This window comes from Centruroides vittatus, unplaced genomic scaffold, assembly GCF_030686945.1.
Source record: "Centruroides vittatus isolate TY-2023 unplaced genomic scaffold, ASM3068694v2 contig_2747, whole genome shotgun sequence".
Classification (NCBI taxonomy): domain Eukaryota; kingdom Metazoa; phylum Arthropoda; class Arachnida; order Scorpiones; family Buthidae; genus Centruroides; species Centruroides vittatus.
The window spans coordinates 715,242-1,003,599 of record NW_027121750.1 but is presented as its reverse complement, the minus strand read 5'-3'; the positions used below and the strand labels follow the sequence as shown (position 1 = coordinate 1,003,599).

General features: G+C 33.1%; 7 protein-coding genes across 18 annotated transcripts; 4 read left to right on the top strand and 3 right to left on the bottom strand.

The window, feature by feature from the left end:
• The first annotated feature begins 50,766 nt into the window (after positions 1-50,766).
• LOC136971981 (uncharacterized) lies at positions 50,767-60,831 on the top strand. The gene is made up of 5 exons (XM_067266506.1): positions 50,767-51,182; positions 54,733-54,910; positions 56,175-56,410; positions 57,995-58,152; positions 60,689-60,831. The coding sequence occupies exons 1-5, from the start codon at positions 51,030-51,032 to the stop codon at positions 60,825-60,827; spliced, it is 864 nt and encodes a 287-aa protein (XP_067122607.1). The 5' UTR covers positions 50,767-51,029; the 3' UTR covers positions 60,828-60,831.
• Positions 60,832-63,312: 2,481 nt separating this feature from the next.
• LOC136972033 (beta-1,4-glucuronyltransferase 1) lies at positions 63,313-75,515 on the top strand. Its single transcript, XM_067266588.1, has 3 exons — positions 63,313-63,534; positions 72,508-73,654; positions 74,334-75,515. The coding sequence occupies exons 2-3, from the start codon at positions 72,527-72,529 to the stop codon at positions 74,547-74,549; spliced, it is 1,344 nt and encodes a 447-aa protein (XP_067122689.1). The 5' UTR covers positions 63,313-63,534; positions 72,508-72,526; the 3' UTR covers positions 74,550-75,515.
• A 157-nt stretch (positions 75,516-75,672) lies between these two features.
• Positions 75,673-78,675, bottom strand: LOC136972032 (uncharacterized). Its single transcript, XM_067266587.1, has 3 exons — positions 77,508-78,675; positions 77,011-77,434; positions 75,673-76,032 (listed from the first exon to the last, which is right to left on the bottom strand). The coding sequence occupies exons 1-3, from the start codon at positions 78,503-78,505 to the stop codon at positions 75,958-75,960; spliced, it is 1,497 nt and encodes a 498-aa protein (XP_067122688.1). The 5' UTR covers positions 78,506-78,675; the 3' UTR covers positions 75,673-75,957.
• An 18,073-nt stretch (positions 78,676-96,748) lies between these two features.
• On the top strand, positions 96,749-128,717 carry LOC136971993 (cGMP-dependent 3',5'-cyclic phosphodiesterase-like). Of its 4 annotated transcripts, none has more exons than XM_067266527.1 (26): positions 96,749-96,916; positions 103,122-103,183; positions 104,461-104,513; positions 104,630-104,704; positions 104,770-104,811; positions 106,900-106,968; positions 107,050-107,183; positions 107,862-107,973; positions 109,535-109,574; positions 110,768-110,831; positions 110,945-111,029; positions 111,120-111,177; positions 111,255-111,336; positions 112,104-112,138; positions 112,218-112,330; positions 112,411-112,488; positions 116,508-116,630; positions 116,708-116,778; positions 116,860-116,985; positions 118,227-118,314; positions 120,700-120,747; positions 121,787-121,861; positions 123,101-123,200; positions 124,451-124,563; positions 126,348-126,493; positions 127,974-128,717. In XM_067266527.1, the coding sequence occupies exons 2-26, from the start codon at positions 103,147-103,149 to the stop codon at positions 128,161-128,163; spliced, it is 2,157 nt and encodes a 718-aa protein (XP_067122628.1). In that variant the 5' UTR covers positions 96,749-96,916; positions 103,122-103,146; the 3' UTR covers positions 128,164-128,717. The 4 variants fall into 4 exon arrangements, with proteins under 4 accessions (XP_067122628.1, XP_067122625.1, XP_067122627.1 ...); XM_067266524.1 differs by lacking the exon at positions 96,749-96,916 and adding an exon at positions 99,421-99,610; XM_067266526.1 differs by lacking the exon at positions 96,749-96,916 and adding an exon at positions 102,927-102,979.
• A 9,993-nt stretch (positions 128,718-138,710) lies between these two features.
• On the bottom strand, positions 138,711-146,468 carry LOC136971980 (uncharacterized). 6 transcript variants are annotated; one of them, XM_067266499.1, is made up of 5 exons: positions 146,455-146,468; positions 142,449-142,549; positions 140,683-140,738; positions 140,578-140,611; positions 138,711-140,509 (listed from the first exon to the last, which is right to left on the bottom strand). In XM_067266499.1, the coding sequence occupies exons 2-5, from the start codon at positions 142,513-142,515 to the stop codon at positions 138,891-138,893; spliced, it is 1,776 nt and encodes a 591-aa protein (XP_067122600.1). In that variant the 5' UTR covers positions 142,516-142,549; positions 146,455-146,468; the 3' UTR covers positions 138,711-138,890. The 6 variants fall into 6 exon arrangements, with proteins under 6 accessions (XP_067122600.1, XP_067122603.1, XP_067122606.1 ...); XM_067266502.1 differs by lacking the exon at positions 146,455-146,468 and adding an exon at positions 145,703-145,771; XM_067266505.1 differs by lacking the exon at positions 146,455-146,468 and adding an exon at positions 144,152-144,375 and having other exon boundaries at positions 138,711-140,506.
• A 2,759-nt stretch (positions 146,469-149,227) lies between these two features.
• On the top strand, positions 149,228-175,907 carry LOC136971978 (microtubule-associated protein Jupiter-like). Of its 3 annotated transcripts, none has more exons than XM_067266496.1 (4): positions 149,228-149,386; positions 174,203-174,504; positions 174,728-174,811; positions 175,306-175,907. In XM_067266496.1, exons 1-4 carry the CDS (start codon positions 149,331-149,333, stop codon positions 175,410-175,412), a joined length of 549 nt encoding a protein of 182 aa, XP_067122597.1. In that variant the 5' UTR covers positions 149,228-149,330; the 3' UTR covers positions 175,413-175,907. The 3 variants fall into 3 exon arrangements, with proteins under 3 accessions (XP_067122597.1, XP_067122596.1, XP_067122598.1); XM_067266495.1 differs by lacking the exon at positions 149,228-149,386 and adding an exon at positions 171,114-171,268; XM_067266497.1 differs by lacking the exons at positions 149,228-149,386; positions 174,728-174,811 and adding an exon at positions 171,114-171,268.
• A 13,048-nt stretch (positions 175,908-188,955) lies between these two features.
• Positions 188,956-287,562, bottom strand: LOC136971995 (alpha-1,3-mannosyl-glycoprotein 4-beta-N-acetylglucosaminyltransferase B-like). Of its 2 annotated transcripts, XM_067266531.1 has the most exons (14): positions 287,453-287,562; positions 256,665-256,771; positions 216,457-216,823; positions 203,272-203,616; positions 203,062-203,195; positions 198,369-198,415; positions 198,158-198,271; positions 198,013-198,088; positions 196,404-196,524; positions 194,339-194,469; positions 192,959-193,066; positions 190,252-190,445; positions 189,935-190,184; positions 188,956-189,383 (listed from the first exon to the last, which is right to left on the bottom strand). In XM_067266531.1, exons 3-14 carry the CDS (start codon positions 216,545-216,547, stop codon positions 189,348-189,350), a joined length of 1,647 nt encoding a protein of 548 aa, XP_067122632.1. In that variant the 5' UTR covers positions 216,548-216,823; positions 256,665-256,771; positions 287,453-287,562; the 3' UTR covers positions 188,956-189,347. The 2 variants fall into 2 exon arrangements, with proteins under 2 accessions (XP_067122632.1, XP_067122633.1); XM_067266532.1 differs by lacking the exons at positions 256,665-256,771; positions 287,453-287,562 and adding an exon at positions 250,005-250,097.
• Between the last annotated feature and the right edge of the window lie 796 nt (positions 287,563-288,358).

Here is a 288,358-nt window from a genome sequence, read left to right as displayed (position 1 = left end):
ACCTCTACAAGGATATAGAGGGCCATTTACATCGATAAAATTCAGTTTTAAATTTTGTAAAATTATATACAAATTTTTACATATATATATATTTTTTCAAGGGAAAAACACACACAATCTATTCGTGTTTATTTTTATTGTTGATATTACCAGAATGTGTGTCGATAAAATATATATATATATATATATATAAGGGAAAAAAGTGGGCAGAATCTATGCAAGAAAGGAGAAAAATACATTCGTAGCTGGAAGCAAATAACTTGTGCAGATAGAGTACAAGCCTTCTAATGACTACGACAAGTTGTGATGACGGAGGACATCAAAAGTGATCTTTAGCTTAATGATGTGTGGTGGCAAAGACATCAGCGACTCTCCTCGTTGATGAGAAAGAAAAAGTCACCCCGAAAAACACCTACAGGGCACGTGAGATTAATCCACTAAACTTATATTAAAGGTGTCGATGCTGCATCGTTTCTGCCAGCTATTTTTTATCTAAAACTGTTTTTTTCCCTTTAAATTTAAAGAATTAAATTTGTAAAATTCGTGATTTTTTTTTGTATAGTTTACTTTCTATTAGAAAAAACGAGGATCTAACCTTAATGAGGTTTAATCGTTAATTTGATTCGGTTTAGGAGGATTTAAATCGAATTTATCGCGGATGATGATGGAGAAAAATGGAGGGTGATGCTGGAGTAAAGTGGAGGATGGAATCGAATTGAAAGAATATAATTCATTTAGAAATTCTTTACTAATTATCTTTAAATTATGTCTTACCATCGTTATAAATTCGCTCGAAAACAGGTTCGTTCGACCCTCGAAGGTGAGAATTTAATTGTAAATTCAATTAAATTTATGGAAATTTTCGAAAAATTCAAAGATAATGATCTTTACTCGGTGCTAATGATAATTTAATCTGACAAGATAGCGTATTAAACAAATGCGACAACCAAATTGTCATGCTATTAATGGAAGTTTGCTTACGTAGGTGGGTAGTAACAAGGCAAATTTTATTCATAAATGTTAGGAATATTTAATAAAAATTCGGTAGGAGTGACGACAAAAGCAATTTATTTTAATGTTTTAATGACCCGAAATTATTATATATATATATATAATATATATATAAAGGTAGTAGGGAAGGAAGAAGAATTGTTTTAAAAACAATAAGCACGGGCCATATCTAGGGTAGTGACGTTACTTGGACAACACCCAGAACGGAGAGAAAATTAATACTGCTAATGGAACACGGGAGATAACACAGATGATGCCCCGACCGTAGCCAAATCCCTAGGAACCTGTCACGCACACACACACATGTCAATTGGAAGCTCGTCACGTTGATTTGCGTGACGTGAATCGGTCACGTGTCTTTAAAGGAATAATTTCTGTCCGTACGCTCTACTTCCAGTCGTGTTATTTTTTTATTGTTCGAAGGAATGGAATATCCCGATTTACTTCACGTGTATGTTTTACTGTTTTCTAATATATATTTTTCTTGAGTGTAAGCGTATTTTTTAACGAGGGACTATGGGAAAGCAAGGAAATGCTCTCACTTCTACGCTATTGATATTTAGATTGAAGAGGTAATAAAAAAATAAATGTTAGAAGAACAATATCAGAAAGAGTGGAAGATATCAACGTTATAGAAAACGTCAAAGATGAACTTCTCCCATCACAGTCTTTACTAACGATGAAGAATCACGTGATAACACCCACACAACAGGTTCGCGTGCAGAAGCCACAGGGAAACTATTAATGGGCACATTGTCTCTTAATGGTGTCCCAGGATAGTGCTCTGTCCTGTACTTACTACACAACAGAAATTGTGCGGCTCTGACCGGTTTTCTATTATAAAATCGTGCCTTTAACTTTAAAGATATTCCCTCTTCCGACTAAATTGACTTCAAAGGGATATTTTCTAAAGTTTCGCATTTTCTACTGACAAAATGTTTCCCTGTGCAATAAGGTAAAGCTGTCGTGGATAAGAAAGTAAAAGTAAAGTGAAAGGGAGAGTGTAGGAAAGTGAAAACATCTGCTGTCTTTTGATATAGATGCTTCTTTCCTTCTGGATATTGTCCATCGTCGAGATAACTGACACTGATACAGCGCATCAAGCTCTTAAGAGAAAGTAAATATTTAAAATTTAAGCGGTAAAAAAGTCCATTTTTTGGAATTATAACGATAAACACGTCACTTTTTTACATTGTTTAACGTATTAATGACGTTGTTAAGTGATTAGGTAGAGATTTACTCCGGGAAGACGAAGAGTTGGTAGATCGATGCATCTTGTTAATATACCTGATCGATCGCAGGAACATTATTCAATAGCACCTGATCAATGTCAAATAGCACTGCTCAGGGATCGAAACAGCATGATAATGATCCAGATGAATATAAGTAACACGAGCTCAACGATAAGGATCGATGCAAGAAAACTACACAACGATAAGGGGTAAGGTAAAGAATCCAATTGATTAATAGCATCACGACAGGAACAGAATTCGATGATAAGAATCAATGTAATATTGCTCAATTACTACGATTAATGGCAAAAAAATCTGGAATATTTCCCCCTCTTTTTCTTTATTAAAAAATCTGGAAAGATAAGGATAAAGAAATAAGGTAAATAAATGAGATACATTAATAAAGATAAGCGATAAGAGATAATTAAAATTGTGTGTCGTACTCTACTCCAAGCACAGAGAGACGACGATTGCAATAATAATCGATAATGGGAACAATTTAAAACATGGACGAAACTCCTTTATGAATTATATTTGAGTAAAATAAATCATTCACAAAACATTCTTTGCGAAATAATCATCATGAATAGTTACAATTGATGAGATCACATTTGTGTTTCATTAGAAATTCGACACACGTGTTTACTGTGACGAGCAGCAACATTAACTGGTATTTGTCAAAGAGAATTTAATGTTTTTCTGTCATCTAATGTACAAGCATAAGCTAATGAATAATGGCTATCATTTACTGAATTGCAATAAAGTACATTTTATGTTTATGAACAATAAGCTTAGTATTGTACTGCACAGTACATTTGCTTGATGGTTTTTTTTTCTTTGTACTACAGTAAATTTGCAATGGAAACGAGTTGTCTCCTTACATTTTTTGTCTTTTAAAACGAAAGTTTTGTATGTAATCTCTCGTTTCTTAATGTTGTAGTTGTTGTTGCTACTGTTGTCGTATCTATTCTAAACTGGATACTGTATAACATCAACGACTCTTATTAGGAGATGATGCTGTTGTTGATGTTATCGTATCCATTTTAAACTTTGTTTGATAAGGATTATTCGACTTTCAGATGCTGGATAACATCAATATATTTCGTTATTTCGCATTAAAAAATAGAAAAATGTAGTTGTTGTATCCATTGTAAACTTTGTTTTTGTAAGGATATCAACCGAAGAAAACCGAAATTTATCTTTCGGATGCTGTATATCATCAATAATTGTAGTTATATTGCGTTGGAGGAAAATAAAGATGTGGATGTAAAGATAAAGAGGAGAAATTTGAGATATATTAGAATTATTTTTTAAAAAATAAAAATCCGGAAAAGGATCATTTATAAAACCAAAATCATAAAGATTTCTACTTTATTAACTTCTTAAAATTCACAAAATAACAAAAAAAAATGTAAAGAGTAAAATTAATCAGAAATTCGTGATTAATAATTCAATTTGACTCCATTTACAAACCTCGCATCATCAATTATAATTTTCTTTTCTTTTTTTCCCCCTTCTTCTTCTTCTTCTCTCTTTCTCCTATCTAAGAAAAATATTGAAAATAAAGAATAATATATTTTATTATTTATAAAAGCGAATTATTTTTCCATTAAATAATTTTCCATTTAATGTATTAATAATATAAATGGATTTAAAAAATATATATTTGCTTAATTCTATTTAATTTCTTGCATCGGATACACGAATGATGTTTGAATTTATTTAAGAATCTTATTTTTTATGAAATTATTAATTATATGTTGCAAATGGACTTAAATTCTTGCAGTAAATTTTAAAATTGCCGTTGTTTATGTGGCAAGGAATAAAGTAGATAATTTTCGAGATGAAAATGTAAAGAATTGAAACATTGAACAAGCGGTGAATTGAAAGTAAAGAATCAAATGCGAGGAAGAATGTAATGAAGATCAGCAGAGAAGTGAAGAAGATACCAAAATGAGGAAGAGGAAAAAGTAAAATCAGCAGAGAAGTGAGGAAGAGGAAGATGGAAAATCAGCAGAGAAGTGAGGAAGAGGAAGATGGAAAATCAGCAGAGAAGTGAGGAAGAGGAAGATGGAAAATCAGCAGAGAAGTGAGGAAGAGGAAGATGGAAAATCAGCAGAGAAGTGAGGAAGAGGAAGATGGAAAATCAGCAGAGAAGTGAGAAAGAGAAAGATGGAAAATCAGCAGAGAAATGAAGAAGATACGAAAATGAAAAAGATGAAGATGAAAAATCAGCAGAGAAGTGAGGAAGAAAAAGATGGAAAATCAGCAGAGAAGTGAGAAAGAGGAAGATAGAAAATCAGCAGAGAAGTGAGGAAGAGGAAGATGGAAAATCAGCAGAGAAGTGAGAAAGAGGAAGATGGAAAATCAGCAGAGAAATGAAGAAGATACGAAAATGAAAAAGATGAAAATGAAAAATCAGCAGAGAAGTGAGGAAGAAGAAGATGGAAAATCAGCAGAGAAGTGAGAAAGAGGAAGATAGAAAATCAGCAGAGAAGTGAGGAAGAGGAAGATGGAAAATCAGCAGAGAAGTGAGAAAGAGGAAGATGGAAAATCAGCAGAGAAGTGAGGAAGAGGAAGATGGAAAATCAGCAGAGAAGTGAGAAAGAGGAAGATAGAAAATCAGCAGAGAAGTGAGAAAGAGGAAGATGGAAATCAGCAGAGAAGTGAGGAAGAGGAAGATGGAAAATCAGCAGAGAAGTGAGGAAGAGGAAGATGGAAAATCAGCAGAAAAGTGAGAAAGATGAAACAGAAATAAGGAGGAAGAAAACTATGAAGGTGAGAACAAGTTAGAAAAATCAGGAAAATATAAAAAAGAAAGTATTTTGAAAGAAAAGAAGGAAACAGAAACAAGGAATTCGAATGGATAAGAAGATAAACCATAAAAAATATTATATATATATATATATATATATATATTCCTTTTGTTTCATTCGACTTCAGTAATAAAAAAAAATGCTGAATGATGCTAAGAGAGAGAAAGAAAAAAAAAGATGGGATTATGAATGAGAAAATGAGGATATAATAAATAAAAATTATATATAGAATTTTATAAAAATAGAAAGGAAATATATAGAATACATCCTTTATACTGATATATAAATAGTCTATGTATTGTTTTATGGGAAAGGATCTGATGCAGAGAAAATCATCATCCTTTGATATAAAAATAGCAATCAATTGATTATGATTTCGTTTTATTTATCAAATTTTCCATTAAATATATGTATTTATTTTAATTATAATTAGCTTATAAGGTTATTGGTGGTAATACGTGTTTTTATATTTAAAAAAAAAAAAACATAGTTGTATGCTACCGTGACCTGAAGCATTAGCTATGGATATTGAGAATGGGTCACGCTTCACTTTCATGGGTAGTTTTATGTTATTTTTACTTATTTTTTCCTTCGATAAGTTCGAGTGAATCATCACGCGAACAGCTTTTTTTTTCTTTCTATCCTCTCCTTTCCCCTTCTTTGTATAATGCGAATGGTTTTACTTGAAATGCGAACCATCTCTTTAAGGTGAGGTATCGAAAACGATGAGTTAAAAAATCGTGCTTCACATGAAAACTGTAAAGTTCACACATTCAGGGATTTTTAGAAAATTTTAAACTTTTCAAATATGTCGAATATTAGAAGAAAGAAAGGAAAATTTCTTGGAAACTTTAGCAAAGAATCTTATCCAGATGCTGCATCTCTAAAGGATGAGGAAGGATGAACTTCCTCACAAACACGCGGATTTTAGTAAATTTTAAGAGATTATATAAAGAATTAAATTCCGGATTTATTTACAGCATCAATTTATGGATTAATTTCAACTAAATAATGTTTTACGTGATGAGATTGCCACGAGGATAACCGAGAAGAAGAAGATACTTCGAACACTTTAACTATTGATAAAAGGTAAATAAATAGTTGAATCTATAGTTAAATATTGGATTTTTATCCGGTAAAACTTTAGAATAAAATTGGAGACGTCAACAATAAGAAAATATAACCCATTCCGGTAAGAAATAACGATAGAAGAGTGATTGTAAACAAACTATCTATAGAGAATCTCGCTTTTGATGTCTGAAGTACTTCACTGCGGAGGAAGAGAGATTTACCATCCCCATTGGGAGATCCGATGGTCCAAGATAGCTTTAACTAGATCCCTTATATTGCACACAAAACAATATATCCACCATTTTTACGTTTCTACCAACACTCTTAAAAGACTTTCTACTCGTATCTGATCTATTGACTTCTCGCTCGAGATAACTTTTTATTTTCTTTACAGGTAAAAATCGACGACGTAAAACAGATTTCTACTTCTTCCCCCCATGTAACGATCTCGAACACCTGTACTTTAACTGGGGATTTATAAAACTTCGTATAAAAGAAAGGGCCCCTGTTACAACGCATGACATGTATGCCTTTTTTTTCCTCCCTCCTTTCTTTTTATAAATGATGGAGAAACAACAAGGTAAAATGCATTTCAATAGAAAACCCTCATCCACCTACAGTACTCTCGTATTAAGTTCACTCGATATATACTTCAACTCGAGATATGAAGGGTGCTTCAAGTCACGTGACAGGATGAATGTGTTTATAGTCAAGTACCTAAATCTGCTCATTACGTGCATAAAGTCGACTGAATAAGTTAGCTACGGTTCAAATGGGATTCCTTTAGGATCATGAAGGAAGGAAAGCGTAAATCGTTATCGCTTTTTTAGTCATTTTGACAATGTCAAAGTCAGTTAGTGCCCCTTTTTTTGTGTGTGTGTGCCGCTTGTGATCGATGTGTTTGAGTGATGTTCAATCGATCAGAGAAACTTTCTCTCCCACCTCACACTATTGAAAAATGCTGCGAATGTTGTAAAATTCACCTTCAAATATTGGAAGGAAGAAGAAGAGGAAATAAAAAAAAAAGATTGAATATATGTTTTCCGCATCCATCCATCCATCTACAGATTCCTCATCCAGGAGAATAATCCAGATTCTAACTACTTATGTCACATATATTTGGCATTTAATTCTCCGAAGAGCTATGATCGTTACGTGTTATCTTCATCAGCGGAGTTATTCTTCTTATTAATGAGAATCCGAGGAGCAGTATCGGTAATTGGAGTTGAATTTTTTTTCCTCTACTTGTAACCAGCAAAACAATAATTGCAATCTGCAACCCGATACAAACAACGGATCTGAAACCTCTACGACAATTAAAATCTCGAATATCCTCTTTCTTTACCGTAATTTCTGCAAAGTTATCGAGCAGTAGGGATTTTTTTTTTACAGTAGAATATAGGGATTTACATTAGAAATATCCATCTCCTTTGAGTCCATACATCACCAGTGGCTGACTATATTAGCTGTCCAGTCAAATCTGGTGGGTGAGCAATAAATCATAACCATCATTCTTCCTCTCTCTCTCTCTCTCTCTCTCTCTCTCCCTCTCTCTCTCTTTCCTTCTCTATGAACAATCTACTCTTATTGACGGGTCCAGCTCAACTTTTCCATGTTTCAAATATACTTCAATACACTCTTATCTCAGTTCATCATTGTCTCCTAACATTTTTCTTTACATTGTCAGATAAAGTAAAAATATGTTCCCCTGCCAGAAACGAGAAAAGAAATCGTTTTTTAACATCATTAAAAAGTTAATTTAAGATCGAATCATTCAATTATCATTTTTTCCTATCTTCTTATCTACCAGATCTAGAAACTTGCATCGATCACGGAGCAGGAGGAGCAGGAGCACGTGGATAAAAAAAAGGAGGAGGAAGAGAGAGAAACATTCAATTTGACAAAGAGCATTTCTTATAAATTCCATAGCGAATTTTCTCCCCCCCCCCGCCTCCTGATATATGAACATTTTTTCGCATTCCGCATCACATTCCGATGTAACACAATATTAATACTTTTATCGAAGTCGAACTACAAAACTACTGTCCCTCTTCTACTAAACATCCCCCCATCATTTTTCATTCGCCACGCTTGTCCCAATGGAGACATCTAAATCTTATTGGACGATACTTTGGGTTTGCTCCGCCGAATCCACTTTATCATTCGATGGAGTCAAGTTCCTGAGGCTCACAAACACACCACGTTCTTGAAACAAGCTCATGCTCAATATCCCTGACGTTGGCATAAGATGGATAGTTCCAAACGATATTAAGTGATGTACTATGTTTCTTTTTTTTTTTTTGGCTTTTCCTGCGCTACACCAGACCCCCCTCAGGGTTCTCACTCCCACATTTGACACCATTTTTATTTATTCTCTTTCTCTCCCTTCTCGTTGTTCATTCCATACATCAATGGCTGAAGCAATATTGAAAATATTTAATAAAATTTTTAAGGTATATTTTAACTTCTTTCCTTTGCTTCTTCTATACATATTTAAACTATTCGAAAGACTTTTCAGGGGTATACCCCCAAATTTTGCTTTTAAATTTTTCAAAAAACCATAAATTCTTTCATATTTAAACTATTCGAAGGACCTTTCAAAAGTATATTACCCAAATTTTGCCTATAAATTGTTCAAAAAAATTATAAATTTCTCTATATTTAAACTATTCAGAGGACTTTTTAGGGTAATACCTCCAAATTTGGCCTATAAATTGCTCAAAAAACTATAAATTCCTCTATATTTAAACTATTCGAAAGACATTTCGGGGGTATACCCTTAAATTTTCCCTATGAATTCCTCCTTAAACTATAAATCTCTCCATATTTAAACTATCGAAAGAACCTTCCAGGAGTATACCCCGAATTTTACCTATAAATTCCCCCAAAAACTATATAAAAATTAGAAATAATTACGGAAATTAGAAAGTCTGCTTTATGGACACTTGGCGCGTAACAAAGAAAACTTCTGGAGTCACACTTATATTTATTTTAGACTACACCCAACGTACAGACATTTTACTGAGAAAAATATAAATTACTTAATAATAAATAAGAAAAAAAGATGGATAGTTGAGTTAGAAGTTCTCTTAAGAGTTTGAAAAGAAGCGAACAATAAAAGAACACTGTAAAGTTGGTACTAATGAAGTTTTAACTTTAAGACGTGACGGACATGAAAATTCATTATTAAACATACAAAAATTTGCATTAAGATTATGCACTAGACTAGCAATTCTCAACCGGTTGTACGCGTATCCCAAAAATTGGCTTGCCAGTCTACACACGGAAGGATAAAAGAGTAGGAGGTTGAGAAACGTTATACCAGAGGAAATTCGCTTTAAAGAGGCATAAAATACGAAAGGTAGAATTGCAAATTTCTTCATTGAACACGATGCTGTATCGATTAAAGATGCGGAGATGTGTGAAGGAGAAACTAAGTAAAAATTTAATTACAATATTTCATAAAATAATTTGATTTCTTGGTAAATTTATTTAAAAATTTCGACACTTTTTTTTAATATATAACATCGTATAATTTGATTTGGAATATTCTAACAAAATTATTAAGTTTGTTACAAGTTAGGATGAAGATTTTAACAAGAAATTAATTTAAAAAGTCGATAAAATCCAACTTCTTTCGAAGATTTGATAAATTTTAAACAATTTTTTTTAACATAAAAATCCTTTTTTTAAAAAAAAAGAGAATAAATTCGAATAATTTTTTAAAAATTTATACCCTTTTTCAATTACTTTACACGTTTCTAGACGTGTTAACAGAAGCACCTAGCAGTAGCGTAGTGGTACTTTTTCTTTCTGCATTTTCTGTTAGATCTCCATTATCCTAAACCTCCCTTTTAGTGGTTCACGTCACGTCCGGATCGATCGTCACTTCCGGTGTACAATTTTCTCTTTCCTCTTCTGAGTATTTTACTTTGATAGACTAAAGTTACTTCACTCGACACTGATGCGAATACTTCGTTTTATATTCAAGAATTTAATATAAAAATATTTTACTTTATAGAAAAAAAAGCATTAAAATAAATATCTGTGCAGTATTTATTATATATTTTGCTGGTAATAACGCTATTTTTTCACTATTCATCCTTGGAGTGAAGAAGCTCAAGATCAGCATCCTTGGAGTAAAGAATGTAGGGATGAATTGGCGTTATTTTTTCGAATTTAAAGAGCACTGAAGTAGAGTAAAGCATTAAAATAAATATTTGGACAGTATTTATTATATATTTTGCTGTAAATGATGCTGTTTAGTTAAGATCAGCATCCTTAGAATGAAAAAGAGTTTATACTTCGCATCCTTGGCGTTAAGAAGCTCAAGATCAACATCCTTGGAGTAAAGAAGTTGGGGATGAATTGGAGTTATTTTTTCGAATTTAAAGAGTACCGATGTAGAGAAATACATTAAAATAAATATTTGGACAGTATTTATTATATATTTTGCTGTAAATGATGCTGTTTTAGTCAAGATCAGCATCCTTAGAATGAAGAGTTTATACTTCGCATCCTTGGCGTTAAGAAGCTCAAGATCAACATCCTTGAAGTAAAGAATTTGGAGGTAATTTTTTTATTATATTTTTCGAATTTAAAGTAATTATCAGTGGATTTTAAGCAGTATTTTGGAATTGAAAATGAATTTATTAACGTTTAGAGAGATTGTAAGAGGGAGAAAGTTTTCAATCATCGCAGTTGACAAAAGAAGGTAAAATTCCTGTTCCATCTCTTGTTAGAAATCGAAACGAACGTAAGAAAGTCTGAATAGCTATTGATGACGAATAAGAAATCGTAATACTTCCCTTGGGTCCTTCAGGCAATGCTGCAACTGTAAGAAGAGAGATTTGTAACGAAGCAATCTTCAGATACTCTAACCCGAATCTGGAGAGAAAAGATTACTCTTGCCGAAATTCCTATCTTAATTTTCCTACGGCGGATGATGCTTTTGAATATCTGGAACAGAAATCAATTTCTTTTCTATCAAGAAATAACGTTAGAAAATTGTAAATCGATTTAGAAAATGCGAAAAAGTAGATATATTTTCTTCTTCATTTTAATGAAGTATTTCAATGTCGCATTCCCTAAACTGTCGCTCGCGATTAATAACATTCAAATTTGCCCAAATTATATAAAATATTACATAATTAATTAAATATTCTATCAGAATTTCATAATATTCTTTTATTATTTCGATGATGAATGCCGTTTCGCTTGGCTTCTCATAGAGAGTCGCTAAGCGCTACGCCCATAAAATAATTTTTAAAAAAAAATCTTTTAAGTCTATACACAAAATCAATTCATATATAAAAAACATACAGATTAATGAAGAATATATTAAATTATTAAGGTTTAAAATGCATTTTTACTGGTAGAAATCGAAGGTTTTATATAGAGAAAATACTTGACCTCCCGGAGCATCCCTGCGAAGATTAAAATGATATATTAATTTGTTTAAGAAAAATTTGGTTTGTCAGAAAGTAATTACACTCCATCAGCTGTTAAATAATTTTCTTTTAATCTTTTCAAAAGTTCTCTTTTGGAAAGATTTAATTTAATATCTTGTTTAAATATTACCTTTCAACAAGCGTATGACCAAATGTTCCAAATATATTATTACATCCTTTAATAATCAGGTTTTGGAGATAAAGGAGTGGCCGAACGGCAATGATTGGTGATTTTCTAAAATACTTTTCGGACTAATGGCACATCCTAAAAGATGATAAATGTACTCGACTGTTCATCGAACTGATCAATGATTATACCAAGATTTTCCTTAAGTGCTTTTAATTATTCTGAAACTTTCGGTTAAAAATGTCTGACAAAAATTTGAGTAAAATGCTTTCAATTTCTGTAAAATGCAATTAATTCGGTCCTAAATTGAGGAGAATTTGGGGAATTAAGAAGAAAAGCTTGAGTGAGAGAACACCAAGTTTCAGGAGAATGAAGAAATCAAGAAGAATCAAGGAATCAAGAGACGTTTCAATTAATGAGAATTAAGGAAAGATCCAATCAAAGAAAAGTTTCAATCGAGGAGAATTAAGATCTCAAGAAGATCAAAGAGAATTAAGGAATCAAGATGAGAAATCTCACCACAAGAATACTATCGATTCAAACTTTGTACGAGAATCAAATGATGGCTTTTTAGGAGTTAGAATAAAATCACAATCTCCTTGTTTTATATGCATAATCCTGAAACATAAAAGCGCTAAAAGAATTTGCTCAAAGAATTCCAAGATAAGAGAATGGGTTTTGATGTGGATCACCAGTTTCCTGGTATCGATAACACGGTCGTGTACTTTGTACGCCCTACTTACGCCTGCCAAAACAATATCTAGAAGAAGAAGCATTTGTCGAAAGTATGGAAGAACAATTACGATAAAAAATTGAGGTTGGAAATTCGTCGAAAACAATAGAAAAAGTTGAGTAACTCCAACGTCAGTTTTATGTATCCGGACTGGAGTAAATGTGTGCAAGAGGCTACTTCTCACTGGGATTATTTCCTTTCTTAGATAAGTATAAGTGAGCTACTACACACTAATCTTGGACAGAAAACTGTGATTAGATCGAGCAGTAAAGGCATTCTGACTTTGTCTCCAGCTTTGTTTCCTGCTTTCTTGCCCTAAAAATTCTTCAACTTAGTGTAGACAAGGCCATAGGTCATTCACTTATTTTCATTAGAGGCTAATCTTGGACAGAAAACTGTGATTAGATCAAGTAGTAAAAACATTTCAGCTTTGTTTTTGGCTTTTGTGTTCTAAAAACTCTACGGTTTAGTGTAGGCAAATGTAGTGAAGGCATTCAAGTATTGTTTCCAGCTTTCTTGAGCCAAAAATTGTACAGTTTGGTGTAGACAAATGTAGTGAAGGCGATAGGTCATTCACTTACTTTCATTAAAGGCAGCAGCTTCTACCTCATTAAGAGAAAACGTTGTGTTTTGATGAAAGCCGTGATAAATCCTTCTTTGATATTCTCCTCATTTCCACCCTCAAATTTAAATTATGATAAATTTGCTATTATCTTACACACCTCGAAACACACTCAATATTCAGCGTGTCATTGCTCATTTATAACTGTTCATCGTCGGATGACGTGACACTTTTCCGAGATAAAGACGTAGTTTTGATACATTCAAGCGCAAGGTGTATCACATCCATTCATTTTGTTGCATAGGTAGAAGCTACTCATTGCAGGATGACGTGACAAATTTATAGGATTAAAGTTGTAGGATTTCCTACCTTTCAGTTGCCTCTAATCATCTTAGTTGTACTCGTGCTATTCATCTTTTCTTTCATAACCATTCATCCATCTCTTCAGATTGGAAAAAGCATATTGAAGATGATGAGTCGTTCGATTTTACATATCATCAGGTTTTTCCTGTAAAGTAAAAACTTATGTCTGGTTGTTATTTTTAGTTTTGCATATTTTTACTATTCTTTGTCGAAGGAGGAAACTTTGAATAGGGAAAAAACAGGGAAAGATATTTGAGGGCGATAAGGTATTTTTTTTCTAAGTGATTCTTGTGTTTTTTTCTTATTCGAGGATAAAATAAGAGCCGAGGAGACACAAAAATGCGCGGTGAAGATAGAAAAAAGCAAGATTTATTCGTAAAAAAAAAAGGTGGCTAACCTTTTTTTTTCTCTGAATATGCCTCGTTTCTTTCCTCTTCTTTGCTTATTATTTAGCTTTTTATTTTTTATTTTTTTCTATTTTACTCAATCCTTTTCTTTCTTTCTCTTTCTCCCTCTTTCTTCGTGCATTTTTATTATTTTAATCTCGAATTTCCTTCTAAAATTACAACTTTCTGTAGCTTGAAACTTTGGAAAATTCGTGAAAATAAAACTCTGTGGACCTACACAATTCTCTGCTTAATTAAATAACCAAAGAGAAAACTCAATCGTACCTAGTCCTAGTTTATCGTATTTTCGTCTTTCTATTATTAGATCTTCTTGTTGCTTTCACTCTCATTCTCGCCATTGTGCTTCCTCGGGGATTTTTATCGATTCTCTATGTGAACAATCGTTTACAGACTTAATAAAAGCTAGAAAGGCATTCGAATTTCTTTTCCATAATTTCCAATCATTTTACCTAATTATCAATAAATTAACCAATCAAAATTAACCTGAATAAATTCTTAATTATCTACCAATCAAAATTATCGATAAATCTTCCATAAATTCTTTTTAAACTTCTAAAAATATTCTCCTGTTTACAACTGTTACGATAAATCTAGCGTAAAATAAATTTACAATTGATGCTGGAATGATTCATCTTCGGCTTCTTCTGTAAAAATAAAATGTACGACGTAACTACGGGGGGTTCCTTAATGTTATGGGACGTAACAATAGTAACAACATTGTGACCAATGTATTGCAGTTTCCCACGTGTCATCTATCATTTTCTTTTAATCCAAACTTTTTCCAGGATGCTGATAGAATCATCAATACATCACCGCATCAACAATCGACCATGCATGAATATCCACTGTCGAGATTCTCGTGGTGACACTATTCACAGTACATAATTTGACATCTTTGACCGGTTCTCTCGATAGTAAAATAAAATTATAGCATATAGTATATACTACATATGCCCCTATATATATATAAAAGGTATCTAATGATCTGTGAAAGTAACGGATGAGTGGAGAAAGCTGCTTATTGTCTAGATGTCTTTTTGTCTCCTACATTTTTTATGTTCGGTTAACTTATTAATTCTCCAACCGAGCAGAAATAATAAATTAAATTAGTTTAATAAAACACTTACAGATTTATTCGTTTCAATATTTAGGATATTTTTTCCCCTTTATTTTTTTTCCTTTATTCCCTAACTTATAATTGATTATAAACGCTTAGATACTTCGTAAAGTATCGGAGAAAGTGGAAAAAATAAATCGAAAACAGCTCGAAATTAAAGAATTTTTGCATAAATAACAGCGTATTAATATCGATTTTTTTTGTTTCTTCTGTAAATTTAAGCTGTTTAATTCGGAGGATGAAACAGAATTTCAATTAATACTCTTAACATCCCATCAAAGGAGTAAGAGGAGAGAAGAGGAAGAGAGATGGAGAAAAAAACGATATTTTTAATGTTTTAAGGGAGTATTTTTATAACAAATTTTATAATTTATATAAATCTAAAGGGAGAATTTCCAATCGGAAATCTTATTTCAGTATATTTCGAGCGAAAAATATTATAAAACTTGTTAACTTTATATATATTTATTTATTTTTTTTCCTTAAACCAAACGGAGCTTGTAAATGGAATTCTGTACATTTATTTATTTTTTTGAGATGAGATTTTTGTTTTCTGTAAGCTAAAGTTTTACTTTTAAACAAAAGGAAAATGTATAAAGAACGATGATGTAAATATTTTAAGTTCTTCCATCAGAAAAATTGCATCAATTAAATTTTAGTAATTATGCAAATGAAAAGGCGTTAGTATTTTCTCATTTTTCTGAGGAAAATTTAAATGTAAACAAATCTGACAGATCCTTAACTTTTCCTCCACCGAAGCTAAGGATAAATAACATCCTATCCTAAATCTTGTTAGAAAATTCGTGTGGACAGTTGTGTAAGTTGTTTATGCTACACGAAATGACGGATCGATAGAATTACCAAAGTGAAATTTTGTAAAAATTTATAAAATATCTTTCAAAAACTAATTATTTAACATATTCGTGACTTAATTATGAAAATTCTAAGTTAAAATTTTACATATTTTTACCAGCAAACCAAGCTGAAACGTCTACATTACCGTACGTGATTTATGTTGAATATCCTCTATACGTGATATAATGACACTTTAACTATAATTGTACTTAACTTATTTATTTATTATAATGATTATAATATATCGAGAGAGCAATTAAAATGGAGAATTTAATATATATATATATATACACAACAGTATATTATAAATGTGACTATATATATATTAAAATATTAAGACTGTTAATGGTGTTATAACTATAGAACTTAGAGCATTTCTCGTGTATTAAACTAATTAATTGCTTATCTTTAACTGTAATAATAATTTAATTAGTGGATCCTATCGATTCTTTTTAATATTAATATTTGAGAAATTCAGCAAGTGTGGAATTTATTTAATTTTCTGTTTAATAATTCAGTGTATATGTATTTGGTGTCTTGTTGACAAGAGCTTTTACAAATAAAACACCCCAGAAATTCTCTTCCCTTCCCAACAGAACTGGAAACAGAATAAGGAAGCTATGCCAGGAATTTATAGAGTAGTTATCCCCTGACAGTTCATCCTAATCACCTACAATGCAACGCATCAGACATTGATGAGAACTCTGATGCTTCATTATAACAGATGCTGCGCTTCGGTGACAAAATGAAATCATTTATTGCAGAGAGAATGTACACTATCAGGAAATTGTTTAATATTTCAGTAGAGAAATTTAAATTTGTTGTTTTAACACGACTTTGCATTGTTTAATTTGATCTTGCATCAAAAATATTCCAGCCATTTCAATGAGAAAATATTCCTTTTATTGTTTTTTAAATTATTCAAAGAGGAGGATGGAGAAGAAAAAAAAACAAGAGAAAATATTTTTGTAAACAAAAACTAGAATAAATTGAAAAGAAAAATATTGTCTTAGATATAAACTATTTTTTTTTCTTAAAAATTTAAATAAAATATAACTTTTATTTATATTTATTTTTAATGTTTATAAAGACATTCAATATTTATACAAGAAACTATTCGGATTGAACGTTGTTTTCTCTTCTCTGACTTCCACCGCTAATATTTAAATCTTTATGCCTCTATAATATTAAATTATACAATAAAATAATTTCTTTTAAATTATAATTATTAATAAAATTACATAAATAATCACATTGAAGAAATTTTGTAGAAACAATTACCTGACTTAGAGAAATAAATTTTTAAAATTCTTAATGGAAAAAACTATGTAATAATACTTTAAATAAATAGAGAAATATAAAATTTTGAGTTATAAATTTATTAAAATTACACTGTTAAAAGAGTAAATGTATTCTGCATAACTTTTAAATATTCTTTATTACCTAAGAATATCTTTTAAGAGGCGATAAATAAAGAAAACATCATCTACATAATAGCCCAGAGGAAAAATTATTATAGTGAAACAAGCTCGTTTCTTTATAAAGTTTTCATAATTATATGTAAAATATTGGAAGGGTGGTTTGTAAAATATAATAAATTAATACATTTGTCAAATGAAGTTTATAAAAAAATATTTTGAAAACTCCAAGCATCCAGGGAAATCTAAAAACCAATTAGGTACGAGTTTTTACAGCCTTTTATTGTCGAGTTACAGTATAAATATTTATTAGCTGATTAGTTTTTTTTTACTATTCTGTCCATAATTGATTTCTAATTTACAAAGAGCAACACTGAAATAAAGACAGCATCGATCCATTTTCTTTCTCTTCTTCCTCTCCTGAAAAAAAAGATGAAAAAAATCTATCATCTGCATTAGCAACAGAGCAAAGATATACAGTTATTCTGTCAACAACTAACTGTCTATTTTGCATTCTTAAATACTTCAGGATTTTACGTAAATTACTATTGAAAATATTGAAATTTCATCTGTTACTTGTAATACTTTCTAATAGGAGGATTAGAATGTCATGAAGAAAGCTAATGCTTCTTTTTTTTTAAATAAAATTTTTTAGATGACGTCTTGAACAAAAAATAGAAAATAATTATTAAATATACACTCAAAATAATGTATATTTTAGTTGTAAAATAATTGTTTTTTTTTTAATATTTACATGCTAGTTATTAACTGAAAAATAAATTTATCTAAAGAAAAACGTTGAAAGTTTTTCAATTTTTTATTTTAAAATGCTTTTAGTAAACAAATTTTGATTTTAGTTCGGCAATTTTTCTAATTTTATTTAAATATATACTTTAAAGTTACATTTAAAAGCATCTAAAAGTCATTTATTATTCAAATTTTTTTCTTAAAAATTACATTTTTAAAGCCAAATATTTGTACAATCGTTATTTAACATTAAAATAAATGTACAAGACAAAAAAATAAAAAGTATCTTTTATTAATCTTATTATCAAAATTTAAAAGATATTTTTAAAAAAAACAGGAATGAATTATAATATCCCCAAGTCCTGAGAGTAAGTATCTTTATGATTCTTTAACTCAATAAAGTTTAACTTATAAATTCTTAATCATAAAATACTATTAATGCATCCTCATCATCTGAGAACATGCTCTGTATAATGTTTATCAGCTCTAATGTCACTAGCTAATAATAAGAACTTCATGTTTGCAATCAGCATCTATATTAGACTCGGTTCTAAGCTAGCCTTAACTTTAACAACTCTTTGGGGAATGTCATACATTTGTTTTTGAATACAGGACACGTTTCTGGTTTAGTTTACGACCCCTATCCTCGTTCTTTATTTAGTAACTGTTATTTACTTACTGATATAAAGTATAACTGTACTAATGTTATTTTTGACAATTGAATAGAATTTATCGAGTTTTATGTTACAATTATTAACTATAAATAAGATAAGTAAAGTGTTTAAATAGTTTATACATTTTAAAACCTTCATTTTTTACATTTATCTTAAGCTCCGATGTTGTTGTTGGCTTCACTGTAAAGCAGAAGACTGCAGAAGAAAAGATATTTTTACAGGGGCAAATATTGAGGAAAAGAGACTTTTACAGGGGAAAAAAATTATAATTTGCCCCTGTAAAAGTCTCTTTCCCTCATACATATCTATACTAATTAATTACCATATTATTATTTTTCTATTTTAATTATTAATTGCCATTAATTAAAATTAATTAATTAAAAAACACTTAAAATTTAGAACTATTTAAAATATAATTTCGGTGAAAGTAGTGTTTTAAATAATAATAGTATTTAAATTTAAATTTTTGTAACGCTAGGTTAATGTTTACTTCACTGCATTACATATGAGTGATGCAGGAAAGAGACTTTTACAGGCGAAAAATTGTAAAATTTACTTATCAATTAGAAAAAAATTACTTTCCGTAAATAAAAATCAATTAATTAAAAAACGATTTTAAAATTAAAGCTTATTAAAAACATAATTTCCACTAAAATATATATATTTTTAACTCGTAATATTATTTTAAAAAATAAATTTGTTATTACTTGATTAATTATTTCTAATATTAGCAAGTTTATTTTATTCCTTTTTTTTATTTTCTATTTTAGATTAATCTACATGATTTTTCATTATTTTTTAAATTTCAAAGTTATAGGATTAATTGTAAAATATTAAAAAGAGAAAAAAATATAATAATTTGATCATTTAAAAAAATTAAATCACTTTTTTCAATTCAATTTTCTGCATGAAATAAATTACCTACATAAGATTTGATTGTTTAAATTATTCACGTCATATATTTTTAGATTAGTAAATTTACTTTTTAAAAAAAGTATATATATATATATATATTTAAAAATAGAATTTACTTAAATTTATTAAATCGGTCATCAATTTTTCGATAAATTCGTACAGGAAATGAGCAGTGATGAGACATTTTATTTTTACATATTTTTAATATGTAAACTCTTTAGTAATTTTAAAGATGGTGAAATAAAATATATACATATTTATATAATCTATAAATCATTTGGTTTGTATTAAAAGATAAAGGAGAAATCTGTACCTATGTCACGTGCAATGCGTTTTGTTGCGTGACAATTCCGTGACAGATGTGATAATTTACTCTTTGCTGTTGCACAGTTTCGTAGGTGAATGAGGAAAATTTTCATTTCGTTGCATTTGTGTCTACACGAGATTTCATTTTAAGCATTGTGTGTATTAACAGATACTATAAATATATTTAACTGTTTGTTTTATTATAAACCTTAGCAACCCTGTCGTAAGATATCTGTATTGGGCCTGAGTTTTGGGTTAAGAATGCGTGGAATCTACATTCATAATGTTAGCTAATGCAGGGTATATATATACAGTAATAAATGAGAGAATCAATACGTAGCTTTAAGGGAATTTCGATCTAGAAAGGAAGAAATTATTTCAGAGTTTAGCTTAATTAAGTAAGGAAGCGTGTATTTAAATTTTAAAAAATGGAGAGATGATTCAAAAAATGTTAAAGTTAATGTGGAAGTAACTTGTCATGCAAGATTTGTAATGGTGTAGTTCTCCATCACGTTTAGAAGTCACGACTCAATTATGATGTTCTAATAAAAGTAAGGCCTTACTACTCATGCTGCAGTGATTGCACACCTATATCGTTATAAAGGGTGTTAGGGTTTAAAAAAAGTTTAAAAAATGGTGTATAATAATAATAATAATAAAATGGCGTTTAAAAGTATAAATTCCAGTATATGAATCACATACAGAAAAATGTATAGTAATCCCGAAAAAATTAAACTCACGTCGTGTCCTTAAGGTTAAATTTTAAGTTATACTTCATCTGTTGGATTTATGTAATGTAATTTTGAATATAATGGGATATACAAGGATACGTCAATAAATCGGATTCTACATGTGTTAATGAAAGATTTTTCAAGAATAGATTCTGAATTCTTCATTAAAGAATTTATCAAAAAATCTAATTTATGTTAGTAAACTGAAACTATGAGATGGAGCTTTGACTTCACAACGTAATGGATTCTCGATAGGATCATATACAATAACACTGAATTATGGATCTAGAAAACAGAAAATTAAATTGTTACCTCTTCTGTATTTCCTAAGAATATAACTTAAAACAAGCAATTAGTTTATTGTGACATCGGGTTGCAATTTTTAAACATATTTTCTATTTATTTAATTTAAATATGCTCTCCACCTCAAATTATTAGTGTCTGGCCCCTGTACATCATACTTTTCCTGATAGCAACAGAGTCTTGCCGGTCATTTACGTAACTTCGTTCTGAAAAAAACATTTTTGAATTGAAATTACGTGATTTCTTCTCTGTACTGAAAGTTCATATACCGTATAATTAATTGGAATCTCCTGTTTCTACGACTCCTATGTCAGGTTTCGATTTTCATTTAACTCTGTTCTCGAGATTAAGGAAGACAGACAGTGGGAATTTAGAAGTCTACATTTTTTTTTTTAAATTGCAGCTCAACAAAGCTAAAGTGTTCATCTGCAATTTTTAAAATGAAAAAATCGGCATTATTACAGCTTAATCTGGAAAGATTATCTGCATCTCAGTTTAACTTGTAAATAAATATAAAGCAACGAATTATACAACTTTCACTCAATAGAGATCAACTGATTTATTTTCTCATTTACGTCCAGTGACTTTATTACATTGATTCTCATAAAGCCTTAATAAGAAAAGCTAATCCTAAACATAAAACTCATACTAATTGTTCGCTATGAGACTTATATATTAACGAATAAAATTGTAAATATAAAGTCATAATCCTAAAATTACATTTTTATCATAAAGTTTCAGAATGGTAATGCGAGGTGAAGCAGTATAAATCCTAAACAAAACACGAATTCACTTGGCAATTCGTTCGTGTTTTGATTGCTCTTAAGTCTTTTATTATAAAGCTTATCGTGAGTGCTAATGCTGCTGAATGCGTTGTAAATATTTGAATAAGGAATTCTTCGTGAAAGACTCACTTTATTATAAAAATATGCTAAAGGAAAGAGACAAAAAATGGAATTCTCTTCTCGTCTGCAAATTTCTTTTTTAAACGAGCAATTATTTATTGTGACATGAAGCCTGGCAGCAATTTTTAATTATATATTTTTTAATTTATTTAATTTAAAATAAATTCTTTCCATCTTAAATTGGTAGTGCCTTGCCCCTGTATATAGTACTTTTCTGTTAGCTAGCCCCTGTACATCATACTTTTCCTGTTAGCAATAGAGTCATGCTGTCATCTATCTAACTCCTTACAGGGGAACATTTTTAAATTAAATTCACGTGATTTTAATTCAAAAATATTGCTCTCTAAGGAGTTATATATTTTACATATACTGGAAGTTCATATACAGTTAATCGTGCCATTTTACCCCGAAGCTTACCACATTCATCTAACTCCGTTCTCGAGATTAAGGAGAGACAGACAGATGGACAGACGGACGACAGTAGGGGATTTCTAGGTCTACAATTTTTTTTCAAATAGCAGCCCAATTAACATTTTCACAATATTAAAAGTCGTAGATATTTTTTACAACACGTAGATTAGGTGTGATAAAGTACTAACTACATTAATATTAATTTTTACAAATTTTATTCTGTATTATTTTTTCACTCTCGTGAAATTTATTTTCGTTTCTCCAAACCCCTCGTCACACTAATTAAAAAACTAAAAAAAAATAAATAATAATAATTATTATCATTATTAAATTCTCCAATGAAAAGGTCTTCGTTCACACTACAGTATTTAAGGGGGTAAAATTAATATATTTTTATTATTATTAGTTTTCCATCCCCCATTCTTCAATTTATTACACTCGAGTTTGGTCCCACTACACTGTTTCTATGGAGACCAGGTAAACACGGTGTAGTCACGTGACTCGGCTGACACTGTATATTTATGGTGATTTAAAGAAAATGATCCACGAAAGAGTTATAAGCTTTTAAACGGTTGCATAAATTTAATTTCTTATTGTTATTATTTTAAATTATAAAAAATAAATATTAATATTCTCGTGTTTTATATACAATTTTTATTGATCAGCAGCGTTATTTTTTTCCGGTCAGGACGTCTTCGTTTGTGTGTAAGCTATCATTAACGTGAAAAATTTATATTCTTAGACATACTTAATGGCTTAGAATTGTAAGTTAAAGGATATAAGGCGTGACACGTGAAAGGGACAAGGATCAGCTCCATGCAAACAGAACATTGAGACGAATTTCTCACTCTAACGATCCATCCCAGGAGTTTAGAATGGAATTCTTAATAAGTAACTTAATATAAACGTATAATTCTTTAGATACATTAACTAAATATAACCATTTTAAACGGATAATTCGCAGACACTATTCAACAGAGTTCCAGTATTTAATTGTAGAGAAAATTTTCATTTTGAAACTCCGACATATTTCAAGCCAGAAAATTAGCTTTCATATTAAATTCGTGAATATATTTTACACGAATTTAAGCCAAGAGAATTTAATATAATAATATAATAAATAATTATATAAAAATACTTTAAAGCAGAGTTCAACTCTCCATAATTTATCATCTTATTTACTACTTAATCTGCGAATGATTTACTCGAGAAAATCAATTAATTTTTAACATTAATTAAAAAAGTTTCTTTTTTATTTCAAATTTTTAATTTGTTAATTGAAAGAAGGGAAATTAATATCTTGCAAAATAGTTTTTTTAAAGGTCTCACGTATATATATTTAGGTGCACACGATTTATTTGTTGATAGAGAAATTTAACGATGGAATTTCTCTAATCTTATTACACCTACAAGTCTCCTGGAATATTATTACGTATCTTCGCGTGTTTTTTCCGTCATAAAGAATGGAAATTTATATAAAAATCACACATAAACAAACATAAATGTAAGCAGCTTACTGATAAAAGCAGCTCGATTTGTGATATCGCATATCTTCCCTTACCATAAATTCCATCCCTGAAAGGTCACTTATATAATCATTGTTCCTTCTACAATTGGTTTAACTGTAAATAGATAAAAGGGGGTGGTCCATAGCCTTATTTTTTTCAGCAAGACAAAGGAATCTCTGAGCCATTTGAGCGGATTTTCGTTTGACTTATTGAATCATTACCCAAAATCCGATGTCAGGTAAACGACCGATTTACTGGTAAATAATCTTGTTCCAACTGTTCCAGCATTTGAGATGGAGAAAAGATTTGACCCCGAATTGTTAAATTTGAATAAGAAATTTTCGTGATTTTATTTTATCGTTTTTAAGTTTTATCTTACTCCAAAAAAAAATGTCAATTCTTTATTCTTTTTTTTTAAAACCAAAATTATAAATATGTTTATAATGGCGATCAAATGTAGTTTAAGGCAACAAATTAAATATTGTTATTGTTGACGAAATTTAAATATATATACATTTATGTAAAGTCGAATCTCCAATAAAGAATCACCTCTAAACAGCGGCCATTTTTTTAAGCATTTTCTTTTTATATTATTTCATTTTATTTGACAAAATTGCATACGAAATTACCTGTAAACAACGGCCATTTTTTTGTATTTCTGTCTGTAACGTTGTTCGGATGTTTGACTGTATAAAAATTCGATGGCGTTTTTATTTTTATTTATTTGGTTTTTTTCTCCTGAATTTTTGATTTCGAAGGATAAGATGGAGAAGAGAAGAAAAGAGAAAAGAGCAGAAGAGAAGGGAAGAGAGACGTGAAGAGAATAGAAAAGAGGGGAGAAGAAAAAGTGGAGAAAGTAGAAAAAAGAGAAAAGTGGAGAAAACAGAAAAGAATAGAGGAGAGAAGAGAGAATTGAAGAGAATAGAGAAGAGGAGAGAATAGAAAAACATGAGAGAAGAGAGAAATGAAAAGAATAAAAAAGAGGAGAGAAGAGAGAAGTGAAGAGAATAAAAGTGAAAGAGGAGAAAAGTGAAGAGAATAGAGAAGAGGAGCAGAATGGAAAAGAGCAGAGAAAAGAGAAGTAAAGAGAATAGAGAAAAAGATAGAATAGAAAAAGAAAAGACTAGAGAGGAGAGAAAAATAAAATAGAAAACAAGAGAGAAGGATCTATATCAAATAATACATATATATATATATATGTAATATGATATAAATCCTTCTTTCTTATTTTCTCCTCTTCTCTCTTCTGACTTCTTTCTTCTCTCGACTTCTCTCTTCTGTTCTGTATAATATAGATATATATATATATATATATATTCTTTATCTAAATATAACAATTGAATTTTTAAATTACGATCCCTTATGTAAGTTTAAAAGTAAATAAATGAAAAGAAGAATAAAGGGGAAAAAAGTTTAAATGTGGATAGCGTACGAAGAATGTTAACAATTTGAAACTGTATGGAATGTTCAAGATTTTTACGATAACTAAACTATGAAGGGAATTCGAGGCTTTTATTTCTTTTTATCTCTTATAAACGTAGATAGAGCTGGCTGATATATATTTTTTTCGTTCATACTCACACACACATATATAGATTTTCCAAGAGTTATGTTGTTATAGCTTAAGTTTTTGGTAGAATTACAACGGATACCAATCGATAGATGAAAAGTCATCCATCATTTTAGAAACACAAAAATGTTAGGACAATGTGACAGCTTGTAGTTGGATGTTACACACTTTGAAACACATTTCATAGCGTCTTGTGTAAGGTTGTCCCCCTTTTTTTCGTCACTTTAATAGGTCAGGTTGTGGATTCCTACTAAATTGTTCATTATAAAATAAATCGATGAATGAGCAGTTGTTTTATATTCTGCAACCATTATTCTAACTGTTTTCTATCGTGTGAAATGACACTGATTGGTTTGTTATGGGTGCTAGTTGCATGTTAATGAATGAAAACACCGTTCGGTTAATGTAAAATTAGTCAAAATAAATGATCTGCTATGGACATTGTTTAGCATTTTTATAATAGAATATAGTGTTTTTCTGCTTTTTAAATCGCTGTAATGTCGATTTTTATGCTCCTACAGATCTAAATGTAATCATTTTTAAGGATAAAGATTTATGTCAAGTCGTATTGTCCCCGTTTTCTATGCGAAAACAGTTGCATGTGAACGTAAATTATAGCAAATATCCATTATATATTATATAGAGCAAGCCATTTCTTAAAAACAATTCTTTATAACGCTAACAATTGTTGTAAATGTTAGTTAAATTTCACGTTTATAGATATAATTTTAAACAGGATTGGACTTACACTTGTTGTGGTCATAAGCTATAACAGTCTCTGTAACAATGTGAGGCCCTAGACTACTATATAACAGCCCCTTCCCCTCCATCATATATGTAAAAATTTAAGGCCCTAATGTTTATCTTAATTGCAAATCCGGTCTTAGAAACACTCATGCATATAATAATAAAATAATTTTATAAAATCATTGCATTAAAAGTAATGGAAATGAGTTTATTTTATGGCGTTATAAATTATGTTTTCACACAAGAAAAACTAAACAGAAGAAAAAGTAGCGTGTAAACTCATCTAACTTCCATTAACCTTAAGGCAAAATGGCATTCGGACCATTATCTAAAAGTTTAGTTTAATGTGCATCCAGTTTAACAATACACAACGATTATTTCGGAATCATGACGTAATTTAAATATTCAAATTATCGACGATAATTGGTCGAAACTTTTACTGATAAGAAGAATTCGAATGTAATTTTTCCATTATTACGTCAGGAAAGAAAACCCCTCGGGCCAATTAAAAAATACTTTCTGTATTTTAATATATACAAAAATCTTTTTCTCTCTTCTCACTTTCACCCAATTCGTGCCATAAAATTTAATTATCTTTCTTCTTTTATTATTAAACAGATCCTTTACAAGTTCAATGTATATAGTTAATAAGTAATAAATTACGTGCTTACGAGTCGTTCCTTGTCGTGATACTTATTATATTTTTATATGAAAGCCTATAGTAGTAGTAGTTATTTACATAAATTATAATTTCCTTTCATCACATGAAAAAATTTAAATTAATTTTCTCTTTATTCCAGTCGCAAATCTGTTTTTCAGTATCTGAAATTGGTAAATGCTTGGCTAACAGATTAAGGTTCTAGAAAATAGGATGCCTATTTTTCTCATTCTTCGACAGTTTCTTCTAAGGAATGAAAAATCAATGCGAGCATCATTTTATATTCATCAAGAGCATAAAGAGTCTCTTGGCACTCGCATTATTTTTGCCTTCATCAAAGAGCATAAAAAAGTCTCTTGGCACTCGCATTATTTTGCCTTCATCAAGAGCATAAAGAGTCTCTTGGCACTCGCATCATTTTTTATTCATCAAGAGCATCAAGAGTTTTTTTGATTTTGCATCATTTTTCGTGCATCAAGAGCATCACACGAATCTCGATGCTTTGTATCATTTTAAATTCATCAAGAGCAACAAGAGTCTCTTCGTTTTTGCATCATTTTCCGTGCATCAGGAGCATCAAGAGAATCTTAATACTTTGCACCGTTTTCCATTCATCAACCCACTCTTAATGCTCTCATTATTTTCCATTCAAAAACATTAAAAGAATCCCGATGGCATCATCTTCCATTCTGTACAAGTAACTCAAGAGTTTATTTATCAGTATAAACGTTTCCATTCATCTAAAATTACAACGATGTAATATCAATTCGACTCCATATTTATCTCGCATTACTGATACAATATATTAAAATTTTCTAGAACAAATCGAGATTTTTAAAATTTCAAATACACCAGACATATTCACACACACCAACTTATACTTTAAATATGCTCATGCGTGTTAAAGCAGTTTTAAAAATAACACTACATCACGAGTTAATACTGTACTTTGTATTCTTTACATGACTTCACCAACGTAATTGTAGAGATATCAGAATAGAGCTACAGCCATTGCATGTCAATGACTTTGATAACTTCTCTCTCTCTCCACGCTGTTAAACTTCCCCCCCCCCTGTCTCGTCCTTAAGCAATGAAAGATGCCCGAAAGTCTCGTAACAATACTCCAAATAATAACAATTAAAGGTATTTTATAGCAACGTGTTGTCGTCGGTGACGTATATCAATATGGCAGAAGAGGGGGGAACCTGTAAATCTCGCGAGAATTGCAAGGTTTGTGTTGTGTTCTGTACCATGCTCCGCTCGTGACGGATGGCCGAAATGCCCAACATAAAGTCTGCAGGTGGTAGATAAGTAATCGGTTTGTCATAGAAATGTATTAAGTTACAATACATTCTTAGATAAAAACATCTAGGAAAATGTCTTTAATATTTATAATTCTTTTAAAGACATGTTTTTTCTATATTTTAAATGGGGATACGCCTTACTTTCACGTGTTTTTCACCCGGAATCGAGTCGTTTCTGTCGTGTAGACCAATTTAAAAGCGAATAATTTAAATAATACGAACCAATTCAAATACTTTAATATCTGTGACATACGATCATTCGGTTTTCTTAGAAAGGAAAGTTTTCAACGAGTTTTAAATTATTAATTTGATTTTTACGTGTCATGTATAAAAAAATCCTCTGAAATATTCCGGACGAAATAAATTTTTGAAAAACTTATAAAAGACGAATTAAAACATTTCAATAAACATTCTAAATCAAAATTATAAATTAATTTTTAATTGTTTTCATTTATTTTTTACTAATTTAAGAAAGTATTTACATTTCACCCAACAGATGGTGCTGATAGTAGATATATATTTAAAGTAACGAACGCCATCTAGCTAATAATGAAGATAATTACTGTACTACATTTTTGAATAATTTTAATTAATGAGTGTTAATATATATAAATATTTTGTTAGAAGATGGAGGAAATTTTAATATTTTGATTGATTATTTTCCATTAAGAGACTTAGAAAAAGAATGTTTAACAATCTGATACAAGAAACATTGACAAGTCCACTAATGGACAATTGTGTTGATGATGGGACGAGATGGCAGTCAACTACAAGAAATGGGAGGATCTATTCCTAGATACGGAAAATTACATTGTGTACTTCTAATTTAGAAAGGAGAAATTTCGCTTAACAAACCTTTTTTCTCGTTTTTTAACCGCAAGTTAACAATGGAGAAAAAAATTCCCAATGTCAAACACCGCACTAATTAATTATGAAAACATTTTTTAAATAAAAAAACCAGGATAAAATTACAATAAAAACACAAAAATCTTCATTTAAAAGTTAAATATAGAAGAAAAAAATTCTTTTTTATTTTCGAAAAAACAAAAAAAAACCTCCCAAACTACATCTAGCTCCATCTGGTGTTTAAAATATTAAAAAAACAATAATAAAAATCGCATTATCCGACTTGCCCGCTTCTATAACAATATTGAAATCTGAATATTATCAATAAATTTTCTTCTATCGCTTTCATAAAGTAAACTGGATTTATTTTAAAGAATATCTTTCAGAAAGGGAGGCGAAATGTATATTTATATAGAAGAAAATTTAATAATAAAGGAAGAAAAATTCAAATCTTGGTACCAGTTAATAAAAGGCCGCATCGTATATTAAATGTTATGAACCTTATGAAGTGGACAGAGGGAGGGAGAGGAAAAAAATAAAAATAAAGTAGTTTAGAAAACTTTATTTTCTTTAGAAACGATTTTTAAGTGAAGAAATTCCGTTTTACAAATCGCATTTGACCGAGCTTTCGCCGTCTGTAATGCAAGGAACCGGCTACAATCAATCCACCTTTTCGAATTTTATTTATCTGTTCCATTCTGACTTTATCTCTCTTCTTACAAAAAGAAAATAAGCTTACAGGAGTTCAAATGAAATTTCCTGTCCCGAGCGGGAAACCCGTTCAATTGAGTATCTTCCCTTTGACTACCGATCTGTATTTTAGAAAAATCGGTTTTAAGATCCGTTCGACAGATGGCGCCAGTCATATTTTCACCCCCTTTTTTTTGTATGTAACTAGTATTTAAATTATATAAAACGTTGTTAAATTTCTTTATTATTAACGCGTATACAAAAGAATTAAAATTTTAAAAAATAAATAATATAATTTGTGCAGTTTTGTACGCTATTTAAACATATTATTGAATACTTAGCTGTATATTCCGACAAGCGGCGTACTTTATCTACGGCCGCCATTTTGAAACAAAATGGCGCGGTATGAAAAGTTCATCAACATCGTTTTAGTGTTATAAACGAACTAAAATTATTATTATTATTATTTTTTTTTTTTACTTAAAATTATGAAGTATATTTTTTAATATGACACATTTTAATTTTACTAGAGTGTACAGAAATTTTTTAAATAAAAAAAAACAGGAGTGAGAAAATATGCGTTAATGTAAATGGAACGTCGTTAATTTTTTTTTGTATCGTTAAAGTATAAATAAACAATTTAAATTTACGAAAATAAAGTAAAAAAATTTGTATCGTTTTGTACGCTTTCTATAAAAAAATTTGTTGAATCATTAACTTTATATTCCACTAGGTGGCGTTCTTTATCTAAGGACGCCATTTTGTTTTAAAATGGCGTTGATATTAAGGTTCATCGACATCGTTTCGGTGTCAGGAAAAATAGTTTCACCAACAAACCAAATATTATTATTACTTTTATTAAAAATTTATGAGATATACTTTTTAATATTACAGATTTTAATTTTACTCGAGGGTAAAGAAATATTTTTTATAAAAATAAACAAGAAAGGAACGGAATTCAGGGGGAAAAAAATACTCTAAGATAATTGGAATAAAAAGAAACGTTGTTAAATTTCTTTATTATTAACGTATAAATAAAATTTACAAAGATAAACGAGCAATTATTTATTGTGACATCGTCATAATGCATGCCGGACTGCAATTCTTAATCATATTTTTAATTTTTAATTTTTAAAATATATGCTCTCCATTTCAAATTAGTAGTGGCTTGCCCCTGTACATCATACTTTTCCTTTAACAATAAAGTCGTGCCAGTCGTCTATTAATTGTACGTAGGGGATAAGATTTGAATTAATATAGCGTGACTTCCGGTTTGAATCAGAAGTTTATGTATAGTTAATCAGGGCTTCCCGCTTCCAAGGTTTCCATATCTGATCTCGTCTTTGATCTTTCTAACTTCGTTTTCGAGATAAGTGGAAAACAGACAGTGGGAATATACACGTTTACAATTTTTTTTCAAATTGCAGCCCAATAATACAATTTGTATTGTTTTTTACACTTTTCAAAGAGAAATTATTAAATAATAAACAGTTTATACCACCAGGCGGCCTGCTTTATCTACGCCGCCATTTTAAAACAAATTGACACAGACATGGCTTCGGTACCACGAAATACAGTGTTACAGACAAAACTAAAAATATTATTATTACTTTTATTAAAAATTTATGAAGTATATCTTTTAATATTACAGATTTAAATTTAACTGGAATGTAAATAAATTTTTTTTTAAATAAACGAGGAACCGGAGTTAGAGAGAAAAATTCGCTAAGATAAATGGAACAATGTTAAATTACTTTACTCCTAAAGTACAAATAAACAGTAAGGATGTACGAAAATAAATAATTTTTATACATTTCTCGTATTTAAAAAGATAAATAAATAAGGAATATTCCACCAGGCGGCGTAGTTTAACTGCAGCCGCCATTTTAAAGCAAAATGGCGACGTATGAAAGGTTCATCGACATCGTTATCGTGCCGCTAAATATAGATTGACAGACAGACTAACAATATTATTATTATTGTTATTAAAAATTTATAAAGTGTACTTTTTATATTGTTTTAATTTTTCTCTATCGTGGAAAATTTTTTTGTAAATACAGACGAAACAAAAAAAAAATGGGGGAAGCGGGGAAAAAAGTATAAATGCGTTAAAATAAATGGAAAAATTAAGTTTTATTTTATATTATTTCCTTTTTTTCCTTACAGATTTTAAAGTAAATTATCGAAGGAACATCGATTTAAAATACGTTCCAAGAGAAAAACTAATCGTATTATAACCTCCAGCTGTTAAAAATTGGATTTTTAATGGCGAATTCGGTAGAAGCCAAAGGAAAAAAAAAAAAAAAAATTATATTTTTCAATAAAATCTTTATTCAAAGTCCAATTGAATTATAAAATCGTCTTTTTTTAAAGTTTAATTTTATTTCTTTAAAACAAAAATAAAATAAAATTTCGGCAAATTCTTCGGATTTTAAGAAGGAAAAAATTGAATAAATTAAGCATTTTTTTTTTTTACTTAAATTTTATTTAAATTTTTTTAAAATTTACCTTCGAACTTATGAATATTTTACATGGATTTCTTTTTTTTTTATCTTTATTGGAACTCGATACAGTCTATCTATAAGACTTTCCTTGGAGGGGGAAAAAAATGCAACTCAAACATTTTTAGATAGAATTCTGCGTTAAAAACATTTAATAAATCATTAAAAACCTTCTAATAAATTCAAATATTACGTGATAAACCTTAAAATAATATTTTAAAATAATTAAAATTAATCCCGAGGCTTAATTTACGCCACAAAAAACAGTCTCTTGAGATGGAAAAAAATGAAGGAATTTAATTAAAAAATGCTGAAATTTCTAAAATAATTTTAATTAATTATAATATTTATTAATTTAATAGACAAATTTAATACAAAAAATTGTTAAGAATTTAATTCATCTTACGCAGCATCCGCATCCTGAAAATGTGGATGCTGCGGATGAGGGATGAGGATGTTAATACGGATAATTTATAAACGACTATTTTTTTATTATTTATAAATAATTAATAATGTACAAAATGAATAATTAATACATACGTATTTATTAATTGTCTATTTTAAGATCCTCATCCTCATCCGCAGCATCCACGTCTCTAGGATGCGGATATTAGAGATGAATTAAATTTTTATCTTTATATTTTACTTATTTTATTCTATTTTTTTAATGTTAATGACTCGATTTTAACGTTATTTTTGTAGAAATAATTTATTTACATTTAAAATATTCTCCATTATTCCTTACTTTAAAATTCTTCCATCACAGCATCCTCATCCGCATCTTGGAGAGGAGAAAGATGAATTAAATTTTTATCATTATTTTTTACTAATTTTATTCTATTTTTTTAATGTTAATGACTCGATTTTAACGTTATTTTTGTAGAAATAATTTATTTTCATTTAAAATATTCTCCATTATTCCTTACTTTAAAATTCTTCCATCACAGCATCCTCATCCGCATCTTGGAGAGGAGAAAGATGAATTAAATTTTTATCATTATTTTTTACTAAATTTATTCGAATTTTTTAATGTTAGTGACTCGATTTTAACGTTATTTTTATAGAAATAACTTATTTACATTTAAAATAGTCTCCATTATTCCTTACTTTAAAATTCTTTCATCACAGCATCCTCATCCGCATCTTGGAGAGGAGAAAGATGAATTAAATTTTTATCATTATTTTTTACTAAATTTATTCGAATTTTTTAATGTTAGTGACTCGATTTTAAGAAAATTCTATAGAGAAAATATACATATATTTTTATTTTTAATTTAAAGAATTCTCTCCATCATTCCTTACTTTAAAAATACATTATTATGCATTTTAAAATAAAGAATAAAAAATATCGATAGACCGTATCAAATCGGAATTTTATGATTTTATATGGAAGTAAGTAAAGTAAGGATCGATAAGAATTTAAAATGGATGCTCCTTTTTATTATTTTACTCTATAGAATAAGAGAACAGAACATAATAATTGCTGTATCCTACGACTTAGTTTGCAAATCTCGAGACCTATCGATAGATTTTACTTATGAAAAACTAGTAAAGTCATTGGATAGTCAATAAAAGCAAAGGAATTTTTATCTACGAACCAAGAAAGTAAATCCACTTGTCAAGACAACAAATTCAGTTTAAAGGAATCTGAAGAAATCTGGAAGAGAAAATCAAGAGAGGAAAAAGAAAATAAACCTAAGCTTAAATCTGATAAAAATGTAGTAATTTTACAGAATTGAGTTGACATTTCTCTTTAAGAAAATAATAAAAATAATAAGCAGGAAAAGAAGAAGAAAAAAATAAATAATAATAATAAATTTGTAGTTTCTCTCTCCTATAGAAAATATCGAATCAAAGTCACTAGATTAATCAATATATAAAATTCTTGATAGTAAAATTAAGAGAAAGTAGAACAGCTGAAGCGAATTTGATTGGTGCTTGGATTTGATTGATTTGAATAAAGTTTTTAAAAATATTTTCCTTTCTACAGAATATAAATCTGTAACCAGTCGAAATTCAAAGTAATAACGTTGGATGATAGCCTCTGAAAGTAATATATTCTTGTAATATGGATAATAGCTTCTTCATGATGCTTCTACGTATTAAAAATTGAAAGTAAAGTAGTGTTTTTTCTTCAAAAAAAAAAGTAAAATAAAATATATGATGTTTATCGTTACGTACAACAGCTTAAAATTTAACTTATTAAATTTTAATTTTATCGAGGAGTTATTAAAGGTAATTTATAATCTTTTTTTAATAATTACCTTTAAAATATACAGAATTTTATCTCTTTTAAAGTACAGAAAAGCTGTTTAGTAACATCTAACGAGTTATAAATCGAATGTAAATTATCCATTTTAAGATCCCGCATCCCAAAGATCCGCATCATTTTTTAAAATTATCTTATTATTATTTTTTTAATGATTATTTTTAAAATATACAGAATTTTTATCTATTTTTATCTATATAAAAGCTGCTTAGTAACTTTTAACGTATTAAAATTTAAAAATAAATTAGCCATTTTAAGATAAATCTTTCTCTCTCATCCCAAAGATCCTCATTACAATTCATTAATTCTTTTATTATTATTTCTTAATAATTATCTCGATAATATTAAAGTTTTGATTTATGTTAAAGTATATGAAAGCTGTTTAACGACTTTTAACGTTTTAGAAATCAAATATAAACTATTAAATCTGGTTATCGAATCCCTAAGATCCGCATCCCAGTATCTAGGGATGCGGATGCTGTGGAAGATGAATTGAGTTTATTAAATATAATATTAGTGATTTTACTTACTTAAATCGTTAAAAAGTGTGTTATTTTCCTATCTGTAAATATTGATAATGGTGTTTTATATATAAATTTTAAATAATTTATCTTACCTAAGTTTTTCCACGAGCATCCTGTAGCAAGGGAAGTAAATAATGTTCTTATACATTAATAAATAGTAAAAATATGGAATGCAAATAAAGAAGTGGGCTAAAAAAAAACTCGAATATATAAAGAAACGAATATAAAAATATCCAAATTTTATTGAAATTTCTTCAGGATGCTAGTTTACGTTTAGAATGTCCAAAGTCTGGAGAAGAAAAATATTTGTAAGGAAACTGTCAGAAAAAATAAATAAATAGCTACTTAACAAAAACTTATGACGTAGAACAAGAAACCGAGGAAATAATATATTATAGTATAGAAGTAAAAAATATTAAAAAAAAGAAGAAGAAGAAGGAAGTAATTCCAAAGCTGCAGATTCTGAGAAAAAATCATAAATATTTGAAGACAGAATGCAGTTTGGAAGCGGCGATGCGAAATTTCCCATCATTCCTCGCTGTCCGGTTCCCCCCTCCCTCTCCCCGCCTTTTTTTTCGGTGCGTGTCTTCAGTCGGCAATTACTACTTCGCCTGACTTATGACAAATTGAAGGTCCCGGATCAGAAAGTTTACGATAAACGAATCAATGGATAGGAAAATGTAAAAGTTATTTCTAAGTTTCGCTTCACTACGTACATTTAAGTTATTGGTCATTGTTTCCAACGGTTCGACCAATCAGATAACGTTTTGCATTTTTTGAAATTTATTACTTAACTAAGGTGATATCGGAATGACTAAGTTAAAGAGAAAGGAGGATGGAGAAGAGAGAGATGCTATCCGGAGGAAGAAGAAGAAGATGATGATGCAGAAAATTGGATAACTAGAACGTTGTTTACGTTATTTTAAACTCGGTTAAACTGTCAGATGAATTTAAAATTAATTTAGAGTTATCTAATAACGTTCTGGTCTTCTTTTCGCTGAGAATTTCTTAATAATTAAAGTTATGAAGAGATAATCGGGTGTATAAACACTTTGGCTATCAATCTGTCCAATCTGAAAGATAAAGAATATTTAAAAAATATTATAAAAGAGGATAGATTAGTAATTTTCTTTTTAATATTGTCAGATAAAGATTAAAATATATAAATAAAACTGGCTATCTACAAGGAAACGTAACCTGTACTAATATCTGCTTTATCAAGATCTATATGCAGCATTAACTTAAGCCATGTCGCGTGTTTGAACATTATCAATCTTTGTTCCCTGTACGAATGGCTTAAACGTGCACTTTTTAGCACTTTTTTTGGCCCCCTCCCTTTTTTAAAGTGCTGGACAGCATCATTTGCTTCCCTCATTAATCACTCCCTTATCGATACTTTTAGAGAACTTTTTCAAAATGCTGATTCACTTCGAACTGCGTTATTTTAGACGAAATTTATGTCGATTATCTAACTAATTCCCCCTTCCTTTCAAGGTAGCAAAAGTGATGCTGATGATCGCCAAAGATGATTAATTTAATTGTAGAATATCTTCCATTTCGTAATTACCTTTTTTTGGCTCGATTTTTGGACGTTTCCTTGATCGACTTTGCATTAATTCTGGTTCTGTAGCAGTTATAAAGTTGTGTAATAAATCAGTTGTAAGCAAGCTACATCACAATTGATGCTGAAGATGAGGAGTGATGTTCCTCGTTATCCTTTCTCCTCTTCGATTGTAGATACAGAATTGTACGTTATATTATTAAATAAATAAGTATATATTATGTAAATATGTTTAAAAAGGATATATATATAAAGTCGAACCTTCATTAATGACAATCTTTCGACAATAGACACCTCTAAACTACGGCCATTTTTATGTTCGAGTCAGTGGTCGTTGTTCAGAGGCTAGGCTCAATTTTTAACTGTTTTCCTAATAAAAAATGCATTAACTATAGTTGTAAAGTTTTGTAATAAACCAGTTGTAAGCAAGCTTTACTACAACTGATGCTGAAGATGAGGATGCTAATGCTCTTCGTTATCCTTTCTTCACTTCGATTCTAGATACAGAACTGTGCGTTATATTATTACGTAGATAAATATATATTACGTAAATGTATTTAAAAAATATAGAATCAAACCTCCTAACGACGGCCAACCCCTAAACTGCGACCGTTTCTCCTGAATGCTTCTTTTAAAACGCATACAAAACACAAAACTAAAATACACAATAATTAAATACTAAATACAAAATAACCTGGAAACAACGGCCATTTTAACGTTTCCGTCAGTGTCCGTTATTCACAGGTTTTACTGTATTTTATAACAATTTACTTTCAAAATAAACTTGAGAAACATCAGAAAGGATGCTAGAGAAAGATGATGAGCTAATTAAAACCAATTTATTCGAGTTATTTCGTATAATTTAAGGTTTTTCACCCTGTCCAAGTTCAAAGGTCAACGGAAAATTTTACCATATAGGGAAAGAATTAAAATATATATTTTAAACCAAAGCCATTTATATAGGATAAAAAATGAACAAGACGATTTATATAGAGAGAGGTACTTCAAATACGATTTTCAAATAAAAAATGGGGGTAAAATAATGCAGAAAAATAGCCAAGAGAATCAAAATGAATAAAAGTACGAAGAGAAATGTTGAAAGAGAACGGTCTATTGGGGGAAAACAGAAGGAGATTTCAACATTCTGTTACGTCATGAACATCATCCCCCTTTATTCCCCTGTTATTATAAAAAAAAAAGTATTTTTAAAATTCAAAAAGCGATCTTTCGATCGAAGACGAACAAAACTAAATAAATAAATAAAGAAAAATGGCAAATTTTTCAGAAAAAAATCAAGAAGAAAAAGGCATTATCTAAAGTCTAACCGAATGGAAATCCAATACTCGATTTACTAAACGAATTACCACTAAGAAGAGGTCTTAAGTCTTATTAATGACTTGTCTGTTAAGAATTTACCATTGTGTCTATAAATATTATCTGAATTTCAATTGAAGACTGATATTATTACAGATTTAATGTTAATGATTTACGAAAAAAAATATTATTCCCGTCTCTAAACAGGTGGATAAGGTCATTTCACATTACTCTCTCTTCCATATTCCCTCGCTATGTTATTCTATCATGTGCCATCTCTCGCTTTCGTGTCTTCTCTCATATATCTACTCCTATTGACTTCTAACTCCAACTTATTAAAATAATGCAATACTATCCCTATTTTCTTAACATCCTACTTTCATTCAGTCTTCCTCACTGCCTATTGCGCTCAATATTTTTCAACGATTTTCAATAGAATGTAGGATGGAAGATCAAATAATATTTTTTACATGTAAATAAATAAAATATGCCTTATATTAATTTATTAATTAATTCCTAACTACTAATATAGTAAAATTTTATTGAGGGAAAAAATTTGCCAGAGAATCGATATATATTTCAAAATATAACTCTTGGTTTTTAATATGTATTTTAAAAAGAATATAAAAAATTAAACTTTTAAAGAAATAGTCGATTCGAGATAAATAATTAATATTAAAATTTGGCATAATTAGCGATAATAATGTGGAAGAGGAAAGTAGGAGGAGAGAGGATGAGAGAGTATTTATCGATACTGGGGATTGTATAATATATATTTTTTTTTTTTTAATTTATTTTAATTTTTATTCTGTATTCTAGTGAACTATTTCGAATATGAAGTAGTTAATTTCGCAGTTACATATAATATAAAAGGGAATTAGGGCTTCAAGTTTGCTATAGTTAATATAAACACCGCTGTGAATGGTATCTTGTTTAATAACTGTTGTGTTATTTCTGCTTACTTAGGGCCTTACTATGTTATTAACTGCTTGTTACTCAGTTAAAATGTCAAGGGGATTATTGAATATATTGCACTTCTTGAGTAACTATTTTTAAATGTATAGACTGTGTTATTTGATTGTCTGTGTCTATTAGTTTTAAGGGATGACTGAATGTGAGATAATGCGTCGGAGCTTGGTAAAGTAGCATACAAAAAGGTGTATATTAAGGTGATGCAGATTTGATGAATCTCGGATCTCTTTTGTCACAATGTGAATTATTAGGTCCTTCATAGTCAATTGTCATTTTAGATACTTTCTAAGGGATTATTACATAGCATCAATTGCAATTTTGCTATAGGCAAGGGTATCATGTTAGTTTAAATGTGTTTTGTTTGCTTTAGAGTTTGTCGTTAACTGTAAACGTGATGAAAGGCGAGATTATTATACTTATTTTGATTCATAAGAGTATGCGGAATTACTTGTATATAAAATTGTGTTATGAGTATTAAATATTAGGAATATGTATATAATAATAAAAAGTAAACTAGAACTTGTTATATAAACAACTGAATATTCTAAAAAGAGTCATACTACTAAATACGGAGTTCGGACTTTTTTATGTTCCTGTCAGTGCATCGTTTCTGTAACCCCTGAGTTTATGATCAGTTTAACTATATTTTTTTAATTAGAAATGCGTGTAGCAATTGTGGACTATTAGACGTACAGTTGTTAATAAAAGCTCTCATGAATAAAATAAATTTATATATCAAGTAAACAAATCAGTTCGCGATTTTTGGTTGCTACATATGATGCTGAAGAATTGGGGGAGCATGCATCGTCGTTATCTAATCTCTCACATATCGAATTCGTTAGATGCTAGGATAAGCGATCGATATCTTTGCTTATTATATAGTTATGATGATGTATTTTGCTAAATTTATGATAATATCTTATAAATAATAAAGAATGGACTTCTTCGTTATACGATAACAAAAATTCATTTGTTATTTATCGGTAACTCCCTCTTCAAAAATGTGCCTTATTCTTTGATAAGGTGACAAATAAAATTCGTGAAGTAAAATTTCTCATGATAAATATCATCTGCTATCAATATGTACGTATCATAATCGAATAGCGAAACTACAACAATATGGGTATATGAGAGTCTGCATAGGTCCTTATCAGCAAATTTCACTATTGATATATCGGTGTTTGTAGATTTATTGGGTCAATAAGAAGATCACATAATTATATCTTCCATCATTATACCTTTTATATTTATTATTTATTCTCGTATAGATAAATAAAAATTAGCCAATTTACTGTACTTTACAAATAATTCTCGAAATCATCATTATATGAATTATATCATAAATATTTCGATATATTTTCGTGTTTGGGTCTGATAACACGTATTCGTGTAGGTGGGTCAACGTGGATCTCCCCCCCCTCTCTCTCTCTCCTTTTTCTCAAGGAGGGAGTTAGGAGGTGCTTTTAATAATTTATTATTTTATTTTTTATTTTTTCTCCCTGAAAATTTCCAGCAGAAAGTGGTAGTTTGTTCTTGTCCACTATAACAATTTCCAAGGTAATCCTTGCAAATAGCTCCTTAACCCATTACTTGCGTTAACGGCAGTAATTTCCCCACACTAATGCTAGCTGCAACCAAACAGAAGTGTCAAGAATACAGATCTCCCTCTAACGAATTTAATTTCCTCCCGTTAAATATCCCTCCCTCTACTCTTTTTTTTCCCCTCCCTCTCTATCTCTCCTCCTTAAATCTTAGATTAAAGCAGAGATTAATGGATGTAATTTGTTAATCCGGATTAAAGTTTATCTTCTACTCGATTTTCTCCACTTTAATTTTCCTTTCTTGGAGCCTCGTATAATGCGCTTTAACGGACGATTGCTCGACTAATGAGCGAATTGATGCTTTAATAGATGAAGTAATATATTTTTTCATGCATATTCCCTTCATTACTTTACATTTTTTTCATATCCCACCATCTTATTTTTCTAATTTTCAGCTTAAATAATTCGTTATCCGACTCCTCTCTCCTCTTACAATCCTTCCTGTTTATAACAATTAAAAATATGGAAATTAAAGATTAACTTCTTAAAAATGACTTATTATGCAATTAATTACAATAAAAAAAATCATTAAATAAACTAATTTTTTTTTTAATGTTTAAAATATAAATTTAATTAGATAAGGATGCAAAGATGCTGAAGAGTAGCGAGCATCTTACAATAGCAGCATCTTAATCTTACTTAGAAAATGCTTTAAAATGCTTTTAAATAATGGAAAATAAAGATCAATTAGTAAATTTTTATCTTAATTAATCGCATAATAAATCAGTTGATTAAGTTATTCTTTAATTTCCATATTTTAAAAGCATTTTAAAGCATTTTCCAAATGTGATATGCTCGCTGCTCTTCAGCATCTTTTGTATACTTACTTAATTAAATTTACACTTTAAACATTAAAAAATAGTTTAATTAATGATTATTTTTTATTTCAATTAACAGAATTATAAATCAGTTTATTAATTTAAACTAGTTTTTAATGTTTAAAGTGTAAATTTAATTAACTAAGTATACAAAAGATGCTGAAGAGCAGCGAGCGCATCTTATATTGAAAATGCTTTAAAAATGTACGAATTAAAAGCCGTATTTTATACAAAATTCATTTAAGTAGAGGTAAATCGGATGGAACTTTATTAAAATTCGTTTTCACGCCTTAATGCGGAAGTACAAACCGCATCAGGAATCAAAACATTATCATTTGTGAACACAAACATCCAGATCAACAGATTTCTGAAGCCAAAAGCATCATCAGTCTGTTAAATTTTCTTCGGTTTCTGCTCTTTCAACGTCTTCTCTCGACCGGAAATGACGAAAATAACTCTCATCAACCACGCGACGTTTGAGCAGAAGTTCCCCCAATTTAAATTTCCTCAGATTTAAGCGGATTTTGTATGCATACAAAGCAACAATTTGCTCCTCGCCTTCTCGTGTAACACACGTGTAAACGTCTCTAGTAAACGAGATAACGTTAAGAAAACTCTCGTTTTACTTTATTTAAATCGCGATTTTCTCCTCCTACCCCCTTCCATTAACGTGATTATGGAGTGATAATTGAGCGTGCAGCTCTTCTAGGTCTCATTATCTATTAAAATTCTGGAATTTAACTCCTAATGGCCCACCCCGGAGACGATTTTAAAGCTTTATCAAGTTATAAAACATCAGTGAGGATGCTGAAGGAGTTTCTTTTTTTTCCCCTCATCCTCCACGCAATCGTAAAATTTGATCCGCATCCCATCACGTGACCTGCGGATAATATCCGATGCCAATCATAATTTATTAAATGCGTAACGAGTAGAAGTAACTTTGATTTACCGAGAGTAATATCGTTTCCACTACGGCGATCACCAGACTAATGATAAATTGATGAAGAAGACAGTTTTCCGCAGCATCCATCCTTCACTTCATTTACATTAATTCTCTCATTCTTTCCTTCCTCCGTTAGCGTTTTCCATGTTAATTCGAATCCTACGCCTTTCCGGTTAAAGAATTTAATAAAACGGAGATTTTATAATATTTCCGCGATTTTTAAAAGCGAATTTTTTCCATAAATACCCGTGTCGCCATCTATCGTCGAGAAATGACGTCGATTTCATCTGTATTTCTCGAAAAATTAAAAAATGGCCGCCGTATCTCCGGATTTCTTTTTATTTCGTCATAATTTATAAGGGCATTAATGCTGTAAGTTACTTTTAAGAGAAATTTAGTGTAATAACGCCCGAAACGTGCTGGTATCGATTCATCTTCTCGTAGTCCCCCCCTCTTTTTCTCTTCATACTCGTGCAATTTATGACAAACAAAAGTTTATGATGTTCTAATGAAACTTCAGTAAACACTGATTACATCACAGGAAACGTCTTGCTGCTCTTATTTTTTTTTCCTCCTATTTTTTCCCCATTTTCAGGAGACGGAATTGATGCATCGTCCTTGTATTCACAGGGGGAAAACCTCTGAGAAATAATAAATAAATAAATAAATAAATAAAACTGTGCTTAATATCATCATAGGATGTCATTCAATAATAAAATATTTATTCTTTTACAAAGTATATAAAAGATAAAATGTGGGGGAGGAAAGAAAAAATTAAAATTAAATTGGAAGAAATAAATTGATTTTGACAAGAAAATCTTTTATGTAAACTAATGTCTTTCTATGGAGTAAAAAAAAAATTCAGTTTTATTTTAAAAAATTCACTTATAAATAATTCTTTTTATTTATTTTTAATATTAAATTATATATAACACAATTACTGTTATTATTATTATTATTATTTAAATGTTAACGTCGTTCTTCTTAATTTATAACTTAAATAAATAAAAAAAGAAAGAAGTTAATTTAGTAAATAAATATTTATTTATTTATATATTTTCATAATGAATACTGTACAATTTATTTTATATTTAAATAAGATATAATTAGAAAAATTAATTTACTGTTGGAAATAATTTTTTTCTTATTATAATTAAATACAAATAAATTTATTAATTAAATTAATTTTTAAAATGAAGTAATTTAAAAAAATGTAAAAATATTTTTAAAATTATTGAAATTTGTAAATATACAGTGGCGCCATCTCTTAGGAAACATTTTAAAAATTTTTGGAAAAATTCTTTAGTTAAATGGAATCGATACGATTCTTGTACTTTTCGATGGAAGTTATTTTTATTCGTGTTTGTGTTATTTTTCAACGCTTCTATCCAATTCTTTCTCTGGAATCTTCAGCCTCTCGCATCCAATTACTTTCCTCCAATTATCTGACTTGTTTTTCTAACATACTCATCATTCTCTTTTCCATACATAGATCCAACCATCTGTCCTTTTTTCTTCTTATTACCGGTTCTTTCTCTCCAACTATGCATTTTTTTACTTCTTATATAATCTTCCCTGATGTCTTTCATCCTAAACATCCTCATCCTCATCACTCGTTCATCTTTCTCTCTGGCATTCCGCTCCACCTCTCCATGCAACTATATCTTTCTAATTAGATTTCATAACAGAAAAATTCAGTCAGTTTCTCTCGTAAAACACTCCTTTAACCACTATCCTTCAGTTTAGCTGAATTGCTCCTCTTTTGTTTTAAGAAATCGATCGGTTCTCCCTCTGATTGCACGCAGTTAACACTTCCACTTCTTTTCATTACCATTTGCTGATGTTCGCTTTCTATATTTGAAAAGTTTTAATGGCTCAACTTAATCTACACGAAGCAGACGTTTATTTTTCTTAGAAACATCTTAATATCTTTTTTAGGAACCTCAGCAAGCTGTAATTCCTAACCTCTTATCGCGTTTATCATTTATCGTTGTCGTCAATGCATAATCATTCTAAAATGTTTCTTTTATATGTAAATAAGTTAATTACTGTATTTTATAAATTTATAGCTACGTATAATTATTTAAATTTAATATTAAAATTTATTACATTTAATTTAAATGTGTTTAAACTAAGGTAAAATGTACTAGAGTCGCCATCTGTAGAAAAATTACGAAAGTTTTCTGTTATTATTACAATATTTCGCCAGATGGCATCTCTGTAACCGTTCAGAAATTCAAAAATTTTAATCGAAGAGCCATCTTGCTTTCTATTTCTGTTTTTCTTTCATTTTAAAAATAAAATCAAGAAAAAACTATACTGTTAATATTAATTTTAAGTTCCGGAAAAAAATTGATTAATTATTTAGAATGCTTTCTAGAATTTTTATGTAAATTAAGAAAATTTATATTCTAAAAAATATTATAGATTCTAGAAAAAATCTAGAAATATTCTGGAATATGTAAAAACTAAATGTTTTCCTCTAGAATTATTATGTAAATTAAGAAATTTATATTCTAGAAAATATATATTGTAGAAAAAAATCTAGAAATATTCTAGAATATGTAAAAAAATAAATGTTTCTCTCTAGAATTTATATTGTAAAAAAATATAGATTCTAGAAAAAATCTAGAAGTATTCTAGAATATGTAAAAATAAATGTTTTTCTCTAGAATTTAATTTCTTAATTTTTATAAATTTATCGTTAATTTACATTTTTTTAAAAAAACAAGATTTTTCTCTAGAATTATCTAAAATTTCCTAGAAAAAAATTCTTTGAAAAAAATAGAAAAATAAAAATTCTAGACGAAAAAAATCCTAACATTTTCTATACTAATTTGTAATCGACATTTTTGTAATTAAAACGAATTGTCAATTTCGTAACAATACACAACAATAAATGTCAGTTACGTTACAAAACATCTGTTGTAATTGACATTTTGTGATTGTTTGTTTACATTTCTCTAGAATATTTGTAATCGACATTTTGCAATCGAAATAAAGCGTCAGTTACGTTCTGTAACCGACATATTTTATAAAAAATGTTCATATATTCTAGAATAACGCATCTAGAATTTAATTTCGAAAAAATAAAACGATAAAAAATTTAATTTTATTCATTTTTTTATTTTTTTGTAGAAATTACAGCGTTCGGTTATAAAATCTACATTATATTATACTCAATGTCATTAAAATGGTATAAATATTCTTTTTTTTTAATCGAGCGATAAAAATAAACAAAAAATCTTAATTTTACGACATACAAGATGCTGAGGGGTGGACTAAATATTTTGTTTATATCTGAGTTATAATGGTCAGTCGAATAATTGGTTAAGAGTGAGCAATCCGAGGCATTGTCCTAAGGCTGAGTCATCTTCCTGGAATCTCAGCCTTAAGCATCCTGCAAACGAGTTACAAGAATTTATTTTTATTTATTTATTTATTTATTTTTTATTTTTATGCTTTCATGGGCAACAAACAGAACGTTGGTATAGGTAACTTTAAACCCCAATTTTGATTAAGATTTATTTAAAAAATGCAATTTTTCGTTACGTAAAGTGGTTGGCTCCATATTTTGACCTTCTATAAATAACGTTTCTCTTTATTTTCCAACGACCTTCTTAGACCTTCTACGCTTTCCAAATTGGTGCTGCTGTGGTAAACAGGAGAAAATCTTTTAAAGTTTACTCGCAGGAGGATGGATATGTTTTTTTTTTTTTTACAATTTGATCACGTTTCCCAGGTCAAAATACGGAGAGGAAATTGTACGGGATGGAGGGAGGGAAGAATAAATGAGACAGGAGTCCACCCAAGTTTTGAATTTGTGTTTAGAGAGGAGGTTGATTAGTTTCTCGTCACCCGGGTGTGTGTATGTGTGTTGCGCATTCGGGTGACTCGCGAAGATTGATGGGATACGGTATCATTCGTGACGTTGTTCGCGGATACACCTTCCGACATCGCATCTGGGATGGACCGCAATGCCGAATTTATGTTACGTTGTTGAAAATTCCTTCTACGCATCCAGAAAATCGAGAGGGGGGGTTCAGAAAGGAAATTCGTTACTACTCGTAGTAACCGTGGTTTTTTAATTGGGGAAAACCTCCATAAAGAGGTGCAGCCGAGCCCCGTACACCCCTGAACACAATACAACGTACGCTTTTTCAGGTAGATCTTGTAAATTTTAAGGCTTCGTATTTAATTTTCTGAAGAGGATAATGCTTTTTTTTCACTTGTTTACATACTCCGCACCCTCTTGTACTATTAATATTAATATTTATTTATGTTTTATAGCTTTGTATGTGGAATTGCAGTTACTAGAACGGAATTTCTCCTCAAGATCTGCCAGTTTAGAATGCCTGGCACTAAACCCCCTTAGAAAAAAAAAATATATATATATATATAAATAATTAATATTCTAAGTTATTCAAGGAGCAAAGGCAAATTACTTATTGCTCCAAAGGCCGTGTTTAAAGTTATACATAAATATTTAGATTGTGTATAAAAATATTTTTAATACAATTTATGAAATATCCCGTGGTAAGGGGTGATCAGTATGGCTGCTAATGATAAGTTTGGGCTGTAAAATTTATATATTATTAAAATAAATATTTAATTTATAGATGAGTAAAGGTACAATTAAATGAATTCGACGTCAATTCATTCATCTTTCGTATTCGATATTATTATTATTTTCGGAGGGGTCACCCCTGAAGGCTCCAAGACGTGTCATGAAATATGAATGACGTCGAATGCTAGATGGGTGGTCGGAATTTTTTTTTTTTTTTTTTTTTGGAAGAATTCGGCGACTGGGTTTGCATAACGTAATATACGGGATACGTACGCCTACGCGGAAGGAAATTCACTCATACTTTACCCCTTTATAGTGAAATATACGATTTGTTTGCTTGTCGTACCCCGTTAAAACGTGGAAGGAGCCACGTCTTATTCCATTTCGGACGGTTCCTAACTTGATAAAAGGTTACTTTAAATACTGCCAAGGTCGTCGGGACAGCACGTGGGGGATGTTTTCGTCACCGTCACACAGAAAATGGCGGTAAAACATACAGAAATAATACAATATATTAATATATTCAAGCGAGATAGAGTAATTTTAGAAGAGAGCACGCCCAGCAATTAAGGAAAACACCTTGTAAAAAAGGGGGGTAGAAAGGTATCTACCGCTTATTATTATTATTATTTTGCTACAATGAAGGGTAGGTTGATAAATATAAGTCTCTATCCTTTAAAGATGGAGTGATTTATGATGCTGACGTGATAATTATAGAAATTGGGGATGCATTAAGACTTAGAATAGCTTTATTTGGAATGGAATAGTTAATTTAACTCTCCCTCTTCGAATTTATTAATTAATCTTAATCGTAATTAGTTAAAACACGATTAGTTAATGGTTAATGGTCGATAATTTTTCTAGGAAACTTACTTATTTATGTAAGACGTTCGGGGATGCTCCTTTGAGGCCACTAAAAGATATCTGCCATCAAAACTACTGGAATAACAACTTTTACCGGTTCTTCATGTAACTTTTTATGTACTTTACGCCTTTCTTTTCTATCTCTGTCAGCTGTAAGCTAAAAATATTTATCATCCTGCTGACTGTAACACGTGCAAAGTCTTGGATTAACTCCATTTTGAAATTATCTTAGAAGACGGAAGGAGCATTCTTATCTGACTAAATGCAGCCTTTAAGTCTGGAAGAAAGAAAGAAAGGAGGAGGAAAAAAGAACTTATAAATTTATGTCTAGAATTAAAGAAATTATTGTATGATCGAAAGGTCGTTGCTTCTTCCATTCGCGATCCTATCGAAGCGAAGAAACTGGCTCTATTTTGGGGGGTTTATGTGGTTGTAAAATACCCCGTTTTAACGAATTCTATTGTGTTTAAAGCGTGAAAAGGTGTTCGCATCATGGTTAAAACACGTTTATTATATTAAAGATACGACCTCTCGGAGCCCGGGGTGGAAAATGTCTACTTTACACTTCAATGACAAACGATGTCTTGCGTAATTCCCAAATAGAAGAAGAAGAAGGGGGAAAAAACGTGTTTTAAACAGAGAAAATATTAATAAAGCACTTTCCTCCTTACATAAATTAAAAGTTTAACCCCATTACTCAGATTTACACTCGTCTCACCCCCGAAAAAAATTATTATTAATGAGTATCTAACACTTTTTTCTACCACGTCTGAGGTGATCCTGGTGAAGGAGTTAAAGAGGATGTGGCTAGAGAAAGTCCTTGACACTCCTGGCCCCACTCCAATTCTTACACTTGCTCCATCTTAATCTTTAAATATATGTGACTCGAATGCCATATTCCGGTAAATTTTAACGTCAAATTATACCACAGAATAAATAAATCTGTATGGTTTAATTACTATTATGAAGATTATTTTTTGAAGTGAAAGGATATACTCGATATCCTATAGGATCTACTTGAAATTTTCTAAGAGATGTGCGATAGTTTACTCCTAAATTTTACGTAATTTTATGTAATGTATACCTTTAACTCCTGTTTATATTATCGTGTCCAGTTATACTTGATTTTTATCCCTGTATCTAGAAGCGTGTGGGTGTTTATAGAGTTATAAACTTAAACTATCGAATATTTGAAATCGCGGTACCCAGTTTAATCACCTTTTTTAAAGAAAATTCGATGTAGAAACGTGAAGTTGACAGATCCACGTGACTAAAATTCACTTATTTATGATAAATTGTAGGAATATTTAGGGCTATAAACCTTTAAAAAAATAGGTTAAAGTTGATTTCCAGCCCACGTACTTTGTCAGAATTAGCAGATAAAGATTGACGTTTAGTAAATTTAAAGGAAAAAATACTAATTACACCTTTTTTTTTTACGGGTGTAGACACCAATTCTAGAGCCGTCTAGTCCATAATTTTTTTTTCTAGAAACTAGAGAAAACGATGAACTAGACGGCTCTAGAACTCGGTTATCGTGGTGTATTGGATAAAGTATTTTGACAAGATTTAATATTAAACTGATAAAGGAACAGGAAGATCCTTGAAGTGGGGATTGGCAGCATCAATCTTTTTAATGAACATCCCCTTTTTTTGCTGTGTTGATGCTTTTCGTGGAGTAAGAACTGATATATTTATGTGTTAACACGGCTTCTGGGACGTAGAGAAAGTGAAATATATATATATATAGAGAGAAAATATGTCAGTAAAATTAGCATATTTACATAATTAGACATCGCTTCTTACTTCCTAGAAATATTAATTAACGTATCAAGTTATGAAACGAAAGCATGGAGGCTTTGAAAGCTCGCAATATATGATTAATGCAAAGTCAATGAGAAAGTGTTTATTTCAAGGTCAACCTGTGTATTAAATATTCAGAATTACGAATCTGTTTACTGGGATTGCGTAAAACTTCCAAGATTTCTCATAGCAGGGCCGAACCAGAGACTTTTTTTTTTATCCTTCCTTATGCACCACCGGGAGCATTGGTCGCGCGAATTTTCTGGTAGATACTCTCTAATGACGTCATCAAAGAGGCGACATGTGTCGGGGGGCCAGCGCGCCTGACCCCGTTGACCTTCGTGACCCCGTGTAAAACGAAGCCGGCGACAAAAACTCGCATTTCCCACCGAATGTAGGGTGTTCTCATCGTTCGACCTTGCGACTTTTAAAGAAGGCGCCCGGCTCTTTTTCTTATAGGAACAATTTTGACAATCGTAAATTCGCTTCTTCGCTAAGTTCATCGATGACTCGGATGATTGAGATCGTTTCCTCGGGCGCATGCTCCGTATCTCTGTACCAGCGACCACCTGTCGCCCCGAAAACAAGCAGAATTCTATTATCCCGGAGAAAAACTCGCAGGGGGGAAAAAAATCCCTACATAATAGAAAAATACAATTGTCTTCTCAAGGTCGCGCAGGTGTTGATCTATAAACTTACCTAATATGGTATGGAAAAGAAATTAAGAATGGCCAAAAAAAAAAAAAAAAATATATAAGCATTATTTGCTCACTCCAAGTCAATTTAAATGGTTGGAGGAAGCGATTTTTTCTTCTTGCACCACAATAAAAACACTGAATAGGTAATTGGAATAATGTCAAAATTCAACCTCTCGTGCCCTGGGCTGTTTTCCTTCACGTGTTTTCTAAAATTAGAATATTTTGGCCAAACGAATCACGTCTTATATGTAAATCATCCAAACATAAAAGTCGTAAAATCCCCAACTCATTCTTAAGATGTAAGATTCCACCCTCCTTCCTGTTGTGAAATTGTTACGTCTCAATTCTCTTAAAATTTCGTCTCACGTTATGTTAAATCTATCCATAATTAAGTTTACTAACTTTATAAGGGGTGTGCTGCTACATACTAAACATATTTAAGAACACGGGGACCATTTTTTTCTGAAGTCCCTCCATGTTGCAGTCTCGGTGTTATGGCACTTCCAGTTGTAAAAACTCGATTCTCACAGCTAAAATTTCAAATTAATATACCACTAAAGTATCACCTTCCCTTATATATTTTTTAAATTAAAAAAAAATAAACCTCATAAGCAGCAATTTCTCATACCGGTCCCACCTGTTACATCACCCTGTTTGTTAAGTGATCCCCCTGTTTCTTCCGAATTTACTGTCAAACCATATTATGGGAATTGGATATAACACATGTTGCAGTGTCGGGGGGAGGGTGAGCGCAGAAAAAAGTACACGACCCATCCCCGTTTTATTAATTTCATTGATTAATCGAGGAGCGTGTGGGGGGAGGGGAGGATCGGTGTCGGCATATTTCGCTTCCTGGACGTCTCCTGATCGATTTTTAGTGAAGATAATTGATAGTATGTGTATCAGTGAGTTAACAGTAATTTAATATGGAAGAAAGTATATGCGCAATGATATAGATAGATGCAACACGGTCATGCAGAAGCGAATAGCAAAGTAGTACGTGCTATCCTCACTCGTTGGGTAGAACAGACGTCCTTCAGTAACTAACTATCCAGCCAGGCTTCAACATGAGCTACCAGGGCGATGCTGTACCTTAGATGTAACCTATGTGCTAAATATGGCATACGTAAATAAACTCCTCCAACTATTCTTCACTTTATTAGTATTGGGTTCGGCGCATTGTAGCAACAGTAAGCAATTCTTAGAGAGTTTACTCAGGCAAAACAATAATAATCTAGTGTTGACCGTGTCTACAAACAATACTACAAAGGTGAGTCAATGTTATAATGATTTATAAGTAAATTTAACACAATTTTAGTGTGGAACGAGTGTTTATTAAACAGGTAAAAAAGAAAAAAAAAACTCGCATGTTTAATTAACCCAAGAGAAAGTTCGTGCTAACATATCGAAGGGTCATTCGCGGGTTTTTCCATTTTTCAAGCTCGTCATCGACTGACTTAAGTGAGGAAAGTGGGACAGAGCGAGACATTTCCAGTCTGGCAGAGACAGCATGACTCTTCTAAGGATAATCTGCCAATTTGCCAACCCCTCCTAACATGGCAACACTTTCGAGTGTCAAGGGTGATTACTTCATAAATGGTATTTTATTCGCGGCGATTTATATCCATGCACGCGAATTTTTATTTAAATTAGAAAAAAAAACACTGCTCTATTTTAAGAGCGATAGATATTTTAATTCTAATTAAATAATAATAATAATAATAATAATAATAATAATAATTAATTTAATGGTCATCTTAGACGATAAGGATCTATGACCTTCGAACGACCTTCGAATATTTTTTTACTCTTTTGGAGTGGCAACATGAGCATAATACATGAATTTTTAGGAACGAAACACATGGATAAATGTCGAATTTAATTATTGATATAAATAAAATATTCACACAGGAATATTTTAACTAATTAGTGTGTTGACCTAAATAATTTTCGTATAGGAAAACAAGAATTTCGCTAATCCTTCCTCTTGTTTTTTTTTTGGAGCCACATTTTTTAACTTGTACTTTCCTCCTGTTTAATTAAACATCTGTATTAAATAATTTATCGTATCCAGAACGAAATTCTGTACTTTCCTACGTAGGAAAGTGTTTTTTAATCCTAGAAACAAAAGCTGATAAAGCTTACATAACAGCTTTCTGGTGTTGAGATAGCCCTGCGCATTATCTAAGAAGAACGACACAGGAACACGTGATAAGATTAGGAAAAAACTGGTGTCTACAGCGGATATCCCGATTTAAAAATATATAAGTTAAAGAAAACAAAAAAACAAACCCACACCATTCTAAAAATGAAAAGTAATAAATGTTATATTTTTTCCATCAGGTTATTTGCTTAGGGTCTCGTTGCCCTCACTCCGAGTGTCATTTATACCTGTCTACATACCTGGAAGCAATCAATACCAAGGTAAACGAATTTAAAACAGGTGTGTGGGTGTTTACTAGCGTTTACTCCACCCCAGGACCGGTTAAAATAAAAAATAAAAGAAAGATGGTCCCCGGGGATAGTGGAGTACTTGAGACCAATCTCCTGACTATTCTATTAAACAGGCATCTTCAGCATCATCTTAAACCAGGGAGAACGATTTAGATAAGAGTTTTCTTTTAGTGTAAACACGGTAGATTTATTTTATCCACGAAATTTTCGTGATATTTTGCATTTATTTATTCGGCGAAATCCAGTGTTATTGTAACACGTCACACTACACGACGTTGACAAAAATAGTCTGGCGTGTGTGTTTTGGTCTGGTGTATTGATGGACGTAAGACAACACGACTGTACCTTGAGCGTATGATGTTGATATTTCTTATCATAAATCGAAGACAGAGCCATAAAGTACTTCTCAAGACGCGTGCCTTGTATCTAATCTTAGTTTGACTTCTTCAAGAACACCGATAGCTCTTCCTGCGCTGTTTCTCGTCACTGTCTACGAGGGACAAACCATTTTCTGGGGAAATTTCCTTAAAAATTCTTATCCGGAAAGTATCATTAACTTAAAACAGGGGATGAAGACCTTTTACAAGAGAAGAAAAAACAGTTTTCTGAAGTTTCGTATATCGCAGCTGTCAAAACAGAGTCTAGGTTAACCAAACACCCGTTAATGTTTTTATAATTTAACCAGAAACATTTAGAAGATCAAAAGAAAAAAAAATTCAAACGAAAATTTATAAATGATTAACGGGGGCACGAAAATAATAAAAAAAAAAGCACGAGAGATCATTCTGAAGAAGTGAGTCATAAGGAGAATCTCATTATAATGACCTCGTATTACACGGGAAAATCGCCTTGTGACGTCGTACCAGAGTATCAATTTATATTCTCACAGTTTCAATTGATTTAACACATTAATTCTTTCGATTTTTTCCCCCCTCCTAACCTCGAAATTTCATGCTCTCTATATGAGAGAAAAACGTCACACTACTACCTCTCTCACGTGCGGTCAAATAGAAGCTCCTTTATTGGTATCAAAAGTAAACAACCACCGCCATAAGTGTGGAAGTTGGTGTGTTTTTCTCGGTTATATATATAAAAGTCAACGTTTACGTGACCTTTGACATTTCCTCTAAGAGGGGTTGAAATATACTAAACTCTCCGAGTAACTTGATGGATTGGTATTATCCTAATAAATGTCAACATCGTGACGTCACCAGACGGAACTGCGGTCGACAAAGAGGGCTTTGACGCCGTTTAGTGTATTGTAGACACGAGAAATTTATATTACTTTTGCTTAAAATTTACGAACCGGCCTTAAAAAACGTCGCAAATCCTCGGTAACTTACGAATGAAAAAGCTACACCGCGGATTATCTTACGTGTTTAATGAAGGGTAACGTGTAAAGTATCTGTTTTCTCTCATTTTATATTCATGATAAGACTTTTTTCCCCTTTTTTGCGCGTGTTTTCTTTATTTAAAGCCGATTTTTATAGCAATTATGTAAGGTTTTAGGCCCAGATGTCCGGGATCATTTCCGGGTGTTTTCAAAAACATAACCTTGTTCGACCCCCCAACACCGTGTAAAAAAATTATAATAAATCTAAATGATCCACTTATTTGTGGCAATTATACCGCCGCCATACTATAATTTCGAATTTATGAATCTAGAGAGGATCAAGGACGAGTGGCTACATTAAATAAAATATCCGTTTGTCATCGGTTTGAAACTAATTTATTGAATGGACCACGTTAAATGACGTCAAAATAGTAATGGGATATACGTAAAATTTGTCTTAAATTCATTTACTACAAAATAACGGGAAGATATTTTAGATAATCAAGTATTTTTAACGTTACGATATGTTTACAACACTATTCTGATAATTTTTCAAATAAATTAAGCTTATTGGTTGATAAAACAATGCGTAACCAATCAGAAACCGATTATAATTGAGTTGTTTGTAACTGACCAATAAGCAGAGAGCGCGGAAAACATTGACCAATTATTTCAAATTGAGTAATTTATAATTAACCAATAAGCGACGAGCGCGAAACTATTAATCAAGTATTTGAAATTGCATCATTTATAATAATTAACCAATAAGCGACAAGCGCGAAAAATCAGCCAGTTATTTCAAATTACTTAATTTATAATTAACGAATAGGAGGAGAGCGCGAAAACATTAACCAATTATTTCAAATTGCGTCATTTATACTCAACCAATAACAGTAGGTAATTTTTAAAAATTTAAATAAATGAAGTTTATTGGTTATTTTATAAAAACGTGAGTGATCTAAGAGAGAAAACTGTCTAAATTAATTTAAAATTTCTAATTATCGAATATTAATTAAATTATTTCAAATTTTAGGATGTAAATACATCATCTTCGATGCCATCATTATCATCACACGATACGAATCAGAGTAGCAGTTATCGAGAATTTTACAGACTGTTTTATGGGCTACAACAGACGGAAGAAGAAAATGATTTTCAGGAAAATGACTTAAGTAGGGCCAAAAAACCGAAGAGGATCAAAAACGGAAAAGGTATTTTTGTAATTTTCTATATAGGAAAAAATAGGGGAGAAAAAAAAACAGAAGTGGATGAAATTCAAACACTTATAGAGCAGAGAGGGAGAGGATATAACCCTTATCCTCTGTATAGTACGCATGTTCAGTTCACTTTTTTGTGACGTAGACGAATGATATTCAATTAAGAAAATTTCAGGAAACATCCTGTTACCTATTGAAAGTCTTGCTTGACCCGATTTTATCTTTATAACTCCAATTATCACACTGGAATGCTCGATACTCTGTGTGTTTTTTCTGTGTTTTATAGATCAGTCTGCACACTCTCTTAATGAGTAACGGTTGGTGTTTTCGAATGAATTATTCAGGAGAAAGAAAAACTTTATCTGTGTTTTATTTTATGGTCCAACTTATCTGTTACTTTAATAAGTAAAAACGAGTGAATTATATGATGTAGTGTGTATCAAATTTTGTTACACGATATGGAAGATTGTCATTGGCATTTGTCCAAGCACATCAAACACGTGCACTTTATCGAATATGAAGATATATTTTAACAAATACATCTGAAAATTCAAACAGTGGACACCTCTAAACAGTGGGAAGTTTTTCGCTGTAAACAGTAGCCAGCTTTTAGGGAACAGAAATATATAAAAATATATACAGAATAACTTCCTAACAACTGCCACCTCTAAACGGCGACCAGAAAATTTATTAAGTAAAAACTTCCAGACGATGGCTCACCTCCGAACAACGACCACTTTTAATGTTCCCATCATTGACCGTTGTTCAGGGGTTTTTTGACTGTATTATCATTTAGGTAGAAATTGCAAAATTTTTAACAAATAAAGTTATTAATATAATTAAAAATTTAGACATTTATATTGTAAATTTTACCGTTTTTTTTTTTTTTTGTTTAAAATTAATCACCATTTAAATTTATAAAACTGGGAAGACTTTAAAGTGAATTTATCAACATGTGTGGCCTTCGGTTATACGATTGAGATGCAAATCCAATAAATCTGCGGTTTTCGCAACGCTGATTGGCTAGATTAATTCGATTGACTGACAGATTGTCCAATAATCGATCAATATCTAGTAAAAGCCACGCCACTAACAAATAGGATTAAAGAAAATCGATAAAACTTTAGATTCTTATCTTCCCCTTCCATTTAACGCTACCATTTTTGTTTTTTTTTTACGTCATCCTCCGTGTGTTTATTGTAGTGTTTAACGATTCGCCTTATACTAGAGACGTTTTAACTGTATTTTTATCCGCTAGATCTGGAAGACATAAGACAAGCCAATTTACATTATCTAAAAATCAGAGACGTGGCCCGATGCAGAACACCAGGAAGTCGAGTGATCAGGGTTAAAGATTATTATCCGGATCCATCAAAGGAATACTTACCCAGGTGTACTGTAGTGTACAGATGCGGGGATGATAGCGGTTGCTGTGACAACGATGCCTTTCAGTGCGTACCCAGGTTCGTTCAGGAGGTGGCACTGCCTTTTTACGTGAGTACCATTCAATTTTTTTTTTTTTTTTTTTTTTTTTAATACGTGGGTGACATTTTCGTCTACACTTTCAATTTTTAAATTGGGCGAATTTCCTGCCCAAACCTATCATTTCTTTCCTTGTAAAAATATATATCAATTGAAGGAAACAATAATTTCTTCCTTTAACACTATGCCCAGTTTAAATAACAGGCAATTTAAAGTGATGTTACCCCCTTTAACAAGTCATAAAATAGAGAATTCAGACCGAAGACAATAGATATACACTCGTGTTCTCTTACGTCTTCTCCATTAATCTATATTTATCCATTATTATTATTATTTTTTTAAAAATACATATTATATGTAACACAAGGAATTTTGTTTTATTAAAAATACATTTTAAAAACCTGTATACAACGGCCAGTTTTTCGGGAACATTTTTAAAAATAAAAATACAGAAAACAACGTCTCACCTTCGAACAACGGCCATTAATTTTTAGTTTCCCCGTCAATGTCCGTTGTTCGGAGGTTTCTCTGTATTATCATTAACGTATAAATTACAGGATATTTTAATAAATAAAAAAATATGTTTCTAGTATCATTTATTCTTATTTAATTAATTAAAAATAAATTAGTAATGTCCAAAATACGTTTAAGTAATTTAATCCGTTTTAATTTATAACATATGGTGGCATCACACAGATCATATCTGAGAAAACTGTGATAGAAGGACAGATAAAAATTCCACAGGATGGATACTGTGACTATATATTACTCATAATGTATTTTATAATCGATTTTTTCCCCCCTATCAAAGCTTAGACAATGATCAATTTTAATGGTTACACTGACCATTTATCTGGTCAAGTTATAATTTGTCAATAGAGACATTAAAGTTATAACACGTAATTTGACCTTGTGAGTGTCTTTAACTAGAAAAAAAAGAGACTTATTAAACTATAATTATTGGTGATTAATTGCACTCGTTAACTAGAAAGCTACATTTATGATGGGTTTTTCAATAGGGCGATGCGCTTTTTAGCTTAATTTTGTGCAATTTAACGCTTGAAGAATTAAATTTAGCTAGAAAATTACATTCTAGAACTTAATAAATGTACAAAATTATAGAGAAATAAGACTATAGTTTACACTAAAAGGCTACATTTGTGGTAGGTTTTCAATAGGGCAATGCGCTTTTTTAGATTAATTTTCCGCAGTTTAGCGCATACAGAATTAAATATATCTAGAAAATTAGTTCTAGAACTGCAAATTCTAGAGAAATAAGACAATAGAAATTCTAGAAAGCTAGGGTTTTTTTTCAATATATTCAAGACGATGCTCTTGCTATCGATAACGCTTTCAGAATTAACCTTAGCTAGAAAATTAGATCTAGAAGATAACAATATGCAAAATTCTAGAGAAATAAAACAATAATTCACCTCTGTCCTTGAACTCCTTTATATATATTTTCCCTACAATTAACACCGATTTTTAACATAACAATGATAAAACAAAGGAAAGGGAATTATGAAAATTACATTGACCCATTTTCTAAAAAAAATTAATTTTTATTTATTTATTTATTTATTTATTTTATTCTAGACTTTGCACGTGGGAAAACAAGGTTTAAAAATTGGTAACACGATCGAAAAACTATTATTTATTAATCACACTCAGTGCGAGTGTCAGCCAGTTAATGATCAACCACGAACAGAAGAGGGGGTGTCGAGTGATGCTAAGGCTAAAGTACAGCGTAACAGGTAAGATAATACATTCCTGTGTGTTTATTTGTTACTTATAAGCAGCGTACAGTCTTATTTACATGAAAAAATTACATAACAATAAAGGTGTAGTATTGTAAGGGAGGTGTTAGTTTGACACTAGTCTCAGGCCTCTTAAGAGTTGAATCGTTGAAATATTACGTTACTTATCATACACTATATACGTGTGTGACGTCGGTGAGGCCATCGTATACGATACGCCGCCCGGCCACACCTCCGTATCAAGGTGACAAGTTGTTCCAGAATGGTCCACCTGGGCAACCACACCCGAATTAATCGTCTTTCCCCCAATAAAGATGCCTAAAACAGTGTCTATAACTTCAGAAAATGCTGCTGACTCATCCGAAACTTTCAGAAATTGCCCCTAAATCCCGTATCATCGGTCGTTGTTCTGTGACGTAATGGCTTCCTCATTCTTTTCTATCACAAAAGGAGTACAGGTCGATAGTGATTCAGCACATCATCTATTTCTATAAAGTCTATGGCCCGTCACTTTCTTAATCTTTCTCGAGAGCAAAGAACTTTTTCTTTTTTTCCCCCTCCCTTCTTCCCGTTTCGAATTCTCAACAACAGATGGCACCACAGTACCGGGGTGGAAATTAAGTTTAATTCCACGTATAAAATAGTAATCGCTAGAGAAAATTTATTTTAAATTGTTAAAATTATTCGAAATATATTTAGAATTTTTTAATGTTAGAAAATTCTTGATTTGGTTATAATAACGATGACTTAATTAAGTGCGGCGTATACGCTAATGACGATTTGTCATCCGTTAATGATAATGCATAACAGAATCGTGAGCTTATAATTGATGATTGTATAATTTATGTTAAGCTTAACGCGTATGGCTGCGAAAATCTTCCACAGCATTAAACTGTATAGAGAAAACTGGAATTTATATAAAGCACGGGTGCAAAGTAACTAGACATTGAGAAATCGCTATAATTTCTACATTTTTAAAGAAAATTTGCTAAAAGTTATTCATTGCTGTACCTTATTAAGTGAAAATATGAGTGTATATCTGAAAATTTATTGTAGTTGTCAGCACCATCCACAAAACTTCCTCAAACGAACGTGGCTCGTGATGTGGACGGATGGCCAATTCTGTGTATAAACAACGTCGTGGTCATTAACTTTGAATGACAATCCTTGATTGTTTCACGAAGGATGTGGCATAACCTCCCTTAACCGTACGCAACCACCGCCTCGCAATAACTTTTAATTTTTACCCCTCATAGCGTGCAGCAATACGCGCTCGCTCTCGAACAGACAAGCGGACATTTTTCTTTGCTACTGCAGGTGCAACTTCTGTCTTTCACTACTCACACCAACGATGCAATAATTATAAAACGCATTGATTGTTGTACATGAAAACATAAATTTTATTACGATTCCCTTATTATTGGAAAAATCGTAGAGATTCATCAATACCTAGTTACTTTTCATCCACCTTGTATATTTCTAAGAATATTCGAGTTTCATTCATGGAAAAAAAGGAGAGATAAAGCACTTCATCCTCGACGACAGAACTAATACTTTGATGGAGATAAATTACAATCTGGATAAGAAATACAGCGGTTTGGACGAGTTCCAAAATATCAAACTGAATTGCGGACCGGACAATTAGTTTTTGATGTACACGTCGACATGATAAAGGGAAAGATGCTCATCTCCTTTTTTTTCCATCCGCATCTTTTCATCCCTTAGCATCCGGATGCTTCTGCAATTTTCTCTTTAAAATACGCGGAAGGGGGGGAGAGAGAGTTAAAAATCACTCGACTCCATTATTATTTTATGTTTATTTTACTTACTCGTTAAACATAAGCAGATGGGATGCGGCAAACTATTCTAGAATTATTTATTTTTCTAGCATCCCCCCCTGGAAAAAATCACGTGAGGATCCGTATGAAATTTTTATCCTTTTTTGTATCGATTCCACAGATTTATTATGCGGCTCTTGGTCGCTGCTGCTTTTAAAAAATTCATTAATCTAATGAGAATTTTTACAGAGACAGACTGACACACAAGAAACACGACGTTATTCTCTTCTTGAATAATACATGGCAGTGGAGTTAAGTCTTATATAGAAATAAGGCTTCGTACGGGGCGTTATAGGGATTCGCATTTATCTATAATCTTGTTATTTTATTATTAAAAGAATGAATAAGAACACGAAGCGTGATAATCCGTTGTATCTTTCAAAATAAGCGATAACATCTTTCTCCTGATAATCCCCCCCTTATTAAGCTTGTTTGAGTTTAATGAGGGGGTTATCGGGAGTTTCCCCTGTCTGCAGCTAAGGGGGGAGCTAAAATTTGTCTTGAAAGCTTAATAAAGGGGACTCTGACTTGTTCAAGTCTAATAAGGGGGCCAGAACTAGTCTCAACTTTCTTTTAAGTGTAAAGTCTTTATTTTCCAGTTAAAATATTTAAAAAATTGCATTAAACTTGTCACGTGTCTCCATGCAAATTAGAATAGAATACTTTTTTTTTAACGTTCTTACGTTACTTGGCAGCTGTCGCGAGTGTCCAATTCCTTTCCATCGTCGAGAATACCCAGATGGGAGATGCACGTGCGATTGTTTCGATCGCCAAAGACCCTGTTTAAGGATCAAAAGGGGAAGAGATCCTCTAGCGGAAGTGGAGAGAAGGTAATTACGTCATTGGAGAAGCCATTTTTTTTTTTAAATTATTAATAACCCCCGATTAACGTCTTTACAGGTGCGTAGAAAACTGGCTACTGTCACATTCCCCGACTGCGAGTATGGAGAGTATGACGTCACGACCGGGCTGTGTCCTAAGAGGGACAACGAAGGACACAAAAAATTAGGCATCAAGAGCCTTTCGTCCAATCACAGATGGTCTTACTTGGAACGTGATTAAGAAGCCGCCGGGCCAAGACTAGTCTTTACCAAACCCCTGGAGGGTGGACCCACCATCACTGCCAAAAAAAAAGTGAGCGTGAACTCCGAGTGTAGAGCGGGACCAAGCGCCACAAATGACCTATAAATTTGGAGGGGTGAACCTGGTGTCACTCACAATTAAACGCGTATAGACTCATATATATATATACATACAAACACAATTATAGTTTCTTTAATTACAATTAAGTTTATTATCATTTTATGTGCTCAATGATGACGTTCTCTACGGGATGTAAAATTGTATTATATAATTATAAAGAGCAGTATTAAGCGTGAATGTAGTTTTTTTCACTTCTTAAGGCTCTAATTACAATTATTTTCTGTAAATATGCCTTAATTTCAATTAAAATTTTAATTAATTAATCAAAAAAAGTACGCCGTTAAGCTCGACCGTCTTCTTAGCTTGTGTGTGTATCATCGTTTACTAAATAACGTGTAAATTAAGTTCGATAATTAATCATGTTTCTGGTTTGTAAAATGACTAATTTAGTTGTTAATTATATTTAAAAAGTCAAGCGCAATTAACACGAATTGATAGCTTTGATGATGATGAAGATTCTTTGCTGATTTATTTATAAAAAAAAAAAAAAAAATACGAAGCGAGTGATGAAATAAAGAAGGAAACAACAATTCAAGTCTATTTTCTCTATTGTTTTCTACATAAAAACATGTTATACATGTGTTATGGTGTGTTGTGTGTTGTGTGTGTGTGTGTGTGTGTTGTGTGTTGTGTGTTGTGTTTGTGGTGTTGTATGTGTTTGTTGTTTGTTGTTATGTTTGTGTTGTGTTTGTGTGTATGTGTTGTGTGTTGTGTTGTGGTGTTGTATGTGTGTGTGTTGTGTTTGTGGTGTTGTATGTGTTGTGTATGTGTTGTAGTGTGTAGTGTGGTGTATGTATGTGTGACGGGGTACGAGCTTGCTCATCCACTTTGAAGCTCAATAACTCCTGTGTCTTCTGTTGAAAGTTTCTGAATTTTTGCAGGGAGATCGGTGGGCTAAGGTCACTGGTGATATTAAATTTTGGTGGTTAAAGGTCAAGAGGTTGGGGAGATAGATTTATCGAAGTTTCCACTCGTTATTAGCATTTATAATAATTTTATTTTAAAAACTCATCTCTACCTTCAAAATTAATGTTTTTGCCTCTATAATAATTAATAATATAAATAGTTTTTAAAAAATCTCCTAATAGATGGCGCCACACCCAATTTTAACTTTGTTTTTGGCCGGGAAAGCTACTCAACTCGTTTTTTTAAAATTAATTTTTACGTATTAAACAGCGCAAATTCGTAATTTTCTACGAAAATATTCAAGAATATTCAATTTAAAAGTGAATATTCGACACGGAAACTTGGCGTGTTTAACCTAATTTCCATAGACTTTATATTCAGCGACAGCCGGAACGTACGAACGAATTAATTATCTAAGTTTAAAAATTTGAATAAATTAAAACTGATTTTAGTAAAATTCCGGAATATTCCGAATAATATAAAGTTATTCACGTCTAAATATAGATAATAAATTCTTATTTACACCATTTTTATGGGTTGATAAACGTAATTTACTAGCGCCCATTCGAAATCTATATACTGGGCTTTAATTACGTTTATTCTTTACGAAATACGTCTTGACCCCCCCTCTAAACATTAATTAATCCGTAAATTACGTATAAAATTAATTAAAAATAAATAAATAAATAAATTTTTACGTATTAAATAACGTAAAAATCCAATAACGCAGGCGCGTGTTGTTATTATTGATTCTATCGATTTAAACTATTTTTCCACTAGATCCTGTGTAAACTTACTTTTAATCGTACTGTACACTCAATACAGGGATTTTTTTAGGGAATTTTTATCGCAGTTTCCACCCTACAACTACATCCGCTCCGTTTTCCAAGCTTAATCAATGGAGGAAGTACTAATGAGCCATTCCCCACCCCCCGTTAGATCTCTTCTTCTGCACTTTTCTAGTGTTACCAACCCATTCTGTAAATTAACAGTTTAACTAGGCGGAAAACCTGCTTAAGAAGGACAGTTCGAAAGCTAGATAAGCCAGAATTTCGGTGGTAAAGAAGAGGGGTGAGGTTACTTCCATATTACGCTTTGTTACCGTTATACGGGGGGAAGAAAGTCGAAATTTCGCTAAAGTAACCCCTCCAGTTGATCGTTGGGGGGGTTATTTATTTGGCTGTGTACAGGTTCTGTACGTAATTATAGAGTTATCGGTGTAAGAAAACGTGGCAATATGGCGAGGATGGTGCGTATATCTACTTCCTTTAGCTCACTTCCGCAAAGAGGTTGTGTTATAGAGGAAGCAGGGCGCATGCGCAATATCGACCGATCATCTGCGACAAGAGAGAAGTGCTGTCGAGTGTGCTTTGGATTTGTCTATGCAGTGATAATTTGCTTCTCTACTGCAAGCCTCGCTCTTACTGATTGGGTAAGCACAGTTACTGATTTCATTGGAACCTATACTTAACCCCCTAATTTCGGTAGTAACCCCCCTGTGCCAAACACCCCCCGAAACCCCCGTTTTAACAACAACCTCGGTTATTCAGTTTTGTATACTGCCAAGTTATGTTTGTATTATCCAATCAATTCCTCGATAGTTTGCTTACAAGTAACGTAAACTATAACCTTGGGGGGTCGGGGTTGTCTGTCTTCCCCATTCTGATTCGATTTTCACGCGATTTTTCGCTGAAATCGCACGTTTTTTTCGGTCCTAAGGGGGGTAATTCTCTTTTGATAAAACGTCGCTCGTCCGTATAAACAGGTTACGTAACTGAATCTGTTTATTTTTCATTAAATAATACGTTAAATCGAGGGTTATTTCTGCTGTTAAAACGGCGACTCGTGACAAGTGAAATTTCAAACACTGAGTTTAACGTCATCTTGAAGGGTTTTCCCCCATTTCAATTCGTTTTTCGTAGAGAATTTAAACGCGAATTTTCACTAAACACGTCACTTGTCCGTGTAGACAGGTTATCCAGCTAAATTTATTTAACCCCCCCCCCGCTAAATACAACTCTCTGTTGTTAAACAGAGACTCGTGACAAGTGAAATTTCACGCGAGACCCGGCAATTTTCATTGAAAAAATTTCGAAATTTCATTAAAATAAAAGGAAATTAAGCCATAAATTTCGTATAAATTTAAAATTCATAAATCTATAAAAAATATTTTAATGAGTTTATTAAGGATTAATCTCATTATTTTGATTTTTTTTAATTTAAAAAAAAGAAAAGAAATTCATTTATCAAATATTTAATTCTTAAAATTAACCGAAGAAAAATTGTTTTACATTTATTTTCTTTTAATTTAATATATAAAAATCGATTTAGTTTTTTAGAAATTTTCGTAATAAATTACAGTCGAACCTCCAATAACGGCCACCTCTAAACAACGGCCGTTTTGTTTCAGAGTTGCGTGTAAAAAAAACCTTTAAACAACGGCCACATTTTCAAGAAAGTCGTACTGAAATGCATATATATAAAAAAAAACCTCCAAATAACGGCACCTTTCAACTACGACCACTTCTTTTTAGGAAAGTTTAACCAAAATGCGTACAGAATAACCTTTAAACAACGACCCACCTTCAAATAATGACCATATTTTTTAAGAAAGTTGAACAGAAATGCATATAAAATAACCTCTACATAACGGCCACTTTCAAATAACGCAGAATTTTTAGGAAATTTTAAATAGAAATGCATGTAAAATAACCTTTAAACAACGGTCACTTTCAGATAATAATCACGATTTTAAGAACATTGAACAGAAATACACATAAAGCAACCTTTAAACAACGACCACCTTCCTATAACGGTCATATTTTCAGGAACATTGAACAGAAATGCATACCAAACAACCTTTAAACAACAGCCACATTTTCAGGAAAGTTAAATATAAATGCTTGTAGAAAAACCTGTAAACAACGGCCACCTTCCTATAACGGCCATATTTTCAAGAAATTCAAACAGAAATGCATAACAACCTTTAAACAACGGCCACATTTTCAGGAAAGTTGGACAGAAATGCATACAGAATAACCTTCAAACAACGGGCCGCCTGCTTCTCTCGGTGTCCGTTCTTGACAGGTTCGACCGTATACATCAATTAACTTAAATAAATAACAACTATTTATAAATTTTCTTAAATAATAATAATAATAATAATTTAACCTTGAAGAATATTTACCAATCAATAAAATTTTATTTTTACTTTATTCCAATTTACAAAAATACATTTAAAAAATAATTATTATAATAAATTTGCCTTTAATTATATTCAAAAATATTACATTTAAATTTTAATTTTAATTATAATTTTATTTACTTTAATTATAATTAAATTAGAGGAAAAAGAAGCTTAAACTACGTTAATTATTATTACCATTATTTTCCTCCCCCCTTAAAAAAAATACAAAAAATAATAATAATTTAAATTTGATTTTATTTTTTAGAATTTTTTTAATTAAAATAACTTTTTTTTTTAAAATATAATTTAAACTAAATCAATAAATTTATATATAATATATGAATTACTACAATCGATTTCTATTTTCAATAATGTCATCGCACTTATCTAGAATAAAATTTCTAAAAAAAAATTTATTTTGGGTTACTCCGCTTACGTCACTCCATCGATTTTTGTTTTGCCAAATTCTACTTTTTTCCCTATAATTTTCTATTTTCTACAATTTGATAAACGTCATAAATATTTCCTACGTTAATTGAGTGATACTTTCCACCTCTCTTGTACTTTTTCTACTCGATTTATTAATTAATTTTTTAAAATAATTTTAAGCTTAAAAGCTTTTATTTTTATTTTATTTTACTTTAAATTATTTTATTTGTGTATACATTTTGTTTTTCGGCGTATTTTTTTATGCTTTCTGGCTCCTATCCTGCTGAGACCTTCTCTTATCCTCTACTCATCCCTCTCTTTCTCATCTCTTCACTCTATCATCTCCCACGTTTTCATCTCCTCACTCTTCTTTTCTCCATCCTAAATTCTCGAGTAGGCTCTATTCCGTTGTAGTAATAATACAGTAATAATATAAAATGGCGACTATACGTGATATACAACTTTCCACGTCTCTAGTACTTTTACTCCTATAAATCTCGTTTTTTGATTAATTTAAGATTTATTTTTTTATAATTTTAAGCTTGAAATCTTTTATTTTTATTCTATTTTACTTTAAATTATTTTATTTGTGTATACATTTTGTTTTTCAGCGTATTTTTTTATGCTTTCTGCTTCCTATCCTACTGAGACCTTCTCTTATTTTCTGCTCATCCTCATACTCTCTCGTCCCCTCTCATCATCCCCCAATCTTCTTTTTCTCAGCTTTCACCCTGAAATAGGCTCTACCTCCAAGTAATAATAATAATAATAACCATAACAATAATACAAAATGGCGACTATACGTGATATTATGCTTTTTGTCTCACCCTACCTTCTCTTATTTTCCGCTCACCCCCCGCTTTCATATCCCCTCTTCTTTATCCTCTCGCTTTTTCTTTTTTCAGCTAAACCCTTCAGTAGGCTTTACCCCCAAATAATAATAATAATAATGATAATACAAAATGGTTATTATACCTGAAATACAACTCTCCACATCTCTAGTATCTTTACTCGTATAAATCCCATTTTAAAATTAATTTTAACTGAAACTTTTATAACTTTTAAGTTTAAAAATTGTTAATTTTTATTTAAAATTATTATAATTTTAATAAAATATCTCTCTTCCTGTCACTTATCTTAACTTCAATACTGTAAATCTTTCTCTCCTTTATAAATATTTAATGAAATTATTTAAAAATAAATAATTTAATGGAATTTTTAATTAATTAAAACAATAGTAAAGTGAATATTTATAATATATAAATATTAAAATTAATTAAAAAAAAATTATTTGAATTTTTATAAGTATAAAATTTTCCTGTAAATTCCGTGTTTGAAAGTTGTAAAGAATTATAATATTTTATTTTTTTTATTCCCGTTTTTATTGTTTTTTATACAATATTGCTTTGGATCCACGTTTTATTGCTTGGTATGATGCAGCAAACGTTTTGATCCACGTTTTATTGCTTGGTATGATGCAGCAAACGTTTTGATCCACGTTTTATTGCTTGGTATGATGCAGCAAACGTTTTGATCCACGTTTTATTGCTTGGTATGATGCAGCAAACGTTTTGATCCACGTTTTATTGCTTGGTATGATGCAGCAAACGTTTTGATCCACGTTTTATTGCTTGGTATGATGCAGCAAACGTTTTGATCCACGTTTTATTGCTTGGTATGATGCAGCAAACGTTTTGATCCACGTTTTATTGCTTGGTATGATGCAGCAAACGTTTTGATCCACGTTTTATTGCTTGGTATGATGCAGCAAACGTTTTGATCCACGTTTTATTGCTTGGTATGATGCAGCAAACGTTTTGATCCACGTTTTATTGCTTGGTATGATGCAGCAAACGTTTTGATCCACGTTTTATTGCTTGGTATGATGCAGCAAACGTTTTGATCCACGTTTTATTGCTTGGTATGATGCAGCAAACGTTTTGATCCACGTTTTATTGCTTGGTATGATGAAGCAAACGTTTTGATCCACGTTTTATTGCTTGGTATGATGCAGCAAACGTTTGGATCCACGTTTTTATTGCTTGGTATGATGAAGCAAACGTTTTGATCCACGTTTTATTGCTTGGTATGATGCAGCAAACGTTTTGATCCACGTTTTATTGCTTGGTATGATGAAGCAAACGTTTTGATCCACGTTTTATTGCTTGGTATGATGAAGCAAACGTTTTGATCCACGTTTTATTGCTTGGTATGATGCAGCAAACGTTTTGATCCACGTTTTATTGCTTGGTATGATGCAGCAAACGTTTTGATCCACGTTTTATTGCTTGGTATGATGCAGCAAACGTTTTGATCAATGTTTTTTGGTGCATCACATAAAAGAAAATCCAATAAAAATTCATTGAAAATAATTTATTGTGTAATTTTCTATATAAATTATTAATTGAATTGCATAATTAATTATTTATAAGTTGAAAAGTTCATTAGAATATTTTCATCATTCCGTGCCGGATGGTAATTTGTCGCATGTTTTCGGGCCGTGAAATTCGAAATATTTATTTTATATTCAAATAAATGAATGCTTTTTCTACATTCTACGAATATTCTTAATAATAAAAATATTATTTATGGTATTTTTGACAAAACAATTTATTAAATAAAAGAAAATCGATCAAGTGTCATACTCAAATGACGTTTTAAACAATATCTTCTGTAAGTCGCTTATAATCGTTAAATAATAATAATAATTTAAAATCGATAATACAAAATGAGTTTAGTGTGTCTTCAAAAATCATTTTTTTTTCCAGTTTTTAAAGGCTTAATTTCATTTTTTTTAAGTTTCTTTCTGGAGTAAGCTGGTGGTACAAAGCAATAACATCATTTTCATTTAAATGAAACGTTTACAAATTCAAATTTTAGACACTTAGAAGTTTTTTTACATAAAATCTGACGTATTTTTTATTAGAACATCCCACTGAACTTTTTTTAAATATATATATTTACTGCATACTCCAGTCTTTTCATTTAAATATATAGCATGCTCCTGCGTTCTCATTTAAGTACACAGCAGCTACACGCTTATTTAATTCAATAGCATGCTATAGACTCCTCACTTGAGTCCACAGCAGTTCTAGACTTCTTATTTAAGTCCGCAGCAGCTCTAGATTCTTCATTTAAGTCCACAGCAGCTCTAGATTCCTCATTTAAGTCCACAGCAGTTCTAGACTTCTTATTTAAGTTCACAGCTGCTTTAGATTCCTCATTTAAGTCCACAGCAGTTTTAGACTTCTTATTTAAGTCCACAGCATGCTCTAGATTCCTCATTTAAGTCCACAGCAGTTCTAGACTTGTTATTTAAGTCCACAGCTGCTCTAGATTCCTCATTTAAGTCCACAGCAGTTCTAGATTCCTCATTTAATCTCACAGCAGTTCTAGACTTCTTATTTAAGTCCGCAGCAGCTCTAGATTCTTCATTTAAGTCCACAGCAGCTCTAGATTACTTATTTAAGTCCACAGCATCTCTAGATTACTCATTTAAGTCCACAGCAGTTTTAGACTTCTTATTTAAGTTCACAGCTGCTTTAGATTCCTCATTTAAGTCCACAGCAGTTTTAGACTTCTTATTTAAGTCCACAGCATGCTCTAGATTCCTCATTTAAGTCCACAGCAGTTCTAGACTTGTTATTTAAGTCCACAGCTGCTCTAGATTCCTCATTTAAGTCCACAGCAGTTCTAGATTCCTCATTTAATCTCACAGCAGTTCTAGACTTCTTATTTAAGTCCGCAGCAGCTCTAGATTCTTCATTTAAGTCCACAGCAGCTCTAGATTACTCATTTAAGTCCACAGCAGTTTTAGACTTCTTATTTAAGTCCACAGCATGCTCTAGATTCCTCATTTAAGTCCACAGCAGTTCTAGACTTGTTATTTAAGTCCACAGCTGCTCTAGATTCCTCATTTAAGTCCACAGCAGTTCTAGATTCCTCATTTAATCTCACAGCAGTTCTAGACTTCTTATTTAAGTCCGCAGCAGCTCTAGATTCTTCATTTAAGTCCACAGCAGCTCTAGATTACTTATTTAAGTCCACAGCATCTCTAGATTACTCATTTAAGTCCACAGCAGTTTTAGACTTCTTATTTAAGTTCACAGCTGCTTTAGATTCCTCATTTAAGTCCACAGCAGTTCTAGACTTGTTATTTAAGTCCACAGCATGCTCTAGATTCCTATTTAAGTCCACAGCATGCTTTATTTTTCTATTTGCTCATGGCTTCTTCCAATCTTCATATTTAATTCTAAGCATGCTCCAGTCTTCTGATTGAAGTCTATAAGCCACACACCGTTTGTTTTCATTATTTTAGTCTGGATAGACAAATTCATTTTAAAAAATTAAAAATATTTGTATTTATTTTCAAATTTATTTCCTATTCTTGATAAATGATTTTTAAAAATGTCCATAAATATATATTTTTTAAAAAATTATACTTTTCTACGGTTAAAGACAGACACACGTGACGGGCCAAGCGCATAATTAAAGCGAATTTTGGTGCTTCAATTGATTTTAATGCGGTTTCTAATAAAAAAATTTTTGTATACTAATTAAAACATATCAAACCATTTTTCATATAGAGCAAAACCTGCGTGAACCAAAATCTCACGGTTCCGATTTGTCAGGTTTCCGTTTTGAACAGGTTTTTTTCTTTTAACATTAGAATATCGCTCTGTTCTGATGAATTTTTCCCGTTTAGGCAGGTTTTTGTTTTATTCAGGTTCGTTTTGGACAGATTTTACTGTATTAAAATTATACATCATTTAAAAAAATGAAGCGGTTTTAATGGGGAATTAGCGTTAAGTCCTTACTAAAATGAGGATTTATCACTAATTTGGATGGATTTAAACACAAATTAATCATAAATTTAAATTATAAATTACAATTTTTTAAAATAGTTTTAATATTTTATAAAATTAAAAAATAATTACAATAAAATTAATTTTTTTTTAAAATTCTTTTCTTATTGAGTTATGATATTATTTACTGTTTTTAAAATAATTTATGTGTATATAAGGAGTAAACCCGTCTAAGACGGACACTCTATAAAAGGGAAAATAAGTGTCAAATTGCAATAATATTTTTAAAATGCGGCAAACCTGTGTTAAACAGAATTGAACGGTATCGAATATTTTTTTCGTTTAGGCAGGTTTCCGTTTTATTCAGGTTCCATTTATGTTAGGTTTACTGTATAAAGTATTAGTTCAAGCTGGAAACCTATATAACGCGGAAACAGGCTTGACACTAACCTGAGTACTGCGGATCTTTTTGATGTAGAAGCTGAATTCTAAATCATAAAGTACAATTGAATGGTGTATTATACAGGTTTTTTTTGTTTGTTTGTGGGTTACATATACCCATCTTCCAACCTGTCTTAAGCAGCTCTAAAAAAACTTTGTAAACAAATTTTTTTTTGTATGAATAAGAGACATCACCCTCTATAAATCGAAAAACCTGAGAAAACGGAAAAAATTCTTGCGTGTCCGTTTTAGACAAGTTTTACTGTATTTAAATGTCTCAAAACAAAACTCTCAAATAATTCAGCTTATTAAATTATTTATATATCAGTTATTTATAATTAATTCAAAATACAGTATAACCTGTTTAAAACGGAAGCGACGGTAGCGGCTAGAATTTTTTCGATTATTGCAGGTTTTTTTTTTAATATTGAGTAGTGTTTCTTATTAACTCAGAGTAAATAAATACTACAGTTCATATTTAGAACCGTTTAAGACAGGTTGTATATTCAGTGCACAGAGAAGGAAAAAAATACTAAGTAAAAACCCTTGAAATGTACTTTCCTCACGAGTTAAAATTTAGCTGATGTTACGCCAAAAATTCCTCTTTACGCAGGTTATGTTACGCAAGTAATGACTAAAAATATCCGTCCTAGACAGGTTCGTGCTTGCAATGATGTTTTACATGGAAAATCGTACCGTTTGAAGTTTTACATTCAGTTTAAGCATATTGCCGTTTTGTACGGTGTCCGTTTTAGACAGGTCTGATTACTTTAATTGAAAATGAATAGTTCATTATGCATTATAGTTTATTAACCTAATTTAATATTAATTCTTTTAACGGAATACACATTTGTATAATAAAATATTTAAGAATTCGATCAGAATTGAGCAGTGTAAAAGTTAAATCTTCGCTAAATCCTCTTCCCATTTTTCGTACTATTTTAAAATATTTATAGTATTGATGCTGCCGTTTCTATTATTATACATCGGAAATTCGGGGCAGGCATTAAAAATCTGTATAAAAATCGATTTTGGCGACAGTGAGAAGTGTCTGTCACGCATACTGTTTAGTGTGTCAGGATTTAGATACGTACAAATCTCAACGCGAAAAACCTGTCACAAACGGAACTCGAATAAGACGGCAACCTGCCCAAACGGGAAAAATCCGATACGGCACTATTTCGGTTTACACAGGTTTTAGCAGTATATTGTTATGGTGCTCGAAAATCGCGCCGTTTTGTGTGTTAGGTTTCAGAAAAAATACGTTTTTTACACAGTAAAACCTGTCATAAACGGAATCTGTAAAAAACGGATACTTGCCTAAACAGGTTTACAGAATTCGGTTTATACAGGTTTAACTGTATATATTTTTATAGTGTATGAAACGTTGAAAGTCCGAATTTCTAGCAAAGTCTACTTTATTGTAGTGCGGGTTATACGAAGACGCTCTGTTTCTCACGTGGAATAGACTAGAAAATCGGTCTTCCGACACTACCTATAAGTAGTTAGGAGTATGAAACAACTAATTTGTGTCCTCTTACAGTTCCAAATTCTGCCGTCCAATGACTTGTCGCTGGTGTCGTACAGCAAATCGATCTAGCACGTTGCTAGTGTATACAGTTATAGCAGTCCTCACCACTTTCAACCTCTTGGGTTTGTTCGTCATACAAAGACACCGCCAGACAGAAAGTGAGATCCCAACGAGGCTGGACAAACGGCGACCCCTGGCCGATAAATTAACAAAGAAACCAGAACCTACCCGCACTATGCAACTCAGAGACGTCATCAACTACACCACCCTGGTGATGGACAAGAAGTACAGGAAGGTGGACAGAGTGGGTAACTACATCCAACAAGACTTTGTGGTCATGGGTGACGAGTGGCCAATTACGGCCAGAACTAGTAAAATTTGTTTGGCCACTCAATGCTCTGTCGACAGGCTCTTCATGCTGCTAGAAGTTGGTGAAGCGTGGAGTGCCCCCATGTCGGTGGCACTCTTTGTTCCAGGTCCCGATTTCCAGATTGCCACGTTGTATATATCCTATCTGAGGTTATGCTCGGACACACTACGCGTTAACGCCAGCTTTCACCTGTTGTACCCTAAAGAGTCACCACCCAAAGAGGTACCCAAAATGCTAGAATTGGTTCTATTGTCCTGCTCGAGATCCAGGGAGTTGTTGATCAAGTTGCTGAATTCTCGCGATACTTCGTTCCAGTCCTGGCGCAACAAGGTCCTATACCCCCAAAATCACCTGAGGAACCTGGCCAGAAACGGGTGCGAGACCAATTACCACTATCTGACCGACGTGGACATTGTTCCAGTTCCTGGTCTTTCAGAGGATCTTGACGAATTCCTGAGGAATTTAAACAAGACAACGTGTGCCAAATGTGCCTTCGTCGTACCCACTTACGAAATGAGGGAAACGTCACGCATGCCTACCAATAAAAATGAACTATTGTCTATGGTGAGGAGGAAGGAGTGTAGGCCCTTCCATTATAAAGTGTTTATATATAATCAATTTGCCACAAATCATAGTTTATGGGAGAGTTTGCCGGATACAGCAACCTTAACAGCTGCCTATAAAGTTAATAATTATGAATTTTTTTACGAGCCATTCTACGTTGCAGATAATGAAGTGCCACCTAATGACGAGAGATTCGTTGGATACGGGTTTACAAGAAACACTCAGGTAAATTCTTTTCTCTATTACTGTAATACGGTCGAACCTCGATATAACGCTCTCCCGTTTAGCGCCACCCGTCAATGGACTGTCTCCGTCTTTTGTTATCTCTGATTACCAAACGTGACAGTTTGCATTGCAAAGGGCGTTGTTATCACCATGGAGCCACAAAGTTTAAGAATTAAAAATTATTTTTTTCCTTCAAATTAAGGGGGGAAACTCGATATAACGTCCTCCTATACAGCGCCAGTCAATGCTCGTAAACAGACCTCCATCCTTCGTTACCTCCGATTATCAAATGTAGGATTTTTACATTGCAAATGGCTTTGTAATCACCCTGCCCCTAACTATACCCGTTTGGATCCCAAATAATATCTTAAGTGATGCCGTCCCCCCGAAGTTGAAGGACAAAAATTATTATCCTTGAAATTCGCAGGAGGTGACAGCATCACTGAACTTTCGCCACCCGAAATAATATTTTATTATCTAAATCACTCACGTTAAATCTGTATGTCTAGATCCCATCTTTTGAGACTTCGTTTTAGCGCCACACTCGATTTAGCGCCAATCTGGGTGGCGCTATATCGAGGTTTGACTGTTATTCGATGTACTCGAACTCAGTTATCAGTTCGATTCGAAAATATAATTTATTTCACACTTTTTTTTTTCTTTTTTTTTTAATTTTTAGGTATTCGAAATGCACGTGGCGGGTTACGAATTTTGGGTACTTAACCCCGTCTTTGCGGTACATAGAGGAATACAAAACAGGAGATCGAGAGGCGCGTGGAGGGACAAACAGAACTTTGTTAACCGGAAAAAATTCGTACAGTTTAAAGCAGATTTGTTAAGGAAGTACGGACAGACAGCCAAGCCGAGACTCCAGAAAGGTCAACACGTTCAATAAATTACCTGATAATTTATTATTATGTATATATAATTATGTACAGTTGATTTGTACCTTCCTATTTCTATGTAACAGAGCAGGAGCATAGACAACGCGATTTTTAAAATATACAAAAATAAAAATAAAATATATATATATATATATTCAAATTATTAAGGAAATTTTTTGCAAGAAAGTAGAAGAAATATTAGAAAATCCCTTTAAAAATTATACAATTATTAGGGAATTATAGGGAAAAAATAGCTTAAAATACCCCTAAATGTTTGTACAACTCCTAACTGTTCTAGAGTCCTAGGGATCATTTAAGACATTTTTTTTTATACAGGGTGGGTATAAAGTAACTAGGTATTGATAAATTCCTATAATTTCTTTATTTATAAGGAAAATATTATAAAATTTATTCAACTTATATTTAATTAAATGAGAATAGGAATGCTTGCCTTGAAATTAATTTGGACTTGGCACTATTCACAAAAAATACGTTTCCCTTAAATGATAATGTAAATGGATGGCCACTTATCTGTGAGTCAGCAACCAAAGCTGTGGTCATTTTAGTTTTGAATGGCAATTTTTAATGTGACATAAACTTTTTTTACCATTCGCCACCATCTCAACACAGCAAATACTGATTTCCACCCCTCAGTGTGCAGCAATCGCGCTCGCTTCTCAACACAGATATTTTTTTCCAGTGTGCGTGCAGCATCTCTCGGTTAGAGCCCACCCTACAATACAGGAATTATAAAATGCCATTAATTGGTGTACATAACTTACATATATTTTATTACGATTGCATTATTATTAGAAGAATTGTCGCGATTTCTCAATGCCTAGTTACTTTCCAATCGTCCTGTATAATTCAACTCAGTTAGTGTGTTAAAATTATGTTAAAAATTGTTAAAATAATTAAAATTTCTTTAGTAAATAGTCTAAAAATTAAATAAGGCAACGAAAAATGTATGTAAATTATAAAATTATATATATACACGAATATGTATAAAAAAATTGTTTGTAAAATTATTTTTGTATTATTTAAGATAATTTATTTAAAATAATATCTTTAAAATATATATATATATATATATAATATATATATATATATACAGATATATATAACGTGTAACAAATATATTATATGAAACAAAGTCAAAAATTTTGTATAAGATAATATATAATAATTATAATGTTTTTTAAATACATTTAAACGGTTAATTATTATTACAAAAATTTTAAAATATAAATAATTCTCTAACCATTCGTAAATTATTATTAAAAAAGAAAAAAATATTAAGAAAATACAGTTTTTTGATTGGTTAAAAGTTGAAGATTACGTAAACAGCACCGGAAGCTCATAAATGACGTCTCGTTACGTGACGTCATATATGAGTTAATTTTCTTTTTTTCCCCCCGCTCATTTTGGATATTTGCAACAATTCATTTCGTTGACTCGTTTTCCGTAATCTTTTCTTAATTTATAAAATTGTTTCTGAAAAAAATGAAAATAATTATAATTAAAATTATAAAAATTAGACATTTAAATTTCAATAATAATTTAAAAAAAAAAAAAAAACAGATTTAATAAAGTAAATGCTTTGATGATTATAGCGATACAAAAGTGAAATGTTAAAGCTGTAATTATAATTAAGTATACAAAACGAGATAAATATCATTTTAAATATAATTAAGTCTCTTATCGCGATTAAATTTTCCAAGGATAAAGTATTTAAAGAGTAAAACATGCGAATCGTGCCGAAAGTATTTATTTATTATTATTTTTTTATTTTAAATTTTATCCTTGCATTCTGTGCTGTTTTATAATGAATGATTGATGTTTATAACTGAATATAGGTCAGAATTATTTGAATTTAAATATTCTACAACGAAAAAAAGAATATTTTCCTGAAATTTTATCTAGAGTTTGCTTGAATTTAATCATTCAAGAACATTTTTATTTCTGTATTTGACAATTTATATATATATATATAAAATCTTTCCAACTATGAATATTTTACACAAAGTCATAATAATGTTATTAAATATGTATTTTAATTTGCTGTATGATATCAAAAACTGAATTTAAAACTAGTTTCTGACGACTGTAAAGGTGTTTTCCCCGCATAGCAAGAAGAAGAAGAGGAGAAGTATAAAAATATCCAAACGTTAAAATCGTAAAAATAAATGATAATTTTAATATATAAAATGTAAATTTTATTGATTCTACTTTTTATAATTATAATTATTTTAGGATTTTTATAACTAAATTACTCCAAAAATAAGTCAAATGGTTGGCGTATGTACTGTACCTATTATTATTATTATTATTATTATACGCCTTCTCTACAAGTAATTTTTATATTATTTTCGTTTAAAATGGATTAAATTATATTTAAAGTTAAAATCTATTTTATTTTTAGTAATTATTAAGTATTAATAAACTAAAATATGTCTTTAAAATCGCTTTTACCTTTTGCTCTTTGCTTTCTTCTTCACATTTTGCTGCTTCTCTAAAGTCAGAAATTTTTGGTAATTTTTTATAGCACTTGTATCCAGTTGTATAAGAAGACTTAGAGAATTTCTTCTCTTCGTTTTCTAGGGAATTTTCACGAATTAATTCTTTTTCTAGGGAATTTTCACGGTTTTTTCCGGGAGGAGCTCCTAATTCAACAAGATGCTTCTCCTTTCCTGCTCCGACAGGAAAAAGGTTTGAATTATTTTCGTAAAAACGTGAGATTTTTCGCTGAATTAACGATTCACATTTCACTCCATTAACTGAATTTCCATCACAGTAATTTAAGTGAACAGATTCTTGAATATTCCTAATTTTTACGGGTGGTTTCCTGGAGTATTTGCTCTCTGCAGGATTTTTTAAACACTGAAGATACTTTGATCTATTGTTACAAATTCTGTTATTAATTAATAAACTTAAATTAATTTCGAGTTTAAGGCTTGAAAATTAATTACCTTTCAATCCAGCAGTCGTCTCTCATAAGACAGAATGACTTATCTTCGTAGCATGAATGTGGATATTCAGCATTTCCACTTGTGTAAGGTCTTTTAGAATTACAACAGTGTGCTTCTTCCTGCTTCCAAATTGAGCTCGTTTGCTCTAAATTTCGGCACGTGGAGCTTTCAGGAAAGGTTTTACACTTCCATTTCTTTAACTTAGAATAATTACTTTTTCTATCGATTGGGACGGGTCTTTCCACCTTTACAGCGTAATCTTTGTTTGAGTTATCCTTTTCCTCTTTATCTTTTCTCTTTTCATCCTTATCAATTTGTGTATAGGTCTTGTTTTTCGTGAAATTAAACCCTTGGTATTTATTTAAATTTATAAAATTTGGAATTATCTTTGGTATCTTTGTAAATTCCTCGAGACGAGAGGGGTGATTCTTCATATCATCCCCTACTTTCGGAGCCATTTTCTCAACATTAGATAAGGATTTTACTTTGTTTTCTTCCTTATCTTTATCTGATTCTTTAACTAAAATCACTTTAATGTCGGAATTTGGGTTAACTTCAATGTGCACGAATTTGTAATTATCGTATTGAAATTCCTCACCTCCTTCCACGTGGGTTAACTTTATGTTTTTAATTCTTCCAGATGATAGCTTATTATCATCTTCAGCGCATCTTAACAGGCTAGGTGTGGTGTTTGTGCCGAAATTTCTGCTATTTTTCTGCTCTTTAGTTTGCTCATCCGAAGAAAGATCTATATTGTGACGTTCATTCTGTAAACTACGAGCTCCTTCTTCGGTTATTCTGCAACTATCCTTATTATAATGTTTCCTGATCAATTCCTCTTCTACTATGATCGGCTCTGTATTGATAGGAACCACTTGCGAATCGTTAAAATCGATTTTTTCCATGTCCAACTCTAACGAACCTGTCGAAGAAGACTCCAGAGAATCCTCAAATCTCTCCTTCTCATCATCATTTTTTTCCTCATCCGGATGATGCATTTTATAAAAATCGAAAATTTAGAAAGAAATATTCGAATATTATGAAAAAATTTAAAACTATTCTTTGCTACTCCCAATTTATCCTCTCACTCCAGCTCTTCACGATGCTATTTTAGTGATTCTGGTGGCTCTAACCTACAAAATTAACTTCAAAATACACTAAAAATTAAAAAAAAATTTAAAAAACCGTTTATATTCTAAATAATTAAAGAATTTAATTTAAAAATTCAAAAAATTCCATTTAAATTTGCGGTTCGAATTGTGAAAAATTAAAATTATTCTTCGCTTCTTCCAATTTTTTTTCTTGCTCTAGCTCTTCTTGTAAAGATTCTGAGGTTGTGACCTTTAAAATTAGCTGAAAAATACCTTAAAATTTGAAGAAAATATCAAAAACTTAATTAATTTTTCTTTAATAATTCAAGAATTTAAATTAAAAATTTAAAAAGAAAATCTCATTCAAATTTGTAGTTCGAATACGTAGTAAAGTAATATAATTACAACGTCCCGTGTGTTGTAGAGGATTGTAAAAACTGATTCAGTAGATCGAGCGTGACAATAACGTGACTTATAGTCTATTCCAGTCACGAATGTTGAGCTTGATCAATCGAGGCATTAATTATAATGTGTGGACACGAGTGAGATTTCAACTATATTCATAGATTCATATATAAAAATTCAAGATGCATATCTGCTTTATATCAAGAAATCTACTGCCACACTGTTCCCATTTATACAAAAAGATTATACAAATTATCTCTCTTCAACCTTCTCCATCTCCCTGTGTATTTTATATGTAGATTGGGGTACGCGCATACCCGGTTGAGAAGTATTTTATGAGAGAGTGACTGGATGCTGTGGGGATTAATCAGCCGAAAACTGGAATATTTTTTCTTTTAAATATTAAAAAATGACACTCGGCGAGTCACTCCCTACGTATTTTATTGATCCACGTTAGTAGTGTGACGTATCTAGACAATCATTTGTACTCGAGTGCAACTATACATCAAGTAAATGCTGGATCTTTGTAGCAAAAATTCTCCCCCTTAAATGGATCCTAAAGGCAAGATTAAACACTAATTCAAGCGTTTGAATAGAGCAAAAACGCGTTCTAAATCATAACAGTCTACGTTTATTACGCAAATTTGACGTCATACTTGCAGTTTTCTTACGAGGAACCGTGATAATGACGTCAATTTGACGTAAAGTGTACACTAGACAAAGAAATTTGGACGTTAAATTCCACGATTATCTTAGAAAATCTCACAGGAAACTTAAAAATTCTATGAAAGATGAGTAATAAATTTTTAATTCATTCATCCTACTCCATACAGCAAGCTACAATTCACGAAATGAAAACTTAAAACGTGTAATTTTGTTGAATTATGGGAAATTACTCTATTCAAAAATAATATTTAAGTCTAAAAGTCCAATAGTATGCACGAAAACACTAAGAATATGGCTTAAAATTAAAACTACACGTGGCGCCATCTGTTAGGAGTTCAGTCGAAAGTTAATTATAAAAGAGAGAAGCCTTATTTTGGGGGAGGGAAAGAGTTTTTAAAAAGAAAATTGCAAATGCCAATAACGCTAAAATTTTCGTTAAGCCTGTCCCCCATTCGTGCTACGACCTTCTACCCTCCTGTATTTCCTTCTCCATCGACTTATAACCTCCAAAATTTAACAGCATTAATAGCTCATGTACGAGAATATCCTTGCCAAATTTCGAAAGTTTTGGCCCTCGGGTTCCTGAGATATAATGCAAAACACAGTAAAAATAAAACAAACTTTTGAAAGTATATAAAGCGTGTTTCAATCAATAAATCACAAGCGAATTCATTCATAATATATTTACACGGTTATTATTCAGAAATTATTCAGGAATATTCTATTTTTATCAATATTATTTTTTTTTTAAATAATTGAAGATAATTCGAGGAATTACGGTGAAATTTCTGCATTTATTTTACTCTTTAATGCTTTAATTTATACGCAATTCACGGTCACAAAATTAAATTAACATATTTAACACCAGTAATTCTTTAAATAGTCAAAATAATGTTTCGAATAATAATATAAACGTAAATATTTAATCAATGTGGGTCAAATCAGCTTCGTATATAAAGAAATTTTAGTGTTGTAGTTATTTTTACTGTCAACAGATGGCGACACTAGACACTACACTACTATGACGACATCTTGCTCCATCCCTACTCTATATCGAAATTTAGTAATATCCATTAAGGCGAATAATTTACATTTTATATCCATTTTTACCGAATGTAATGTGCCTCCCCCACTGATCACAGTTCATGGTTTTGTAAGAGAATTTCGGCCATTTTATTCAAAAACAATTAAAATAAATTAAAAAATTGCCTTTTATTATTAAAAGATACAATGTTCTACAGAGATTTTCTGAATAAAATTGTAATTCATCCATAATTTCGCCTTTTTATAAGTAAAGAAACGGTGTAAGTCATAAACGGTTAACACACTCAAAAACAGTGCCAATTCTGGGATATACGACGTCGATAATGATTTTTGTAAAGAAATCATTACTTTTTAACCATTTTGGACGACATAAATTTGATTTTTATCACTAATTTTAGAAGAATGAAAGAATTTCTGGCATTAAAATCCTATTTGTAGCAGGTGCCAAGATTATGAAGAATACAATTTGTTTGATTGAATGGAATTTTTTCTTCTGTTCAAAAAGCATATAATAATGTTACGCAAGACATTAATGGAAAATTGGAATCGTGTTTGAAATTACATCTTTAGAGAATCTCCGTTACTCACGCGATGAATGGTTTCCAGAAATTCGAAGCGAAGAACACGAATCCAATTGGCACACAACGATTTTTAAAGGTTTAGACTTTAAATAAAAATAATTCGCTCTTGCAACATTTATTTTATATTGGACGATGCTTTCGAGGATGGATCCAGAACAAATTTACAAGTCAATTTCCAAATTTATCGCGCCACCGAGTGGGTGAAACCACTTATTGGTCGCCTCACAACGGGTTAGACACGTGTTTTTCTGGTTTACGTCACGTGTATAACACCTAAATAAGGGGTAATTTTTCATATAAAGTACTCCTGAATGGTATTCCCTTGTAAAATCGTCTATATATTGCGTTGACGTACCCATCAAACTAATCAATCGACGAATCCACAAAAGGCCCTAGTAGATAAAACCATGGTCGTCGCGGGTTCATACCCCACAAATAAGCCGGCCAAGCGTTATATTCACGTGTCTAACATCTAAATAGGGATCAGTTTACCATAGAAAAGTCCTCCCTTCGGTAGATGGTCCACGTGTTACTTTGCCTTATCCCGTCTATTCATCCCTATTTTCCGGTTAAATTATTAATTTTATGAATGAAAAAAATTGTTCTGTAGTTTCTTTTGTGCAGTAATACGCCGACGAGCGCAATATTTCTTTGAAAGTATCCGAAAATATTCGTTTAAAATATAAAATTTGATTGCTCCGGAGATTTGGAATTACATTTACAGATTTATCGTCTCTCTTCTCTTCAAATATCTTTATTATTATTATTATTATTATTGAATTTCTTCGTTTTTAAAAGAGATTTAATCTTGCTCTTCTTTTCAAATCATTTCTTTTTTCTACTCTAGAAATTCGGGAATGATCCTGAAAATGTCTTTGTTATTTATAGTAATTGCTGTTTTCTACATTCATTTTTACGAGAAGTTCTCTTCGTTAAGATAGAAGACTTGTATTCACGATTTTAATCCTACAAAATGTATTGAGAAAGTTTTTAATTTTAAACGAATTTTATTAAAGAAATAAGAATTTATAGAAGATAAGCAACAAATAAGTCAGTTACAAAAAAGATTGTTAGAAAAACTGAAATATCGTAGCAAAATCGTGGAAATCTTGTCATTAAGTCAAAGAACTTGGATAAATCGAAAAAAAAGTCCATATTTTTTGTTATTAATTAATAAACTAGGGATAAAATGAAAAATAAATCTCGTACACTTCACTATAAATCCACTCTTTCCCTACACATCCATTCTTTCCCTACGTATTCATTTTCTCCCTACATATTTACTCTTTCCCTACAAATCTACTCTTTCCCTACACATCCACTCTTTCCCTACAAATCTACTCTTTCCCTACACATCCACTCTTTCCCTACAAATCTACTCTTTCCCTACACATCCACTCTTTCCCTACAAATCTACTCTTTCCCTACACATCCACTCTTTCCCTACGTATTTACTCTTTCTCCTACATATCTACTCTTTCCCTACACATCCATTCTTTCCCTACGTATTTACTTTCTCCCTACATATTTACTCTTTCCCTACATATCCACTCTTTCCTTACATATCTACTCTTTTTCTACATATCTACTCTTTCCCTACACATCCACTCTTTCCCTACAAATCTACTCTTTCCCTACACATTCATTCTTTCCCTACGTATTCACTTTCTCCCTACATATTTACTCTTTCCCTACATATCCACTCTTTCCCTACATATCCACTCTTTCCTTACATATCTACTCTTTTCCTACATATCTACTCTTTCCCTACACATTCATTCTTTCCCTACGTATTTACTTTCTCCCTACATATTTACTCTTTCCCTACATATCCACTCTTTCCTTACATATCTACTCTTTTTCTACATATCTACTCTTTCCCTACACATCCACTCTTTCCCTACAAATCTACTCTTTCCCTACACATTCATTCTTTCCCTACGTATTCACTTTCTCCCTACATATTTACTCTTTCCCTACATATCCACTCTTTCCCTACATATCCACTCTTTCCTTACATATCTACTCTTTTCCTACATATCTACTCTTTCCCTACACATTCATTCTTTCCCTACGTATTCACTTTTTCCCTACATATTTACTCTTTCCCTACATATCCACTCTTTCCTTACATATCTACTCTTTTCCTACATATCTACTCTTTCCCTACACATTCATTCTTTCCCTACGTATTCACTTTTTCCCTACATATTTACTTTTTCCCTACATATCCACTCTTTCCCTACATATCCACTCTTTCCCTACATATTTACTCTTTTCTTACATATCCACTCTTTCCTACACATTTATTTTCCCCTACACGTTCACTTTACCGTTGACAAAATATAAAAACATCAAATAAGATTTATTAATTCGTTATTTTTATTTTCTCACACACGAAAAGCTTCAAATTTAGTTTATTGTAATCATATTTATAATTATCTCATAGCTGGAAGCGTATTTGAACAAAGGAAATTTACTTAAATATACAATATTCATCAATATGAAAATTTCCGCAAAGAGGCAATTAAATAAGTTGTTAAAACTTTACAAAGCGTACAATTGCTTCTTAATTAAAATATATTTTTCTCTTTAGCTTAAACTTAATTAATTATTATAAAAATTAGCATTAAAATTTTATATCGAGATGTAGACGAAAAATTCCAAATACAGCATGCTTCATGATTTAATGCAAAAAAAGAACTATTATCTAATCTTCATTCTTACATTAAGCAGTTAAGACATTAACTTAATGCTATGAGGATCCGGGTTCGAATCCGGGCAGGCAAAGAATCCCAGGAAGTTTTTGTAGGTGGCCTGTCCCAGATATATCGGTTTTGTTTATAATTGGATTACAATATACGAACGATAACCTCATTTAACGGCCATCTTGGATTTTGACTATCATCCATGGCAGACGGCCATCCACTGTATCTATGTAATAATTACTCTATGGTTTTAACCGAAAATAATAATAATTGTTTAAATTATTTCTAGCCGTTAAATGTCGCTTTATTTGCTGTACTTTTAAAACTTTTTAAACGAAAATACAATATAAACAACAGCCGTTTTTGTGTCTCCGTCAATGGCCGTTCTTCAGGTTTAACTGTATTATTAATCTCTTCTCAGAATATATAAATGGGGTAAGTGCACTGTAGCGAAGTTACTTATTCAGTTCTAAAGCACACAGAAACCTATTAAAATCGTTTCGTAACGCAGGTAACAAAGTAACAAGCGTTGTTTACCATTTCCATTGACTAGATTGCTTCTCAGAATTTTAGTTACTGCGAAAATTATAGTTGTTACCAAACAAAATATGTATCGGTAATGAACTATTATATCGTAACATGTAAGAGAAAACAGGAATAAATGGCAAGTTAAATATATTCACTAACAAACGAGGCAAGTTTAGTGGCTAAAGTAAGTGGTTTAAGTGGTAAGTAACGAATGGAAACTGCATTACAGTTTTCGATTTACCTCCGTTACGATGTTTTGAGGTAACGCAACATGTAAGTGATCTGTCAAAAGGGTACCTCCCAGGAGAACATTCTGTAGGGAGCTGACCGTTATTTAGGTGTTACATACGCGAAGGAAACCTGGAAAATCCCAAATATCAGCCTGTTGGTGAGGAGCGAACCCACGACTACCTAGATTCAATGGTTTTTATCCACTAGGCATTTGGCAGTCTGATTGATTGGTTGGTTTGATGGATAAGTCCACGTGTTGCATATCCATCAAACCAAGAGGAGTGCTTTCCACGACGACTTTATGTAGGAAAATTGCCCCTATTTAGCACTATGGAGTCAGCCTGTTAGGTGAAGCACGAACCCACGATCGGTGCTCAGTGTTTTTATTCACTAGGGCGCTGGTGGGCTGTTTTTAACATCGCTTCTAGTTAGATATAACATTCAATTATGGATTTTCAATAACATGCGAGTGCGTGTGGAGATTATTAAGAAAATTACCTGGATTAAACAATAGATTTTCTGTGTTCACTATCAATGGAGGTAGAAAACAGGAATTTAGTACAGGTAAGTAAATCTAGCAAAGAATCTAGAATCGGTCTTCAGAAATTGTATGCTGATTTACGAACCAGGCGGTTCTTGTGTGGTGTTTCTCGGTACATTCCTAAACAAGATGGCGATTCTTCGTAACACACGCGTCAAACCGCATCATCCATCAAGAAATCCACTTCAGCAGGATCAGTGGCGCGTTACCCTTTGGGCAAAATGGAAGATTGCCTTGGATCTCCACTAATAGGGGACCCCAACCAATCTTTCATAGGAATATTTCCCAAATAAATTGTTTTGAAGAAAAATGTCTGAAGTCAGCACTAGTATACAGTACACGGGACTTCCTAATTTAAATTTGTCTGGGCGCCCATGAAGCTATAACACGCCATTGTGCAGATGATTCGGAGTTAAACTTCTAATAAAGAGCACCTCCCAACAACGGCTAACATTTTCAGAAACATTTCTTTCCGAAAACGACTATTTTTATGTTCACGTTAACATTAACAGAGCAGAAGCCCCCCTCTCTTTTTGAGGCTTTCCTCTGCCTACATACTTTCCATTTCTAATATTTTATATTAGATTATTAATATTTTTTACAGTTAAAACTACACAATATTAAACCTCTATAATGCGAACACAGTTACACAATTTTTTAATAAAGGTATTTTTAAAACAATATAAAAATCACGAAGGGTGTGAAGGATAGAATGTAGAATTTGCTGTTTTTATTTTACAGTCGAGAGATGGAGACATTAACTTTTTAATTGCCTAAATTGTAATGATGTATATGATGTATATGATGTATATGATATTTTAATTACAGAAAATTAATTAAATTAAATTAAACTTTATTTAAATGCGACAAATCGTCATTAAAATACGATAATACTCGTGTATTTTCATTAATAATTAAACGCAAGGCCGGCTCAGATATATATATTTTCCGGGCCTCACACCGAGTTCCCGGGATCAGATGGGCCTCACACTTTCAAATTTCTAAGATAATTTCATGTTTGCAAATATTTTGAGGCCCCAGTAATAAATCCTTTCCGAGGCCTCTACAAAAACTCCAACCAGCTCTCAGTAAAGGATTCTCTATTCTGGTCAAAGGATTTTTTTTTTGTCTCGAATTATTATTTAAATTTAAATTAATTTTAATTTCGTTTCTCTAGAAAACTATAATTTATGCAAAATTAAAGAAAAAAAATCAAAAATATTTGCTAAATTTTCATTTATAAGTCGTATACTTCAAAAGGAAGCTCAAGAGCAAATGTCCTCTTCCAAGCATCTTCTCTGAGCAAAGTAGTATCTTTAATAATAATTAACGTGTAAAAAATATTTTGTAATATAAATTTAAAGCAATTGAAGCGTTAAAATTAGATAAATAATTTAAAATTTGTTCTAATTTACTAATTAAAATTTTAAATTGGAGACGAGTAAATTAGGATTGTATATAGAAACTTAAATGATGATCGTGATTAAACAATAGATATATTCAGAGCTCTCTGTATAAATAACTATTGGAGAAACCTTAACCAAATTTGGTATACATACTGTCCCGAGTATAAGGTTTCAATTTTCAGAAGAAAAAATTTTACTTCAAAATTCGGCCGCTAGAAGAAAGTTTGGCGCTGCTCTCTCTCTCCAAAATGTGCGCGTAACCGCTTTCTTGTCAGTGTCCGTTGTTCAGTGGTTCGAAGAGAATTTTATTTTAATTTTTACCAATTTTTCTCTCGTTAATATTTAGAATGTGTTCCAATTGGATTCGTGTTCTTCGCTTCGAATTTCTGGGAACCATTCATCGCGTGAGTAACGGAGATTCTCTAAAGATGTAATTTCAAACACGATTCCAATTTTCCATTAATGTCTTACGTAACACTTTAAATTCGTTTTAAATAAAAGAATAAATCCTATAAAACTTAATGTAATTATTACGATGATTACTTAAAGATAAGTTTGAATCCTCCAACCTGTGTTTGAATAAAACTACCGAACCCTGGTTTAGCCGCGGGTTCGGCCTCATTAACGGGCTGGCACGTGGAGTTTTCTGGGATTTTTCACATGCCTGACACCTAATAAGAGCTAACTTTCTATAGAAAAGTCCTTGTTGCTTCTATACAAGTTGCGGGTTCGTACCCACCAACGTGCTGAGATTCCCAGGTGTAGAGGCCAGTTTTTTGTAGATGGTCCTCCATGTGGCACCCCCTTTGGCATTTAGTAGCTTGTTTTGGTTTATTCGTACACGTGGGCGAACCTCCTCCAGGAAGGGAAACTGGCCCCAATTTAAGTGTTATAAGTGAACATCACCCTTGATTATGATTAATGTCAACCATTGAAAATCAGAAAAACAAATTACTTACGAGTTAGTAATTAAAGCTATTAACTCGTGTAACCACTTCGTTTTGTGTATTTTTTGAGTAAAAATTTTAAATATGCCCCTGTAAATTAACGAACGAATCCAGATCTAGTGGATAAAACTAGTCAGAATTGGTAGTAGGTTGCGGGTTCTTACCCCACCAACGGACTGGAAAGTGAAGTTTTCCAGGTTTTTGAACGTGTTTCATACCTAAACATGGACCAGTTTTTTTTTTAATAGAAAGTCCTGCCAGATCGCCCACGTGTTGAATTTTTGCACGTATTCATCAACCCAATAAACCAACGAACCCACAAAAAGCCTAGTGGATAAAACCACTGAACACCAGTCGCGGGTTCGTACCTCACCAACGGACTAGCCTTGCATTTACCGTGTTTTCTTCCAATCTAACGTCTAAACATGGGCCAGTCTCTCATAGAAAGTCCTCCTGTGCTGCATGGTCTTACCCCGTAAGTCAAACCCCCTATAAAATCACGCGCTGTAGACACATAAATCTGTTTTAAAGTATTAAAATGTGTTATTTATTTACAGGTTTAAGTCATTGAATTACTTAAAGTGTCGACTACCTTATTCTAATTAAATAAAATATTGTGTAAGATACCTCGAGGCGTAACACGAAAACGTGTCGAATTATAATCGATGGTTGCTATTAAAAAAAATCCTCCCTTTTTAATATATTTTAGTAAATAGATGACCTTCGAAAGGTCACAGAAGGTATCTGGAATATCTTCATTATCATATCTTAAGCGATCTTTAATCAAAACTTGTCTAAGCCACTCTGCACAGTGTTGAGTGCCGAAAGCGGATTTACATTTTTACTTCTAAAACTCGAAATTGAATTTCGAAAATCACGTTTATTCGCCGAATTTTTACGGTTAAATCCTCCCGGATCGATCTTTCGATCCTCATTTTTCTGTATAAGATTCTTCCTCCCCTCTTGTGTTAATTGTGTGCACTCACCTGTCACGTTCTATTATACAACGTCAACACCTTTAAAACCTGTTAAAAATTCAAGGCGGTTCCTACGATTTATTTCTTATTTTTTAAATTAATTAATTTGCAAATTGCACAAGTTATGCCTTCGGGTGTTGACTGTAGAATCTAATTATCTCTGCCCTCCTTTTTTTAATCTCTAATTCTCCGTCAGAATATATCATTTTTGGTAGATTTTTTTTTTTGGAAGTTTTAGCACAGGTTATACAGTGTAGTTGAGGGCCTCATATCTTTACACGTACCATTATTTGGTGAAGGAAAGGGCTTTATGTATATTCTTCAACTTTAACCATGAGCCGTGTAAAAAAATAAGATAAATTTTTTAAAAAATAAAGAATTACTTTCTGTGCGACTTAAAAGTTTTTTTCTTTAAACAGGAAGATCTAAAAGATTGATGTAAAAGTTTGCTTCTTTACGTTAATAATTTAGGTCTTCCTGTTTAAAATCCTTCGGTTCATAAACGAATGAAGTATTATTTGGTTATCTTCATTTTTTTACTGTCTTCATCTGCTTTTATGTTGAAGAATATGAAGATGAAGATGACGAAGAAGAAGGGAGATAAAGAAGATGAACAAGAAGATGAAGAGAAAGTTGAAGAAAAAAAATGTGAAAAAGAGGATAAGAAGAAAAATGATGAAAACGAAGAAGAAAATAAAGAATAACATGAAGATAAAGGAGATAAAAAAAAATAGACAAAAAAAATGAAAAAGAAGAAGAAGTAGAAGAAGAAGATAAAGGAGACCGAAGAAAAAGAAGACGAAGAGGATAATAAAGTAAAAAAGATAAAAAAGAGAACGAGGAAGAAAAAAGTGATGAAAAAGAAGATGAAGAAGATAAAGATCATGAAGATAAAGGAGATAAAAATAATGAAGAAGAAGAAAAAGAAAATGAAAGAGACAAACACGAAGATAAAAAGAGAACGAAGAAAAAGAAGACGAAGAGGATGATGAAGTAAAAGAAGATAAAGAAGAAAATGAGGAAGAAGAAAAGCGACGAAAAAGAAGATGAAGAAGATAAAGATCATGAAGATAAAGGAGATAAAAAATGATGAAAGAAAAAGAAAAAGAAAATAAAGGAGACAAACACGAAGATAAAAAGAGAACGAAGAAAAAGAAGACGATGGGGATGATGAAGTGAAGATAAAAAAAAGAACGAAGAAGAAGATGATGGTGATGCTGACTAAGACGAAAAGAAAGATGATATAAGTCAAAACCGAAATTAAATTTCACGAGATAAATAAATATGAAGTTTTATTTATCTTTCCAAGATTCATATGAAAATTAATTGCAGAATTACATTAAAATTCCCAATTAAACGTATTTAAATATAAATTATTTAAAGCGGATAAATTTGCATATGTCTCATTAATGGAAGAGATAATTAGACAAGTAAAAATAGTTTTTATCAGGAAAATTAAGTTATCTAAAGGTTAATTTTACATAAAATTTATCTTCGAAAAAAGCCAAATTCAAAGAAGAAGTCATCTCTGAGATAAATAATTCGATAAAAAGTCAATTTTCTTACTTTTTATGGAGAGAAAACGGGCAAAGAATATTTAAAAAACTCGTTAAAAATCGAATCATGATTTATAATTTACAATAATAATGTTTACTATGGATTAAAATTCATGAATTAAACAGGTTGACTGCAACCTCCGAGTTGAATTTATTGAATAAATCGAATTGGAGAAACGTGAGAGAAATCGGAATAAATCTTAAAAATTAATTAAAATAATATATTATCGAAAAGAAAATTGGTAATGTAAATACAGTCGAACCTCCTAAAAACGGCCACCTCTAAATTGCGGCCATTTATTCGGAAACGTTTCGTATTAAAATGTGTATAGAAACCTCCCAACAAAGGACACCTGAAATGCTTCTTTTTAAAATTCAAACCAAATAACCTTTAAACGACGACCACTTCCAAACAACGGCAGCCATATTTTCATAGACGTTTTTTGAAATTTATATATAAAAATAACCTCCGAACAACGGCCAGCTCTGATTGTTCTTTTATGTTTCCGTTAGCGGCCGTTGTTCAGAGGTCCGACGGTAGTTAAAGCTTAATTAACTGTTATTCTAATATTGTTCTTAATTAATTAGCGAAATAATCTCATTAAGTTTATCAAAAATAAGATTAAAATTACTCAAATTATTTTTTTCGGGTAAACTAATGAAGTGTAATTAATTTATAAATTAATTGTCTCTAATTTTAAAATACTGTATTATTATTATTTTTTTAATTAAATTATATCTGTAAAGAAAATAATCCTTTCTAAAAAATAAAATTTATTTTAGAAAAAAAAGAAGATTAATAAATCAAATCTTGGATTTTATTAAAAATTTATTATAGAAGAAATCTCTATAAAATTGTTTCTGTTAGAGCTGCTGTGACCCTAAGCTGTAACATACATTAGGCCCTTTCTCATCATTAAACACAATACATGTAAAAATGCAAGGCCCAAGCTGTAGATTCATAATGCTGGATCCTAAGCTGTTAACTCATAATGCGAGACCCTAAACTGTTAACTCATAATGCAAGGTTCTAAGCTGTACTTATAATGCGAGGCCTTAAACTGTAGAGTCATAATGCAAGGTCATAAGCTATAGACTCATAATGCGAGACCTTAAACTGTTAACTCATAATGCAAGGTTCTAAGCTGTACTTATAATGCGAGGCCTTAAACTGTAGAGTCATAATGCAAGGTCATAAACTATAGACTCATAATGCGAGACCTTAACTGTTAACTCATAATGCGAGGTTCTAAGCTGTACTTATAATGCGAGGCCTTAAACTGTAGAGTCATAATGCAAGGTCATAAGCTATAGACTCATAATGCGAGACCTTAACTGTTAACTCATAATGCGAGGTTCTAAGCTGTACTTATAATGCGAGGCCTTAAACTGTAGAGTCATAATGCAAGGTCATAAGCTATAGACTCATAATGCGAGGCCTAAACTGTTAACTCATAATGCAAGGTTCTAAGCTGTACTTATAATGCGAGGCCTTAAACTGTAGAGTCATAATGCAAGGTCATAAACTATAGACTCATAATGCGAGATCCTAACTGTTAACTCATAATGCGAGGTTCTAAGCTGTACTTATAATGCGAGGCCCTAAACTGTAGATTCATAATGCGAAGTCATAAGCTATAGACTCTATAATGCGAGACCCTAAACTGTTAACTCATAATGCAGAGTCTAAGTTACTATAATGCGAGGCTAACTGTAGAGCAAAGATCATAAGCTGACCTAAGCGAGACCCTAACTGTTAACTCATAATGCGAGGTTCTAAGCTGTACTTATAATGCGAGGCCTTAAACTGTAGAGTCATAATGCAAGGTCGTAAGCTATAGACTCATAATGCGAGACCCTAAACTGTTAACTCATAATGCGAGGTTCTAAGCTGTACTTATAATGCGAGGCCTTAAACTGTAGAGTCATAATGCAAGGTCATAAGCTATAGACTCATAATGCGAGACCCTAAACTGTTAACTCATAATGCAAGGTTCTAAGCTGTACTTATAATGCGAGGCCCTAAACTGTAGAGTCATAATGCAAGGTCATAAGCTATAGACTCATAATGCGAGATCCTAACTGTTAACTCATAATGCGAGGTTCTAAGCTGTACTTATAATGCGAGGCCCTAAACTGTAGATTCATAATGCGAAGTCATAAGCTATAGACTTATAATGCGAGACCCTAAACTGTTAACTCATAATGCAAGATTCTAAGCTGTACTTATAATGCGAGGCCTTAAACTGTAGAGTCATAATGCAAGGTCATAAACTATAGACTCATAATGCGAGATCCTAACTGTTAACTCATAATGCGAGATCCTAACTGTTAACTCATAATGCGAGGTTCTAAACTGTACTCATAACGCAAAGCTCTAAGTTATAGCAAGACTTTAAGCCGCAGCTAGTATAGCTTACGTATAAATCAGGCCCCACTTTCTACATTAAACGGTAATTAAAATAGGACACTATAAGAGCAACGTAGTTAATTTATACACGAATTAAATTGAAATAAATCGAGTTAAAATACCCCAAAAATGATTAAATTATCTGTAAATTATTTGCCAGGTTACAGAGGGAAGACGGTAATTTACGAGTGGGGGGAGTTTTAATTAACGAACGTTTACGTCATTGTGGCCTAATTATGATTCATATTGTTGGACGGTAGACGTAAACAACGCCACGATTATCCAAGATTCAAACCGAGGGATTTCCTACGACTATATATAACGATAAACGTCTGAAGACGGAGGAGATAAACACAAATAAAATATGGTGTAACCGATAATGGGTTACATGTGGCGGCAATTTGTCGGTTTTATTATATTCTAAATTCCTTATCGAGTCTTCTTGTAGATTTATATCCCCGCGTGACTAAGACGTTGGTGTGTTATTGCTTGGACACTAAGCTTTGCTCAATATCGATCTTTGACATGGAACTGCGATAGTGTGACGTCAATTGGTTACGTACCTATCCTGTAAACGTGGTTACTGTCATTGTAACAATTAAATAAAGTTTTTTGTGAAGGGGTACGTTCGTTTAAATATGGAATTTTATGCTTTTAAATTAAGAAGTGGTGTGTGAAGGTCCCTATTGTTGGAAAACACTGTGGACTCTCCTTGTTTCCGTGTATGTGGTGTTGAAGAGTTTCTCCGGTGAGGAATTTTTATGTATGGATTCATAATGATGGATCGGTTTGTAGAAATTTGCAGTTTCGATTGTATGGGGAGACGGAATGGGAAGGAAAATTGGATGGAAAGTGGATAAAAGTTGAATGGAAAACTGTAGATTCATCTACATTTTTCGTTCTATAAGGAAATGGAGAACTGTGGATGAAATGGATGGAATGTAGATGGAAACTGGGTGGATTGCTGTGGATTTCTACAAATGAAGACTGGGTGGATTACTATGGATGAAGACTGAAGAGTGGAAACTGAAGATGAAGAGTGAATTTCTGTGTATTGTTATGAATGGAAACTGGATGGATTATGTAGAGGAAGACTGGATTGATTATTAGAGGAAGACTGGATGGATTATTAGTGGAAGACTGGATGGATTATTAGAGGAAGACTGGATGGATTATGTAGATGAAGACTGGATGGATTACTATCGATGAAGATTGAGTGAATAGAATGTAAATGAAAACTTGATAGAGAACTGCGGATGAATCCACAGTTTTCCATCGAGGGAGGAGAATTTTTATATGTTTAGATTCATGATAATAAATCTATATATAAAAATTAAAGAAGTAATTTACAGTTATAGATTTGAATCAAGATCAATGCAATGATCCATATACGAAAATTGAAATTATACAGTAATATAATTACGGTTTACTGTACGTTACGACTTTACGATCTCTATAACAATTATTATACAAAAATTAGAAGAATGAAAATTAAAAAAAAAAACAAAATATATCATACAGAGTTCACCGAAAATCCATTAATCATTGTAAAGACTTGTGCAATTGCTATCTTATTGGAATATTTTATTAATAAACTTTATAATAACATGGTGAACTGACTTCTGGAGCAATAATTTTAATTTATAACACGATTTAATTATCCTTTCTGCTTTGTTTCGTGGATGAAACGTCTTTCATTATTTATCGACTGGCAACATTTGGAACGAACATTAATTACGAAAATGTATTAAATAATCGAGTGGAAAAAAGGGCGAGGCCTAAAAATACGTTAAAAATCTCTCCCAATATTAGAAAATAGCAAAAAGTCAGGTAAAAATTTAATTATTTTATTATATTAGTAAATGTATTCGAGAATATTAGATTATCACACGAGCACGCCGCATTCGCTCGTGACACTAAACAGGGCCAAGCCTTAATTTATAGCTTAAGGCCTCGCTATAAAATTAATTTTAAGTTAGTTCAATCATTGTATAGGATGGTCCAAAAGTCCATGTTTCTATACGATTGGATTGATAGAATAAAGGCAACGCAACACGTGGGAGATCTGCCGAGAGGGGTGCCTCTGAGAGGACTTTCTACCCGAAACTGGCTCCTTTTAGGTGTGTTAGACACGTGAAGAAAACACGTGTACACCCTGTTGGTGAAGTACGAACCCACGACAAAGCAGTATCCACTAGGCCTTTTGTGCGATCGTCGACTTTATGGATACAACAACGCAATATATGGACCATCTGCCAAGTAACCGAAGGACTTTCTAGTCCTATTTATGTGTTAGACACGTAAAAAAACCCCCATGGCCTTCTTATTTGCGAGGCGCGGACTGGAAAATCACCAGGTTCAAGTGGTTTTCTAATGGTTCACCAGATTTGACAGAATGGTGGGCCAAGTCCTTCGAAGCTTCAGCTGGGTGAATTCCACCCACCACACTATAAATCTTTCAGTTTATTTAGTAATTAGTAACACAAATTCCTCGCAGCCTCGCTTAATATAGAAACAGAAAATTCCTGTAAGATAAATGAATGAATCCTGACCCAAGCAAAGGGGTCAGGATTGAGCAATTAGGCAATTAGGCAAGAAAACAATTAAAAAAATAAGATAAAAATTCCTTTCGAGCTTGTAATGCCTTAGAAATGCACACAAAGATAAATTGTTTACTCCTCTAAAGAAATGATGAAATTTTCATCCCAACTTATCATTTAATCAAATGGATGAAGTAGAAAGATGCTCATCGAGTAGGAGAAAATATAATTTATTTTTAAAATTAAAAATAAACATTTAAATGTTTTTTTTTTACTTTATAATTTAATAAATTATTAAATTTACTGTTTATTATTAATTTTTATACATATTATTATTATATTTTTAATAAATTACATGAATACAAAAGTATGCTTCTCTAATCCAACTCCAGCATCATACTTGAAAACTAGATTTAAAAAATATTTAATATTTAAATATTCATTTTATTATTTAAATATTCATTTAATAATTTATTTAATATATTGTTAATATATTTAATGTATTTAATAGAAAATTTAGTGAAGAAATTTACCTCCCACGAAATGTTTGCCTTTGTTAAGTACATAAAAGTAAAGAAAAATACACTTTATATATCAAAATTTAACGATTTTTTAGAAAATATAATATCTTTTCTAACAAATAAATATAATATTTTTTCACAGAATTTAATAAATTATACGAAAATAATTCATTTATTTGACCTTATGTAGTGATTTCTCTGAGATGTCGGTTTTACCGCTAAGCTCCGCTGTCGTGCAGTGAAGCAACAGGAGAAGTTTCAGGGGCTTTACAACTTTCTATTTTTACAAATTTCTCACTAAAGTAACACATAAATAAGTAATTACCTTTGCCATATCCTTCCTTTCAACCGGTTTTTATCCATTAAATAAATTAAATCTGTGCAAAGACGTTGAGAAAACGTGTATATATATATATATATTTAATTAACATAAGTCTACATTAAATGTATTTTTTAAGAAATAATTGCTAAAATATTTTTAAAAAATAACCGAATAAAATTATTATAAAATAAACTTTAAAAGTTTATAAATTATATTATAGAATTTACTGTAAAAATATTTTTAAAGTAGTTAAGATACAGCCAAACCTGTAAACAACGGCCACGGATGGGAAAGGAAGCAGCGATCGGTTCTAGCACTTTTATTTAACCTTTAACGAAAATGTGGCCGTTATTAAGAGGTTGGGAAGAAGTATAGGGCTGTAAAAAGGGTTTTTTAATAGCTGAATACACAGACAACAATCTTTAGAGGTGGCCGGCGTAATTTAATTCCCGAAAAATTCGTCACGTAACATAATTTAGAGGATTTTAAAGAGCTCATTAATATTTACTCTTTATTAAATTATTTAAAGAGTACATTAAATTATTACAAAGTTTGTAACAAATTCACGAACTTGTATCACCTAAACATTAAATTTTATTCCAGAAAATGTGTATATAAATTTAAAAAAAACAACAACAACACGTTAAGTAGATTAATTTAAAAATATATTTTTACTGTAAATATTTACATGTAACGTTGTATGCAGGTTGATAAATGAGTTAAGTATCAGTAGTCATTCCTCACCCCACTCCAGTTAAAGTGGAAGAGTCTTTATCCAACTGACTCTTTCGATTTTTGCTTCCTACTTTACAAGCTTCCTCAGCTTCATTCTTTACTTACAAGTTACGTTCGTATGTCAACCCCTCTTTAGTAATCTCTCCTTATCATCCTTTAAGTACAGGTACTTAAAGTGTAATAAATGATCCACTGAAAAGGTAAGAAATCATTTTCTTTAAAAAATAAAAAGCTGTCCTCCTTTACAGGTTCTCCAGCTTTAAAATTGTTTCTAATTTTAATAAAAGTCACGTTTCTTTTTATAAACAATTCAGGTTAATAATAACTTGTTTAACACGTAACCTGTCTATTTTTAAAGTTTATTTAAATGGAAATCGCTTTATTTATTAAATTTCGGAGCGTTAAAGTTTTTAATTAATTCTTAAAAGTTGAGTAAGAAGGGATGAATAAATCCTTTCCTCCCTGTTTAATGTTTAAGGAAAGGATTCCTTGATAAAGGGTAATCCTTGAGTACGGAGGATTTTTTTCCCTTATTTTTAATGTTTAAAGAAAGGATTCTTTGAATGAATCCTTAAGTTAGACGAGGATTCTTTCTTCCATTCGTACTCAATGCTTAAACGAAGGATTCCTTGATAGAGGATACGAATTGAAAGGATTCTTCTTTCCCTTCGTACTCGATACATAAACTAAGGACTCCTTAAGAAGGGAAGAAAAAGAAAGGAAACCTGTCTAAAGCGGAAAAAAATGATACCAGCGTTATCTCGTTTTCGCAGGTTTCCGTCTTATAGAGGTCTTATTAACGCGTAGAAATCTGTTTTAAAATGTTAGGTGCTGCTTAAGACTGGTTGAAAGATAGCTCACACGGGAAAAATCTGCGTAAGAAACCCTCTAATTATGATCTCGAATTTGGCCGTTTTATTCAGGTTACGCTACTCGATCGGTATTAAACCCGTTAACGCGATAGACGGGTCTCCTGCTCGGTAATATAGGAAATTGTCAACTCAAAATTTATTTTCCGTTTAGACTGGTGTAATGTTCCGTTTTAGACAGGTTTTACTGTACTAGATCTTATATACAGTACTTTCTTCATTAGGGAAGTTAAAAGTATGTTGTTTTAATGTTAACAATGAATAATAAAAGGGATATTTTGTGTTTAAACACTTCGTTTTTTCTTCTTTAAATATCGTTATGTAATCTGAGAATTATAAAAATATTTAAATAAGACGTTCTAAATATGACTTAAGTGGGTCAAGCCCATACAAAGTACCTTTATGTAGTTCCCTATCGATTTGAGTGACACTAAACTCCAATGTTTATTTTTAACACAATAAAACTATTAATTATCCGTGTTATAATATTAACAAAATGCCGGAATATTTACGAATTAAACTATGAATTAAAATACTTTTTGTGATTTGTGGACATCAAAATGAAAAATAATTCACTTTCTCAGACGTCAACCTCGTTAAATTAACTAAGATTCGCCTTATTTTTCGCCCTTAAGTGGAGAGAATTATGTTGATTAATTGTCAAATAATAAATTTCTGAGATAACACGTCAGGAGACAAATGGGGGATTAAAGTTTTCATGAAATATTATAAAAATGTTTGCTTAAAGTGACTTTTCGTGTTTAATTTTATCACGTTAGGCTCCTGTGTTCCTGGCATGTGACGTAAACTTCCCTCCGCCAAATACAGGTAAAAATATGAGGGCCTAAGCTATAGACACATAATGCGAGGCCTTCAGCTAGTGTCATAATGCGAGGTTCTACGCTGCAGGCTCATAAGGCGAGGCCTTAGCTGAACCCTCTTTAGTTGCAGCTTAGGGCTTGTGCCATGCTTAACAGGGCCCGAATTCGAACACGACTGCAGGGCTCACGAGCATATCTGCCACGTAACTAATGAGAAATACAGGATCCCTCGATGTGCTTCATCCGAAAATTGCAATTTAGTTTGGTATCCACCCGTATTGATAACACAGAACGACTCGACTCGAGCATTTCCCATTATTTATTGTGCTCTTAACTCTGTACACACGAAACTATCCACTCTGCACTCGATGAAAGCGGTGAGAAAACACATGGTCCTATTGACTGAGTGTAAGTGGTCATCACTATCACAGCTTTCAATTCAGAAATGAAAGTATAATTAAAAATATGGTTTTATAAGTAAAATATAAAGGAAAATAGACAGATCCCGAAGCTTTGAAGTGGAGGAGGAGCGAGGTGAGAGCTTATTTAAACACGTGTTTAACCCTCTTGCAGATTACTCAAAAACTCTTTCTATTTAAACAAACACTGGTTAAATCTAACAGAGACTTTACTATTTAATTAACAAGAGACATTCATTCATTAAATTAAACAATATTCAAAATTGAGAAGAGCACTTAATTGGCATAATCAACGAGTTTAATTAGAGTCAATTCGGAGCCGAATAATTGTAATTAAAATGGGAATAATTAAATCGTTACCCCGTATAGAAAATTTCCACTTTTATCTACAAGTTATGGAGGACCGGGAGTGTATTATATTAAAATTAATAACACGATAAGCCGCGGTGTAAGGGGGTGGAGGTGGGTTTGGCCATAATGAAAACTGCAATATGGCTTATCACAGAGGAGATACGTCTAATTTCGCATCGACGTAGATAGATAAATGATACTAAATGATGTCTAGGAGTATCCCTATGGCAACTGGATTTACCTTATTTACGTTTGGGGGGTGTGCGTGAGAGAGAGAGAGGAAGATGTAGAGATTGATCGATGAAGTAAATCGGTGATATTAAAGGCAATTGAAACGTTTATAAGTCAAACGCTCGATCGAGATCGAAGAGTTGGGAGATGGGATGCGACTTGTCTACCTGCGTTTCGCATAATTCGGAAACCAACTTAGACAGGTGAGTGACGTTGACGTGTGACGTCGAAACGGAGACTTGTCCTCTATCGAATTTTATCGAGGTAAGTCACTTTTTCGATAAGTGAGCGAAAAACAAACGCTCTCGACTCCACAGTTGATAACCAGAGTAAACAATAATTATGATCTTCTCGGAGATAATTTACTTCCCTTTTTTCAACAAAGAACACCTTCATTTGTTGCTTCTAAATCGATAAAAAATATAATTGTATTAGGTGTAACAGAGGGGTGATCTATAACACAAGCAAGGTTAGTGAATGTACGTACCGTCAGAATAATTAAAATTAATCATTTTAAATTGTTCCCGTGTAAAATTTAATTGATTTTAGTTTAATATTTTACACGTAAATTATTTATTTTTAATTACAATTAATGTTCTAATCTTTTCTTCAGAGTTTGTTCTACTCCCCAATAACAATACAAGTAGTTATAATGTTTCGAAAACCTCTAAAAAAACGGACATTTTCTATGTTCCTCTCGGTGGCCGTTGTTCGGAGGTTATTTGTATGGATTTTTGTTCCTCCCTAAAACAGTACGGCTGCTGTTGGGAGGTTATTTAATAGGATTACAATTTTTAGCATTTTTTTCCCCGCTACGAGGACCTTTTCTTCGTACCCTTCGTGGTTTCGGGAGGGCCCACAATGGGGACGACCCGTTGGCCCGATGTATCTGAGAGAGACCCCACTAGAAGCCTCCCTAGAGCGCCCACGAGTGGATGAACACCGGTCGTGGGTTCGCTCCTATTAACAGGCTATTCGCGTGGAGTTTTACCGGGTTTCTTCGCGTGCCAAACACTGCACAGTTTCCTTTAAAAGTCTTTCCGGGAGGCACCCCACGTGGCAGATGGCCCGTGTGTCGTATCGAGTTGCCTTATCCCATCACTCCAATTTCCCAGAGCAGATGGCTGACGCCTTTAACCGCCTCCGCCAGCATTAACATTTATGATTCACTTAAACCCCTCTTTAACGCCGTTATCTCTACAAACCCCCGTTATTACGACTAGTATTTAATAGCGTATTCGAGTAATCCCGATTTATGGCGCAGAATAGGATAATTTGATTTACGACGGAGGAATAAATTAAGCGGTAAATGCGGGTTCTAAACCGTATATAAAACAGGTTAACAATCGCCGCGTGATGAAGCGCAGAATAGGGGGAGGGAAAATTCCTAATTTCTCCTTAGCATCGCGAGCACGACAGAAACTAGTTAAAGTCGTGCATTAAAGTTCTGCCTAAATAAATAATTCCTTCTTCTCTAAGGCCATAAAACTAAACAGGATTTTTATTTTCCTTGTTAGGAGGAAGAAGAGAGAGAGCGTTAATGAATCAGTCGTTAAGAACTTGTTAGATACTTTGACTAACTCCTGATTAGTCCGTATACCGATACATCCCTTCTAATTACAAGTAATTTTATTGTGTTTCTTACAATATAAAACACTAAAAACTCATCCCTGGCGCTAATTTTCATATTAGTTTATATTTTTAATCTTTCCGCTCCGTGGGCAATAAGATACCGCCCGTGAACACTACGAGGGCCTCTCTGTGTGCATTTTAACCATGCCCGTCATAGTTTCGGCCGGGCCGACGATAGGGATGTAGCGTAATCAGGTGGCATTACGGTACAATCCCCCGAAAATTTCCTGGGGACTTTTGAACGCCCGAATACGAACCCGAATCCTCCGGAGCGGTAGGTTGAATGCCTAATTTTAACCTATAACTAAAGTGTTTTTTCCGGTTTTATGTAATATTTTAACTCGTTTTTCTTTACATGTTTTAAATTGATATTTAAATTTAGTTTTCTGCTTTTAAAAATAAATGTTTGAAATGTGTTCTACGCCATTTTTTATTTTTTTTTTAAAGAGAATTTTCTTTTCTCTCTGTCTAATCGCGCCGCTTTGGCTTTATTTTACAATTTAAACGAGATTTCTCTTTCGAAATTTTCTATTTTTGTAGTTGTTTGTCTGTCCTTTGTTATATTTTTCAAAATTTCTTTTTATTTCCTTCAAGAACAAGGCCTACATCTTGGATGAGTTGATAAAGTGGAAGAGTTCTTAATGGTATTTCGAGGACTCTTGTACGTTTAAATCCACGTAAAAGCGAGGAAAATAAAATAAAATAAAAAATATATCATCAGATTTTTAAAAAAAATGTAGAAAATTCACTTTTCAAACAAAATTTCTTTCCTCTTTTTTGGGCCAAATAAAATTCCTCAAAAGTCCGCCTTGTTAAAGTCTGTTCAAAAATTGAATTATTCAAGGAAAAAAAAAGAAAAAAAATATCGTTTTTTAACATAAAAATCAATAAAAATATTTATAAAATTTCTAAAATATAAATACGTTCGAGTCTGTAAGTAAAATATGTCTAAAAATGTCATTATATTATTAATATAAAAATCCATATAGACATAAATGCGTTCATTTTTTAATAATTAATAACTCAAAAATTATTTTTTATTATTAGAAATAATAATATATAATTTTGAATTAGATACTAGTTTTAAATTTAATTTTATATTTAAAAAAAAACAACTAAAATTCGAATTAATTTGAAATTTATACATTTTTTTCGCCAGATGGCATTTGATAATGACTTAAGTTGCCATCTGGTATATAAAATTGGAAATAATTTTTAAATTATTTAAAAATTTTAAAACATTATTATTATTATTATAAAAACAAAATTAAAAGAAAAAACGAGGCTTTATAAATTATTCGACTTAACATTTTATTATAACTGAATAGACAAGGTTATCTGCCAATTTATCTGTTTTTCCTCGTAATAAAAAGCTTGACAACGTGCCAAAGGACGTCGGGAGTTTTTGAAAATTTAAATAAACATCGTTTTCGTGATAATAACAGCAAAAAAATATATTAATTTATTTTTAAATACGGAAAATTTTACATAAAAGTTTAAATTTATTTCCGATATTTCATTTTTAAAAAGTAAGCGGACAGACGAAATTATGTAATGACGTCATAAAAATAATTTAAATTAAAAAAATAATAATAAATAATAATAAGAAATTCTAAATAAAAATAATCTTAAATATTTTTATTAATTATTATTATTATTTAAGAAATATTTTTATAAATATAATTTCTTACTTTATCGTTTAAGAAATAATTATTAATAAAAAAAAAAATTAAAATAGTTTCGTTAACGCATAATTTACTTTATAAATTATTTTTACGTGTTTAATTAGAGTAAATTCATAATAAATTTTATCTTTTGTTAAATGACGTTTAAGAAAATGTCGATTGATCGTTCGCGGTAAAATAAGTTAAGCGGAAACACGTGTAGTGAACGAGTACACACGTTAGGTAAGGGAACGTCAACATCCGGCGTGGTCGCAGGTGATAATACAGGTGTTGCGTGTTTACGCTTTAACGCCATCATAGGCGATATTTACTTTTATTTTTTACTCTTTACTCATAAAATATAGATTAAGCCACTGCCTAAACACAATATCTCTCTCTCTCTCTCTCTCGTCTACAGAATTACTTGTACGAGACATGCCAAGATGATATCAGATCCTGCTGAATTGTTAAAGTTGTGTGGTGAGTTTCAAACTTTCTTGCTTATCTTGCTTCATCTTAAGTAACTTTCTATGATAAAAAGAAAGAAACTAGTCTTGTAAACACTTAATTTCTTCAAATTTTTTTTGTAAAAACAAGTTTAGAATCCTCTGTTAATGCTAAAATGTGTAAACCAGGAAGATAAAATATACACTGTGTATGTATAAATAGCATTTTACCTCCTGTGGTGAACAGCTACTTCACTCACATGCACCATACTGGAGCCTATATTTAATTATATCACAATAAAACATCCCTGTTGTTAGATTAACAAAGCTGTTTACTTCTATACAAAGTTTGTTGTTTTGTGATTTTTATTATGTAACAGTTGAGAATTTAATAACATTATGTAAGATAAATATTACTTAAATGGTTTTATATTACAAGAAAAATTCTATTTATTTATTTATTGATATATTTTGCATATTTCTGATTAAATATATATTTAACCCGGGAAAATCTTATTAAAAGTCGGGGGTCGTCTTATATGCCGGAAAGTACGGTAGTCTTACACGGCGAATATATCCCAAACTCTATATTTTAACCGTAAAAGTTGGGGGTCGTCTTATATGCAGGAAAGTACGGTACATTACGGTGCTATTATAACATTCCTGACATTGTTTAATTTAATATAGAAACTCGATAATTGGAATTGTTAGAATCTACATAGCACAGTTTAATGAGATATTGCAGATTTACTTGTTTTTCAATAATCCATAGCTAAGTTAAACTTGATATACTGTTTGTCCTCTAGTGTAGTAATTACCGTAACATTACACTAAATTTCTTTGAGACTATTCTGAATTTTTTCCATATTTAATATGATTTTAAATATACATTATTGATGATATAAATTGAGGACTAAATGCAAATAAACTTTGCTATCTTTTAACGTCTTCTCTAATCACAGAAACACAATTAACAATGGCAGAATTGACCTTTTGTTTGTGACCCACAAAGAAAAAATAGGCAGGGAAGAGCCTCAAAGGAATTGTAGGCAGGAAGTGCTCGAAAGGAAAGGTCGACTTAGTTGTCGTTAATTGTGTTCCCGAGGTCGGGATTTTTAAAAGATTTATCAACGTTAATATAATTTTATTGCCGACAGAAATTTAATTTATATTTTACGAAGAAATAAAGAAAGAAAAAAATTATTAATAATATGCAAAATATATTCCAAAGTAATTTATAATGTTTTATTCTTATTATTTTTTTTAGTTTTTATGGTATTTTAAAATATCTGTTTTGTAATTGTTTGGTAGGCAGTTTCCAGGATGATTCCGCAGCTGTTATTCAATGCAAAATATCAAAATATGTAAGATTTGCTGATTTATGACATAAATATTAATGAGAATGCTTAATATCTTTATGAATATTAATGTAAATATTATTCATTATTAAAAATACTTTGTTTGTTCGTGTCGAATTCAGTTACAGAAACATACGAAGGCCGAAAAAGCATTGCTGTTAGTGGTCTCCGACGATCAGTACGATGCGACGTGTCAGGTAAATTTATTTAAGTCGGTCACCATACCAGATGCTCGATAATGAAAATATTAAATATTTTATAGGTTGCAAATGATGTAATTTTAGAAGAGGAAATAAAATTTCCTGTAAGTGTCAGAAAATTTTTAAATAAGTTTTTTACTTTGTCATATATGTACTGGTCGAAAGTTTCTAGCCTTTCAACATAAATATTAATGTTTTCTTAACTCGTGTACACTAGGAGGACCTTTTTTTAGACCTGGTGAATCCACAAGGGCTTGTCTTTGTGGGTTCACCAGGCCCACAATGGGTCATTTGGATCATCAGGGATGGCACCCGACATATCCAGACAGATCACTCCCAAAAATTCTGAGATTTTTCGACTCGTCCGGAGTAGGTGGTAGGCGGTAGCCTACCACCTACTCCGGACGAGTCGAAAAATCTGTGAAAATCTACTCCTGACGAGTTAACTGCTTGGCAATCTGTCCGTCAATAAATATAATTAGTGTACGTTCGGTGTTTTGCCCATTTAAACTCGTCCGGACGGCCGAGGTAATTAAGGTATCGGTTTACCGCTTTGTGGACCCGATATTGAATTCCGACGGTTGAAAAATTTTGAGATTTTTTCGTGGGTGGTCCGTCTCGGATCTGTTGGTTTGGTTTTATTTGTATATGGTATATGCCGAGAATGATGCCTCTCGGGAGATCTTTTATGGGAAAGTGGTCCCCATTTTGGTGTTACTGATGTGAAGAAAACTTAGAAAAGTCTACATAGCCAGTCCATTGGCAATATCACTTAACAATCTTCGGGAGTTGATCGAAACTTCGGACTCAAGAGAATCGTTAAGCAATATTTGTTTCGTGTACTCTTAATGCAAATGGAGTGGACGTATTGACTTGTACAAACAGTTTCGATTATATATTTATAATGCATTTTGGCAACATCTAAGTTATTAATGTAGCAGATTTATTGTGTTTCTTAATTTATAAGATATATAAATCATCATAAATTTATGTGGTGGTTGTTTTTTAGGGTTTATCTTATCATACAGGTACTAAATTTTAATGCAACTAATGTAAATGCTGGGTTAATAATAATAATAAATTATTGTGTTACAGTATAAATTTAAAATGTAAACATATTTTTAATTCGGGAATATACTGTATTTAACTTTTCTGAAAACCCCACTTGTCGTAGCATAGTACTATTACTCAAATCTTTAAAATGTTTACATGTACACAGTAGCCTAAGTTTACATGATGAAAGCAAAAGCATATATAGGTTGAGTATAACATCTGCTTGGGTGTTGATCACCATGAAAACAGTTGTGTATCACTCATTGGGTGATGCCATTTCTCGGTAACAGTCGATTTTTGTGTATTGTCCTTTAGTTGTTGAATCGCCACTTTAAAAAATGGTGATTCAGTGCAGTGACGTAGCGAGGGGGGTGCAAGGGGGTGTACCATGCACAGGGCACCACTCGCAGAGGGGTGCCCAAATGGTCTCCAAGACAAACTATATGTGTTTCTGGAGGGGGGAGGGGAGTGCCAATAAAGTGTCGTGCACCAGGCACCAGTTATGTTCGCTATGCCACTGATTCAGTGACTCTCATCTCAGTGAAGGTTTTGAACTCATTTTAATGTTGGATGTTATAGCAGAGTTCCAAGCCGGAACACTATTCCGAAGTGTATCAAACAGTTGAGAATGACAGGTTCAACATTGTCAAAGAAAACTCGTAATGATGAATGAACTGTTCGGACTTGTGAAAACATTGAACTAACGAGACAAGCTGTGGAAAATAGCTCTCATTGTTTAGCAGTAATACACATTCATGGTCTATAGATAACGGAGAGGTCAGTTTGAAGAATTTTACATTCAGACCTAAATTATTACCCATATAAGTATGGTTCAACAGGTAATGGTCAACTTTTCCACATGGCTAGAAGAATGCATTGACAAAGATGCCATTTGGACATGGGCACCTGACAAATGGACTAGTCGTATATACTTTTTTGGATTTTCTTCACCTGTGTAACGTGTAAATAGGGACCAGTTTCCCATAGAAAGTCTTAGTGGGATTCACCCACCCGTGGCAGATCATCCATGTAAAACATTTCACAACTTTGATATGAACTACATTATGTTAATCAATTTTCATAATTAAATATATAAAATGTTAATAATAAATTTCTATTGAAATATGTTGTTATTTTAGTTACAGAAAAACAATTTCTTTACGACATTTCCTAAAAGTAAATCTCTTAGGTGTCAGGATATTAAGGAAGTAAGTAATTGTTTTTTTTAAAATATATTTATAGTTTTTACTTTGAAATTTATTAACTTTTCTTTTTAATAATTGTTACAGGAAATTCTTCAGAAGCTACAAAAATTGCTAAAAATAAAAATTAAGTCATTATTATGCATTCCAATTGCTCATCCGAATAACGAGAAAAAATATATTCTACTAGTTTGTTTAATAAATAAAATAGGTTCAGAAGAGTAAGTGTTTTCCTTTCTGGTACAATTTTATGTAATAAAACAAATGCTAACCATTTTAAATTACTCTGATTATGTTAATTATTATCCGAGAAGTTTGCGAGATACGCCAATTGAACCAGTCGATAGAGTAACCGCTCGAGTTTCGTCTTTCATCTACATTCAAACACCTTGTCATCTACCAGCTCTAGATAGAGGTTTCGTATTCTGCAGTTTGCAAAGTTGGAATCACTTGTCATTGTTCAAATGTGTGTAATCTGCAGGAGCCGTTGAACTGTGGCTGCTATGGGAGGTGCTACAGATGTGCCGTAGCGAGCGTAGGAAGAATTTGAGTATCGGTTGAATGTGTGCCACGTGACATAAGGTGCATATATTGAGAAATTGTAAAAGGCAATGTGTAGTTTGGACATTTTCCTAATGTTTTAATATATATTACAACGTTATTGGATAATAGTTCACATAATTATAATAATTTGAAATGGTAACATTCGTTTCAAAGACCCTGTATGCATGGGCGTAGCCAGGAAGGGGCATGGGTGGGCACGGTCCCCCAGTTAACCTGGTGCCCCTCCCAGAAAATTACAGCCTCTACTAGACCCCTCCTATAACAAAATCCTGGCTACGCCAATGCCGGTGTGGTCATAGAATGTGTTATAGATATTTAGTTGTGTCTTCTAAAAGGTTCACAGATGAAGATGAAAAAATAATATCCGAATGTTGTATGCATACGTCACCAATATTATTAAAATCTTTAATATACGAAGAGGAAAAACGTCAAAGGAAACAATGTCAAGTAAGAGTATTAATTAAAATATTAATGCAGTGTCACTTTTAAATTTACCGTGGATGCTTTTTATATTATTTTAAGTTTAATAAATTAGAAAAAATATCTTAGAACATACTCTTACTTTTATTTACTTATAATCCTTATAAATTTGAAGATTAAAGGAATAATTACATAGAAAATTATCATAATTAATCATACAAATATTTCAAATTTTTCATATGACTGTAATGTTAAAAATTATGAAAATATATTATAGACAAAGCCCGTGAAATTTATCGGAAATGAGGAATTTATTATTGTCATCTAGGGTAGGCTACAGCCTTGATAAAGTAACCTAAATTTCTGAAAAATGCTTAATTGCATCACATGACAAATAACCAGACATTATATTTTTATGAGTAGCAAATATTATATAAATAAAATTAACTTGTAATAAGAGATTCAATACTTAATATGTAAAGATCATAGAATATACAGTACTTAGTTATATGTAACACAATGATAAGATAATTGTAAAGAGTGTCTGAAAACTTACTACGCAGTGAGAAATTTGTAGTGACATTAAAGTTATGTGTATGGTATTGCATATGAGACCTATAAATTGTCTATTTAATATCAGCTGACTGTAGAGTACAGCAAACAACTTACAGGTCTTGTATCTAATGCTGTATGTATAACTTGTAAGATGTGAAACGCCATCAGAATACACAAACACGTGAATTCGACTAAAACGAATTTAATCTCGAGATAAACAATTATATACAGAGAAAAAGTTCTTTTGGATTCCCTCGGTCTCTCGCAATACCAATTTCTCTCTTGCTGCCCGATAGCAACAATAAATCAAGTAGCTTGCTTTCGCGAGAACTACTTGCCTGACAATAATAATCAAAATACACGCAGTTCTTAACTAAATTAATTCTAAAGGTAGAAAAGACATAGAAGTAGGGAAATGAGAAGAATGAATCGGATAGTGGGGGTACCCAATTTCTCGACGAGACTCCTATGCCTGCTTGTGTTGTTGTTCTTTTTTAATGGCTTTGTCGGTCTCTCCAATTCTGTTGTCCAGATCTTCGCTTCAGGGTTCTATTCGGCTCTCGTCAAACTCCATCACACGAGCTTCCCGATCTGTGTCCGTCCGGCAAAAGATTGATCGTTAGTGACTTAGATTTTAACTCGTTATCTTTCTTGAAGTGCTCACTCGACCCCATAGTGGGTGGAAAGTGGAAATCCCCTGTTTCCAGAAGCCAGAACAATAAACAAGGGAAGTTAGGAGGAAGGATTAAGAAGGAGAGAAAATTATTAAAACTAATTAAATCTATAATACGTATATACAAAAATATATGCGTATAGCCACAATCTGAACGCATGTAAACAGAAAAGATATGTGCAGCTACGAATTTTTTATTTTCATTATAATCTTACGGAACTTTCATTGTATACTTGTATTAAAAAAATATATCCATTATTTTAATTCTTATTTTATTTATAGTAGAGTTTAAATTAAATTACGAATTACATTTTCCTATATAAGAATATTTTTTAATTTTCTGTACGTATATGTTTTTAGTCGCTCTTGCTTGTAGCCCGGAATATTTTCTCTCATCTTGGTAAGATTCCTTTTAAATTCTAATCTTTATCATAATGAATTATTTATAACGAAATAATTTACTTAAGCAGTCATTCAATGATTATTTAATTATTATTTATAGAAGATCGCATGCTATTTTAGTTTAATGTATAATTTTATATTATCTTAATATTTAAAATGTGTTGATTTATTCGATTTGTCTGATGAAATTTAAGCAATTATGGCTTATTAGTTATATAATGAACATAATTATTAATTAACTGATGACGATATTAAGTAATTGACGTTTCTCGAATAGCGACGTCTTATGACCACGTTTTAACTTATAATTTTCACAGTTTACATAAAGCACTTATATTTATATAACTGTCTCAAGAAACTTGATGTATTACTGATCTGCCAAATTAATTGGGAAGAAATTATGCTACAGAAATAGATAATTCTAAATTTAAAACTTAAATTATAGTTACTACTTTCGTTAAGACATAATACCTTACATCTACCTCTAGTTGCAAGGTCTATAAACGCAAGGTCGGTACACCAATGTTCCCTATGGAGTTGTCGTATTGGGTCCTTAGTTCAAAGGTTACAATATAGATTTCATGCTTGTATGTTCAATAAACTGCACGTACCGTACATGGCATGCTATGTAATTGCTCTGTGCGTACAGTAAACTGCACGCACGTAGCAGTTATGTAGCATGTATTATACAGGGTGATCACAGAAACAGTCCTTGATTTCCAACAGATATATTAGAGCATTCTTACACATTGGTGGCTACGGTTGCATCAACTCGTAAAGTTTCTTTTGGTATTGGCTGATATCACACACACTTATCTCCATCCCACCTGTTACTTGGCAACATGCAATAATCTAGCTCAGACCAGACTCTCTGCAACTTATATGGTGTGATCAAGTTTACAGCTTCAGTGACGTGTTCCTGCAGATCATCCAGGTTTGTGGATAGTGGAGGTAAAGTACACAAACAGTTAGATCCTGCGATCTTGGGGCCACTTGCAGAACATCTGGTCATCATCCGGCACGGCCGATCCGTCTGTTTTGGCAGGTGTTTGTCGAGCAGACAGCGTTGTTTGCGGACATGAGAAATTTTTTGAGTTAACGCGTCTGCGGCCGCCATATTTATGAACATATTCCAATAAATTTTGATTTTATAACTACTTTATACTAAAAATAATTTCAATTTAATTACAGATAACGTTACTGCATTATTAAGCGAAATAATGACAGAAGCAAGAAATTTAACGAACGCCGAAAGGTCTCGATAAATATCGATTTTATTATAAAAAAATAAATATAAAAAATCTTTTAATGATTTTAAAACTGTTAAAATTATTCCAGTTATTTAATTTCATTTAATTTTTTTTGTAGATGCTCATTATTTCTTTTAGATAAGGAACAAAACGAACTTATAGCAAAAGTATTTGATTCTAACATGGCCGACGATGGTGGAGAGGTGTGTAATGCAAGTAATAATATCATATACAAATAAAACTGTAATATATATATATATACATATCTCTGATGATTTATTTTACAAATATAGTCGAAAGACGTTCGGCTTCCGGCACATCAGGGCATTGCGGGTCACGTTGCGACTACCGGTGAGGAAGTATCTACTGTTTGAAAATATTTGGAAATTTTTATTAGCGTTAAAACTATATAATTTAAAATTGTTCAGGTGAGATGCTCAACATACACGACGCTTATTCTCATCCTTTATTTTATCGCAAAATGGATGAAGTAACGGGCTTTAAAACAAGGTATTTTTATTTGTTTTTATTAGTTTTTTAACTTTGTCGGCTTGACGGCCATACAATTAAGTGTACTGACGTGTTTTGATTAGACAAATATAATCCAAAAAGAAAATTGTAACTCATTAAATTTTTCAAGACTTCCGAAACCGTTTTAGTGCTTTTTATTATAAATTCCATTTTCTTATTTTTATTTATATTACAATTGTAATTTACATTGATTTAAATAAATACTGCATAAATTAATAAACACTGCAAACACCTAATAAACCGACAAAAATATTTTAAACAAAGTGCGAACGTTTTCGTCCACGTCGAATGGGTATCGTCGGGCAGCAAACTGTTAAGGGATCGCTGAACGAGGGTGTAGGGGGAAGGACGTACGACGTAAGACGAGAGAATGGAGAGTTTATACTTTGTAGAATGACTTCCAGGCAACAAATGTACCTGGAAGTCATTCTACAGAGGTGTTTGCTGTGTTTATTAATGTAAATACTGCATATATGCAGTTAATGTTACCTTAGGTAGCCAAGATGGCGGCTCGTCTCTAATTCCAGCAAGGAAACAGTGGGACGCATGTTCTAACCTAACCTATCCTAATAAATTACCATAATTATTAGCAACCAAATTATTAGAATAGGTTAGGTTAGAACGTGCGTCCCACTGTTTCCTTGCTGGAATTAGAGATGAGCCGCCATTTTGGCTACCTAAGGTAACATTAACTGCATATATATACAGTACATCTAAGAACGTATAAAATTTTCTATTCTTAATAGGAATATTCTTTGTTTTCCAATTCAGGATGATAGCGGTAAATATACGAAATTATCCGTATTAAATTTTCCGAAATTCTATATTTACTTTTTAATATTCTTCAATTTTATCCGTAGGTGTGGTTGGGGTTGCGGAATTATGCAATAAAAAGGACGGAAGATATTTTACTCATTTCGACGAAGAAATAGCAAATGCATTTTCTATTTATTGTGCCATAAGTATAATGCATGTAAGATCTGCTGTTTGATTAACTTTCCATTATCTAGATTAAATATTTCTTTTAATAGATTGAAATTTAATGGCTTTTAGTCTTTAATGTGGAAGAAAGTAAGAGATGCTCAACATAGAAGTAGATTGGCAAATGAATTAATGATGTATCATATGAAAGTAAGTGCAGACTTAAACTTTAAAGTTCTTTATTTTATATATATATATATATATATATATATATATATATATATAGTGTGTGTGTGTGTGTATGTGCGTATAAAAATCCTAACAAGTTATAGCTTCTTGTAACCTGAAATTTGTAGTGATCTGTCGCTATTTATATATATTATATATTTCAACGTAAATGATTGTACTCTGTTGTCGCATATTGGGTTTTACTGTAAAATTATTTTGCTGACGTGTATCACATCTTGTAAGGTGTCCGTACCAGTCGATGATTGGTCTGTTATCGTTCACGTGTGAATATCACGTGATCTGTGTGTGGCGGACACCATGTGAGAGCACCTTCTTCTTGCCTTTGCTGGCACTTGAGGAGGTCTTGTAGTCTCGCCAAGGAAGAATAGAAGGAGGAAAAAAAGGAACCCCCATTCTATGTTCTGTAGGTAAGGCTTAGAGGATCGGACAAAGAAGGGAATCCAACTGCATCGTTACGAGGACAGTATTAAGTGTAACGGTAATGCTGAATCTGGAAGAATATTAAGGATTATAATTGGTGGGCACAATCATTTTCCCGGTTGACATTAGATACATGTATAAAAAACCAAATTAAGGGATACAGCTGGAACGTTCAACAAGGTAACGTGGAAACAGGGGTTGTGAAGAGGAAGCCCATAGGAATCAGCTATTGTCAGCTTGTAGCCCATAGGAATCAGCTTGTAATTGATTGTATTAGTCTTAATTAAGCGCTTTTTTTTGTGTGTGTTTTAAGTTTTAGTACCAATTGTTATGCGGAGGTTGTTTGTAGTCCGTGCAGTTTTTTTTTGTATTGTGTGAAGGGGCAACGGAATACCCCATTGATCGAATAGCGATTGTAATTGAACCTCAGAATATATATTGTCATTTACCAACTATTATTTTGTGTCCTGATTTATTAGTGTATGGCCCTTCATCGTCTTACCCCACATCAATCTGTGTACTCTGGTAATACCATAGAACTACAAATTATTAATAAGCAACCATTTTATAGAAACCATAATATTTTTATTATTAAGTTGTAATTAGTTTTGATTTTTTATGTACAATCAAACCTGAGATCCCTTTATTTTAACACAACTGTTTGGAATGCTTTTAACATCTATAGTCTTAATGTATTTGTTAAATTCAATAATTTGATATCCCTCTACTCCAAATTCTCACACTATTTTATGGAATAATAATGAAATACATGTAATAATGTCTCCTTTCTGATCCAATGTTCACCTAGGGACCATTGGAAACACATAGCCACAAGTGTTTGTCCTTTTACAATAGTTTAGTTAAGCTAATGAGCTTATTTATTCTATTGTAAAAGTCTCAAGGCCATTCCCATCAACCTGGAATTGAAGAATACAAAAGATATCTTCATGTTTTATCCTTATTACACCTCAAAAGCATAAGTCTTAAGGCAGAGTCAACCCTTTATTGGAGGCTTTCATCCGTCTCAGTATGTAAAACATTAAATAAAAGATTCTTTTTGGTGACAATTATAATATATTAATATATATTATAATATATATTATATAATATAATATATTAATATTAAATTATTGATGCACTAGTTAAACTTCAAGATATTGATTAAACGTAAAACCAATACAAATTTCATTGTTGTTATTGAAAGCATGTTTAAATTATAAGCACAAGTATTAATATTCATCTAATTATCTTTTTATTTTAATAGTAATATATACAGGGCATATGAAAATAACATTAACACTTAAATGGTAAAACAATTGTAGTGCTTTGCGACGATGTATTATTTTATGTTCTGGTTTTTCCCACGATTCCTTCGTTTTTCGTTTGTGATACCACCTTTTTCCAGTTCACATTATGCTGGCATCTGGATTGGTCGGCGGAAGTCACGTGGGGAGGATATCCGCTTGGCAAGGATCCACACGTGATAGGGCCCTTTTTATTTTAGCTTCGTTTTTGCCACCTTGAACTATACAAAATCGAGAGAGCTAGTGTCGAAGGACATTGTTTGAACAAAGGGACAGTGGCGCATTGACCAGGAGAGGAGTAGCGTGAGTTGACCCAAGATCAGGAAAAGGCCGTGAGATAGCAATCTATCTCCATCGAAAAAGGAACATTCTAACATTGATCGAGAACATACTCGGGAAAAGAAGCATTGGAGGGAGCCTCGTCCAAGCACCTTAGTTTTTTTTTGTTTATACATGTACAATAAGCGTGTTGTGAGTACAGGTTTTTTTTTTATTTTTTATTTTGTTTACGCGCCTGTCGATTGTCACGTGCCAAGGAGTCCCTGAAGACAGAGGAGGAAAGAAAGAGGAATGTATATTGCATGAAGTTTTATATTGTTATTATTGCGTGTTGTAGGTTGTCAATCACTTGATAGCTTGTATCCCACGTATATATGAGGGTTGATCAAAAAGTAAGGTTACAAGGCCGATATTCCTGGAGTTCCGTTTGTTATAGAGAAATGCGAAGTGTATGGTAATTCCAATATATGCGGTTGGCAACTGTGCAGAGTTTCAACAACCTGCCACCTACAGCGCTAGTTGTAGGTAAACACAAATGGCGACTTATTTGGAAAACTGGTCTCACAAAGAAATCTGCTCAGTTATTCAATTTCTGTACGGAGAGACTGTAATGTCTCATCAGCATGTTGCAGAATGGTGTCGGAAGTTTGTGGCCAGGAGAGAAAACGTCACCAACGAGGATAAGCAGTTTTGCCAGGACAGTTTTGCCAGGACCTCGCTCCAAGCGACTTTCACCTGTCTCCTCTTTTGAAGGAGAACCTAGCAGGACGACAATTCACTTCAGACGAGGAAGCAAAACGCTTCGCAACAACTTGGCGAAACACATAAGGACAGGATTTTTACCAGGAGGAAATTTTTGAACTCTTCACATGAAGTGACAAGTGCCTAAACTGATATGGAGACTACGTCGAATTATAACCTAATGCAGGGCCGGCCATCGGGGGGGTGCGGCGGATGCTACGCACCGGGACCCCGCGATTGAGGGGGCCCCAACATTATCAAGAATGCAGTATTTTTAGTAATTTTTCTGAAGTAATTAATGTATTAGCAAGAACAAAATCACGCTTTAAATAAACATGCATTAATATATGTTCGTGTTTGTAAATTTTTTTATTTTAGAAAAACATTTGGGCCCAAATAGTTTCTTGCACCCGGGCCCCTTTATCGAGAAGGCCGGCCCTGACCTAATGTATGTACTGGTTGGCTGTATTGGTTGTATGAAATAAAATGTACGCTTTTCACTGCAGGCTTTGTAACCTTACTTTTTGCGAGGGGAAAGGCCTTCTGGAAGGTCTTGTAAGGGAAACTGGCCCCTATTCGAAGACCTGACTAGTAACAAAGTAATCAATTTGCATCGGCGGGAATTTTAATCAGAAGATTGGAACATTTGTTGGAACAATCAACTGTTGGGAAGGAACATTAACCGAGAATTAGTTTCTGTGAGAGACGCACGAGTCTTGGTTGGCCGAAAGGACCGGTATTGTATAAAACTCATTGTACGGACGAGCCTGTATAATTCATAAGTGACTGTATATGTTTCCTGTGAACAACTGTGTAAATTTATGTAATAAGCCAACAAACATTTGTTGGTTTATTAATATATTGTCGGGCTTTGAGATGTATTATTTTTATATAGATTTTTGTATATATCGACCTTATATCTGTACGTAAACTTTGTGTTAAGTTGGCTTCCCTTTGTCTTCATTCCACATGATAATTTTTCACATCTTTCACATTCACAATTATCTTGATACAGAGTATTGTGAATCCCACAAAGCACATCTTGCATACACGAATAGCGTGAATAGATAGTGTCAAGAAATGCTAATGTGCACGTCAAGCGTGGACAGTAAAATGTGTGTCCATTCTTGTGTTCTCATTTGTTTTTTATGTGTTTATTTATTTAAGTCAAATTTTATGTCAGATAATAAAACTTTGTCTGACAAACGAGTTTAGATAAATTTCTTATTTTTAAAGATACCCGAAGAAGAAGTCATTGCATTAGCGCAAGCTTCCATTCCTCTGCCGTCGGAGATTCACAAGGATTTCGTTACATTTTCTTACAATCCTAGACAGACTCCTGATTCAGATACTGCATTAGTATGAAAATATAATTACTTTATTTATGAATTTTTCATTAAAAGTTATAAATAATGTAATGTATTTTTCTTTTGAAGATTACCCTTGCCATGTTTGAAGATTTAGGAATGATTCAACATTGGAGAATACCAAAATTAACATTAGCCAGGTGAATAGCCAGGTTATTATTGATTTATTGTGCAAAATTATCACAGAAAATTAATTCTAAATGCATACATTTCTTGCTTAGATTTATCTTAATGGTAAAGAAAGGGTATAGAGATCTTCCCTATCACAACTGGATGCATGCTTTTTCCGTTGCGCATTTTTGCTATTTGCTTCTTAAAATCACTAATCTTCAGGAAACACACTTGATGTAAGTCATTATTTACTTTATTATTATTAATTCATCATTTGTAGTAGATGAGTTATTAGATACACGTGTCCAATACTTAACGACGGATGACGTTTGTACGTGGATAGAGAGAACTGTAGACAAATACAGACAAATGTGACAAGAACTGTATTACTTGACATCTAACATAGGATAATGCACAACAATTTATAGGTTGGTATGAAATATGGCTACCATGAACCGTGATGTGGCACTCGCAATATCACCAAGAATTTTTCTAGCTGTCGCCACTAACAACTGTGTTCATCCTTAAGTTTTGGACACATGTTATCTATTATTACATACATAAAATATTATCTACTCTTATACAGGGTGATTCACTCAGAATTGAACACTTTGTTCATTACCTCATGATTGCACTGTCCCATACCTTGTTCGATTGCTTCGTCATGAAATAAAGAATAAGTATTCGATCCCTTCTTTAATAAAACGTTGGCTTTTATAAGTTGATTCACTTGGGACCGAACACTTATTATCCGGAATAATTTTGTATAAACTGAAAAGACGAGCATGAAATGAGTGAATCACCCTGTATGACTTTTTATTTAAGAAAAATCATAAAATAAAATAAGCTTCTTGTTTATGATTGGCTCCATAAATGTATTCTCTATATTGTATACTATGTTTTTTAAGAAACCCGTTGTTATTATAGATTAAATGTCTAAAGAGATGAGTGATGTCTTGTCTTCAGATCCGGAGCCTAAGTACACTTCAAATTAAGAAATGCCATTTTGAATAAAGTTTAATCGAACTTTAAAGAATATATTTGTGTAGTCGTTTGTAAGCAAGAATCCGATTTTGCTAGCCAGGCAATGAGTCGGTACTACCGACTTTTATTCCTTAAACTTGTGCCGTATTTGTAGTTCATACACTGTACTTAAGTTTTGGATCCGAAGACAAAATATTATTTGTCTCGAAAAACCTTTAATATGTAATAAAAACGGGCTTATTAAAATAAACAGTGTACAATATTAAGAAAAGTTAAAATAAAATTAAAATTAATTTCTTATACAGTGGCGTAGCGAACATAGCTGGTGCCCGGGGCACAACACTTTATTGGCGCCCCTCCAGAAACACATATAGTTTGTCTTGGAGACCATTCGGGCACCCCTTGCAGAGGGGTGCCCGGTGCACAATAGACTCCCTTGCACCCCCTCGCTACGCCACTGTTTCTTATAGTAAGTATTATTTTTATTTTACAGGGCCTTGGAATGTTTTACACTGTTTGTTGCATGTATTTGTCATGACTTGGATCATCGAGGTACAACGAATTCGTTCCAGCATAGATTAGTAAGAAATTACTTTTACTTCCTTTTAATTATTAAACAGTATTAAATGTTAATAGTTTTTAAGGCGACTTACCTTCGTTTTCTTTTTTACTTTAGATAAAGTCATTTCAATTGTGGCTAAACTATAGCCTTACTCACTCTTTCCAGCAAATAATTTCAGTCTTGCACCGATGTTTTTACTTCCTTCGGAGGTCTTTCTCGGGTCTTTACCATTGCAAAATTCGAATAGTCGGAGATTGTAGCTCCGGAATGCTTTTTAAGAATTCTTTTATGTATAATGTTGTTAGAAGAAGCGTAAAAAGTAGAACCTCTTCAAATTAGCATAATTCTAAGACTCTTATTTTACATAACAGATAGAGATATGAGTAGTGAAGAAGAGATCCAGGGAAACAAGGAAACAGAGAAAATTAATAAGCTAAAATTCACAATATTTACTAGATGTAATCAGTGAGTCACTTTTAAAACCACTTAAAAGAGGTTTCTTTGGACGAATAAACTAAAATGTTATGGTTACTGCGATTGATTTCGACGAGTACAAATTATCGGCGTAAGCTCGATCGTGGATTGTACTGTGAGAGCATTAAACGTGAGAACGAGTCGACACGTAGAACCTAAGTGATTTCTTTGATGGGACAAATTTAGAACAAGCGTGCTTGATAGAGCAGACGCTTAGCAGGGGGAATCCACTGATCTCAATAGCGACTAGACAAAGACAACTATCCAAATTAACAAGATAACCCTTTAATTTTCCTGAGAACATACAGTACTTCTAGGAAAAAAACACAGGAATGTACGGAGCCCGACACTCCAATATACCGAATATCGTTAACATCAAGTCTCCCGACAATATACTGCTCAAAATTCCTGTAACGTGAGGACATAAAACATACCGACAAATGAGTTCGAAGTGCACCTCTTCCTTTTCTTCTGCACTGAGCAGAAAACAGTTCAAAATTCAAAATCTCCACACTGACTTGGTTTCACAGTCTTTACTTTTCCACTTCCCGACTAATTTTTTCCGCACTTTCACACACCACCACTACTTTGCTTTTTCTTTGTCCTCTTTCCACTTCCGTTCTGACCTCTCCCCGAGACACACCCTCCAATAAAACTCCCACCCTCGGTTACACACCCAGAATTATCCAACTCCTCTCCACCAAGTCGGACTCACCACGTGGCGAAGGAAAAGACATAAGGCACAGTACTTATTACTGAAGAGGGATCGGCGAGAATTCTGATCCGAAATGCATATAAATAAAACATCTGAGAACGAATTGTTTCTGAGTAATTCTTGGACTCGGGTGAGCATCGGAAGGACATAACATTTTAGTTTATTTGTCCAAAGAAACTCTCTTTTAAGTGGTTTTAAAAGTGAGAGAAAATTAATATTGAGTCTTGGAAATAAGATGCTTAACCTTCTTTATGTTTTGTGCTGGAGTTTTGAAACTTATTTGAAAATTTTGAAAACAATTGTACTTAAAATGGTTTATTTTTTCAATTTTAACATTGTCAATACATTGTTTAATTTCTCATCTTTAGTTCAGTTCAATAAAAGATGGCTTACAGTAACTTTATAATGGGAAGATAAGGAAAGGAGATACAGAGATAAACAATTTAGACATTTAATCCAGTCATCTTCGTAACACTTCAAATATGAATATTGGAGTTGTTAAGACTGTTCTTATTGCAATAATGGCATCTCTTCTCTATCAGGATTAGTTTGAGTCATAACTTTGTAATCTTATGAACATATTCTTTTGTTTATTCAAAATATTGTATAATTTACATTTATTCAGCACAAAACAATCATATTCCTTTATTTTTTCAACTATTTTATTATATAATATAGTCAAACTTCTCGAATGGCCACCTCTGAATGGCAGCCATTAGCGAGGTTGAGGCCGAAGTTTTAAAGGCGAAAATGTGTACGTCAGACATTCGGCGGCACTTTCCCGTAAGCTTAGAAGTTAGGGAATGGCCTTTGTAATGTTGAGCACGATTCTGCCGACTTTCCAGACGCCATTGCCAAACTTCTAGGCTTACAGGAAAGCGGTGCCGAACGTCCGACATACACGTTTTCGCGTCAAAAACTTTGGCCTCGACCTCGCTATTGATTCGGAAACATTTCTTTCTGAAATGCATTCAAAATAATCTTCGACGATCATATTTTATGTTTCCATTAGTGTCTGTTGTTCGGACATTTGACTGTAGTTATTATCTTTGAAATTATTATAATTTTACATTTTATTAAAAGAAATTATATCACAAAACAGCTTGTAAGTGTCTGTATGCTATAAGTAACATATTATAATCTTTATAGAAGTAATTTTACGTGCAAAAATTAACTTTTTACATGTTTATGGAAATATTTATTATTTTATAACAGAAAACTGATTTAGGAGCTGTTTATAGTTCAGAAAGTTCTGTTATGGAAGTAAGTATTTGTTGAATTAGCAAGAAATAAATAGTTTTTATTAATGATTTACCATATTTTCCGGTGTATAAGACGATCCCCGACTTTTACAGTTAAAATACAGAGTATGGGATATACTCGCCCTATAAGATGACATCCGGCATATAAGACGACCCCCAACTTTTGAGAAGATTTTTCTGGATTAAAAAGTCGTCTTATACACCGGAAAATACGGTAAATAAGTCTCTTTATCATATTTAAAATAATAAAAGTTTTTAATATACTGTTTTTTATATAAGCATAATATAATTTACTGTCGTGCTAAACATACATTGTACTCTTCTGGTTGCATAGACAACGTATAAATGAGTATTAGGTCGACATAAATAATATTTGACTTCTGTGCCTTATTCAAAAAGATGAGAAAAAAATGCTTAATTTAGGGGACTAAATTAAACTTTTCTATTAAATTAAATTTTATTTAAATTAAAGATATATGCAACCTACCTAGGGAGGATGCCTACCAGGAAGACTTTCTATGGGAAATTGGTCTCTATTTATGAATAAACAACTATGAATACAACAGGATGCAGTTGAAATAAACAACCTAACACCAAATATCCAGCAGCAAAAAACACTTTAATAGACCCCTATTTAAGTGTTAGATAACTAAAGAAAACCTGGAAAACTCTCAAGTGCCCAGCCTGTTGGTTGCATGGAAACCCGCAACCAACATTTGGTCGGTTGCGGGTTTGGAGATTTTATCCACCGAAATATTGGTGGGTTGTTAAGAGATACAGTATACAAGTTGTTATAGAATACAGTATTGAGTCGATACAAAAAGACTGGAGAAAGTATCTCGCGTCGAGAGTGTACCAGCTCTATACCAGAGGGGCAAGTGACCCATTTTCCGCAGCCCTGTAGACTCCCACGATTTGAAGGATTAGTAGATTATGTACTTAACATATGTAGTAATTATTAAAAAAATGAATTGTCGATTTTCTAACAAATAAATATATGTTATTTTAAAACGTAATTAAATTAATATTAATTTCTCTAGATGCATCATTTTTCTCAAACTATGGCTATTTTACATTCCGATGGTTGTAACATATTTGAAAATCTTTCACAAAAGGTAAATATTTAATAATTAATTTTATTATTTTCTCTTTTAAATTGTGTATATCATTCGAAAATTTTGTATAGATAGATTTATCACTATTTTCCACATTTAAGTTTTAAATATTTACTCATCTTTGAGATTAATTTCCTGAGCAGTTAAGGTGGGATTCTACCAGTAGACTCCCACTTAAAAAAAAAAATAAAAATTTCATTATAATATTGTGAGAGATTATATAAAGTACAAACGAGTCGACACGGAGAACTTTAGTGATTCCTTCGATGGGACAAATTGATAACAAATGTGCTTGATAGAGCAGATGTTTAGAAGGGGGAATCCATTTATCTCAGTAGGTACTAGACAAAGACAACTATCTAAATTAACAAGATAACCCTTTAATTTTCTTCGGAACATACAATACATCCAGGGAAGTGCACAGGAATGTACGGAGCCCGACAATCCAATCTACCGAATAGCTTTAACACACAATTCTCCCAACAATGATATGCTACAGAATTCCTGTAATGTACTGACAATGAGTTTAAAGTGTACCCCTTCTTTTATTTCTTATCGGACAGGAAACGGTTTGAAAACAAAATCTTCCCGCCGACCTGGTTGCACAGTCTTTACTTTCCGGTTTCCCGACTATTTTTTCCATGCACTTACACACTCTTCCCTACTGATTCTTCCTACTCTCTCCACTTCCATTCTAATTTCTCCTTGAGACACACCTTCCAATAAATCTCCCACCCTAAGTTACACACCCAGATTTACACAATTTCTCTCCATCGAGTCGGACCCACCAAGTGGAGAAGGGGGGGCAGGAAAAGACGTAAAGCACAATATCACAGCTCAAGTCATTTGGGGGACTCGGGATCAAGTCTGGATAGGTCAAAAAACTCTAGGAAATTTTTTGGTTGGTGACCCAACTGGATATATCAGGTTTCGTCCTCACCACCCAGCTGCCTTATTGGCACTAAGATGGCCCACAAGGCAGTCTTTTTCCAGTGGCGTAGCGAACATAACTGGCGCCCAGTGTGCTACAGTTTATTGGTGCCCCTTACCCCTCCAGAAACACACATAATTTGTCGTGGAGACCATTTGGGCACCCCTCTGCGAGTGACGCCCGGTGCATGATACACCCCCTTGCACCCCCCTCGCTACACCACTGTCTTTTTCATATAAATTTTTGTATATATTCCTAAAAACTCAGATTTAAAACGTTCTAAAAATTAATTTTTTTAATTATTTTAGGAATACACTCAATGTCTCGACTATTTGCAATTACTCATCCTAGCTACGGATCTTGCCAATCATTTTCGGAGAGTGAAAGAAATCCATAAGATATTAGAAGGTATATAAGTATATCTCTATTAAACTTCATTTAAAATATGATTTTTTTTTTTGTATTTTAATTTGATTACTGTATTTTTATGTATATAATTCTGCTTAAAATTGTTAGAATTACGCAAAATAAAACTTTTGCATAATTTGTTCGACGCGAACCACACACTTCCATATGAGCAAGTTTGTAATTTCAATTTAAAATTGGCATATATCTTGCTCTATTGCATACACACCCTCCTTTCAAATAGTCTTTTAATCACAGATAACATGGGGGTAATCTGCATGAAAATACAGTATTATGCTTTTACTCTTCTATATACAGGGTCTTCCAAAAAGAATGCTGTCGTTTTAAATTATTGTAATTACGTTAATTGTAATGTAATGAAACATTGTAAAACTGTTCAAGTGTCAGATTTGTTCATTATAGTTTCTCAATTTGTGCACCTCGTGTCACAAGGCACACATCCAACCAATACTCGAATTCTTTCTACATTTACTACAGCATAGCAGTGTCACCACACGTGAATTGTGTGGAATAAAATAAATATAAAATCATTAATAAAAATAATAAAGAAATGGTAGAAATTTTTAATTCAAAAGAAGTTATGTAAACGATTAATATATTCCGTACTTTCCGGCGTATAAGACGACTGGGCGTTTAAGACGACCCCCGACTTTTACAGTTAAAATATACAGTTTGGGGTATACTCGTCATATAAGAGGACCCCCGACTTTTGAGAAGATTTTACTGGGTTAAAAAGTCGTCTTATATGCCAGAAAATACGGTAAATAACAATCTATCATTGTGTATGAGAGGAGAGCTGGAAATTTTTCCCCTGGGCCTAGAAAAATCTTATAGGCCCTAGAGAATTAACGCTGTTTTTAGTAACAGAATATAAAATCTTTAAGACTGCTTTTTATTAATACAGAAACATTCTACGTATTTCATTTGTTCAAAATAAAACATGGCAAAAGGGGGTCCTCTCTATCCCAGACCCATACAAGCTCTGAATGGCCCCGGTTATTAGCCTTTATTAATCACATAACAAATAATAAGACCGAGTTCTTTCTAAAGTTAAGGTTTTCAAACATTGGCACAACATTTCAACTGATAATTTTACGCAATTGCATACTTGTACATGTTTTATGCTTAATATGATTTAGCCGTAAGTACTATATGTAGCTGTATTCACTGTTATTTATGAAATGAAAATATTCAAAATGATTTACTTTATGAAAAATTTTAAAATGTTCTAGATGGCTACGACTATAAAAATGAACAGCATCATATTTTGCTACTTAATCTTCTTATTACTTCGTGCGATTTATCGGATCAGACAAAAGATTGGAAAATGTGTAAAACCATAGCCGTATGTATCCTTTTTAAAAGTTATTTTGTATGTTAAACTGTAGATTATTATGTTATAATTAAATATTTATTTATTGCTTTAATTATTCTATTTAAACAACATTCTATTTTCATTTATCTAACTCCATTCTCAAGATTAACGAAGGACAGATGTATAGTGTATAGATGTATAAAGGTATAGATGGGCATCCTAGTAATTAGGATATTATATGCAACATTAGTAGAAGATGTTAATTAACTGAATTGTGTTTCATATTAATTATTCATATATGGTAAAAACTGTCGTAAGCAGGCAGGACCACTACAGCTTCGTTGAAAAATGGCGAATGTCAGTGTCGTACGTTCCAAGCAGCGTGCAGTGATAAAATTCCTCGTTGCTGAAGGCAAACTGTTGGAAACATTCACAAACGATTCTGTGGTGTCTGTAGTATTTCAGCTGTCAATTGAAGTACTGTCAGTTGTTGGGTGAAATGTGCAAAGTCAACAATAATAGATCTCTGCAGTTTGGTGCAAAGTGGTAGTCCTGCCACAGCTGTCATGGCAGCCATGATGCAGCACATTGATGAAACAATTCAGGCGGAATGATGCATTACAGTCTAACAACTGGAAGAATGCTTGTGCATTAGTGTCAGGAGTGTTTGTCAAATCATCTGTGAATATGAGTATGTCAAAGTGTGTTCATGATGGATTCCAAAGCAACTCATGGTTGACCAAAAAGCAGCAAGAAAACACTTGCAATGCTACGAGTTTGATGCTGCATCTGATGATGCAAGCCAAGAACTCGTCCACCATCAGGGTGTGTTGTATAGTTCACACACCAGCAACACTGCCATAAGTTCCTCACTTTTGTTCCCATACTCATGTTGTACATACTGTAAGAATAAAGCCTCTCTTTGTCTTCCAGTTTGGAGTGCCTTTTAACACTTTTTCACTAAAAATGATGCACATTTTATGAATATGCATTACTCCTAGGAAACAAACGAATTCTCTTAGAATTGAGTAAAAGTTAGTGTTACCACCCGTCTGGTTTTCACCCGGACAGTCCGGGAATTGACTCACTGTCCGGGAATTAATTTTGTCCGGGAATTTCGTAGAAATTGTGAAATTATGACGAAACAAAGTTCTTGCAAATATTGTAATAAATTTACACCATTTGAACAACGGAAGACCTCACACTCACTGAAACTCATCTGCCACTCTGCCACGTTACTCTGTTTATGCCAACGTGTGAGCACAACCTGCCTCTTAACCTTTTTTTTTTTTTTTTTTTTGGTTTTAGTTACTCCTACACAAGTCCCTAGTCCCTAACTGTAACTGATTTAGAACCGGCATGCACGTTATTCTTTGCATTGTAAAATGACATTGCGCATGTGTCCGGGAACTTCCATTCGAACAAACCCGACCTGCCGTCCAGGTCGGCGATTTTGTAAAGGTGGCAACACTAGTAGAAGTAGTGAATTGTCACAGATTAATAAATATAATTGCATACATTTAAGAAAATCTACAAAAATAATATATAAATTATTTATTAGCATATTTTCTTTGAATGTATGATTAATTTAACACGTAGTCTAAATAAATAGACATATATACAGACGGGCTTATCACACCAGTGAACGAGATCAATTCACAAATTCTTTAATGATAATTAACACATTAGTAATGAACTTTACGTATGTGTCTGTACGTGTCTACTTATTTAGACTAAGTGTTACATAGTAATAAGGGCAAAAAGCAATATATTATTCCATTGTATGATTAATGTTATAATATATTTTATTTTAGGAACGAATTTTTCAAGAATTTTTCTTGCAAGGCGACATGGAAAAATCAATAGGAGTTAATCCGGTCGAGATGATGGATAGAGAAAGAGCTTGTATCCCAGATTTGCAGATTAATTTTCTAAATGGAATTTGCTTTCCATTGTATAAGTAAGCTTTTGAGAGTTATAAATAATCAAATATTTTTAATATTATTTTGATACGGCGAATTTATTCAAATGTCCCATTTTTAACTTGATGGCTAAGGGGCCGTGACATATATTTTAGAAAGATTATTTGATAGATTTGTAGAATATCAACAATCAATGTAGAAAATTTAAATTGCTTCCTAATTTGTGAAAAAGTGTAGTTTTTAATAGTAATGGGGGTTGTCCATTAGTTACGTGTACAGTTTAAGGACGGAGAGGTTATGAAGAGTACATTACACACTGTGGGGAGAGAGGGGTCGGCACATTGTCTACTTTAGTGGTATTAGTGGTGTACAAATTTGCCGTTTTAAACCTACTTACGGTGTAAAGTACTGACTGTTTTACTGCGTTAAAAATAACTTTTTATTCAAAAACACAAGTACTTTAAATAGGCAGGCTGAATTGATTGGAATCCAATCAATTCAGCCTGTCTGAGGATTTCTGGAAATGTATTTATAAGAATAAATGCATAGTTCATGTCATTATTTCTCTTTTATCGTTGTATTACCTGTCTGCAAGGTTTATTATACAAAGCGTCGGGAAACATGGGTTGCCGCACATAAAATGTCGGGTATATGTGATATCTACCATGCTGAAGAGTTTTTAAAGCGATTGTCTGGTGCATTGTCGCTTTACTGTACAAATACCTCACTTCTGCAGCTCTAGCTGTCTTCGTTCAAAAGTTATTTGAGTGATTAGGGCTTTGCATCCTGTATTTTAATGCCGCACGAACTTACAACAGAATACTTGAACTTCCTCACATTTGTGAGGAAAGGTTTCCTCACCAACCGTAATATAATTTGGCAGTGTTACTGACATAAAAGGCGTGATATTCTGATCTGACCTACTCATAAAAAATCACAAGAGTGTAGATTATATCCTTTCAAATGTATAAGCAACAAAGCACTGACACTGTTTTTAAATATTAAAAAAATTAATATTTAAATAATTATGTTTTCTTAGAAGGAAGCTCACTTTACTTCATTAACTTTCTAAGCGTTTTAGTCAAATTAAATTAAATAAATAAATAAAAATTAAGATACAAATATCACGTAGGGTATCTGAAAAGTTACTGTACAGTAAGCAATCTGTAACAACATTAAAGTTATATGTACGGTATTGCATCTAATACCCGTAAGTTATATGTCACATGTTTCCACTTTGCAGTATATGACATTACAGTTTTTGGAAGATTTCTTAACCAATTGCATAATTTCTAGTGGAATCTGCCTACCAGATCTCCGGACCTCACTCCCCACATTTTGGAGTGTGAGGTCCGGCATTTGCCGTAGGAGAAACTTCAATATCGTACGTAAAACCACCTTTTCCGGTGCACGGTGGTTTTCCGAACGCCCCGTACTTGTTCTTACGATTAATTTATAGGAAGTTTTTTTTTTCAATTTTATAATTCATTATATATTGAAGTGTTTCCTCAATTGCAGATTGCTTTCAAGTTTCTTTCCTCAAACTTACGAAATTGTACAAATGATTGGAACAAACATAAAATGTTGGGAATGTTTGAAATCGCTAATGGGAGATCAGTTAGGCACCGTAAAATCACTAGAAGTATTCGACAACAAAGATTTGGAAGACGAAGTGCAGAAATACGTAGAAGATATTAAGCAAGAGTAAATAGACTCGTTTACGAATTTATACATTATTTAGATGCAGAACTCGTTTCGAGTCAACATCTAAAATAGTATACGTTTGATTGTAAAATATTTTAAATATAAAAGTACAATTGATTTTTAATTCTTTATTCACAAATTTTTGATTATAATGTAATAACTTTTAATGTTTATTGTTAATATTTCAATATATTTTAAAAATTCTACAAGATGAAATAATATGTGCCGACGTATATTCTTCTATTCGTCTCTTCTAATTATGCTGGTTGTTTTCTGTAATAGATAGTAGAAGTTAGAATTAAAGGGGTTATAGTGTTTTAAAATATATAGAGGGTCTTTCAAAATGAATTCTACCAGTTTAAATTAATGTAATTATGTTAATTATTATCTGAGAAGTATTTGACTTACACCAATCAATAGAGTAACCATCCGAATTTCGTCTCCCATTCAAATGTCTCACTGTCTGTCTACTATCTAGGAAGCGCTGTAAAGAAAAATGGTCACTCTACAACGGAGAAAGCATTTTATGTTCCGCAGTTTTCAAAGTCAGAATCACTTGTCATTAACGAGGATGAGGCCGAAGTTTTAAACGCGAAAATGTGTACGTCGGACGTTCGGCGCTGCCTACCTGTAAACCTAGAAGTTTGACAATGGCGTTTGGAATGTCGAGCACGATTCCACCGACTTTCCGAACACCATTGTCAAACTTCTAAGCTTACGGGAAAGCAGCGCCAAACGTCCGACGTACACGTTTTTTGCGTTTAAAACTTCACCCTCAACCTCGCTATTAGGAGCATGTGACATGAAGTGTACACATTGAGAAATTGTAATGAGCAAATATGAAACTTGGACAGTTTTTCAATGTTTTGTTATACATTGCAATGCTCTCGGATAATAATTAACAATAATTTAATATGTACCATTCTATTTGGATGATCCTATATATATTAATGATTATATTTTATTTATTAATTTAATTAAAATAAAATTATTTAGAACATTTGTTATATAGGAATATCAAAGTATTACATATGAAAGAGTGAAGTTGCCAGAAAGTCGAGATTGCCGGTATATTAAGTCATCCATTTACCGTAGATTAAGATAGTAAATAAGAATTACATTAATATATTTTTATCTACAGTAGATCCCCCCTATAACACGGTAGATAAGTTCCGTGTTATATGAATCCGTGTTGTACGAGTCACTTAAATACATGAGCAAATCACAGCCCAGCACACGGGCTGTGATTGGCTCATGTATTTAAGTGACTCGTACAACACGGATTCATATAACACGGAACTTATCTACCGTGTTATAGGGGGGAGTCTACTGTATTTGTTTATATTTAAAGAACAGTTTTTATGTTGAAAATATTATTATTTTAGTTACGTTTTAAAAAGTTTATAACTTATTTAGCTTAAAAAGAGAATTTCGTATGCCTATTTAATTATATTGTGATCGTTTAATATATATATTTTATATGTTGACTAATGCCAAATCGATCAATAAATAACCGATTAAAAATCTCGAGAGTTTTAATTATTAGAATTAATTTGGTAAAATTTCAGGCAGTTCGGACCTTATTAGAGCTGTAGATCGTGCCATAGGAGTAAAAAGTCAAGGAACCGATTATCTATATGTTTTATACATTTGCAAGATATAGCCACCAGAAACGCCACGGTATCTTCTACTTTCGGATCAAGGTCGCAAGGTCGGATCAAACTGCACATTCTATTAGTCGCTTCCATGTTTAACAAGTTGATTTTGGGGGGGATATATCTCACAAAGGATCACACGTAGACTGTCGGTTCCTTTTGACTTTTTTACTCCTTCGGGCATAGTCTATAGCTGTGATAAAGTCCGAACTGCCCGATTCAGAGCTGCAATTTTACTATTAATTTTGCTGAATATCAGTTACTTGTTCAATATATGTTTGTATGTATTTATTCTATTTAATTGCTCTGACTCATAATTATTTCTTACTTTTTTAAGTTCAAAATTTATAATTTGTTGCTGGTCTTAACTACAATTTTAAGCAATTAATTTGTTATAATATGAATTTGTTTGCTATACCATAGCACAAATTTTGTGTTTTTGTGTGACGGGGTGTTCGGAAACTCTCTCCGTAGTAATTTCGGTGGTTAATAATATGAACGTAACAGGTTGTAATGCAATATGACAGTATTAGTTTAATTGATTTTGATTATATTGATGTTATAGAAAGTGTTTGAAGTGCATTCTATCATTCTGTAGACGCAAAACAACTCTTTTTGATTCAGGGTATCTCGCACGATTGACCAATTACAGGCAGTCTTCGGTTTCGATATTGTTTTTGTTGTGTATTTATTCCACAACAGAATGATATAGCCACATTTACAGTCTTAAATACGGGTTTATTTCTATCCGAGTCACACAAGAACAAAGACACAACATCGCGAGAACATAGCAGCAACTCCAATAAGACAAAAGCAACCGAAATTCCTGCAGTCGGCAGCGCTCGGTCGGAGGTACACAACAGTTTTTGGGCAATTTTTGTACACGCGTTCTTTCCCTCGAGAAATACTGTACATGCATTATGATGTGTGAGCAGATGCACAAGACTACAAGTGTACAATCATTGCAGAAAGGCTTTTCATTTGCACTGTATAAACAATATAAACTACACAAACAATTTCCTATTAAATTGATCGTGTATATATTTTTGATATCTTCTTAACGAGAAAGAAAAATTGATTTATACAATTATTTAAACATTTTTAATGCATTTGGTAACTGAAAAAAATTTTTGAGCAAATCAAAATGTTACTTTGAACAAAATTCCCTCCTTAATTAAAAGAAGATATAGAGTAATGACAAATAGCTATAATTAAATGGTGAGAGAATGAGTAATAGATGTTAATAAATATTATTTGATATCAATACTAAATACAGTGTTAATTAAAAGTACTTTAAAAGAACAAATACAGTGGTTTGTTAAATTTTTACAATGCAAAAGTAGTAGTAGAATTATTCATGTCATTGCCAACAGTTACTAATTTGAGCCTAAGAAGAAACTAATTTTCATTTGTGATTCCTTTTCTAACTGTTCCTTGATGCATCTTAATATTCCAGATGCACAATAATGTGAGAGTAGGAATTGTTTCTTATCTACATACACTCAATAATTGTTTTTATAAATTAAAGTGTATAAATATTGTATCTTTATATATACACATAAATTACATGGTATATAAAAAACTTTCACTCTAATCTACTCTTTAATTGTCCATTAATAATATTAACAGTTTGTAGTGATAGAGCACGAACACATTATTAGATTTCAACCCTCAAAAAGACAGCGAGACGCTCGATTATGTTGATGCACTCAAAGCTTGAGACGGACTCTTACTACCCTTCTTCCTTATATAATAAACAACCAAACTACAATGAATGATAAAACAGAATGTTGTCAATTGACAATCTCCAATAATGGGTCAAAACCATATTTTGCATCAATGAGGACGTAAAGTCAATTTCTGCGTACTACCAAAACCTGGTAAGTGGTGTGCATCTTTTAGGCCCTCTCGCTGACATTATCAAAAACTTGCGACCTCGTACTCAAAATTTTGCTCCCTCGAAACCGGGGTTTTGATTGCCAACCGACGATACTTCGTCTTCTTTGGGTGCTTCCCGAAAAAGGCAATGCTAGTAAATACCTACTGCAATCAACATATTATAGGGGCAAAGTATTACATTACTTGCTTAGTATGTAATATCTGAAAGTCTCGTCATTACCCGAATAGAACATAATAAGCATATAATGTATCACAGTAGAATAAAGATAAGATAATACACTAAATAGATATACAGGATATTCCCTTCAAATATCCCTAGTTTTATACATTAATTTTCAAAAAAGAAGCATATAGTACTGCAGACAATGCATCTGAAAAAGTTGGTTACTACATTAAATCAGTACATTTCCACATATGAGAAGCAACATGTCGAAAGTCATGCTGTTAATGGCATCCGTAATTCTTGTATATGCGGCTCTCTTGTTTGGCACTTTGTAGCATACGCACAATCCTTAGTGTCCTTAGAAAGAAAAAAAGTTCAAAGATGTGATGTCGGGTGATTGAGTAAATTGAGAAATGGGACCCAGTAATCTAGACTATGCTACGGCAGAGGCCCCGATTGCCGTCAGTAGCGGCAGCACACGGTGGCAATCGGGGTCTCTGCCGTCCACGAAAAATTCTCAAGGAGTGTATGCAAGTGAAACTTCGAGTATTGACCAGAATGCTCCAAAACATTTCATTTTTGTATTTGAACAAATGGATTTTATGGAACAGTTTAAAACTAGGGATACTTGAGGGAAACAGTCGTACTTACATTCCCACTGTAATAATGCCTTTTTAAGAGGAGCTTCTTTATTAAATCTTGCCACGATGTTTTGTTATGCATGCTTCTTGCTCTTTCCAGTTTGTCAATTTTCACGAGCCCGTATATTTTGCAACGAGCCACGCTTCCACGCTACGGGAGCTTGTGTCAGCCATCCGAAATGAATGATAAATATACAACTTCAAATAAACTTATGGGGACAACAAGACTTCTCACACTATCCTGTACACCAGAAAGCTCTATAATTCTACTCCAGAATTCGATTATGACTGTTTTTATTCTCTCTTAAATATTTTAATATACAAAAAGATCATTATCCTTTTTATCTGTATTTATTTACTGTGTTATTTACTGTGTTATGAAAACCTGGCAACTTGGCTTATAACACCAAAAGAATTTTTGATTGGTGGTTTTTATAAAGTAAATAAAATTTGAATATAAATTGATGTAGCAGGATCCATATCAAACCAGACATTAAACTTAACAAATTAGAAAATTTATAATATAAATTCCAGATAATGTATTTTTATAACCAAAAATATATAAAGATTTTATTAAGATAATGAATGGCAAGTTATATTTTGAAATAGTTAGTTTCTGGACCGATAAAGTTGTATCGAACTAGTTCCAGAATTATCAGAATATATCAAAATAATAATAGATTTTTCTAGTAATCTGTTAGGGATGCTTAAATCAAACATTTGTTGGAGTTTTGTACCTTTGGATGTTTCTTAAATTAGAGAAACTTTAGAAAATCTAATTAATTGGGTTCTTTTGCTTTTATTTTACTATAATCTTCCATTTTTCTCCTTTAATTAATATTTAATAAATGGTGCTGTGAGAGATTAGTCTCAAAAATTCAAAAAAAATGATTCCTTCATCAATTTTATTTACATTTATTGAATTTTATGGCTTGAATTTTCTTTTGTTAGTTTTGTATCCTCAATTATTAAGAAAAGTAATGAAATCAAGCCTTGATGGGAAAAATGCTTCGAGTATTTTCTAAATTTTGTTGTGTTTCGCCTTCATTTTTAACTCTTTCCACTCTTAAGAGGGCCTTTGTTGGCAAGAGGACTGTGATAGTTTAGCTTTGGATCATTGCTCTGTTTGACCCAAAATTGAGTGTGGGTTAAGATTGCCTGGATTTTCACCACTGTTCGCGGTCTTCGGGACTTCAACTACAGACAAGGCAGCCGGGAGTTGCAACCTCTTCGACCGGATTAGCAGAATCCCCTTTGGGATTCTGCTAATCCGGTCGAAGAGCCTGCAGCTGTCTCAATAGATCTTCAGGAGTGTAGATATGTCTCTTGGCTTCCTGTCGACACCGGTACGATGGCCCTTTCAAGCTTCGGTGTTGGGTGACTTCTCAGTTTCCCTATTGTAGACCCGACCGAACCCGCAGTGGGCGCGAATGAGAGGCCTTACATATCTGGATTATACTGTCCATGAAAAATTCCTGAGGAGTTGCTTACCCACAGTGGTTAAGGCATCGGCCATCCTACCGCCTTGTTTTCTGAATTTTATAGATTTGAATTTTGTGTGGCCTAACGATTAAAAAAGATTATGCAAATCTGTTTCTTTAGCTTTAATTTGTGAATAAGTATTTAAATTTAACGAATCGTATAGTTGTTTATTTAATTTATAAATCGTTATATGGAAATGAAAGTTTTTATCACTCTTTGTATTAATTTTTATTATAATTGTTATACTGTATTTGAGTTTTAGATCGATTTATATATAAACAAATATTGTAAAATATTATTTATATATTTTATAAATTGTATGTAACTTTTGTTTTTAGAATCGGAGTAAAGAGTACGACCGAATTTTAATTTTCTAGTCATACAGTTCAATTGTTATCATATTGTAATCGCCTGTTAGTAGAAATAAACTCTTTTTTTTATTGTTTCAAAGCTTTGTTTATGTCATATTTATTAAAAGCCAAACACTAATTTAAAATTTGAAGTGTATACAATAAGGAATACGTGCGTCGAAGCGTTTCTAATTTTTTTAAATAAATAAATTTTAAACTAAGAACAGGTTATATTTATATTGATTTTTTAAAAATATTTTTATTTATAATTATGTATTAATTTTCACTCGGTTCGAATATTGATAGCATTTTTAGAATATCAAAAATTGACGGTAGAATCTGGCAACACTAACTGAAATGTCTAATTAAATAAGTGTTGCCAGAAGAATTAAGCGATGAAAAAACTCCTTTACGTCTAAGTATTTAAAAATGAAATTTCGTGTTTTGAGTTATATATTTGTTGGACGTAAAAGGTTAATTTTTATGGTTAACTACGTCCAGTTATTGCTTAAATTAGGAAAATTAATGTAAGTTGCTGATATTCTGATATTTCCAAATTAAAATAACTACGGTTATTTTTTTATTTAAGTATTTTAAAATTTAAATTAAAATCAAAAATCTACTTAAGAAAAAATTCGAAAAGAATTAATGACGCTTGATTTCTTAATAAACGGGCGCCACCGAGCGGCGAAAATTATTGATCACTGCTAAGATATTCCATTGGATAGAATGCAATCACGTGATTTACCGGTGCCATTTTTGGTCTTGTTTCAGGAAGAATATTTCCTATGAACTAAGACGGCCGGATGGCCGAGCGGTCAAGCTCTGCCTACCGCTGTGGGGGACCCGGAATCGAATCTTGGATAAGTCGAAAAATCCCCAGGAGTTTTTCGGGGGTTGGTCCGTTCGGATATGTCGGAACCCGTCCTCACCACCCAGCCGCCAAATTGTTGGCCTGGCTGAACCCATAACGGGCTTGCTTAAAGAGGGCTTCTTAGTGCCCACAGGGCGGAAAGAGTTAAAAAATAAAAAAGACCCATGATCTAGACTAGATTAATGAACTAGACACACCCAGTTTAGAAACTAAATTCATGAATTAGACCCATGAAAATTCTCAGACTCAAACTTCACTTCCTCACAGGGACAGGCTGATACAAAATTATTGTATCCAGGCTAAAAAATTAATTTTTGGGGGTGGTCTACAATGTCAGACTCCTTCTTTCATCAGTGTCACTACCCATTGCGAGCCTGGGCTTTTGCTTGAAAAAATGCGCTCTTAGTGCCCACAGCGCGGAAAGAGTAAAATATGAACTATAATTTAGAGATGGACAGTAGTTAACTATAATGTAATTAGACTATATAGTTAACTACACGTTAAGTTTCAATAATAGTTTCCCTTATAATGTTGCCTTAGATCACCATTTAAAATGCTATCTTCTCCAATGGTATGTCTGTTTTCCTTGTCGGGAAAAATTTTAACACAGACAATGCAGAATTGATAATTTCATATTCGGATTCGATTTCGGGTTCCCCAGAGAATAAGCTTACGCCTTAACTAATTCGACGATCTGGCAATCCTGCAGCGTGTAATATGACGTAGGTTTGTTTTTTCAACTGTTTCCGCTCTGTGGGCACTAAGAGGGCTTATTTTTTTAGCAGGTTCCATTATGGCTTAGGTTAGGACTACAGTGGAGCTGCTGGGTTGTCAGGAACGAGACCATATCGGAACAGACCTCCTCCCGAAAAATACTTGGGGTTTTTTGACCCGTCGGGAATCGAACCCGGGTTTTCCAGAGCGGTAGGCTGCCATGACTTAACGTTTAAACGAACAAAGACATGAAATTAGTGCAAATCCGCACGACTTTCCCCGCCAAATAACGGGGTGATCTCGAGCGCATCGATAGCCAAGAGTTGTCACGCGCGATCTCATTCTAAATTGATTTTTTAAAATCGTTATTTATCTATAATAAATAACTATATTTATTATTAATCTCTTTTATAAGGGGTGCAGAAAGGAAACAATATGCCTTAAAAAATCTTTTACTATGAGGTACATGGCTTTACTTAAGAAAAACCTTCAGAAGACAGATTTAGATGAGGGGGCATCGCGTAAAACCACCACGGATTTCATGCTTTTTAATGGTTCCACTTTGTTAGTCAATTATATGAAAGATTAATCGAATTTTTGACCAGAAAACAGCTACGCTCAGTAGTTGAATCCTGATTTCTCGTGTGATCTGAAGTTATATCCTCATATGTTAAGAGTATTATGAGGCCCACCAATGGCCGAGGGGATAAAACCACCGAACACCGATAGTTGGTCGTGGGTTCGTACCCACCAACAAGCTGTGGGGTCTGAACCCACGTGGGGTGTTAAAAAATTCTGTGTAACTAAATATTTCTCCAGCAAAATTTTAAAAAGTCGAAGAAGACAGAAACCTTCCACAATATGAAAGAACGAGAAACCCCGTAAATATTTTTCTATTGTAGCATTATAATTAATTTTTATACTTTTAATGGTACATTCGCTATTTTATGTAATCCGAACTTTGATTGTCCATTGTGATTTTTACAATGGTAAGATAATTATTATTTAATTTAATATATGATGATATCATTCCGTTAATTAATGCAGCCGAACTCCCAATAGCGGCCACCTCCAGTGGCATATTTTTAGTCCTTGTCGGTGGCCGTTGTTCACAGGTTCGACCTGAAATTATTTAAATCCGAATGGAATTAGAGAAAGTCTGGCTTAGTTTCGTATTCTGTGGCCCCAAAAGATAGTAAAATAAGCATAATTAACATTTAAAAATATTACTAAATATTTTTGCATACTGAAGGCGAAATAAAAATAAATCCATCAATCAAAAATATTGGCATATTCAAGGCTGTTCTGGAATGAATATTATTCCTCTTGGATGCCATTTTTCTACTTCGGTGATTCATCATCTAGAAGATGTGCGCCCGGAAAACCTCACCTGATATAGACTTATGGTTTCATATCGATATTTCTTGTGTTCCAGAAATCAACGAAATCCAATAACATCTCTGTATAACATAAAAACGGGCTCTTATGCATCCCCGAAGAGGTAAGAGATTAAATATCTAAATGAAACCTGTATGGGTGCAGTATGTGTGAATGCCAACAATGGCATCTTAGAATATTTCTGGAAAGAGTAGGAAATTGTATCCTCACTTAATCCATAGAAGAAGAAAAGGGGCAAACCCGTTAACTTCAGATGGACTGATCTGATTGAGGTACAACTTCCTACACTAGCCATTCCAAATATCCGAGATGGATCCTCCCAAAAATTCCCAGGTTTTCTGATACTGAAATCTGAGAATATGGTCCTCAGGAGAAGTATGCTGCTACCTTAACTGCCCTTCTACCATAATGCCGGTTACGAAGATTGCGCGAAAACACTGCATTGAACACGCATGATGCAATGCCCAGTAAAAAAAAGAATCCGAGTTGATTTTTGTTATCGTTCTAGTTTCTTTTTAAATCAATTATTGGTGCGTATCATTTCTTTTTCTTGACATTCGCTCCTGGTGGCATCCGGCACCGATCACTGAACTATACAAAGTAGAACTAAAAACACTAGACTTTGAAGATTCTTGATAATTTATTGAAACTAAACGAGGTTTTTAAAATGAAAAACTTACCTTACAAATGGCGCTGAATGAAACTACCAACCTTTCCAGGTTTCGGTTCGATTTCTCCATCGAGGGCCTGGTCATCCAATAACAATGGGAGGTTTATGTAGCATATTCGAATATTAAATCACACGTAAGACTCCAGATACTGGCATCTAGTGTTTATGGTACGACTTCGAATGTGCCACGTGAGCTGTCAGTTGTCCTTGCATACCGAAAGTGTTAAATTAAACAATTTTATGTTGGGTTTCGGAGGGCTTGATTTGATATGATGGAATTTGGGTCAAATCTAGCCCCTTTGAAACCCAACAGTCGGGGGGATGCCTCCAGGAGGGCTTTCTATGGGAAAACTGGTCGCTATTAAGTGTCAACATGTGTAGAAAACTCAACGCAAAGCGCAAACCCGCGACCAACCACCAGTGTTCGGAGGTTTATCCACTGGTAGGAACTTCAGTGGAAATTTAGTTTGGTTTTATTCGTATAGGGCCGAGGAGAATGCCTGTCGGGAGGTCTTACGGGAGACTAGCCCCCATTTCGGTGTTACTAAAGTGAATAAAACCCGGAAACCTCCACGTGACGGTTGAACAGGCGCCAACCCACGACCAGTGTTCAGTAGTTTTATCCACTCGGACATTGGCGGACTTTCAATGGGAAAATCATTTAGAAATTACTTAACTCGTGGTCATGGAAGTGTCAAAACGGGCAACTTTTCCACGGTGTAACTTTATTTCACAAAATACACAGTAACTATTATTTGTACGGACAAAGAACAACGTTGGCATCTCGTATGCTTCGAGAAGGACCAATAAGATCCTGAATCTTTGGCTCGGATAATGGCAAAGATAAACTATGATACAGATCTAGTGTTTGTCGAGGGCGATCCCCTAAGCTGCGAATGTGGGGTTGTCCTGGCCTCGGTTCCCGCTCTTAAAAAAATCCGAATGCAGTTTTTCAGTGGACGACGACATGATATTCTCGTATATGAGGCCGTCTCCGTTCTTCCAGTCTTTTCTACCGAAAGTGCGCAGGGGGGTGGAGGGGCAATTTGTTTCGTTGCGCGTGACGGGGGCGCTCAGCTCTTCCAGTTTCTTGGCATCCTCTAGGGGAACCACGCTGGTGTCGAAAGGCTGGATCAGCCCCCTTTCGGGATTGGTAGAATCGACGGAATTGCCGAGGGGGGCGGAAGAGTACCTGTCGTTAATGATGGGGCCCCGATAGTAATCCAAATAGACAGTGTTGGGCCGGGGGATGCGAGTTAACGTGTAGTCTTCCAGGCGGAGGTTCAAGTGTGGCACATCCAGATCCAACGGTTTGTTCCATCGCTTTCGAAAACACTTGAAGCACGTGATGGCCACAGCCAATAGAAGGACGATGCCGAGGCATACGCCTAACGAAACGTACAGGACCACTTCCCTTTCGGTTACGTCATCGACCACCGTAACGTTGTCTAATGTCCCGTTGTAATCCCTAGTGTTGCTCCATATTCTGACTAGTCGGATGGTGTGGTACTTCTCCATCAGGAATTGCGAGATTTTTAAGAATTCCACCTTCTCGTTGGGAACGATCAGAGTGACGTTTCTCGTAACGTAACACTCGTTCGAATCCTTCAGGCTCGTGTTCAGGAATTCGGCCAGGGACGACGAAATCTCTCTCTGTTCTTCGTTACTCGAACAATTGATCCTGATTTCCACGGTCAGATAATTTCTGTGAGGAGTCACGGTCGGTAGATCGTAAACTGTTGTGTAATTCGTAACAGATTCTGTCGTCGGGCTGTCGGAAACTGTCGTTACGTTCGAAATTTCATGAGGTTTTTTCGTAACATTGCTGAAATCGTCGACAGTTTCGGACGTTTCGACGGTAACAGCTTCCGTTGTCTCGTTTGTACTGTTTGTAAATAACGGAAACTCCGTTGTCGGAGCGTTACGCAACGTGGTATTTGTATCGAACAGAGGCGTATCAGTCCAAGTAACGTTCGTAGTATCTTCAGTGTGGTTAGACATTTCTGTAGCCGTTTCGGAGTAGGCCTCTGTTGTTACGTTAACTTCAGAGTAGTTTCCCATTTCGGACGATACATTTGTTACGATTAACGACGAGTTACTCGCTTCTACTGTATCTGTAGACGTAGATACAACCTCAGTAACAGAAGAATTATACGAATCGTCCGGATACGTCGTAACATTAACCCACGAATCGCTTTCACTTAAAGGTTGGGTGCTGGTTTCTGTTACTGTGGTTCGAGATTCGGTAGAGTTGGTGACGTCTGGTAGTTGCGTTTCCGCTTCGGTTACGTTGCCACCTACGACTGTTGTCGATTCCTCAACAGGTTCACTCGAATTAACGTTGGCATGGGTGACAACGGTACCATTGTCGTAACCTATGGCCTCTGTTGTAACTTCTAGACTAGATGATTCAGTTTGGCATCCGTTTTCGGGGCATAACGTTGCATTGTTTTCGTCAAAAAGTGCTGTATTTGTTACGCTAGACGTAGAAGTTTCGGGGTCTGCTAATAAGAAATCGGGAAGATTTACACGAATATCAGTAAATAAGTAAAAACACTACAAAGACACTTACTAGCTCCGGTTTCTGTGGTGTTGCATCCATTTTCCTGTAATTAAATCGGGGTTTAGTACTGTTAAATTAGTAATTAATTTAGTAATTGAGTTTAAAATGGCTTACCGGATTACAGGGGAGTTCCGTTGTAGTGTTTCCGTACGCACTTTCGGATGGAAAATCTTAGAAAAGTATAATCTATTGTTAATATTTATTGTGATTCATTAAAAATCCCGAAATTAATCATGCAAACGAAATTTAACAAGTGCCATTTATTGAATAATTTCAGCCATTAAACGAGTCAACAATGCTTTTAAACAATACATTTGTTAATCGATACAATTGATAATAAGACACCACGAAATTCCCGGCGCAGTATGCGGGTAACGTTTCGACTTTACGTAAGTGAAACCCGCATTTAGTAAATGAAATGGAATCTAAATATTTATCTTTTACATTTTCTTTAAAAAGTAGGGCATTAAAATTGCACAATGATTAAACACGAGGATTTCGATATGACAAAAATATTTACGGTGTAAATTCCAGTGTGGATTATTTGTATAAATGATTCGCCCGATTGTTGTTGTTTTTTGGGGGCCCCTTCCGCTTTGTGGGCATTTAGACCCGGCCAGCTTAAGACAACACGTGACAACTTTCCAAGGAAGGAGGCCTCCCGCGAGGAAAGGCTTCTTAGGTGTTAGACACGTGAAGAAAACTCGGAAAACTCTCTAACCCGCAACTAGTGTTAAGTGGTTTTATCCATTCCGTCATTGGTGGACCCGCGACTGTCGTTTATTTTTTAGTACAACAATAAATACTCATCCTAACAATGAATTGAACGACAAGTCTCGTGTTTGGTCCATTGTTAACACGCGGAAACAAATGTAAATAATAATAAAAAAACAAATAAGATGTCGGTTCTGCTTCGTTACTTCGTCTACAAGCCTCTTATCAAACGGATAAAAGGGGTGTAAGATATTTCTGTTATCTTCATTATAAAATAACCAGAAATTTCGAGAATTTAACCCTTTAAGATGATAAAATACAATTTCAAAATTGGGGAGGGAGGGAGAGAATGACGAAGTAGATCGGCCGTCCATTGGCCAGCGGGCGATTTGTTGTGTTAATGAAAACGTGACGTAACTATTCGAGCTTGTTTCCCTTGTTATTAAAACACTGCAACGATTAATACTTTATGTGTTCGTACGACTTACAGGATGTTCTGTAATGCGCTCAGCTGGACTTTTTTTTGGGGTTTAACGACCAAAAACACTCGTCGCCAGTTACCGTTACCGCTGTGTTCTAAATGCCATAAATTATTATGTGTTACGTAAATGTATTAAGCTTATCGAAGACTTAAATAGACCTATAAATACATCGTCGTCTCCAGTTTGGACACTGGACTTTGCGCTTACTTTGGTCGCGTTACGGAGGTGTTCGGTTACTTCGTAGAATGACTTCGACGTAACGTATTCGAAATATTCGCTGTGCCAAGTCAAAGACATTCGAGAATGTTTTAGACCTCTTTTTTTTTCGTTTATGCGTAACGTAACGCAGAGAAAACAGCAAAGATCGTCACACTTCTTGTGTGATCAAGAAGAACGTAACATAAAGGGGGAAAATAAACAGCAGAAATCGTAACAAGAAACTGCAATTTCTGTTCGTAGAACGTGTATATAAACAATAACGTATTCACAGTCATCCTATACGAAGCAAAGGGTGGAAAAAATGCATTTTAGAACAAGGAAATGAATCACGTGTTTCCTGAATTTCGCATTTTTAAAATAATTCAAAAGTAACGCGTGCAGGACGTAACTCATCGATACGAACTAAGACAGAGAGAGAGAGAAACACGGTGACGCGCAAATTATTATTATTTTTTTAGAACTCACCTTGCTGGGGGGAGACAATGACGAAACACGTAAATATAACGAGAATGCCATCTACGAAGTTCTTCATGACGAAGGAAATTGATCTGTTACGTCATCGGTTACTGCAAAAATAGGGGAAAAAAAGTATATATATACACACACTTGTGTTTGTATCCGTTACCATAGCGATATTTAAATTTCAAAAGAATAAAAAAAAAAATGGTGTTTTAACCTGCAAGTACGGACCTAGACCCAGTTGGAAAATTGGGCCATTTTTATATATTTTAAATTTTTCTGTGTGATGTTACGGTCTTCAAATTTCGTCTTCAGTTACGCAATGGACAAAGGAAAACATCTGCAACCTTTCTAAGTCGTGAGACACCAGGCCAATTACGTAACCGAATGATAATCGTATATTGTGATTGATAATCCGATCGATCGGCTACCAAAAATAGTGACATGGACTCGATCGTCACCCACTTTATACACTCAATTGGGCATTGGTCTAGTCGAAAAAGCCAGCTCCCACGTGTCTTTTCTTTCGACCATAACACAACTCGGTACTAAAATTAGTAATGGTATATCAAATGTTTTGATGGTTACCATAGAAACTCGTGTTTTACTTTAATATTGGATAATGTCTCCTTGTTTAAACAGTGACATTTGCCAGTAATTTTTTGTATCGAACTGGTAATACACTTTTACAACGCTTGTTTTTCACCCCCTTTCACGCTTATTACCCCCTTTTAAACGCTTATTTTGAAATACAGGAACGTCTGTCTACAATGCTGTACTCGAAAGGCTTAACAAATCATTGTAATTTTCACCCGCGCGTAGTTTTTCGTGGCAGAAGCGATCCTGGCACTTTTTTTGCGCGTAAAACGTTCGATCGTGTGAAATTTCCGCGTTGTTTCTCGCGAAAAAAAGAGGAGGAGGAGGAGGTGGGGGGTAATTCCGACTCGTCTTTAAACTGTACGCAATTCATCCGTACCGCGGGGCAAAAACCGGGTTAGAGTGTACTCAGTACACCTTGCTTCAATGGGCACGTTATTTACAAAGCAGTGAACACAGGCGCGTATTATTTACGCTCCCCTCCACGTCTTCACGCTCAGAAATCTCTCATTCAGCTTACCGATTATTAAAAAGAAAATAAAAGAAAATCAGCAATCGTCAGCTCGGAATATGCTTATTAAGTGTATTGTCTTAAATCCCATTAACAGATCAAGGGGGTGGAGAAGCTCCCACACACAAACACACCTACACACACACACACAGCTTTTATCTTACACCAGTAAATTCTAAGAATACCAAAAACGCCACCGCATCGAACACTAATTAACACATAACAACGGTGTTTAACACTACTAAACTATTGTTACGTAGTAAATAAAGGCGACATTTTCTATTATTTCGTAAGAAATTTCCGAGTTGTGTCGACAGATCTCACTACAAGGGGGTAGTATTTAGCCTGCGTTTCCTGTTCGGTACGTGCTTCTGCGTCACACTATCGCTAACAGGTTGGCGATTAAGAAGGTATTTCTTTCAAATTTCCGAACGCAACCCCCTTAGAGAAAGCGGCATTATCGTCGAGTGGTGCCTCCTAACACGTAACTAGCACGGGATGGTATGATCGTTAACGCGTGCCGCGGATTAAATAACACGGGGTGACACTAGAAAGGTATGTTTTTTTAATAAAGTAACCTGTTAAGGGAGGCCAGACTCACCTGTAAACTTCATCCGGATTCGGTTTAGTTGAAGATCGGATAGAGTGGCCTTCACAGGAGGGTGAAGTAAAAATCCGGCAGAAACGGCACACGACAGGTTCTCATGTCGCCGGCTAAGACGGGTCGGTTCGGCGAATAACCCGATTCAAACTTTCTGCAAACTGACACGAGCGCCTCATGCCAGTCGAGGTGATTCCATTTGCGAGGGTGGGTGGTAGCGTTCGGTCGAGGCGGTTACGGGAGGGGTGTGTCTTGGAGGTATGCGGGATGCGCGTAACGATATTCGCTACAGGTGTATCTGTTCTTGCGTTAAGGTACGAATGACGTGCGAGCCTTTCGTTACACATTTATTTTGTTTTAAATTGTGGCGAAACACACCAGGAGGCGCGTGGGGGTTACTTTCTTTAGGCTAGTTTACGTGTTTTTGGCAGGACGGAAGGCGACAAAATTAAGTTACGAAGAAAGGGATCGTTCGCGGATCTTGCGTAAATTCGATTGTTACGTTTTGTGTTGCGTAACTGGGGGGAAAACGACCCACCCCCGGTGAACACGAGAAGAAATTTCGCTTGGGGTGTAGCTACAATCGCTGGCTTGTGGCGATTTTCGTCAAGAAAATACGCCTGTAACCAGAAACTTCGCGTGATGGAAAAGCAGGTGCTTCCACCGCTCGTGCCTAGCACTAGGGAGGTCAAAGGTGACGGCGGTGGTATGGACGTAAGCAGATACGAGTCAAAGGTCGAGCGGGGTGGAATCCAGCGCCGGGACCCTACTCCCCCGTCGGTTATGCTCGAAATTTATTTACGTTCGGAGCAAGTCGGGAAGGGCCTGTCCGACGTTCTTTTCTCCCCTAACGCCTCCCCCTTTCGTATATTTTTACAATAAACACATTACGAAAAATGATTTATAAGACGAGCGACAGATGGCGCCATTAGAAATAAGGGCGACATTTTTTTTATTCATCATCGTCATTTTTTATCTGTGTTTGTGATAAAGTCACCCCATTACTAAAATTATAATATTTAATAAAAGGAAAATAAATTTAATTTCGAAAGCGTGACGACTTCTCGAACTTTAAATGGCGCGAGTTCGTGGCAAGACACTATTTAGCATCTTCCAAATCCCACGAGTCGAAGGGCGGGGGAGTTTACTGTATTTGGTTTTAAAGTGTGACGATGCCAAGTTAAGTTTCGATTCCGACCAATGAGGGTGTTGGTCGCCTCTCCAGAGCAATTAAGGGGGGAGAAAAATGAAAATGGCGCCCTGCTAACCTGGAATCACGCCATTCGTCACGTCGATATATTGGCATTTAACACCCCCCTCCATCTAAAGAAAATCCCGGTTGATCCCGGGGATGATCTGAGGATTATCTTCCGGATCAAGGAAGGATTAACTGCGCTCTTCCTTAAAAAAATGGCGCGAGTTAATGAAAGCCAGGGGGCAAAAGGTTAAATGTCGGAATGTTACCCGCCGCGAGTGATTTATATAACGAGATTATTATAAGAATGAGGAAATTATGTGTATTATCGAGATAAAAAAGATAATTGTTATTACCTTTCGTAAGATGCTGTATGAAATTTCGTAGCAATTATGGTGAAAATATCGTTTGTTTCGCTGTACATATCTCCGGTTTGTACAGTGATTAAGACGATGACTGTGTATTAACACAACAAACACGTGTCCCGTAATCGATACAACGTAGATAATAATTGGAAATTAAATTTCATTAAGTTGAAATCGATATAAACAGTACTTTGCGTATTGCTTGATAAATGGATTTGCATATAAGATAAACAAGCTGCAGCTTAGGGCCTCGCGTTTTTATATATATATATCGTTATCTGGTGGAGAAGGGGAAGGGTCTGCAATTTGTTAAGTCGAAAGTCCTGTCTTAAGTACAAGGGTATCGATTCTAGTGATTCATTGTTTACAATTATAACTAAAAGTGTTACACATAAACACATGAACATTTACAGGATAGAACTGTCCACACTTATCCACACGTTTAGGCATACCCGAACAGGTGCGTCTGTTCAGTTATACTTTAAAAAAAAAAAAAAAATGATACATTCTCCCGTGTAAACCGCGTTAAGTGCAGGCTATCATCTATTTTAAACCGCAGCGATTGATATTTACCTTTGGGTGTGGAGTATAATTTACGCTTTCATTGATCGAAGGTGGCGAAATTACTTTCCTCCTTTCTACAATGAATTTATTTCCGTGTTTTCCCCTTTAATACGCGCTGGAAAACGTTTAATTACCCTTTATCTTCGCAAGTATTTACCCCGAAAAATAAAGATACGTACAGTACTTACGTTCCCTGTTATAACACATGCCCGTCTAATACGGGGCGTGTTCGTTTTCTTCTTAATAAAAAAAAACGTGCATATTTTGACGTCACTTATAGTTACAGTAACGCGAACGTAACGTCACACTTCGCAGTTTGTATTGTTTATGTAGTGTACGTCGTACTGCGTACTAATTTATGTTCTAGTTTACAAATATAAACCATATTAACTTAATATACAGATCCATAAATCTGTAGAGGGATGCAGAAAGGAAACAATATACCTTATAAAATGTTTTACTACGCCAGGTACCCGGATTTATTCAAGAAAAACCCCAGAAGGGGTGCACTGCGCTCCCAAAATCCCACTGTATAAGGGCTACAACGTTCCTTCGGCAAATAAAAAATGATTTTCATGTTTATAATCTAACTTGGGGGTATAAAAGTATAAAATAAACGTAATTGTGACGTAGTGTTTCGCCACCCGCCGTAAAAGTAAACAAACAACTGCTGAACTAAGCTTGTAGCGAATATATATATATATATATATATATATTTTACTTTTATGCTATTTATAGGCGTTTATAATTAATTTCAACGCTTCTTTTTGGAATTTATTTATTATTATTTTTTAAATATTTAATTTATTATAATATCGGGCGAATATCCTTGTAAATCGGCCATCTTGCTTAAAATTACTTATCGCCATCTTCCGGATAAAAATATAATTAAAATCCAGTACAACGGGAAAAATAAAAATAACCGCGCCATTTTTATAAAAAAATTTTAATATTATTTTGGAAAAAATTTCGTAAATTAAACTTTCCTTTTTGGCTGTAGAAAATTATTAAAATTTTTATATACTTTGACTCTCATTTAATTCGATTTTTACGATTGCATTTCTCGAATTGATCGTGATTTATGATTTAAATATAAAAATTTAAACATAAAAATCCAATTTAACCGCTTCTAATCGAAATTCTGTAGGTTCGGATCTATAAAAATTCTAATATTAAATATAATTAATCAAGAGAGAAATAAAAAAAAAAAAAAGTAGAAAGTTATCGACCCGGTCGAGGAGAAGGTAGAGGATAGGAAACGGGAAACGGGCAGTTTAGCCAAGAATTAAGATAATATAAAACAATTTCCCGAATCGAACTAATTGTTGACATCCATTTTGAAAAAATTAACCAAAAAAAAAAAAAAAGAGGAGAAAATGATGGCGAGTAGAAGCCAAGAACCGAATTTGTCTTGGCAAGAGTTCAATGTTGGCACTCCGGAGGGCAAGAACCGCTTTCGTAAACGCTTAATTTAAACTCTTTGTTCCATTTGAGAAGAATTTAACGTTACAGAATAAAAATTCATCTTCTTTTAACTGAAAAATATTAAAATAACCATGTTCTGGTGATTATAAATCACTAACACGTGTGAAACCCCCGAGTTGGGTACCTCCTTTCAATCCTTTAGTTAAACCAGCGAGCATCTATACAGCTGCCCTTCCTCTTCTCTGTATCTAAATTGGCCACAATTTGGAGAGGTTTCGGGCGGATAAAATAGTAAAATTTAGCCATTGTCCTGTATGGATCGACAGGCCAAAATGCTGATTCATCAACAATTAGTCAAGACGAGTCGAGTGACTCATAATACTATTACAAAGTTTTTAGATTTGCACGTTTCTTTGTTGTTAATATATAGGGTTAAGTTCCCTGAAACACAATTTAAGATACGTAACGCCGCACCGAGATGACCAATAAAACTGTAGCAGTTCGTGCCGTCATAATAGAAAATTACAATACGGTAGTCTGTATTGTAATTTTCTATTAAAATACTACTGAAATGTACTTCCAATATTCCTATAAGTATAGTAAGTACTGTACATCTCGGCAGTAAATACGATATATCCTGGACCAATAGTTCTAAATCATGATTTACTTCGTAAAAATTCTTTCACGATGCGTAAATATATTTTAAATAAATAACTTGAAACGAGTAAACAAATTTGCCACTGACATTTCTCCTTATTCATTGAATGCATTACTAATCATATTTTATTCGATACGTATGAATACTTCGGCCATCTCTATCCTCGCCTTAACTCGTTCATTTATTTTTCCAAAATGGCGTTAAACAATGGACGACTTCAACAGCTCATCCGCAATTTAATCCGTAATTGGATTTTTATCCAAAGCACGGGCGCCAACTCTAGAGGATCCGGAACCTCCAATAATATTTTAAGTGGTGCGGGACCTAAATTTGTGAAGTTCCGGACACTTAGAGTTGGCGCCAAGAATATTTCTCTCGAACCACAAAAGGAAACCGAATTTTTAATCGAATGGTTCTAAATACAAGCGCCGCATCAATAAACAGTATTCGAAAATAGGCCAACATGTCGACGTTATTTAATGATTTAATCGATGACGCCCGAAGATGAAATCTAAATAATAAGTGAGAGAACGTCCAAATTGGCCGAAAGGGTAATGGCGAAGATTTCGCGGTTATCCGGAAAATTTATAAATAAAAATGAGAAACGTCTGGGTCGGCGATGATATATGCGACGCGAAAATACAGGGCAGTGTCATTATCCGATTCCACCGTATAGAGTTCAATAGCAAGCCGTATAATCGATAATATCATACGAGCGATTACAATCTTAAATCGTTGTTATTATTAAATTTTTTACAGTAAAAATCTATTGATTTTTAGTCGGCGAAATGCAAATTTCAGTGCCGACATTTTGTTTTGTGCGTTTATTAAATTTCCCCGTGATGTCATCGACGTTTTGCATTTCGCTCACCAGAGGGGAGTAAGTGTTTCTTCTTTTGGTTTCTGAGGGTATCGGTGGTTCGGCTCCAACGGATCCGGCGTTTATATATATTAGTAATTTAAATTAAAAAAATGACCTCAACCGAATTTAGCGTAGGTTTCAGCGATCGTGAGAAGTCATCCAGCAAGTAAGTACGATATCGACGCCGGCATTTCGTCTTGGTTTAAATTTGTGAAATTGATTAATTTCTAATTCAAATTTCAATTGTTCCATTTCAATTGTTTAGTTGTGTTTCTCGTTCTGTTCTTATTCAGTTGAGTATTGTTTAAGGAAATTTCTCTGTAAAATAATTTAAATATTTTTAAAAAGTTAAATTTAAATCGATATTTGCAGTGTAAACCACAACGATGCAGTAAATGCTTCTATTTGTTTATATTTTGTTGTTGCAGCAGTTTAAATCATTTTAATAGCCAGGGATAAAATTAATTCTTTTTTCCCTTTATGTCGATATACTTTGTTGACCTTTTTGTCTATTAACAGGACTTATTACACTGGTGTAGTGTAGTTTTGCAAATAGAGGAAAATGTATTCAGAAAAAACACTTTATTTTCATCTGTAATACACCATTGTAATAATTCGTATTAATTAATTAATTAATTGATAGACAAAGATACAAGAAAGTTAAAATTTGTTAGATCTCGTGAATACGTTTTAAACTAGACGAGAAGCGTTTTATTGTATTAATTTAGTTTTGTAACCAAAGTGTTCGTATCTGTTGTGGTATTGTTGCTGAGTCACTGGTATAATACACTTTAAAATATTTATTGATTTTTCTAGAAGTTTTTTTTTTCGTCGATTCGAAAGAAGTTGTTTCGCTTCTTGGCACGTCGAAACAAAGAAGAGGGACGTGTTGTTAGTGCTTTATTGATTGCGAATGATGATTATGATCTCTGTTAATTTTAGTTGATGCTTACGACTTGAAAGGTTTCTCCTGTTTTTAACGAGAATGGAACTCGATCGTTTCGGTTTAAGGCCTTTTCTGATTCAATTGATGTGGATGGAATCGTCTTTAATGCATTTAAGAGAAGACGGATGTTATATGTTTTTTCACCGTAGCCTGGAAGATTTCTAGTTTGTTTTTGCGATTGTAGTACTACTTTTGCTCTGTAGTATTCTTGGTTTGTCTACCTCGACTGCCTTAATAGAAACATCGTAGCCCAATAATTCGGCAGTTCGTTTGTCTTTAATAATTAGGTTTATGAAGAAGAACTTCGTAACTGCAGACTTCGTACTCGTTTGCATCTTTGTCCAATTTGCACAACCTGGCGTTACGCAGTTATTGAAGCTACTGGGCATGATTAAAATTTAAGACGGCATAAGCACAATTATTCCAGATATTACAGGTTCCGACAAGTAAAGAATTTTGAGAGTCCTGCCGCAAATAAGCTGTGTATTGATTATTGCCCATTTGTGACGTGCCGTAACGAGCAAAAATTAAAAAACTAATAAGTAGGTTTAAAATCAATAAATACAAATGCATGCTGACAGTTTGAGTTAATTATGCTTTCTATTTGCAAAATTTCCTCAGCCTTAACACAAAATAAGAAAAAAGTGAATTTTTAAGAAATTTGCGGGATTTCCCGGGTTAAAAAAACAACCGGGATCTCTGAACCCTAGTTTTAACGTTATACGAAATTGTTTATTTTTGACATGTATGGAAATGATATACAGTATAACCTCCAAATAGCAGACACCTTTGGGACAGAGAAGTTTATCTGCTATTTAGAGGTAAATGTAATAAATTTCCTCTTTGAAAGGTAAAAATATTCATTAAGTAGAGGTATCTGCTATTCAAGAGTTTGTTAATGGAGGTTTCACTATATATTTAAAATGTATGCCGAGTGTTTAAAAAAGATTTTAAACACTTGCCACATGCACATCTTTATAAACAACTCGTAACCCAAATTTAAACGATTAAACCAAACAATTGTGTTAATATTATCAGGCCACTTTTGGGCTGTATTAAAAGTTATTAATTAATTCGACTAGAGGGTAGTACAGTACATATGTATGTACTAAATGTTTAAAAAAGTTTTTTAGTAAAATTGCTTTATATCAAAAATATTTTTGGTATAATTTTGCCACTTTTTTATGTTTCTACTAGCTTTATATAAAATTAGAACTTGGATGACTAATATGTTCTGTTTCAATAAATTTCTCAGAATGAATTTGAATTGAAATTAGTCATGCTAATATTTGTACAGATGTCTATATATTGTACTTTGCTATTTACTTATGATAAGAGATTTCACACACACATTAATTATTTTATATAACTTTGATAATCATTGGTGCAAAGTTAAGGACACATTTAATTTCTTTGGATGCTAGTGGTGAGTCATCTAAGCCATTTGTGGTAAATGCATGTTTTGTTTCAGCATACAGAATTATCTTCAAAACAGATATAAAATTTAGTGTAACATTTATTGAATTTTTAAGCAATGCATATATATTTACGTACGTGCAAACATAGATTTATTGCCCATTTAGAAAGAATTTTATGGTCTGGTGGTCTTGTTTGATATTCTCTTGATTTGTTCTTGACCTGGTTTCTCTTTTGTTCTCTCTTCTATTCTGATTTATTCTGCATATCACATTAAATACTCAATCATAATTTTTTCCGGATTGTCTCTATTATACTTTTTGCTTTTTGCTGAATCAAATGTAAGTTTTTAATTTTTGTTTCTGGTATTATCATATGATAACAGTGCCATAATTCAAAAGTATCAAGCCTCTATGGTAAGATAGCCTGTACCATGCTAATCTATCTCTGTTTGGATTTAATCCATATCCTCAGTATTTATTGTAGTTAGTATGAATTGAATTGTTTTTGTCTGTGCCGGTCAACTTCATTGTAAATATGACCAGCAACATTTTATTCTATGTTATAAATGAAATTGTTGTTGGTCACAAAGCCTTAAGCGGGTAAAAACTGAGCCATGCCATTAATTAGAACTAATATGGTATCTAATCTGAATAAGAATGCTAAGTAAGAAATCTATTGGATAGGAGGGCAGAGTAAAGAATTGTTAGGAATATCTGAATGGTTGTCAGCTGGTTCTCTTTTAAAATGGTGGAAGAAGTAAAAGAAGCATAGCTTAAATACACTTATAGTATAAATATATCTTTTAAATGAGTAGGGTTGACAGAAAAGATAACATCGCTCCAGGGTCTTAACATAAAAACTGGTATGTTGACCGAATTAGAAACGGAGTCAGAAATTAGGTAGAAACAAATTCGGGATTGCAGCAGCACAATAGATTTAACAAGAACTCTGCATTACCGAACATGGCTTTGGTTGCGGGTCTGTTGTTTTTACATGGTCGCTTATAACATTAAGTAGATTGATATTAATAGTTGGGTGGAGCTATGCATAGGTCGGAAAGTGTTTTATCTGCGATCGAAGTTTAAAGTAACCGCACGACCACTAAACACGACTTTTGCAAACGTGTACGACTCGGCAAAGCCAACGTTATGAAGAAGTCAGAATTTTGAAATTTAGTCTACGGGTTGAGACGTTCAAGGCAAAGTTGCCATATAAAGTCTCTACGGGCCAATTACTGGCTGTGTTTAAGTTTCTAAATGCTGTCAATTTAAATGAATTTCATGACATTTTTTTAAGATTTAGATCAGTTTTAAACTCCTTTTCTTCTGTAGTCTGTTTTCTACACTGCATAGTTCAGTTTTGTTTTCCTAGAAAATACCTAGTAATTAATTTAGTTTTTAAAAATTTTTTATTTCTCGCTTTATCAAAAATATACATCTTGAATGAAACTTATCCGTCGTATATTTGTTATTTTGACAGATCATAATGCATCAAATATTAAAATTTTATAACAGACTAGAATAGAAAATAGATTAACTATGGATTTTATAAAAGAAATTGATTGCTTTTATAAAAATATATTAAGGGATGAAATATTTTATCTAGTCTTTACTGAATGTTTTGAAAGAACAAACATTGTTAATTTATGATTGTTAGAATAAAAAAAGAATATTAAATCATTCTAACCAATAAAATGATTTCCAAACCTCGTTTCTGTTAGTCCTGTCGAAGATTTATCCCCTAAATTCCTTTCTCAAAGAATCTTAATTGCTTCCGAACAGCAGGCTATAAGCAATTGAAGTTTCTCACAAGGTTACAATATTATGCAGTCTTGTACTGTATACCTGTTGAGAAATACTCAGGTTAGAAATTAGCTTGTAGGTTTAACTTAGTCTACAACCAAATGTCTTGCCTGTGATATGCATGACTGGATTATAACAATGTATAATTTGTGGTCAGTGTTGCAATAATTTGAGTGACTTGTGCTTTGTATTCACAAGTCACTCAATTATTTTCTCCTTTTAACGAAGTATCCAGTTTCTAATTTTTATAGCACAATCTTCGTATAAATCTCCTAATGAGATATTTGATGGATATGCCACATTCTTCTAACTGAATTCACTTTATGCTTGAGATATTCGATGTTACCTCTTTCTCACTCCTGTTATTGGATGTTATATAGCTGCCTTAATATTTAAAGATCTTTTAGTTGTATCTGTTGTCTTCCTCTTCTGTAGTATGCCAGTCTGCTTAATCTTCTGTGTGTAATTGCCGGATACTTTTAGTATTTGTCTTGAAATTTTATTTGTGATCATAATATTCACATGAATCAAACTCTCATCTCTGAATTAACAAGCACAATTGATTAAATAAGAGTATTGAGATATATTCAATCCCATTCTTATTACAATTACACAATGGAAAATATTATATTTAGATTTGGATTAGGCAATTAAGCCACCATCTTGTGTTAAGATTAATAAATAGAATTAAACTAATTTAACTAAAAATATCCTGGTAGAACAGATCAATCCAGATAAGACTCAAATTGTGGAGATTGTTGCCAGTTGTGCTCGGACCTCTGTTCGATCTTCATTTCCAAATCAATTAATTTGGAAGATGTAACTATATTGGCCACTCGCCACAAATTACTTTTTTTCTACTGTATATTTAATTAGCTACACTATGGTCTGACGACTCCTTCATTATCATTTAATTTATAATTCAGGCTGTTTACGATCTTTTTAATGTTTTATAGTTTGAATTTGTAATGCTTTTTCGCTTAATTTGATATGAAATTACATTAAAATATTAAATATTTGTAGAATCCACAACAGTTATCATATCTGGAAAGTATCCAGCTGAGAAATTGTTTGGATACAAATAATGTTGATTAATTACAAATAATTGGATGTTTTTAATTAATAAAATAATCTAAACAAATATATGTCAGAATTGTATTATGAGCTATTTTTTTTGTCTCATCAATTTAAATTATCTGTAAATGTTACCAACAGATGGCGACACATCTCGTGAGTTTCTGTCCAGTTAATGGCGTAACTTTAAATCCAATGCAAATTTGGATTTTATTAATATTTAATTATTTAAAATCTATTAATAATCCAATGTAAATAATGACATTTGTCACAGAATTGATTTCGGTCAAATATATTTTAGATAAAATTGATAATGTTTTATCTAAAATTCTTTGATTTGATACAGATCTATATAAAATGATTAATAAAATATTTAAATTTAATTTGTAAAATAAATAGAATTTATAAAATGATGATGATTCTAACTGTTTTTATTTCTTTATTTTGGGCATTAGTATGTCTAATGCATATATATGGGGTGATCCAAAAGTCATGTCATCCCCTAACTAAAGCATATTTCTTGTTATGTAGATGATCATCCTTTTCTCATATCCAAAACTGAATAATGAACAGCTTATATTCTAATGTAATAGACTGAAGAGGGGTGAAAGCGCGAAACGCATCTCTGTAAAGATTATGGATTAAATAGACGAATTTGCCAAGTGTCTATAAATTCACCAAGTCGTGACACTAAACAAAACAAGAAAAAGAAGACACGGTTTCGATAAACAAACAAACAGCTTATATTCTCTCAATGTTTTTAGGAGAAGCTTTACTAAATCTTGGTATAAAGTCCTGTCGCGCATGTTCCATGCTCTTTACAGTTTTCGGAAATTTGTGAGCCCATACACTCACAATGAGCTATTCTTCCTTGCTATAGAACTTGCGTCAGCCATTTGAAATGAGTGATGAAATATAAATCTACAACTTCAAATAAACCTGATGACATGACTTTGGACCATGCTGTAGAAACAAGAAAAAACAAATAATTACTGCATAATTTCTTATTATTATATTATTATACGTTGATCTGCAATTTTTTATATTTGTTAGGGTAATACACATTTTAAAAAATAATTTCGAAAGACGAGGAAGTATACACGGTACGGGCGGTAAATGCCAAACCATGATTTTGTCTAATTTTGTCTAGAGGTAGGCAGTTATGCCTCCACCTATTGATAAATTAATTATCAAGAGATGGAGGCATAACTGCCTTTGATAAATTATTGAGACGGAACCTGATATAAGCACACTGACACATACAAATAAAATATTAATTGTAGATAAAGTTGACAAGCTATTAATTTTATAGCTTTATTTGTAACTTTTGTGCTCTTCTGTTGTTTGAATTACATTAGAATTTGGTTTGTAAATTAAGTTTTGAAGTTATATTCGTTCATTTAAATGTTAATTTAAAAAAATACTCTACTTTAAATGATTAAAAATGAAAATATGTGAAACGTTTGTGTTTATTAACTCAGTATCGTTGAACTTCCTTGTTAGTTCTGATAATCACAATGAGAAAGTAAACAAAATTCATTTTATCTAAGCAATATGTTTTACACCATAATCTTTAATGATTTATCTTCATAAGAAAGATTGTCGGGTAGTTTAGTTTCTTTTCATTTAGCTCGTGTTATTTATATCTTTGTTTTGTATTAATCTAAAGAACATTAATTGTAATAATAGTATTTGCATTAACTTAATTATTTTATGCATGTCTTTAAACTATTTTGAAGTTATGAACTAAAAGAAAACTGACGTTATAATTATATTTAATATTCTCTGAATTAAGAAGACGACGAATTTTTTTAATTTTAAAATTCATATTACTTTTACTGAGACTTCACTAGTCGAACAACTATTGATTGCAGATTATAAAGAGTACTTTTCTTCACATCATTTCTCATAATAATAGTCAATAAAGTATATCAAATAATAAACAGCAAAATACTTTTTTAAAACTAACATTTTTGGTTTAAACTCGACGGTTTGTACAATATCCGCCAGGGCCGGATTATCGAATAGGCAAAGTAGACAAATGTCTAGGGCCCGTAATTCGGAGGGACCCGGCTTCAGTGCAGAAGATTTCTCTGCTTCAAAACGAGTTAAAAATTAATTAAGAAATTAGATAGGACAGAAAAGGCTGTATTTAACAATTCCTACTAAGCTCCGCTCGACTAGCGATTATCTAAAAAAAAAAAAGGTCAACAGCCACCCGTGCGTCAGAAGTAATGTACGCCACGAGGTCTCTCGCACCATCTAGAAATATTCCTAAGGCCGCCTCTCGTGGTAGTACTGATGTTTGGTTATGATTTATTTTCTAAATCTAAACTTATACGTCGCGACATCGCATATTCGATATAGCGTTCAAGTTGCTCGAGTGCGAAGATATTACAATTCAATAGTGTTTTATAAAAGAGTTAAAAAGGGTAACACTACGGTGTGACTTGGGGTGACACCACGATATCCGCACCGGGTGTCACCCATGCTAGCTACGCTAATGTCACATTATATAAGATTTGTTTAGAAGCAACTTATTTAAATGGGGCCCCAATTTAAATTTTGTCTAGGGTGCGCCAGAGGCTTAATCCGGCGCTGATATCTGCTATTGGTCCAGATTTGACCAATTCTGTCGCGACACGAGTCGGCCATGACGTTTTAGCGTGTTATATAAACACAATCGCAATTTTTTTTTGCCGTGTTATACGAATCCGTGTTATATGAACCCGTGTTATAGGGGGTCTACTGTATAGAACGTTCAATTTGGTCCAGTTGAATGTTATTTGGAAGAATCGAATATAAGAACTTTAACCAACTATTATCACGTTACAAATTGCAACAAGATCGTAGTGAGGAATAGCCGTACAAGACATCGATGCATTAAAAATACAATGACAATATAATTATAGGGTAGATGTACCAGTTTTGGCCAGTGTAGTACCAGTTCTGGCCAGAAAACAAATTTAACTTAAAAATATAATTACAAATGAAAACAAACTTTTATTGTTAACTATGTGAACAGTTAACAATAAAAGTTTGTTTCATTGGACGGATTTGAATATGTGGTGATTATATTTTTAAGTTAAATTTGTTTTCTGGCCAGAACTGGTACACTGGCCAAAACTGGTACATCTACCCTACTATAAAATTTGTGAGTTACATATTCAAATGCTTGAAAATGCTAAAGACACAGTGTCTTTAGCATTTTCAAGCATTTGATTTGTTGATATAGCCTACCTGAAGTTATTCGGTTATGTGGGAAGGTGAAGAAACAATTTTCTAAATAAGACAGTAATAAAATTAATAGTAGTACAGAATTAGCAAGTTTAGCTAATATGGAAGATACAAGAATCCTTCAGGTTGAAGTTAAGATGTTGAGGATTGTTTCTTAGAAACATTTGTTGAATGGATTGGGTAATGACTTGATGTGTACATTAGTTTTTACAAGATTCATGGTTAATGTTACCATAGGTATACAAAATGGCGGCTTGTCTCTGACTCCAGCATACAGAAGCAAGGAAAACAGTGGGGACGCACGTTTTCTAAACCTAACCTATTCTAATAATTTAGTTTCTAATAATTATGGTAATTAGAATAGGTTAGGTTTAGCAAAACGTGCGTCCCTACTGTTTCCTTGCTTCTATATGCTGGAGTCAGAGACGTGCCGCCATTTTGTATACGTAGGGTAACATTAACCAGATTCATTTACCTAATTTTTTGCCATAAAATAAAAAAAATTAGGGAATCTTACTAAAACTCATACTGAGAAATGATAGAACTTTGTAGGTTTTACTTTCTTGGCTATTATGTATACATAACAAGGGAAAGTGTTGGAATCGTGTCAGGTTTGACCCTCGGAGTTTTTTGCAAATCTCGACATTTCGAGATTTCCCGAATCCAAAAACGCAAAAAAATTGTGTATGTGTGCGCGTTGGTGTCTATTTTGCTTAATATCTCAGGATAAAGAAACAAAATATGGCATGGTGACTTGTATATGAGTGGCATTGATTGTATTAAATTTTGGTGGCGAAAGGTCGAGAGGGTGGGGAGATAGAAGGGGTCGTGTATCTCGAGAGGAGTAGCACTTAATGAAGATTTTATTCGTTATTAACATCTGTGCTGTTTTATAAAACTCGCCCCTATTATCAAAATTAAGATTTTTGCCATTTCATAGTAATTAAAAATATAAAAAGTTTTTACAATAAAATCTGATAACAGATGGTGCCACACGCAATTTTATTTTTGCTTAATAATATAAGTTTTTTTAAAATAAAAACTCATAACAACCAGGAAAGTTACGCAACTCTCGGAGCTAGATTTTTTTCTAGTACATATCGGCTGTTAACGAGTTTGTTTTCAGATAAAGATGATTTAGTTAATGCTATTTATACAGGAGTTTGTATATGACATTCTATTGTAATGTGTAGCCACTCATTTCTCAATATCTTTATATTAAAAACATATGTTATGTTTTAAAAATGAATTTTTGGGACATATACTATATATATACAGCATATATAAGATTTGATTTTAAATGGTGTACATATGTTTTACTTTTAAATTAAGAATAACGGGAATATAATTAAAAAATAGTTTTCCATTTGACATTTTTATCTAGCAATAATTTTTTTTTTTTTAAATGTGAAGTTAAAACATAATTCAGGAAACATTCAAGCGTATACAGATGATTATTAATCATAATAAGATCAGAACTAAACTCGTGATAAATTTAAGAGTACGATGAAGGATATAAAATATTAATTTAATGAATTCAAGATGTGGTTTTCTGTTTTAAACTGCTATTTTTGTAGAGAAGGAAACGCGATCTTTACATTCATTTATATAATACGACTTTCTTTTTATATGATAGTTTAAGAGTTTTAAGATTAATGGCAAATCGGGGAATAACAAAATATTTTCAATCTTCGTTTTCGTATTGCCTGTACGAACAAATCTTCGCGCATTTAACGTGAAAATTTGAAGGATTTTTTGCGATTATTCGGGCATTCGCGGTCCCTGAAACACAGATATGTAATATAACTATACCTTATGCAGATAGACATTTCTTTATAATAATTAATATAGGTAGGATAAGAATACATATAAATTTTGATTGTAATTTAAATAAACTTTCAGTTGAATTTCTAAGAAAATAATTTGCGATTTATATTACCTAAAAAAAAAAAGGGTTAATGTAACCCTTGGTGCCAAGATGGCGGCTTGTCTCTGATTCCAGCAAGGAAACAGTGGGACGCACGTTCTAACCTAACCTATTCTAATAAATTACTATAATTATTAGCAACCAAATTATTAGAATAGGTGGGTTAGGTTAGGTTAGAACGTGTGTCTCATTGTTCCCTTGCTGGAATCAGACGAGCTGCCATCTTGGCACCAAGGGTTACATTAACCAAAAAGATATATATACTGTTCAGTATGACATGATTTGATCCTTTGATTTCTTGAATTTTGTAAACAGTTATTTATGCTCTCAACATATAACAAAAAAATTAGCGTAAAATTAGGGCATGTAATTATTAAGACTTGTAGGACTGTTTATAAAATTTCTATTTCAAAATCATTTAAAATAAGACCACCTAAATCATGATCAACAGTGTATTTTAGCCAAGAAATAAAAATATGTTTTTATTTATGTAAAATGTTTTAACATGTTGCTGTTTACACATTCTAAACACAGTACACAAATTATTTATAACACAACAACAAAACTATTTGTAATTTATTTTCAACACTAGTGAGTAACACTCTGGCACTCCACAAACAAGTAACACTCAGGCACCTGACAATTAATTAATAAAGGCACAACACTGGTTCTTTGCCAGCCACACGGCCGCACACTCTGGTCAGCACTGCCCGGCCACACCAAAGGGAAAGCACAATTTTTCCCCCTCTAGGCAGGAAGATCTCTCCCTGCATTCCCAAGTCTATAGTTACACAACACACCTGACATGTGTGACAGAGCTGTGGACTGTACATCAACACTACGTAACATAAACACACATGTTACAATTTTGTTAAATTGAATATCGAACTTAACAATTTATTTTAATTGCTGTATTTTAGAGCATATAATGCACACCTCTGTTTCAGTAAAGAACATTTTAAAGGAAGAAAATATTTAGTGTATCTAAGCTATCCTGTACCAACAGTATTATTACTCCAGTCTTATCAAACATTCAATAACAAGGACATCGAAGCCAGTTGTTTATGTATATTTTTATCAAATACCATCATAATTCTTTTACTCGTGAAATCTATAACATTCCTTGTAAAAATTAAAACATTTCGTCAACTAAAGTAATAAGAACTTTAACTGGAATTCTTATACCTAAAGACATTATAGTCGGCTCTTTAAAACCCCAATAAAACCATAAAATTCCTTAGTATCAGCCCATTTTTTAAACTAGTATTAGTAACTTTACAATTCCAGAAAGTCTCTTCCTTCTTACTACTCTACTTTTCACCGAAACTTCGCCTCTACACAAAAGTTTGAGTTGTTTCTATGAGTTAATCTATTAATATTTGTCCTTGTTATTATTACTCCAAACTTATCAAACATTCAATAAGTCTATAACAATTTATCTTGTGAAATTAAATACTTATCATTGCCAAAGATGTTTGGATTTGTAGCTAATAAATTCGATGTTGACAAGATTGAATTATAACAATAGTATTTATGTAAAGTCAAATGTAATCGATGGAAAAAATGTCTATCGTAAATGCATATTCAATATAAACAAATAATGGCAACAACAGAACAAATCCAGATTGTTTTTATTGACAAGAAGTTATAAAATTAAGCATTGGAAAACTGAAAAGAAGTAATATTCGAACAGATTTAGAGCAAAGAATCGTCGTAAGTCGAACGAGAGTCGGAAAGTTTATAACTGAATAAAATAAAAGTAAGTTTTTAATATTGTTTTAGTGTATTTATGTTTGTTTTGATTATACGGTCAAACTGTCAAACAGGCAATAACAAAACCTCCAAATTTTGCACGAATTTCATAAAGAAAAGTTTCCGAAAAAAAAAATGGCCGTCATTTAGAGGTTTGACTGTATATGATTTTAAATGTATATATATATATATATATATATATATTCAGGTTTTTACATTTTAAATTTAGAATGAAGAATAAATTATTTTTAATAAATACAAAATTCTTTTATGTATTTAAGTGTCTTTAATTTTTGGTAATTTATATTTGATTTTTTTTTGTATTAGCACTGATATGTGAATAAAAAGAAATGGTAGAAAAGAAGACAGTTTTGATTTTATAAATTATTAAGAGTCGACATTCATCGAGTGGATAATTTCCTCACTAAAGAACAACTTTATTTGGGTTAGTTACGTTTCTTGAATTGGAAATGAGTTCTTCCATTAATATTAAGTGTTCAGGTTAGTAAAGTTTTGTTTTGTTTTTACTTATATTTATTATATAAATGACTATCGAGTGTGTTCGAACGAATACATTCGAAAGATAGAATGTGTCTTACGTACAAACTTTTTCAAATTTAGAATAATACAGAAAGTTAAAATTATAAAAAATAAATTTAAAACGGAAAATAAACAAATCGAATTAAATATAACAGCGTAACGTTAAATGCACACTTTATTATTAAAATAAGTTTTTTAAAATTACATTATTACTCTAGTTCTCCTCTATAGAACGTATTATAAAAACAATTTTAAACTGCGGCGGTTATTATTTCAATAGTTTTTCCGATAAAGCGTCCATCACACTTTGCTAAAGTTTCTTTTTTTTTTTTTTAAATAATAGGCAAATAAAATTAATTATCTGCCTGTAACAAGTGAAAAAACTCGGATTTAGTTAGTTTAGTTGCACTTCTAAGAATATACAATCCATTTTTTTAAAGCAGGTGCTTTTTGTTTAATAGACGTAAGTCGAAAATCCACTTCCGGTAACGTCTGCGGTAGAGCAACGTGAAAGTACACACGAAAATTACGTGTATTACAATGTAGTAACAATTTTTTGAATTTTCTCTTACGAACAAATTAGTTTTACTATAACTTTGATTAGGAAGGAGTTTTGTTCTGCTTTACGTGATTTAGTTATCAATATTTTAAAATTAGATTAGCTATAATCGTATCGGAAACAGGTCAAGTTACTAAGTACATTATTTGTAAACTTTTAATAATGAAAAAATCGAGAATGTGTAGACATATTCTGTCTTATGTTAGTCACATTATCAGATGATATTCTGACAAGTAAATATAATTAATGTTACTTTTATTTTTCAGTTGAAAGAAAAAATAGGAATGCATTGAGAGCAATCAGGAACTGTCAGAACTAGACAAAGTAACTGATAAGTCGCTTTTTTTTTTCTTTCACGCCAAAGAAGAAGTTAAAAGAAACTAGCTGGAAATAAAGGAGAAAAATAACTAAATAAAAGAAAGAAAGAAAATTAAATCGAGTTGGAACGAATCGCCGTACCCTTATTAGTTGTAAATATTTTAAAAATTAAATATATTACCCACTTCGGACATTTCATTTTTATTTATTTATCTTGCGCATCATACGAAGTGAGTGATTGCTTTGTTTTAAAAAGTTAAAGGCATCAAAACAATAAAAATTCAAGCCACTAAGCATTCTACGAATTTTCTTCATACGTTTTACATTACTTACGTCGATTTTTTAATTAATTAAATATCGATACATTGAATTAATAAGCTCGCAAACGCGCTTAATTTAGATTATACCTCAGACGTCGTCGAACTTGTTATCGTTTCATTGTTAGTAGAGTATAGATTAACTTCCAAATAAAAAATACACTGATTTGACTTTTAAAAATACGGTAACAAGTACTGTACAGTAAAATAGAGTAGACGTTTTTGTTATTTTCATAAATTATTTCCTGTTTCTGTGACTATTGGACTTTGGTCTAAATTCTTGGTATACAGTATTTATATGAAGAATTTGTAGACTATAGATTATAACTGTGATGACTTGAATAGGAATAATTTTGTTTTTTAATACGGGTGATTCTAAATGAATGGAACAACTTTGCATAATTAATATAAAGGAGCTGTTTATTATAGAAAAATATGGGAGCCATCAATGCATAGGAAAACTTATTAATTTACATCAGTGACATGCTTGCATGGTAAGGTGCGCTGCTGTTCAAAATGGTGAGCATTCAGGCTAGTGTATGCTGAGATTTTTTTTTCCTTTTTAGGGTATTGAATGATGCTGTCAATGGGCCATCTCTGCTATAAAATCTGCCAGAGTTATGGCAGCATACTGCTATTGCCATCCAATTCATAGTTGCGGACATGCTGGCTCATCTATGGCAAGTACTTGACTATTGTAACGTGGTTCCCACACATTTTTCTACAATAGTTTCTTTAGAACAACTTTGCGTAATTGATACATTCAATTAGAATCATTCTATTTAACATATTTATAGTCACTCACTATTAAAAAAATGATTTTTGTCAATGGGTAGTACAGTATACTTTATTTCAATAAATGTAGTATGCATTCAAATTATAATTAATCAATTTTTATTATATTTTGAGCTTTACTACGTCCATTATCACATTGTTAAAACATTCTTTTAAAATGAGAATCATTAATTATAAAATTATAGCATTATAAAATAAATGCTATCCTTTAACAGAGAAATGAATTTTATTAGCTATTTTATTAGTCTCTTCCAAAAGAAATAACTTAGTAGTGTTTCAATTCAATTCTTAGTCTGTGTTTGGACAGAAAATTAACCGTGCCTAGTAGTAACAATTAAAATAATTAACATCTGAAGGTTAAACATTATCAGCTACGTACGGAGTCTGATGATGATGCAAAAATTATAGCTTAAAATTTACCAACAAAATTTAAAACCGTAACCAAATTTCGATTATAATAAGTAAAATTTTGTAAAAGTATTTTAACGTGTTTTGGGACGTGCCATTCTGGTAACATTAAATGACAAATAACGCTATTCATGATTGCAAAAAGCGAATTCTGGGTAATTTTAATGAAACGTTACAATATGAATAGAAATACTCGACTAAATGTAATAATTTATATTAAATCATTGTTAATGACTAATACAATGATGTAGTAATAATTTCTGTTGTGTAATGCGGTGTAAACAAATATTTTGAAAGACCGTTCATTCTTTTATTCAACACTAAGAAAAATAAAAGATACTTATTCAGTTTCAGGATGCCAATCATTTTATAAGGAATAAACAGTCTTTTAAAACTAATTTAGGTTTACCTCTGCATACAAATGGCCAGTTTATGTTCTTCCGACAACTGTTGGACCAGTTCGGTTTGTCGGGAGTTCAAAGTTCGCGTAAAGTTGAAGTACTATCATTTGTTTGACCAATTAACTTAAAATTGGTCGAAAAACGAAATCTTTTCAACCAATTGTGTTCTAATTTCAGTTTCGTGTAGTATGATACAAACTTGCTAGTGTTCATTTGTAGTGGTTTCTTTGACAGTGTGAACCTAGCTTTAATGTACCTTCTTTGGATTCAAATAAAAAGGGCAAAATACAAATATCATATGAAATTTGTATTATAAGTTTTACATAACCAACAATACACAAATTGAAATATTCCAGCAACGAGTTCCTTAACCTTCCTGGCAACATTGAAAACTGTATGTGTGATGTCATCTGTTATATTATTTTATTAAAAACAAAAACTTTTAATATTTTTAATTCTTATAAAATGGCAAAAACCTTAATTTGAGGGTAGGAATGAGATTTATAAACAATTGTAAACGGTAATAACAAGTAAAATTGTCATTAAGTTCGACCCCACTCGAGATATGACGCACGACTTCCTTCTATCTCCCCCTTTGTTCGACCTTTGCCAAAATTTAATAGCATCGATCCTTACGCAAACCTCCATGCAAAATTTTAGAAATTTATGACAAAAGCATAAGAGTTATTAAGCTTCAAAGAGGGTGAACAGAATCATGCCACACGCATCCATACGTACAGGAAAAAACTTCATTTTTCGGTAGTATCAAAAGATCGGTCGAAGATTACCAGAATCGTTGTCCGGATAACCGAGGAAAACGATTGTGGTCGAGATCAAATGCATTAAACCTTGGTCTAAAAATCTCATCTCTTCGAATGTGTGTCAGTGCCTTTAATTTAACACGAATGGGACATCTTAGATATGCCGTGAGATAACATTATTAGCTATCTTGGATTTAATTTTAAAACAGTGGCTATCACACACCAGAAAAAACAAATCAAAAGATAATTGAAGATGCAATATGAATTGTTTATTGTAGAAATAAAATTGGAAGAGGTGTGGTTACCAAAGTGAATGAAATGGGGAAGAATTAAAGAACAGCAGATGTACTTGAAAAACAGGTTGAATGAACTACAAACTTCAAGAACAAGTCTTATGAATGTGTAGGAATGTAAGGTCTGAATGCTGTTTTCTCATTTCTGTTGATGATTTGTGTATGTATATACAGCTTGTATTATGCATGTATGGTGTATTGCTTAAAGTAGTGCTTATTTTTCTGCAGTTTGTGATTCAAAAATAGTATTGAAACTTTAGTTATCTTCACTAATTTAAAGTTATTAAATATTTTTGATTATTAAATGTAGAATAATAAAAATCATCGATAAGCCATATTAGAAGTTTACAATGAACTGTCCTGATATCTGTTATGATTATAACAGTCTATTAATCGTCATCGGGACTTACATATTGTTCATGTGTCACATATTATCAAAATTCTATGTAAAATATATTTGAAAATACAGTTGAACCTCCAATAATGGCCACCTGTAAACAGCAGCCAGTGTTTTAGGAATGTTTCCTTTTGAAATGCACACAAAATAACCCGAACAATGACCGAAGCTCTTTTTTTATGTTCTTGTCAGTGGCCACTGTTCGGAGATTTGGCTGTACGTGGGTAGAGTTTCCTTTTGTTTCACATGCATTTGGATAGAAGTTTGTCAAAAATAGAATTATATTTTGTCGTTTTGCTTGTTTTTAAATAAATAAACCCTTAGTGTACTTATATCATGTTTTTACATGATAGTGTAAACCCTTAGTGTACTTATAAGAGTAGAAGTACACAAGTGGTGTACTTCTACCCCCCACTGTTGTATTCCCACCAGAGAGCAGATAGGCCAGTGTTCTTGTTAAATTAATGTTTTTAAGCTATGCCATTATCAAGACAAAACCACAATATGTGGATACAATGTGTTGAAATTCATCCTTTTATATACTGTGCAGGACAGAAACAATAATACTTTTTGGTTTTCATTTAAAACTGAAATAGAGCTGTCAATTGTGTAGTATATTTATAGTAATGCTGCTTAATACAAATATATAAATCAATCATTTAAGAAAAAAAATGGTTTATATTAAATGCTTCTCTCCTTGCAGAGCAAAGAAACATACCGTACCAGAGTGTTTTTTAATAAAAATGTTTGTTTTAATGGCATAAAGCCATTATTTCGACAATTCCAGTTCAGTAGTATTTTCATTTGTTGACTGTATCACGTTTACCTTCTTGGAATTTGTTTTCTCGGGATGCTGCAAAGAGGCTTAAGATCAACATTTGCTTTTCTCCCCATTTATCCTCGTCGTTTCAGTAGAATCTCTCAAGATTAAGAGATTGCGTAGTTGGTAATGTTATAAGATGTTTGGCTAATTTTAAGGTGATGTACATCGAGTTGCCGGTAAATGATGATAACTGCTGTAAGTTAACCTACGACATCCTATATCTTAAGTTTGTGAAGTCCTCCATAAATAAACTAACTGTTTTATCTAAATCTGCAAATTTGAAAATGTGCCAATGACTTTTTTTGGAAAATTAGTTAAATTTGGATCTGGAATAGGTTCTGCATTTTTTACTCTGTTCCGTGGGCACTATCACTAAATTTAATTTGCTCGGTCGAACCCCGGCTGGGTCCACGTTGGGCAGTCGGGCAGCGAGGAACGGAATCCTACATACCCGGGGCAGATTGCTTTTGAAAAATCTTCGGCTCCCAAGAACAGTAGGCTAAGACATTGTCTCGGCTATCCGGTCATGTGGTTTTTTCTTTATTAAGTAGTGTTAATGCCATAAATTTGATCAATTTCCCACATTTGTATGCGTCCACTGACATTTTTTTCCTCCAAATGATGACTGCTTATGGAATGTGGAAAAACATTTGATGGAAAATTTACTGTAGTGATTCACTTACAGCACACTTACAGCATTTACATGATTCACTTACAGCACCTCATTTTTTTGACTTCATAAATTATAAAAAAAAGATCATCCTGGTAATTTTGGTGGAGATCTGCAATAGTGCAAGTTAAACATGATGATAAATGCTTTTGTGATTTTTATAATGATCTCAAAAGGCATTTGTCATACATTTCTGACGATACAAGATAGCAACACACTTAAATCATTGCTTCTCTGTCATCCGAGACGTCTTTATTTGCAAGTTTTTATAATTTTATTGAAATTCTATTGTTTTTTCTTTCCAATAGAACAATCTGTACTCGATAAAATTTACTTTTATTATTGTAATTATTTGCGTAGCTTTGAAATCATAAATTGTCTCATTCATTGTTTCTTCCCACAAAACAAAGGTACAAGTAAGTTTAAATTTTAGGAACAATTTTATTTATATAAATGAATGACAAATATCTGGGAACAGAAAGACAAATTTATGTCAAACAAGTCTGTTTGTTGTTTGTGGAAAAAGTAGTATATGCAATAAAAAGATATACACGTAATGCTTATTAATTATTCCGGGGATAAATTTTGAAATGTGTTAATAATAATAATTTATAAATCCACTGGCAGTAATAACAATTTGAATAAATTTTATCTGGCACTTTGATTCGGGGTTTGGCAATCGCCCGTCCGGCGGGTCATTCCCTTCGTAATTATACACCCGTGTTTTACAACACAGATCTGTAATTCGGTGTGTCAGTCAATCACAGCATGAATATTGCAGATTGTCTATTGTTAAGGTCCTGGTGTTGATATCCACTAGTAATTCTGCTTTTCAAGTTGTCAAGTTATTGATTTACCAAAGTATATTTTTAGCAAATTAAAATGAATTTAAAGATTTGCCAAATTAATTGATAGTAATTATGAATAATTTGAGTTTATAAGTATGAACTTGTAGAAACTTCATCCCTTTTAAATTTCACAGCCATACTATTCTTAGAAATTCTAAAGATGAAAGCTATTTTCCTCCCTCTTTCAAAAAAAAATTTAAGTTAGTTTGTATTTTAACTGTGTTCTCATAATTGTTTCCTATAAAACTGTGGAATGTCTGCCATTCGAAGCGGCGAAATAGCTTCCTTGCAAGGTAGAATTGTATTTTCTAAAGTCTGTCTACATCTAAACAGCATGCAGATTGTCTCCTTTTAACAGTTTACCCCACTTCTATGTGCATTGAGGGTGTGTAGATTTTAATGGGGAAGGTTTTAGATTTAGTTATTTCTATCCCCTTTTAGTTAATTCTATTTTGGTTGAGGTATCTGTTGCCATGACAAAATAAATAATTTTGTTGCCCGCAATATTTCTGTCACCCAGAGTATCAGTTATGCTGTCCTCCTCCTCCTTTTTTATCTTTTTTGCTTTCTGGTATTCCTGTCAATTTGAGTATTGACAAGAAAAATGGGAGGTGCAGGAATTAGTAGAGGTGATTCATCATATTCTTAAAATGGTTAATTATTACTTGTTAATAGTAAAATTATAAAGCAATGCGGTGTTAACCTTGACCCGAATTTTTTTTTTCTTTTGTATTGGAAGAGATCTGCTTAACCCCCGTGTGACACAGTAGGTTTTAGTATGGAGTGTTGTCGTCTGGGGGTAATTCAATCGAAGCATATGCTTTTTCTCATCGCCTGTCGTCATTAAAACGGGAAAAACAATCGCACAAATCGCGACAACCGGTGTTGAAGTACAGATGAAACGATAACGTCCATTCGAGAAAGAAAAATCGTACACCTTCGAGTTGTCTATCCCGAATCCATCAGTCACAAATCTATTTAAAGAGGAGACGCATTCGTCTGTTGCTCGCGCTTCACACGCGCTTGCACACACACACGCTACTAGGTCACATCTCCATCGCCCACCCCCTTACGAGTTCTCGTTTTCTAGTGTCACTCGATTTTCTTTAAAAATCCGCCCAGCTTCTTGATAACGAGCAGATGCCAAAATGAAAGAGGACTTTGTCACTGCCATCCGTTAATCTCCGTTGCGAATAAACAATTTTGTAACGATATACGGCGGATGACTAGTCTCTCCACCCCCCCTTGCTCAGACTGTACAGCGATTATTCACCTTACAGAATGGGTGTTTATGAGAATTGAAAAGATGTCTGTCTGTCTCTGCGAAAACCCGCTCGGTGTATCGGTTTTATCTTTCCGATATCGCCGACGAGACGACGATTCCATTCCCAGCATTCTCGTTTAACCGGGCATTTCTCCCCCCCTCCTCCCCGGCTTTAAAAACGTTACATCGAGGTTAAAAAAGAAAACAGTGCGAGAAGACGACGACGACACGCGCCGATAATTCGACTTCGGAATAACGTTACTCATCTCTCGCGCTGGGCTTCTGCGAAAACGGAAATTTTAAAATTCCTTTCGTGTGCCACTTATATACACGTAGGGTTGTGCCCGTCCGGATGTTGAGTCGCTTGCAAGCAATTCGCGGCATTGCCTAATCTTCAATTCCTCTTGCACATGTGCATTTTTCGGGTCGTTGCTCTTTTTGGGTCGAAAACAAAAGAGGCTAAGTCAGTGGCTTTTTCTTTAATCTCGTAAACCATTCTTCAAAACCGGTCTTTGAAGACCCTCGAAACTTTATCGTCGAATTATGTGAATCGTGTTTATTTTACGTACGGTTAATCGGTCGCGTACGGATTATTAATTAGCTGCAACGAACAATAAAAAGTCTAGTGTTGTTCTGCCTTTATTTATTATTATTATTTTTTTTTTTCTTCGAAGGATTTCTCTCTATCGGACACAAGGTTAAACACTTCGTTTCGCTGCTCTCACGCACCGGTGCGCTAATTACACGAAGAAAATTAATATTAATATTTAATTATCCCCCGAAACAAGCGGGAAAAAAGCAGGGAGGGGGGGATGATTTAGAAAGTCGCTTCGAGTTATGTCTTCTGCCTCGTGTGTGGCGTGTCAAAGTTCAAACTTCTTCGACCTCTCCTTCTAGGGAGAGGCATGCCAAATTTACCCTCTACGCGGGCCTCTTATCTATGGAAGGTGTCGAGTGTTCCGAGGGGGAGGGGGAAGTTCGATTACGGCCCCATCTCCAAGATTTCTAGTTTTTGCAGCGAGATGGTTAACTACGATTAGAGAATTAATGGAGACGTAACGGGTCAGTACGTAGCGAAAAAAAATGGGGGGGCCCCGTCTATTTAGGAAATCGTAACTCGCGGGGCCAGTTCGCACCGGAAAAAAGGGGCCCCCTCCTCATTTCTCGCGCTCGTTTTAATCGAAAACCCGAAATGGGGGTTACGTTCGCGACTCGGTTCTAAACTGTGCTAAAAGGTTATACTTCTAGTTATGGTATTTTTTTGCGGGGGGTAGGAAAAGTCAGCTGAAGGAAACGATCTAACAGCATCACGTTAAGCGGAAACTAGACTCGTCATGCCTTATAAACACACCAATGAGAGATGTCGGAGTTCGCCCTATATAAACTTGTGTAGGATGAGGGCTGTCCAGTTGAATCTGGCGTTACCGTTAGCGAACAAATGGCTCCCATCTTAGATTTCAGACACGTCGAAACAGATAACATCGGCCGAGGCAAGAGGTGAGGTTTTAATCACGTGATTCTCTTTGATTTCTTTTTTAGTGTGTTAAGGAAACACGTCCGTAACAACGAGCATACGTAGGGGGGTATGGTAACTTTATTATTCTACGCGACTGTGTTTTTTAAATTCTATTTTTAAAGGGACTAGGATTAGTTAGTTGCATCATCGACTAGACATTGTTTCGAATTTGTAATATATTAAAGTTATGAGTCATTCTTATCTCTCAGAATTTATCGGGGTGACTCAGCGTTTGTGGAAAGTTTATACGGTCGAACCTCCGTAAGACGGCCACGTAGGCCTAAATTGTCGGGGAGTGGCTGCTGTTTGGAGGTTGTTTTGTAAGCGTATCGACGATGGAAATTCTCGAGTGGCCGGCCGTTGTTTTGGAAGTTCTACTGTGTGTAGTGACGATCTTATTGTAAAAGTGCCGCCATTTTATTTTTCTAATTTCACTTTAAAACCGTACTTAGAAGAAAAAAAAATATTCTCGTTCTAATTTCGCTTATTATTGTATAAATAAGTTATAAAATAATAATCAAAATATATATATATGTATTGTCTTCATTTTTATTTTTGTAAACTTTCGAGTTTAGTATGCAGCAGACCATTTATCCTCAGTCACCGATCATCAGCCATGCAATTAGGATGAGAAATTATTTCCTGCAAGTCGTTTAGAATATTTAGAAAATAAAATTTTCTTCTTATCACGTTTTGCTCGATGAGATTCCAAATATTTGGAAATTCTTATTTATCACGTGATTTTTCCGCCATTTTTAAATCGGCTCGCTCACATTAAAGTAACGCCTTTTTTTTCTGGGAAAATTGCAGTTACACCACAGTTTCTCCTTGTCTCACAATCGCGTCAATGACTCACAATTAGACAACACTACGCTTTATTGTTGCACAGAAGATATCATTAGTGGGTGTAGTGTGTGTATAGTTAGTGACTAATCCACAATATTTTTCCTTGTTCTCAACAATGATTTTACACTAGCAAGATACGATATGTGGCAGGATTGATTTCAGTTTAACCCGATTCTTTTCCAATAAAAACAAAACAAAAAAACAACTTGTTTTCGAGACTTGTATTCACATTTCTCGTATGAAATTTGATTAACACACTTTGCACGAACGTTTCTTAAGAGTTTGGCCGAATGGTAAAACCAGTGATGAACACAGGTCGTGGGTTCTTGCCTAACAGCGGGCTGGCCACGTGTTTTACGAGTTCCCCCCACATATATAATACCTAAACGGGGACCAATGTACTATAGGAAGTCCTCCCGGGTGGCATCGCAGAGTTGATATTCCATAGATGCAATACGCGAGGATTACAATGCAACAGTAACAACGGGCAAAGTTTCGAATTCTGGTGTAATTAGTTTGTAATGCACATAAAACTGTAATTGATGACAATGCGAAGGGCTATTTATTGCCCTCCCGTGGACCGTAATGTACTGTGACGTATTTATCTTTTAATGGGTTCAAAAAAAAAATTGTGCTACTCGCTAACAATAGATATTTCATTGCTCTTTTTTTTATTTGTGCGTTGAACTCTCGTAAAAACTGCGCCACGATTCGCTTCGTTTTGATTCAGCAAAGTAAGGTTTTCGGGTAAAAATTCCGTGTTTGGGGTGTAGAAAAAGTAGTGTTTGTAAATACCTCCTTTAGAATACAAAAGGGGGGGTCTGTGAAATTCTTTCTTGGGCCAGATCCAAAGGTGAAGGTCTACTTCCACGTCCCACTTCCGTGGCATTGGTCTCGACACATTTTTAACATCCGCGTGTATCTCCATCATCTCTAGGATATTTTTCATTCTTTTTGGCATATTCGGTTTTAATTTTCTTGTTGATTAATTATTTAACTCGTGACCTCGCGGCACGAAAATTAAATCGAGTGGAACTAGTTTAAAAACTTCGAATCCTTTGCCAACATTTTCTAATTGGCACATTCTGTGTTTTGCAATTGTCTGGCGTGCGTATTGTTGCTAAATCATGCGCATATTTAATTAGAATATTGCTCGATTGGAGTGTGTCTAACCGACAAAAATTGAATTATTTCTTTTTAGTCTTAATTTAGAGCGTGCCTTTCTTTGAATTAATAAACAATGAGCGCAAAAAAGAAGTGTTAAATGAGTGACTTATCGACCACTTAATAAGACAGTGGCAAAAAAAAAATACCTTGACACAATTTCATTTTTAATGCTAATGCCTTGCTGATTATCGAAGCTAAGCATTACCTTATTTATTGTTGACGTGTAATAATTAAATTGTGAATTTTTGGGGGGGAGCGCATTGCTTTGATGTAAATTAAGTTTACAAACTCCAAAACTTTTTTCGTTTCTTATATAACAATTTAAATAAATGAATTATCATCAATACTCACCTGAAATTATAGTTTTGGTGTTTAAAATTTGTAAAATTAGTTGTTTAGTAAACAATCCGGGTGTGTTTGTTGTGTAAGCGATCTGATACCACCCTTAATTCAAGGTAAACAAAGTTACGTTTTGTTTCCTTTTTTGGAAGTGTTTTGCAGCTAAAACACGACTTGTGTAACATTTTGGCCAAATTTTACTTAGGCCCCGCTAGTGACGGAGTGGGTAAATCCAGTGAACACCTGATAGTTTGGTCGCGGGTTCGTGTCTTGGTCACTTGGAATTTTCCGGGTTTTCTTCACGCGTTTAACATCTAAATATGCAGAGCCGCCCTGAGGCTAATGGGGGGCTTGGGGTAAAATACATATTGGGGGCCTTATTATCTCGGGAGCCCTCCCTGTAAGTAGTTGTCGATTTCCCTTAGTCCTCTTAGGAGCAGATCGCCCATGTGTTCTCATAACTGTGTACCCAATGGGTCTTGCATTATGTAAAGTTTCGATTCGATACACGAATTCGCCACATTGCATTGTTGTAAATCGAGGAAATTTTGCTTTGTTTTTAGAGTACTGAAGCCACCGGGCGGAGAATGCAGCGACATATTCGGATCGTACAGCGGCCCCACCCAACAGAACGTGAAACGAGGACAGCAGCACCAACATTCTTCTTCGATCTTCGCCAACGAAGAACCTTCATCCAACAATCATAATTGCACAGGTAGGAGGGATAGTGACACCCAAGCTAGATTATTCGGAGGGGCGGTCGAAGAATCCAGTCCTCGAAGAGTCGTAGATAGAATGAAATCAAATATATTTATCGATGAGGGCCACAATAACGCTAGCCCTACGAATAGCGCTAAGAAACAGGGTGAGTCTTTTTTCTATTGTTTTCCTTCGCACCTTTCTTTAGTTTTTGTTTCGTTAATTTTAATTAATACCTCCTGTTTACCCGTTTAATTCGTGCGACTAATTGGCGTTTTTTTTTTTTGGTTTTGTTTGTTGAAAATAATTATTTAAATTTATGTTTTGTTTAACACTCGTTTTGTTCTCGTTTTAATTTTTTGGCATGCGCATGAATTATATATTTGTAGTACGACGTAACCCCATCACTGGCGAAGTGTACGACGACGAGGAAGAAGAGAACGGTGTGAATGGTCACGAAAACGAAAATGGTGGTATGTGTTCGTTTTCCACACAACCCCTTAACGCTAATAAAATTATTAATAATTCCTCTAACGTAACTAATTTATATTCCTTACACTACTACTATTATGTAGATTATATCCCTCGATTTATGACGTAGTTAGAATATTCGAACGTCATAAAGCGGGCCGTTTTACGTCACATCGCTGCGTATCATACAGAAGGCCAGCAGACAAGTAAAAATGATAGTAAAGGCGTAGGTTTTACTACCATTTTACTTACCACAATGCTGGCTTAACCGTGTACTGAATATTAGTAGTATTGTAAATACAGCTAACTCTAAACGGCGGCCATTTTTATATTGGCATCAGCGACCGTGTTGACTGTATTTGTAAATTTCTTACTTTTTTAAAATTTAATTTGCGTGTTTTAGATTTAAATAACGATTACAATAGTGTTTTGTAACAGCGGACACCACACAGGTGTACAATTACCGTATTGTGACGTATTGTTCGACGTATTTCAGATGTCGTTGGCAATCCGATTACGGGAGAAGGAACCGCCGTGCCCCAAAATCCAGCCTGCGTGAAGATCAGAAACCCCCCCGGAGGAAAGTCTTCGGGAATTTTCTAATCCGTCGGCCAGTTAGAAAAAGAAATATATATAATTTGCATTGTTTTTTGGAAGAATTCTCTCAAATCAAATTGCATGGTGTGAATTTGAATAGCTCAAAGCTTGATCTTCAGTAATTCAATTTTATAATTTCGTATACAGTATTTAATATACAATATCACATTTTGATTTTTATTATTATTATTATTATTATTATATACAGTATATGTACGATTGGCTTTGGTTATCCGTAATCGGTCTGTTTGTCTGTATTTAAATGTCGAAATGTTACACCAAATATTTTTTGAATGTACTTTAAATCGAGAATTCGGAAGATTGTCTCGCTAATTTTTGTAGAGCTTTTTTAAAACGGAGTTCCTACTTTGGCCTGCTCTCCCTCTTTTACCACGTTTCCAGCCAAAGATTTGGAGTGGCGTACGCCATTTTTTTTTATTTGTTTCGATTCGATGTACCGTATTCGCTCACCAATGAACAATAAAGTATGATAAAACCGTTCGTGTGTGTGTGTGTGTCTTCCGTCCAGGGAAATAAATAAATCAATCGCGCCGCCATTTTCCAATTGTTTCATTTGTGCTTCGTGAAGAAACGTGCCGGGCATAACCGAACGTGAGTGGCCCACTTCCCTCGTCTGGTCATTCCTCGAAATCGGGTCGTATTGTTAGGGAATTTTCTTTGTTTTTTCCTTATTCGAACGGGTCAAATATCAAAAGGTCCCGGATATTTTCGTAGTGTTCTTAGTATCGTTCTGTCAACAGTATCCCTCCCTGCAGCGACTCGTTGGCACGGTATTGGTTAGACGCACGTGTTTACCCCCACTTCGGAAATATTCTCCCATTTTCGAGGGCGATAACCTCCGTTCTAGTGGAGAACTCGTTTTTCTCGGATGACACCGGGAACGGTCAACGCGAATCACCCCCAAACGCGGTGGCGCTGTATACCGGTAATTGCGCGTATATTGGAGGGGGTATGAGGGGAAGAATTAACTCCTTAATGCCTTAACTCCTCCCATTCGTAACGTTCGGGAGAAGACGGCAATTACGTAAAGGCGAAACAATGGATCCGTATACAGGAAAACTGTAAATCGTGTGTTTTTGATAAACGTTTCTTTTCGTCGACCGCAAATTACCCGCGTGATGAACAATGGATAAAACGGAACCGGGTCGTTTTTCATCGAAGAAATTGTAGGCTCTGATTTCGAGTCGACGTTTCGTTTAGAAAATATGAAATATACTTGCCTGTTTCCTTCCCCTTTTGTAAAAATACCCGAAAAAGTCAAGGTTGCAGTGTCCTTGACACGTATTCTACGTGCCGATAAAGTTTTGTATTAGTAAGAAACACACGTGACTTTTTTTTTAAAAAAAGTTGGCTTAGATGAAGGGTGGACGAAGTTTAATGGGTTAAAAATTAAAACGTGCTAAATTTTTTCGGTCAAGATTTTTGTGTGTTGCCTGTGTATTTAAGAAGCGTAAGAATGTATGGACTTCCAAACATGTGACTCAGTCTCGTCGAACTTCGTTAAGGGGTAGGAATTTCACGTATTTTCCTCCTCGCGTCTAATTAATTGACTAAATGAATAATAAGTTGGGGTGGATATCGATTGTCTTATGTGACATTTTCCTTTTGTATATGCAATAAATTAGTGGCGCGAAGCGCCGCGTTTATGTCGAATGTATTAGCTACTTCCGGTAGTGTCACTCGACTTCCGGTTAATGGAATTGCCCAGCGTACCACTTAATGCCAATTTCTTCCGCACCGTGGCGCACATCATCGTCAGCTTCTTCGCCGGATCCGAACAGTGAAATAAACGGAGTTGCACGACTTTCCCGGCAGCATTCGAGATTTTGGTGGCGCCACCTATATTTTAAATGTTACCGGGGAAAGCCTAGCAAATCGTTGCTGGTGTATTTAATATCGATGTCACCAATATCTGTACATATTGTTCTATCAGAGATAACATACATGGCTCATATAATTAAAATACCGTGTGTGTGTGTGTGTGTACACACACTGTATTATCCTTTCAACTGTAAAAATCTTATTTTAATTGAATTCATAATAGAAAATGATTGGACGGGACACTTAAATGACGCTTAAAAATTGAATTGTGTACAGTAGAGGAATAAAGAATTTTTAAAATGTCACTCGGTGTGATAAACCTTTAACTAAGATATATTTATAGAAAAATTATTGAGCTGCAATTTCGAAAAATTGTTCGTCTTTTGTCTGTCCTTTAATATCAAGAAAGCAGTTAGATGAAAGTCGGAGCGAGATATTGAAAGCGTAGGGCAGTAGGCCTCGATTAACTATACGAACTTCCGTTTTGGAACATTCGATTCAAAATTTTCTCCCCCTCTCGAACGGAGTTAGATGACCGATACGACTCTATTGCTAACAGGAAAAGTATGACGTACAGGGACAAGACACCACTAAAAGAATTGAAGACATTGCGACGAACAATTGCAGCCCGGCATTGTGACGATGTCACTAACTAATCGCTCGTTAGAATTACTTTGGTTTATTTGATTATACCTGAGCGATCTGCCCCCTCGGCAGATCGCTCAGGTATAACCCGGAAAGACTTATGTAAAGCTGGCCCCTATTTAGGTGTTACTAACATGACGAAAATCCCACGTGCCCGAACCCACGACTACCAGTGTTCTGTGGTTTTGGCTACTGGACGGCACTTACTAGAGAGGTCGAGGCGCAAGTACAAAAGTTAAACTTGTACGGCAAGCAGAAGTACACGTTTGAGTTTTAAGTTTAAGTAAAAGATTTGCGCTCGTTCGATCGATTTTAATCCAGAAATTATTTAATTTTTGGGTTAAAATCGTCTGTTTCTTTACAATATTATTTGTAAATGCTTAAATAAAATTATTTATAATATTTTAATAAAATACGTCATAATTTTAACCCCCCCCCACACACACACACAAAAATGAAGTTCAAGCCGATCGTCTACTCTCCATTCTAGACGTAGCGAACACCATTATCGACCGTATAGAATTGCTAGATGGGGCATTCGTCCGTCCACCGTTCACGTTTTGGGCTGAATACGTGCACCTCAGCCTCTATTAGAACTAAGCAAGAACTGTTCAGAAATGAAAACCCCGAGTTGTTAGATGTGGTAAATTAAACTAAATATAATTCTTATAAAAAAGCATATTATTTAAAAAATTATTTGCGAGGTTGAGGCCGAAGTTTTAAACGCGAAAACGTGTACGTCGGACGTTCAACGCCGTTTTCCTGTAAGCCTAGAAGTTTGACAATGGCGTTTGGAATGTCGGGCATGATTCCACTGACTTTCCAAACACCATTGTCAAACTTCTAGGCTTACAGGAAAGCGGCGTTGAACGTCCGACGTACACGTTTTCGCGTTTAAAACTTCGGCCTCAACCTCGCTATTTATCAATAGATGAGTTACATGTAAATTGACGTAACGCCATCTGTTATAATCTTTTGGAGTTACGTGTAATTGTGTCTTCATTTACAGACATTTTGGGGTGAGATTAGGACATTATATAGGTTAGAAGTAAACGTAACAGCCGAATTTCGTAGCAATTGGTCGAACGGCTTAGGAGTATATAGCGAACAACAAGCAAACATCCTCATTTACATAGACAACTTGCATGTGACGTATTAGAGTTCCTGATGTTCAGTACGTGTTGCGCTTGTACTGTACGTTTTGCCCGGCGCCATCTTTGTTATTTGTTTACGTTTTATTTGTGTTTACGCGCGCTTTAGCTGGAGTTCTTGTGTTGTTTATTTCGTCGTGAATGTCACTATGGTGACTTGTGTAATTGCGTGTAATGTTAGTTCACTCGAGAACAAAGGAACACAAGTTTTAGTTTCCGGCATTATTTGTCAAACTGAGGAGCTTTCACGACGAAGGTAATTTGCATGGCTCTCCAGAAGAATTCCGATACGGATAAAATGAATATCAATGGAAGAGTTTGTCAGGAACATTTCATTTCAGGTAAGCAATAACATTTGGTTACTAATTATCAATAAATGATTAGATAAACTTTTGCTCGAGTATCATAAAGTGTGTACAAGCCGGTTGCATAAATCCCTTTGTTAATGCCGACAACATAAATTTAAATAATTTTAACCGCAGATTTTAGTTTGAATAGATAATGATTGTGTTCTGCCTTTAATACTAACTTTACTTTATATTTATTACAAGCAAATAATAAGAAAACAAAGCGAAAGGCGAAAAATAGTGTTTTGCAAAGATAATCGCTTAGCAGATGAAGAATTAGAAATGAATTTTGAATTAATTGTCCTTCCAGTCTAATTTACATAAATAAGAGCGTGTGTATTTTTAAGATATAAACCAATAATTTCCATTGTTTATTTACAAATAGCCAAGTTACATTAATGTTGCTCACCAAAATAACCTCACTTCCTTAAAGTGCGGTTGGGGTGACTTTATATGCCTACGCCCACGCCCACTCGACCTTATTTACATATTCAATCGTTAACATTTCATTCATTCAGCAGTCTGTCTTGTTAATTCATGTCATCGCTCTTACGAGTAATTATATATATATATATATTATTGTGTTTCCTATGCCAATTTGGGGTGGGAAATCATTCTTTTAACTTCCCGCGGAAGTAACCCACCCCCGAGATGGCGTTTCTGGGTTTCACAGATTGCCGCAATCGAATCCAGAAATGATAGAATCCAGAACGAAATAAAATGCAAATAAATAGAATAATGAATTAAAAATACTCCTCTAACAAAATAGAACGGGTCGGAATCGACTCCTTACACCTTCCATTAACGGACACTCCCAAATTGCGGACACCTCTACTTAACGAGCATTTTTACAATCCCCACACCCTTCAAATAGAATCGTATTTACATCTAGAGAAATTGCACGAACGTCATCTCGTGTGACCAAATCGTAATCGCTCCACCTCCTGCACCATGTTTGAACTGTGATGTTTGTGGTAATGTATATAGAGGTTTCAAGGTCGCACGTCACGTGATAAAACGCACGTTTACTCCGCCCCTTCGCCATGTTTGTGGTCTAGCTTTCGCTTGCTTAGCTTGTACGCGGTTTGTTGTAAGACAGATCGACAGTTTTATTTCAATTTAAACATAATACAACTACAGTATTTTTATATCATGGACAAAGTTAAAAATGATGCTTTTCTGGCGTGCTATTCTCGCAGTCTGACAGGACAAGGTGCTGCTTTATAAGAAGAGAGAGTTTCATTATGTCAAGGTGTCGATTCATGCGAAGCCAGCATCTTCGTTGTAGATCAAGAGTTGTTGGCTAAAGTAAAATTTGACGACATCATAAACTATTTGAGTTTGGATCACAAATGAAAGTTTACAAAATCTTCAGACACCCATAAGTATCTTACAAGTGGCCGTGTTTCTCCTGATTGTGCTCTTTCATAAAGCTCCCGATATGCAATTGGGTTGTGGCCACTCTCGTACCACATGTATAATGTTGGCACCCAGTCTGCTGTTGACTCATTATAAAATGAGTAAAGTTTTCGGGGATACTATAGATTACCCCCTATGGAATTTCGGGACTTTGAGTATATATCTGAACTGAGGGGACCGAGACGAGTTCAACGATACCCTACCTTTAGACCGGAGACGAAAAATAAAAAAAGTTATCATACTTTTTCCGGCGATCGCGCGATGATAGGGAGTCGGCCTCGCTATCGCAATCGGAAGTCGCGTGCTTGCCGTTAAAATTGCCTTTAGTAGACGTTTCCCCCTTTTTTACTTTGTTCAAGAACTACCGTGAATCGATCACTAGTTTAGCACATGGCGGCGTATGGTGGCTCCCATACGAGACGTCAGTCGGGCCGCCATGTTCGCTGCCATAAGTAACATTAACCGAAATGGCGATCGCGCGATGATCTGAAGTCGCGTCGCTCTCTCCGCTCTCGTATCGCGTGTTTAACCCTCCGGGAGATGACCGTTGTTCGACGTCATGGTTTGCAGACTTTACCGCAAGATGGCAGTACTAGCAACTATGGTGCCGTCTTCATGAGAGCATTAAAAAAGTATGGTAAGTGAAAAAGTATGATAACTTTTTTATTTTTCGTCTCCGGTCCAAAAATAGGGTACCGTTGAACTCGTCTCGGTCCCTTGAGTTCCAATATATAATCAAAGTCCTGAAATTCCATAGGGGGTAATCTATAGTACACCCAAGTTTTCCTTTGGGGTAAAAAAACTTTTAGAGTAGTATTGTGATTTTTCGGTATCCTTTGATATTTTTTTTTGTGGAAATTAAACTAAAACTGTCTTAAAGCTATTTGCAAGTCTCCAATTGTCGGGAAAGTTTTGTATATTTGCTTTTTGGATTTTTGTTAAATTATATTTTGCATGTTGTATTTTGCATTACGTATAGTAATTATTTCGGGGTTTTGATATTTAATAACGATTTTCATTTATATTTGTTACCCACACAAAGTCCACTATGCTTTAAAATTGGTAATACGCCACTTTCTGCCAGTAGATGGCGTTTGATCGTATTTAGCCTGTTTTCTCCTATCAATGCTTTATTAATAAAGGGATTGTAACTGTTTTTCCAGAACAGAAGGAGGAATTACTAACTTCAAGTCTTTATGAATTATTACGATTATTTCCTACTATTTTATTTTGTTATTCTTTAGACTAATAGCTCATATTAGAGTAATAGGTGTTATAATATCACAAAACAGCGCTGTTTGCCACAGCGGCATAATTTAGAACTAAAGCTTGCTCAATTTATCAACGAGCGATTACGAAGACTTAGTGGCCCTCTAGCGGAGAAAAAAGACGCGAAATATCAATGATAAAGCGATACGTTTAAAAATGGCAATTGAGAATTGATTTTTTTCCCTAATAATTAACGGTTGTTTCGGGAGTGAGGAGTATTTCTAAAATTATCGTACAGTCATTATAGTACATTGTACGGCGCCTGAAATAATCGTACAGATGGCAACCCTAAATAGGCCTTCCAGCAAATGAATTGCCTTATATGGTAAATGCTTACGTATCAGGCAGCCAGTAGGATGTTACCATACCGTTTTGTTCATCCAATAGCTATTTTAAAAGTGGTAACGCGGAAATTTAAATTTATTGTAACCTAACTTCGTATTTTTAATTTTAATGAAAAGTGTTTTTAAGAAACTTTCTTCCTTGTGGGCACTAAGAGGGTCATTTTTTAGCAAGCCCATTGTGGGTTCGGCCAGTCCCACAATGGGGCGGCCAGGTGGTGAGGGACAGGGCCTGACATATCCGAAAAATTCCTGGGGAATTTTCTATTCCGGGTCCTCCATGGTGGCACGCTGCTACCTTAACTGTTCGGCCATCCGGCTTCAGTACCTAGCCATTTGTTACTGTCTTGGGATGGAGAAGACATTAATAACGTGGATTAAAGGCTATCTCTGTACATTCTTAAGCTTGATAGTCCTTTTGGAATGCTTGGTAAAGAGTAGCCTAATCAATAAAAATACCTTGAAACGTAAAAGCAGAGGGCCATGCCTTCTGTTTTAAGCCATATAATAGCCCTATGACGAGTTCGGCCAAGCTTGCAATGGATACGGAGTCCTATACATCCAAGACGGACCAACTGTGAAAAATTCCTTAGGCGGATTGGTTTGATGGGTTATAGCAACAAAACACTTAGACAATCTTCCAAGAGGGAGGACTTTCTACAGAGAAGTCCCTAACGTGGTGAAAACCAGGAAAACTTCACATGGCCCACTCAACAAGCTGACCATGCAAAGTCTTTAAGTTTTTTCCCCCTAGTGATTGACCCTTCAAGATTTTTGCATTTTTGGAGTCGGGTGACCACAAAACATTGAGAAATGCAAAAACAAGTTGAGGGTTTTCTCTTTGAGTGAATGTTAGTATGTGTATGGGGTCACAATTTTGTTGGCTTAATTTGAATCTTAATATCCCTTGTGCCTTTTGTTGAAAAGTTTTGAAATTTTGCAGGGAGATCTGTATATTAGGAGGGATTGCTATTAAATTTTAGTGGTTATAGGTTGAAGGTGTGGTGTCGGATTTATTGATTTACTCATTATTAGCATTTAGAATTGTTTATAATATTACAAAATAGAAAAAAAGCTTGATTTTGAGTAAGTGATTACAAGAGTTTATTAAAATAAACTTTTAGCAGATGGTGCCACATGCAATTTTACATTTTTACCAGGAAAGTTAGGCAACTCCTTGCTGGATTTTTTAAATGAGTGCTGCAATAGTTTCTTTCTGGGATTTGTTTCCAAGCTGATGGTACCCATTCTGCTAATTTTGATGCCTGCATTTTCTTAATTTTTCCAGTAGATATCAGCGTAAGATTATCTACTCCATAAACATTGCAATGACATCAACATAGACAAGGTATGGGCATTTTGCCATCCTGGTAATTTCTGATTGATCTTGAAGCACCAATATACGAGCGTGAATATACTATCAGAAAGAAACTTTCATCCATGGCCTTAGCCACTTATGCCAGAAGCGAGGACATACGTGTTGGTCTACAGGACACAGGATTTCTGATAGGGCACACTTTAAATACCTGGAGGCCATTGAAATCTACAGGGCATTTAATAATGGAGAAGGGATTAATTTTAAAGAGAGGATAGTTTATAAATATCATATTTTGTGTGCATTGCCATTTTTGCATATGTTTGTCTGCTCTTTCTGCAATTCTGCTCAATTTGAAAATCTGGTGTAGACCTTTTAAAAGTATGAGAGATTATTTATGGTCTTACACTTGTATTTAAAATTTTGTTCTGTTTACTAAAAATGAGTTGTCCATAATTTTTTGTTTCAAAATGAGGAAGATTGGTAGAATTTTTCATCTGCAAATGCATGTGTTACCATTATTAGTGAGATTTTTGTGCCACATTTTTGTATCAATTAGTAAAACACTACATTAAGGTAGATTTCTCATATAACTATGAGTATTTTGAGCATGTACACAACACTAAAAGCAAATGAAAGAGTAATTATAAATGGTACTTATAAATACAAATCTCATACTGTTTATGTATTTATAGTGACAGTCATGAATATGCCTATTTAACTATTGATACCTGATTAGGGCATTCTGAAATAAAAGACTGTAAACATAGGTAAAGAAGAAATCTCTTATAAATTTAATATTTTCCCTAGTTAAAGTCCAATCCACTATTTTTATTTTTAATTTTATCTCTTGTTCTTTGTATTTTCACATCTAACAAGATAAAATAACAATAATGATTGTTAAACAATGATAATTGCTTAGTTGCCAACTCTGTCTTTGGAAGCAGTTGTCAGCATGTCAGCCTGAGCTAACAAATCTCTACTTTTTTGAAATAACATTAAATGCATCAGCTTCACAAATGAATACTACAAATCCCAAGTTTGTTTGTATTGTCCACTCTCCAACATTAACATTTTCTTTTGAATTCAGCATTGCCATACTACTACTATTATGTGGTCTTCCTCTTCCATTCTGTTCTGTCCAAAACAACTTCTGCTGAGATACAGCACTCCTACATGTCACATCTAAGAGTGTCATTCTAGGTCTTTCTCTCTTACTCCTTCCACTGATATCCCCAGGACACTTCATACTGGGGCTGTTTCTGGTTGGCATTGCATATGTCCAAACTGCCACGGTCGATTCTACCTCTGTGATGCCCAAGCTTCCCCTGATGTAACTATTCTTCACCTTATCTTTCCTTGTGACACCACTCATCTATCTCAACATCTGCATTTCTGCAACATGCATTCTCTCTATCTGCACTTTCTTCACAGCCCAGCACACTCAATTGTATAGCATTGCAGTCCTAACAATCTGCAAAGTTAGTTCAGAGAATATGTCATACATGTATGAGAATTTCAATAGCAGCTTTACATTTTTGATTAAATTGTGAAAAATTAATGTTTTTTCTAAAAGGACATATACTTTCACCTTCTTGGCTACCTGGCCACTGTAACCAATATATCTATATCACCAATCTATAGCCTAACCAGTAGCATAGCAAACCTAACTGGCGCCTGGTGCACGACACTTTATTGGCGCTCTCTCTCCCTCCAGAAACACAATTTGTCTCGGAGACCATTTGGGTGCCCCTCCGCAAGTGGCGCCCGGTGCATGATACACCCCTTTAATCAACCTTCCAACTTGCTACATGAATCATTCTTTTTTTTTTTTCTTATTTGTTAGGGTGCTATATTAATATTATCATCTTCAATCACTTTAATCCTTTTTAATTAGGTTGATTTTTCTCCCAGCAAACATTATCTTGGTTTAATGACGTATAATTTTTATTGTGGCATGTTTTAAATTTAACTTGTGCATTTCAGGCTAATGTATTATCTTAGCCCCTCTTCAGTGCCGTTTAAAAGCCAACATTACAATAAATCATGATACACTCTCTGCGTACCATATCAGAAATCCCAACGTCAGTGAGCACCTGGTGCAGGTTAATAAGTGGTTAGTAAGGTGCCAAGGTGTATCCTAGGGGAAGTTACAACCAGAGTGGTTCCCTGTCGCGCAATGTTACGTGGGGGGGGGGAAATGCCTTCCAGGAGGTCTTGTAAGGAAAACTGGCCCCTATTCAGGTGTTACAAACATGGAAAACACCCGGAAAACTCCACGTGGTCAGCCCATCCGAGCGCGGTGCAAACCCACAACAGAACAGCTCGGCCACTGGTGGGCACGATACACTACATAATGTAAATTGCAATAACATAGTCACATATGAGAGAATTACAATTTGAAATTAACCTAAGACATGAAGTATAAGTGTGTACTGGTAAAGTACACTTTGTATGTTATTCCGACAAAATATCAAACATAGTACTTTATAAAAATAATACATTATTTAAATTTGAATGCTCATGCCATAGTGATTAAATATACTTGAGACATATCGCCACCTTCGTGTTCTTTAACTCTTTTTTCTGATATACACCCCGTTTCTCCAATGTAGAAGTATATTCTAACCTGTAAACAGTGCCTTGTTTTTCAAGATCATTTTTATGATTTGTATGTGTTATCACAAAATATATGCCAATGATGGGGTCAAACATGTATTATTCTGTCTAAGGATAGTTACATTTTTCAAACATATTCTTAACTTATGGAAATGAATGATATTTTATCTTATTTACATTGTTTAGTATAATAAGTATTGTTTGTGACATTTTCTTAACTTTAATTTTGGATAATCATTCAATGTAAATTTTATATCCAGATTTTCTTAATTCTATCTTTAACATTAAACGTTCTAACATATATGATTTTTTATTCCATAATATAAGCATTCCTTTTCGTATTTTCTGGGCAATATGATTTATAATTAATAGTTTTATCTACATTACATGATTTCTTATAAGTCAAAGTGAATTTATCTAATCCATTAACAATGTTATATATAAATAATTCAGTTTTTTTCTATTTCTATATCAAACTGTATATCACTATTAATTTTATTTACATAGTTAATAAACAAACAAATGAAATAGCTTTTTATCGTATATTATAAATCGACTGCATATCTAACACTCAATTTTACACCTTTTATATTGTTTATTAATTCGTCAAAATCGTTCGTAACGATTTCTGCTAATTTCGGTCCCATCTTTGATCCCGTACTAATGCCATTAGCCCCGTCCATAAAAATCTCGATATACTTGAAAATAATAATTGTTATATGCAAATCTAATTAATTGTATAAACCATTTTTAACTCTGACTTCAATAGAGATGAATTTGATTAAATTCAGTCCTGTCCTCAGATACATACTTATTTTTAACATCTATACTTAATAGAATAAGTTAAGAAAAGGAAATTCGGATAGGCTACGAAGTATTTCCATTTGTTTCGTCATCTTTATATTAACCTGGATTCTACACCCATGTCAATTCTTTATCCAATACCTTCTTACTCGCTGGGGTACTGTATTAATATTATCTTTAATCATTTTAAACCTTTCTAATTAGGTTGATTTTTCTCACAGCAAACATTATCCAGGTATAACGACGTATAATTTTTATTGCGGCACGTTGTAATGTTGTCTTTTTAAACAGCAACTAAGATAATACGTTAGCCTGAAATGCATATATAAAATTTAAAACATGCCACAATAAAAATTATACGTCATTAAACCTGGATAATGCTTGCAGGGAGAAAAATCAACTTAATTATAAAGGATTAAAGTGATTGAAGATAACACTAGGCAGATTATTTACAAGAAAAAGAATATTGATATTTTTCAACTTTTAGTATTTGGGTTTGCAGTTAAATTACAATTTGCATTTCTTAAAATAAGAGGGGGGGATTATTAATGAATTTAATTGGATGTGAATAGGCTAGTATGATTAAAAAAAGTTATTTCAAACACCCCGAGCTTAAGTTTTCTAATATCGTAAAATACGTCGAGAGAGTCGGCAGACGGCCGAGGAAGTTAAGGCGTTGGCTCGTTACCCTGGGAACCTGGGATCCGAATCCAGATGTGTCGAAAAACTGAAATTTTCTGTCTGTCTCGAATAGGTTGTGCACCGTGCCACACCTTTGCGTCCATAACAAAACGGGTTAGTCTTTTTTCGGGCCAATTGCGGGTTTGGCTAGTATCTACAAAGTACTCGAAGAGAGGACTTGACATTAGGAAATAAAGTTAATTTTAGACCTATGCTACAATGTTCAAGAATCGAAAAATGTTGATAATTCAGTTCTTCTAATACTTTTTTAATTTAATGATGATTATATGGCTTTTACATTTTTGATACCATGTAAAGGAAATTATTGGTAAGAGTAATGTACAATTATTAACTATAGTAATATTGCTATACAAATATTAAAGATTTCTTTAGATCAATACAAACAAAACCTATAACAAGTGCAAACATTATAGAATATCAGAATTTTTTTTGTTAATGAACATCGATTATTTTACTCTTAAAGATAGCGGCAATAAAACAGTTTTGCTTTTCTACCCCTATTGTTTTGCCAATCGAAGGTTTTAGTCTGAAATACTTGATAACTCTAATCTAGATAACGTATTAATTAAATTGAAAGGATATCTGCTGACAAATCATTATAAGAATTTGTTTTTGCTTGGTAAAGCTTGAAGGCATTAATTGTGCCAAGATTATTGTGTGTATTTGTGAAGGCTTGTTTTGTTCTTAGCTTAGCAAACTCTTGCTATTTCTCAATCAGGTGTCTACTCTTGTTTCTTAATATGATCAAAAGTGTATGGGAAAAACTAAAAGTTTACTGCATTTAGTTTCGAATGTAGTCTAAATTCTTGGAATTCAGGATAATATGATCAAACAAAATAAGGAATTGCACAGGGAAGAAATGACATAACGCTTTACACAATTTACAAAGAATTTTATTTTTCTTGTGCAATAATAAGGATTTTACTTCACAAAGAATGATAACGTCTGTTGCGGGAAAATGACACTCATAAATTATTTCGAATGTTTCTCGTCCATATAATATAAAACTTTTTATAAAATTTTCTATACAGTTATATATTAGAAAATTAAAATTGCATACTTAAATTTATTTGGCTAAAAAAAAAAAAAAAAAAAAAAAAAAAAATTTCAACGTATTTTAAAATTTGAAAAGAGATAAAACCGAACAAAATACCATTTTGCAGTTTGCAAGCACCATTTGAGATCGGATTCGATTAAAATTCTCACGGCGGAAACACTTAAATTCTCTTCTTCTCGACGTAATTTAAAATAGTTTTTTTTCAATCTCTCCGTCTTCGTGCGGCTCTGTGGCTCGTTTCGATAAAAAGAATAGAGACATTTGTTCCGACGTCTTCTTATAAATTCCGACGTGAAAGTTTCTATCTACAATATAGATAACTTGCGGTTATGTACACGGTAACGTCCTTAAGGCACTTGGCGAGGAATTCCGACGGGCGACTCCTTTCGGTAGGCTTAGGAATGAGGTTCGACGAGAACGTTGTGATATGTCACCGTTTCGCACTACCCGCCACTTTTAGGTGTATCTGAAATTTCAAACGGAAATGTCATTTAGTGTTCGTCAAACAAACTTTTTATCAATAGTAATTGAAGTTTCCTTTCAAATGTAAATCAGTTTGAAAGAAATGTCTTGAAGATAATATGATACAAGTCAAGTAAGTAGAGTGACTTTTAAACCTGAAGCAAAAATATTAACTGTATTTTATGTACATGGCAGGAGAAGATAAAGATAAACTCCATGCCAAATGTTGCAATATAAGAACAGATGAAAATAAACACACAGTGTTAAAATCATCGAAAGTACTTGCATTATTAAAAGGATTTTAATGCCGTCTGACAGCGTGTTCGCTTTAAGTCGACCCCCAAAGGTCACGATGTCTAATCTACCATCTCTAGTTGTTTTTTAGTGATACAAAATGAGTCTTATCTTAAGGGATTGTTTTCATTTTAACCTATCAGGTAAAATGAAAACAATGAAGCCCTAGATAAGTGGACTCTACAAGCACAAGTTCTTCAATTATTTAATCCTAGAACTGATTTTTGATACATTAAATTTATATATAGAATTAACTTTTACCTCACTTAATAAAATCCAATGATCACTATCAGAATGTATAGTCAACCTCATTATTGCTATTGGACCCACTAATGGTAATATGGTGCCTTCTGCAATACCACTCTGATTATTAAATCTTCCCACTATTAGGAATCCGTCGTCCAACATCGGATAAGGGACGACCGTCAGAGACGAAGCCGGAAGTATTTCGACGGTCGTGTTTACAAATTTATCTTCGGGATGTTCCGCGTTTCCGCTCCTGAAGAAATACCTTTAGGAAAGAAGTTTATTTAATATCTTGCAAGGTATTAAAAGAAGAAAGTGGCTTTTATGCTTACTTTTCCAGCATGACAGGAGGCGTGAAATGAAAATTGAGATTGTCCCCTTCTTGAGGGAGAAGGCTCCAGAAGTACGTCTCGCCACGATAGGCTCTATGTAACGTGTAAGACTTGTAGGCTTTCAGGGAAGTTTTAACTTCGGCTAATGGGTTCTTATGAGGATGATGCAAAACTAACTTGCCAAATTGCTTATCCTAAATTTTAAAAGAAGTGCAAATTAAAATTACGTTTTATTAGTTAACGGACGATGATTAATTAAAGAAATAGAACTTTTGCAAACACAGAATAGTATGAGATATATTAGACTTACTTACAATCTCTCTCGTTCGGGTCCTCAAACAAATGTTTTTAATAATTTACAAGAATAGATAGTGACATTGCCATAAAATTATTAATATAAATCTCCACTTTTCCGTCTAGTCGAGCTATTAGAAAGCTTTTGTAAATATATTCAAACAAATTGTTTTAATGACAAAGGTTAGTAGTTTTGCTATTACAGATGTAAGAGAGCAGCTGAACTGCCTTAGTTGTGCACCTATAGGATCTTGCAGTTATATTTCTTTCATTGTATAGTTCTATAAGCTTCAAAAATTAGAATGGCAAGCTACATTTCCTGCATAACCATTAAAAATCCGAATATAATCGATCTACCCGCTCATCAGAAAGAGGAATAATTGATCTTAACCGATCTACTCCCTTAATTTTTTCCTAGTTAATATTGGTAGCAAGAATAAGGAACAGGAAGAAAAAGTCCACCAAGACATTAAAGACTTGGAACATTGTTACCGAGGACGGTGCGATGTAAACGTGCTCTCTATTAACCTGCAATAATGCGCTGTCATTTCTTCAACACCAAAGACAGATTGTAGAAAATGTGCTTTATAAAATTAAATCATTACAAGCATAACTAAAGTGGAATAATGCTAACTAGAATTATTTTGATTATTCAAATACTTTGAAAGAAAACACATACTATATGTACTGAAATTTCAAAATATCCTGATGTAATACTGGAAAATCACTGGTGCCCAAAATTAACATATTTTTGAATACACACTTTTTAATTACACCAATTTAGGTCTGTAAGTGAGCAAAGTTCTCTGTAAAAAAGAATATTAGGCAAACCTCAACTAAATTTGACAATACATACAAATATTCCTCACTTTACGACCGAGTTCCATTCCGATGACTTGGTCGATAAGCGAGGAGCTTGCGCCAGGACTATAGGATCGTTGTAAGATTATACAGATTATGCAAAAAACTTCAAATTTATTTATAAAAAGACTATCATAGTATGCTTAGTGCGCATGTCACCATTCGCCACTGACCGACACTCGAGCTGAGAAAGGGGATTTCCCGAATTGCAGGTCGTAAGTGCGAGGAGTACCTGTACTATCCCGAGTATGTGGGTTTGGAATTTTGGGAAAAAAATTATTTGAAAATAATTAAAATTTCAACATAATTAAAAAATAAATACTTTAAGTATATCCCAGCATGAGTATATGTATTAAATTAATAACCTTATTCTGCATAACAATTGCACAGTATTCTTTACTTCTTCTTTTTATGATATTCTTTTCCTTACACACAATTCTTATGTTATTTATATTGATATTACAATTATTTTAATAAAATGGAGAAAACACCGAGACCGGCGTTATATGTATGTTTTCTTATTGCAAGCTCTTTCAACGAACGTACATTCGTCGTCGTCGGGCAAATATGGTAATAATCCGTCGAAGAATGGCATGCTGAAAATTTAAATTAAAACTTTTGTCAAAACCGTTAAGAACATGTAACAAATATTCAAATGTGTTCGAAATTGAACGAGCAGTAAGCTCCGTGATATGTGAAGCGGCGCATGCACGGATCCAGGCTCACTCTATACGTATACTGGAGGATGCTAATAGTTGCTTAATTGCTTGTACGGGGTGACCCCATACACTGGGCAGGTCGAAGGTAGAAGCATTGCATGTATCCAAGGTGGTAGTAAGAAGAGATTCCCATACAAAACAGAGTTTTTGATTTTTACGGCTCTCGAGCATAATTAGACCGTAGTGGGTTGTAACCCTGCTCGATTACCTTTTTCGTAAGTTCTGTGGCGTGCCTACCCCTCACAACATCCTCTTGGTGCTCTGCAAGCTGGCTGGCAAGCATTCTAGTATTTGCCTCGGTATACTTTGTGGTTACTCCCGTTGCAAGATTCTCCAGTGGAACCGCATAGTCCCCCGACTTCTCAAGAGAGGGACAAGTTTTCTACTCTTGAGAAGTCGGGGGACTATGCGGTTCCACTGGAGAATCTTGCAACGGGAGTAAACACAAGGTATATCGAGGCCACTACTACAAATTGAAACCTCATACCAGGACAACATTCAGCAAATCTCAACCAAATTTGGTTTATATATTCTTTCTACAGAGAGCTTTGAACAACTATCAAGCAGTATTAAAACTTCATAAAGGTTTTAATTTTGAATAATTCTGTTCAACAATTCCTTCTAACAGTAATTATTGTCCGCTATAAAATTTCTTGATATATGTTAAAACAAGATTGATTTTACGTTCAATATAACTAGATAATCCAGGTAACAGCCATTTTGTAAAGATGTAGTGCCCCTGCAGTTCATAAAAAATGCAAATCAATGGCACTCACATTTTTCTGTATGTTTTAATGTAAATGATAATTAAATGGATTATGAAAAATTCTTACTTTTAGCTTCTGAACTTTTCCTTTAAGCGAAGAATGGGTTCCCACGTGTTGAAACAAAGACGGTTTATAATGTAGCCAAACAGAATCTTTTCTCTTCTTGCAATCTTTCTATTAGAATAATAAGAGTAATATAAAACTGGTCACTTCTGCAAGAAATTTATTTAAAAAATAAACTATGGCTTCCATATCTTAGCATGTTAAAAATTCAATAAATAAATTAAACTTTTTGGGCATATTTGGCTCAACTGTTGTTATAAACTTCAAATTCTTCTAAACATAATTATAACTTTCATAATTAATTTACACTTCTAAGGGGTAAATATTAGTATTATGCTATATATCTGCTGCCCATATGTAAGTAAATTCAGCTAGGACTTAGTATAAGGAAGTTTTCCACTTGTCGTGCAGTTATAGAAGAGTTTATTGTTTCAATCTTAACCCTTATATGTATAGATGGTCTTAAGAGATTACTTACAGTGATGCAAATCTGAAAAAGGAACAAAGACCAAATCAATTATGTAGGATAAGCAGTAAGTGTGTTTTAACCAGTTTAATCACAAAGACATTTTTACTACATTGCCAACATTTATTTTGCTAACTAATCCATAATGCTCTTTGGATCCATGCATAGGGTTCTATCTGAAAGGATCAGAGTCCCTTTATTGTACCATTTGATTCTAAGGTGCAATGAAATAAGTTAATGTGTAATATTCCCATTTCGATTAGGAAAGCAAGGCTGCTCTTTCAACTTAGATTATTAGAACTGTCAGTCGGCCTGCCAATGGCCAAGCAGTTCTGTTCCCGAACACCGGGAGTTCGGTCGTGGGTTTGTGCCTTGCCCGTGAGGAGTTTTTGGGGTTTTCTTCACATCTGCAACACCCGAATGAGGGCCAGTTACCCTTAGACCTCCCAAAAGGCATCCCCCCTAGGCAGATTACCCAAGTGTTGCATTGCTGTAACTTACGAAACTAACTGTTCTGTTTTTGTTTCTTTTGTTGTGTTTTAGAGAATAATTAACACTTTTGATGCCCAGGATCTACATATAGTGCAAAAGTTGTAGCTAACAACCGGCTCAAAGTTTACTTAAACGTGCGGACAGCAAATTTAGATTACTTATATAGAATAATAGGAATAAGAAATACTTTTTGGATTTTTACATGTTTTACAGACTTTCATATTTAAATTGTTCTGATCAATAAACTGAACAAATATATTCTAACCTCAACTGTTAGTAGAACAAAAAAACTATTAAAATCGTGCGAAAACTTCATAAAGCTTTATAGTATTAATGAAATTAAATTATAACAACAAACATCTTGTTTTTTGTTAATCTATTAAAAATAAAACCACTTGTTAAAGTATCATTTACAGGTCACTCACCACATCTTTATCAAATCTGCAAACTTTTGTCTGAATCAAATGATCCAACAACCAGTCGACGGGCTTGTCGTTATGAAACATCGAAAAAAACGCTACGAGTTTAGGCAGGTCGGCACATTTGAACATTTTACCTGAAAAACAAATCCACAAATCACCCAGGTGACCACCTCACTTATGAAAAAATTTACACATAGAATTACAGTATATATTGCAAAGGATTTACAGCATTATGCGAATTTTTTATCTTTTTGTTTACTTGCGTACAGAACAACATAACAGTAAATAATACATGGTATTTATAGTGAAATTCATAAGCTGTTTTCAATAGGGTTTATATGTGTACGAGCACTAAACATTTCCATTTAGTACCTTAGAAGGAATGAATAGGTTTACGAAACGACGATAAAGGTTTCATTTAGATGCTGTATTTTAACGGAAAAATTGTTATGAATTAAATGGCATTTACATCAGGCTCATCGATATCTTTCTTCGTCGAGTGTCGCGAGTGACGTATTAATGATGTAGACTGATTATCACTGATTTACAGTTTGTTGTGATTTATATTTTTACAAAATTAATGCAAAAGTTGTCTCTCCATCTAGGTGCAATAGTTAAGTTCTAGATGAAGCTAGCTGCGATTAGAAATATGCCTTAACTGAATGATGATCTACAAGGTGCTGAAAAGTTCTGCAACGTAGGAGGAATGTAACAGTAATGCTTATTTATTTGCAGATGAGTCGTGTTGAGATCATTTTATTTTGCAGACTTAAGGTTTGTTACAAAGAACAGAAATTATGAATTCAAATAGGTGTTTCCACTGTCAGTAAACCAATAAAACAGCAACATAACAACTCACTTTGAAAAGCAAATGATTTTGTCCATTTAAAAATGGTGAAAAGTTTGCCCATTTTCCAAGCAAATTTGAGATAATGAAATTGGTTGCCGACTTGCCCCAATCAAGACATTCAAGCACTTTGCCAGAGGTCCATGAAACAATCTTGGCAAAGTTCTGTGCCAGTCCAAAAAAGTCCTTACAACATACCACAGAACACTACCTGAATGAAATTTCTGTCAGGATACAGATAAAGAGTTATAAAAGTTCTGCCTCAAAACTTGTTTGTAGACAAATTCATTGTTCAAATATCCTGTAAATTAATGTTTTATAACAAATATACAAGAAAACCATCCATGATGAATTAAAGTGTTTAATAATAAACTTTGATGAGATTCTATGACACACTATGCATAATCTAAGAGAGACACACCTTGTTTCTGTCTCTTTCTAATAGTAACAGTGGCACTTTCTACAGAAGCAGTTTGTGCAATGAATGCAAATCAGTCCAACATAAAAAAAACATAGTAAAAGACTGTACCAGCACCCTATAGAATGGAAATACAAATGCATACCTTAAAATTCAGTTGTTCATAAACAAAAGAATGTAGGCATTGGCACCAACTTCCTCAAATGACTTTTTAGTAACAAATCTGGATATTTGAATACAAGACTTCGAGATTTTAGTGAAAACTAAAAATGCTCCTCCCGCATACATTGATGTTACGAGATTGCTTTTGCAGTTCGAACGTTTATTTTCTCGTGCCATCTGCGGCCGACTGCGGAAAATGTAGAACCACTGAACGTTTGCAAGTGCAATGCTTTTCCGTTAGAAAATTTGTAAATTGAAATCGGTTGCAATCATTTTCTCGGGTTTTACACGTTCTACTCGTACCGTGTCTCTACATGTAAATTTGTTCGTCTAAGACTTAAGGTACCGGTACATATTGTACCTCAAATGAAACGTTCAAAATTAGCACAACCGGTTTTAAAAAAGCAGATTTGATTATCTGATATGAAAAGAACATAAATGTATAGGAAAAGAAGTGAATAGCCCAGGGGAGATTAAGGGAGTGGCAAATTAGCAAGTTAATAAATTATTTCCAAGTGTTTTAGGAATAAAAACAAATATTTTTTTGTTTCTTAAAGGCACAATTTAAGTATAATTACCGATATAATTTATTATATAAACCGCAATTTGCAATTAGATTTATAAAGAGATTTTCCACTCACCAATAAATCCTAATTGGCAGAAATCGAGCACTAACCAGTCTCTATTGGCACTCATTTGTTTACGGGCAAAACTCTTCATTATACTTAAATAACCCGGTTTCGTTAATATGTCGTCTTCTAACTGGAAAGCAAAAGTGTTTTATTTTATTACAAAATTAATAAAATTTACTTAAAATAAGTTTCTGCCTACTATTCTCACAAAATAATAAAGCAATAAACTAATAAACGTTATTGTATTGAGTAAAACAGTAAAAACATGGAGTCGTCTACGAGCGGATTATTACTGTACTACATTGGAATAAAGTTGCAATAAAAATGTTTTTTAAAATCTGTTTTCGAATGGAACATTTGGGCAAATTTGCAGAACATGGGTTGAGAGGCATGAATTACTTAATGCTATTTTTATATTTTTCAATTACCAACCCATCCCCTATTATGCTTGGTAATGCCGTTGCATAAACTTGCCCCCAAAATTACGTAATGAGTATCCTTGGTGCCTTAACCGCATTAAGAAATAATCACGTCGTGGGAAACCAAATGTTATTTTGTTAATGTACGGTACGTACAATGTACGAAGCGGCGATATAAAAGAAACAATAGATTCGTTATGCAACACTTCAGAAATAAAAACAAATCTCAAGGGTTCAGAACCTAGCATTAAATAATGTTTTTGTAAATACAGTGGAACCTGGTTAACTCAAATTGGTCAGGAAAAATTTTGGAGTTATGGAGGTTTGGTTAAACGTCGAGATTTTGTGCATCGGTTTATTGCCGACCCGTAATAAACTACCCATATTTCCGTGGGTCTTATTATGTACGATCGTCGCGTCGACGTAAACGTCTCGGCGTCGTCCAGAAACTCAAAAATGCTTAAGCAAGCTAGAGGTGAATGGAAAGCATCTCAATAGGCATTTAGTAAGAATTTTTTAAAGTTGTGATATTTTACACGTACAGTCGATTTGTTTTTATCACGAACACGCTGCTCTATAATTGTTATATTCTTAAAATTTTGCTGCAGAATCTGACTGATAAATTGGACTTTTAAAAACTAAAAGATTATTTATTGTGTTGTCAGATAATTGGAGAAACCTATCAACAATCAAATAAAAAAATGTTTGGGAAAAAAGCAGGTTTGAATGCTAGTTACGGTATGTAGGTCAAATATGCCGTCTAAAAGTCGCCCTCTCCCCTTCCGTCACTCGACCAGATGTTTGTAGAAAGCGAAGGAACAACGTACGGCTAAAAATAAAGTTTCTGATTTAGTTTATTCGCTAGACAAACATCAATTATTTTATTTAAAAATAAAAATCTAAAGAATGTATGAAAATACTGTATCGAAACTTCCATTCAAGTTAAGTATTTCGCATGTTAAATCAAACTGGTTACGTCGGTCGTTTTCTTTTCCCCATCCTCCGAGTTATCCAAGTTCAACTTAACCGGGTTCCACTGTACCCCCTTGTAATGCATTGTAGCAATTACCTGCATACCTGTCCACCCACATCTGCATTATTTAATTTATGGGCAGCCAATTTATAAACCAAACAACTTTTACTTTTCAATTCTTGAGAAAATGAAAATTTACTATTTTTAATCAAAATTAATGATTTACCTGTACATAAAATGTCCCCCTAGCTTGAGCGTACATCATTAAATAGGCAAAATCTAGATTTTGTTTAGTTCTCCATCTGCAAACACAAAAACGTTAAAAAGGATGCCTAAACGACACGGAAGGCGGTGCTGTGCCCGAAAATTACCTGACTCGATCTATGGGATCGCCTAACGTCTTTCTCAAATTTTTAAACTCCGGATAATAATTTGCGGGCGGTGCTATCACTTCTAACATTCCGCTAGCTATATGTGAATAAAATCTAAATGAAAAATACAGTTATAATTAACGAGACGAACAAATAAAACCGAAATTTCGTCATCGATTTCTTATATAAATAAAACAGCATTTATACTTACAAATTTTCAATTTCAGATGCTTGTTTATTAATATATTCTTGATCACTCTACAAATAAAAAATATACCTTAGTAAATCTTTGTTTTCAAAATTTAAATTTACTAAATCCTTATTTTAGAATTTCTGTATGAATCCTATTTAACGAGAATTCAAAATGACGAACCATTTCCTTTTTTATCTTTCTTCCTATCTTTAAAGATGAAATATTTGCGATACAATGACGTTTGGCCAATATTTTGAGTATACGTTCTAATAACAAATGCGACAAGATTGAAATTCCCATGCCCTGAGATTAGCATCCCTGAACTAACTTTGTATTTTAATTAACAACAATGGGTAAGGATGAATCAATAAGTAACCAACTATGCTGTTGCTTTTAGCTAATTATTTGTTGATCCATTCTTACAATCAGTGGCTTAGCAAGGGGGTTGCGAGGGGGTTGCAAGGGGGCCCAGGCACCCCTCTGCGAGTGGCACCCAAATGGTCTCAAAGACAAATTCTATGTGTTTCTGGAGGAGGGTGAGGGGTGCCAATAAAGTATCAGGCGCCAGTTATGTTTGCTACGCCATTGCTTACAATCATCTACTTTAATAGATCCTTCTATTGATAACATTGTTGTAAATGGACAAATTTGCTTTCTTTGCATTGCATTTTACTTGTTTTCTGCTTCCTTGTTGTCTTTTCTTACTGTTAAATAGATAAGTTAACGAAAGTTATCGCACATTTTCTTTAGCCACTGATATAAAAGGAACAAATACAAAATGAAAGAAGTAAATAACCTGTTTGTCGGGTTTTGATCTATAAACATATCTCGTTTCTAAAAAGTTCTCGTAAATCAGGATCACGATTACGTATTGTGAAATCGTTTTTAGATTCTACCGTTCTTATAGATTTTATCATGATACAAAATTGAATATACGCTTGGCACACTAAAAAGGATTTAGGACTGAATTGATGGTAGAAGGTAAAACAACAAATGGACATCTGCAAAGAGGAAGAAGCCTCCAGGAAAGACTTTCTTCAGGAAACTGGCCCATATTTAGGTGTTAAAGAAATGAAGATCACATGGAAAATGGCCAGCCTGTTGATGAGGTACAAACCCACGACCAACTATTGGTGTTTGGCTATGTATCTATATATATATATATATAGATGGGTTTATAGTATACTGTACTAAATAACTTACCCCAAATCCAACCATCATTTCTTTAAAAAATATTCATGTAAGTTTATTGCAATCAGATATGCCTTTGCAGGTTGAATTTGCCTATTATTGTCTAGTATATTCCATAGAGCTTGGTTGTCCGAAGATGTATGTTGTCGAATGTAGTGTTCTCTGGCTGTTAATTAGTAATATGTCGGTTGGTAAGTGGGGTGTGGCAAGTTGAGGAAATTGGTTGGGTATCTCTTGTTATTAGATAGTTATGTGTTAGTTTTATATGTTCTGTTCTCAGTTAGGCAAGTACTATTTCTTCTTTCTGGTTTTTCTGTTGGCTGGTTATCCATTTTATTAACTCTTATTTGATGGTGTGTAGTTTATTATTGAGTTGCCCCTGTCCTCTTGTCATTTGTTGAATATGTACTTGTTGATATAGCTGTGTAGGTCTTTATAGTGTGGTCTGAACGTTCCTGCTTGGTTTCTGTTTTCTTCTTTCGTGAGTTTGTCTGTGGTTTAATTTCCTTGGAGTCTTGTATGTCTGGGCAGAATAGAAGGCTATATTTCCTGCACGTTTGAGATGTTGGAATAGGTATTATGTGCTGTTGAGTGTTGGTGGTCTGTTATCCTGCAGCTATTAATTGCCTGTAGTGCACTGTGAGAGTAATATGTTGTTGATTTTGAACCATCTGTATGTGTGGGTATTGTAAGGCTATAGTGAGATTAGTGTTCTTTGAATAGTTGTTGCTTTTGGGTAGCTCTGAAGGTCAAAATGAATCTCTCCTGCAGGATATAGCCATGGGGATAGTAAGAGTCAAAAGACTTTGATGTACAGGTGGAAGATTTATTTCTTATAACTCAGTATGCAAACGTGTAAAAATTAGAGGTTTGCACTAGGGTTGCTCATTCATCATGATGTGGGTACAATTACTTGTATTCAACAATAGTTACTCTGAAAGTTGAGATAGGTCAGCAATTCCCCCTCACACAAGTAACACCCTTGTGCTATTGTTATTTATTTCATTTGCAAACACTTTATACACCTCAGCATCTTTCCATGCTATCAACATGTCATTCAAATACAGAAAATCCTCAATAGTTTGAAACTCGAGGGACCAAATAATTATGACTTCGAATTATCCAAGATTTACATATTTCTGTACTATGTAATTGATTTAAGTTATTAAGGAAACAGAATTTGGCTACATATACAGAATATTATTTTCATTATTAATTTATAATAATAATAAACTGCAGGCAAACAGTATGTGTCCGGTGAGAACCTCGTAGGTTGCCTGACAGGTTTTCTAAAAAAGTAAAGCAGAATTCCTCGAAATGTAGCCAAAATTATTTTTGAAGTGGCCTGAAAGTAGTAAGTCACCCAAATGTAGTAGCCTAAAGTCTACAAATATTCAATCTGCCACTTGTAGCCCAATCTTGCAATCCCAAAAACCAGCCATATTTTATGAGATAAGAGAAAGAAATGTAGTCCATTTGTAAGGTGACACCCAAAAATCCATATTGACAGATTAGAGTTGTTGTTGGTCTATTGTTCTCTTACAGCACAGAAGCACTTCAATCCAGTGGTGTAGCATGGGTGTCAGCCGCCCAGGGTGGAAGAAAATTTTGCCATCCCCTTATTTAGGTATCTCAATTTAAAAGACTAAAATACACAGTAATTCTAAAGAACTTTTCAGCAAGAACAATCATTATTATTGTGTATTGTACAGGTTCAAATTTTTACAAGATATTATTTATTGTGAAATTTTACTGCTCCCTAAAAGTGCCACTCGGAGCGGGCCACCCCTGCCGCCCCCACTACGCTACGCCACTGCTTCGATCTAAACAAATGAGTTCGGACAGAATTTTCACTTCGAATTTCGAAGTAGCCATATTTCGAACTAACCAAATTCCTTAACTTGTGAATCTTTATATCCCTGGCCAGGACAAAAGTACAGTTAGAAACTTATTAATTCAAACTCGGATAGTTTGAAATCCCGTAAGGATTTTCTGTATCTATATATCAGAGGTGGGCAAGCAAGAGTTCAGTGGGAGCTGAAATGTAGGTTTTGCAAAATGCATGGGAGCCGCAGTTCTGTACTGTCGTGGCGGATAGTATGGTAAGGCTAGGAAGGATAGCACTTTCGGCAAGAGCCGCATGTAACTCAAAAAGAGCCGCATTTGCCCATGCCTGCTATATATCTTTGCTATGTATCTGCTATACCAGTCTCCACGAAACCCTCAGAAAAACCTTTGTCATCATTTCCCTCATGTGCCGAGCTCCTTCTGCAAGTCTACTGTAGAGGAATATAGTGTTCGGGTAACTATCCAAACTTGTAAAAAATATGACACATGAAATGTAAGATCTGTAAATCACCCCGATCATTCACTTGCTGGATAACCAATTAATAACAAAGAAATTAGCATAACTGGTCTGCACTCCTCCAGATTTCTACAGAAACACTTGACTAGTGAGAAATGAACAAAATACAATTCTTCATGGCCTACAAGGGGAAGTTCTATGAATTACAAAGTGATAGTTATTCCTGCTTTATGAAGGTTTGTTTTTACCAAAGACATTGGTTGATTTCTTCTTAAGTAAACAGAATCTTTTCAATAAGATGAAGGAGAAAGAATGATGGTGGTGATGCAAGTATTGAGAGAATTTAAAGGTAGCCATAGACGATTTGATTGGTTTTTGAGATGAGGACAGTTTCATAGCTTAAAGGTTACTTAATGAAACTATGCCACACAAGTTCTCTCTCCAGTAACTACATTATTTATATTTTATAAAGGCCATGTGCTTATCATAACATAAAATAATAGTATCATTCTTGCTTTTACTATAAGTTTTGAGTGTGAGAATGTTCAAAAGTTTTTCCCATATAAATTAATGGTAATTGCTCTTTTGTTTAGATCATTTTGGCTTATGAAAGTTTCACAGGAACAAGCAATTACCTGTCTAAAACTGGATGAAGAGTACAAATACACAACCACAATATCTTGATCCAGTCCGGTACCATGTTACTTCTCTAGAAAAATAATGTTTTCAATCTTCTCCGAAGATCTTCATTGGGTATTATATTAACTTGAAAAAGCAAACTGTCTCAAACTCAAAACTATCTACGCACATCTGATTTTTCAAATTTGAATTACATCTTGTTCTTTGGAGGGTTCCATTTTTGAAACAATACCCGATGCAGATCTTTGTAGAAAAACTAATGTTTTTGATTTTCTGACGTAACCCTGCTGGAGTGGATCAAGGTATTAGCGAAATTGAGGCCGAAGTTTTAAACGTGAAAACGTGTATGTGTACGTCAGACGTTCAGCACCGCTTTTCCATAAGCCTAGAAGTTTGACAATGGCATTTGGAATGTCGAGCACGATTCCACTGACTTGTCAAACTTCTAGGCTTACAGGAAAACAGTGCCGAACGTCCGACGCACACGTTTTCGCATTTATTATTAATGTATAATAATACATAAGACATACATTAAAAAATGAAATATTTTTCTTTATTAAAATAAATTTTCCTCACCTCTCCAATGAATACGACAATAAGTGTATCACGTTTCTCTTCTGGAGACATATTTTCTATCAGATTCTGTAATGTAGATAAGAGGTAACTTTGAACTTGTCTTTTGACTGTAGGAATTCCTAATACTATATTCACTAGAAAAAAATTCAAATAACTTATTTAATTCCAAATTTAAAATATTTCGTAATCACTCAATTGTATTCCGTATACCTCCCGTTCTTCCTTTAGAGAGCTTCAGAACCGGTTGTAAACTGTCCGGAAATTTAACTAAGTGAGGTAAATAATGATGAATCGACGGAAGTTGCAGATCCAACGCATTTTGAGAATTCGACAGATATTGTTGCGTTTCTTTCCAGAGTGCCCCTCGACCCAGATGGTGAGCGGAAGAATTAGAAGGAGACTTGGATTTCTTATTTCCGTTCTCCAAGACGACGCCGAAGTGGTGGCGAAGCGTCAGGATGTCCCGTCGTCTTTCCTGGTTTAGCATTTCGGCGTGACGGAGCCGTTCGTGTAATTCTGCTATCCTCTGTTGCAGCAAGTTTTCTGCAGCTAGATCTACAAAAATAAATTTAAAAAATACTTAATTTTACTAATTAAAACTTAAATTAATGTATATTAAAATTGAAATACTTTATTGGAGTGAAAGTCAAGAGAGAAGTCATGATCTACAGCAAAACTTCTTATTAATATTCAAAATGATCAGTTAGAAGACAGAGCATTGCTAAAGATTATAGCTTCCCTTCACATAGAAGCAACTGTTATGCACACAAACAGGAAAAGCATTGTATTACAAATTCCACATATTACAAACCTACTATCAATCAACTTCACTACAGCACTTTCCACAATACTGTTTTGAACTTGTAGAAGGATTCAAATGCAACCTAACTATTGTTTATTGAGGAATAATAAAGGAAAGGCAACAATACAACAATTCTATAGTATAAACAGAAGTTCGGGCAAGAGAAAATTGATTTAATGTATACTATGATCAATAATTTGCATTTTCAGACCACTAAGTATTGCTTTCATGCTTCTTAATTCTAATGAATGCCATAGCTGTTGCAGTTTTTGCCGCTCAACCGTACAATACTGTCTTTGGAGAAAGAGCTGTTGTAGTCATATGCATACAAAGTAAACTGCAGAGATATTAGAAATATTCAAATATAGCCAACAAGAGTACTAGTGTAAACCAAACAATTGCCATAATTAATCGGGCTAATTAAGTACTATTATTAACAGTCAACTATTAAGTAATGGCACCTAATGCTTACCTTGAGTATTATTGAGTTAATTATCTATAGCTATTTCAAACAGATGATCAAACAAAAATAAGAATATAATGTCTCTATAACTGCTTATCAGTTGTATCAAAACTACACAACAAAATACTCCTAAATGAATGGATAAGTGATTCTGTCCTATTTTTGAGATTAAGGCAGGCAAGACTCAGTGGGCGTAGCGAACATAACTGGCACCCGGAGCACGACACTGTGTGTTTCTGGAGGGGGGGTGCCAATATAGTTTGTCTTGGAGACCATTTGGGCACCCCTCTGTGAGTGGCACCCGGTGCATGATACACCCCCCTCGCTACACCACTGGCAAGACTTAAACAAAGAGGCACTGTTGAATTTATATACTGCCTCCGAAGATTGGCAGAGGATCCTTTAGATGAAATGATTCCGTTTGTCCTTAATTTTGCCATAGTATTGTTATGCAAGTTTTTAGAAATTATTCCTAATTTTATAAGTTTATGGTGCATCTATCAAAATAATAGACAATTATAATTCCTTATAGAAATCGAGTGAAGAGAAATGACTGTTTCAATAATGACTCTGAAGAGAAATGAGAGTCAATATTACTATTAGTGATTGCTTTAATGTTATATTAAAAGTTTTATTGTACACAATACTTTTAGCACCATTTATTATTATTATAGACCATACACCATACCTATGGAGGTTATGAGATAGCTAAGTCCCCTTGGCTTAGTCAGCAGTGCCCACATGCAGTATATACGTTACTGTGAAAGACCAAAATCTGGCGAATGTCGAGATTCACACAGTTGTTTTGTGTATATACGAAATATTTGCTAAATATCATTATTTCTCACTTACACCGACAAATGTCAACATTCAGCATGCACCGATATGAATGTCGAATAAAAATATTGTTCCTAGCATTTAGTCATGAAACACTTCTTTTTGCAATTACAGTGTGTATAGTATAGCCTTGCCTTCCACTTCTCGAATTAGTTGCAGCTGCTTCTTTCAGGGACATGTTTTACCTAACGTAACATTAATAATATAACCAAATATTCGGTCTTTCACCGATGATCTTTTGTACGATCGGTGAATTTCGTTTTGTGTTTTTATTGGCCTACTTTTAAGCCTCGCCTTGTTGAGAAATATGAATAAATGAATGCTTTGTTGATCTGTTTTATAGTATTGCTCGATTTTAATACCAGGAAGCGATCGACCAAGTAAGAAATCAGCATGGGGAGTGTCTAAAAATTGTTTATAAAATGTGACAGAGAAGATGACATTAGATTTGAATGATTCTCTATGGCAGATAGAACTTGTGCTAAATAATTTTACTTGTGAGGAGACTGCATTGTGAGACCTTTTGCTTTTGGTGTCTGAATATAGAAGTATAAAAACATAGAAGAACTGTTAGTGTCAGCATTAATAATTCCAGGATTGCATTATTCTTTACCAAAGCAATCCAACAGAAAAAGAAAATTATTAATTTTCAATACCTGTATTCCTATATTATAGGTTCTAAAGGAGACATCAAGAAAAAGAAGCAAAGTATCTGTCAGCTCATTATTTGTTTGAAACTTCCGAAAGTCTAACTTTGCGAGATTAAAAACTAAACTCGGCCTTTATAAGGCAACGTGCCGTTCTTTTAACACAAAGTCGGAATATTTCTATAAAGTGAAAAGTTTTCTAAAGCTATTGTATCGAGTTGATAGTCTTAATGGGCTATAAATGGAAAGGGATATACAAGATACACTCGGAAACAATACTATCCTCGGTAAAGAGGTGGACAAGAAAAGCTTGCCGTAATGGTTCGGAAATATCAATTAAAGTAGACTGGACGTTATTTTGGCATTTGGGCATTCCGCACTCGAACGTACTATTATTTTAGAGTCGGAAAAAAGATTTTTTCGAGAAGTATCAACTGTACTCCTCCCTGGTCTAGCACCAAAGATTTATCAATTAGTGAAATAGTTTGACTGACAGAAGCAGATCCATCTAATTAATAAGCAAATTTGTTTGTCTGTAATTAATAAATGGTAAAATAATATGCAAATCAAAGAATTGTTTTGGAATAAACTGTTCTATGACTATCAGCAAGTGATTTTAATTGTATACCTATTTTATACACTTATATAGCGGGGGTTACGTAAAAGTACTCGGATAAAAGAGGGTTGCGAGCGAAGAAAGTTTAAGAAGCCCTACTCTAGATCAATGATCTCCAACCTAAGGTCCAGATTCAGCCTATATATACTGTATATAAAACTTCTAAACTCGATAATAAACACGCCGATGAATTCTTTTGCATGTAAATGGGTATACTTGAGAATCATATTTGGCCCACCTGACCTAGAGCAAAGTTGAAGAACCTTGCTCTAGATCTTAGGTTACAGAAACCTGTTGCATATACAAATTCCTTGCATAACTTTACTAATATTTAATGGATTCCAAGCAGCCTCTTATTGCAACTTTGACTTACAATAAGAAATTTAAATAATTTATTAAAAGCCCAAATATTTTGGATGGCATCCCAATAAGGTATTCTATTGGCACGTGAAGACACCTCATTTAATTAGTCACTCCCGCTAGTTATCGCTTCTATTTATGATATTATAAACACAGTCGAAGGACTTCCAGTCCATTTCCTCGTTTCAAAGTACGTTGCATTCCCGGTATTCCCACGCGACTCGTGCATTTTCTGCACGTGTTCCTATTGTTTTTCTGTCCTATTTTCTTTGCCAAATAACGGGCAGTTCGAAAAACTTTCGGATTACAACAAGCGTTGGTTGATCGAATGAATATTTAATTAGTTTTAGCGTGTATAATTACAGTTAATTAACTTTAATTGCAGTTTAGGAATAATTAATGCGCGCTTTTGTGCGGTGTCCACGAACTTCTTTGAACGAAATTCGTCGATGATTCGCTCCTCGTTGGTCCAATTGGATCCAAGCGAAAATCATCTTCCCGTTTTAACTACCATTTATTACGTTTTTGTGTGACGTCAACCGAAATGCTCCAAAATCCTTCCTGTGTCATCCGCATCCTTTGACGCAAACTTCCAAGCGGCGAGATCATCCCTTTACCAAAAAATTTCCACGAATCGCCTCCTGTAACAGTCTCATCTTCGAAAATGAAAGCGCCAACGCGATTTGCTAGGATTTGAGTGACGAAACATTTGGGGACTGCATCCAGTTCCTCATATTTCAACACAAAATCACCCTATTTGAGTCGTGAAGAGACGAACAATTCCCTAAAAACTGACATGTTTAAAGGCAAATGGATGGCATGTATTACTCAATCATATCTATTATTTCACACAACAAACACTACTAGTGCAAACCGTAATTTAAAAACTCGCGCCTTCATACAATTTGGCCAACGCCCCCCCCAAAATGGCTGATAATGGTGGCGTAAACAATAGAAACTTGTGTTAGAAAGACACAAAAACTCGTCCTTCACTTGCTAGAGGTAATCAAAAAAGGATTTTAAGTCTGTAGCCTACAGAATGGTGTTTTCGTATAACAAATAGTGCCCATTGTACAGTACACAGAACGCATTTATTATAATACTCTCTTTTCTGCAATTACTAAATTTCCAAATTACAGTACATACAGCTTTCCGTTTACCCTTTGTTTCATTGTTTCCAAGGTCGGTTTGTGTACGGATCATTTATCATTGTCGGCCATTTTTTTTACGAGCGAATACGTAAAGCCTCTATTGTTTACGTAGAATAGACACCATCATTTGTAACAATCTGTATGGAATGTTATAAAGGTTTTACTATCATTTATGCTAAAAATGAGTGAGAATTGGAAATTGTGCCACGGTTTAAACGGTTCCGTGTTTACAAATCTCGACACTGAATTGCTAAAACTAAACAATGCCTTTCGTATTATAGAATATTTTCATTGTTTGACGTAAAGAACTCGATTTAACGCTGCCAATGCGAGAAAAATGGGGACAGAATTCCGTCGCCATCAGTTAAAAGAAAGATTTGGCTTTAAATTCCGTTTTATTTCCCCGTTCTTAACAATACACGGCATTCAAATTACCAACAGTATCCTTTTTATGACGATAAAAACGACATTTCGTCCCCTGGTAGTGAAATTCGAACTAAATCCGAACACACGTCGCAGCGACAATACGGGCGTTACGTCAATTATTTACCTACAAGTGGGTGGTGTAACTTCTGAAACACGTGAAGAAAACGTGGAGTTTTCCGGGTTTTCTGTCCATTTAAAAATTTCGTGCGATTTTCATGCACGAGATGGCGACACCGGATCAAAAACTCCAACGGTAAGGGCGAGCGCTTAAAATATTTTTAAAAAATTTCAATTACGTATCAACGAACAGAATTACGCGCTTAAATTAAAATGGAACAGAATTAAAAATGAAAAAAATAAAAATAAAATAAAACGAGGGAAAAGTCGAACGTACCAGTTCTAAACTGGGTAAACTGGTAAGAAATGGGTGAAAGGTAAACGGGTCGATGACGTCAGAGCAAACGTAACTGTAATGTCAAGGTCACGACAACCGGAAGTGGGTCGTCGCATTTAAAAATATCGCGTACAATTACGCACGTGGTATCTCAGTCTCCTCTAAAAATACCTCCACGTATTTGGCAACGGAGATTTTGCATCAAGGATCGGGTGCCATTCTGCCAATAAAGAGACACCTTACAACTCCTCCCTCGACCCAATATCTACTGCATTATCTCCGATGTATTCGAGTCCCCACCCCATCCACGGGATTAACTTCTCCACCCCTTTAAATAATAAATAACCACCCATTTATTGGGTCACCCCATTTATCAATAAGAAACTGCGTATGTACTGTACACAATTCGTATTACGCTCCCGTATATAAGTAATATTAAACTGCTGAACTACGCGTACAGTACAGTGTGTTTGTATCTGGCTGATATCCATCGATTCCTGTTTATATCCCCCCTTTTTGTATCAGATAAGACTCGATTCTGGCTTTAAACGTTCTAAAAATACCCTTAAAAAGCTTTTTTACGACACGAGAAAATCAAAAATACAAATGGTTTTAGTGTGGAAACCGTTTTTACACACACAAAACACTTGAAAACACAGCAAAATGTGTTTTTTGACATGCAAAACACCTGAAAACAGTGTTTTGACACACAAATCTCTCAAAACATAATAAAGCAAGTATTGTTTGATCTCGAATTAACGGACTTTTATTAATTAATAGAGAAAATAGCTCTCTAGAAGGAAACATTTTTAGAAGCTGGAAGAATTAATTTAACTTCAAGTACGAGTTCTTTTATGTAAATATAACGACACTTTAATGTTTTTTAGGATGTTCGCGTGTTTAGGAACAGGTAAATTTGACATTATGCAAGACGTTAATGGTCCATTTTCCCTATTTTTTATTTCACCACGGTCCAATTAAAAATTTACATCCTCTAAAGTGATTTTTTGAGAAGAAATTCCAACTCGATTACTTCCAAAAACACTGTAAATAAGCTAAAGTTTTATAACTTCATTTAAAAAAAAAAATTCATTCCTCCAGAAGGAGTAGAAAACACTAAAATCATATAAAAATCGGAGATAAAGACTTATAAAAAGCGGCTTTTATACTGAAAAATCTAAATAAAAAAAGCTGTCGAAAGTAGTGTGACGTCGTCTGTGTTTCACGGACAAGGAAGAAAACAAAATGTCGGAGACACTTCGTCTACGTAATATATTGCGTGTCAATTTTATTATTCTTGAATAACAAGAAAACGGAAGACAAACGACAGTGTAGTGGATCGGGCAGTGTAGTGGATAGTGTCACTAACAGATGTCTTTCCGGGGGTGACTTATTCCCGCCTAGAATTTCCGATTATCCAAAAAAATTCACTGGAGAAATCTTCCCCCCCCCAAAAAAAACACCTTTAAGTGTTAAAACCTTGCGGCTTTCTTCTCCCCCCAAAAAATTTTTCTACGGGGGGGGGGTATAAAATAGATATTCACACGTTTTCCACCCCATCAGGTGACACACATATCGCTTCCGGAAGTGACTTTCAGTTGTCAAAATTTCTCTTTTTGGGAGAGAGGGAGGGGGAATTTCGCTACTTATTCTTGCTTCGTGGTTTGTCTAATTGGTTTTTGAACCTCCCCCAAATGATGGTTTTTTTTACATTTTTGGGGATTTTTTTAGAATGTTTACAGGTAGATAATTCCCCAGTTATCGAGTTCTGGAATAGATTTGTAGAGTATCTGTTCCAGCGTAACTTAAGCGTGACAAACGTTAGGATAAATTATTTCCGTTTTGCTTAATGTAAAGGTTTTATATTCGTTCCACAACAGGTCATTTCAGATAAAAAAAAATAGATAAAAAATATTAAAAAATTGGATTTATTTTCCGGTCATTAGAATGACATTATTGGAAAACTGTAACGACATTCGAAAAACATGTTTTTTAAAAATACTTTTAAAATATTCAGTTTCCGTACGAAAAACGACGAGATTTTTCTTATTTTAGTGAAAACATGACGGGATTTTTCCCGATCTAGTGGCAAACGTGACGGGATTTTTTCCGATCTAGTGGCAAACGTGACGGGATTTTTCCCGATCTAGTGGAAAACGTGACGGGATTTTTCCCGATCTAGTGGCAAACGTGACGGGATTTTTTCCGATCTAGTGGCAAACGTGACGGGATTTTTCCCGATCTAGTGGAAAACGTGACGGGATTTTTCCCGATCTAGTGGAAAACATGACGGGATTTTTCCCGATCTAGTGGAAAACATGACGGGATTTTTCCCGATCTAGTGGAAAACATGACGGGATTTTTCCTTTTGGGAAAATATCCCTAATTACGAGAAATATTAGAAAAAAACATTAATTACGACCCAACGAACCTCATCAAACGTGGTTACGGTACGAAAATAGTCACGTTGCCTAGTAATTTCACGTTTCACGCAATTAAATCTTTGTTCAGAAGATTTTATAATCTAAAAAAATTAAGTCTTTACAGTTTATTTTTTAATAAAACCATACGTTGGATTAAACTAAACTACTTTTCTTAACACCGTAACTCCAACTTATCTGGAGCGAAGGCTAATGTTTCGTAACGAGATGTTAGAAGATTTTTATACGAATTTCGGCAAGAGGATCGAAGGAGGATTTCGGTTTATATATTCACTTTAATGTCGAGTAGTTTCCGACACCTTGGTGAAGGCCAAAAATTGTCATCCTGATACGATACTTTTTCTTAAATGGACCCTTTAAGCTCGGTAAATCGATACCGTAACACGAGCACGAATTTGGGAGTAGCAAAAACTGGAAAAAAAGAAGTAAAAATAGTAAAGAGAGTTTTATGTTTGGTTTGGTCATTTTCGAAAAGAGGGGGGGGGGTTAACTTTGACGTTTTCATGGCTAAGATCCGTGGAAAGTGCAAACCGTTAGGTTTTTTTTTTCAATTGGAAAATGTCTTCTTTTGCCAAAAGTATCAAACTGGAAAGAATAAAGTGTCTTTTTACTTTTTGTTTCCACTTCTCTACCTCGATGACGACAATCCAATGATTAATTACCTTTGCTGTGGGTTTCTCATCCAGACACCTTCTAGACGTAGATGATTGGAGAGTACCTCTTTGCTGAGAGCATCTTTCATCCAGACACATTCCGGATTAGATGATTGAGGAGGATCTCATTTAGCTAACTTCTACACTAGAAGATGAGTGGAGAGGATCTATTTGCTACGAGCATCTTTCAAACGGATACACTCCAGATTGGATGATGATCCAAGAGGATCGTTTCTCCTCCTTGTGCAAATGCAACACACTGTCAATTTTGTCGTATCTATCGATCCGATTCGAGAATTTATGCTCTAATTGCAAATAGTAATTAATTATCCGCTACGAATTATCTACGTTTGGACGAATTTATAGATTCGATCGATTGAAAACGTGATTTTTCAATCAGGTGTTCCACGAAACTGATTTGATAGTGCGAATTAAAACCTAAAAAATCCGTCTAAATCGTACATTTTCGTAAAATTAAACATTAAACGACATAAAAAAACCAATCTAGAACATTAAACATAAATGAATTTAGCCCGCTGAAGCAAAGAAACACACTTGAACTAAGCTAATCCTCCTTTATAATATGAAAACTACGAAAGTCTCCGGCGACGATTTACGGTAGCAAATCGATACAAACCGCGCGTATTTTTACGATTTTCGAGCATTTAATTACTATGCAAATTAAATTTTAATACTCACCTTCATTCTATTGTTAATATTAACAATGATCGGAGTAACATACTTCATTAATTAGGATCGGAAAAGGAGTTTCGAGTAAGGTCCTTCCGGCATCTTCAGGAAACGTCGCTCGTTTAAAGAAGTTTAATCAAAGAGCAATTAGAGAAACAAGGGGTAGAAGGGTATTAAAATGTCAAACGGATCATAAAATACTCATTATTCGGGGCTCAGTTAACAGGTAAGCAACGTATAATGCGCACCGACTGATTACTTCCACTGTTCTAAATCGAATGATCTCCGTTAGGCAGCGTAAAGTAAGGTAAATCGAGGAAAAAACTTTCTATTAGTTTAGCTTCAATTTGCTAAAGTTTAGTTCTCAAACTCACTCACGCACGCACGTCACGAATCCTGAAAGCGTAACATCTTGCCATTTCCCAAAAGGGTAGCAGAACACGAATCTTATATTAATAATTACAGATTAGAGGTTACTCTAAAAAAAAGTAAAGATTTCCTTCCAGAAATCTGTTTACTGTCGACAGACAGCCGAACGAACGGGAAATCCATCCAACGGCGGTTCTAGAAAATTACTAACGCTCGACCTCTGACCTTCTCCGCTTCCTGCAGACGTAATGGAAGTAACAGACTCGTTGCCTTCCCCCCTTTCGACAGAACACGTGTTCCAGTTTGTTACTCGGCGTTGGAAAGGGTCGTTCCGTTTCCGCTTATAAACGAATGGTCGAAGGTCGCGGCGGGTTATAAACACTCGATGACCTTTGCAGATTACGCGGGAAAGAATTCGGGTCACGTGCTCGAGGCTGAACAATTTTAAAACCCGCTTATATTTTAATCAGAGTTAACAAAGTACATCCTGTTTCGTTTAACCGTTTCTACGCTCGCCGTTCCTTATAAATTCCCGAAATCACGCGCCAAAAGAACGTGGGGGGTCTTTTGTGGTTCCCTACTCCATCGAAACCACAAAAGAACCATTGGGAAACCAATGGAGTGACACACGTGATTTCTGCACGCGGGGGAATCTCGCGAGGATTTAGACGTCACCCGGAGTGTAGTCGGTGTCTCTATTCATTTACAACTGTCAACCGTCACTCCCCCCTCTTGGCTTCCTTCCAAGCGAACTTTCTACCGATTTTAGGCACTTCCCTCCTTCATTTTTGGCAATCCAACGGTTCCTTCGCCCCGATTTTCGTCAAGATTTATTCCTTTTCGCTCACAACTGCCTCCGCCACGTTAAAATGGCGCCGAATTAACCGCTTATTAATCAATTTCTAATTTTATAAAAGGGTTTTTTTTAAACCATCCTTGTCTTGTGTGGCTGCTTTCAGAATAGGGTTTTCTAAAAATACACCCACAAAAAATGGAGTACAACGCGTTTTTATGTATTCGCCCATCTACGTGTACTCTAGGTACAGAGATGGTGTTTTAGACGCCATTTTTATGAATTATGCCCTCAAAGTATTCTCAACGGAAGAGAATTTTACGCCCACTTTAATCCCGAAAACACAATCAAGTGATTTTTTACTGTTTTAGTGCGCTGGCATGTAAAAAAAATCAAATTGTTTCCGGTGATTTTCGAGCACCACGCTAAACCCCGTACAAATTCCGTTTTTTGAGTAAAAATCTGAATATTTTGAGGGATTTTTTTGAAAAAACTCAAAGGAAACTTCAGTATCTACCCTAAATTTCCCTAAAAATTGCCTCTGAACTTCGCAGAAAAGGGAAAAATCAGCCATTGCCGACCACCAAACGCTGCCAAATATCCCGACTTCGCCTCATTTGTTTACTTAAACACTTCAATTATTCGCCGGAATTGATTAAACGGAACCAAATTGGACCAATCACCTTTCAAAATATTATTATTATTTTTAACCGAGACGACGAGTCCGAAAATCCAATTCGTAATCGAAGCGGCGAGTTTGCACGCGAGCTAATTTGCATAAAAAGCCCACGTGACCGGAACGCCGTTATCTGGGCGAGAAGAAAGAGTTAATGAGTTATTAAGCTCCTTTTCGAGTTTTAATTAATGAAAATGTTTGACAACGAATCGATCCAATCGTCCATTTATCTTCGTTAGTAATAAATTAGCTTTAAACATGACCCAACTTGTCCGCGGTTACGGTTTCGATTTCACTTTCTACTTAATTACTCGCACGAAAACGTTATATTACGAGGGCAAGATGGCGACTCCGAAGCCGAATTAGCATAAATTTGGCTAAGGATTAGCAGTTTTCGGCGAGTTCTGAGTGAAAGACACCCTCGAAGAAAGAGTGACGTGCACTTCCTTTGGCGCTTCCACCCCCCTGCTCTGTGTCTCAAATGTCTCGTCAGCGAAGAGGGGTGCCGCTCGGGGTGTTGAAAATGGTAGCAAATTCATTTACCCAACCGCTACATTTCTTACGTTTTCACATTTGCTTCTGAAAGATACGATAACCTCGACCTTTGACCCCGAAAAAAACTCGGCTCTTACGCAGATCGATATCTAAGAAGCGCACTTCATACTCGAAAACAAGTCAATAAAGTTACGAAAATTATGTGTTACGAATTATTATTTTAAATGCAAAAATCAGGGAAGAAATCGAAGGAAACTGTGACGTGTAACGGTAGAAAGCGTGTGCATTGTTACTCCTTAACAACGGTTTATTGGGGTTATTTACTTTGCAGTTATAAATAACCCTCATAAAAATTATCTAAACGGGTTCTAAACAATGTCTAGCATACACTTAAAATAGGGAAAAATTGCTTAAATTCTTCCTGTGGAACCATAGAGAGAACACCAGAAAATGCTGATACGTGTGTACTTTTGATTACGTCAGCAATTCTCATACCTTCAGGCAATTTAAATTCTTATATTAAGTTGACGTAACGCAATTTGTTGTTTTTTTTTTAACGTTTCTTTCATTCTTCTTTAATTAAACAAACGTAACGAACCACAATAGTAAGAAGTTACGAGGGATGCGTTACTGTAAAAGAGTGATTTTGGACGAGATCCAAGCGAAAAGTCGAACTGAAGTGTTAATAATCGAAATAAAAGCCCTAACGAGATGAAGAAATAAGGGGAAAAACGAGTAACTTTCAGAAAAAATGCATTCGTTACGATCAGCTGTATTTTTTGATTTATTATCGATCTTCTACCCTGGAAACAAACACTTACAACACACCCGGTTACGCAGATGTAACCGAATAACACCGTCTACGTGTTGATTTTTTTCGCGTAACGTCAGGCCGCGAAATTAACGCGTTTCCTACCATCTACATAAAACAATAGCTCGCCACTCGGTGTATTTAATCTTACGTCACACAGACTTTCGAAGTGCCCTTGGAGATTTTCAGAGCGTGACCTTTATCTGGTTCAACGACCGAAAAGGTGACAATTATCGAAATAAATCCGCCATTTTTTTTCCCCCAGTATCATACGACTTGAAAAATGCTATTCTTAAAATCCGCCCGCGCTTCGATCCCCTTCGACACACATTTTTAGCCTCTGACCTAAATAAAAAAGACAAGGGTTGAACGACTCCTGGACAACTTCCTGAACTAACTACAATTCGACACACTCAGCATACTTTCCGGCGTTACGCCGTTACGTTAAGAGTGACGAGCCATCTACAATTATCTTACATGTGCAGCGTTTCGAGGGGGTGTTCTCTTTTCCAGCCAGCACTAGACTTATTAGCTACAATACAAGTGTTAAAAAAGGGGTAACAATAGCCTAAGTTTACGCGACGAGAGAGGAAGTATGTATATACACTGCATACGGGTTCTGGATTTAAGCACGGGGCACATACCGAAACCTGACTCGAATCATCCGTTTGGCACTCCCAACACAAAACTGGTTCGTATGCAAATTTAAACCGTGCGTCAACTGGAGATTTCGGTAAAGGGGACGTAAGAGAAAACAAGATGCGTACTCACCGGGTCCTTGAAGGATGAAGAATATGAAGAAGGGCACACCGAGAACCAATATGAAGGTGTAGAGTACGAGAGCCGCACGTCGGACCTTCATGGTCAGAGTTGAATTAGGAAGAGTTCTTTGCTTGGAGTGACGATCGTGGCCATCCACACACCGCACATCCACATTCCGCACATCTCCCCGTTAACCTCTGTCTCGAATGAACCGCACGCTCGCACGTGTGAGCTCACACTGACGGGGGATGTCGATTAGTGACGTTGCTACAGCGCCGCCTGGTGATACTTTTCCCAATCTTTCTTTACCATTTATCGCGCGTTGTTCTCCTCGATCGCTCCTACTTTAAGGCTCGGTTTAACATCTTTTAACGCCCTAAAATAAGGAAAAAAGTAAAAGAAAATATTTAGTTTTTAAACCGGGAAAGTTTAATTATGTTTTTATTTAAAAATGAAATTCTTCTGTGACGTTAAACGGTGAATAACTACGTAGACGTGTGGAAGAGGTTCGAGCGAATTATGACTGCAGTGAGAGTTCGAAATGGCGATGAAAAATTAATAATATATGAGAGGAATGGTTGTGTAACTCGAACAAGGCACGAAATAGGAACGAACATTCTTTGTTTTTTTAAAAAAATTATCCCTTAAATCCCTGCAAAATTCGTCGAGTCTTGTTTCGTGGAGGGTGCACAGGAAGTGGGATTAACAGAAGAATCTAGAGAGTTGGGGTGATTCAGTATCATTCTAGATAACCAGAACGAATTTTGGGGGTGCACGGGGCTCAGCTGCACACCCCTTTTGGGGGGTTTCCCCGAGTAAAGCCTGGTAAAAAAATTCTGTAAGGCACATTGCAAGATTTTAGAGTGTGTGCAGAACGGAAACAATGTGTTTCTTGGGAGGAGAGAAGTCCACGTGGCACGATTTATTGACAGATAAATTCTGTTTGTCAGTCATCAGACTAACAAATTGACAGACAAACTGCAAAACACTTGTTGGATAAACCCAAAAAGAAGATTTGATGTGTTTATAACACAAACCAGGCATTTTCCCATTGTTTTAATTTCTATTTTTGTTTATAAATTCGCCAATTGAAAATGGGGGAGAGGAAAATGCTCGTGTTTGTATACGGCAACGCGACACGTGGATGATCTGCCTAGGGGGATGCCACAGTGAGGACTTTCTATAGGAAACTGGCCCAGGAAAACTTCACGTGGCCAGTCAGTTGGCAGGTGAGAACCCACGACCAGCCAGTTAGCCAGAAAATTCGCGTGTTAATTAAACACTACTTAATTAAATGGTGTGTGTCAGTCAGGAATTAACTCTTTAAATGTTCTGTTGTGCTGCTCGTTCGTACACTTATAAACGGTGTCCTTTATTTAGTATGGTGTGTGTGTGTGTACTGTATATATATAGATAGATAGATAGATACACTGTGTACTTTATTGGCTATTGTTTCCTATTAATGATACATTTAAAGAGAAAAACCTTTCAGTAATATGGAGGAGTAGCGTGCAAGCAGATCCACAACAAAGAAAAAAAATAAAGGAAAAAATACCCTATACTTTATATAAAGTAGGAGACTATTTATGGATCGATGAAACTTATCCATCGATCAGTTTTTTATATAAATAACTTTTATAGGACAAACCTCGATTATATAGGAGCTTAAACTGGTTCCTATATATAAATATATATTGAAACGTGCCCAATTTAGGAGGTTAAAGGAAAAGATAATGTATAATTAAAATGCTCAGATGCTTGAACCCTGCTCTACACCATTATAATCCATACACTTCGCTTGTTTGTACCGACAAGCGGACGGATCAAAGACAGTTTTCTTCATTCGAATCATTATAATGTGATGAAGTAGAGAAGAGGGAGGATGTTTGTATCTTGTAAGAGACATTTCCAGATGAAGCGAGATGAGTAGAAAAACACTAAGTGGGAGGAGAGTAGAAGAGAAAGTGAAAGGTCGTCATGACAACGTCATTTTACTTTCGTTTCTAGTTTCCGAGAATTAAGCCCGGATGTTATCTTCTGCACATTTTCGGTGTGGAACAGCGTGTCAAAAGATAATGTTTTTCACTGAATATACCTTTAAATATGCTCTTTTTAGGATAAAAATCACGATTTATTTCGTGATAAATGTTTAAAAAAGAACATAAATTTAGGAAATTTATCCATTATAAAGCCTCGAAAAGGGACGGATTTCGAACACTGAACGAACACTACTTTCTTGTCTCGTGTTATTGTCCAGGAAACCACGTGCTGCACTTCCTTCCGGAATTGACAATCCCGTTACACGCTTATCGCTTGTCCTTCTCGATAAATCTTTTTTCTTTTTGTCGACGTCACAAAGGCTCATTTTATATAAATTCGTTGGGAATATTTAAAAAAGTTTCGCGTTACACCAAGAGATAAAGTCAGCCCCCTTTATTTCTATACGAGTCTTTCGTGCTTATCTCCATTCTTAGCTCGGCTCCAGACGAGCGTGCAGGAGCAATAATCTGCTATTTATTATTCATTACTTGTTTATTAAATATTCTACTCTTATCCACGTTTTTAGGAGAGAACAAACTGGCAATTTCTTTTGAAAAATCTTAACAAAAGTTATTTCCTCCCGAGCATTTTCTCCTCCATTTGCATGCTTCCAAGTGACAAACAGCTTGAAGAACACCTCCAAAGCATCTTTCCTCGTTTATTTTATTTGTATCTTAATTATGAATATCGTTTCGAATGCTTCCAGGGAGAAAAAAAACTTTCAAAGTTTCCTCTAAACATTTTTAAATTTTAATATTTTAAAGTTCGAGTTTAAATATTTTATATGCATCCATATACATATTTTACATACAATTTCGTAACGTAAAAATTGTTTTTAAATTTATTTAATGTTGAGACTAGGGAAATGTTACAAGAAATTATAGGGAAATGCTACAGGAAAAATAAAGAATATTATAGAGAAAATATAGAAATGTAGGAAAAATAGGGAATATTGTAGGGAAAATAGAATAATGTTGTAAGGAAATAGAAAAACGTTGCAGGAAAAATAGGAAAATGTTGCAGAAAAATAGGGAATATTATAAGGCAAATAGGAAATATTATAGGGAAAATAGGGAATATTATAGAAAAAATAGAGAAATGTAGGAAAAATAGGGAAATGTAGGAAAAATAGGGAATATTGTAGGAAAAATAGAATAATGTTGCAGGGAAAGAAGGGAAATGTCGCAAGGAAAATAGGGAATATTATAGGGAAAATAGGAAAATGTTGTGGAAAAAATAAGCATATGTTGCAGAAAAAATAGGGAAATGTAGGGAAAAAAGAAAATGCAAATTTTAATTTAATTTATATTTTTAACAAGAAAAATTCAAATTTATTCTTCCAGTGAAACTTAAAACTTTTTAATGAAATTGTAGGTGATGAAGGATAAAGAATGGAACGAAAATTTTGCTGTTTTAAATGTATAAGAGAGTAAAAAAATAGAAAAATTCTTGTAAAAAATTGATAATTAGTACGTATAATTACCTTTAAAATTAGTTTTTATGTCTTCCGTAAACGTTAAAAGATAAAAATTAAGTCAAAATGATAGAGAAATGTCGAAGTGAAACGTGGAGAAGAAAATGCCTCGGGATGTTCTTCACGTTTTTCTTAATTAAAGACAAGCCTCTGGTGAGGAAATTACATCAAAAACAATTAAATTCCTGCTCTCTTGTTAAGAAAAAAAGCAAACAGAATAAAAGAAAAGAAGCTAAATTGATGCAAAGGAGCAATTATGCTAATGAGTTTCCGCTGTGATTTTGGATAAATCTTGTTAATTCTTCTCAATCAAATGATTTAGAAATCTGCGAGAGTGGAAGAAATAAATAAATATTACATTCGAAATATCTTAAACGGTAATTCTAATGCAGTAAAACCTGTGAACAACGGCCACAGAGGAGGAATTTCAGAAAACCCGTCAACAACGGCCGAAAGAATCATCTAGAAAATCGAAAGGATAACCAAAATAATAGATTAAAGTGCGTTAATCAATTTTATAAGCCGTGTTCACTCCTTACTCTCCGACAGATCGAGTGGATGCTGGATAAACGAGAAGATCGACTCGCTCCGCATCCCGCTTTGTTCTTCTAGCAGAAGTCACATGACCGGATAGAAATTTTTTCATCACCTCTCTCTATCCCGTTCTTGTAATCTAAATCATTTAAATTCCTCTTACAATTTGCCAAAATTACAAAATAATTACTTGTTTACGTGTGAGGATGAAGAGTGAAAAATGAAGGATGGAAGATGGAGAGTGAAGGATGAAGGATGGAAGATGGAGAGTGAAGGACGAAGGATGGAGGATGGAGAGTGAAGAATGACGAATGGAAGATGGAGAGTTAAGGATGGAAAATCGAGGGTGGAGAGTGAAGGATGAAGGATGGAGGATGGAGAGTGAAGAATGGAGGATGGAAGATGGAGAGTGAAGGATAAAGGCTGGAGGATGGAGAGTGAAGGATGAAGGCTGGAGGATGGAGAGTGAAAGATGAAAGATGGAGGATGAAGAATGGAGAGTGAAGGATGGAGGATGGAGAGGGAAAATGAAGGATAAAGGATTTGTTTATACGAAACTCGAATTAAGAGGTTAGAATTTGTTGATTTATGCAAAAGATTACGTTGATAAAACGAGAAAAATTAAACAATTCTTTGCATTTATTTCGAAATAAACGACATTAAAAAAAACCACTAATTGTCATTTAATTTCGGATATTTAATCTCGTTTTTAATTAAATTCTTAATGCTAATTTTCTTTAAACTTCTGCAAATTTCACTCGAAAATAAAACATAAAAAACACGAATTTTTACTTAATTCTACATTCATTTAAAAGGAAAATAAAATACAAGATAAACTGAATGAAGAAAGGAAAAGAAAGATGCAAGAACAAGTTTACAAAAAACAATTTAATCCGGGATTTAAATATGTAAATTCTAAAAATAAAGTAAAAATTAAATAAATAAAGAAATTTGTTTATTTACTTTCAGGGAGAGAAAAAAGGAAATTTTGCAAGTTTAAACTGGTAAATTGAGTAGAAGAAGAAGAACAAAAGGAGGAAAAGTCACTCCAGAAGAAAGATCAGGAAGATAAAGATCAGAAAATGTTCGATTTAGAATGTAATAAAATTATAAAACCGAAAGAATATTCGTAAATAAAATTAATTAATTAAATTAATTAAAGTTTTTATTTAAGATAATTTAAGAAGCTCGTGGAGAGAAGAAAATCCTCGATTTTTATCTTCCAAATATGAGAGATTTTAATGAGAATTTTGAGGAAAAAATTGTAGAAAAAAAAAGAAGATAGAAATTTTAAAATGAGAAAGGAAAACGATAATAAAAATTGATTTCTTTTTCTAACAATCCGGAGTTAAAAGAATAGAAATAAACGTCCATAAAAGATAACAAGGAACATAAAAATGAGGAAAAGTAAAAATTTAAAAACAGAAATTATAATAAAACAAAAAAAATTAACTTAAATGTCTAAAAATGGACCGTTTTGATGAAGAAAAATATATTAAAATGCAAATTATTTAAGTTAAAAAGACAATTTTTTGTGGAGAAAAATTCATTAAATCCGACAATATCTAATTGTCTGCATCAGGATCCATCGGAATTGCACTCCTGAAAATCCATCCATTGTTTCTATTATTGTTGTATAGTTTATTATTGGATGGAGGATGGAGAATGATGGACGGAGGATGAAGAATAAACAGTGGAGAATAGAGAGTTGAGGATGAAGATTTGAGGATGAAAGGTTAAGGATAAAGAACGAAAGATGGAGAGTGTAGAATAAACAATGGAGGATAGATAGAAAGTGAAGGATGAACAATGGAGAATAGAGGATTAACGAATGGAAAGTGTAGGATAAAGGATGGTAAATGAAGGATAGAAAGCGAAGAATGAAGGATTAAAAATGGAGGATAGAGAGTGAAGGACGAAAAATGAAGAATACAGAATGTAGTATGGAGTATGGAGGATGCAATTTTGTTTAAAAGATATGCAAATTATTAAGTTTCTTCTTTTCCTTGAGGTTTATATCACTTATCTTAGAATTAAATCGTACAAAAGTTCAGAAATTTACCTATTCCACACGAAAAACATTTAATTACACACCCGGAAACATATAATTAAAGTAACATAAGTAATAGAATTACTTAGAGAAGCTTCTCCATCTTCCAAATTAATTTAATTTTTATGTTTTTAAATGGACTTATCTCCTTTACTTTTTTGCGGAAAAGTTTTATTACGTCAAAAATGAGATCTTTACCAATGCAAATTTGATAAAAATGTATTCGCATTTGTTCAAAAGTTTCGAGATAAATCACGAAAAATAAAACGATTTGGAGGAAATTCAAATTTCTTATCGACATTTATCTAAATGCAGTTTTTAAATTCAATTTTTTCTTTCTCTAAACATTCATAATTACTTGTCCAGGAAGAATAATTTCATCATTCGAAAAGAAATTATTAGAAAAAAAAAGTTGAAATTCCGTCCAGGAATTTTATATATTTTATTGAGGATAGTCTACCTCTACGTGTCTTCCTATTTAAATGATGATGCTAACATCATAAATAAAAAGGAGTTAACTTAATAAGTAAATAATTAGATGGCAAAAAGGTTCTTCTAGGGGAAAACGAGCTAGCAAACCAATGATACAGTTCATACGAAACGGAACATTTCTTATGTTTGCTTCCATAACCATTCCACTTAGAAGTCCATCCTCCACTCTTCATCATTTATAAAAGGATGAAGGGCGTAGAAGCATCCTTCTATCCTCCTTCTACCCCCTTCTCCTTTATTCTCCATAGTGCAGAAGCATCCTTCTATCCTCTGTCAAAGGATGATAAAGGATAAACGGTGGAGGACGGAGTGTGGAGAGTGCAAGATGGAGGATGAAAGATAGATTATTTAAGATGGAGTATGGAGAGTGAAGAGTAAAGTAAGAAGGGTGGAGGATGGAGTTTTCTTTAAAATAAAATATGCAAATTAGTAAATTAAATTAAGCAATTAAGTGACTAAATTAAGTGGTTAAAGGGTGCTCCTATACCTTTCAACTGCTTAATTACATCCTTCTAAATGTAAATAAATTGAATGTACTATATAGTACAGTACGTGTATACGAAATAAGGAATTAATTTACGAGAAAAAAAAACTGTAATGTAAATTAATTAAAGACAATTCGAAAAAAAGAGCAATTTTCAATCGTAAAATTTATTTTTCGGATCGTAAAAACCGTCCTTCAAACGTCACAATTCAACCCTCTTAATTAAGAAACGACTGTCTGTGTGTATGTCCGACAATAAAAGGGATTTTAGCGACCTTGAAACGTCTAGGAATGCATAAAAATTTCGGGTTTTTTTCTGTATGTATGGATGATTGTCTGGAGGGACGCGATTTTGTTCACCTTCGAAGAGGGTGAACAAAATCACGTACCCTTTGTCGAAAATTTCTGAAATTTTGCAGGGAGGTATGTGTATTAGATCTCTTGACGCCATTAAATTTTGGATGTTAAAGGTCGAAGGGGTGGAGAGTTAGAGTGGATCGTGTGTCGTATCCCGAGTGGGGTCGGGCTTAATGACGACTTTACTCGTTATCATCGTTTACAATTTTTTTTAATATAAAACGTATTTCTACCCTCAAAATTAAACCTTTTGCCATTTTATAATAAATTAATAGTATAAAACATTTAAAAAACTAAAATCTGATAAAAGATGGCGCCATATACAATTTTCACTTTTTTACTGGGAAAGATAAGCAACTCGTTGCTCGATTTTTTTCGTACTCGAAACACGTGTAAACTCTTTGCTTTAGAGAAAAAAAGCATTAACGATTCGAGATATTTTCTGTATCGGATGACACGTCAATCAATGAAGTCACGTGTTTAACTTCTCCCTCCGTTTTTTTTGTACTCTCTTCTACAGATTTAGTAACTATGGATAGAGGGTGAAGAATGAAGGATAGAAAACGAAGGATGGAGTAGGAAGAATGAAGGATAGAGTATGGATGAATATTGAAGGATAAAGAACGAAGAATAGGAGATGAAAGATGAAAGTAAAAGACGAAGGATGAAGTATGGATGAATATTGAAGGATGAAGGACAGAAGAATAGGAGATGAAGGATGGAAAGATAAAGACGAAGGATGAAGTATGGAGATAGGAAGAATGAAGGATAAAGTATGGATGAAGATTGAAGGATGGAGGACGAAGAATAGGAGATAAAGGATGGAAGATGAAAGACAAAGGATGAAGTATGGATGAATATTGAAGGATAAAGAACGAAGAATAGGAGATGAAAGATGAAAGACGAAAGACGAAGGATGAAGAATAGATGAATATTGAAGGATGAAGGACAAAGAATAGGAGATGAAGGATGAAAGATGAAAGATGAAGGATGAAGTATGGAGTAGGAAGAATGAAGGATAGAGTATGAATGAAGATTGAAGGATGGAGAATGAAGGATGGAATATGATGGATAGAAGATGAAGTATGAAAGATGGCGTATGGAGTAGGAGAATGAAGCATAGAGTTTGGACGGAGAATGAAAGATAGAGGATAAATTTCGTACGATTTATGTGCACTAAGAAGCGAAAATAGATATATACAAGAGTGTCAACAAGATAATAAAGTGAGGAGGGGGAGGATGTCGTTAATCATAAATCTGGAAGGGGAATAGGTGACAAATGTGTTTGTCGTCTTGCATATCTAAATCCTAGTATATAGGGGAAGCTTACTCGTTAAGGAAGTTGTGCCTGGAGACATTTATAAATCACAAACTGAGTTTCCAGGAGACTAAGTACAGGTATATAGCGTATGAATCGTATGGCCCTATAACTAGTGGACACTTATTCTCTCCTTATCCCACATAATAATAAACTACACTAATTAAAAATTAAGTTGATCTAGAAGAAATTGGACAATAAAAAAGTAAAAGTCGCCTTTATCTTGTGTCCAGAAGGAGAAAGAAGAGCAACAATCAAGTGAAACGAAAAGAAAGGAAGTAAACTCAAATGAAATGTGAGGCAATTATTAAGAGGAAAATGAAATGACTGTTAGAGGTTGCAGCAATTACTTCCATTTGATGAGGATTCTCCTAGCAAATATACACAATAGAGCATTACAAAAAGGCTTTTCTTTGATAGAAAACCCTATAGAAACCTATAATTAACAATTAATGCTCTGAAAATTATTATTTTGATAATTAATAATATATTTTTTCCTCTTTCTGGACACTTAATACACGCGATAATCCGTTTCTCATAGCAAAAGTGTTAAAGATTTATGGATGCTCTCGAGTAAAGAGTGGATCTGTTTAACTTATTCTGATCCAGAAAATGGATTGCTGTGTAAGGAAAATAAGGCTGAGAAAAATTTATCTGATGTTGAAAGTAGATTTATACGAAGAGCGAAGATTTGGATGAGGTTCAAATTAAACAAGAGCCAAATTATTTATAGATACTTAACTACTCTAACTATCCTTGGAAAAAGGTTAAAATCCTAGCAAATTTATCTTTTATTCTACAAATTTGTGGATATTTTCGAAGAATTACTACCATTAGGGAACTTTAGGGTTAATTTTTAGGTAATTGCTATTATTAGAAATTTTGAGAACTGACTTTTGGGGAAAATTTTGGGGAATTCCTATTATTGAGGATTTCAGGGCTGTTTTGGGGGGGGAATTCCTATTATTAGGGATTTTTATGAAGTAATTTTCAAGGAATTTTATCGAATTTTGGATAAGAAGAACTGAGTTGAGTGAAATAGTTTTATCTAATAGTAAAGGAATTTTTTTTTTAATGAAGTTCGCAAAAAATCTAGTTTACGCAAGATTTTTGAACGTGCAAAATATATCTTTTAAGACATTTCTAAAATTAGAACAATTGACTTTTTCACAAATATTTAAAATAACGATGAAACATACTTTTATTCTTTTTTGTTTGATCTTCATACCGTACAGCTCTATTTTTTTTTATATTTTAAATATGTCTAATAACTGAAATCTGTATTTATAAATTTGATTCAAGATTATCTCACAATGCAAAAACATGAATATAAACAGATATTACAATTACATTCAACATTAGAAATTTATTGAAATTAAAGTCAATTTTCCTTTCTTTCTATTCTTCTCTTCCACTTTCAACATTATTTCAGAGGATGTTCAGAAATACAAATCACGAATCTTTATTTTCCTGTGTTCTTTCTTCCTTTGTCTACAGCTCCATCTTCGTTTCTCTCAGCTTTTCCTCCGCTTCTTCTCAGTTCCGTCTTCCTTTCCTCCACAGTTTCTTCTCAGTTCCTTCGCATTTTCTTCTCAGTTCCTTGGCATTTTCTTCTCAGTTCCTTCGCCTTTCCTTCTCGGTTCCTTCGCATTTTCTTCTCGGTTCCTTCGCATTTTCTTCTCGGTTCCTTCGCATTTTCTTCTCGGTTCCTTCTCATTTTCTTCTCAGTTCCTTTGCATTTTCTTCTCAGTTCCTTTGCCTTTCCTTCTCGGTTCCTTCGCATTTTCTTCTCAGTTCCTTTGCCTTTCCTTCTCAGTTCCTTTGCATTTTCTTCTCAGTTTCTTTGCCTTTCCTTCTCAGTTCCTTCTCATTTTCTTCTCAGTTCCTTCTCAGTTCCTTCGCATTTCCTTCACAGCTCTTTCTCCACTTCTTCGCATTTCCTTCTCAGTTTCTTTCCATTACTTTGCAGCTCTTTCTTCGTTCCTTTGCAGTTTCTTCTCGTTAATCAACAATTATTATTTTTAGATCATTTAAAGAAGATCTTTAGGGAATATGTGAGGAAAATTTAGGAAATAGACGGTATTTGAAAACTTTAGGGGATAATTATTCGTTCGAATTAAATACGAGAGAATGCTTTAAAGATTCAACATTCTCAAAGATGCACTGAATTTTTAATGCAGTTTCCAATTAAATAATGCTTAACTATTGTAAAATATTTAATCTATAAAATAAGTTTCTTTCGATTTTATCAAATTAGTTAACAATAAACAACATCACCCAATCAATTCTTCGTCTTTGAATCACAAAGGAAAATTCAAAAGTATAAATTTGGCCTCGAGAAAAGAATTTACTTTAATAAACTCACGAGAGATACCATCAAAAGAATTCCCAAATCCTCTTACGCACGTTCAACGAAAGATTAGAGACGAATCCTTTGTTTTCTGATAATCTAATGACTAAAATTAATTCTAATTCGTGTATTAAGTTACTCGTGTGATAACATTTTGCCAATTAAATTTCTCCTTCTTGGATGCACTATGAATTTCTGAATGATGTCAAACAAACACTTACCCTCTATAATTATCTGTCACCGATATTGTCGCCTGTAAATCATTAGAGATTCAAACGTTTTATAATATCATCTCATTTATTATTTAAATTTGTAAGGAGCAGAACTGGAATATTTTACATTTCGATTGTTAATTTTAAAAATAATCATTTGAATAATTCAATTAAATTATTAATAAACATTTCTTTGGAGTAAAATACGCAATTCTTTGCTAATATACTCGAAAGACGAATTAGTCTCTATGTCATTTGAGTCAACGACAACGACGAGTACCCGGACGACAACGAAGAGTACCCGGACGACAACGAAGAGTACCTGGACGACAACGAAGAGTACCTGGACGACAACGAAGAGTACCTGGACGACAACGAAGAGTACCTGGACGACAACGAAGAGTACCTGGACGACAACGACGAGTACCTGGACGACAACGACGAGTACCTGGACGACAACGACGAGTACCTGGACGACAATGATTAACTCCTGAGCAATAACGATGAATACTTGAATAAAATTACTCATCTTACCAGAATGCTTTAGAAAAGTTTATACTTATTCTCTTTTTACTCTCTCCATACTAGCTGACATTTTTGTCTTTTTGGGGTTTTTCTTTCAATAAAAAAAGACCATTTCATCTGGTCGTTTTTTTTCATCCTGTCAAGCGAACAGACATCTGTTGGATACAGAATAAGCTCCTGTTTTACGCATTTTTCCCTGTAGAATGTTTTTTTCCTTCCTTAATTTCCAGAGGACATTCTATACCCTGACATCCCCAGAGAAGAAATTCCACTTTGTCATTCACTTTTTATTCCAAAGCAGGAAATTATTCTATCGCATTAAAATCAAGAGAGGAAATACTTTAAATTAGTGATTTAAATTCTACACACCTGTTTCCAAAAAAAAAATAAAATAAAATTAGCGAAGACTCCATTCACTGCATCGTTTTCTTCTTCGTGATTAAACATTTTTAATACATTAAATATTAAATTGATCAAATCATTAGATGCTACTTTAAGCTCAGTTTGAAACGAGAATAAATTACAAATCTACATTTAATATAAAATTAAATATGAACGATATCTCAGGTGGAATTCTAAAGAATTTCAAAGTGGAATAAAAACGTGGGCATGCAACACGTGGGTCGTGGGTGATTATACCGAGAAGGACATTTATGAAAAACTGGCCCCTAAAATTACACGTAAAATTCCCTAAAATTTTCCTAAAATACCGAGAAAATCCCGTGTGACCACCCGTGCGCTAAATGAGGATGGAAATGAAATCTTTACTGCTCTGTTTAATTCAATTTAATTAATTTTTCTGTAAGAGAATTGTCTGAACAAAACTGTAGAATGAAAATAAAGTATAATCTTTGTTTTCATTCTCTGTATTATACAGAATGCGAATCTAAAAATACAGCTTTGCAATGCAGAAAGACAAACATGTTAATTTTATTTCCTCCTTTTAATCAACGTTTATTGGCAAACTTTACCCAATTTTCTTTTTTTGTAACAAAAAATAAATCATTTTTAAACTTCATTAACTTTCTAATAATACAATTAAGACCTTAAAATTGTTATTATTTAATTACAAAGTTTACATCCTCACTATTCGTCTTTATCGACAAAATCAGAAGAGAGAGGAGGGAATTAAATCATTATCCAATTTAATTAATTCCAATTAAATAAATGATTTAAATTAAAACTGGTTTATATTAATTAACATTAAATTGCATTCGCTAAGCACAAAAAATTTCAAATTTAAACGATTTCTAACATTTTATAAAAGTTAAATACAAGGTTAAGGATGTTCAGAGCTCTCTGTAGAAAGAACTATTGGGCAGATTTCAACCAAATTTGATATACATACTGTCCCGAGTATGAGATTTCGATTTTCAAAAAAAAAAATATATATATATATATATTTTAAGATTCAGTCGCTAGGGTAAAATTGGCGCTAGTGGCGGCCGGATTTTCAAGTAAGATTATCTCCGCGATTAAGAATTAACCAGATTGCCTAATTAGCATAAAACAATCCAAGTTACACAATCTTTTTATGTAAAAAATTTTCAAATTTATTTAATTATTTGAAAAATATCAATAAATCATATCATTTTTTAATTAAAAGTTCAATAATATGTTTGTAATAATTGTAAAAAAAATATATTTTACGTCTCCAAAAAGTGAATAAAAGTATAGATTTTTCTCCTTTGAAATTGGAAATTTTCAATTTTCGAAGTATATGAACACCAAAATTGAATTTTTGGCCAGAAATTCGAGGACAAAGTTGCTAAAATTCACCTTTAAAAAACTCATTTTGGGGTGGAGGAATTTGTTTTTTAATTTCGATAAGAGAAATCCTATTTTCTAGAAAAAATATTTAACATCGATGACAGACAATTCGCAAGAATTAAACGAAAACTGTAGACGTGTCACGTATTTTAATTACGGGTAAAGACACTAACAAACTGCCCCAGCTTCGATCTAGCATTTCTAATGATTCTACAGTTATTAATAGATGAATCCCTTTTAAGTTTTTCCTACCACGGGCTTTCTGTACCAAACTAGATAGCATCAGAACTAGCCAAGTAGCAGGAGATACCCATATCTTCCTTAGGTATGGGTATCTCCTTCTAAAATGAAACCATAAAAGAACAAACTAAATTTCAAGAAATTTAGATGTATCAATGTGGGGAAGTCTCTGCTCCTTCCATAGAACCACCTGAAACTCATCACCTATGCAATCAAGCGACTGCTCCTTCCATAGAACCACCTGAAACTCATCACCTATGCAATCAAGTGACTGTTCCTTCCATAGAACCACCTGAAACTCATCACCTATGCAATCAAGTGACTGTTCCTTCCATAGAACCACCTGAAACTCATCACCTATGCAATCAAGTGACTGCTCCTTCCATAGAACCACCTGAAACTCATCACCTATGCAATCAAGTGACTGCTCCTTCCATAGAACCACCTGAAACTCATCACCTATGCAATCAAGTGACTGCTCCTTCCATAGAACCACCTGAAACTCATCACCTATGCAATCAAGTGACTGCTCTTTCCATAGAACCACCTGAAATTCATCACCTATGCGATCAAGTGACTGCTCCTTCCATAGAACCTGAAATTCATCACCTATGCAAGACATCACGTTTTAGCTTACTCTACGGGAAGGTAAACAGTGAGATCGATTGAAAATCGATTCTCTGATTCTCAGTAGTTACAAATTTGAATATTCAGTTAATTGGCAGACAACGAAACTTCGAATACAGATTATCGAACGTCTGTCGACTGGACCGACATTGATTTTGAATTTACATTTCCTAAACTTTGCCTTTTACCAAAAGAGAAGAAGAATTCGTTCCTTAACAGATATCATCTAATTAATTTGCATTTTAAACACGTATTATTTAGATCATCTCATTATTCTTAAAGTGAATATTACTTTTAGATATTCTAGAAAAGGACACTACGTAAATATATTCGAGAATTCTAACCTCCCTTTCTTGATTGCCTAAGATATATACAAGCAAACCTGCTTAAACGGGAAAAAATTGATACGATGAGATTCCGGCTTATACAGGTTTTGTTATATACGCTTTATTAGCGTGAACTGATCAGATTCATCTCGTTCGATTATCCTAATTCTTTTAAATTAATTTCTAGCGAATGGATATAAAATTCTATTTAAATTCTTTTTAAAGAGGTAAAATTAAATTTAATTCAGAAATTTCTTACATTTATAAAACGGAAAATTAAGAATCGTTGAAGTAAATTTCGCTTCCTTCTTTCAGTTCCTCTACTTGTTAGCAACCAGGCGTATGATTAACTCTAAACATTTTAATAAACTTGTAATTTAATACACTTCCAGAATGTTGAAATCTTATTGAAATCCTGAGCTGGACTTTTCAGACATTATTTGTTTTCATCCCTAATAATTGCTACCATTACTTTTATAAGTCTTCGGATTGATCCTGCCCATATAAAGGGATGGGACCATATCTCCCGAACCGATTTTCCGATTTTCCTGAAAATTTCAGGAAACATTTCCACCTAATACTCAAATGATCCTACGAAATTTCAAGAATTTTCGATGAAAAGCGTAGGAGGTATGAAGCTTCAAAATGGATGAACAAAATCGTGCTCCCAAACACACCCATACATAAAAAATCCCCAACGTTTTTGCATTTCTCGACGTTTGTAGGTCCTCGAGTCCAAAAATGTAAAAATATTTGGGAAGGGGTGATCATTTTGGTACGATTGCCATACTTTTCCTCTGTTTTATATAACAAGCATAAAAGTAAAATTAATTACATAAAAGTAAAAAAGTTATATATACATAAATAGAACAATAGAAGAGAGATTGATAAATTAAATGTAATTTCGTTGATCTACATAAATCAGAGGATGAAACACGTGATAATATTTGCATCATCAATTGACGCAAAGAATTACGTCACCAAATTAAGTTTATTAAATTAAAATATTGCACCCTCTAAATTGCTGTTAAAGAGGAAATTCAACAATTGAATAAATCAAAATGATTTAGGAGTAATATTACAGGGAATATACGGTACATAATTACTTAGGGACTTTATTATACATTTTTAATCGTAATTAAATTATTAATGATCGAATGCTATAAATGAACGAAAGATAATTGCATGGATAGCAAAATTATCAAACTTCCATGGATAATAATCGATGAAACTTTCTCTTAATCTAACTCCTCTATAATTAATAAGTTGGAATTTAACACCTAACTTTACTTCTTTGCAACTCAAATTAACTCTAGAAAATTCATTTTAAATATAAAGAAACCATTTAAATTATATATTTATTTGGTAAATCTTAACGTCTATTGTTTTAAAACACTTTAATTATGGAGTAAAAGAAAAGAAACGTCACTCAAGGAAACTATAATTATCAACTAAGGCGTGAATGGCTAATTTTTATTAAGAAAACTGCCAACCATGCGTCAGGGCGTGGCCTTTTTTTTATGCTGAGCCACACCCAAATCAATTACGACTTCTACAGTTTCATCCTATTATAATTATCAGAGGAAGAAATTATTTATATTTATCATACTTTTCAACGTTTTATCGCAGAACTTTAATTATTTTGTCTAGATAATATTAATTGTTAATTACAGAAATATTTGTTCATATAGAAATGGCATAAGGAACCCATAGAAGCTCTCACCTTATGTTAATTGCTGAAATTCACTATAATATATAACATATACTAGAATTCGTTATCATAAAAGTGCACTGCCATAACTTAAAAAACTTTATCTTCCTCGATAAAACGAGAAAAAAATAAACGTTTGGAGAGATGTCGATACGCCAAACAATCGTAAAGTTATATTAAAAATACGAAATAAAAAAAATCTGGAATAATAGAATAAAAAAATAAAAAAACTCCATTCTGCACTTCTAAACTTTTCTAGATTTCAATCAGTTTTCGATAAAGAATATAAAAAATAAATGTATATATATATGATTTCCCCACTTTTATAGGAATATTAAATAAAAAGAAAATACAGAAAAAGTTTCGTAGAATATGTAAAAATCAATCCTGATAAAATTTAAACTTTTTTTTTTCTAGAATCAATTTCAAGAAAAACGCAAAGAGGAAGAAAAATTATTACAGAAGCTTGTGCATTCTACAATTTTCCAAAGTGTTAACTCGAGTCTGACTATCATTCGTCACGTTTGAGCGATAGACTACGAGTTTGAAATATCTTTATCGAATTTCGTGGGGGTTTTTTTTCTTCTTTTATTATTTTTTCTTGTCAAATGATGAGGAGGGAGTAAGATGCACTCCAGAAAAAATATATAAATGGAACGTCGGATGAGGAGAACATCAATATTCATTCTGAGAGCTTTCGGGTGGAATTGTGACGTCGTCACAATATTGGGCTGTAAGTTTTAATAATTTTTTTTTAATTTAAAAAAAATCACGTGATTTCCGGTCAGATCGAAAGTTGGTATATAGTAAATCGGGGTCTTCCGCCCCTAAGTTTTCTATATTTTAGTCAAGCCTACCCCTGTACATCATACTTATCCTGATATCTCCTTCATATCTGGTATCGATTTTCACCTATCTAACTCCGTTTTCAAGATTAACGGAGGACATACAGACGGACGGGCGACAGCGAAATTTGTAGGTCTGAATTTAAAAATTGCAGCCCAATAATGTAAGAGTAGATAACCGAATCGTGCTAATCAAGTAAAAGATACTACAAAGTTTCGCTCCCTTTTTGCTCCCAATAAAGCTAAATTATTACAGAAAATTGAAGTGAATATTTTGGCAACATTTATTGAATAGGATGCGACGACAACATCATTTATTATACGAATCTCTTCTTTGATTAGGATGAATCTGGAAACAATCTTGGAAAAAGATGCTGAGAAATTTCGGCAATGCTCGCATGTAATTTGCCGTCTGTCGGCTTGTTCGTTCCCAAAATTGACAGATATAAATGTAGTCAGAATCTGTCAAAATCTCTTTGATAATGATTTAAGTTTCTTACTGATTAACCCACTCAAAGAGAAAATAAACGAAACTAAAACAGAGTGTTAATCATCTGGCATAGGCCTATACAAAAAAGTTTTGTACAAGAGCTAGAATGTGTAACCGTGAAGAAACTATGGGAAACTGATGAAAACCTAAAAAACTCCTCGTGGCTAGCCTATTAGTGAGATGCGAACCCAGATAAAAAAATAGTAATTTTTGAGAAATCAAGTAACTCTGTCACAGAATTAACCTAGTGATAGGCTAGATTAGAAACATCTGCTCTAAAAAATATGGAAAATAGAAATTGTTGTATTTAAATTATAATGAGAACGTCAATAAATCGAAATGGAAATCAGAGTCAATCTCTCTTGCTGAATTTTTCTGTTTTATGCCATTAGAAAGGACTTCCACTACCCTCGAAGGCAATAAAACTTGATGACTTACATATCAATATTGTTATTCGGATAGTAAATATACCTTCTGCACCAACAATTAAAACAATAAAACTTTTACAGTAACGTATAATAAGCTAAGATTAACGAGATATATAATTCCTTTTTTGTATTTGCTTACGAATAATGATATTATAGAGGGATCAAAATATATAAATGTTAATAATAATAATGGAGAAAATCCGGTACAGATATAAATAAATACATTTATCTCAAGTACAAATATAATTTTAATATTAATTCTAATTTATTTATTTTTATTCTATTGTTACCTTATCAGGGATGAAAATACAATTAATTCTAGAATTAACATATATTTACAAACTGAGTTACAAATTCCCCAGTTTACTTTAAGGAAAACATCTTTATCCGAGTTCATTCAATTCTATCTTTTATCTCAAATATATCTTTAGAATTTTAACGTTTGTACCAGTTGATACATACCAATAAAAGGGTATTTTAAGCTACTAAACTGGTCGTGGGTTCGAGCCTGATCACGTGAAATTTTCCGGGATTTTTCGCGTATTTAACACCCAAACGGAGCCAGTTTCCTATCGATCGGATTTTCGGGTTGTATTCATGAGTCTAACACCTAAACAGAGATCAATTTCCTATTAACCGGGTTTTCTTCACGTGTCTAACCAAAATAGAGGTCAGTTTTTTATCACCCCTTTTGCATATCTAACACCTAAATAGAGCCAGTTTCCTATAGAACCACCACGCTTGGCAAATCGCCTAGGTGTTGCGCGCTTTATTCCATTAATTAATCAACTCCAATCCAATCCTAGTACTAGTTAAAACGATGACAATTAGTCTTCGTTCACTGATATCTTATTTACTTATGATTCTATAATTTATTCATACAATTTTATTTTATTATCGGGCATCAACCTGAGAGATTCTTTCTTACTTGATGAAGTGATTAAATTCATTTTATAAATGGTTTCTGTTAATAGAAGCGGAATACAAATTGTTTATCAATATTTATCTTTTGTGTTTCGTGTAAATTAAGAAACAAATTTCACTAAGTCAAAAACTTCAGGAAGGAAAAGAGCGATGATAAAAGTAATTTCTCATTTTTAATGTAAGATACAGAAAGAATAATTTAATAAACGTTAAGGAAAGACTCGAGAAAAAAGTCTTGTTATCTCGTTAATTTAATAATGTAGACGATAATTTTTCCAGATATTAAAATACCTTCGAAATTTCGATAATGTTTCCAAAAAGTGTACTTAATATTAATTAGATTTCGTTCGTGAAATAATGGAAAATTTTCTCGTGTTCTTATGCATCTTCCATTCTTTATCAAAAGGAAGCGAAATTTTTAATGATATAAAGTCTAGCTTCATTAATTTTGATGTATTCGAGAGAAGAAGAATTACATCTTTAAATGAACGAATGGATTGAATTACCTTGAAAAAAATAATGTTAAAACCTTTTAAATATGAAGATTATTTTACACTAGCATCAAATTTTCCTTGTATTTTTCTCAGAAATTCTTTGTTATTTAAATATGAGGTAGTTTTTTTAATGCCTATTTTAAGAAGTTTCTCAAAATCCCAACAAAAAATATTTTATAAAAATGTATAACTTGGAAATATAAAAATGTTTCGCCGACATATTTTGAATGAAATATCAGTGAAACTATAATTGCTCGTGCTTACATTAATATTTAATACATCGAAAATACTTTACATAAAAAGAGTTTACATCTGAGATAAGCGAACAACCACTTTAAAAAATTAACTTATAAATAGAACTAAGATACAAAGAAGTAAGATACCAACATTAGCCAATCAGAAGCGAAAATTCGAATGATGTCATACCTGAAGTGACAGAGCCAATAGTAACCAATCAGAAGAGAGGATACGAGTGTTGTCACACCCGAAGTGAGAAACAAATAATGGGCAATCCTCGCTATTGATTGGCCACTGTTAGGTTTTCTATAAACAGTAAGATTATGGAACAATAAATCTAGTGTTGACCTTCTTTAAAATCAACCCACTTTCATTTCTAAAAAAAATAATTGAAAGGAGAGGAGTATTGATTGAATGGTTTTCTACTTTAAAAGTTATTGGGAAAGAAAAATGATATCATAGATAAGATGTACTGTACAATTTATAAAAATAAAGTTATAATAGGAATACTTCAGAAGACAACAACAATGCGTACAACTGTAGTTGAACATAGAATATTGAAAAAATAAACGAAAAAAGTTGGAATTTTCGTTGCCAAAAGTAGAAAACATTAGTTATATCATCCACCAGGACACATTTTATTTAATAAAAGTGATTGATAAAATACAATGGAATCAATAATTTCGAGTGTTTCAGATAAAGATTGATCTCTTCTTCGATTTTCTAATCCTAAAATATCTTTGAATTTAAATTTTTATCTGAACTTTAATCCAATTTTTAACTTTAAACTAAGGTCTGGATAACAATAGAATACTTCAAATTCATACTTAACAGAAATTATCGTTGATGAAGAGGTGATAAGCTATTATTTAGAAAATATCAAATCATCTACCATATTTTTGGTTGATTTTTTTGAGATTTCTATTAATCCATTCAACTAGAATTAATTTAAAAGTAAAATATTCTTAGAATTAAAGGATTTTCGATGAAAATATTCAGAAAATTATCAAAACTGACGTCATTTTACGAAACAGCCTACAAATCAATCGATTTGGCTATTCGATTCACAAATATTGAAAATTAACCAATCAGATTTGAAAAGTTTATTAATACTTCACTATTACCAATCGACTGGAATGCTGATTGGTTATTGAAACGCTTCGGTGAAATTGATCGATTAATTAATTGGTCGATACGATTTTCATTCAAAGTAGGCGGTACAGATGTTGAAGTATGATATTTAATGAAGTTTAAATGAGGTTTTAAAGTGTCGAATTTTATTAAAATTAAAAATTATACATTTTAAAATTATATTACATAAATATATCAAATTTACATTTATTGATTGGCTAAAAATGCAATAAAAATAAGCTTTTATACAATTCAAAAATAGAATTCGATTTACAAGCTTTTAATATTGATTGGGAATGGTGTAATAAGGCAACTCAACGCATGGGCGATCTGCCAAAGAGAGTGCCTCTCGAGAGTACTTTTATGGTAAATCGTACCTATTTAGTTGTTACATACGTGAACAAAACCCAGAATTTCACGTTTCCAGTCTATTAATGAGGCCCGAACCCGCGACCAGTGTTCAGTGATGTTATCTACTCGGCTATTGGTTAGCCTTTGATATTGGTACAGTACAGTGCTTCTTTACAGGGTTGTCAAGAGGGGAAGATGGGGATTTTTCCCGGACACGAAGAAAATTTAGGAAGCAGAAGTGGTTCCTACCCCTATAAAATTATTATTATTTTACTATTGAAAACGAATTATTCTACACATTTCATTTGTTTATACAGAAGCTGCAAAAGAGCCCTCTAATAGGCAAAGGGAGTCTCATAGAAGCTCTCGACAGCCCTGCTCCTGTACTGTACATTAGTTGTATAGGTTCATTCTAATAAAACATACATTCCTTAACTCAATTATTAATTCTTGAATCTTTCAAAATTTAAATATCTATATTTTACTATAAAATAATTACAAATAAATGGTTTATTAAGTTAATTTACATATCCAAGTCCTCATTTTTCACAAAATAACTTTGATTTCTAGTGAAACCGTTTACGTTTCAAAGGTGAATGAACGGTCCAAATGGAATGTTGAGGTTCTGGACAATCTCTGTTTAATCCATCAATCAAAATGCAATTAAGAGAAAGCGTAAGCAAGTTGTCCACTAATTAATTTGAGAAATTCGTGATAAACGGCAATACAAATTGAAAATTCAACGATAATTTAGCAAAGTATAACATTCTAATATATTAATTAATTTGACGAATTTTCTTTGCATAAATAAAGCAATGTTCTCAAATTAATGACGCTTTCCTTATTTACAATCCACAAAAGTTTTAGAAACTCTCTTGTATTTTCCACTAGCAACGACATTTCGCATTCTTTTGGTCAAATGTAATTTTCAAGTAGAAGAATGCATTGTTTTATTGTTATTATTTTTCTGGTCTTATTTTCCCTGATGTTATAATTTAACACAGGAAAGTATTGCAATCTTGTCAAATGTGGGTTTTTTTTTCTTCAAATATCCACGTTTTGAGACCTCCTGAACCCCAAAAAGATCAAAGAAACGGGGGGAAATTCCCGTTTATTTCGTTTAATATCTCAGGACGGATTAAAGATTAAAGATCGAAATTCGGCATGGTAACTTGTATATAATGTTAAATTGATGTTAATAAATTTTGGTGGTTAAAGGTCGAGGGAGTGGTGAGATAAGGTCACGTGTGATATCTCGTGTGAGGTAGGACTTAAAAATTTTTTCTCGTTATTACAGAACCAATTGTTACTGAGAATTGCCTTTAAATAGTAAAATGCAATTTGAATAAAATAGTATTTAAATGCAATTATAATAGTATTTAAATAGTATTTAAATAGTATTTAAATGCAATTTAAATAAAAAACAAACAAAATTAACACATGCCAGTGTTAGAAGAATAAATTCTAATGGAAGTAATCTTGAAAATATAATTATTTCTTGTAAAATACATCGAACACAGGACAAAAATCGAATTGAAGACCGTTAAATATTTAACAGTTGCTAATTTATTCGAAATTTTAAGACTAACATTTCACGCGTCACTATTGTTATAACCGAATAGCAAGAAACAAACGAGACGTGATACAAGTGTCAGACAAGTTGACACTTCCGAATCAACTGTGTGTCCCGATGTCAAATCCATATGTCTTCTGGGAATGCTATTGTCTGTACACAGCATTCACCACGGTTACAACACACGTCACTTCTATTTTGTCCCGAAAAAATCGTTGTTATTTATGCTTTAATGCATAAATGACATTTGCAATTGTAGTTATAAAGTTTAGAATAGTTCCTTTATTAAATAACATACATAATTCGAATTATTATTATTATTTTAAAGGGTAGAGCCAATTCAAAATTGTGAGCTGGAAGAAGTAAGAGAATGAGAGAATGAGAAAGAGGATAAGGAGGAGAGAAGGGTACTAAGAATAAAACTTCATCTTCTAATTTAAATTAATGATAATCTTTATCCCAATTATTTAATTATTATTAAGAAATTTCATATTGAAATATATAATAAATAAAATAATAATATAATTGAAAACAAAATAATAAGAACGAGCAAAAACTGTTGTGACATCGTCAAAGTGTCAGGCTGCAATTTTTAATAATATTTTTAATTAATTTAATTTAAAATATATGCTTTCCACCTAAAATTAGTAGTGTCTTGCCCCTGTATATCATACCTTTCCTGATAACAAAAGAGTCTTGCCGGTTATCTATGTAACGCTATTGTGGAGAAAATGTTTAAATTGAAATCACGTGACTTCCGATTTAAACCGGAAGTTCGAATATAGTTTATCGGGGCCTCCTGTATCTAAGCTTTTCATACCTGGTCTCAAGATTAAAGAAGGACAGACAGACAACGAACGAACGATAATAATAATTTATAGGTCTACAATTTTTTTAAATTGCATCCCGAAAAGCTTTAAAATTATGATAATTAATTCGATTATATATAATTTAATAATATTACTTTCTATTATAATTAATTTTAACGTAGATTTTTAATTTTATGCCCTATAAAATAACAATTTTTCATTTGCGTAAAGCGATAAAAACCGAGAATTTTATTAGTAAAACGCATTTAAATAATAATTTTTCCCCCTAAAATTTAAGTATTTATCTTAAAATATAATTAAATTACTCGAAATAACAAAGAAATAATACGAAATTTCTATTATAAAGAAAAAAATAAATAGAAAATTTGAAGGAATTTATAAATAAAAATGATTAAATTTGTATTCGAAACAAGCTGAAAACACCTGTTTTCAATTTATTCCTATTCTACTTTTTAAACGAAATAAAGAAAAAATCTACTTGAATTTTATACTTTACAATTTATTTATTTTTATTTTATAATTTCACGCATTCTTTTAGACAAAAATTTAATGTGGAGTGGAGAAGAAGCGCGAGAAATAGAGAGAATCATTTACATAAGTTAATTATAATTATTTCTTCTAAAGATAGTGATTTATTCTGTAAAATACTTTGAAATTCTCATTCATTTTGCTGTTCTAATATACGGAAAATAAATAAATATCTTGATAAATCCTTGATTTATCAATTTACGAGGATTAATAAAGAAAACAATTGGAAGGATGGTAATTGATTAAAATTCAAATAGAAGTAGTCCAATAGCGTGGCGTAAATCAGGATATTGTCCAATTATAAAACCAAAAATAAGTTTAAATTGTTAGCAATTATTCGTAAAATTATATATATATTTTTAAATACAGTCGAACCTCTGAACAACGGCCACTTACGGTTCTGTCTATGCGTGTATCGAGAAGATAAACATTGCATCTTCAGCTTCACTGAGGATCACTCGAACATTTTTCAATAGAAAAGGAGAAGGTTTAAATCCGGGATCGATTTCTGTGAAGAATAAAACTAATCAAAGGGCACTAAGAGCAGTAGAGTTTAAAGTATGGGCACATCTTAAATGATATACTGTACACGAGCAGTTTTAAAGAGAGTGTAAACACACGTACCACTTACGCTCGCTTTATTTTCAATTCCTAATATTAAGATGATGGAAATGCCTGTTTACCATCGGAATTTGATTTCGCTAGCACACAAGAAGGCAATTTCATATGGGAAAAACCCCCAAGTTGTTTATATAAGAACACTCTTGAAATACTCTCGAACTTTATGAAAGAGAAGAAAGATGTTAAGTGCGGTCTTTTGTAACGTCATTCGGGTACACAGACAATCTCGAATTAGTTTCTTAAGGAAAATTTTGCGGCCTTTTAAATAATATTTTACTAGAAAGGTTGATGATTTTTAATTTACTGCCTGCCTACGCGACCAGCCTTTATAATTATTACAATTTATTCAAATTTCAAACAGTAAATAAGTGAGAAAAATTAAAGTTTTGTAGAGAGTTGTAGCGAGTTATCACTTACTCAATCTTGAAAAAAGCTGGGAAGATAATATAAAAGTTATTAAAAATAACTTTTATATTATTAATTATTATAAGAAGAAAAAAATGACTTTATCCTCAAAATTAAGCTGAGTTTTTTAAAAGTTTAAGTGCCAATAACGACCCCCTTGGAATATGAAACGTGATCTTCTCTAGTTCCCCAACCTCTTGAGTTCTATACTCCAAATTTTATTGGCATCGATGCCCCTTATATACAAGTTATCGTGGTAAATTTCATTTCTAAATCTCTACCCCATCCTGAGATATGAATCGAAATAGACTCAACATGCACGCACAAAACACACCTACACCTACACCTACAGCACCCACTTCTCCCTCCTTTTTTGAATTTTCTGGGTTCAAGAGTGTCAAAACGTTGAGATCTGCAAAAAACCCTGAGGGTCGAATTTGACACGATTATAATATTTTCCTGTGTTATAAAACAGCCGGGACAGTAAATTCGAAGATGCTTTACTCCATCATTTCTACGAGGTTCATCCAGAATTAATAGAAATGCGTTGTATCAACAGAAGAAAAATTACACAAAGTGTAAATTCATTTGTTATTCTTGATAAATTATTTAATATTTGAATTAATATTTGAGTTGTGTATGCGTATTATGCACATTTACACATACCTAAATACTAAGCATACAGAATTCTGTATCCACAGTGCGTAGGTATTTAGATCTGCTTTGCATAGGGAATTCTATATGCAATGTAAGTTTGTTATGCATAAAAAATACTACATGCACAGTATATAGATATGTAGGTTTGCTATGTATACAGAATTCTGTATGTATAATCAGCCTTCATAACACATAAATATGATTAAGCATTCATTTTCATACCCATAAATTATTATTATTATTATTCTCGTATCCTAAATATAAATTCGTGCTCGATTTTAATGTTATCTCAGCGAATTCACATGAATCATATAAGATACACGCTAACAGTCATCGAATTACTTCACTTTTTTTTTAAAAAAAATTAGTATTTTAGATACGTTTAAAACCTAATAAATGGATTAATTTCCATAATTCTAAACTAAAAATAGAGTTAAAAATAAGGTTAATGTACAAATCTTAGATCATTCGTAACTGGAGAATTAGCATATGACACGAACTAGTCACGTAATTTCGGGGAAAGATAAATTAGTTAATTTAAAATGCGATTAACCAAATAAACTTGTAAAAGTTTAGATCTTTGTAATTGTGTCGTGTCGTGGGTTCCTCCATTCCCACGCAACACGCTCGCGAGTTGTTTAAAATTGTCTGACTGATCGAGTTCTTTGGAAGTTTCGTTAACTAATACTAATTTGCATATTCAAGAGCGATATGATTATTTATAAAATTATTTAAAGTATTATTGGAAAATCTATTATTACGTTTTAATTAGAATAGCCAATTGAATTGATGGAAGAAGGCAATTTAAGGCACAAAATTGTAACACGAGGGAAACTTTTTAGTGGGGAGTGCCTCGGGAGGACTTTCTACTAGAGACTTTCCCCCCTATTCCGGTGTTAGGCATGTGAAGAAACCCAGAATTCCACGTGGTCAGTTTGTTGGTGATGCGCGAACTCACGACCAACAGTGTTGGGTGGTTTTATTCACTCGAAAACTTCCCATTTGTGACCCCTCTCGAGGAATGGCCGATCGGATAAGGAGTCAGTCTACTGCTCTGGGGATCCCGGTTCAAGTCTAGACGGGCAAATACCCAAAATTACAAACTTTTCGGGAGTAGTCTGTTCCTGATATATAGGGCCTTGACCACTTTATAAGGACCTGATATATATACGGTCTGACCTGATATATATGGCATATGGTCACATATTAGAGGCTGATTTGTAAGGAAGAAGGTAAAAAAATATTGTCACTAATGTCAGGTGGACACAGAGATTCTACTGTGCCAAGGACTATCGTTTCTATCACCTTCTCTCAACCCAACCCACCAATCCCAATCCCTCAATAGCCCGAGCACATGCTTATATGCTGTATAAGTGGCAAAATAAATAAAATATATTCATAGAATGACAGAAATTAGATTACCCAAACTAGTAGATCAAGCTAGAAGAAAGCCAAATCGAAAAAAACCACAGAGAAGATGAAGAGAATGAGCATCACTAACTATTTAATGTTATTGTTTGTTTGTTATTCTTGAATAAATATTTAATGAATATTCTTGTACACCTGGATGATCTGCCGAGGGGGATGCCTCCAGGAGGACTTTCTATAAGAAACTGGTCCCTATTTAGGTGTTTCTAACGTGAAAAAACCCGGAAAATTCAACATGCCCAGCTCGTGAGCGAGGTGCGAACCCACGACTAGTGTTCATTGGTATTATCCAATCGAATACCGGTGGGCTGGTCTCTAAGAAAAAAATTAGTTCACAATTTTTAACGAGTCACTTTTCTATAGTATAAAGAATAATAAGAATGAAAACATAATAAAATTGAAGCCATTTTTTTATTATTATTGTAAGATACTTCACAACAGAAAGAATAAACAGCAATGCTTATTCTTTCCCTTTTAGGTAAAAGAATCCTAGTTTTATGGTGGCGTAAATTTTCCGCAGGGTCCTAAAGAGGAGTAGATGTAGAGAACAGACAGACACCAGACATATAAGCCTATATGTAAGAAAAACTAAGTACAAGAGTTAACGTTTGCAGCACTTAAACTGTAATTAATTAAACCATCTTACTAAAGCCCTAATTAACCACAAAAACTGTAATATAATATGCATACAGTGAAACCTGTTCAAAACGGAACCTTAATAAAACGGAAACCTGTCTAAGCGGGAAGGATTTTACGGAAGGTATCGATTTTCTGTGTTTTAAGATCACCTGTTTAAAACGGTGAAGAAATATTCGGAAACGTGAAAGTCCGGTTTACACAGGTTTTACTGTAAAATTTAAGATTCTGTATTGTTCTATTCAGTTTTATCAACAAGTTAAAGTATAGAAGTCGATTGTTTCTGTTGCAAATTATGAAAAATTTCCTTCCTTTACTCTTCTTTTTTTTGTATCATTTTGGATCATCAATCAAACTATTCGAGGCTCAATGCCAAAAAAAGAAAAACGCCCAGGTGAATCGTGAATGGAATATTTTTAAGAATATCGAAAATCAATTAATTCTCTCCAAGATAGAAAAAAAAAACACACACATAGATATTTAAATAGAAAAATGGCTTCTCAATTTATAGATCTAGAAGACAAATTGCCTAATTAATTTTTTTCGTATAGAAAACACTAAGTGAAGTTTGTGTGAGAGTAAAAATGATTATTCGCATCAATGATAATTATTATTTATGGATATTGAGGTGGAGGATGGTCTAAGGATAATCCTCTACATATACAGTAAAACCTGTACAAAAAGCGAACTGTATAAAACGGACACCTGCCTTAACACTCTTTGAAACGGAATGGAAACGAAAGAATTGTCATGAACCAAAGCATTTCATACGTTTGTTCATGGTTTAGGAAAATAAAACGACATACGCAGAGAAGTGGTGTTTTCAGAGAAGTAAATGGTCTTCCTACAGAAACAAATGGTTTCCTACAGAAACAAATGGTTTTTCTACAGAAACAAATGGTTATGCAGTTTGTTTTTTAACGTAGGAAATCTCTCTGTTCTGAAGAACTTTTCCAGTTTAGGCAGGTTCCGTTTTAGACAAGTTTTGTTGTATTAGTATTTTAAGTATAAAAGTTATTACTTAATATATTTGAATATAAAATTTTAATTACATAAATTTGAAAGAGACATTTATTGAAGACAGACAGACAAACATATTCGTGTAGATTGAAACAGATAAATATATTTTTAGAACACTTCATGCATGTTAAGTTATGGATTATTGATTTGAAATTACCATTACTATGGCAACTGGATATTTTGATCGAAACGAATGTAAACGATTCATCGAATCGTCCGATGAAACAGGACAGACAAACGAACAGAAAAAGAATAATATCAAACACTTACAATAGCGTAACCAGCGGGCCCGTACTCCCTTACTTTTGTAAATAAATTAAGCAAAAAGTACAGGAAAAAGAATTTAAGTGTGGATTGAGGTAAGGAAGAACGTCCTATGGATAATTAGCCCGTGTTTAGGTGTTAGACACGTGAAGAATAACACGTGCCTAGCCGATTATTGAGGCGCGAACCCGTGACCAAGTACCAGTGTTTTGGCAGATGTACTGGTATCGGGTACCAGTGGTGAAAGATTTAAATATGACTAACGCAATTATACACATGTATATACAGTAAAACCTGCACAAAACGGCAACCTGTCTAAACGAAAAAAATATTTGGCACTGTGCTATTCCGATTTACACAGGTTTTACTGTATAATACTTCAGAGTTTGCTCTTCATGCGAATCGCTAGTGGTACGGGGGTGAATATATGCCCTATATTCACCCCTGTACCAAATTTAATTTCACATTTCAGAAAATTCGCCCTTTTTATTATATTTTGAATTTATATTTCCGTCAAATTCTAGGGAAAAGTACAGCTGTTGATGAGATTATTCGATCCAATTTCGTGTGTAACATCATCAATTTTCCATTTATACCATTCTTTGCAGTGATAGATCTTTAAAATATTCAATAGTTAGCCATATAAAATGGCAGATAAATGTATTATTAAAATCTCCACGAATATTTCATTTTATTTAAAGAATCGGAAGGTTGGCCACACGACAATTCTATTCCAATCAATGCTCTTTTTTCTATCTATATTCAATGTGGAGGAACATCATCGACTGGTAGACACTTGCCAAGTGGGTCACGGACACGTCTGAATAATATATAGAACGATTCAAACTTATCGATGCTTAAAAAAAAATAAAATAAAATATGCAATTCTGGTATATAAAATTTGGAAATGTCACGAATTCTAGAGTAAAAATACAAATTTTTACTCTAGAATTCGGCAATGCAACACGTGGGAGATCTTGGGGGAATGCTCCTTTCCCCTATTTGGGTGTTAGAGACACGTCAAGATAACCTAGAAAATTCCATTCCAGTCCGTTGATGGGATATGAACCCACGATCTTACCCATTTTTACTCTAGAATTTGGTAACGGCAACACGTGGTCGATCTGTTTTCGGGAATGCTCCCGAGAAAAAGTTGGCTTCTATTTAGGTGTTCAAGACACATCAAGATAACCCAATAAACTCCAGGGTATTCGTTTGTGGGATGCGAACCCACGATTTATCCTATTTTTACTCTAGAATTCGGCAACACAACACGTTGTCGATCTGCTTTGGAGATACTCCAGTGAGGGAGCCGGAAAGTCCGTTGATGGGATCCGAACCCACGACTTATTCGATTTGGCAAGGATATCAAGACTACATCTTAGAATTTAGAAAAAATAAGTAAAAATATCAATTCTAGAGAGAAAAATGCAGCTTATTTGATTGTCAAATAAGAAAATTTTATGTAAAATCTAAGAAATTACAATGAAAATTTCATATTTAGCTTAATTGAGTTGACATTAATTCCCCTTTGCACACACAAAATAATAACGATATCAATTAAAAAACCAAGTGCAACTACATGATATATTTTTTTTCGTTAGCTGCAACGTACAGATGTACAACATCTGTTATGTATTTATTCAGTGTAACGAATCTAGAAACTAATTAAATTTATGCCAACTTATACCTCATGCCGCTTAAAATCAAATTAATTAAAATACCGAAGACGTTCATTAACTAAAAGCGATTCACTAATTAATGCAGTGAAAATAAACCAAATCGACAGTCATTAAATAAAAAAATATATATATATATGTATGTATATATATATATATTAAATGATGTCTAATGGGCAATTTAACCTTTGACCTATGGCGCCCGACATTCTGCTTACTTTATTTTTTGTTTTTATGAAACATTACACTCGATTCCTTGGAAGAAAAAAAAAGAAAAGAGAGATGCAAACAGTAAACAGATATAATTTCTTAATTATTAAAAATAAATTAAATTTAAAATTGTAATTAATTATAATTACAAAAATTTAATTATAATTAAGTCGAATAATTCGTGGAGAAAGAAAAATAAAATTTTAATTGGATTTTTTCCTCTTTTGAGTAATAAAAAAGCCTTTTTTCCAGGCACTCAAGAGATGGTTGTGATGGGTACTATATATCTCCACCACCCTATTATTATCATTTATTCATACAAATATATCAATAACATTTCATTATTAGTTTGGTATTGGTTAATTATAATTTATTTTATTTAAATATTGAGTATTAGGGGTGCTGACTGTCCTACTGTAACGATAAGAAAACAGAATGAATAATTATACTCAGGATGATACACTCTTTGATAGGTTAGAATAATCTTAGGATTGGGTTAGGATAAAATAACCTTATAGAAGGTAAGACAGTCATATTTTCGATTCATTATCGTATTAAATACATACTGTTATGGCATGTAGATGCCTTTGTAGGAAAAAGAATGTGAGAAAAGGAAGAGGAGAAAGAGAAAAAGAAGATAGAAGAAGAGAAGAAGAGAAAGAGGAGATAGAAGAAGAGAAAAAGAGAAAGAGAAGATAGAAGAAGAGAAGGAAGAGAAAGAGGAGAAAGAAGAAGAGAAAGAGGGGATAGAAGAGAGAGGAAGAGAAAGAGAGAGATAGAAGAAGAGAAGGAAGAGAAAGAGGAGAAAGAAGAAGAGAAAGAGGGGATAGAAGAAGAGAAGAAGAGAAAGAGAAGATAGAAGAAGAGAAGGAAGAGAAAGAGGAGAAAGAAGAAGAGAAAGAGGGGATAGAAGTGGAGGAAGAGAAAGAGGAGATAGAAGAAGAGAAGGAAGAGAAAGAGGAGATAGAAGTGGAGGAAGAGAAAGAGGAAAAAGAGAAGATGAGATAGAAGAAGAAGAAAAGAGAGAAAAGAATTAGAAGAAGAAGAAGAAGAAGAAAGAAAGGAGGAGGGGAAAAAAGACAGGAAAGTAGAAGAAAAAGAAAGAGATAAAGAAAAAAGAGAGGAAGAAAGAAAAAAAAAATAGAAGGAAGAGGAAGAAGAGAAGAAAGAAGTCTATGAAATTATGGAATTATGAAGAAGAATTGCAGATTTATACTGTAAATTTACGTTATAATTTTCTGTTTTATACATGTATTGATTATATTAAAATGTTTTCAGCACACATCGCATAAACTAATTTGTTAACGTACGTATAAAAATTTTATATTTTTCAACAAAGATTTACGCTAAAAATTAAAAAAAAACTTATGTAATTACCGAATTTTCTTAAATTTAACACCGATTTATCGATTCAGTGCGAAAGCGGAATGAAGCGAAATATTTGCATTAATTGTCTCAATTTATTTTTAAGAAGTAAAAACATTAAAAATATTTGAAACACTTTAACAGACAACACTTTTTCGTAGAAACGATTCTGTTTTTCCATTTTACAAAAATAAAAAATAAAAAATTGCTTCCACGAAAAATATCCATTTTCATTTTCAAATCAATATTTAAGATTTTTCTCATTTAAAATATTGTGAAAAATAAAATACGCGTTTAATTTACTTTTATAAAAGTTAAATTTTCAATTAATGTTTACTTTAAGGACATTAAAAACATTTTACGATTATTTTATTAATCATTAAAAAATCATAAAAACATGCGGGACAAGCGTACAGGACATTAAAACACCAGGAAAAAAAGACGAAACTGTCGAGCTGTGGAGTGTATTTTATAGAAATAAATAATAATAATTTTGTGGATAATACAGCCAAAACCTCCGAAGAACGGCCACTGACGAGAACATAAAAATGTCCGTCGTTTGGAGGTTATTTCGTATTCGTGCCAAAAAGATACGTCCGTCGTTTAGAGGTGATAGTTATTGGAGGTTCGAGTGTATTAACACTTCTGTCCGTTTACAATTGTGTATAAACTACGCAAACCTATGTTAAAATATAAAACTGTCAAAGAGGAAAGTAACGTCATTATTCACTACTGTTAATTATTAACGAGTAAAATTACACGGCTATTGTAATATTATATTAGCAAGCTGACACAATTACACACACACACAAAAAAAGAATTTAAATTAAATATTAACAACGGTTATCGTCAACGGAACATTAGCAGAGATATTCAATTCAAACTATAAATGACTTTAACAATAGATTGTTAACAAATAAAAGATGCTTACCAGCACAAATAGGAGTGACGACCGTTAAAATAACCTGTGTAAAACGGACACGCCGTAGAAAATATCCGGGACAGTCTCTCTACGTAGGGATGTTGAATTCCGAAGACAGCCAACAGGTACTCACGAAATGATTGAATCTCGCGTGCTTCCACGAATATAACTTAGTGTCTACAGGAAGATTTCAGCGCCCTCTACCGAGTAGTGTTTTCCTTACAGTCACAGAAGGCACGTGACATATTTGTAGAGTTTGACTAATGATGATTTAAAGCAGAGGAGAGGAATGAATAAAACAGTATTAAATATTAAGATTAATAAATGATTTCTAGTCGTGGGTTCGCACCCGACAAACGAGCTTGCCACGTGAAACCTTTTACTTTCCTTTATTAAAATTGAAAAAGCTTGTTCTTGTCAAACATGGAAACGTAAGTCATCAGCCATTCTTTTTTAATGTTTTAAATTTAATTTTCATGTATTTTTCGTCGCTAAAAATAGAAACGAAAGCCATTATTCTTATTAAATCGCTCGATTTATAACATAGGACAATTACAATATGAAATATAATTCGATAAACGTCATAGCTGACGAAATTTATTACATCGTTTCAAGTATTTGGATTAATTAAAGGAAATTTATTGTCCCAGTTCTATGATATAAATATATTATAAGCTTCTATAATAATATTATTGTTGTAATTGTGCTGGGTACGGTTAACTTATGCAAATTTAATATGTTTATACTGTATGTTGTTGCGGATAACTTGAAGAGGATTATAATCTATAGGACTATATAAACTATACGCGAGAAAAGAAAATTCTGTAGGAAAATCTATGAAAATAAGAAAACTTTCCCTGATTATCAGCACGCAGTTTCAATAATCAAAGACTACCATAATTTATGGTATTGTAACAAAACAACGTAGAACTCACCAATGATCGAGTGAATAAAACAACTGAACACTGATAATTTTACTAGGGTTCGCGCCCTACTAACGGGTTGGCTAGGTAGAGTTCTGGAGTTCCTTCACCTAAATACAAGCAAGTTTCTCACAGAAATCCACCTGACACGCACCATTAATGGTAGAAATCTATCTGGGAGACACCACTAAGAGCCAATTTCCCATAGACATCCACTCTGAAGGAACCACCAGGTGCCAGTTTTCCGTAGAAACCTACTCAGAAGGCACAAATAGAAATCAATTCCTCATAGTAAACTATTCAGGAGGCATCACTAGGGGCTAGTTTCCTGTAGAAATCTACTCAGAGGCACCACAAAGGACCAGTTTTTCATAGAAATCCACTCTGGAGGAACCACCAGGTGCCAGTTTTCCGTAGAAAGAAATCAATTCCTCATAGTAAACTATTCAGGAGGCATCACTAGGGGCTAGTTTCCTGTAGAAATCTACTCAGAGGCACCACAAAGGACCAGTTTTTCATAGAAATCCACTCTGGAGGAACCACCAGGTGCCAGTTTTCCGTAGAAAGAAATCAATTCCTCATAGTAAACTATTCAGGAGGCATCACTAGGGGCTAGTTTCCTGTAGAAATCTACTCAGAGGCACCACAAAGGACCAGTTTTTCATAGAAATCCACTCTGGAGGAACCACCAGGTGCCAGTTTTCCGTAGAAACCTACTCGGAAAAGCACCATTCCTTGGCACATCGCCCACGTGTTGCGTTGCCTTATCCTGAAATTCTACGAACGGTTCTAAATGAAGTATCAAACAGAATATAAACAAATATTAAAAAATAAGCTTCTTTAACTAACGACCTAGTAATATGGCTCTAAAATACGTAATCACACGAAACGTTTTAAAGACAAAGAAAATTATAAAGGAAGAAAATAAAAATTTTATTTAAATAAATCATAAAATCAATATTTAATTTCCCTTTTAAATAGAATTTTTGATTAATGGAAATTTCATAAATTTCCCCCTTATTTTCTGTAAAAACGAAACTTAAAAAAAATTAACCACATTAACGAAAACGCCTAAATGTAATTTGTCAACCTGATTACATTTAATTTTATTTTATACTTCATTAATAATTAATGATATTTCAAAATTAATTACTCCATTTAACGTCTTGAAAATTTCTTTTTACGTTAATTTCTTAAAAGAGAAAATTCAAAATCGACACGAATTCAGGAATTTCTTCAACACGCTGTAGTAATCCGCTGGAAGGCAAACGATAACTAAATGTGAATTTCTTCATTTTAATCGATATTTAACGATGTTTCTCGTAAGTCCATCGTTTAAAATTTCCAAGAAGCAGAAATTCAACGGACTCGAATAATTAAAAAGTGTGGCGGAGAAGATCCTGGAAAAACTTTCCTCTAGCGAAACCAGTTAACTCCCTTGAAGATATTTAAATTGGTATGAATCGATGATCGATCTTAATAATAATAATAATAATACTTTATTCTGTACTCTACTGTACACAATAAAAATGAAGGATATAGTTATTCTACAGCACAGAATAATTCTGTACTTTATTCTGCTGTACACTAAATGAAGGCTACAGCAAAGAATGAAGGCTACAGCAAAGAATGAAGGCTACAGTAAAGGATGAAGGCTACAGTATAAGATGAAGGCTACAGCAAAGGATGAAGACTACAGCAAAGAATGAAGGCTACAGTAAAGGATGAAGGCTACAGTATAGGATGAAGGCTGCAGTATAGTATGAAGACTACAGCAAAGGATGAAGGCTACAGTAAAGAATAAAGGCTACAGTATAGTATGAAGGCTACAGCAAAGAATAAAGACTACAGCAAAGAATGAAGGCTACAATAAAGGATGAAGTACAAAGTAGTTTTGATTCTTTACTTTATTCTGTACTTAGTCTTTGTAGGAAAGATTATGGATCACGTCCCGAAGTGAATTAAACACGGTTCTCCCCAATTAACCGTCGTGATTCTCTAAGGAATGTCACGAAGAGAAATTAAACTTGGAACACTTCGTTCTACCGATATTATGACTCACCGTCGACCAATTAGTAGTAGATATTCGAACTTATTCCCGAAGCACACCGAGAAAGATAATGAAAGACTCTTTTAAAATCAAATTTTAATTAATACAGCTTTAAGTAAACGAGTGGCGGAGAGTTAATATTGATAAATAAAAGTCACGGAGGATTCAATAAATTTCAATTTATTTATTTATCATCGTTTCTAATGCTAAAGTTGTGTTGGCCAAGTGCAAATATTTGTATATTCTTCGAGCGGAGAGTATGAATTACGGAATTCAATTTGTGAGAGGCGGAAGCATCAGGATTTACAGAAGTTTAACACATCAACAAGACTATCCAAATTGTATAAATCTCTGAAATTAAAACGACAGTTAAAGCTATTGCCGCTAAATTGGAAAATTACATTTTAATGTCAAAAACATGAGCATAACTCTTATTGATTTCAAGTATCAGGTGCAAAAATTCAAGTGCAAAAACAAAGACTTAATCAGGTGCAAAAACAAGAAATATTCAGGTAAAAAGTAAAGAATTGAAATTATGAATATTTCGTTCAGATTTGTTAAACTTAATTACTTTAATTACAAAGAAATATCTTATTACTTTTGTGCAATTAATTAGGAATATCAGAAACGAAAATGAACCTTTCCACTTCCATTTCATCACGTCATCTGATGATAATTACAAATAGAATAATTTCGAGTAATTTAAGATAGAATGTGAAGAAGATGCAATTATCTATCCATTTAGTTTATTTAAAATTTATTTGTTTTCATTTAATTAAAGTGTAATTAATGAAGTCTTCTCCGCATAAAATTTTACCCCTGTAAAGAAATTTTCGAAGAAAAAAAAAGAAAATCTGGAATATTTGCATTTATTTTTAAATCTTTCCGCCTTAAGAGGGTCTTCTTAGTGCCCTTTTAAGCATTTCATCGTGGGATTTGATTGATGGGATAAGGCGACGCGTGGACAAGGAGAATGCCTCTCAAGAAGATTTTCAGTGGGTGAACTGACTCCGATTTAATTGTTAGACACGTGAATCTGGCTGAACCCATGTTGGGATCCATCATTGATCAAGAGGATAAACCACAGAATATAGTTGGTCGCTGGTTCCCTCCCGACCAAAGTATCCTAACCGGACCTATGGTCAGGAGGCAATCCACAACTGTGTTCTGTGTAGTATGAATATCGAAATTTAAACTTGGCGCCATATCTGCGGACCCTAAATTTTCGGTTTGGCGCATAACTTAACCCTCCAGAGAGCGAGGAAACCGGAGGATTCCTCCAAAAATTCCACCGAAGAAAAATGTTTGAAGTCAACCCTGTACGTGGGACCATCCAATTCAAATTTGCCCAGGCCCCAAGAAGCTATAACGCGCCACTACTGTTAGCCAATGATGGTTTCCACCATGGATTAGACTACGTACACAATGAAGAAGGGCGCGTGATGAGGAACAAAGACCGAAATATCCAAGAGAGACCATCCAAAAAAACTTCCTGGAGAGTTGCTCGTACATATTCGACCAGGCTCACCAAATTCATGGCGGATTTTCCTTCACATGTCTAACAAGACATGCTAAATCCTCCCAGGAGGAATTAGCACCCCTTGGCAGATGACATTTTGACATAAACTTCAGAAAATATGAGAAATTAATTATGTGAAATCTTAGGATATAAATCAAGAAAGGATAAGGAATCAAAGAATTTATATGGTGCGTTAAGATAAATTGAGGTGATGCACGAAGGAAGAATTGCCATTATGGACAGCTGTTGCAAGAAATTTATAGAAGTCGATCCTTAACACTTCAACACGGAAGCATTATCAATTTCGTTTCTTGCAGGTCAAAAATTCTTAATATCGAAAACTTTAATAATTAATTTACATAGAATTTAGGAAATTATAATTATTTACACGAAACAAATTAAAATATTAATTTACGAAAATGTAAATTTTAAGGAAAGTTTTCAGTCTCCTGTGTAAAATAAATATTGATGAGTACCCACCAGAACGAGTGGATAAACCATTCAACACTGGTCGTGGGTTCGCTTCTCACAACGGTTGGTTTATCGTATCTTCTGTTGTCTAACACCTGATTAAAGACCAGTTTCCTGTAGAAAGTCTTCCTGGAAGGCATTCCGTCCTTGGCAAATCGCCTATTAAACCTATAATACTTTACTCCCCTATCTTGTCCACCAGTGTCCAAGTGGCGAAAACCCCTGAGCGCTGGAAGATGCGGGTTCGCATCCCCACGTGTATAAAACCTAGAAGACAGTTTCCTATAGAAAGTCCTCCCGTTTTATCAGATCGCCTACGTGTTGTGGTGCACTGTCCAAATATTGTTGCACTTTACTAAACGTGAATTAAATTAAACAATTAAACGTTTTTACTTTATTTATTTATTTATTTCCAAATCCTTAATTTATCTTTAATAATCCGTCCGTTTGTCTGAGCAAATCTAATGTCCGTTGTTCGGAGGTGGCCTTTATTTGGAGGTTATTTTATGCGCATATTTATTCAAAAACAGAAAAAATGGCCGCCGTTTAGTGGTGTCCGTCATTGAGAGGTGAGGTTCGTATATACAGTATATTAAATTATATAACCCTTTAGGTAAGAACTGTATGTTCTATTTAGAGAATTAAGCGGTTTACTTGCATTTAGTAGATTTAAATCGAACATTTTATGTGAATTTACGGATTCGTTTTAAAATTGAAATTTAATTAAATTTACATTAATTAAAAATTAATTCAGTTCGATGCAAATATTTTAGAAATTTATGCATTATCGAATATTACAGTTTGTGTATATTTAATTAATAATTATGATGATAAATCAAGATATAAATATGAAAATCTCTATAAAAATCAAGAAAAATTACAATTATCAGCTGATCGAATTTCTAATTTGCATTTTAAGTTGTTTCATGTCAATATTCGAAAGTATTTCCGAATTTTTATCATTCTGAAAGGTCAGTATAGAAGTCTGTCTGCACTCCACGTTTCTACTTCAAAATGCAGCCGGTAGGGGGAAATTGGGCGCTGCTCTCTGCATAATGTGTATATTAGGTATACATTACGTTTTTTAAAGAATTTTGGGTATAAACGACTTCTTTTATACCCGGAATTTGTTAGAAAACGACCCAATATATACATTAAGACAACAGCAGCCCCAAATTTCTCCCTAACGGTTGAATTTTGAAGTAATTTTTTTTCCGGAAATCGAAAAACCACATACTCAGGACCTTGTACGTACCAAATTTGGCTGATATTTGCCGAATAGTTCTTTCTACAGACAGCTCTATACATCTACTCTTTAAATAAGATCACTGTGTATTAATATAAATAATTATTCAATTGTTTGCTAGTAGTTTTAGAGCTTCTACTCCTTTTTAACAGCGTGGATAATTTCAGAATTTCTCTATTTAACCTTGAAGTATAATTAAATACTTTTCCTTCTTCCGATTTGCAACTTCCAACCTCCTTTATCCACTTAGTATCTACTTAAACCTTTTTTTCCATCGCTCCCCCCAAATCTTCCAATGAATACAATTTGCCTCTTCCATTTTTTATTTAATTCTTAATGCAGAAAAATTGGAAGAAATTAATTATAATTAGTAACTAAGACATTAATACGACTTAATTGCTAATTATAAGATAAATATGTATTTAAAAGAAATATTATTAAAAATTAAAAAGTACAATACCTGATACTGTGACTGAACTCGTTCTTTTTAGGAAATTATTCCTTTAATTGCTCTTTCGACTATTGCTTTGCCACATTAAATAATCCGTAAGATTTGTATAAACGTTTCTGGAATCGAAAATAAGATAAGTTATAGAAAATTTTCATCGAAATATTCTTATAAATATGGTTAACCAAGTTTAATTATAATGGAATTAAGACATTTATCTGTTCCTTGTAATGTTGGTAAGTGTTAAGAAGAAAGAAGAGAAAAATGAAGGGTAAAGGATGAAAAGAAGAGGAAAATAAGGAGAAAGAAAAGGAAGGAAGAATGGGAAAGAGGAGAAGAAAGGAAAGGAAGGAAAAAAGTTGAAAGAGGTGATGGAAAATAAGAAGATTGGGGTGTGAAATTGATATAGAGGAGAACAAAGGTAAGTAGGAATAAGAGAAAAAAGAAGAGAGGAAGAGAAAGATGAAAATAAAGACAATGAGGTGAAAGGAAGGAAATAAAGAAAACGAGGAAAAGGAGAAAGAATAGAAGGAAGAAAAGAAGTAGAAAGAAAAAGAGAAACACGAAAAAGAGAAGGAAGGGGAGAAGAAGAAGAAGAAGAAGAGGAAGAAGAAGAAGAATAAGAAACTTTAAGCTAAACTAATTTTTAAATAACAAAATTCGGTGTTTTTTAAACGTTTAGTAACATATCTTCAAATCTTGCAACTCAAATTTCATCCACTTCTAATTAAGGTAGAAGAATGAAACTTTGACGACACACCTAATTCCGATGACAATGCATATTAATATTTTTTTTTTTTTTTTTTTTTTGGTAGGTGACGCACAATCCCCACTCCAAAACCCGATAAACACTGTGGATTTTAACTTTAAATATATATAAAAGGAAAACTTATTTGAACTATCATATACACTACAATTCTTGAATTTAGATCCAAAACCAATGGAACATTCTTTCTATAGAACACGATCTTGCTACTGGTCGACCCCTCCTTTAGAATTTATTGTGTGTGGAGCCAATCGATAACCTTGAAATTGACAAGAGTGCGGCATTTCGAGAATGGTTTGTTCTTGAGATATTTGTAAAATATAAAATACAGTTCCGAAACTATATATATATATATATATATATATACACACACCACTTACACATAATTAACAATGGCTTTTTCGGCATTAATTCAGTAGGATTACATTGATGGAACAATGGATGCAATACATGGGCGATCTGCCTAAGAAAAAATGCCTCTTAGAGGACTTTCGTGAAAATCTGGTCTTTATTTAGATGTCAGACACGTGAAGAAAACCCGGTAAACTACGCGTGCCAGCTCGTTGGGAGGCACGAACCCGCGACTAATGTTTAGTGGTTTTATCCACTCGACTGCTGGTGAGTCATTAATTCATTACAATTAAACAGACGAATAACTAATGCCAATAAAATTAGTAAAATTTATAAAAAAATTCCCTAATATTAATTTAGGAAACTTAAAATAAGAATGTCATTTTTCAAGTTTCTTCTCCTTCGATTTAATTATTTCGAATAAATTAGCAATCAAACAAAGGGAATAAAGTTTCTTTTTGTTGAACCTCATTAAATCGTCTTTTTTCTCAAAGAAAGGATTTTTCCAGATAAATCTAATTATATTTACTCAACTTTTGATAGAAGAGAATCACTCTCGAATTATTTTTTTCTTTACTTTAAGTGCAGAAATTACAGAATCTAATTTGCTCCAATTATCATCCTCCTTTGAAATTTTATATTTCAAAATTTTACAGCAGTTCTAATCGATTCTAACGAAGAAATGGGAGCAAAATAAATGACGAAAGCAATTTTAAAACGTCACCTTCCATTATTTTCTTATCTAGAATTTCAGTTTTTCTCTAAAATTTCTCTCAGTGTTGGAGATTAACTTATTAAATAGTAATAAAGAAAAGAAGGAGTGATAAGAGAATTTTCAATTTTGAACACCACGTTAGGAGTGAGATTTAAACTTAATTTATTTATATAAAAGTTTAGAAAGTTTAATGCCGAGTGGGTCGTGGGTTCGCACCTAACAAACAGGCTGGTCAGGTGCAGTTTCCATGGTTTTCTTAGCGTATCTAACGCCTAAAGGCCAGTTACTTACGGAAAATCCTTGTGGGGTGCACTCCTCCTCGTGAGATAGATAACCTATGTGTTGTGTTGGCTTAGTCCATCAACCCAATCCAAATAAAATCGGAGCAAGTGCATGATTAATGATTAGAGAGGATTGAATTGGATTAATGACATAAGGCAACACAACACGTGGGCAATCTGCCAAGGGGGTATTTCGCGGAAAAAATTTCTATGGGAATTGGCTCCTGTTTAGGCGTTAGATACGGGAATAAAACCCGGAAAACTCCATGCGCCAGCACGTTTGTCATGTGCAAACCCGTGTACAATGTTCAGTGGTCAAGAGTTCGTACCTGACCAGTGTCAACCGCAATTCTAAACATTAAACGATTGAAACAATAACGAAGTGAAAGAGATAGTTAAAGAAAAAAGTCATAAATAATAGTATAAAATTACTCTACTTGTACGGTCCAAAAGTCACTTTACACTCGTAAGTACTAAATAACTGTTTTATTCAAACACTTTACTATTTAAAACCCTTAAAAAATTATTGGGCTACAATTTTCAAATTGCAGTCTTGCAGATTCCCACTATCATCCCCATTGGTCCTTCAATAACCTCTAGAATGAAGTTATATAAATGAAAATCGCGACTAGATATGGAAAGCCAAATAGATGAAAATTGATATCATATACAAATATAAATACATGAAAATGGAGATCTGATACAGAGCTAAAAAAATAAAAATCGAGACCAGATACAGGGAAACAACTAGATGAAAATCGAGACCAGATATGAGAACCAACTAGGTTAAAATCGAGACCAGATATGGGGAACTAACTAGATGAAAATCGAGACCAGATAAGGAAAGGTTAGGGCTTTCAATATCTGGTCTCGATTATGCTTTGTTTATGTTAGCTTCGATTAACTATATACGAACCTCTGGTCTGGACTGGAGTCACGTAGTTTTTAAAATAAAATATAGTTCAAAATTGCGGCTGGCATTGTGACAATGTCACAATAATTCGATTTTATTAAATGAGATCCGTCGTTTTTCAATACAGAAATTACGATGCTTGAATACAATTTTTTATAATCAGCTTGTTAGAGCAATTCCAAATTCATTCTACGTCATAATTAACCAACTTTTGGGCAAGATTATGAAATAAATCTCGGCATCAGTTGGATATTTGCAGGACAAATTCGGACCGACAAACGAAACAGAAATTCAAACACTTTCTTATGTCAAGAGAACATTTCCGGAAAGGTAAAGATTAAAACCTTTGTAAAAACTTCAAATTTGGGGGTGGCGGAGAGTTTTCAATCGTAAGAGAAAGTAAAATTGGTCGTCATGACAACGTATGTAGCATTTTGTCAACTCAGTTTTACTTTACTTTCAATTTCTGTCAGATCGTTACCGAGAATTGGCTTTGTGGTAATAAGCCCCTGGATGTTAGCTTTGCCACATTTACTTTCTCTGAATACATCTCAAAGTATACAATTCTTCGAAATATAATGCAATCTTACCAGAAAATCTATTTCGAGTTATGCCCCTTATTTATTTCTGAAAATACAAATTTTAAAAGCGGATTAAACGTTAACAATTTCTTCATCCCCATCAGGTGAATAAATTACTGAATACATAGTTTAGTCACGGGTTCGTACCTCATCAACGAACTGGCCACGCGGAAATTTCCGGGTTTTTTCGCATGTCGAACACCTAAATAGGGGCCAGTTTCTAATAGAAAGTCCTCCCTCCTTGGCATATCTTTGGCATGCCATGTTGCTTTATCCCAACAATCACTAGAAGGTGTGGGTTCGCACCTAGAAGTCAGTTTTCTATAGACGCACTCAACACGTGTTGCACTGACTTAATCCATCGATCCTACAATCCTTCACCTCCCAATCTCAGTTGAATTATCAATTATTTACGAATAATCCATCCTCCTTGTTTAAAAGGTTTACCTTTACACCCTGCATTATCTTAAGAAAACCACGTCCCGTTCATCTTGCAGGATAACAAACCTGTCACATAATTAACCCTTGTCCATCTTAGACAGGTTTAAAGCAGGCGTACAAGCTCATTTTACATAAATTCGTTGGGAATATTTTAAAATTTAACACTTCCTTCATATCTACACGCTTCTTTCGTGCTCATCTCCATTTTCTATTCTTAGCTCGGCTCCAAACGAGCATGCAATAAGAATAATCTGGTATTTATTATTCATTACTTGTTTATTAAATATTCTACTCTTATCCGAATGTTTAGAAGGGAGCAAGCTGGCAATTTCATTTGAAAAATCTTAACAAAAGTTATATCCTCCCGAGCATCATCTCCCCCATTTCCATAATGTCTACTCCAGAAGCATCCTTCATCATTTATCTTCTCGTTTTTAATTATAAATATGGCTTCGTATTCTTCGCCTAACTTATAAATTTCTTCAAATTTTAATATTTTAAAGTGAAATTTTTTATGAACGAACGTTTTACATAATTTATGACTAATTTCATAATGCGAAAATGTTCTTTCATGTGCAAAAAACATCCAGAAAAACTGAATTTTTTTTCTAGAAAAATAAATTAAAATTATTACAAATTTTTTTTCAGATTTGTAATTTTTAAAAAGAAATAATAATAATAATTACATTTAGAAAATATCTTTTTAATTACGTTTAATCTCCTTAAAATTATTTTTAATTCTTCCATAAACACTAAGGAATTAATATTAAGTCGAAACGTTCTTCTTCACGTTTTATTTAATTAAAGACAAGTCTCTGGTGAAGAAATTACCCTCAAAACAATTAAATTCCTCTTCTCTTGTTAAGAAAAAAAGCAAACAATACAGGAGAGATGCTAAATAAATGCAGAAGAGCAATTATGCTAATGATTTCCCGCCGTGATTTTGGATAAATTTTGTTAATCCCACACAATCAAATGATTTGGAAATTTGCGAGGAAGGAACGTAATAAATCTTAATTCGAAATTTCTTTGTTAATTTTCAAATTTCCAGTTTGAAACCTTTTTATTTCTTCAGTTAAATTCTCGAGTTATTTTTGAAAATACAGTGAAACGTGCTGATGTGACCACCTGCATAAGACGACCACTTTGAACTGGTCCCTCCAGTGGTCACATTAGCAGGTTCGGTTAATGTTACCCATGGTTCCAAAATGGCGGCTTGTCTCTGATTTCAGCGAATAAAAGAAAGGAAACAATGGGAACGCACGTTCTAACCTAACCTAACCTATTCTAATAAATTACCATAATTATTACCAACAAAATTATTAAAATAGGTTAGGTTAGAACGTGCATCCCCACTGTTTCCTTTCTTTTATTTGCCGGAATCAAAGACGAGACGCCATTTTGGAACCATAGGTAACATTAACCACAGGTTTCACTATATTGTCAAGTGTTAATTCGTTTGTCACTTTTCCGGCTGTTGTACATAATAGAAGTAAAGTATAACGATCCCCTGCCAGACTTTTACATTTTTGTACTCAGGGACCTTGAAACATCGAAGAATGCGTAAAAATTTGGGGTTTTTTCAGTATGTATGGATGAGTATGTGTAAGGCACAATTTTGTTCACACAATTTAAAGCTTAATAACTCTTGCGGTTTTCGTCGAAAATTTCTGAAATTTTGCAAGAAAGTTCATGCATTAGGAGCATTGATACTGTTAAATTTTGGAGATTAAAGGTCGATGGGGTGAAGAGATAGAGGGGGTGGAACTTAACGAAGTTTTTACTCTTTATTAGCATTTACAAAGTTTTATAAAACTTCTCTACCCTCGAAATTAAACTTTTTGCATTTTATAATAATAAATAATGTAAATAAATTCTGTCAACAGATGGCGCTACACACAATTTTAACTTTTATGGTCGGGAAAGTTACGCAACTCATTGCTGGAACTTTTTGTGTAGAAGCTATTTTTACCATATAAAAATCATATGTAAAGATTATTTAAAGATAAAGTTAATTAATTAAATTTAATTTAGAATTAATTGCGTTCAACTTACTAAAGATTCTTACGAAGATTTGAATAAAGTTTTTTACATTAATTTTTAATTAATTAATTAATTAATTAAAGGTTTTATTCAAAATAATTTAAGGAGGAGGTTGAAGAGAAGAGAAACTTTTCATTTTTTTACTTTCGAAATATTAAGAAAAAATGTAACGAGATTTTAAAGGAAATTTTATAAAAACGGAAACATTTCTAAGTTAATTATTTACGGAGAAAATTTTAAAATAATAAAGGAAAACGATAATAAAAGTCGATTTCCCCTCCTAACGATTCGGAGTTAAAGCAAGTTACATAAAGTAAGGAAAATATATTGAAAAATTAATCTGGAAAAATAATTTGTCCGAAAATATAAACACTATTCACTATTTAGTGTTGAAATTAGCAATTAGATTTGTATCATTTAGAGTCATTCTAAGCAGGAACCACTAAGAAAGATGGTATTAAGGCGTGATATTAATGTTAAGGCTACATCAGACGGGCTCTTCTTCGTTACATCACTTCTGAGCCAATCAAAAAAGGTATTATTTAATGCGTTACAAATAATTCCTTCTTTGATTGACCAGATGTAACGTAACGTAACATAAGAAGAGCCTGTCTGAACACAGCCCATAAATGCTTTCGTCTACACCTATTGAGAAACTAAATCAGGAATTACATAGAGTAATTATTTTCCTTGAAAATAAAGAAAAATACCCGTTTTTCTTCCATATATCTTAAAAGTAAACTGAGCAAATGCTTAGTTTCGGGTGTATAATTAGAATAATTAAGAGAGTAAATCATCAAGAGAGGTATCACTAATCTCTCCAGTGTTTGAAGTTTGCATTCTTAAAATTAATTCTTCCATTTTTTTCCTAACGAAGTAATTAATAAGACAAATCATTTCTTTACTAATTAACTTGAATTTTTGCATGTTCTAAAGTAGTTTATTCAACTTCACTCACGTGGTTTATAAGTGTGATAATGCTGACAACACGTCATAGAGGAAATCAACTAGACAATAAAATTAAGTGTTGTACAATCATCATCATCGTACAGACTGTATATGTTAATAAAGGGCAAAAGGTACAGTTGGTCTTTATTAAGAACGAATTCCTGCTGTGTACGATAACGTACTTTTGGCAAATTATTTCCCTTTAATCACGTGTTCAGAAACCTCCCTAACATGTTTAGAAAGGTTCATATGCAGGACTAGTAAGTATGCTTATAAGAATAAATTTGTATGCCAGTAATAACAATAAAAATGATGTACTTTTTGCTACCCCCTCCACCCCTAAACTGTACACGTAACTAATGGATGGCTCCATTGAAATAAGTGCAAAATATTATTTAAGAAAACCTTAATGGCCCTATGATTAGCGATAAATTCTCGAGAATATTGGAAATAATTAATTTAAAGTTAAGATTAATACAACCAAACCTCTGAACAATGGACACTGAGGTGGTCTTTATAAATGGCCGTGGTCTGGAGTTACTTTGTATGCCATTCTGTACACGATCCTAAAAAATGGTCGCCATTTAGAGGTGGCTGTTGTTTCGAGGTTATTTTATTTCATGAAGAAGCGCTCTCGAAAAAGTGGGCCAGGTTTTGGAGCGCACAGGACTCACTTGCACACCACTTTTGAGAGTGTTTCTCAATACCTCATGTACAATACTTTGGTAGTGAACAATTAAGGTCCCTGATTTATTGCCCTGTAAGGCCGAAAAATAATTTTTTTTCCTTTCTGCACCCTCTCTAAAGATTTTTGGATCTGCTATTGAAGATATGGGAACCTTTCACTAGTAATGCACCAGTATACACGATGCAAATAAGAGAAGATCGACATCAACAATAGAAATCTCTAGAGCATATCAGTGACGGTCACAAGAGAAATTGTGATCGTTTGAAACTGAAAGTGTTTTGATTTTTTCATTGTTAAAGTTGGATATAGTAAAAGAAAACCCAAAGGTGTAATATAGTGCAAGAGAACGGAACACAAAGTGGAGAATTTATAGAGCAGCAGATATACGACAGACGTTAAGCTGGATCTATTTTGATCGAAATGTTACTTTTGGAAGGGTTCTAAAGAAAATTTGTCACTATCGAGTTGGCACTAATATATTTTTAACTGTGAAATAATGGGCTTTACATGTTTGCAAATTAACTATGTCTTTGTAAAAAGTCACGACTTCCTACTAATGAATATTTTCGTGTTAACAAGAAAGGGAAGAATTCCTGTTATTTATTGGTGTACTATTTCATCCTGTATTTTTGACATTTATTTTCTGATAAAAGTATATGTAAACATTAAAATAAAGCAAAGAGTGTCTTCTCACTTCGTCCTTTTACCCCTCAGGAGTGAAGTCCTCTTCCTTAAATATTGAGGCTCTTATCCTCAGGATAAAGGTCGACTCCTTCCTGGGCTAGATGTAAAAGAAAGAAGTGGGAAGACACTTTATTTTACTGTTTCTTCTACTCTTTAAAATAAATTTAACTGTATTTATTATCATGGAGTTCTTATCAATGCATCTTCTCACGAATCGAAAGTAAACAGTTGGAATTTTATAGCTAAACATTTCCCACTAATGTCAGAAGTAAAATTAATTTGATTTTTCGAAATTTTCTTCTCATAAGGAATATAAAGAAGCCAGTTAATATTTAACATAATCAATTTTTACGGGGAAGGCAAACGTTTTACTTGACATTCATCAGGAGCACGTAACACTAATCACGGTTTTTACTCGGATAAATTTATCCATTTTTATAAGTATATTTTCTTTACATTCTTTAAATCTAATTTTTGAGTAAATTTCGTCATCTAAAAATTAAGTCATCAAGTCATTTTAAAGAAGAAAATCAATTAATTTTCTAAATTTATGATGTAAAAATCTGTTAAATTATCGCATTTGTTAAAGTTTCAAAATTTCTAGGATGAAAGAATTGAAGAGAAATGTTTCTCGATTCCTTAATTAAATTAATTTCCGAGTAAAAAAAACCAATCAATGAGATTTTAAGTAATAACGAGTAATTATTCATCGTGGCGCCGTCACAATTCCAAGCTGCAACTTCAATCATATTTTCATTCGAAAAAGAATCACGACTTCCTATGTAGACTGGAAGTTTGTATATAGTTAATAGAGACCAGATATAGGTGGAAATCAACACCAGAATAGATGAAAATTGAGACCAGATATGGATGGAAATCGAGACCCGATATGGATGGCAATCAACACCAGATATGGATGGCAACCAATACCAGAATAGATGAAAATCGAGACCAGATGTGGATGGAAATCGAGACCAGATATGGATGGCAATCAACACAAGAATAGATGAAAATTGAGACCAGATATGGATGGAAATCGAGACCAGATATGGATGGCAACCAATACCAGAATAGATGAAAATCGAGACCAGATGTGGATGGAAATCGAGACCAGATATGGATGGCAATCAACACAAGAATAGATGAAAATTGAGACAAGATATGAATGGCAAGCAAAACCAGAATAGATTAAAATCGAGACCAGATATGGGTGGAAATCGAGACCAGATATCGGTGGAAATCGAGACCAGATATGGATGGCAATCAACATCAGAATAAATTAAAATCGAGACCAGATATGGGGGGAAATAAAGACTAAACTAGATAACAATTGATACCAGATATGGAAAGCTTATGAACTCTAGCCATTAAGTTTTTTATATCTGGTCTTGATTTTCAAATATCTAACGCCCCATTCCCAATAGTAAAGGAAAGAAAGACAAGACAGATGACAGTAGGAATGTTTAGGTTCTCAATTTGAAACTTACAGCCCAAAAACCATGCTATTGATAAGAGAATAAATGTAAAAAATTTCTCCATCATTTCTTTAATAACACTGGGGAACAAAATGAAAATACCTGATTCTAATAGATGTCTTTCTCCATCACGTCTGGTTTTTTATAATAGCCAGTTTAAATGTAAAATACATTTATTTAGACAACATGCATACATTTATTAATTTATCTTGTCTAAAATGGCGAAATGTGGAGCTTCTGCTATGTTTGCCATTTAGAGAATCTCTTGAGTGTCCAACAGTAATCAGCAAGCATTCTTGAATTCCACTGGCCTTGATACTTCGTTTCCATGATAGAGATGTCTTGATGGAAATGCTCTTCATGTTCGTCACTGGCAACACCAAGAATGTCAGGGAAGAAATCTAGGTGGAAATCCAAGAAATGCATTCTGAGGGACATATTGCATCTCATACCTTTCTAAGATTGTAAAAGCTTATTCGTAATTTCGCAGTAATTTGGAGCTTTGTGATTATCCAAGAAATTTTGTGCAATCTCTTTGAATGATTTCCGTGCTGACTTTTTAACAAGCTTTCAAATTTATCATCTTTAATTAAAGTTTTTATTTGTGGGTCCATGAAAACTCCAGCTTTGATTTAGCTTCACTTATATGAGGAAAATTTTCTTTCAAATAATGAAATCCATCATTGTGGCCAGGAATAAACATTTTACGTTTTGGCCATTCCTTCTTGATGTAATGGTTTTTCTTGTCTCTGCTGTTTTACTCACACAAGAAACAGCAAATTTTGTATAGCCAAGCTGCAAACTCATTAATAATGCAATGACTTTTAGCCCCTCAAGAATTATTATTTGGGAGAACTCGTAAGTAAATCAATGACTCTTTCTATCTTAATTTTTGGCGAATTTTTCGTTGGCAAGGAGCATTTAGTTTCGTAGGAAACGAGAGAATGCCTCCTTGTTACATTTTATATATGTTTTAGTGATAATTATATCCAGCATCTTGATGTTCTTCAATAAGGGAATATACACAGTGGGTGTAAAGTAACTAGGGATTGGGAAATCGCTATATTTTCCACATTTCCGATTCAACGATGATCTACATTATTTTCTATGTACCTTATTACGAGGTAATATACAAAAATATCTTAAAATTAAATTTAGACACTGGCACTACCTATCTAAGACACGTTTTCTTCAGATGGTAATGCCACCTTTTGATGCGTCCGGAAACAAACCTGTGGTCATTAGCTTAGAGCGACAATTTTCGATTGTTTCCGGACAAATTATGGCACGATGTCTCTTCACCCCCATCTCCGCACAGCAATCATCGATTTCCACATTTTATAGTATGCAGCAATCTGCTCTCGCTCAGTTCAGCTATCTTTTTTTGTCACCGCACGTAAGGCCTCTCTCGACAAATATCCACCTTACCAATAAGCAATTATAAAAGACCATTGATTGCTATACGTGAAAGCATAAATTTTATCACGATCGCTTTATTATTACAAAAATTATAGCGATTTCTTAATACCTACTTACTTCTCTTCCACCCTACTCTCATTAGTTAACGATGAAAAAAAAAGGTTAAAAAAATTAGTGAATTTATCTTTTACTCTATAAAATACAAATATTTTTGAATATTTAAAAGTGGATCTTCTACAGCAAAACCTCTCTAAAGCGACCACGTTTGCTTGGTCACAAAGTACATATTTTACTAGTTAATTTCAATTTAAAATTTAATTAAAGTTTCTCATCCTTCCCGAGAATAATAGAAGAGGCAATCAGCTATGACTGAAAATAGAAAATTTACATTTCGAGATTCTCAAACATTTTAAATTATATAAAATTTACTTTAAAGTAGGCAAATGAGATTCATTTTCTTTCTGTAGATTTAGCTCTTGCAACTCTCTTGCACTTTCTACATTCTTTACTTTCAGAGAATTATCAATTAGCATTCAGCTTCCTATTTTTTATATCCGAAAAAAACTTATTTAAGGAATTACAGAAAAAAAATTAAAATAAACTTATCAAGTTTTAGAAAGTGTATTAGATATGAGAGAAGTCCATCATTTTCCAAAATTCGAAGCCCACTAGTGGTCGGATGATAAAACCATTAAACAGCACGTGGCAAGCTCGTTGGTCGTGGGTTCGCACCCGAGCTAATACTTAAATAGGGGCCAGTATACCTTAGGATCGTAGTCGACAAACGAGCTGTTCACATGTTTTACCAGGTTTTTTTACCACGTGTCTAACACCTAAATGGGGGCCTGTTTCCTTTAGGTCATGGGCTCTTACCCTACCTATGTAGATTTTTCTAGTTTCATGTGCCAAACAACTAAATAAGGGCTAATTTCCCTTAGATTCGCACCCGACCAATGAGCTGATCACGTGGAATTTTTCGGTTTGTTTTTAGTATATCTAACACATAAGTATGGGCCAGTTTTCTTTAAATCGCGGGTTCGTGCCCAACGAATGAGCTGGCCTCGTGAATTCTCCACGAATAGCACCTAAATAGGTGCCACTTTCTCTTAGAAATCCACTCGGGTGGCACAACCCATTGGCAGATCGCCAAATTGCTGCGTTTCCTCATTCCATCAACCGGCCAACCACCCCAAATCGGAAAGTGCATGAAATTTTAATGAGGTTCCTAATCAGATAATGCGTAATTATTGCAAGGAAAGTAATTTGCTAAGAATCTTTGGAGTTTTGTTTTATCATCAGACGATAAGCAACACGCGATAAGAATAAAATGAATGCGGCATGCAGCAATCTATTCTGTCTTTGCATCACGAAGGAGCATTCCTAGAAAATAAATTTGGTCTCCAGAGGGAATTTACTCCAATAAACTTACCAGAGATACAATCAAAGGAGGCTTCAATCTCTCTTATCGAAGTTATATCAAAGATTAGAAGCAACATTCTTTCTAGGGTCTAGATTGAGTTTGATTATTGTTCGATGTCGGCATAAAATTCTGACTGTTTATTAATATTCTCTGCATTGGATGAATGCGGAGACAAATGAATTATCAAGAAAATTCATTAATTAAATTATTCGAAATATTACGGTTTTTGTGGGATGCGACCAAACAATATTAGGGTGATCTACCAAGAGGGGGTGCCTCACGAAAGTGGTATGTGTTTGAGTGTTAGACACGTGAAGATTGGTAAATTGGTCTTTATTTGGGTGTTAGACTCGAATTTGGATATATTACACACACGAAGAAGCTCCAGGAAACTTCACGCGGTTAACTCGTTGTTCGGACGAACCCATGACTACCAGTGTTCAGTGGTTTCATGCAATTGGTTACTGGGTCTTTTCCACGTTACAAATATACGAGTACGATACTTTTCGTCTTTGATAACATATTGTAAAGATTAAAGAACACTTTCTACGTCATCTGAGCCAGTCAAAAAGATGAATTTTTGAGCGGTAAAAAAAAATTTACTCACTTTGTTACCAGGATGAATTGAAAAAGATTATAATTATTCGTTTTTATTCTCTGGATACAGGATGCCATTTTTCTTAAACCGTTTAATCCCTCTTTTTCTTTCTTGCACCTTTCACACAAAAGCCATTTGTTGGTTACAAAAGAAATTCCTGTTTTTACGCATTCTCCTTTCTTTTCCTCGTTCATGTAAAGCATTTTTCTTTCCTAATCTCTAAGAGACTTTCTATTCCCTGACATCCTCACAGAAGAAATTCCACTTTGTCATTCACTTTTTATTGTAAAACTGGAAATTATTTGATAGCATTTACATTCCTAATTTAAATATTTATAAGATATCAAATATGGCAACCTTCAGCCCATAAAATGGCCCATTAAACTAATTTAAGAAGGAATTAATTGTAAAACGTTGATATTATGATGCGTAAGTACTGTAAAAATTCGAATACTTTAATGTTATTTAATTATCTTCTAATTTGAAGAGACTTAAAGGGGGTGTTGTGAAGAATAAAAGATCTAGGTTATACAAAAGACGAACGTCAGGTTAGGTTGTTTGTTTGTTTGTACACGGAAACACGAGATATCGGCGATGTAACAAAAGGGTAAGTTTTTTGGGAGGACTTTCTATGATAAATTGGACCCTATCGAAGTGTTTTTATGTGAGAAAACCCGCAAAACGGCACACGGCCAGGCTGTTGGCGAGGCACGAACCCGCGACCTACTAATAGTGTTTTATCTATTTGATAATCAGGTGGGCATTTCAAAAATTAAAATATTTCAGTTTTTATATAAAAATGAACACAAAATATTATCTTAAATGTATAAAATTGTGTTCTAGTTGCCCCAAGAAGTTTTATACAATATTTCTATACCACACTATTTAATATTGCACAACTTAAAAATGTAAGCATAAAAACTGAAGTTTTGACCAAGGGAATCTAAGAAAACTCTGGAAAACCATCCTCTTAAATAACATATTTAGAAACGTGATCAGATAATGAGCACGTGTCTCGCATTTTAATCTAGCGTGAAGAAAGTAATGAACAGTTTCTGTTGTCACTTCAGTAAATGAAATTAGATATCATCAACGTGTAAGCAGACAACACCAAGATATGTCAATTGGGATAAGAAGCCAACACAGTTGAAGTCGATTATCTTCTCCGATAGATCACATCAGATAGATACTTCACTAATTGACGTGTCAACTACTAAAGTTACCATTTCATTCCAAAATAAAATTATTATTCCTTAAATGTGTTAAATAAATCAGAAAAGAAATTCGTGTGTTAACTAAACTAAGCCAAACTTATCAAAAATTCATGATTTTTCTTCAACTAATAACAATAATAATAATAATAAAGTAGATTGGATTGACTTGTAGGCAATGCAACACATGGAGATCTACGAGGAGGGGTGCCACCCGAGAGAATTTTCTACACAAAATTGGCCCCTATTTAAGTGTTAGATACGTGGAAAGAACTCAAAAAACTCCTCGTGGCCACGTAATGATGTTAGGTACAGCACTTGAAGAAAACCTCCACGTAACCAGCCCTCTGGTCGGGCTCGAACCCGCAACCAGTATTCAGTGGTGTTACCACTCAACCACAGACATATATTTCCTAGAATAGAAGTGTGAACAAGTTGTAAAATATTATTAATTAGAGTTATTTTTAGTACGCACGTTATCAAATTTGTAACAGTGACTGAGCCCAGGTGAATATTCTCGCTCCGTGTTACATTCCGAGAAGACGATTGGAAATCAATTTTCTGATTTTTCCCTGTAGTGTAAGAACTTGTAATATTCAGTTTAGTAGCCAAAAGCCAAACTTTAGACCCGAAAAATCGAATGTTTTCCGTCCCTGGCAATATCGATTTTGGATTTACAATTTTCTACAACTTTACCATTACCATAAAAAAATTCTTTATGAATTTTCCATAGAAAGTCCTCCCGGAAGACACCTTATAAAAATGACAAATTCCATTTATATTTTTGATAATATAATGATTACAATGACATCAGTATAATGAAAGGTATATGGGGATGTCTGGACGTGTTCTATTGTTAGGTATTACGTAAACACATGGAGAAAACCCGAGAAACTTTACGTGGCCAGCCCAGGAGCCGAAGAGTTAGGCGAATTTACGACAAACTACCAGTGTTTCAGTCGTTTTATCCACTAATAAAAGAGGAGAAAGAGGAGAGAGGTTTCCTTATTGGATAATAATCAAAGAAGTCATCTAATAACTTTAATTTACACACATTTGTATTCACAACCAAGCTAAGGCAGTGACATCATATAGCTTCGTGGGGCCCAGACAAATTTGAATTAGGAGTACAGTGTACTGTACAGTATTTTCTTATAAGTGATTGGTTTAGGGTACCCTTGGGTATGATCTCTAATAACTTTACATTAGAAATATGTAGTGTAAGATTACACTTAAATTAAGAAATTTAAGAAGTTATTAGCATAAAATAATCATAATTATTCTTCAAATGTGACCTGTTGCCAATGTTTTTTAACCAAGAAAACTGCCAAGCACATGCGAAGGTGTGGCTTTTTTTCTACGGAGGCACGCCGAAATCAATTACAATTCTGACAATTTTATTTAAACACATCTTTTCAAAAATTTACACGTACAGTACGTAGAAAAGTAAGAAAATAAAATTTCAGCCCCGTTTAATCACTTCGACAGTTAGAAAAATGAATTTTAATCATATTCTTTAATTTGTTGCCGTCTTTATAATTAAATTAATCCAAAAATATATTTTATAGTTTTATTTTTTTATTGGTTTACGGTTTTTTTAAATGATCTACTTCCCTTACTTTCCTTTCATATTTCGGATTGACAAGTGAGTAAATTTTATAAAATACAGCGTGTCATAATTCCTCATAATAGAAAATACACTGAAAACCATTATACAGGAAACCCGCAGGAAAATAATGGGTTTTCTTGTGTATTTGTCTCGGTGCTCATTTCCTCTGTATTATTTCTACAAATTTGTATGTATTATTCCTATGAATTGCTTTGTCAGCTCTTTTCTACTATTCCTGTATGCTCTTTCCTCTGTTTTATTCCTGTGTACGACCGTATACTCGTTTCTTCTATATCGTTCCTGTGTATTCTTCCCTATACTAGTTTCTTCTGTATTATTCTTGTGTATCGACTATGTCTTTTCCTCTCAAATTATAAATTGAAGACTGTCCCAAAGGAGGATACAAAAGTTGTGAAATGTGTCGAGATTATGTAAAACTATTAATAAAGTAGAATATATAAACTGTAAGTAATTAATATGTAGGCCTATATATATATATAGTGCCTATATATTACATATAGGCCTACATATCAATTAGTTACAGTTGTATCATGCATGAAAAAATAAATTACAATCGAACCTCTAAAAGGCGACAATTTTTCAGGAACGTTGAACAAAAATGCACACGAAATAACCTTCAAACAACGGCCACTTGCAACTGTTGTTGAAAGTGGCTGTTCTTTGGAGGTTTCTTCCAGTGTTCCTTGGTCAGAGGTTTGATTACAAATAAATAAAAATAATTTAATCACTGCATATAATCCAAACTACTCCATCTGTTATTTTTTGTTCTATACTTTAATCAGTTTTCTTCTGAAGAAATAAAGAAAAATTATATATTTTAATATATTATTTCTTAGCTTTATTGAAACACAATGATAACATTTAAACTTTTTGTAGGACCCATTCAAATAAAAGTAAAAATGATCATGCACGTTTTATGACTCTTGCATCGTGCAATTTCGCAGAGTGTTTACTTGAATTGAAACATCATTCGTCACGTATAGCGATAAACTGTGAATTTAAAGCATCTTTATCGAATTTCCTTGTAGTTTTTCATGTTAGGAAAAACAATATCTGAATTGAAAACGGATGACATGAACATCAATTTTCATCTCTCGGCACTCACAATGAAAGAATATACAGAAATGGAATATCACAGATGAAAAACAGAATAAACTAAAAGAATAATGACGATCAATTAAATATTTATATTATGTTAGATATAAATTATAAGAAAGTGCTTAATTTTAAAGGTAGAGATGAGATTTATAAAAAATTTTAAATGCTAATAACGAGTAAAATCTTCATCAAGTCTCGAGAAAAATAACCCCACCACGTTGACCTTTAACCACCAAAATTTAATAGCATCAAAGTCCCTAATATATAAATCTGTCTGCAAAATTTCAGAAATTTTCGACAAAAGGTACGGAAGTTATTAACTCTTAAAGGAAGCAAACAAAACCTGTGTTATATATAAACAGCCGGGAAAGTAAAAGAATGAATCTGTAACGTATAAAAAAATTACTAAAAATCTATCACAGAATCTAACACACGTTAGAAAATACAATACATTAAAATCTGTGTAAACCGGAATCGATTTCTTTCAGTTTTATTCGGGTTATTTTTTTAAACAGAGACTTTACTGTACTTGTATATGTTTATAAAATTAATTCAGGGAAAAATTTACTACAAATAAGCCAATAACAATTGAAAATATATATAATACTTTAGGAAATTATTATATTTAATAACTTTCTAAACATTCAGCATACTGTTCTTTATTTAAATTCATTGTTTAGAGTCAGATTTATCGCTTGTAAACGGCGGAATTAAGTAGTAATTTCTCACCTTGGTACAGAAGGAAGTAAATTAGAAGGGATGCAAAGGATAAATGTCGTATAAAATATCTGATAAAAGGAGAAAATATACCCGGAATCCAATTAATGTGATGCAAAATTAGTCTATTAATAAGAGAGATCAGAAACATCTGCTCCGAAAGGAAGATGGAGAAGAGAAAGAAAAAGTATTTTGATCATAACGAGAATGTCAATAAATCGAAATGGCAGTCGGAATAAACTTTATCCATTTTTTCCATTTCCTGTCATTAGGAAATTTCCATAATCTTTATGTATCATCTAGGACAATAAATATTGATTTATTTCTCTATATAAGCTAAGAATAATTAGATTTAACGTTGCGAATGTGATTCTTATTATTAATATTATTAGGTTAGATCCACTTAACAGTCTACGTTGAAGGAAGAAGAAAGAGTGAGAAGGATAAGAAAGAGGAGAGAAGGAAATTTATTCATATTGCTTTAATTTTACGTATCAATATGGGAAATACCCTTCTTCATTCATTCATTGTTAAGTCACAAAATTCCTTTTGTAGATTTTTTTTTGTTGTATTTGTATTATCAACATTTATTTACTTAATTCGTGTCAATAAGTAAACTTCATTATAAACTTAATTTGTGAATAAAAATGAATTCTCATTGTTAATGCTAAATTGCGAAGAAATAATTTAACATTAGCCTCGTGTAGCGCCGCTAATTTAATAATGTAAGCGATAATTTTTCCAGGTATTAATACAGCTGAGAAGTCTCGATAATGTTTTCAAAAAATACACTTAAAACTCATTAGTTTTATTCTCAAAATAATGGAAAATATTCAGAAAAGACGAAGAAAGATCATCGGATAATTTTTCCTTAATTAAGTTAATTCTACCTTCATTTGTTTTGATGTATTCTAAAGAAGAATATTTTAGATCTTTAATTCAACTAATTTACGTTCGAAAAAAGCAATAAACGGAGCTAAAATAATGTAAATATCAGATGTTATTTATGTTTTTCTAAAAGTTCTGTATTATTTAAATAAGATCTACCTTAAATGAAGAGGAAGACCATTTTTAAAGCTATAAATGAAAGAGTTAAATGTTAATTAGGTGAACACAAAAGATTTTATGTATTATTTCTTACTACAGATAAATAATTTTCATAAAGAAAGTGAAGACAAAAAATACATATTTATAAACAGGATACACAGTTTACGAGCCACAAAAAATTTAGATTAAAGAGTCGCATCTCGACATCGAATTCTGAAGAAGTAAACGAAAATATGCGTAAATTTTAACGTGTTAACAAAGAAATTATATTATTATTTATGTCATTATCTAGAAAAGGTTTAATTTCATAGAAATAATACGAGTGATAAAGTTAAAGTTTAAAGATAATATGTCAAATAGAATAGAAATCGATCATTGTGGTAGTAATTGAAGTGTATTTCTTTATTATGTAATATATTTTCAAAGTAAAATAAGTCATGTTTTACTTTGAAATATTAAAATATCTGTAAAAGTTAAGTTAAATAAAACTTAACAATGTCTTTGATTATAATTATAATCTTTCTGGAGAATTTTATTCTTGCAAGATATCAATTGTAAGCACATCTGCATATAGAAATTTAATATAGTACTTTACTATAAAATTCTTGTAGTAATTAGCTTACAAAAATTGTTTTCTGTATAGAAAGATTGTCATTTAGGAAATTCTTACATCATAAAACTGCTTCAGAATTGCGTATTTGAATAAAAATATATATATCTTTTTATTTATAATCACTTGCTAATTTACTTTCGTTGCCTTTAAAAAAGGTAAATTACACCACGAAACGCCGAACGTCCTATATTCAATCTTTATTTCAACACCAATAACGGCGGCCATATTTTCAGAAACGTTTCTTTCTTAAATGCATACAAAGTAACCTTCAAAAAACGGCCATTTTTCATATTTCCGTCTTCACAGGTTTGAACTAACTTGAGATAAATACATTTCATTAACAGAAATTGATTTAAAAAATAGAATATTCTTAGAGTTAACGAATTTCACGAAAAGCGGCAAAAAATTGAATAAATTAATCGATAAATTCGACGAATATGGTTATTTTTGAGAAATAACCAATCAGCGGTAGAGATGATAACTAAATTTCTAATTATTAATCAACTAGAGTGTTGATTGGTTATTGAAATCGACCGATTAGTTTATTTGTTGAAATGATTTCTATCCATTAAGTAGGCGGTACCGATTTTTAAGTAGCCAATCATATTTACATTATAGACTTCGTATGAAACAGTTAATAATTTTAATAAATAAATAAAAAAATCATTTCTTAATTTAAAAAATTAAATTTGAAAAAATAATTTCTAGAAATAATTGATTGATAAAACGAGAATAATTGATAGCCAATTAACCAATCACAACAAGAGTTTGATTTAAAATCTTTAATATCAGCAAATCTTTACGCTGATTGGTTAATACTTGTTTAAAACAAAAAAATAGCTTTGTTTAATTGGATCTTGCTTTACTTAACATTTAATTATAAATATTTTTGTTTTATATTAAATAAAATTCGTAAATTATAAAAAATTAATAAAAATATAAAATTTCGATGAAAATAAAACTAAATGCACTGTATATTATAAAAATAAAAGTGTAAATAAACCATTTTTCCGTTAAAGTAATTAAATAAATTGCACTAAGCCAGTATAATACACAGAATAAAATGCATTAAGTAAATGAACAGATAAACAGTTTTATAAAATTCATTTATATATTCAAAACTGTTTAATTTAAATAACAAGGTTTTACAATTTAAATAACAAAATAATTTCGTATCATTTTCCAGAGGTTAAAAAAAAAAGAAATAAAACCAAGAAGTAAACAGTCCAAATGGGCAATTTCTCTCTAATCCATCAATTATAATGCAGTTAAGTGGAAAGATAATTAAATTATATAGAAATTAATTTACGAAATATGGAGATTAACTACAATATAAGTTATAAACCCATCGTCAAGTTATAAAACATTAAAATTCTGCAAGAAATTATTTATTTTTTTTTACGTAAATTCAATTGTATTTCCTTAAGAATTGCATATTTAAAAAAAAGCTGACAACGTTGTTGCTGGATTTTCTCCGGTATTCTTCATTCGTGTTCATCCCTAATTATCGCTACCATCACCTTTAAGTGTTCAGATTGGTTCAGGAGATATTAAGGGGATGAGCCATATCTCCCGATCCAAGGGCCGGATTTTCCTGAAAAATTCTAGAAATATTTCCTACTAATACGCAAACCTTCCTGCAAAATTTGAAAAATTTTCGTCGAAACGGACAGGAATTATTGAGCTTCAAATTGGGTGAACAATATCTTGCCCCCATACACAGAAAAGATTCCGAATTTTTTTCATTTCACGGTTTCAACACTCGAACTTCTCCTAAACTTTATAAAAGAAATTGAAGGAAGATGTTAAGTTGAAGCTGCTTATATAGTGATTCGGGTGTGGATCAAAGTTAATTTAATTTCTGTAAGAAAGTTTTACTGTATTTTAAATACTTTACACGAAGGAAAGTTGTTTTTAGTGAGGCTAGTATAAAAATTATGACCTAAAGTAGTGGGAACTGTAACATGTAATCTTTCAACACCACTCGACATTAATTAAGTTTCAAAAAAGTAGAAGATAATCAGAATTTAGCGTATGCTAGGACGCAACCTACGAGTTATATCGTAGTTTGTTTCCTTGCCATATTTGTGCAGCTACGATGTAATTCGTAGTATATCAGTGTAAATATGAATAGATAGCTTCAGGGGCAAGAACAAAAAATCAAGTTTGGCTTACATGAACAGAACATTTATTAATAAATGAACAGAAAATATAATCATAAAAAGTTTATTCAAAATCGAAAGCAAAACAATATTTTTATTGTTTGTGATAATTTATAAAACAGAAATATAAATTTAAACGAACAGAAAATATTATAAAATGTTTATTCAAAATCAAAAGCAAAACGATATTTTTATTGTTTGTGATAATTTTTAAAACAATCTTCTACGCAAAGGGCTGGCTTTTCAAGACAGATTGGACAGAAATAACGCGTTTCTCGGCGTTTTTTAGCTTTGGTACAAATTCGACATGGCTTTTTCAGATGTTGTTTTTTCTGAGTAGATGGGATACTCTGTAAATAGTGAAGCTTCTGCAATTTAATTTTTTTTTAAACTGGTTGAATCTCTTCTCCAATCAACGCTTTGACGAATGCTTTTCTAAACTTTATAAGTTTTATTTTAGAAGAAGTTGCTTTTTGAAAGAGTTTGTGCGCATTATGTATTTATATTTCTATAATATGTAATGCAACCTTTTTGGGCCATCTAATAGTCTTTCTTAGAGCTGTGTAGTACGATAGCATTTGATCTGATCGTCAATGCCAGACATTCCATTATTATAATCTCGAATTATATTCGGTTTCATCGAACATTTTCCATTGCGATTGAACACCTCTACCATTTCAACAACGTGCATGTTTGAAACGGTAAGGACTTCTCGTTTGTCTTTCCATTTACATACAGTAACAGGACCATTTCGCTGCCAAATAAACTCCCCCATCCTTACCAAAAATTTTGTCAGATTCTGAATCACTTAGATTAGTGTAGTAATCAAGTTGTTTTTTAGTCAGTGGTCTTTTCTTATCCATTTTGGGATATTTATAATTTGATTATAAAAATAAATAAAAAATAACACTCTCAAAAAAGACGTAAATGTGATGTGCTCGCTTCCATATCCGATTTATTACTAATAAATTTAGACGCACATCTCCGATTGGCTGTAGCAAAGTGACAGGACGAATCGTGTCTGTGCACGAATTAACTCGTAGTTTGGCTTTAGCGAAGAGCTTTCTGTTACATAAGCCAACTACGAGATAATTCGTAATACCTTTATTTTAAGAAAAACATTTTACTGTATTTTAAATACTTTACACGAAGGAAAGTTGTTTTTAGTGAGGCTAGTATAAAAATTATGACCTAAAGTAGTGGGAACTGTAACATGTAATCTTTCAACACCACTCGACATTAATTAAGTTTCAAAAAAGTAGAAGATAATCAGAATTTAGCGTACAGAATCAATAATATTGAATGATCATTACTCATTTCTACAAAAGATATAGCTTTATAAAGCTGGAAAGAGTCTTTTTTCTGGATTTCCCAGGTATTATTTATCATTTTTAAGCCCTAATAATTGCTAGCATTACCTTTATAACTCTTCAGATTGGCTCGAAAGATATTAAAGGAATGGGGCCATATCTCCCGAACTAATGGTCTGATTTTCATGAAAATTTCTAGAAACATTTTCGCCTAACACATCAACCATCGTACGGAATGTCAGAGAATTTCAACAAAATGCACAGGAGTTATTAAACTTCAAATTGAGTGAAGAAAATCGTGTCCCCGTGAACACAGACTAGAATCCATACACAGAAAAAAATCCCCAATCCTTGTTTGCATTTCTCGATGTTTCACGGTCCCCCGAGTGCGAAAATATAAAAATTTTGAGTGCCATTTTTTTTTTTTTTTTGACCGATTGCCATACTTTGCCTCTGTTATATATCATTTACTCTCCCAAACAGTAATTTACAAAGAAAGATAATTTCTAAGAAAAGTAAAAATCTTTGAATTTTCCATTAATCTTAATTCGCAAATATTTCTTCCGCAAGAGTAAACGCATTTTGCTCCATTGGAACATATTTAAAGCCAGCGATATATTGAAGAATGTCATTTAATAACACCCCTCCAGAATTAATAGCAATGCATTTTTAACTTAAGTATCAACAGAAAAAAATTATACAAAATTATAATTTTAACTATTGTAAATGGCCAATTTTTTATGGGGCGAGATGAATTTGTTGCTCCTAATAAATTATTTCAAGCCAAAAAAAAAAGTAAAGACATATATAACTAAGAATAATTTACATCAATTATCCTAACGAAGTTGGCGATTTCTAAATTAAAATTACCTCAAACAAATTAAGAACAAAGGTCGAACCATTAAAAAGGACCACCTCTAAACGGCGGACACTTTTTCAAAAAAGTTTCGCAATTATATAAAATAACCTCAAAACAAAGGCCACCTCCGTAAAACGGCCCCATTTATGTTTCTATCAGTGGCCGTTATTCGGAGGTTTCACTGTAGAATGTTTGGTAATTTTAATAAAGATTAAACTCTAATATCCGAAGATACATTTTGATAAATTTGTTGATGGGTTTCTCCGTTCTTAAGACGAATGGATTCAATTCTTTCAGTGATAAATAATCTTGTACTCTTGTACACTACTCTTATTTAAAATTAAGCACTCTCTTTGATAAATATCTGCTTCTATAGCCATAAATTATCATTATTATTGTGATATCTTAAATACAACACCTTAAATTCGCTCTAGACTTTAATAATATCATAGGCGAAAGGGTCATCTTTGAGCCTGAATAAGACAAGACACGTGCCAAGAATGGCCAAATTACTTTAAATTTTTAAATATTTGTTATTTTAAACATGTCCAGAGCTTAATTAATGAATTAGTTTCTGTATTTTAAAGACGAAGAAACATCTTAAGTCATTTGTAGCTACAGAATTATCAATGACACCAGTCACGTGATTTCAAAGAAAGGAAAGGATTTAACTTAAAATGTAATTAACCAATACAAAACCTTGTTCCACTTTAGATCTTTATAAACGTGTCGTGACGAGGGACACGAAAACGTTATTTATAATTGCGTGTATAGAACAAAGATTTGGGTCCATTTTGTACCTCATAACAATCAAAAATTAAAGTAATAAATTATTGATTATAATGTCAATAATACATATAAATAATATATTTTTCGTAAAATAAAAGTGTATTATTTTACACAGCAACATTATTCTTTATAGCATCATAAGCTGAGATGACATGGAAGTGATGGGATAAGGCAACACAACACACCTGTCAAGGGGTGCTCGTCCCTGAACAATGCACTTTCTGTGAAAAACTGGCCTTTATTTACGTATTAAACACGTAAAAAAGATTCCCGAAAATCCAGTAACGGGATGCAGTTTTACTGCACTCTCCACAAGTCAAAAAACTGGGAGTGTGCCATTTTTATTAAATTCTCTCTCCTGTTTTATAGATTTCATAGCCTATAAAGTTTAATCGTCTGTTGACAAATTTATTTAGTGGCTTGTCACTTACTACATTCTTCTCTCTTCTAAGAAGTCAAATCAGTTATAAAAGAATGCATCATCAATAGATGCATCGCTTCTATTTTTATAATAAATTTGCTCTGTTTTAGATAAAGACTGAGATTTCTAACCAGTTTCCCATACGATCACATGGGAGTTTTCCGGGTTTTATTCATATTTGAAACACTTAAATAGAAGCCACAGAAAGTCCTCCCGGGAGAACCCCTCGGCAGATCGTCACTTTTTCCGTATACAAACAACAAGCAAACACCAAAAATCATTCAGTCACTTGCCATGTAATTGTCTTTAGTGTTTCTTTTTCACATTATCCAAGTAATAATAAACACAGTGAAGATTTATATGTATAAACACTCAGTTGGAAACTCGAACTAAATTTCTTTGATTAACGGTTTATCATATTCAAAACCAATCTCATATTTGGAAAAATTCTTATAGTTAATGGAAGAATTGATAAATTTTCACACAGTAAATTACTTTCTTGCGTGATTCTAAAGATTTTTCTTCAAAAACTAATTCAAAAATACGAAAATCATTTATAAAATTCCCTTCTAAACTTACGCCATTTCGAACTTCTCAAGAGTAATTTCCACAAATTATAATCTACTCGTACGGAGAATAAGCGTACGAAATTCAAACGAAATTTTAAATAGAACACATTTAAATTATTTTATATTCAAATTTATAACACATTCATTCAATTTGTTAATAAATAAGACCAACGTTAAAACGAGGTGTCTACGGAATAAAGCCACGCAACATATGATGGATTTGCCAAAGGAGATGGCTCTAGGGAGGAGTTTCTAAAGAAAGCTGACCCCTATTTAGGTGTTAGAAATGTAAAAGGACCCAGAAATCTGCACGTTATTGAGGTGCGAACCCGCGACACCCACCAGTGTTTAGTTTTTCTGTCCACTCGGTCAGTGGTGAGTAATTTTAGCGGAGCATAAATTCTGTTCACCCTGCTGAATAATTTCCTGTGACACGAGAATTATAGCAAATTTATCAACAAGTAGAGAGAGAGGTCGATTGTTTCTGTAGCTAATTATGAAAAATTTCTTTCCTTTATTCTTCATGTACTAGTTTTTTTATTATGGAGCGAGTTTAGGATCATCAATCAAACTATTCGAGGCTCAATGCCAAAAAAAGAAAAACGCCCAGGTGAATCGTGAATAGAATATTTTTAAGAATATCGAAAATCAATTAATTCTCTCCAGGATAGAAAAAACACACATCGATATTTAAATAGAAAAATGGCCACTGAATTTATAGATCTAGAAGAGAAATTGCCTAATTAATTTTTTCGTTTGTGTGAAAGAGTAAAGTGGTTATTCGCGTCAAATTCCTATAAGAAAACAAAGAATAAAATTAAAACGTTAATGAGTAAAAGATAATAGACACCTACTATAACAGAAGAAATGAATACTTCATAAAATAATAAAGTAATACCTGTTGATAATTGTATTTTAGCGTACTCGGGGAATGGCTCAAGAGATTCTGAAGATCCTTTGTAAATAAATAAATGAAGATAAAGTCGAATAAATACACGAAAAAGACAATTAAACATATGTATATTCGCCCACTAGCGACCAAACGCATAAAAACGTTTTTTGGTCGTGGGTTTGCGCCTCGCCAACTCGCTGTCTTGTTTATGCGAAACAATCCATACAGTAACTATATTATGAAAATGTATGATTGTAAATTAAAAGGAGGTTTATTGAATGTTTGAATCGAGCCAAATATGAATGTTATTACGATTATAATTCAGAAGCGTAAATCTTTAACTGCTAATAACAATAGAAAATGTAAGTACGAAGTATTGCTTACAACCTACACACAACCCACACACATGGAAAATGCAGAGAAATTCCTATTATTTCGAGTGATCTCTTGCAATTTTTGTAAGGTTTTTCACACGAAAATTTTATTTTTTATTTCTGAAAATGGATTGTTACATAAAACACAATTTTGCAATTATAACAGAGAATCTTAACACATACTTCGCGCGAAAATTGGCGATCCTTCATTAATATTCATAAGGATAATTGTTAATGATCGTGTTACATTGTCGACAAAGATTACATATGCCAAATAAAAAATAAAAATTAAGCAATGAATTGCATAACTTTCCAGGCCAAAAAAACTTAAAATTGTGCGTGGCGCCATCTGTTAAGGATATTTTATTTAAAACTTTTTATATCTTTAATTGTTACGAAATGCAAAAATCTTAATTTTGAGCGTTGGGATGAGTTTTATAAAAGAATTGTAAATGCTAATAACGAGTAAAATATTCATTAAATCAGACGCCACTCGACATTCGACAAGACCCCTTCTAACTTCCCACTTCCTTGACCTTTAACCAACAAAATTTAACAACACAAATGCCCTTGTTACGCAAACCTCCCTGCAAAATGTAAAAAATTTTTGGTGAAAAGAACAGGAGTTATTAACCTTCTAAGAGGGTGCCCCCAGTTACATAAATATTCATACACACAGAAAAAACTCCAATTTTTTGCATTTTTCAGCATTTTAATATACTAGGAGTCCAAAAATCTTGGGGGTGAGGTAATATTTTGATTATGGCTATACTTCATCTTTTCGAAGGGAAAAAATTAATTATATTTGCATATAAATTTGTACAAATAATAAAATTATGAGAAAAGTTAGAAGGGAAGAAAAAAAAAACAAATAGAATCTTCAATCTTTACTTTCTGGATAGAACTCAGCATAATTCAAATGCATTAACCATTTTTTTTTTTTAATTTAATGGAGTTTTGGCAAGAACAAAATGGAAAAGTAATGACATTTACGACTTCCTTTACATTTTCCGATGAATCTGTTCCAAAAAAATGACGTAAAGGTAGAAACAAGCAACTATTAGAACAGAAAAAAATGGAGGATAAAGGAAAGATTCGAGCTTTACGTATGCCAACATAATAGAGAAGAGATTTCATTACTGAACAATTCAGTTGTTAAGGAAAAGTAAAGAAAATTTCACGTCATGTCAAGTATAAAAATACACTATTATTATAATGGAATTATGAAAAAATTCTTTTATCTTCACCCTTATTGGAAAGTCCTCCTTCATCTCGAGAATAAAGTTACATAGATAAAAGTCGAGACCAGATATGGAAAGCTGAAGAGAGAAAAATCAAGACCAGATATGGAAAGCTGAAGAAAGAAAAATCGAGACCAGATATGGAAAGCTGAAGAAAGAAAAATCGAGACCAGATATGGAAAGCTGAAGAGAGAAAAATCGAGACCAGATACGAAAAGACAAATATATAAAAAACGAGACCGGATATAAAAAGTTTAGAAACCGGATTTCCCAATTAACTATATACGAACTTCCTGCCAGGATCAGAAGTAACGTGATTTTTAAAACGAAATTATGATTGAGAATTGCATTCAATCATTACGACGATGTCACAATAAACAATTGCTCGTTGTGTTGTAAAAAAATGTGAAAACAGTAATTCAATATGCTTTAATTTAATTACTGTATATAAACAGAAAGACTTTTATTTGACAGTTTACTATAATACTATACTATAATGAAACTTCTTTAATGTAATCAATAATGGCCGAGTAAACTATAAATGATGATAAGATTATCTTCGATAATGTCCTTATTAATATTACTATTGTTTAAAACAGCCAAATTAAGGTCTCTTGACAATTCTACACTAGTTAATTTGTAAAAATACAGGGTGATCATAGTCGAAGAATAGGTGTTCAGAGCTGTATGTAGAAAGAACCATTCGACAAATATCAATCAAATTCTATATAAATGCTGCTTAGAGAATGCTGTTCCGATTTTCAGAAAATATTCACTTTAAAATTCAGCCGCTAGGGTAAAATTTGACGTCGCTGTTTCCTTAACGTGCATTTTTACATACTGTACTGTACGTTTTCTAACGAATTTTGTGTATAAAACGAGTCGAAAAGGGTCCGAAATTCCTTAAATGCTAAGATAATATTTCTATTTCGTTAATAGAAGGGTTCAACAGGCAATACACGATTAGGAAAGGTGCAGCTTTGCCTGATCGTTTTATTGAAGCATTACGTCACACAGCGCCGTAACTGTTCACCAGTCGATTGTTTCACGACTACCTTTATACCCGAAATTTATTATAAAACATATGTAAATAAATATATATATATTAAGGAGACAGTAGCGCCATAATTCCTCCTAGCGGTTGAATTTTAAATTAATTTTTTTTCCTCGAAAATCGAAACTGTATACTCAGGACAGCACGTTTAATCAATTTAGTTGAAATTTGACTGATAGTTCTTTATACACAGAGACCTAAACACCTACTGTACATTTAAGTGGTAGTATAATAAAAACCTATATAAAACAACAGTGTAGGTATATACTACAGTATAGTCTCACATAAATCTTTATTCCTGTAAACTCTAATATATAAAAAGTTGTATTATTTGATTCTTTTAAACGCTATAACTTCTTTTTTTTTCTTCAAAAAGCACTACACGGCTTTTCTTTCATTAATTATAAATTACAGATGCACAACACATGTTATCTACTGTAACTACCTGCTTTAAAAAACATGAAGCTGTATTTTTATTAAATATAACGAGTATAAATGTAGAATTAGAATTAATTAAACACGATAATTTATAACCGAATTCACTTAAATTCGAATTAATTAAAAAAAAATATACCGAAGACTTTCATTAACTAATTGAAATACTTTAATTAATGTGGAGGGAGTAAACTGAATAAAAAATAATTAAAGTATCAAGTGATGTGTACTGGAAGTCTGTTTCCTGCATTTCTTAGAAAAAAATAAGGAACGTATCGAATTTCTTTCTTGATAATCTTTGATCATAAACACTAAAAATGATTAAATGAAACATGTTTAAAATAATTTAAATTGTATGTCTTTATTAACGCAAACACCTCTAATAACGGCCACCTGCCAACAACGGCCATTTTTTCGTGTTTCTATCCGTTCAAAGGATTGACTAGTCCTGTATACAGATGAATATCGACATTAACTTTGTTTCCAATTGTATAATTAACACAAAATGTATATTTTCAAGTTCCCAATATTATTTTATATATTCTGTTATATGTTTACAGGTAACTTCGTATGCGCTGTTAATTAACCTGGTCCAACTTGTTTCAGTTAACACATCATTCTTCGTTATAAGGAACAAATTGTTAAGTTATTAATGCTAAAATTATAATTTAGAAATAGATAATGAGTGGATAACATTACTGAACATTGGATGTGGGTTCGTACCCGACAAACATCCCAGTTTTTTTCAGGGCCAACTCGTAAAAAGCCCATCCCTTTTATTTCATCAAACCAAACTATTATTGTCCCTTTTTGTCTAATATCTTAATTGTTTTCGTTAAGTTAAATCGTTATTCCTAATTATTAATTATCTAACAATTAAATTATGCAATAATTTTATATTAAAATTTGGCATAATGACGGGTGCGGAGTGAAGAATGAATTAAATACTAATAAGAATTAGTGTGACGAAACAGACAGTTTAAGTTATACAGTATCCTGTTTATTCCTCGTCTTTAGACTTATCAATAGATTATTATATGAAAAATAACACTTACCAACAATAAATAAGAGTGAGGTTCATTAAAGTAACACCAGATATCCAGATGACACTTATCTACACAATAATAGTGTCAATGTTTAAAGATAACATCTCCCTAAACGTTCACACAAGTAACTGACGGTCTCGTGTGTCGTGTTGAATAACAGTGTCGATATTGAAACGTTCAGCGCCCTCTAGCAGTATTCTTTTTTGCTCATGTCTGAGAAGATGCTCATATACGTCACACACAAAGGCCGTATTCCGCGATTTTAGTACAGAAGTACAGTACATTCATTGGCTTCGTGTTACTTCCTGATCACGACAAATGCACAGAAGACAGGGCGATTGTTTAGAGAGAGACGAATGAAAATACAGGAGAAGATAAAGAGGAGTATTGAATAACAGTTAAACGATATCAACCCCTGTCATAATGGTGAATAAAATGTTTCCTTTCCACTAATATTTAGTTTGTTTGATGGAATGCGCAAAGCAACACGAGCAATTCTAGATGGACTGTTTATAGGGAAACTGATTCCCTATTTGAGTACTAGACACGTAAAGTAAGGAAAAATGGTCCCTATTTAGGTTTAGGCACGTAACAGAACTCAAAAACTCCATGTTTTTACCCTGTCGATGAGGTGCGAACCCGCGACTAAGAACTAGTGTGCCTGTAGTTTTATCTACTGCACTGGTACTCTTGCAACTTACTGTACTTTATGATGATGAAGAAAAAAATACATGAGGAAAAATATTCTTCAATGAATACGTCAATAAAGAATCTTTTTCTATATGTCTTAGTCACCAATATTTTTCTACTCGTTTCCTTCCTTAAAATTGAAGATTCTTCTCCTGTCAGAGAAGCAATGCCTTTATTTTTTTTCTTATGGAAGTAAACAGACGAAAGTGAAGTCCCCAAAATATA

Excerpts from the sequence above, each read along its gene's own strand:
- LOC136971981 (XM_067266506.1), top strand. The coding sequence starts at position 51,030 with ATGGCATACGTAAATAAACTCCTCCAACTATTCTTCACTTTATTAGTA. Across the intron at positions 56,411-57,994 it reads AGGTGGCACTGCCTTTTTAC|ACTTTGCACGTGGGAAAACA; the intron begins GTGAGTACCATT and ends ATTTTATTCTAG. Across the intron at positions 58,153-60,688 it reads GCTAAAGTACAGCGTAACAG|CTGTCGCGAGTGTCCAATTC; the intron begins GTAAGATAATAC and ends GTTACTTGGCAG.
- LOC136972033 (XM_067266588.1), top strand. The coding sequence starts at position 72,527 with ATGACTTGTCGCTGGTGTCGTACAGCAAATCGATCTAGCACGTTGCTA. Across the intron at positions 73,655-74,333 it reads GGTTTACAAGAAACACTCAG|GTATTCGAAATGCACGTGGC; the intron begins GTAAATTCTTTT and ends TTTAATTTTTAG.
- LOC136972032 (XM_067266587.1), bottom strand. The coding sequence starts at position 78,505 with ATGCATCATCCGGATGAGGAAAAAAATGATGATGAGAAGGAGAGATTT. Across the intron at positions 77,435-77,507 it reads GACGACTGCTGGATTGAAAG|ATCAAAGTATCTTCAGTGTT; the intron begins GTAATTAATTTT and ends TTGTAACAATAG. Across the intron at positions 76,033-77,010 it reads AAGAAAGCAAAGAGCAAAAG|AAACAATTTTATAAATTAAG; the intron begins GTAAAAGCGATT and ends CATTTTTTTCAG.
- LOC136971993 (XM_067266524.1), top strand. The coding sequence starts at position 99,555 with ATGGGATGCGACTTGTCTACCTGCGTTTCGCATAATTCGGAAACCAAC. Across the intron at positions 111,178-111,254 it reads GGGTCACGTTGCGACTACCG|GTGAGATGCTCAACATACAC; the intron begins GTGAGGAAGTAT and ends AAAATTGTTCAG. Across the intron at positions 112,331-112,410 it reads GTGCCATAAGTATAATGCAT|TCTTTAATGTGGAAGAAAGT; the intron begins GTAAGATCTGCT and ends AATGGCTTTTAG.
- LOC136971980 (XM_067266499.1), bottom strand. The coding sequence starts at position 142,515 with ATGAAGAACTTCGTAGATGGCATTCTCGTTATATTTACGTGTTTCGTC. Across the intron at positions 140,612-140,682 it reads CGGAACTCCCCTGTAATCCG|GAAAATGGATGCAACACCAC; the intron begins GTAAGCCATTTT and ends ATTTAATTACAG. Across the intron at positions 140,510-140,577 it reads CACCACAGAAACCGGAGCTA|CAGACCCCGAAACTTCTACG; the intron begins GTAAGTGTCTTT and ends ATTTCTTATTAG.
- LOC136971978 (XM_067266495.1), top strand. The coding sequence starts at position 171,210 with ATGGCTCCCATCTTAGATTTCAGACACGTCGAAACAGATAACATCGGC. Across the intron at positions 171,269-174,202 it reads AACATCGGCCGAGGCAAGAG|AGTACTGAAGCCACCGGGCG; the intron begins GTGAGGTTTTAA and ends CTTTGTTTTTAG. Across the intron at positions 174,505-174,727 it reads GAATAGCGCTAAGAAACAGG|TACGACGTAACCCCATCACT; the intron begins GTGAGTCTTTTT and ends ATATATTTGTAG.
- LOC136971995 (XM_067266531.1), bottom strand. The coding sequence starts at position 216,547 with ATGAAGGTCCGACGTGCGGCTCTCGTACTCTACACCTTCATATTGGTT. Across the intron at positions 198,089-198,157 it reads GATCCCATAGATCGAGTCAG|ATGGAGAACTAAACAAAATC; the intron begins GTAATTTTCGGG and ends TTGTGTTTGCAG. Across the intron at positions 193,067-194,338 it reads GCAGATTTGATAAAGATGTG|AAAGATTGCAAGAAGAGAAA; the intron begins GTGAGTGACCTG and ends TTATTCTAATAG.